General features: G+C 43.7%; 12 protein-coding genes, 1 long non-coding RNA gene and 1 pseudogene across 19 annotated transcripts; 8 read left to right on the top strand and 6 right to left on the bottom strand.

The window, feature by feature from the left end:
• The first annotated feature begins 3,085 nt into the window (after positions 1-3,085).
• LOC146391913 (uncharacterized) lies at positions 3,086-32,688 on the top strand. The gene is made up of 12 exons (XM_084915559.1): positions 3,086-3,420; positions 6,004-6,133; positions 6,389-6,490; positions 7,488-7,566; positions 12,120-12,324; positions 12,476-14,276; positions 15,839-16,012; positions 16,216-16,389; positions 16,837-17,010; positions 30,533-30,706; positions 31,642-31,688; positions 31,835-32,688. The coding sequence occupies exons 2-12, from the start codon at positions 6,015-6,017 to the stop codon at positions 32,383-32,385; spliced, it is 3,600 nt and encodes a 1,199-aa protein (XP_084771685.1). The 5' UTR covers positions 3,086-3,420; positions 6,004-6,014; the 3' UTR covers positions 32,386-32,688.
• Positions 32,689-43,234: 10,546 nt separating this feature from the next.
• Positions 43,235-45,767, top strand: LOC146391912 (syncytin-A-like). The gene has a single exon (XM_084917000.1). It carries the CDS (start codon positions 43,342-43,344, stop codon positions 44,323-44,325), a length of 984 nt encoding a protein of 327 aa, XP_084773126.1. The 5' UTR covers positions 43,235-43,341; the 3' UTR covers positions 44,326-45,767.
• Positions 45,768-66,988: 21,221 nt separating this feature from the next.
• Positions 66,989-117,743, bottom strand: LOC146391910 (NACHT, LRR and PYD domains-containing protein 3-like). 3 transcript variants are annotated; one of them, XM_084915535.1, is made up of 14 exons: positions 117,645-117,743; positions 104,744-104,806; positions 104,040-104,092; positions 99,334-99,618; positions 96,731-98,528; positions 93,676-93,849; positions 90,184-90,360; positions 87,852-88,028; positions 86,516-86,692; positions 83,463-83,642; positions 81,222-81,395; positions 75,646-75,819; positions 68,001-68,047; positions 66,989-67,852 (listed from the first exon to the last, which is right to left on the bottom strand). In XM_084915535.1, the coding sequence occupies exons 3-14, from the start codon at positions 104,086-104,088 to the stop codon at positions 67,299-67,301; spliced, it is 3,966 nt and encodes a 1,321-aa protein (XP_084771661.1). In that variant the 5' UTR covers positions 104,089-104,092; positions 104,744-104,806; positions 117,645-117,743; the 3' UTR covers positions 66,989-67,298. The 3 variants fall into 3 exon arrangements, with proteins under 3 accessions (XP_084771661.1, XP_084771670.1, XP_084771677.1); XM_084915544.1 differs by lacking the exon at positions 83,463-83,642; XM_084915551.1 differs by lacking the exons at positions 83,463-83,642; positions 86,516-86,692; positions 87,852-88,028; positions 90,184-90,360; positions 93,676-93,849.
• LOC146391911 (uncharacterized) lies at positions 101,884-104,032 on the bottom strand. Its single transcript, XR_014798962.1, has 2 exons — positions 103,332-104,032; positions 101,884-102,368 (listed from the first exon to the last, which is right to left on the bottom strand). It is a non-coding gene; the product is annotated as an uncharacterized LOC146391911 (long non-coding RNA).
• A 3,064-nt stretch (positions 117,744-120,807) lies between the features above and the next one.
• LOC146391909 (uncharacterized) lies at positions 120,808-122,885 on the top strand (annotated as a pseudogene).
• Positions 122,886-136,913: 14,028 nt separating this feature from the next.
• LOC146391908 (stonustoxin subunit beta-like) lies at positions 136,914-140,515 on the top strand. The gene is made up of 3 exons (XM_084917509.1): positions 136,914-137,088; positions 139,472-139,518; positions 139,667-140,515. Exons 1-3 carry the CDS (start codon positions 137,033-137,035, stop codon positions 140,203-140,205), a joined length of 642 nt encoding a protein of 213 aa, XP_084773635.1. The 5' UTR covers positions 136,914-137,032; the 3' UTR covers positions 140,206-140,515.
• An 11,127-nt stretch (positions 140,516-151,642) lies between these two features.
• Positions 151,643-163,105, top strand: aco1 (aconitase 1, soluble). The gene is made up of 21 exons (XM_084915949.1): positions 151,643-151,754; positions 152,803-152,917; positions 153,007-153,175; positions 153,591-153,728; positions 153,815-153,884; positions 153,955-154,138; positions 155,508-155,647; positions 155,737-155,908; positions 155,998-156,098; positions 156,291-156,407; positions 156,680-156,839; positions 156,920-157,055; positions 157,529-157,613; positions 157,770-157,926; positions 158,653-158,777; positions 158,867-158,971; positions 159,781-159,923; positions 160,058-160,205; positions 161,913-162,035; positions 162,109-162,294; positions 162,370-163,105. The coding sequence occupies exons 2-21, from the start codon at positions 152,809-152,811 to the stop codon at positions 162,484-162,486; spliced, it is 2,685 nt and encodes an 894-aa protein (XP_084772075.1). The 5' UTR covers positions 151,643-151,754; positions 152,803-152,808; the 3' UTR covers positions 162,487-163,105.
• Positions 163,106-171,099: 7,994 nt separating this feature from the next.
• On the bottom strand, positions 171,100-175,468 carry paqr9 (progestin and adipoQ receptor family member 9). Its single transcript, XM_084916965.1, has one exon. The coding sequence runs from the start codon at positions 174,557-174,559 to the stop codon at positions 173,408-173,410; it is 1,152 nt and encodes a 383-aa protein (XP_084773091.1). The 5' UTR covers positions 174,560-175,468; the 3' UTR covers positions 171,100-173,407.
• A 3,831-nt stretch (positions 175,469-179,299) lies between these two features.
• On the bottom strand, positions 179,300-183,233 carry LOC146391905 (leucine-rich melanocyte differentiation-associated protein). Its single transcript, XM_084917545.1, has 5 exons — positions 183,153-183,233; positions 182,231-182,427; positions 181,563-181,754; positions 181,400-181,477; positions 179,300-179,737 (listed from the first exon to the last, which is right to left on the bottom strand). The coding sequence occupies exons 2-5, from the start codon at positions 182,392-182,394 to the stop codon at positions 179,548-179,550; spliced, it is 624 nt and encodes a 207-aa protein (XP_084773671.1). The 5' UTR covers positions 182,395-182,427; positions 183,153-183,233; the 3' UTR covers positions 179,300-179,547.
• Positions 183,234-183,342: 109 nt separating this feature from the next.
• Positions 183,343-209,666, bottom strand: frem1a (Fras1 related extracellular matrix 1a). 2 transcript variants are annotated; one of them, XM_084915433.1, is made up of 37 exons: positions 209,587-209,666; positions 204,738-205,173; positions 202,646-202,740; positions 202,178-202,488; positions 201,548-201,744; positions 201,138-201,461; positions 200,947-201,055; positions 200,601-200,732; positions 199,298-199,642; positions 199,061-199,203; positions 198,457-198,653; positions 198,279-198,369; positions 198,027-198,194; positions 197,731-197,939; positions 196,972-197,065; positions 196,643-196,895; positions 194,979-195,182; positions 194,712-194,897; positions 194,441-194,637; positions 194,156-194,360; positions 193,603-193,747; positions 193,374-193,515; positions 192,848-193,043; positions 190,318-190,582; positions 189,303-189,720; positions 188,845-189,046; positions 188,632-188,776; positions 188,439-188,568; positions 188,127-188,199; positions 187,022-187,171; positions 186,739-186,947; positions 186,569-186,616; positions 186,335-186,496; positions 185,172-185,303; positions 184,951-185,066; positions 184,774-184,859; positions 183,343-184,126 (listed from the first exon to the last, which is right to left on the bottom strand). In XM_084915433.1, the coding sequence occupies exons 2-37, from the start codon at positions 204,978-204,980 to the stop codon at positions 183,924-183,926; spliced, it is 6,525 nt and encodes a 2,174-aa protein (XP_084771559.1). In that variant the 5' UTR covers positions 204,981-205,173; positions 209,587-209,666; the 3' UTR covers positions 183,343-183,923. The 2 variants fall into 2 exon arrangements, with proteins under 2 accessions (XP_084771559.1, XP_084771566.1); XM_084915440.1 differs by having other exon boundaries at positions 194,712-194,894.
• Positions 209,667-210,512: 846 nt separating this feature from the next.
• On the top strand, positions 210,513-213,744 carry LOC146391903 (uncharacterized). Its single transcript, XM_084917259.1, has 2 exons — positions 210,513-211,007; positions 212,786-213,744. Exons 1-2 carry the CDS (start codon positions 210,710-210,712, stop codon positions 213,196-213,198), a joined length of 711 nt encoding a protein of 236 aa, XP_084773385.1. The 5' UTR covers positions 210,513-210,709; the 3' UTR covers positions 213,199-213,744.
• A 2,387-nt stretch (positions 213,745-216,131) lies between these two features.
• On the top strand, positions 216,132-225,888 carry tspan5a (tetraspanin 5a). 2 transcript variants are annotated; one of them, XM_084917179.1, is made up of 11 exons: positions 216,132-216,484; positions 216,789-216,839; positions 217,691-217,837; positions 217,914-218,084; positions 218,410-218,535; positions 218,654-218,701; positions 219,243-219,359; positions 219,449-219,510; positions 221,002-221,109; positions 223,169-223,194; positions 223,283-225,888. In XM_084917179.1, the coding sequence occupies exons 1-9, from the start codon at positions 216,404-216,406 to the stop codon at positions 221,072-221,074; spliced, it is 876 nt and encodes a 291-aa protein (XP_084773305.1). In that variant the 5' UTR covers positions 216,132-216,403; the 3' UTR covers positions 221,075-221,109; positions 223,169-223,194; positions 223,283-225,888. The 2 variants fall into 2 exon arrangements, with proteins under 2 accessions (XP_084773305.1, XP_084773297.1); XM_084917171.1 differs by lacking the exon at positions 221,002-221,109 and having other exon boundaries at positions 216,134-216,484.
• Positions 225,889-227,192: 1,304 nt separating this feature from the next.
• Positions 227,193-259,378, bottom strand: rap1gds1 (RAP1, GTP-GDP dissociation stimulator 1). Of its 3 annotated transcripts, XM_084916410.1 has the most exons (15): positions 259,092-259,378; positions 253,985-254,092; positions 250,178-250,300; positions 247,656-247,781; positions 244,502-244,648; positions 240,934-241,062; positions 240,180-240,305; positions 238,765-238,908; positions 238,086-238,217; positions 235,797-235,931; positions 231,918-232,043; positions 231,530-231,669; positions 229,699-229,825; positions 229,292-229,420; positions 227,193-228,886 (listed from the first exon to the last, which is right to left on the bottom strand). In XM_084916410.1, exons 1-15 carry the CDS (start codon positions 259,093-259,095, stop codon positions 228,759-228,761), a joined length of 1,824 nt encoding a protein of 607 aa, XP_084772536.1. In that variant the 5' UTR covers positions 259,096-259,378; the 3' UTR covers positions 227,193-228,758. The 3 variants fall into 3 exon arrangements, with proteins under 3 accessions (XP_084772536.1, XP_084772541.1, XP_084772549.1); XM_084916415.1 differs by lacking the exon at positions 244,502-244,648 and having other exon boundaries at positions 259,092-259,373; XM_084916423.1 differs by lacking the exons at positions 244,502-244,648; positions 247,656-247,781 and having other exon boundaries at positions 259,092-259,374.
• A 9,075-nt stretch (positions 259,379-268,453) lies between these two features.
• Positions 268,454-282,908, top strand: slc1a1 (solute carrier family 1 member 1). Its single transcript, XM_084916401.1, has 12 exons — positions 268,454-269,049; positions 270,450-270,590; positions 275,496-275,588; positions 275,695-275,809; positions 276,299-276,341; positions 276,416-276,511; positions 276,743-276,927; positions 278,223-278,330; positions 280,054-280,176; positions 280,324-280,518; positions 281,720-281,854; positions 281,943-282,908. The coding sequence occupies exons 1-12, from the start codon at positions 268,680-268,682 to the stop codon at positions 282,181-282,183; spliced, it is 1,845 nt and encodes a 614-aa protein (XP_084772527.1). The 5' UTR covers positions 268,454-268,679; the 3' UTR covers positions 282,184-282,908.
• Positions 282,909-288,358: the final 5,450 nt, after the last annotated feature.

The following is a 288,358-nucleotide window of genomic DNA, read 5'->3' as shown; positions in this document are numbered from 1 at the left end:
ACCGCTGCAGCACACCTGCACCAGGGTAAACCTCCGCCTACCCCACTCCTGCTTTACAGGTGAAAATAGAGCAACAGGACCGCGAGTCTTTGATTTTATTTATTTTCTGCTGTCTTTTACTTGCATCTATTTGAAAGACTGAGTGTAAACACACACAAAAAAAAAATATTTTATGTGCTGGAATGTGAAGAAAAAAGGTTTAAATATTAAACTAATTTCTTCCAGTCAGAGAATGTTGCCTATAATTAAATTTTTGCTTGATGCATAAAGTTAAAATATTAAAACTGATAAAACAAGTTTTAAAAAAGGAGACTTTTCCATTTGATTACATTTTGTATGATGGATTATGTAGAAAAAGTAGAATTGGGCTGAAAGATCTATCGCTTTATCACCTATTCAGGTTGTAAATCGTGTTTTTAAAAAGTAACTAAGTAACTAAGTAATTAATTACTTTTGAAAATATAGTAATCAGTAAAGTAACTGGATTACTTTTTTGGGGGAAGTAATCAGTAATTAGTTACTGATTACTTTTTTCAAGTAACTTGACCAACACTGGTCAAATGTATCCATCATGAAAGATATCAGGTCATCTTGAGCCACAAAAACATTCCTATCATGAGGTAGAAGCTGGAATCAGTTTGTTGCAGACGTTTATATATCCGATATTTATCCAGTTAAAAGTTGAAATTCAAAAACGTCTTTTCAAGAGTCGTCTGTCCAAGAGGAGCAGAAACTGCAACAAATATAACAACAGTTATTTAAGGCTGTTTTAAATGGCCACAAAGGAGCAGATTGGTTATAATGCAGCTGCTTCAGAGGAATAAAGATGAAAAACACACCCAGTGAGCTTGATCTGAAAACCTTTCCTGTCTTACTGACATCACTGAGTTAATCCCTGAAGTTGGTCCAAAGATTCAGACGCAGTCTTGGGCAGTTAAAGGTAAGTCTGTCACGGGTCTTTGTGACCCAGCATTTTAACTTGTTGTATTTGATGTTGTGCTTCTGAGTCCTTGGTTGTGCTGTTTTGTGGGAAAACTGCCCTTCACTACTACCTCTCCCACCTGGAAAACAAGGACTCCTACATCAGGGTACTTTTGGTTGATTACAGCTCGGCTTTCAATCCTGTGATCCCACACAAACTCACTCACAAGCTGGCAACACTCGGCCTGCACCCTCCACCCTCTGTGACTGGCTACACTCGGCCTGCACCCTCCACCCTCTGTGACTGGCTACACTCGGCCTGCACCCTCCACCCTCTGTGACTGGCTACACTCGGCCTGCACCCTCCACCCTCTGTGACTGGCTACAGGACTTTTTGACTGGCAGACAAACACTGGCGTCCCACAGGGTTGCGTCCTCAGTCCCATCCTCTACACCCTGGTCACCCATGACTGTGTCACCTCCAACAAAGACAACATCATTTTGAAGTGCAGCTGCTGTATTTCCTGAGGAGGCTGAGGAAATCTGGTATGTTGGCCAAGATCCTCAGCAGGTTCTACAGCTGCACTGTGGAGAGCACCCTGACCAGCTGCATCACTGCATGGTACGGCAGCACTACTGCAAACCGCAAACGCCTGCAGAGAGTGATAACAACTGTGGAGAAGATCATCAGGACCCCGCTGCCCTCTCTGCAGAGCAGCTACCATCACAGAGTCCAGAGGAGAGACACACCTCTGCCCTCGAGACGAAGGTTCAGAAGTGTGAAATCTAGAACATCCAGACTCAACAACTCCATCTTCCCCACTGCTATCAGACTCCTGAACAGCTGACCGACCTCAAGCTGCAGTTTGCACATCAGGTCACTTTGCACACTAAGTTCATTTTGCACATTAAACTCCTTTGTACATCCATGTACATCGACATCTGCAGACCACACGTGTCTTCAGTTATTTATCTTTTTATTTTGTTTTTTTAAGTTATTTTTTAATCTTATTTTATCTTTTTATTTATTCTTATCTTGTTCTTTTAACCCTTATCTAATAATAATAATAATAATGGATTGGATTTATATAGCGCTTTTCAAGGCACCCAAAGCGCTTTACAATGCCACTACAATGCTAACTTGGCATTGTGCACGGTGTGTTTAAATTCAGTTTAAATTCAGGGACATGGAGCCCCTGTTGATCCTCTACCTAATCACACGAGCCAAGGTGTGAAAACGGGTGTGGGTCGCAGTCAGCCAAGGTTTTGGGTGAACCCATTGTGAGATCTAGCCCCACGCTATCATGTGATTTCCTGTGATCAAATGGCCCAGGATGTGAGTGGGCGTTAAGACGTCCATGTCCCTCTTCAAGCAACTTAAAGAAGTCCAGACGCTTTTCTTTCCAAGCTCCTTCAACAACATCATTCATAGAACAACTTCCAGCTTCTTTTGCTCGGCTACAGTTTGGATGGATTTGCATTTAAAGATGCAACAAGACTAAAATGGTTAGGGTCAGGAGGTCAAAGGTCAGAGCTCCTGTGGGTCTGAGGGCGGCCTCACGCTGGAGAAGGATGAAGGAGTCTGACCTGAGCCAGTGTTTGACATGAACACATCAGCACTGCTGTCAGTGAGCCTAACGACAGCCGTTAGCATCATTTCAGTGTTTCAGGAATAAAAACACTTCCTGTCACTGTGGTGGTTACAGTGACATCATGCAGTTTGTGCTTTGACCTCCAGAGGGCGACAAATCAGCACAGACAGAGAGCTCCATTCAAACTTTGCTGCCATCAGTAATAATTCTTCAAATATCATCATCAGTGTTTGAGCAGTTATGATATCAGGGACAATCTAGACACGTGTGACAATACTGAACATGTCACATGACACACCTTAAACATCATGTGATCCACTCTCAGTCGGCACTTTCATTCATGACTTCAACAGGTTGAAATGAGCTTTGAAGAAACATTCAGTGAAATAAATCTTTCATGGATTCATGTGAGCAGCAGATGAACTTTGTACCAACAACATCTTCAATAACAGAGTCTGAATGAAGCTCAGGTGTTGATGCTGCTCACTGATTGGACGGTTGGTTTCAGCTCTGCTCTCAGTCTTTACTGCACAGGTGAAGGTAGAAAGTGTGACTGGATCTACAGACTGGAAACAGAGAAACATGCTGAACATTTGAAGCTTTGCAGCAGAAATGTTCATGTTACAAATACAGCAGAGCTGATCTGGGATCAGTGTGTTCACACCTGCAGCTACAACAAGGTTTCATGTCTCCACACGTCAGCATGTGAACTTTACTCTGACTCAGTCTGAGCAGTCAGACGGCATATTTTTAAAGTTAACACATCAGCACACACAGAGCTGAGCCCCTCCCACCTGTGCTGAGTTTCAGGTGGAGCCCCGCCTCCTTCCAGGAAGCAGCTCACCTGTGTGTCCGTGTTTAGTGTCCAGGTGTGGAGTGGAGCTTGTTGTTGGTGTGTGAAGAAACTGTAAGTTTGCTTTGTTTCCTCCTTTAACAGTTTGTCTTTAGGAACTTTACTGTTTGTTCAGCTCATGTTTGATTTCTTCACACAACAAACTGTGTGTGTTTGTATTTCCGGTCTCTCCATTAAAGTCAGTGTGTAATGTCTTCCTGGCTAACATCAGCTGTGTGCAGCTTAGTTCCAGCACAAATCTGCCGCACCATAGTTCACGGTAACGGACTCACAGCTGGACCAACAAGGCCGAGTGTGTCCGCCACTCTGAGCTACGTTCGTGTTTGTGTACTTGTAGTTTGTACTTTGTGAGTTCACTCAGAGCCCACAGAGGACGCAGCGTACGTGATGACGTCACAGCCCTTTACCTCCTTACTGTCACTGTGATTAATATTTACACATGAGACACCTGCAGAGCTCTGACGCTAAGCTAGCCACACAGCATGCTAACACTAAGCTAACGCTAAGCTAGCCAAGAACCCAGAGTGACGTTAAAGCTGAGTAAACACTGACCCCAGACCAGCACCGTGATAAAGTGAGCTGCTGCTGCTGAACTTGAACAGGTAACAAAGTGATGAGCAGTCAGGCTGCAGGTTTCTACCTGTTCATGTTTCTGCAGTAGAATCACTTTGAAGTGTCTTTGTGCTGTTTCATCTTTGATTTGTGTTCATAAACACTCAGAGAAACATCACGTGACCTCATCAGGATCTGTGTTGGTGTGTGGGGCTGTACCTCAGCTTTATGTTGTTACATGCTCATTTGTTCATTTTACACAGTAACATCAAAGTAATGTTATGAGGAGTAATGAAGTAACGTACTCCATTACTTTTAATTAAAGTGTTCTGTGTAATATGTGTAATAATAACTTTTTTGAGTAATGACCAACACTGATCACAACAAAGAGGAAATGCCTCCAACACGCACAAACATTTGACCCACAACATGCAGTTAATGTGCACAAATGTCTTTGATATGCTGCTCAGTGATGGTGGTGACTGTCAGAGCAGAGCTACTGAGAATCAATAAGTAATATCAATGATGGAATCAGAATCACTAAATTCTTCTCATCCCTGTCAGTATCATACATGTGCTGTATAATGTGATAAATGTAGAGGTGCTGGCTGTTCTCTCACTCTGCTGTTTAGCTGTAAAGGACGCCTCCCTGCCTTTGTCTCATTCATGACCTTTAATAGTCTCTTCTAACATGCAGAGATCTGTATGATCTGTTTCATTGTGGTCGTGTCCAAATTCATGGGCTGCATCCTCCTGAGGCCGCATTTGTAGACCGATTACGTCACAGCGACGTGCCGAAGGCTGTCCAAATTCGTAGACTCCTCCGAATGCAGCCGACAAATGCGTCCTCCTTTTCCCCGAATTTTAAGGATGGGTCGGGTGTGTCCTTCGTGGCCTACCATATCCCAGAATTCATAGCGCGGCCCAGCCAAACTCCAGTTTCCAACAATGGCGGCAGCTACTAAGTTTTAATATTACTCTTATTATTCTTTCTGGGTCACAAAATAAACGTTTTACATATTTTCAGGCGATAATGTAGCTGTGTAAACCTCAAATATCTGCTCAGTTTATCAAGACACCACATATTTTCAAAAGCGCTCCGACGTTTTCGGAGAGTCTGTTACCCACTAGCTCGATAGCGAGCCGGGGGCAAGGCTCACTAGAGCCGTGAGAACACCGGACTCCCGGCAAATCGTTTTCAAACCCACCGCCGTCTTTCGCTACTCAGGTTAAACATGATATATAAGTCACTTAGATAACTTAAAAATGTTATTGTTTGGCTTTTTTAGTATTTTATTTGTTCCTGAGTAAATCGGTTTGGCTGAGATTAAAGTTATAGTTTTTACACAGCTGAATAAACGTCAAGCAGACAGCTGATTATCAGAAGTGTGAGATGCTCGAGAATTTACTCCGGTGTCCTGTTATATTTTAGATAGCAAGGAGTTTATTAAACTTGACCGAAACAATCTGCAAATTTCATTAAAATTTAATAAACTATCATCTTGTCTTTATTTTTAGTTAGCACAGACCTTACACACTTAAAGCTGTAAGCTAATGCTAGTTAAATAAGAGCAGATGCTGCTGGTGCAATAAGCTGTACATTTTAAGTCCAATGGATGATGATCTGATTAGTCGACTAATCGCAAAAATAATCGGTGACTAGTCGACTATCAAAATAATCGTTTGTGGCAGCCCTATCCAGATGTTTGTGCTCCTGGTGGAAAGGCTCTCAGTTTCCTCCTTGACATAAGTGTTTATATTGTTGTTATATTGTTGACCCACTATTGATCATGTGACTCATCACATGATCAATGTTGAGCGTCTCTTTCCGTCTCAGGTTTAAGTATCTGGGACTCTCCACCGTTTGGTTTTAGAGCTGAAGAAGCTTCTCAGATGAAACGTCTACAAGAAACTTGAAGACGTCTCTTTTCCCTCCAAGCTTCTTAGATCACATGACCTGGATGACTGAACCTACAGACATATTGACCTGGTTTCTAGGTTACATGACAGGTCAGAGGTCAGCGACTGTAACTCAGTTACTCCTGTTAATGTGAACTCACTGAGTGTTTGTGGTTTACCTCTCAGACTGACTGAAGATGATGATGGAGGAAGAGGAGGACAGAGCAGAGTCTGCAGGGTCCAGCTGTCCGTCTGTGAGGAGTGACCGGTCCAAAGGTGAACCTCCATACTTCAGTGGTGAACCTGGACCAACGAGGTCAGAGAGCTGAACTCACTGAGTAACAGTAATAATTCTGCACTGACATCATAATCAGTGTTGATTCTGGTTAATTGTCTGACTGTGTTTGTGAGCTGAGAGGAAATGAAAATGAGTTTGTAACAAAAATCAGTTTTGTCCAGTTTTCCTGTAAAAAGCTGAACTCTAATCTAAGAGGATGTTACTGACAGGAAACAGCTGCATTATCTGCAGTCTGTGTGATCACAGCTGCTTCAATCATGTTTGTGTCTGCAGAGGTCAGAGGTCACAGTCTGCAGGGTCCAGCTGTCCGTCTGTGAGGAGTGACCGGTCCAAAACTCCACCCCCAGACTTCAGTGGTGAACCTGGACCAACGAGGTCAGAGAGCTGTGATGACTCCTTTACATGTTTGTGTTTCCTGGATAAATATGACCTGAAACATCCTCAGATTGTTACAAAGATTCATTAAAAAGAAAACAATGAAAGAGAAAAGATCCAAATGTTAGACTTGGTCATTTGCTGTTTGAGGACAGTGATGCTCATATCTGTGGGGAAAGTGTGACCTGAGTGGGTTCATGTTTGTCTTTAAAGAACAGAGCTGCTCTGATTCTCTTTGTGTCTGATCTGTTAAACAGTCTGAGAGGTCACAAAGAGACCCAGCAGCTAAAGCCTGGATCATACTGGCTGCTGTTAATGAGACTCCATCAGGACAACACTGAACCACAGTGGTGTGGATGTAGTGGATAAATCCCACCATACTGATGCTCAGAGTTAATCACAGGGAACAAAACCAGATGTTACCTTCAGATTGTGACCTTTGGAGTGGACGATGCAGATTTCAATAGAGAATAAATGTTGTTGTTTTTCAGCCGTGAAAAAAGAATCTAATTTTCTGAACTTAAGAATTTATGATGGTGGAAAAAACATGGAGACTATAACACAACATTTCCACTGTGTTCATAGAATGGATGTAAAACTGTCAGACATTCATTAAATATGCAAAATGTCTACAGAAGCATCAGAGGGTCAGACGTGAAGCACTCGGTGATTTTGATCAAATGACTCATCAGTTATTGATCTGTACTACACTGATCTACCACGTTAGTAAAGCTGGTGTTCTGGTGGTGGAGGGAGACCTCGGATCATGTTCTGGTTTTGGAGCAGTGATCTGCTGATGGTTCAGTTTAATGAGCTTCTTCAAAATCATCCCTGACATCACCACTGAAAGGACGTCCATAAACTTACTAAAAATGACCCATATTTTCACAATCTGAGAGTTTAAAACTTGACAGACTTGATTCAGATGAAGTTATTTGAGCAGAAACTCCTGGATCTTTATCCTGTGTTGATCTAATCCTTCATGGTTCCTCCACAGAGTGGACCAGCAGAGCTCAGAGGTTCCCAGTGGTCAGTCTGCCCAGCAGCATCAAACACAGCTGGACTCCATATTTATGGTCTGTACATGTACAACAACTACTTTATTATTAATATTAATAATAATACATTTATTTATAGGTCCCTTTCAGAACACCAAGGACTCTGTGGACTAAATGACCAAAAGAAAACAAACTTTGAAATCAGACGGTGCAAATGTGATCACAGGAAATCTTTTAAACATCGAGGCTTTAAACAAAAACCAAAGTGAAACAGTTTGTAGTCGAGATCAGTGGGAATAAAGCTGAATAACTGTTTCTTCAATATCTTTGAGCTCTTAAAAAAGGAAAACTAGCTGAAAGTCTGGCTGCTCCAATGAAAAGTACAGAGAAATGATGGGTCGCTCAACGCTTGTGCACAATATAGGAGTTTAAATAAATCTAAAGAATAACTCAAAATCCTACAATCATACTGAGAAAATCATCTACAGCTAACTATCCAAGTGGATTTGTTTAAGACAGCTCCATCTGCTGGTGGCCCTCTGCAGGTGCATGAAAGGGGCGTGTTTATAGTGAAAGTAGTAGAGAAAGTAAACCCCAGGGGAAGGAGGGAGGACTCTCAGCAGCTTCCAGCTCATATTCAGACATTTGACTTCTCACTGAAAGCAGCAAGTTTGAGTGTCTGTATCTTAATTAGAAGAGATAACATGGCAATAGTAATTACAGTTGATTGAGCAATGCTGTCCTTATAATGTAGTTTATTATTTTTATGGACAAGTCCAGTTTTTCTGTAGAGCCTCTCAAGTTGGTGACAGCAGTCAAAGTTCACGTGTAAACCAGAGCAGCAAATCAGATCCAAATGTGTTGTTCACAGTGAGTGGGATCATCATTGGCTGCTATGTTAACCTCCTGCAGCAGGATGTGTTTGGTCAGAGAATGGATAGATCACTAAGTCATTGTTGAGTTTAGGGAGACAGTAGACAGTTGCAGTAGGTTCAGCCAGCTGAGACACAGTAGATAAAATAACTGAAGGCAGGAGCAGACACCTGTATGACTTTCCACCTCTCACAGAGATTGTCCCTGGGCAGCGCCACAGGGCTGGTAGATGTAAACAAAGCTGGAGGAGAGGATTTATTCATCTGAGAAAAGTCACAGAGTTGTCTTGATGCTCAATCATCCAGGTACGTAAATCCCAAAAAAGTTGATTCTGTTCATCTGGATGTTTTCAGTGAGAGAAACATTTCATCATCATCAGGTGACGTCTTCAGTCTCAGCTGACTGCAGGTTTCAATCTTATAAACAGGACATTTGTATGACTGAAACCAGCCCACTGAAGGAACAATGGGCTGGGAGGTCAGTTCCTTGATCATTGGTACGCATATTGTCAGGACCATTTATCAACAACCACTGATCAATGCCCATGAGTCCAGTTCACAGAGAGTTGGGGAATGGCTGCAATCACAGCATTGTAAGATGGTGACATTTGTACCCTTAGGCCCCTCCTCCATTCAGAGATGGTCTTTCCCTTTTCACATAAATGGCCTCCTTGACTCCGCCCTCAAACCAGTGTTCACATTTACTCAGGCCTTCTTGATGTGAAGTTCTTCTGCTTCCCTGGCTGCTGTGTCTGTGGGGATGGGGTTTGTTCTGTGTTGTAGCGTCCTGATGACACCCAGTTTGTGCTCCAGCCCACATAGCAAGCAGGTCTGGCCCAGATCTGCTATCAAGCCGGCACTGCTGGCTGACTTCTGGCATGATAAGACATATGTCACCCAGATGTCCCCCAGGTCTGGCAATAACGCCACTGTTTATGCGATAGCATGCCATTTCTGGCCCGATTGTGGTTTTGTGTATGTGGCCCAGGCACATAGAAAACAGGTCTGGCTGGGATCCGGCATCAAGCTGGCACTTCTGACTGACTGGTGCCATGGCAGAGTGTATGTCAACCAGATGCGGGCCAGGTCTGGCAATGATGCCACTATTTTCCTATTTTAGTTGGAAGAACCAAATGCCATGTTGCAATACTATACTGCTATGGTAGCTAATGTTTCAAATGCAGGTTTGTCAGGTTTGTGAATGTACACTTTATCCAAAACCTAGTGAGGGTTTACTCATCTTTGCCAGTGGGTGGCTGTAGCTCAGGCGGTAGAGCAGGTCTCCTATTGATTGGAAGGTTAGTGGTTCGATCCCTGGCTCCTCCAGTCTGCACGTCGTGAGTGTGAATGTGTATGAATGTAGTTAGGAAGCACTCAGTTAAGTTAAGAGAAAGTGTGTGGTTGGGTGAATGTGGCATGTTGTGTAGAGCACTTTGAGTAATATAAGAATCAGTCCATTCACTGTCCGAACAGAGTTTCGTCCTGTTACTTTCGCACTATTATGCACATGTTGTTATTACATGGCTTAATTAAGGTACACATTAGGCTGACATCTGGGGCCAGAGCTGAAACTGTTCTGGGCCAGCACAGGACCAGCAGTGTGTCTGCAACTGGCCCGTGGCTGCACACAACTTACCCATGGCCCACATACCACAAAGAATGACGACCCTTTGGTGGCCCAGACCAGGTTTGCCAGAGGTAATCCACACATGGGCCAGCAAAGGACCACCAGTGTGTCTGCAACTGGCCTTGTGCTGGCCCATGTGTGGGCCACAATTGGCAAACCAGATATGGGCCAACAAAGGGCCGTCATTCTTTGCAGTATGTGGGCCACGTGTAAGCACATTGTGTGGGCCAAATCCGGACCATACCAATTTTGCTATGTGGGAGTGGATGATGAGAGTCAAACCTTAAATACTGATCTGTATGTGTAAACAGAGTGTACCTTTACGTAGAGATGGCACGATACCACTTTTTTATGTCCGATACCGATATCGTAAATTTGGATATCTGCCGATACCGATATGAATCCGATATAGTGTGTTTTTTAATCAATAAAACTGTTTTTTTAATATCTTGCTGCATTTTGTATAAGTTCATACTCAAGTTTAAATAAACAACAACACTAAAGCTATTCTGTTATACCTGTATGTAAAAAAATACACTGCACCCAAAATATTTCATAGTTCAGCAACACTGATCAATCTAATAAACTTAAACCTACTCCATCCTCCCTATTCTGGTATTTGAAAGAGTACTTAACAGAAATATTAAGCAACCTAACTAATAGGGTTGCAAACTCCCAGCAAAAAAAAAAATAGGGAACCACCCCCCACCCTCCACCTCATGATGCTTAATCGACGTAATCAACTTTAATTTGATGCAGGGGGAAAAAAAAATGCACAGAATTAAATTATTTTTCAAGAATAATTAAATAGATTCAACATCTTTCTTCAACAGAACTGCAGACTGCACAGATGGTACCTTCCCAAAGGAAAAAGTACTATAGCTTACTAGGGTATATTAGACTTAATAGTTACTATATACAGTAATGGACTTCTATACATTTTACATCAGATTAAAACTTTGGGTGTAAGATTCAGATAATTATTTATTAAAAGCTAGACATTTTAAATGAGAATAAGAAAGAAAAGTATGTCTTTGTGCCCCCTTTTCCCTGTTCATGCCCTATCGGCCCCCCTGGCTAAACTGTGCTAGATCCGCCCCTGCACAGTTACCAGCCGTCAGCTACGTAGAAAAAAGATCCTGGTGTAGAAAGTAATCTTAAATAAATTCTAATAACAGCTTATCAAGCTTAAACGTGCTGCTGTTGTTCAGCCGCTGGTTTCCTCTTTCTGGTGCAAAGTGGGCCAAAAACAAACAAGAGAGACGGACTCGCGACAGAAAAGCCGATCAGCTGATCATTGATCAGTTTCATGATTGAAGTAGCAGCAGGAGAGAGAGAGAAGAGGCAGTCACTTCATATATCGGTTGTTAAGCTTAACGCTGGAATGCTTTACAAACATTCAGAGATGGACTTACACACTTGCTTTACTTCTCTCTGGGATAACTTCCTCAGAGATGAAATGCTGGTTTGGTGGCGAGGCTACAAATACACACAGCCGCTCTATCACGTGAGCACACTGCTCCGACGTGCTACGGTTATGAGCCGAGTTACGCCATGTCGCAAGTTTTGTGAGGTGCTTTTTTGATATTTAATGGATCGGATTACATTTTTTATTTCTCTCCGATATCCGATCCAGTAATTTAGGTCAGTATCGACCGATACCGATACGTAATATCTTAATATCTACCTTTAAGACCAGTTGTCTGAGTCACCTGTAACATCTCCAAGTTTCTGGCTTCAATTCTCAACCTGTTGGTAGTTCAGCTCTGAACATCAGTGAAATGTTTCTCCCACTTAAATCACTGCATTCATATGAACAGAATCCATGCTTTGGGATTATGGAGTTGTGGAGAATGTCTCAGTTAATAAGATGAAGTCAAACTTATAATTGGTAAAGAGTTCGTGGATGATATGCCCCTTGATCGTTCGGAAGTGGATGTTGTTAACTCAAAAGACACGACGTCGTACTCTCATTCACAGCGCTTTATTCGTTCCGCCATTTTTCATACTAACAACAACAATACTTTGCGGGCAACAGTACTCTCGCGATAAAACAGAAAATAACAAGTTAACAGATGTTGTGGAGACTGAAGTTCAGAGTGGTGGGTCATTCATAAAGTATTCTGTTTCAGCTGCTGGAGGACAACATCATCACTTTTGTGAAGAACGAGCTGAAGAAGATCCAGAAGGCTCTGAATCCAAATAAGCCCCAGTGCTTGGAGTTTCAGAGGGAGGATGATGAGCAGAGGAGAAACGGCAGAGAGGCATTTGTGAAGATCACAGTGGACTTCCTGAGGAGAATGAAGCAGGAGGAGCTGGCTGACCGTCTGCAGAGACGTAAGAGGATTTATCTAAAGATTTAAGCTGCTGGATAAATGAGAGACTTGTGACACCAGTGTGTTCGGTCATTTCTCAGTGGGTCAGAAATTGTCATCAGCATGTTGTAAAATATGATTGTTAAAGTTGTATTTTTATTATTATTATTCAGAACTTCCAGCTGCTGTTTGTCACCGTAAACTTAAATCTGCTCTGAAGAAGAAGTTCCAGTGTGTGTTTGAGGGGATCGCTAAAGCAGGAAACCCAACCCTCCTGAATCAGATCTACACAGAGCTCTACATCACAGAGGGAGGGACTGCAGAGGTCAATGATGAACATGAGGTCAGACAGATTGAAACAGCATCCAGGAAACCAGACAGACCAGAAACAAGAATCAGACAAGAAGACATCTTTAAAGCCTCACCTGGAAGAGATGAACCAATCAGAACAGTGCTGACAAAGGGAGTGGCTGGCATTGGGAAAACAGTCTTAACACAGAAATACAGCCTGGACTGGACTGAAGACAAAGCCAACCAGGACATCCAGTTCATATTTCCATTCACTTTCAGAGAGCTGAATGTGCTGAAAGAGGAAAAGTTCAGCTTGGTGGAACTTGTTCATCACTTCTTTACAGAAACCAAAGAAGCAGGAATCTGCAGCTTTGAAGACTTCCAGGTTGTGTTCATCTTTGATGGTCTGGATGAGCGTCGACTTCCTCTGGACTTCCACAAGACTACAATCCTAACTGACCCTAGAAAGTCCACCTCAGTGGATGTGCTGCTGATAAACCTCATCAGGGGGAAACTGCTTCCCTCTGCTCGCCTCTGGATAACCACACGACCTGCAGCAGCCAATCAGATCCCTCCTGACTGTGTTGACATGGTGACAGAGGTCAGAGGGTTCACTGACCCACAGAAGGAGGAGTACTACATGAAGAGATTCAGAGATGAGGAGCAGGCCAGCAGCATCATCTCCCACATCAAGAAAGCTCGAAGCCTCCACATCATGTGTCACATCCCAGTCTTCTGCTGGATCACTGCTACAGTTCTGGAGGATGTGCTGGAAACCAGAGAGGGAGGACAGCTGCCCAAGACCCTGACTGAGATGTACATCCACTTCCTGGTGGTTCAGGCCAAAGTCAAGAGGATCAAATATGATGGAGGAGCTGAGACAGATCCACACTGGAGTCCAGAGAGCAGGAAGATGATTGAGTCTCTGGGAAAACTGGCTTTTGATCAGCTGCAGAAAGGAAACCTGATCTTCTATGAATCAGACCTGACAGAGTGTGGCATCAATATCAGAGCAGCCTCAGTGTACTCAGGAGTGTTCACACAGATCTTTAAAGAGGAGAGTGGACTGTACCAGGACAAGGTGTTCTGCTTCATCCATCTGAGTGTTCAGGAGTTTCTGGCTGCTCTTCATGTCCATCTGACCTTCATCAACACTGGAAAAAATCTGCTGGAACAACAACAAACAACCTCCAAGAAATCTAAATTATTTAACAAACCAAACCTACAATCTCTCCACCAGAGGGCTGTGGACAAGGCCTTACAGAGTCCAAATGGACACCTGGACTTGTTCCTCCGCTTCCTCCTGGGTCTTTCACTGCAGACCAATCAGACTCTCCTACGAGGTCTGCTGACACAGACAGGAAGTAGCTCACAGACCAATCAGGAAACAGTCCAGTACATCAAGGAGAAGCTCAGTAAGAATCTGTCTGCAGAGAAAAGCATCAATCTGTTTCACTGTCTGAATGAACTGAATGATCGTTCTCTAGTGGAGGAGATCCAACAGTCCCTGAGATCAGGACGTCTCTCCACAGATGAACTGTCTCCTGCTCAGTGGTCAGCTCTGGTCTTCATCTTACTGTCATCAGAAAAAGATCTGGATGTGTTTGACCTGAAGAAATACTCTGCTTCAGAGGAGGCTCTTCTGAGGCTGCTGCCAGTGGTCAAATCCTCCAACAAAGCTCTGTAAGTAAATCTGTGATCCGTCTTTTATTTATAACATAAACAGTGTCAAGTGTGATGGCTGTTTAAAATTTTAAACATATTTAATTAAATGATCATCAGCACTAAATAAAGTCGATTTTATTTAATGTTTGATAGCAGCAGTAAATGTCAGAGTGTCTTAAACATATCTGGGTGTCAGCTTTTATCAAAGTCATATCCAGAATCATCCTGTAAGTAAACTTTATACAGCAGCTTTCACAGGTGAAAAACCACAAAGTGCTTTACAATAGAAACAGGCAATAAAAACACATTAAACAGCAAACACTGAACATCATACGGCCTAAAACTAGTTTAAGGCCAATTTGAATACTAGAGTCTGAACAAATGAGTTAGTGGGACCAGTAACAGCCTTTGAATGGAAGATCTCAGACTGGAAGAGCTGTAGGGTTCTAGAAGGTCAGAAATATAGGCTGGGACTTGACCACACCAGGCTCTAAAAGTAAGGACTGAAATTTTAAATTAATTCTAACATGAACTGGTTACCAGTGTAAAGAGATTAAGCTGGAGTAATGTCCAGTCTATTTTGTGTGCTGGTTAAAAGCGTGGCAGCATCATTCTGTGCTGAGTGAAGACGTTCAAAGACTGTGATGGACCCATAGGTGATAATCATCAACTCACTCATTCCTCCTCTTGTCTTATTGCTCAGCTGGAGATGAGTTCACTTCTATATGTTACAATCAGCCTCACCAGTACAGTTCCCAGGATCTGCAGCTGCTGGCAGATTCAATCAGATTCATTGTGTTTCTTCACGTTTCTTGTTGACAGATTTATTTGCTTGATTTTTTTTTTCAATCTCTCCTATGTCATCACTTTGATTTCCGACTTCATGCAGTCTGTGAACCATGACAGTTTGTGGCAGAATACAATGATCAGTGAGGACCCAGAGGACACTGAAATTTACACTGGGCAGAATGAGACTTTATCTCACTGATTTGTGGACAACTCTGATGGAAGGACTAATCACTATATCTGCTTTACTAGAAATAATTTCCGTGAAAAGTTCACTGGTTCAGTCTCCCAGAATCTCTCAATCATATCTTGACCTTTTCCTGGAGTAACAAGCCCTCACTCACCAGGATGTGAGCCAGCCTTCCCTCTCATTGCTGAATGCTTACACACTCATCACCTGTTCACAGAATGAGGAGTCATCACTTGTTTTTGTTTAGCGTTGCCTTCAATGAACAAGTTCCAGATCTTTATATTTAAACAGGGAACATTTTCAAAACTAAAACGTTTTTAGTTAACCATAAATATTAATGAATGTGTGTGAATATTAGCTATGAAGCACTTAGAAAAATGTGCTTGTGCGAATGGGTGTGAATGGGTGATTGCACAAGTTGTGTAAAGCGCTTTGAGTGCTCAGATGACTAGAAAAGCGCTATATAAGAACCAGTCCATTTACCATTCACTGACATTTGTCTTTGATGTAAAGGTTCAACATAAGAAGTAATTTAAATTAATCACAAACATTATTATCAAATGACAATTTTTCAAATTGTTTTTATTTTGTGTTTGTTTTTCAGGCTGAGTGTCCCTGACCTCTCAGAGAGAGGCTGTGATGCTCTGTCCTCAGTTCTCAGCTCCCAGTCCTCTAGTCTGAGAGATCTGGACCTGAGTATCAACACTCTACAGGATTCAGCAGTGAAGCTTCTGTCTGCTACAGTGGACAGTCCACAGTGTACCCTGGAAAAACTCAGGTCAGATCAAGTAATATTCTAAAATATTTATGAGTTAACACAAGAAGTCAAACAAATTCTAAACAAATAAAGGTTAGCTTTTATTCTTGTTTTTTCATGAAACACATGAGAAAGAGGGATCTGTTTATTCTGAAGTTATAATCATCTGCCATATTTCTAATGTCTTTACCACGTGGAATTTTAAAAATGTTCCGTTCCCCCAGACTGAGTCTCTGTAACTTGTCAGAGAGAAGCTGTGAAGCTATGTCCTTAGTTCTCGGCTCCCAATCCTCCAGTCTGAGAGAGCTGGACCTGGGTAACAACAACCTGCAGGATTCAGCATTGAAGTTTCTTTCTGCAGGACTGAGAAGTCCACACTGTAAACTGAATACTCTGAGGTGAGATCAAGTTATGTTGTGCTTTTCATCAGTTGACAGTATTAACCAATAAGAATCCACTACTTGGAAAAAAAAGTCAGCTAAACTTCTGCAATAGTTTTATGATAATTTAATGAGCAGAGAGAGCTATTGATCAATGTTGATCAATGTGTCAGCTACTTTGGTGTTAATGCACTACCCTCACTGCCCGGCACATGGAGTCCAATTGGTATTTGCAATAGAATACCAGAAATAATTAACCATTGTGTGAGTACCATGTTGCCCTTTTGTTGTTGTTGTTTCTTTGAGCAGTATATTTTAGTTAGTAAATGTCAGTGTCATCCATTTGTTGTATCTTAATAAGGAATGAAGGATTTCTAAAAATAAAAAATAAAAACAGGATTAATTGCTAAATCTAATAACTCTTCAGTGCACCCTCACTGCAAATGTTTATCTTCCATTTTTCAGACTGAGTCACTGTCAGTTCTCAGAGAGAGGCCATGCAGCTCTGTCCTCAGCTCTCAGCTCCCAGTCCTCTAGTCTGAGAGAGCTGGACCTGAGTAACTCTGACCTGCAGGATTCAGGAGTGAAGCTTCTGTCTGCTGGAGTGAAGAGTCCACACTGTAAAATGGAAACTCTCAGGTCAGCATTTACATTTTTCTATTGTTGATCATTTCAAACCTGATTTATACTGCTGCACAAACACTAACTTGATAAAAATGTCTTAATGTAAATAATCAGTTTCTGGAGTAATTAGGGATTTTTGTTTACTTCTGGTTTTGCATTTGAAATTAAATGACAAATCTTTATTTCAGCAGCACTTCATTGACCAAACCTTCCAGTTCGATTCCTGCCTGTATTCTGAAGGCTTTTACAGAGCAGATTGGAGCCATTGGAGCTCTAACAGTGTATAAATGTAACAGGGCTTGGTGCTGATGCTAATAGTGCTAGCTCCTTCAGGCTCTATTTGCACATTATCAGCACATTTAGCTTATTATAAACAGCATATAAAACAGCTAGTACTGCTGGGACATTATATTTTACAAGCTAACATGAGCCAATCAGTGGAAAGTCGAGCCATGACAGCTGTATGTTGCTGTGAGAAGAGTGGGGCTACATGCAGTAATGCTAGTGTTAGTCATGTTAGCTTCACCAGGTGGTCAGTGTGAGACCAGAAGAGCGTCTGCATCAGCAGGGCTCTATTTCACTGCAGTGTTACATTCTTCATATATCCATGCTAGACATTTGAATAGACTGAATATATCACAGTCCCAGGTTTGGTGTTTTTGTAGTTTAGACTTCTTGTTTTTTTGTTTTCCTTAAAATATTAAATAATTTATCACTTTATCAGTTAATTTATTATTAATGTCTAAATAAGGGCGATAGTGTGACCTATGTGGGTTGTCTTCAGGTACTCTGCTTCCTCCCACAGTCCAAAAACATGCATGCTGGGTTAACTGGAGATGTGTGATTGTGAGCATAAATGTTTGTCTGTCTCTGTCCTAGCTCTGTGTTTACCTGGCTACATCACCATGGTTACTGATGCTGAACCTATAACCTGGTCTGGAGCAGGTTATGTTCAGAGTTTGTTTAAAATCGACTGAAGTGCCTCGTTTTCACTGATTCTTTTATTTACAGAATGCTTTAAGTGTGATATAGATTCAGTCATTTCTGACTAATGTCAGTGAATGAGGCCCAGCTGTAAAGTCACAGCAGTCACACTGTATGTGTCTCATTGTCACTGGAGTTTAGGCTCCATGAATTCAGCTGGTGCTGCAGAAAAAGTAGAAATGTTTCTGTTTGGTTCTAATCTGCTGCTGAGTCTCTTTTACAAAGATAGAACTGCAGCTAATCGTGCTCATGTAGCCAGTTAGTATAAACCCAAGTCACCATCAGACACAGCAGTGATGATCTCACTGTATGTGGTCTTTTAGCGCCTCCTAGTGGTGAACTAGTGGAGTGGTGTTCATCTGGGTGACGAGTGTAATTGTTGGGTGAGAGAGACTGAGCCAGCATGCTGGTAGCACCTTAGCCACAGCTCGGGTGTGGAGAAGCTGAAAAAGAAGGTTTTCTAGTTTGTAAGGAGGAAAAACTGAGTTAAAGAGAGGCTGAGAGTAACACAGAGCAGCCATGAAAGCTGCTCACACAGTTTAGACAATTTAGCATCAAATGTTCTAGTGAGTTAGCTCCCAGCTAACTAGCACACCAGCTAACTAACAAACCAGCTAACTAGAAGACCAGCTAACTAGAAGACCAGCTAACTGCAGCCAAAAGCTGCGACTGCGTCTTTCTAACAAGAGCACAAGATGTGCAGCTTTGTTCAGAGCATTAAGGCCCAGCAAAGATTACTGAGGTCATAGAGTCACTGATGAAACCTGTGTGCTTATAGAAACTGAAACCAGATGAACCAGAATAGAAGGACATTAAAATGAAGTGTCAGCTACACAAAGGCAAAGCTATTCAGTTGTTAGTGTGAGTTATTTAAATGGAGGATGGAGTCAGACTTTAAGCTGCTGGACTCAGTCACTATATCCTGTTCTCCTCATAGAAGCTGGATACACAGACTCACCTGTGACACAGTGACACACAGTGTGGGCTACACACACATTAGAAAGTGGATCAGTAACACTTGTGTAATCATTTGTTGTGCTGGGAAACCATGAACACTTTGAATCACATTAATGGCTTTGTTACAGCAACATTCAATCATGAGTTCAAAAGTAGTGTATTGTGTACTTATTTTAATAGTACTGCAGTATGAGAAGTGCAACATTCAGTGTGCAGAAACAGATCAGGTGCTTTCTAACAGCAGTGTTCCCTTTAACACAGTAGCAGTTCAAATATTTCTGTCAGTCTGAGCTGAAACATGAATCTAATCAAATATCAAATCAAAGTTCTTTGCCTCTGCCAGGACGTCAACATTTGATCTAGTTTTTTACAAAGTTCCCCTCAGAGTCCAGAGCCACCAACATACCTTTGATATGGAATCAGAACGATGCCACCTTGAAACGAAACCGAAAAAAATATTGAAACCGAAAAAAAATATTGTAACTGAAATAAATGTACTGAAAAATCTTGTATTGAAACCGAAAAAAAAAAAATTGATAGTGAAAAACAATTAATTGAAACTGTAATTTTTTTGTTTTCACGTACAATTTTTTTTTTTCGGTTTCAATCCATTTTTTTTCAGTTTCAATCCATTTTTGTCAGTTTCAATCCATTTTTTTCGGTTTCAAACCATTTTTCAGTTTCAATCTGCTGGCAGTGTTTTGGCGTCCGGGGGCGCGCTGGGGGGGCGGGGATTCCAGCCCGCATGTATTTGCATACATTATAGAGGCCACTAGTGCTGCTGACCAAGCTGCCATCTTTCTCTCTTCCCGTCTTTCAATGGGTGCTTCAATTTCAGCTTGACCCTCCAAACCGCAAGTAAGTAATCATTTTTTGTCATCTTTCCTTGCTGCCCCACTGGACTGGACATTAGTTTAGTTTTTTTTAGCTACATCTGGTGAAGTTGTGGTAAAATGCTGGTATTAGCCTATTCGTCGTAGCAAGCTAGCCTGAAGCTAATATTTGCTAAATTTAGGGACACCCGGGTCTCTTTAGGAGTTGGAGGCCGGTATTTTAGGAGCGGCACAAGATCTCATCAACAGTCAGTGTTGGGCAGTAATGTAATACATGCACCGGCGTTACGTATTTAAAATACAAAATATGAGTAAATGTATCTGCTACAGTTACTGTTCAATAGGTGATATTGAGAATACAGTTACTTTGTTGAAATAAATGGATTACATGGCGGTATTTTCCTGTTTCATATGTTAGGCTATGGTCTCTCTATTTTTGGTAATTCCATGCCGGTGGAAACCCAAACAAAACACGCAATAAGAGCCTCTAAAAATTATTATACAAAAATCATTTAATATGAAGGCAATAGCAGAGTGTTACAGGCATCGCCCTAAACAATGTAGCATCATGGGCAGTGTAGTCCGTGCTGCAGGGAGAATGGACTGCCATACCCGTTATGTGTCTGTGAGCGAGGGAGGGAGAAAAAGGAAAAGTACAGCTGTCACGGGGCAGAAACGGGAGCTGGAAGCATGTAAATATAATAATAACCACTGCAGCCAAAAAGAGAGCCTGACAAGCCCAGCTATAAGTAAGCTATTAAGACTCGACTGTACACCGTGTTCGTGTTTTCCTCCGAAACAATAAGCTCCGTTGGAGCAGCCTTTCAACGCCTCTCTCTGTCTCTCGCTAGCAAAGTTGACCCAGACAACAAAGTAAAGCTAGTTTTCAGCTACGAGCCCGACACGAACCCGACGTATTAGCCAGAGGTCCCTTTACTACGGTTCGGAGCCGCGGACCTGTTTTATATACGCGCGGAATAGTTTTATATATGAGATCACTGCAAAAAGTGCAGCCTTACCTAATGTCCACCTACTGTTACTCATTTATATTAAGATTTAAACATCTAGTTGGTATTGGTATGGCGAGTAGCCTTCAGTAATAGTAATAAATCACACGGCAATAGTACATTCATGTAGTTGTAAAGTATTCAGAATACATTACTTCTATAATCTTTGGTGGAATACATTTTAAAATTAACCTTCCCAACACTGTCAACAGGTTAGCACCTCATACCACAGTGCAGCAAAGCAGTCTCATGAGCGCTGGGAAGGACAAGCCCAGAGCCCAAAACAGACAGTGCAGGAGATGACAAGGTTAGTAACTGTATGGTGAAAATTATACTCCTAGTTATCTTGATTGGCAAAAGAAAAGTAAATACAAAATCTGCTTCTCACATATAGGGCATTTCCAAGATTTTTTTTTTCAAAACTTCAATTTCTTTCATTACAGCTGTGCTGTACCAGATGTTCTGTTGGCCCACAGTGAGAGGCATCATTTCAGAAACACCAGGAGGACTGAAACTCATCGCCGGGATCAAGCAGGGCTCGTGATCTTCACCAGCAGCTCCCTCACAAGAAGGATAAACCCAGCATTTCATGAACACTGATGGAGACCTTTGCTTTGTGTAATGTTAGAAGTACTCAGATAATCCTCAGAGGGTCTGGACTTTTACATAATGTCATAGCTTTAAGTCCTGTAGAAAGTTAAATATATGTTGTGCTCTCTGGTTACTCTGGTATGAATGACTCTGAATTACTTTATGATAAATAACACACTATTGTCAAAAAACAGTGAAAGAATTCCAGATCACAAGTTTTTAGTTCAAATACAAGTAACAACCTTGGTTTTACCATCAGGTTTTATTTAATTGCGTCAGAGAAAACATCGTGTGCTCTTCATGTAGCCGAGTACATTCAGTGTTTAAAACAGAAGCCGTGCAGGTCTGAGATCAGCAGTTTTCTGAAACACCAAACTGAGGTCCTGTTAATGCTGATGTATAGTGACACAGTTACATGGGTGATTAATCCTTTTGACTTTGTCTTTAAATTTATCAATAAAACAGCTGCAGCTTTCACTGACAGCACTTGTGGTACTTTAACCTTTGTACTGTTTTCTTCAGTTAATTTTGGAGTTACTACAAAGATTGAAGATATAAGATGATCTGTCTGCTGTCACTGGGTGGTGCTGAGGTCTGAATCTGAGGACGGCTCCTGTAATCACAAACTGAAATATAAAGTTTATCTCTCAAATCTGAAATAGAGCTGATCCTTCTCTGTCCTCACACACTCGGGATCTGAAGTTGTTCAGTCCTACAGTTCTGCCGACAGCTGTTTATTTGTTTTAAAGGCCTTATATACTAACACATTTTCTAATATCATGTTTACCTTTGAGTTGCTGATGCTTTATAAATGGACATCTGCAAAGATGAGATGATGGAGCAGGTTTCAGTCGAGGTTCAGTCTGCTGCTGCATCCTGGTCACAACATACGGAGGTGTTATCAGCTCAGTATTGAACAAGAAATATTAATGCTTCTAATTATTTGTCCTAAAGGATGCAAGCTGTACAGAGTACTGCACATGTGACTTTGTGAACATAACTCATTAAAAATAATTCGGACAGTTTTTTAACCTGAATATTTGTAACAAACTCAGTAAAAAAAAATGATAAAAAAAAAATAATCAGAGGAAAAATGTGACATTTTAACTTAAGCTGACAAGCGGAAGTAGTTGGTTTCAGTACATAAGTATCAGGCTTTGCTATTTAATCTGTAGCTATTGACTAATGAGGGGTTACTGAAGTGCCAGGTTTTTAAAAGTTGGCGTTAATGTCCTTCCACATGTGGAAAGCGACAGAAAACATGCTGCTGTTTGCACATATTTAATAATCAGCTCTGCACAGGAGCAGAAGCAGAGTCCAGCCTGTTGCTCTTACAGTATAATACTCATAATAAAAGTACCATGGTTAGTCACTGAGCAGCCTGGTGCGTTTCTCTTGATTTCTTTAGTCAGGGTAAATTCATTCACCTGCACGGGTTAGCTAAACGACCTTTACAAAACAAGTTTCCCCGACAGCCGAGTGCTCACCTAAGGACCTAAGTTATGGATTAGCTTACACACACCGAAAATATTATGGTGGGGCCTCAGGTCCTCCTGTCCGGTAGTCCAATTTACTGAAGAACACCTCAGGCTGTCACTTTGAAATAGTCGGTAATGTAAACGCTGGACCTCTCAGCATCTGCCATTCCCGAACAGACACGTGCAAGTTTGTCCGTGACTGCAGCCGCGTCGTCAGTGTTTTCTCCAGTCATTGGTCAGCATTATAATATATGCAAATACATGCGGGTCGGAATCCCCGCCAAAACAGTGCCAGCAGAGTGAAACTGAAAAATGGTTTGAAACCGAAAAATGGATTGAAACTGAAAAAAAAAAAAAAAGAGAAAACAAAAAAATTACAGTTTCAATTAATTGTTTTTCACTATCAATTTTTTTTTCGGTTTCAATACAAGATTTTTCAGTATATTTATTGCAGTTACAATATTTTTTTTCGGTTTCGTTTCAAGGTAGCATCGTTCTGATTCCATACTTTGATCAACAGCAAATGAACATTTATAAATGTGTGTTTTCAGAACAGGAAGCAGCAGAACTATTGTTCTGTTATCAGGGAGCAGCACAAACGCTCATCAGCTCATTTACTGTGCAGGACTTTGAGTGTGTGAAGTGTGTGTTTGTGCTGGATTTCCTTTGGAGAATCTCAGTCAGAAACAAGACAAAGAAAAACTCTTTCAATAGTCCAGGTTGAGTTGACAACATGAACTGCATTTATCTTCCTCTGACTTGACATGTTCTTCCTCCTCTGCACCGAGCCAGCTGCTAAGACTCACAAGCTCATTGACATTTTCTGATGATAAAGAAACTCTCTTCTTCTGGACAATATGAGCAGCAACAGAGAACAAGCTTTCACAGGTACAGATGTTGCAGCTGTGGCCAAGTACATGTGCTGCATGTTTGGAGCAGCACTCTAATGGACAGGCCTCTGTACTGATGGTGGGCTCTGCTCTGTATCCACCACACTGTTCTCAGCTGAGTCTTCCTCCTGTTCACAATCACACTCTGATGAAGCACCAATAGGGCCAACTTTTTCTCTGGTGGCTCGGATGTTGTTGCTTCCACAGGTTTCCCTCCAACAACCCTCTGTTCCTTCAGTAAGTTCAGTAAGATCTGGGTAAACACTTGAGCTCCTTGAATCTGGCTCCAGTGCAGCAGCAGTTTTCACATATACAATGTTGGCATTTTTCTTGCGTGTCTCCAGGTCTGTTCTGAATGTAGACTTGAATTTGACCACGTAGGCGGGGTCATCATCTGAGCTCTCCATCACCTGAGAGAGATGACAAAACACAGAATCACAGAGCATGAAACCAACGTTTCTCCTCCCAGAAGTTCAGTCACAGACCTGCAACAGAAACAAGAATCAAAGATTCAAATGACGCAGAGCATTCATTTACTTATATCCACAAACATGTCCTCTACATATTCATGCTGTATTTACACACACATACAGAGGCTGTTTGTCTCTCACACACAGACAGGACACTGAGAAATACATCATGTTAAATATACCTGCAGGCTTCCAGCTGTGCACTTTGTCCCTGTTAGCTGTGATTGCCATGGCAACCTTGGTGTTGTGCGCGATGCAGGGACGTGTTCAAAGGCAGACGTCTGGCAGCAGCATCATATTTGATGCACTATCTGTACTGAGTGTGCTGACTTTATTTCAAATGTCCCACTGCTGTGCAACATGAATCACATGTTCTGCACGTTTCTGTAACTCCCAGGTAACCATGGTTACCCAGCTACGTCCAGTAGTCTCCAGAGAGACCAACAGCTGGTTCATGTTGTAACGCCGTGGCTCTCGTAGTCTCTCCTTTTTCTACAGCTCATGTGTTCTTCTTGTGATGCTGCGTCTTGAGGGAGGCTCATACATGCCGTCATTTGTTGATCCTAAGAACGTTCCTCAGACCGACTTCTTCAACAACACTAATCGGCCTGCAGTTTGTAGCTACTCACTTCACTGTGGCGTTTGTTAGCTTGTCTTTCTTTGGTTTATCTAGACTCCTCCCACCAGCTGAATCTACGTAGTCTGCCCAAGCCTCCCACCTCTGTTTGTTTGGGTGGTTTGTTTGCTGCCATCAACAGCGTGTAATGCATTTAAGTGATACTTCAGACCATACTTTGGACCATCTCTCCCTGTTCCTCACACCTAGGTATTCACCACTCATCCAATGTGTGAAACCTGCTGTGAGGACAATTAAAGTGTGGCCAGAGGGGACAGACGCAGTGCTCCAGGACAGATTTAAAAACACAGAGTGGAATATGTTCACCCACTCAGACCTGGACCAGTACGCCTCATCTGTACTGGATTACATCTCCGAAACCACAGACAGTGTCACCACCCAGAAACGGATCACCATGTATCCCAACCAGAAGACTTGGATGAACCGGGATGTTCGTCTCCTCCTGAAGGCCCGCAATACCGCCTTTAGGTCAGGAGATGCACACGCCTACAGTACAGCCAGGGCTAATCTAAAGAAGGGCATCAAAAAAGCCAAACACCATTACAAAAAGAAGGTAGAAGAACACTTCTCCAACTCCAACCCCCGACGCATGTGGCAAGGACTCCAGACCATTACAGACTACAGGACCACCAAACCCTCCCCCGCATCCTCCGATGTCTCCTTCCTCAACGAGCTCAACAACTTTTATGCTCGTTTTGAGCGAGGGAACCCCACAACCACAACCAAAGCAGACGTGACGCCAGACCACCAACCTCTGACTCTCTCCCCCACCGATGTAGGAGCGGTGCTGAGCAGGATCAATGTCCACAAGGCTGCAGGTCCTGATGGCATCCCCGGGCGTGTTCTCAGAGCGTGTTCTGGGGAGCTTGCAGGAGTGCTCACAGACATATTCAACCTGTCCTTGGCCCACACTGTGGTACCGGCCTGCTTCAAATCCACCTCCATCATCCCGATACCCAAAAACTCCAACCCATCTAGCCTCAATGACTACCGCCCAGTAGCCCTCACCCCCATCATCACAAAGTGCTTAGAGCAGCTGGTCCTAGCACACTTCAAATCCTGTCTCCCCCCCACCCTGGACCCCCACCAATTCGCATACCGCCAGAACAGGAGCACAGAGGATGCAGTCTCCATCGCACTGCACTCTGTCCTCTCACACCTGGACAACAACAACACATACGCCAGAATGCTGTTTATAGACTTCAGTTCGGCGTTCAATACAACCCTCCCCTCACAACTCATCAGGAAACTGACAGACCTGGGCATCAGTTCCCTCATCTGCGAATGGTTACTGGACTTCCTGACCAACCGCCCCCAACATGTCCGGCTGGATAACCGCTGCTCATCTACCATCACAATGAACACCGGTGTACCACAAGGCTGTGTGATGAGCCCTTTCCTCTACTCCCCCTTCACCCACGACTGCAGACCTGCTGATGGTTCCAACACCATCATTAAGTTTGCAGATGACACCACGGTGATTGGCCTCATCAGTGACAACGATGAGGCCGCCTACAGGGAGGAGGTGGATCGTCTGGCTGAGTGGTGCGACACAAACAACCTGCTGCTTAACACCGAGAAGACCAAGGAGCTCATCGTGGACTACAGGAGGAATGCTGACCCACATCCACCCATCCACATTAAGGGGACGGCTGTGGAGCGTGTGAGCAGCTTCAAGTTCCTGGGAGTCCACATCTCCGAGGATCTCATCTGGACGACCAACTGCTCCAAGCTGGTCAAGAAGGCTCACCAGCGCCTCTTCTTCTTGAGGACTCTGAGGAAGAACCACCTGTCCTCAGACATCCTGGTGAACTTCTATCGCTGCACCATCGAGAGCATCCTGACCAACTGTATAACAGTCTGGTACGGAAACTGCTCTGCCTCGGACTGGAAGGCGTTGCAGAGGGTCGTGAAAACTGCCCAGCGCATCGCCGGAGCACCACTTCCTGCCATAAAGGACATCTACAGGAAGCGGTGTCTGAAAAGGGCTGGGAAAATCATCAAAGACCCCAGTCACCCATCACATGGACTCTTCACCCTCCTGCCCTCTGGGAGGCGCTACAGGAGCCTCCGGACTAAGACCACCAGGTACCGGAACAGCTTCTTCCCCACAGCTGTCAGACTCCTGAACTCTGCCTCCTGACATCTGACCCACACTAAACTCATGGACTGGACATACACACACCCACAACCACCTACACACACACACAATGGACAACTGTACCCTCATACACACAATAATAACATGGACTGAACCACCACTCACAACCACTAACACTTTATATAGCCTCTGTAGAAATTATCCACATATCTCACTTATCTTAACTGCACTACTGTATAGTTCTGTGTAAATAATCATTCTGTACATACGATAATTTTTAATCCTACAACTGTTTATAACTTGCATAGTTCACATTTCTGTATAACTGTATATCTCATATTTCTGTATAGTTTTTTAATTTCATATTTATATCCTGTTCATAGCCTGTACATAGCTTGTACTCACTACAGCCTGTACATACTTATAGTTATAGAATATTCACAACATACCTCATACCGTGTACATTATAACATACCATAATAGACCCATTTCTGTAATATACTTACATATCTATATTATTGCTAATATATATTGTAATATATCTATATCACTAAAGCTCTTCTGGATGGATGCAAACTGCATTTCATTGCCCTGTACCTGTGCATGTGCAATGACAATAAAGTTGAATTCTATTCTATTCTACATGAAGTACTCCGGCGATTAAAAACTCAACTTTGCTTCCAGATAACTTTAGTTGTATCAACTAGAGATGGACCGATCCGATATTACGTATCGGTATCGGTCCGATACTGACCTAAATTACTGGATCGGATATCGGAGAAAAATAAAAAATGTAATCCGATCCATTAAATATCACGAAAGCACCTCACAAAACTTGCAACAAGCCGTAACTCGCCTCAGAACGTTAGCACGTCGGAGCAGTATGCATCACGTGATAGAGCGGCTGTGGCATGCGGGACCTGTCGATGGTCTGGATAGCATTTGGAGCTTCGCTAGCAACCCGGCATTTCATCTCCGACAAAGTTATCCCTGAGAGAAGTAAGGCAAGTGTGTAAGTCCATCTCTGAATGTTTGTAAAGCATTCCTGCGTTAAGCTTAACAAACGATATATGGAGCGACTGCCTCTTCTTGCTGCTACTTCAATCATGAAACTGCTTAATGATCAGCTGATCGGCTTTTCTGTCGCGAGTCCGTCTCTCTTGTTTGTTTTTGGCCCACTTTGCACCAGAAAGAGGAAACCAGTGGATAAACAACAGCAGCACGTTTAAGCTTGATAAGCTGTTGTTAGAATTTATTTAATATTACTTTCTACACCAGGATCTTTTTCTACATAGCTGACGCTGGTAACTGTGCAGGGGCGGATCTAGCAAAGTTTAGCCAGGGGGGCCGATAGGGCATTAACAGGGAAAAGGGGGCACAAAGACATACTTTTCTTTCTTATTCTCATTTAAAATGTCTAGCTTTTAATAAATAATTATCTGACACCCAAAGTTTTAATTTGATGTAAAATGAATAGAAGTCCATTACTGTATATAGTAACTATTAAGTCTAATATATATACCCTAGTAAGCTATAGTACTTTTTCCTTTGGGAAGGTACCATCTGTGCAGTCTGCAATTTTGTTGAAGAAAGATGTTGAATCTATTTAATATTTCTTGAAAAATAATTTATTTCTGTGCATTTTTTTTCACACTGCATCAAATTAAGGTTGATTACGTCGATTAAGCATCATGAGGTGGAGCGTGAGGGGTGGTTCCCTATTTTTTATTTATTTATTTTTGTTGTTGCTGGGAGTTGGAACCCTATTAGTTAGCTTGCTTAATATTTACGCTAAGTACTCTTTAAAATACCAGAATAGGGAGGATGGAGCAGGTTTAAGTTTATTAGATTGATCAGTATTGCTGAACTATGAAATATTTTTTTTTGCATACAGGTATAACAGAATAGCTTTAGTGTAGTTGTTGTTTTAAACTTGAGTATGAACTTATACAAAATGCAGCAAGATATTTAAAAAAATAGTTTTGTTGATTAAAAAACACTATATCGGATTCATATCGGTATCGGCAGATATCCAAATTTATGATATTGGTATCGGTATCGGACATAAAAAAGTGGTATCGTGCCATCTCTAGTATCAACACTGCCTCCTGGAACAGTTTAAAATGAACATGTGAAAGATCTGTATCTGTCTCCATGTTTCTGTCCCCACCCCTTTCTTTCTGTCCTGGGTCATGTGAGCGCTGCAGTAGTATTAGGCCCACCCTCAATGCTCCTATTGGCTGAGACGCATAATGACGCCCATTTCAAGCCAGCACTAATCAACATCCCTCCTGTGACCCATGGCTTTTATATTCAGAGCCAGTGAGCACTTTCACAATAATCATGATTTTAAAAACTGTGATTAAAATAATTGCTGACGTTAATCAATTAAGAGTTAACGAGATAATAACAGGTTAAGTTGCCCTAGTAATTAGACTTTGATGACAAACTGATGTGATCTCCATGTTTCCTTTGTTGGACTGTGGGCGAGTGTCAGAACTGAATGTACTGAGTAACATGTAGAGTTTAAATATGTGTCAGTTCCAGTTTCAGAGCTCTAAAGTGCAGCTATCATGTTAGGAATATGTTAGGAATAGACAGGAACACTGAGCACACTGAGGTCAAATCTTTATTTTACCACTCGCTGCATTCTTGATGTTCATGAATTCAGCAGGTTCATGATTGTCTGCAGCATTAATCTCATATTTCCATTAAAAGTGTTGAATTGGACTGTTTGATGTTCTTTATGATCTCTGGCACCAGTTCATCTGTAGGCTGAGCTCAGTCCATCCATTTAGTGAAATGATGTTTAAAGGTCTCCTTGTTCTGTGAGCGTGCACAGATCCTGAAGCAGAAAGCCTGGGTTAACAGAGAATGATCATCACTGTGATGATGCTCATCATCTCTGACTGGGATTTGAGGTTTTGTCAAAGCAGCAAAGAAAGCCTGGCTATGTTGGACTGGGTGTGGCAGCAGCTCCCAGTTTGAGTTCAGGAGACAGACACCCTCTCTACTTTGAAGATCAGCTTCAAACTTTCCTTTTTGATAAAGCTTATAGTTCGAGCTGGATCAGGTGACCCTGAACCATCCCTTAGTTATGCTGCTATAGGCTCAGGCTGTTGGTGGACTTCCCATGATGCACTGCTTTCTTCTCCCCTCTTTTCACTCCTGATGCTTTTATATGTCACTACTGCATGTCCTTAACTTTTGTCTTCTGTCTCCTTAGTTTGTGTTTTGTTCTTGTCTCTCTGAGCTCATCTCTTCTCTTTCCCCTCACCCTGAAACCAGTCATGGTAGATGCTCCTCCTGGAGCCTGTTTTCACTGGGAGGATCTTTGTGTCAAAGGGAGTTCTTCTTCCCACCATCACCAAGTGCTGCTCACAGTGGATTGTCTGATGTTTGGGGCTTTCTCTCTAATATTGGAGGCTGTTACCTTACTCTGTTAAAGAGCTTCAGATGACTGTTGTTGTCTGTTGGGTATTGTCACTTATAAATAAAGTTACATTGAATGGATGTAAATGGATAGATGTTATTGTGACAAAGAGAAAACGGTTGTTGACAGATAGATTGTTGTTTTGTGTGTCTGCAGTCTGTCAGGCTGTCTGATCACAGAGGAAGGCTGTACTTCTCTGGCCTCAGCTCTGAGCTCCAACCCCTCCCATCTGAGAGAGCTGGACCTGAGCTACAATTATCCAGGACACTCAGGAATGAAGCTGCTGTCGGCTGGACTGAAGGAACTAGTCTGGAGACTGGACACTCTCAGGTATGAAGAATGTCTGATAGAGGAGGAAGAGCTGGAAACATTTCCTGTGTCTTTCACTCACTTCCTGTTTGTTTCCTGCAGATGACACACGAACAATCACACATGCAGGAATATTTTCAGGGACAGACACACTAGTCTAGCTGGATAGTACATGGATATTTATGTAGGGGTCTCCAAGGAGTCTGTTTGCAGGAACATCTAGGTCACAGGTGTATCTGAGATAGATGCCAGTGTACCTAATAAAGTGTCAGCTAACATTTGGAAATGGAAGCTTAAATAATGACAAACTCTACATTCACAGCTGAATTCACAATAAATTTGTTCTCCAGTGCACATTTTTCTGTTATTGTTCTCAAACAACAGAATGAGAATGAAATGTTGATTCTAACAGGGCCCATAAACAGCATTAGCTTAGCAGCATTAGCTTATCAGAGTTTCCATCATGGTCACACAAATCCTTAGCAGAGCAAAGTGGCCTACTTAGCAATAGCTGCTCAAATTGTATAAAGCAAGGGAAAACAGTATTAGCATTAGCTGCTAATGGCAGATTACTTACCTATAAACTCTTCACATCTTTATAATGCAAGTGAAAGGAGTCACTCATGGAAGCCTATTTAGCAGTAACGTCTCACATCATTATAACACAAGAGAAAAGGGTATTAGCGTTAGCTACTAATGCTAATTCACATCAAATTAGCATTAGCTGCTCATATTGTTATAAGAAAAGAGAAAACGGTATTAGCATTAGCTGCTAATAATTATTCACCCCTAATTAGAATAAGCCGCTAAAAGCAGCCTACTTAGCATTAACTCCTCACATCGTTGTTACACAACGGAAAAGAGTATTAGTATTAGCTACTAATACTGTGTGAGAGCCATGTAATGTCCATGTGTGCATGCTGACTGTGCTGCTCTGACCCCCCTCCTCCTTTCAGGGTGGAGCCTGCTGGAGTCCGATGGTTGAGACCAGGTCTGAGGAAGTGTAAGTGTGTTTTTAATGGGATTCATGAAAACAAAGCAGCACATTCAACCATCTTCATCATGTCAGGAGTCATCATCAAAGTGTCAATCAATGAACAGATGATGGATCAATAACTGCAGCTGGATTGTGTTTGTTCTCTCCATCAGATTCCTGTCAACTCACAATCGACACAAACACAGTGAACACAAACCTCAAACTGTCTGACAACAACAGGAAGGTGACACGTGTGAAGGAGGTTCAGTCATATCCTGATCATCCAGACAGATTTGATGTTTGTGAACAGCTGCTGTGTAGAGATGGTCTGACTGGTCGCTGTTACTGGGAGGTCGAGTGGAGAGGAGACGTTTGTATATCAGTGAGTTACAGAAGCATCAGAAGGAAAGGAGACAGTGATGACTGTTTGTTTGGATGGAATGATCAGTCCTGGAGTCTGTACTGTGATTATGATGGTCCTCGTCATGTCAGGCACAATAACAGAGTAACATCCATCTCCTCCTCCTCCTCCTCCTCCTCCTCCTCTGTCTCTAACAGAGCAGCAGTGTATGTGGACTGTCCTGCTGGCACTCTGTCCTTCTACAGAGTCTCCTCTGACACTCTGATCCACCTCCACACCTTCAACACCACATTCACTCAAACTCTTTATCCTGGGTTTTGGTTCAGTTCCTTGTCTCCTGGTGCCTCAGTGTCCCTGTGCTGAGTGGAGTGTAAAGAGTGTCTCCTGTTAGAGAAACACTCACTGTTGAACAGATAGTTCAGTCTGTACATGTCTGTCTCTTTCACTCACAAACACGTTTTCAGATTCATGGATTCAATCAGTTGATGTTTGAAACTCTTCTAAATGATTCCTTGTAAACTTCTTCCTCTTCAGTCACAAACAAACAGGAAGTGATGTCACATGTGTTCCTGTCCACACAGCAGAATGAGTCTATTGCTGACAGTGATGTACAAACAGAGTGAGCATTTCTGAGGCCAAAATAAACTGAGTAGTTCACTGAATGAACGATGGACTGTGAGCTCAGTTCCTTCATCATTAGTATGGATTATATATGTATATGTATTATATTAGTATCATATATATCAGGTGCTGCTGCTGCTGCTTTCAGTCATTGTGCAAATGTGCTGTTTGTAAGGTTGTAAAGCTGCAGTCAGCTGAGACTGAAGAAGTCACCTGATCAGTGAGCAAACGTTTCTGAAAACGTCCAGATGAACAGAATCAACCTTTTGGGATCAGCCAGCAATGCAGCATCATTGTTGTTCAGCTTCAGAGGTTTGCAGGAATGAACTGATGACCAGAAACAGCTGCAAAGTCCAAGAAAATACCAGCTGGAGTTCAGCTGCATTTGAAGAAGTCAAAGAAAAGTAAGGATGGCAAAGGGCGACGTTTTCTTCCAAAGAACTGAAAACATGGTCGACGCCTCATTAGAAGAATAATCTGGACATTTGTGAGGAACTCTAACCAAGAAAGCAACACAAGAAAGCAACGTCACACAGATCCAACAGACAGTTTCCATGACTGCAAGTGTTCAGTGTAAAAATGCTACATTGCATTATTGCATCCTCTCACCACAGGAGGCGCTGTTGGCACCACTGATTGCTGATCAGCTGTTCTCTGATGATCTGATTGATACTGTGAATAACGGGACTCACTGAACTCTGTGACACAGTGAAGATTACAGAGTTTAACTTCAACATCTGACTGACGTCACACAGACAGAAGGATGAACCAGTGAGGCACAGAACACAGTTACTGGAGATACTGGATCAGCTCCATGTGAACCTCTGATGGAGAAGCTGCTGACCCAGAGAAACATCAGGACATGACAGCAGCTGCACTTATCTAACAACATGTAGCAGAGCTGATCTATGTTAGAGGATCTATCACAGCAGCTGAAGCCAAAGTCCAACACTGGATACCAGCTGAGCCTGTGCTGAGTGTAGTGTTACAGGAAAAGGGCAGAAACACTGACACTGGTAGCTCCCAGTGATGCTGACTGGGGCACAGAGCTGAATGATGCAGCATCAGGACACTGTTTCAGTCTGACTGACAGAGAAACCTGTAGCTGTATCTACATGTGAGGCAGAGGCCACACAAGCAGGTTTCTATGTTTCACAGTGACTGAGATCTTCAGTGAGGGTGGACATGCTCCTGTACAGACCTCTGAGGAGAACCAAGGTGCAGTCACAGAGTCCAGTCTGTCCTCACAGATGTGAACATGTGGTTTCATCAGGTCTGCTGTCAGCTAGCAGGCTCACATCAGAATCACTGTTCCTGAAAAACACAGTCTGTGTGACATCATCAGTCAGCTGATCGTCCCAGATCTGAATGGTTTCTGTCTCTACTGAGGAAGTCAGAGAATATCACTGAGGTGTGGATCAGGTCTGAGTGACCTGTGGAGGGACAGCTTTAAACAGTCCACAGGTCTCACGTCCTGCTCAGTCTGGTAGCAGATACCTCGTATTGTTCCAGATGTGCTGACATCACCAGCAGCAGCAGCACAGCTGTGTGATACGATGGATCTCAGTTATTGATCCAACACACAGTAAATACAAAGATCAGGATTTCTGAGAGTGATCATTATGAGTCTGAACACATGATCACTGAATGTTAGTCTCCACAATAATAAGCTACACAACCAAACACAGCTTTCAGCTCTTATTTTGAAACTGGCTTATTTAGAGAGCTGTGATGTGAGCGTGCCTGGCTCTGAGGCACTTGGGTCAGCCTCTGTTGTTTAGAAGTGTTACAGACTGTGAATGACACAGACCTGTCAGTTTCCATGTTTGTCTGTAACACAGCTCAGGGGCTCCATGCTGAACGCATCCATCCAGTGTTATTGATCCAGGACTAATACCAGCATTGGGATCAATACTACAATACACAATCACGTGTCCACGTGATGCAGTTTGAAGAGCAATAAGATGTCTCTGTATGAGGAGGCGGGGTCACAGGAGGTTCACAGAAACTCTGCAGCAGCATCATCAGCTCACATGGAAACTTTGATGATTCACTTCTGTGGTGTTTTTACAGAAACACGTCACAAAATTAGCTCCACCTGTTTTGTGAGCTTTGAGTTTCTTGTCTTCATCCTGGATTCTTGTGTTGGTGTTTTTACATACAGCAGATATTTCCTGGTTGCTTCCTTGATGACCACATGAAGCTTTCTGAAGCTTGGATTGAAAACGCTTCATTACTCAAAGCTTTCCAACACAGGCCTCTGTGCTGCCATCTGGTGGACAAACATATGAAGTGCAGCGTGAAGCTACAAATGAAACTGCTTCAGCTACGTTTATATATAACATACTATAACCTATATAACTATATGTATAGTGTATTATGTAGGTTTTAGAGCTGGGGTAGAATTGCTGATGGCCTGGTTGTTATTTATGTTCCCCATGGTTCACCAGCTCTCACACAACATCAGCACCAATGATCCACGTCCTTATAAAGCTCTGAATCAGGTCCTGAAGCAGTGACGTCCTGAGTGAAGACCTCACTGATCACATGACTCTGGTCACCTGGACTCAGTGTTTCTGAAGCAGTGTGCTGGGTTTTTAAAAATACGTGGCTGCTGCCTGATGTTGGGCCCACAGAGGAAGACGACTCACTCGCTCTTCTTCACTTCCTCCTTAAACATGTGGAAGGAGAGCAAAGTGCTGCCAGACTCTTATTTCTGACAGGAACAGAAGAAACCACAGCAAACTGTTCCAGTTCTTCATCTTCATCACAATCTATTTATTTCTGATGGTGTCTTCAGTCTGAGGGTTTGAAGTTTCCATGTCTGTGTGATGTGTGGTGTGAAGGCTGCTGGTTAAACTGGGACTCACTGTTTAAAGCACTGAGTGCTCATAGAGAGATGCTCCATGAGTCCCAGTACAGACTACAAACATGGTGGAAACTTAGCTTTGATATCCACACACTCTGCACGTCTGTGAGTAACTGTGATGAAGATGTGCAGAGATCTGTGTCCAAACAGGAGAAAGACTGTAAAGACTCTGTGCTTCTAACAGCCTCTGTTAACATATGTGAGGCTGTTTGTTGTTGTTGCCATGGAGCTTTTCACTGTTTGGGTCAGCAGGTCATGTGATCAGGTTTGTTCTGTGAAAGCTCGACGATGGTTCAGTGTCAGGGTTTGTTTGCATTCATCAATAAATATCTAAATCAATCAAAGACTCCATGTTTGTTCTTCCATCATGTGACCTGTGCTCATCCATCTCTGTGTGTATCAGGATACATTTAGTTCATAATACACAGAAAAATCAGAGTTATTACCTGTAATAAATGTGAAAGTAAAGATTCCTGCAGTGATAACCAGGCAGGACTGAAACACATCCAAGCTGTCACCACGGTAACAGCACCGTCCATCCACAGGTGAGGGGAGGAGCCAAAAGAGGGACTTTCACCATTTTATACTAAAAACACTCAACTAATGTTTCTAATATGGAAACAAATAAGCCCACATTAATGTGAGCATTTATTAAATAATAATAATAATGATTTCCTCCTGATCTCATTTCCACAGCAGAGAAAACTGTGGTGTATATTGAGGTGGAGGGTGTGGTCTACGGCTCAGGTGTAGAGTGAGGGTGGGGTGCACCACAGCAGCATGCTGGGACTGCTGAGGGTGGAGGAGGGAGTGATGATGACATCAGAGCTGCAGCAAAGCAGTCAGCAGCACAGAGACCAGTGAACACACAGTCTGTTCATCTTTGCATAGATACAATATACAGCACAATATTGAATGACAGAGACACGCTGTGGGAGCTTCCACAGATACACTGACGTCAGTATCCAGAGTCCTCCTGCTGCTCCCCCCTCAGAGCCCCGTGATCAGCACCAACACATTCAGTTAGATGACAGAGTCCAGCTGCAGCTAGAATCAGCTCCCCTCTGTGAACAACAGCACAGCGTCAGTGTTTCACACTCAGTGAAAGGAGGAAACAGCAGAAGAACACCATGTGTGCTACGTTTCCCAGGACACACTACAAACTGCACAAATACAGAGCAGCACGTGGAAGGACCTGGAGCTGCATTTAAAGAGAAAAGACAGCGTGATGTCCTGTATGGACAGGTGGAAGGAACCAAGTCCTCAGCTGAAACACTCGTGTTTGTCCACAGACAGGAAACACAGCAGGAAACTTTCTCACAGAAGTGCAGCTCATGGATAACACACTTCCTGTCAGTCAGAATGAGGCTGGAGCCAAACACAGAAAGGTGTTTTTGTCCAGATGAGCCCAGAGAAGAAACACGAGTGTTCACAGACATCAGAAGCTCAGAGAGGTGAAACATGAGGTTGGAGTCCTCGTCAGCATTCAGAAGAGCTGCTGTGAAACCCTGAATACTCATGACAGACTCTGATGGCACAAACACATCATGATTCAAACAGAAAGACAAACATGGAGCTCCTGATCCTCCTGCATGAGAACAAGCTGACATGAGCGCTGTGTCTGAGAGTGTCTCCCTGTCACAGTGACAATAACACAGCTGCTGCTCACAGTCATTAAACTGACCTGAGGTCAGCTGCTAGCAGTGTTGGTCAAGTTACTTGAAAAAAGTAATCAGTAACTAATTACCGATTACTTCCCCAAAAAAGTAATCCCATTACTTTACTGATTACTTATTTTCAAAAGTAATTAATTACTTAGTTACTTAGTTACTTTTTAAAAACACGATTTACAACCTGAATAGGTGATAAAGCGATAGATCTTTCAGCCCAATTCTACTTTTTCTGCATAATCCATCATACAAAATGTAATCAAATGGAAAAGTCTCTTTTTAAAACTTGTTTTATTAGTTTTAACCTTTTAACTTTATGCATCAAGTAAAAATGTAATTATCTGCAACATTCTCCGACTGGAAGAAATTTGTTTAATATTTAAACCTATTTTCTGCACATTCCAGCACATAAAATATATTTTTTGTGTGTTTACACTCAGTCTTTCAAATAGATGCAAGTAAAACACAGCAGTAAATAAATAGCATCAAAGACTAGCGGTCCTGTTGCTCTATTTTCACCTGTAAAGCAGGAGTGGGGCAGGCGGAGGTTTACCCTGGTGCAGGTGTGCCGCAGCGGTCAGTGGAAGAATCCGCGAGTTTCTCTGTGAGTTTCCCATTACGTCGTAGCTACTCGGTGCTTGCTTGGAAGTTTTGGGGGTTTTTTTCGCTGTAAAAAGTTTTCTTCCCACGCACAACGGACACTAATGTTTTTGTCACTTTTTATGGAATCAAACTCAAAGTAAGGTCAGTACTTCCACGCTTTAAACGCTGCACGCTCACACTCTCTCCCACACTTGATATATTATTGTCAAAGGATTTTTGCCTTTAAAGGTTTTATTATTCATATAATAATCAGCTAAGAGTGTTTATATTTCTGTTTGTACTCAACCAGCTGCATAGTTAACCGCTGGCTCTCTGCTCTATAACGGAAACTGTGTGCCGTCACATTATCTGTCAGCAACAGGAAACCGCCACCCAAGAGTAAGAAACGACCTTGTAGAGAACACAACGTTTTGAGAAGTCACACCTGCCTGCTTGACTAGATAAGCATAGTATTTCCTTTTTTGTATGCTTCATGCTGTGTATAAATAAAGGCAGAGAGCTGCTGCAGGGTGTGAGTCTCCGTTGAGCTCTCACCCGTGCACGTTAAACTGCTGAAGTGTCTGAGTGTTATTTCATTATATCTGAGTGTTTGATAAAAGATTATCTCTAACATTTAATTGGTCCTTCGAGCCGGATTGGACATTGATATTTTTCATGCTCCAATAGGAAACCTTCATCAAGTCCTGACGTCGTGAGAAGCCCGCGCTGAAAAGTCTGTCGACAGTTCCTCTCCAGGCAGAGGATAAAAGTCCAGAGACGTGAAATTCGGGTTCTGGCCAGCGTTCTTATAAGAGGTCCACGACTTTGGGGGTTGATGGAGGAGACCTAAGCAACCACACAATAACTCAGGTGAATATTTAACACTCACCCACATTTTGCGAAAAAACGAATTAAGAACTGACACTGTTCCCACATGTGAACGCTCGCCTGAAAGAGGGCTGGTAGCTATTCCCACAAGTAAATGCTCGCCTGAAAAAGGGCTGGTAGCTAATATAGGGGAAAAATCCTAAAAGTAAATGCTCGCCTGAAAAAGGGCTGGTAGCTATTATAGGAAAAGCTCTAAAAGTAAATGCTCGCCTGAAAAAGGGCTGGTAGCTATTATAAGAAAAGCTCTAAAAGTAAATGCTCGCCTGAAAGAGGGCTGGTAGCTATTTTAGAGGGAAAGTGTCATAATAATAACCATTAGAGCGCGCAATATTTGTCTTTTTACTGTTTTGTTGGTGGAGTAAGTTGATTTCACAGCACATTAAGAAGGCTGAACTACTCTACTGAATTGTTTACCGTTGGTTGCTCAAGTACTGGTGGAACGAGAAAAAGGTTGTGCTTCATCACATAAAATTAACACCGCTTTCAAGAATAGCTTGAAAGTAGAAGGCTGTGTTAATAACCTCTCTCATTCCTCGTGCCAGAGAAAGCACCACGGGTGTGTGTGTGTAAACGTAAATATATCTATAAGTTGAGAGAAAATGGGTAACAAATCAACAAAACTCACTGCTGACGAGCAGTGGTTAGAGAAAAAATGTCCAGGCGCCGGACAAATCAGTATGAATAGATGGAGAAACCCAAAGAAATTAAATTGCCCTGCGTGGGAGGGAAAATGTAATCCCTCTGCAGTGACCACTTTAAAAGAGACCCTCCAAACAGAACTAAACAATGAGAAAAAGCCAAATGAAAATGACAAAAGTGACGCAGAAGTATCAAACCCCCCACCATATGCACCACTCCCTGGAGCAGCATCAATACTGAAGCCAACCCCCACTCCTGCTGCTGCGACCCCCCTTAAACAATCCTGTGATCCGTTTAGACCTCAACCTGGTCCTTATGCAGAGGCACAAAACATGTTAGATAAAATGGTACTAGGTGAAAATCCACAGAAAACCACAGGAAGTACAATTCTCAGAAGATACTTTAATAGTAAAATCAGCATCAGGTCACACTACAGTGCAGTGACTGATAAAACCCTTATTAAGTGAAAACTAGAGATCAAAATAGTTTAAAGTAGTTTAAAAAGGTTGGAAACAGACCCCACCGAATAGATATAAATATAAGAAGTACAAAAATAAAATAAACAAAGACAAAATTACATTAGAACTTATTTTTAATGTATTGAAACTAATAATAGGAAGGATAACAACCTGTAAACTGATATTAACAATGAAACATAGTTGGCATGACGACCATGCCCAGAATGTATAAAATGAATAAAAGGAAATAATTCACACGAAAACCTTTTAAATAAAATAGAGAGATGCATAAGGTACATTAGGGCTGTGTCATTGTTCAGCCAAGGAAAGTGTGTGAAAAGGTAAATGTCTCCAGCTTGGGAAAGGGTGAAACTGCAGATCACCCGAAGCCCTTGATGGATACAAAATAAAATATAAAATATATAATAATAAACTACTTGGTTCGCCACGCAACAGAGAGAATGAATGTGACTGAAGGTTGGATCTGAGATGAGATAAACAGAAGACCAGTCTAAGAAGTAGGCACAAACCTGTTCAGAGAAAAGCAAATTTGTACAGATTGGATGAATTCTAAATTATCTGTTTGCGGAGTAAGATGATCCTAACTATTAAATGGGCTCAGTAGTAGTATAGTGGCATACACTAATAAAATATTGTAATATACTATTGTTATTATATAGAAAGAAAAAGATGATAATATTAATAATGATATAATATTAATAATAAGAAGCAACCTAGTCAGTTATGATGTGAGGTGGACGATTGTTAGAAGTAATCTGCATCAAGCTTAAGGTTTGCTCAAACTCAGTATAATGACATATGAGATGAAGAAAATAAAGAAACTATCTAAACTAATTAAGTGCATAGAGGCACTTGACCTGCTTGAAAACCTGTCATTTATCCTAGATAAAATATAGAGCACACCTATAATAACAACTAATAAGCCAAACCCTGTAGACAACAGTTAAACCTGCAGGATTGAGAAGCTGAATTAAATATGTGGACACCGCTAAGTTGATGAGCATGTTACACATTTTCTTTTATTTTTATTTATTTGTTTTTTAGAGCAGAAGCTGCATAAAAGCCAACACATGCAGCTGTCTGTGAGCTCAGTTTTTCCCTCACACTTCTGCTCTGTTTCAGTAGCAGCATTTTTCTTTTGTGTCCTGACTCATGTATGTTTCCTGTTTTGTTTGATTATTTTATTTTGTTGGTTTGGAAACAAATTCGTGACCATACTTGTGGATCACAGTGACACATAGTGATTAGGCATATGATTTACAAATGCCTAGTTTTAGAACTGTGAGCAATTCAAAGTTTAAAATATATATATATATATACAAAAAACCCTAACTTCAAAGTTTGAAATGTGTAAGATGTGTGAGATGGGTGAATTCTTTGAAAAACTAGAAATGATCTAAAAATGCATTAAGTGAAAATGTAATGTTGCATCTGTAGAGAAGACAGAAGAAGCATTCAGTTATTTAAAAATAGGCATTACAGACAGATACAGTTTTAGCACTGCCTGACTATGATAAGCCTTTCTACTTACGTGTAGATGGAGGAGCAGGTTATATGAAAGCTGTGATAACACAGGTATTTGGAGAAAAATAACACCTGTTAACATTCCTGGTGAAATTTAGACTCGTGTAAATTAGACTCTGTTGCGTCAGGCCTGCCTGCATATGCAAGCCTGTGCAGCCGCAGCAGAGGCAGTAAAAAGTCAGCTGCACGTATGCAGCCATATGTGCATATGAATTGCACACAGGCCAAAATATAAATATATACACTGACAGCCAGTTTGTTTTTTCAGCAGTGCACCACTTTGGAAAAATTTGGCATAACAGAGGTATGGTCACCTCTACGGATAACCCCGTGCAACACGGCAGAGCTACTAGTATCCGACTACTGCCCACAAATACCACTTGACGTACTAAAAAAAAAACAAAAAGCTGCAACAATCACTGAACAGAACAAGTGGCTGAAATGTGGAGCACAACTGAAAGATGACTTAATGGTCTGTGATGGAAAACTAATATTACCAGAGTCGTTACACAGGACAGCGGCTGTAGTGACACATGAAGTAATACATGTGTCAACAGGAGGGAAATATAGTATAGATAAACAATACACACTTTTACACTATAAATTTTGAAACTTCAGCGAAAAATTTGTAAGAACATGCCTATTCTGTCAAAAACACAACTCACAAGGAAACTTAAGACCTAAGAGAGGCCAGTTCTCCACACCATCCACATGGATTTTATTGAATGAATGTCAAGGATTAAAATATGCCTTAGTAATTATAGATGTATTTTCAAAATGGCCAGAGATATATCCAGTAAAAAGAGCAGATGCAATTTCAGTAGCAAAGTGCTTATGCAATCATTTCATCCCCACATACGGCATTCCCAGTCTGATAAGGTCAGACAACGGAACACATTTTGTTAATGACATAATCAGCAAAGTCTCTGAAGCTCTAGGATTTAGCATCAAACATCACTGTGCATACCACCCACAAAGTGCCGGACTAGTGGAGAGAACTAACGGCACGATAAAACAGAGATTAAGAAAATGCATGGAAGAAACAGGAAGGCCATGGCCCGAGTGTATAGGCCTAGTAAAAATGTGGATGAGACTAACACAAAGTTCTCAGAAACTCACACCTTTTGAAATCATCCACGGTAGACCATTCCCATTACCAATCACAAGTGAGCCCATTAACAAATCAATAAGGGAAACTACCCTAGCAGAATGGATGACTAAACTGTTTGAAAATAAAGAGATTGTGCTAAACAACCAACTGCCGAGTGATATCTCTCCAGTGTCTTGCAGGTTGAAACCAGGTGATTGGATCCTAATCAAAGTACTCCAGAGAAAGAATTGGAGTTCACCAAGGTGGGAGGGCCCATACCAAGTCTTACTCACCACACCAACTGCCTGCAAAATAGCAGAAAGACCATCTTGGATCCACCAAAGCCACTGTAAAAAAGTGAGTGACAATCCAAACGTTTAGACGCCGGCTCCCCTAGCTTCCAGGTGATCTATTGGTGAAGGAAGGGCTGATTGGGTATATCCCGCCCTTTTTCTTCTCGCCAATAGTCTACTCACCAGAGGCCTAGGTGTGCCTGGTCATCATGAAGACACTTGTCCTCCTAGTGGCCTGCATTGCGCTCCTGGTGAGCCTACTAACACTCACCCAGATGAGAGGAAATAAACAACACCACCTGCAAAAAAGATGGACACATGACAACTCACACCTGCGCGACCTGAACCAAGACCATAACCACCCATGGATGAACAACGCGTGGTATAGGTATGTGTATGATAGAACACGCACCGACAACAGCACGGAGTGCTATGTGTGTTCACATATGCCAACAACGGCCATACACGCAACAATATATGGAATGGCACCTGAATTCAACGAAGCGGTGTGTGTGTTCAACAAGGCAATAACTGGCAATTGCTCACGCAGAGTTTTGATGGCAACAGGACTGGCCCTAAAAGGTCAAAGCATAAAGAAGGAAGACCGAATTCCATGGTGTAATGACGCAGACGTTAAACGTGTCACGAAACCAATTTCGCAGCGATGGGTCCAAACCGAACAGACAACTTCTGTGCCTACAATCTCACGAACTGGAACTACACCTGCAACGAAGAACATTGGGTAAACGTCAAGGCCAACAACACAAAAAGCAAATCATTCGCCATAATTCTGCCGCCTGACATACAACACCCAATATGTTTTAACTTCTCGGACGGAAGCAGACAAGTTGGACGTAACCGCAACTGCACACACACACTTGACCTGACCCGATCCACAGGAATACACACCTTCAAAAATGGAACTTTCTGGATCCAGGGAGCCGCTTGGGCCTGCGGGCCTAAAACCTACTTCATGCTCCCACCAAACTCCACCGGTCTGTGTGCACCAGTACTAATTTCAGACCACACCTTCAAGATCACAGCAGAGACACATACACGCACATCAAGAGCAAAGCGTGAAGTCACTAAAGTATTGCCACATGACCCAATCTACGGATCAGATGTGCCTAAGAACTTCAAACTATGGACTGATGGTCAGAAAGTCCTCCACTCCTTGTTCCCCTGGGTGGGAGCTGGAAAAAACATGCTCAGGATCGAGACACTTGACTACCGTTTTGGATTGTTCCTAAATGCCTCAATGAAAATCAACAAGGCGCAAAATGAAGAAATCGACGCAATACGCATTGTAGTGATGCAACACAGAGTCACACTGGACATGATTCTAGCTGAAAAAAGAGGTTTGTGCGTATTGTTTAACGCCACATGCTGTACATACATCCCAGACAATGTGCATTCGCAAAACATGACCGACGCTCTGAACACCTTGAGAAAGATTAGGGACGCTCAACAACAAGACTATGTCACAAGCACTGAAGATTGGTTGACATGGTTGCTAGGTGGTTCATGGAAGTCCCTACTGATTAAAGGACTTGTTTGTATTGGATTTTTGCTTTTACTATTATGTGTTTTCACAACATGTGTAATACCCTGTCTGAAGATATCCGATATTTATCCAGTTAAAAGTTGAAATTCAAAAACGTCTTTTCAAGAGTCGTCTGTCCAAGAGGAGCAGAAACTGCAACAAATATAACAACAGTTATTTAAGGCTGTTTGAAATGGCCACAAAGGAGCAGATTGGTTATAATGCAGCTGCTTCAGAGGAATAAAGATGAAACACTGTTTTTATTTCACGTAGAACACCTTTCAATAATGTGTTGACTAAAGTCTATTGACCAGTATAAGTAAAGACATCACACACACACACACATGGAAACACTGAAACCTGTTTTTGGTGCAGCAGCGGTCCCAGCTGCTCGCCTTTATCTAGACTGGGTCGGCTGCTGATCTCAATATAATCAATGTTTAAAGTTCTCAGTGTTTCTGTGTTGCTTCGTATAGGATCTCCCAGCATCATCACTGTGCTGTCCAATCATTGTGTGCTAGGTTACCCTTATAGTGCAATGTGTGTTTGCACAAAGAGAAGCATGTGTGTCAAATATAAATAAGCTCAGAACAGAAAAAGCTGCTCGTTTCTTCTATTTAGAGTCAAGTTAGTGTTTTGTGTCTTTGTTTGAGGCCTAATGTCAAGCAGAGGTGTGTGTAACTGGACTGGTCTGTTATATGTGTGAAATGTGTGCTTCTCTTCAGCATCATCTTTGTCACTGCTGATTCCTTTGTGTCATCATTTGTTGAGAAGAGAGAACAGTTATAACGGAGGAGCAAAAGGAAGCCCTGAAATCTGCATCCAACAAGGAAGTGTTGGCTCACCAGTGATCCCAGCAGAGGCCACTGGTTTGGCTCCAGTTGTTATAGATTCAATGATGTTGTTCCTACAGATACATGTTAGCATCTTTATTGTAGTAAAGTCTTGTAATGTGAAGATAGAAACAAGGCAGGAAACAGCTCCATGATCTGATCTTAATGATGTTGTTTTTATTTCTGTCTCTCAGAACTGGATTGGAAACTATCAAAGGTCTAAAAACAGCCTCAACCCTCCCAAAGAGCAAACTTTACACACGTCATCTTTCAGCTACAATCTTTGTTGCAGGGATCTTCTGCCAAACAAGTCTGAGAGAAGATTTCTTACAGCTGTCATGTTGATGCTGTTTCAATCTTTGGGCAAACACACTCATATATTAGGGCTGATATCAGGGCTGCACAAGTTCTTTGTGTTTGTGATCATGAATAATAGAAGTGTGCCTGTTGAGGATCATGTTTGCTACATTATTATATGTCCTGTTATTGTTCTGTATTATATTCAGCTTTCAGCATCCTTTCCCAGCCCCCTGTTACACCATCCATACAAAGCCAATCTGACTGTGAGCCAATGTGTTTGATAGTTTGTGTTGGATCAAGAGATTTGACAGACTTGGTTCTCATCCAGAGGGAAACAGTCCAAATTCAGATCTAATGAAAAGATGGAGGCTGTTTCCTACCACGGTGCTAATGTGTGACTAACAAGGCTCATGGTCTCCAGCAGACAAGCGCCCTGGAATGAGGTGAGCTGAGTGTTGCTTTGGTGGGTCTATGCCCACCAGGGGCGGATCTAGAAGGGTGGCATGGGGTGGCAAGTGCCACTCTAAAATGATCCCTTGCCACCCCAAGTGCCACCCCAGTTTTGCATATGACAGTGTTGTTTATTAAAATAAGATAGTATTAACAGTTTGAGCGTAGTTACAGTCAACAGTGAATATAAATGCTAAAACTGAATATATTCCATAGTGTCCCCCCCCCCCCTCCACCAGTAACAAATGGTTCAGCCCATAGCAGGACGGCTTTTTTCTTGTTTTCAGTAGCAAGCGATGCTTATGATTGTGCCAGAGCACATTTTGAACAACACCATGGGAATTTCGGATTTCACACAGGTGGGTGGATGTTACACTCTGGAAATGGAAGGAAGGTGAGTGTTACTAACCCTCTGTGGTCCACGGACACGCTGCACCTCCAAATCACATGACTGATGTAAGCTGACACAGCAACAAGCTGCAGCCACGCTGAGTCTCTATTTCAGCCACATTGAAAGTTCGGACTTCAATGTTTTTACATTTTAATTACAGGCCAGTAAATCCAGAGTTATGATAATATATATCAGCCACGCTTTTTTCTAAACACTGTAGTCACGTTTTTGTGTGTGTTTTAAGCGTTTTCTAAGGACAGCGCGAAAACAGTAAAGAAAGGGAAAAAATCCACATTTCCTATCGGTGGAAAAATGCACCATGTCGACCAATTAAAAAAAAGTCAACCTGTGGGATTTGGTTGTTTAGGAAGAGGGAAAAGTTTTGGGAGTGACGGTAACGACAGCGAGACAGAGCGAGTGAGAGAGAGAGAGAGAGAGAGAGAGCTTTTAGATGTGGGAGATTTGTGACGTTTAGTGTGGAGTGTATACTTAGTGTGTTGTGTTGTGTTGTGTAGTCGTTTTGTTTTGTGTGTCAGTGAGGGCACTAATGAATGTCACAAAGGCACATTTGTAAACACTGTCACTAAGTAGAAAACCAGCGGAGTGATACACCTGCTGTTGTCAGGCCTGCAGGTTTATCCCTGTGCTCTTCTGTCTTTTGGTGGACAAACTTTGTTTTTACTGGCACACATCATTTGTGGTGCATCTTATTGCAACACCTGATTGTTCTCTCATTTTAGTTTTAGTAATATTTTTAAATGGTTGTAGAAAATGAAAAAAACAGCAGGTGTATTGGCTGCATTTTTAGATAAATAGTTGTTTATGTTTACAAAATGTACATTTTATATTTGCATTTCAAGTTATAAACATTTACCCAACATGTCTGTGTTTTTTTACAGTAAAAAATACTAATAGTAATAGTAATACTAATGCAGTATGTCAGTGAACAAACAACTAAATTCAGTTGAGCTGAAAAGATACCAAACAAGGCAACGGGGAAAAAATAAAATGAAACAATTTGAGGGTGAAATACAAACGTAAACTCAAAAGGAGTCAAAAATGTCCGGTTGTATTTCAGACCTCAGAGGGTTAATCCAACAAATCATGAAAAATTAGGTTTAAAGTTTTGTTCATGACAGTGCAGATTTCTGACATTTTGTGTAATTTAAGCTGTAACAATGTGATTGTTTTCTAACAAAAAACAGTGAAACTTAAGTTAGACTTGTGTTTGTAAATGAAGCGCCCCATGTTGTGTAGCTTTCTGGAGTTTATACTTATTGGGCTACATATTTATTTATTATACAGGCTATACAGTACATAACATCAAAACTCACATGTTTTATATAACTAAAGTGTGTAATTATGTGGGCAACAGACAATAATTAAGTTATAGACTATGTTTATATGAAAAACGTGTATACTTACTGCATTTGAATCATTTTAACCATATGTAACCACCTGCATATGTGTTTGGGGGGAAAAAAGGCTTTGATTTTGCCACCCCATTTGATTTCTTTGCCACCCTAAGAAAATTTAGATCTGCCCCTGACCCGAAGCGGCCGCCGGTCCGAGTGTCAGGTGAACTGAACTTCAGGTAAGAAGTTATGACCTGCAGTCTATCTGGGTCAGATATAAACCAAGTTTAGGTGGAGTTTATTTTCGTTGTGCTGACTTTTTACAGTCAGTTACAATAACTCGTACTGCACACTAGCTAGCATGACGGAGGTTCTATACAGCTGGGTGGGTGCTATGATATTAATGATGTTGAACTTTATTTTATTCATAAGGTTAGTTAGTAGAGTTTCCAACCGTCCCGTAAAAACAGGAATCGTCTCGTACTCAGAGAAAATATTACGCGTTTCGTATTGAGCTGAAAAGGAACACAGTTTGTCCCGGACTTCAGCTACAATGGAAAAGACACAAAGCTGGATTTATTCTGTGTCTTTGCTGTCAGCTGCCTCTTCTTCTCTCATTCTCTCCCCTCTCTCTCCTTTTTCTACTTCAATCATGAAACTGATCAATGATCAGCTGATTGGCTTTTCTCTCGTGTTTGTTTATCGCCCACTTTGCGCCAGAAAGAGGAAACCAGCGGATGTCGCGCTAAACAACAGCAGCACGTTTCTAGTATCAGCTGATGTTTGCTGGAGCCACAGCTGTAAAGCTGCTGGTCATGATGTCGGTTTGGATATGTGGTGAGAGACATTAACAGGGAGAGGGGGGCACAAAGAAACACTTTTCTTTCTCATTCTCATTTAAAATGTCTCGCTTTTAAAAAATAATTATCTGAATCTTACAACAAACGATTGATACATATATACCATCAAGACAGTGAACATCACTGTCACTACAGCATTTGTTTTCATTCAAAGGCTTTATGATGGTTCCTATAATGGTGGGCCAGTCCAGCCCTGTATGCAGCTCATCTGCAGTCTGGTGTTACCTACATCTTCCTATTCAGAAGGCAGAATTTCTGAGTTCTGAGTACAATCAAAATCACCACGACTGCAGTTTTTGTGTTGGATGTAAAAAGCGCACATGACGCTGTGACGTAGGCTAGAATCATGGCTGCGATCGACGACGGTCCAGGCGTGGGATTTCTCTCGTGGAAATATGCACATTATCTTTTCCTTTCTATTGGTGGGTGGCACAGTGCACTTTCAATTCAATTCAATTCAATTTTATTTATATAGCGCCAAATCACAACAAAAGTCGCCTCAAGGCGCTTCATAGATACAGAGAAAAACCCAACAATCATATGACCCCCTATGAGCAAGCACTTTGGCGACAGTGGGAAGGAAAAACTCCCTTTTAACAGGAAGAAACCTCCGGCAGAACCAGGCTCAGGGAGGGGCGGCCATCTGCTGCGACCGGTTGGGGTGAGAGAAGGAAGACAGGATAAAAGACATGCTGTGGAAGAGAGACAGAGGTTAATAACAGATATGATTCAATGCAGAGAGGTCTGTTAATACATAGTGAGTGAGAAAGGTGACTGGAAAGGAAAAACTCAATGCATCATGGGAATCCCCGGCAGCCTACGTCTATTGCAGCATAACTAAGGGAGGATTCAGGGTCACCTGGTCCAGCCCTAACTATATGCTTTAGCAAAAAGGAAAGTTTTAAGCCTAATCTTAAAAGTAGAGATAGTGTCTGTCTCCCGAATCCAAACTGGAAGCTGGTTCCACAGAAGAGGGGCCTGAAAACTGAAGGCTCTGCCTCCCATTCTACTTTTAAATACTCTAGGAACAACAAGTAGGCCTGCAGAGCGAGAGCGAAGTGCTCTGATAGGGTGATATGGTACTACAAGGTCATTAAGATAAGATGGGGCCTGATTATTTAAGACCTTGTATGTGAGGAGCAGGATTTTGAATTCAATTCTAGATTTAACAGGAAGCCAATGAAGGGAAGCCAAAACAGGAGAAATATGCTCTCTCCTTCTAGTCCCTGTCAGTACTCTTGCTGCAGCATTTTGGATTAGCTGAAGGCTTTTCAGTGAGTTTTTTGGACATCCTGATAATAATGAATTACAGTCGTCCAGCCTGGAAGTAATAAATGCATGAACTAGTTTTTCAGCGTCACTCTGAGAAGAAAGCAGTCTTACATATTTGTTTAATATGTGCGTTGAAGGACATGTCCTGGTCAAAAATGACTCCAAGGTTCCTCACAGCGTTACTGGAGGCCAAGGTAATGCCATCCAGAGTAAGAATCTGGTTAGATACCATATTTCTAAGATTTTCAGGGCCGAGTACAATAACCTCAGTTTTATCTGAATTAAGAAGCAGAAAGTTAGCGGCCATCCAGGTCTTTATGTCTTTAAGACATTCCTGCAGTTTAACTAATTGGTGTGTGTTATCTGGCTTCATGGACAGATAGAGCTGGGTGTCATCTGCATAGCAGTGAAAATGTATGCTATGTCTTCTAATGATGCTGCCTAAGGGAAGCATGTATAATGTAAACAGAATTGGTCCTAGCACTGAACCCTGTGGAACTCCATAATTAACCTCAGTGTGTGAAGAGGACTCTCCATTTACATGCACAAACTGGAGTCTATTAGATAGATATGATACAAACCACTGCAGTGCAGTACCTGTAATACCTACAGCATGTTCTAATCGCTCTAATAGGATATTATGGTCGACAGTATCGAACGCTGCACTGAGGTCTAGCAGGACAAGCACAGAGATGAGTCCACTGTCAGAGGCCATAAGAAGATCATTTGTAACCTTCACTAAAGCCGTTTCTGTGCTGTGATGAGCTCTGAAACCTGACTGAAACTCTTCAAATAAACCATTCCTCTGCAGATGATCTGTTAGCTGTTTGACAACTACTCTTTCAAGGATTTTTGATATGAAAGGAAGGTTGGAGATTGGCCTATAATTAGCTAAGACTGCTGGGTCTAGAGATGCTTTTTGAGTAAAGGTTTAACTACAGCCAGCTTGAAGGCCTGTGGTACATAGCTGATTATTAGAGATAGGTTGATCATATTTAAGATCGAAGAATTAATCAATGGCAGGACTTCTTTGAGCAGTTTTGTAGGAATGGGGTCTAAAAGACACGTTGATGGTTTGGAGGAAGTAATTATTGAAGTTAACTCAGAAAGATCAATTGGAGAAAAAGAGTCTAACTTAACATCAATGGTACTAAGAGTAGCTGTAGATAATATTACATCTGTGGGATGATTACTGGTAATTTTTTCTCTAATGATAAAAATTTTATTTGTGAAGAAGTTCATGAAGTCATTACTAGTTAACGTTAAAGGGATGGTTGGCTCAACAGAGCTCTGACTGTTTGTCAGCCTGGCTACAGAGCTGAAGAGAAACCTGGGGTTGTTCTTATTTTCTTCAATCAGTGATGAATAGTAAGATGTTCTGGCTTTGCGGAGGGCTTTCTTATAAAGCAGCAAACTATTTCTCCAGGCTAAATGATGATCCTCTAAATTTGTGACACGCCATTTCCTCTCCAGCTTACGAGTCGTCTGCTTTAGGCTACGTGTTTGAGAATTATACCACGGAGTCAGGTACTTCTGATTAGAGACCTTAGTTTTCACTGGAGCTACAGTATCCAGAGTCGTACATAGTGAGTAAAATTATTAACAAGATAATCGACCTCTGTTGGGGTAGCGTTCAGATAGCTGCTCTGCTCTGTGTTGGTACAGGGCATTGAAGATGATAACAGTGGGTGGATTATATTCTTAAACTTAGTTACAGTGCTTTCAGAAAGACATCTACTTTGATAAAATCTACTCTCCACCGCTGTGTAATCAATTATTGTAAATGTAAATGTTATCAGGAAATGATCAGACAGCAGAGGGTTTTCAGGAAACACTGTTAAATGTTCAGTTTCTATGCCATATGTTAAAACAAGATCTAGAGTGTGATTAAAGTGGTGGGTGGGTTCTTTTACATTTTGAGTGAAGCCGATTGAGTCTAATAACAGACTAAATGCCATGTTGAGGCTGTCATTTTTAGCATCTACATGGATGTTAAAATCACCCCCAATAATTATTTTATTTGAGCTCAGAACTAAATTAGATATAAAGTCTGAGAAATCAGAGAGAAACTCTGTGTAAGGCCCAGGTGGACGATAGATGATAACAAGTAAGACTGGTTTCTGAGTTTCACAGCTGGGGTGGACAATGTTAAGCATCAGGCTTTCAAATGAATTAAAAGTCTGTCTTGGTCTTTCATTAATTAATAGGCTGGTGTGAAAAATTGCTGCCACACCGCCCCCTCGGCCTGTGCTTCGAGGTTTCTGGTAGTTAGAATGACTCGGGGGTGTTGATTCATTTAAACTAACATAATCATCCTGCTGCAACCAGGTTTCTGTAAGGCAGAGTAAATCAATTTGTTGATCAATTATTAAGTCATGTACTAACAGAGACTTGGAGGAGAGAGACCTAATATTTAATAATCCACATTTCACTGTTTTACTCTTTGGTTCAGATGTGGATACTGTACTGTTCTTTCTTTGTGATTGTTTATGTTTAAGTTGTTTGTTGCTGGTTTTTAGTTTGTTTTTTGTCTTTTTGGAAGCTAACACAGTTTCTATGGAGATGGGTTTTTGGGGGGTAGCAGGAGGAGAGAAGCTGCAGAGAGGCGTGTAAGACTGCAACTCTGCTTCCTGGTCCCAACTCTGGATAGTCATATTTTGGGGGGTTTAATAAATTTGTCCATATTTCTAGAAATGAGAGCTGCTCCATCCAAAGTGGGATGGATGCCGTCTGCCATGGAGTTGAAGGCTCGTGATGAGACGTTGCAGAAAGCTTCCCGACACTGCTGCGCTAGCTCTGGCGATAGTTTAGAGATGAACTCTTCTTGAACCTCTGTGTACCTCCTCCCCTCAGCTGTCGCCAGACCAGACTTGGGCCTTTGTGATAAGGGTCGTGGCAAGGGACAAAGAAGGTAATGATGCTGGTCTTTGCACTCTGGATTTCCACACAGGTAAGTCGTCTTTCTGCAGGGTTCATCGTGGATCTCGAGGCACCTCTTGCAGGCTCCAAGTTGCTTCACTGCATCTTTTTTCTCCTGTAACTTTGTGTTGGTTCACCTTTCTTTTGCAGAGCCTCCCATTCCTTCCGCCATCTGTAGAACTCACGCTGGCTGCTGGTGAACTTTGGTAAAGCTGTGGCTTTCAATTTTATGGCTGCGACCGGGGCCGCGTTGCGGACTGTGACAACTGCTTGGTCAGTATCTCTTTTAATTCTCTCTGCTTTGATCAGGGCTGCCTTCCCTGACACCAGCTTTGGAAGGCAGGTTTCGAGCTCCATTAGTCGGCGATCACAATCTCGCCTCTCAGCAGGTGGAGCCCAGCGGTTCCATGTCTGGTGTGCCTGCTTAGCTTTCTTCACCAGTTCTTCCAGATGGTGGAGCATAAAATCATATGCCTCCAGGGGTGTATCAGGCTGAGTGGATGTGACGTTCTCACACACCATTTCTGCTGATTTTAGAGCGAGGGTCAGTTCCCTTTCACCATATGATGTCCACAGTGTCTCTCTGATCAGGTGCTTCGCCTCCTTCAACTTCTGCTCACATTCTTTCTCCGTTTTCTCGACGTCTGCTCTCTGTTGGCCCATCAGCTCCGGTGTGCCCTCTGCTTCACACTGCGTGATGTAGGCGGCCTCAAGCTCCTCATTCACGTCAATCACTTTGGAGCCCTCTGCTGTGAGTCTCTTGAAGGAATCCTGCAGCTCCTCTACAGACATATCCATGTGGGTCCTTATTATATGGTTGGTGAGTCTGGAAAACAGTCTCTTTGCAGTGGTTCGCTCCATTTTCAGCTCTTCGAGTGACTTGGACTCAGCCATGCTGCTTTCTTGGTTATTGATTGGACAGGCAAACGGCAAGTTGCGATTTCCTCCAGGCCCCCAGGTGGAGTCTTCTCCGTCTTTGTGGTGAGCTTTTGTGGAGTCTTCACTGGTCAAGGCCGGTTTCACTACTGGCCAGGGCGGTTTTTCCACTGTCAAGTGTTCTCTGTCTGTGAAGTGCCCACACTTGAAAAAGACCAGACTTTGAATTTCACTCACTTTATTTTGACCAGCTAGTTAGATAGCTGATAGGTGGATAGATAGATATAGGTGAAAAACCTTTCAACACAAAAATAAAGAACATTTCATTAATCATTCAGATAAATTACATGCATTATACAGAAGACAAATGAAATAACAAAAATATATACACTTCAGTAAAGCCATTTAACATAGCTAAAGCTAAATACTTTTGTCTAAACTATCATTTAACCCAGTTTAAGTTAGTTTTACATTCATTGGATTTTAATCACAGAGCTGAGTAATTTCAAAAAATGAAGATGAAATAAACTGTGGTTCTTAAATACACAAAATGTGTCTACCTTGCATTTTTACACTTTTTATAACAATTTTTAAAGTATACATTTTAGAGTTTGCAAATACTTTAATAAAGACTTTAACCAAGGATTTTCTTTTACAAAGAATTATTTTCCTTTAAATTAAACCAAACATATTTACACTAGTTTTAAGATTCACCCAAGGATTTGGGGTAACTATTTTTTAGTATTAATTAACATAAATGTGTGGGAAACACTATCTACATAAACAATTTATTCAAACCTAAACATTCATTTTAATATCAATATAATTTTTTAAACTTAAATGCAGTAACTATTTCCCAAAGCATAAATACATTTCCACAATTGAGCTTCCATAGTTCCCAAACATATAAACAGCAAATATGAGTCCAAGAGCTTACCGATAGCCCGTCTAGCTCAAAGTCTTCCTCACAGTGGAAAGTGGATTGTGCTTTGTTTGCTGTCCTCTCAGTATGTCACACCCGGGTCAAATGACTGCTGCATGCATTTTAAGGTCTACTAGGCACGCCAGCCCTTGATTGCTCTAATTCAGCTCACCTGGCGGAGCGGCGCACACCAGGCCACACTTAGTTATAGATTGCACACAAGGTCCAATCAGCAGCCATGCGCAAGCAGCAGCACAGAGCAGGTAGTGGGCAGGAGGAGGAAGAGAGGAGTAACAGCCACACCTACTAGGTCAGCGCGACACATGTGCTGAAGATTACTGGAGGTCAAGTTCTTGGGCAGATAAATGACAAACAGTTTTTCAAGTGTGTGGAGAATTTAAAAAAGAAAAAACTGAACTTGCAGGTTCTCCGTACTGTGTGGACTTATATCAGAGTTATAAGTCCAAAGGTTATGACCTGGAGGTCATTCATGGTGTATAGAGAAGATCATGACTTAGAAAAGGACATTTAAGGTCACATTTTGTCTAAGATGGGGAGAATTGTCCCATATGTGTTTATTTCTCTTCTCTTTTAAGAGGACAGACGCAGTTTCTGAGTGTTGTCTACTTCCTCTTTCTGATTCTTGAAAGCATGTTTGATAAAATACTCTTAGGAAAGTGTATTTTGAGTACTCGATTTGAATGATTCTGTGTGATTTGTACAAAATAATAAATAAGTAATAATAACACGTAGGAGAGTGTGTGAACAGAGGAAGTCTGAGAGAAAAGTGTGTGCGGGGAATAAGGGTGTATTGTTTTTACATCAAGATTTAGTAGAACTAAAGAGGGTTTGTAGATTGTAAATACAAAAAACAAGAGGTTGATTAGCCTGTAAAAAACAGGAGAGGAACAGAAAATATGGCTCTGAGTAGCTGCGTGTGTGTGTGTGTGACAGGAACTTTACATAAAAGGAAATGACTGTGTCAAGGGAGCACAGAGAGAGAAACAGACGAGTTAAACTCTAGGCAGGTGAAGCAAATGGAGGTTTTAAGAAAAGAAATGAAAATGATATTAATTGTATGCTTTAGTGTGTCAATACAGGTGGACTCTCCTCAACCTGAAAACATGAGAACAGCGGCAAAAGGATAGATTAACAGAATTGGGAAAAACAGGCCAGGTTTTGGCTAAAATTTTACAGCTTGACCTCTCACTTTGTCCCGACCCTGAGAAGAAGCTCAAAGGACAGTTAATCTCCTGATGAAGACCGACAGAACATCGTGGACTTGAAGATTTAACAGCAGGCAAAAGACAGTGCAACTGATCATAACACTGACAACTCCAGAAGCAGCATGAAAGAAACTACGTGATGAAAACACTAAGCACGGGGAGACTGCAGGCTGGTAAGAACAGTGTGACATGACTGTTTGAAGGCACTGAATATGATATTTTGCCTGGCTGGGACTTAACCTAAAAGGAAAATACTGAAAAGATCAACGGAGAAGAAACAGAGGAGCAGAAAATCTGAGTGGGACTGTGTTGTTGGAAATTTAAAGGCCACACAGGACACTGTGAAGAGAGGCACAGGGGCCAGTGAGAGGTGAAACCGGACGAGTTCGACTGCGAGAATACAGGGTATAATTGGATTGAAATTGAAGCCTGAACTCATGATGGTTTAGGGATGTCCACCACGTCACAAACAAACAGAAACAGAAAGAAAGTACAATAAAGAGAGAAAATGACTGACAAGTACATTAATGAATAGAAAACACACATACACAAAGTGCCATATGTGAAATTATTTTTGGAAAGAATCAGAAGTGAGATAGTTTGAATCCACAGCTCAGTGAAAAGATGCATGAATCAAACCTGATTATAACATACACATGCAATGAAGAAACAGCTTACACTCACTGAACATTAACATGAATACATAAAAATGCAATGAAGAACACGTTTATATTCATATTAATGACATAAGTGGTATTTTTGACAGGAAAGAGAGAGAAGTGGGTCATTTAAGAACTCGTGATAATAATGAAAATTTCTTAGTTTTGTTATTTTCAGGGGCAAAGCAGACCTGGACCAATTTTCCACATGCAGCGGTCGGAAGAAAGTCATAGGTTAATATCACTGGAAATCTTCAGGCAAGTTTCTGGTTGAATTGTTCACAGTGCCTTGTGTCCCTGAACCTGAAAAGCAAGCCCTGATTTCTGGCTGAGGACAAGGGATGCTGTTATTTAAGGTGGGAAATCAAAATTTGGGTTAGCAAATTTGGGAAGGAGAAAACTGACTGCTTAAGTGGAAAATTGTGAAGGAGTCTGAAACACTGCAAAGCAACACATGCAAAATCACACACACACAAACAGAAAATGCATTAACCTTACAAAGACAGGACAAGCTCATAATGATTAATGCATAGACATTGATTAAACCTGGCTTAGAACACAAACATACGCAATGAAGATCAGCTTGCTACTAGTATGAGTGATAGAATGGTGTGAATGTTTAATAAAATACACTTGAGTTTAAAGTTGAGGAATAACTCAAAAGAAGCTATATGACAAGGGAGTGAGTTATGGAAAAAAAAAGAAAAGAGTGATTAAAGTCGTTTTAAAAGAGTGACTTAGGAGTGCTCTCGTACTGAGTGATCAAAACCAGTGATCACTGTAGAAAGAAATAAAATAATTTAATAAGGTGGTAATGTTTGAACGTGTATTTCTCTTGTCACGGCAACTTCTTGAGAGATGACTCAGTATGCAAAGTAGTTGAATGACTCGGGACAGGAAAAGAAAAAGAGGAACTTGGGTTTCCTGTCTGACTGTGTGAGTGAAGCTTGTACTGGAAGAGACACTGTGACTGTGTGGCGTTTAACAAGATTTTCGGTGTATTGAGGAGGTGAAATTATGTCAGTTGACCGGGGAGTGTCAGGACTCTGGTGGCAAAACTTTTGTGTGTTTAAGATTTTTGAGGTTGTTGTTTTAGTGATGGGTTGATTCGGTCGGTTAGATTTAGGTTGTCTTGTTGTTGTTTTTTTAATAGAGGGAGTTTGATTAAGCATGGACATGTCTAAGGGGGCCCATTATTTTTGTAACAGTGCACTTAGAGAAAACCAGGCAGGTGATTTTGTTTTGTGCTTTGATGAGCTAATAATCAGCTCTCTTTTTTCTCATTTTTGTTCTAAGCAGGCCTGCAACAGTGAATAACAGCGATGAAAATTCTCGGGAAGAACAAACATAAGGTGGGATTTCCAGATTTCAACTGGCTGAGGAGAGGGCTACCTGTGATCAGGTCTAAGTCCCTGTCTAAAAGGATTGTAGCGATTCAATCCAGTCAAAAGCATAAAGAACTATTTTCCTATGGAAAATAAAACAAATGAATGAGCTCATTTTGCTGAGAGTGGAGAATCTGATTATTTGCGCGGGAGTCTCCACTATTAGCAATACCTGGTGTGAATGGATGTGTGTAAATGGACGGTGACTGGACGGACGAGGTGAACTAGGGTTGGACCGACTGGACACTGAGGTAAAGACTGGACTAAGGTTAAACACATGACTGATGACTGTTCTGTTTTAAGTTTTCTTTCTTATAACACAGATTGGATCATAAGTGAGGAAAACTCAGTATGAAATGTGAAGTTCAGGTTAACACAGAGGTTCTGTTTACCTGAGAGGAGGATTGCTGAGGTGTGAAATGATATGACTAACCTTTTTCTTTTAATTTTCTAAGCTCGGGTGAAGCATTTTGTGACACATAAGATGTGTCACAAAAGATGTGTCACAAAAGGGGGGATTTAAGGTTTAATTTGAAATGGGTTTTAGGATCATTTTATGAGTTTTGGGGTGTTTGATAATTTAGATATGGTAAAACTGAGGCAGAAATTGTTATTTTCATGTTTAAGTTGAAGGATTAAAATGAACTGAATCCTGTTTAGAAGATAAAATGCCGGTGTTCATAAGAAGCTGTATACCAAACTTAAAGGGAAACTGCGGGACACCTTGAATAAAAGATATGCCTTGAGGAAAACTAGTGAAGATTTTAGTAGAAAATGTTTGATTTCTTTTTGATTTCTAGAATAAGTGGTTATAATGCAGGCTTACACATACAGATATTACATAGATTTATTTCTAGGGTAGAGGTGAAACACAGTTTGCTTTGTCCTCGTGTAGGAACTGGTGACGCAGAAGCTGTAAAGATAGACATGCCATGAATAAGTTGATAGGAAACATGTCAAGAGTGAGACAGCCATATAGAGCAAATGTGGTAGAGCTGGTAATTAAATGTGGGCTTGAAAAGAGGAAGTAAGTTTTGTACGGGACGTGCTTGAGATGATCAGATGAGAGAAGGGGAGAGCTTCTTAAGAGGGTGTTAAAAGTGTTGCTTACACACATAAAGAGCATTGAGATTAAGTAAAGTTAATATAAAGGACAGAGCCCAGAACATGATATTTTGAACCAACTTTGAATAATTAAGGGAACATTAGATGAACACAGTAGATTAGTGAGGTGTAGCAGAGAGAGGCTTTCTGTTTTCTATCCTTTACAGGAGAAGATTTCAGGATCGCAGCGACCACAGGGGTGGCGAGAATCCTGGAAGCCCGAGACCGAATGGAACCAACCAGAGAAAGGAGAAGAACAGAGCACAAAGACACCTAGTTGTTTACATTGCAAAGAAGACCAAAAGTTTGTTAGACACAGGTTATAATGGGAGCATAAAAGTAATGAGAGGGACTTTGGGAATAGTTGCAGGATTTTTATGTTATGTAAATTGCCCAAACACAGTGCGCTACCCGTTAAAGGGGGCGAAGAAACCAGGCCTAAGTTTTAAAGATGAAACGGGTTAACTCTATAGAGGATGTTCCCTAAGGCTGAGAAATAATGTAGGACCTTTTACCAGGAAAAGTTAATTGTGTCTTTTGGAGTTTGCAGTGTGCACTGAGGGAAGTCAGGAATAGTTTTAAACTGGGATTCTAGTTGAAAAGGATGTAGGAAGTAGATTTAGGGCAGCTCACAGGCCGGCGTAAACGCAAGGTGCTGTCTCACAGCTTGATTTATTTGTTTGATTTATTTTGATGACAAAATAATAAGGAAACATTGAAAACATACAACCCGTTGAGGGGACAGATAGGGTCGGGCAATTGAAAGATATCGTTTTGTTTAGCAAAATCTCTTTTGTAATATTTTAGCTTTTAACATGGAACACGCCTCTCTGGAGCTTCTCTCCTTAGGGTACCCGTGGCAAAAACCCTTATCCATAGGGACTGTATCAGCTCCCAAACAGACAAAAACAAACTAAAAGCCAGCAATAAACAACTTAAACATAAACAATCACAAAGAACAAACAATACAGAATCCACATCTGAACCAAAGATTAAAACAGTGAAATGTGGATTATTAAATATTAGGTCTCTCTATGTTGCAGGGCACATTTTGTGAATCGGTCGGACGGGGATGCCAGTCTAGCCCAGCACTTCCTGAGACAGTAGTTGCTAAAACGGGATCGGTGAAAAGACTAAAGCGCGAGGTGTCAGGTAAAGGTGATGAGTGTCTCAGCACATACAATGGCATAGAATTAAATTATGTTAAAGGGTCCACCAGCTCATTCACGTTTGATTTGTGTGACGTCATTAAGTGTGCAGGAGCTAGTAGCAGCTGGAGAGCATATGATGTGTGGGTCTGTAATCACCCTATGATATGCTCCAGTAATGCTTATTGGAGCCCCTCCTGGGGCAAACACATCCATACATACACAGCATTGCAGTGGTGCTCCTGGGAAAATGTGGTAGGTTGGACAGGAGTAGGATGGCAGCCACATGTGCCAGAAGCCTTGAAAGGAATAGCAATTCAGAGAGATTATTTGGTTTCTCATAACCCTGTCACCATCTCCCTAGGTCCATGGAACACCCTGCCTAAAGCCGAGAGCCCGGGAGGTGTGTTCTATCTGGTAATCGGGGTGGACGTGTCAGGAACAGATCCGTTTGGGGTAATTAGGGTAAACTTAATTGACCCAAAGCCTAAGCCACATTTGAAAAATTCAATCACTACGCTAACTGACAAAATAGTAGTCTCGGTACCTAACCCGATAGGGCAAGCGGAGTCGTCAAATGTAGCTCCGGAGGACCAGGAACCAAAAGAGAAACCAGTTTTGACAGTAGATTATACTAGGCTGAAGCCTAGAGATCTAATTGAGCGTGCCACTGGTTTCAAGGATAGTAATCTATGGCTTGATTGGGTGGCTCAAAATGCTAAAGAACAACATGTATCTGTCTGTGTTGCCTGTGCTTCAGCTAGGCCACGTTTGTTCACGGAGCCCGCACCACTGTATCAAGGGGGATAAGGGGGCTACGATTGTATGCTGCAGCTAACTAAAGGTGCAGTGGGTACTGGCAACTGTACTATGTTGTCCAGATTTTTCCCTTTAACTGTGTCCATTACAATCTGCTGAGACTCTCTAACCTTACCAGGGACGCCATGGAAGGGTTTGCAGAATAATCCGACTTCGCTGATGGGAGTGCAGAATCGAATGGCCCTTGACATGTTGTTGGCAGAGAAAGGGGGCGTTTGTGCCATGTTCGGAGACATATGCTGTACCTTTATCCCCAACAATACTGCTCCAGATGGCTCAGTAACCCGAGCTCTGGAGGGCCTGAAAAATTTGTCTAAAACGATGCATGAGCACTCAGGTATCGGAAACCCAGTGGAGTCCTGGGTGGCATCCGTGTTTGGACGGTGGGAAGGTTTGGCCATACTTTTAGGAATACTGGTCACCTGTGGTTGTTGTGTCATTCCTTGTGTCAGAGGATTGTTGGTAAAGGTAGTGGCAAGGGCAGTGGACCCCGGAGCAGTCGTTCCGGTGTTCCAGTGTCCATTGAGGAACTTAGATGCCATGGAGTGGGCCGAGGAGTGATACAACACGAGGTGTGGTGACATTCCTTTTTTGGAATGTCAAAAGAGGGAATGTGGAGATCCAGAAATTCTTTTATTGCCATATAACTTGCATCAATATAATTGCATTAATAACATTCTTTACAGCATTATTTCATCTAATAATATTTCTCACAGTATTGATATTGCATTACAGTTGTTTATTGAAGATGTTCATTTGAGGAACCTTCCATTATGTTAACTTTTATTACAAGTACGGTCAGAAGTATTTCATATACATTGCATATCTGTGCTTATTTCGAGTTGATGTTCGGTTCATTAAGGGTCTTAAGCTTCACTGGCGTGACTGTCCAGGTGATACATGCTGAGGGAAACTAGAACATAGAAGGATGATTGCATGCATGCTTACAATACATATAACACATATAATCTAGGAATGTGTCAGGCCTGAGGCCTTAACTCATTTGGTGCCTCACTATATTTTACTCTACTTGGCAACAGATGACCAGAGTCAATAATTAGCCCCAGAGACCCTGAGGGCTTGAAGTTTATTACCTTGTATGGAAGGTGTTATAGAAAAGAGAAGTCCTATGTCTGTTTATAGCCATTAAAGATGTACAAGATGTACCATTAACTGTGACTAATGTCTGAAACCTTTTTTAATCTGTAATTGACGCCATGGGGGGGCGTGTACCCCACTGCTACTTGATAGGGACCCTCCCAGCGAGGCAAGCTCCAATTTCTCCTCTGGAGCACCCGTATTAGGACCCAATCGCCTGGTTTCAACCTGAAAGAGACTGGAGAAGAGTCGTACGGCAGTTTATTGTTCAAAACAATATCCTTATTTTCTAGTAGTTTTGCCATCCATTCTGCCAGAGTTGTTTCTCTGACAGATTTGTCTAGAGGTTCACTTGTCACTGGTAGTGGAAAGGGCCTACCATGTACAACCTCGAATGGTGTAAGTTTTTGAGAGCCTTGTGTTAATCTCATCCACATTTTTACTAGGCCTATGCATTCAGGCCATGGTCTTCCTGTTTCTTCCATGCATTTTCTGAGTCTCTGTTTTATGGTGCCGTTAGTTCTCTCCACTAACCCTGCACTTTGTGGGTGATAAGCACAATGGTTTCTTATGCTGAATCCTAGTGCTTCAGAGACTTTACTGATCACATCATTGACAAAATGTGTCCCATTGTCTGATCTTATCAGAGAAGGGATGCCATATGTTGGGATGAAATGATTACATAGACATTTTGCAACTGAGATTGCATCTGCTTTTTTCACTGGATAAATCTCTGGCCATTTTGAGAATACGTCTATAATCACTAGAGCGTATTTTGAGCCTTGACTTTCACTTAATTCAATGAAGTCCATATGAATGGTGTGAAATGGATGAGGTGGTGTGGGGAAATGTCCTCTTTTTGTCCTCAGATTGCCTTGTGAATTGTGTTTTTGACAGATCATACATGTTCTCACAAATTCCTTTGCTGAAGTTTCGAAATTTAAAGTGTAAAAGTGTGTATTAATGACCTCGATCATCCCTCCTGATGACACATGGGGTAACCCATGTGTCACTAATGCTGCTGTTCTGTTTAGGGATTTAGGAAGTATTGGTCTTCCTTCACAAGTCATTAAATCATCTTTTAATTGTGCTCCACACTTTAACCATTTCTTTTGTTCTGTAGTTGGTGCTGCTTTTTGTTCATCTTTAAGTACATCAAGTGATATTTGCATGGTGGATGCAGACATTAATGTGTCGACAGTTTGTTGTGCAGCTAACTTAGCTGCTTGATCTGCAAAGTTATTGCCTTTAGTTATTTCTAATTTATCTTTCTGATGTGCAGCACATTTGCATAATGCTAACTGCTTTGGCAATGTTATTACATCTAATAGTGTTTTCAGAAGACTTCCATGTTGTACTGGGTGTCCAGGAGATGTAATCATTCCTCTGTTCTGCCAAATTTTTGCAAAGTGGTGCACTGCTGAAACAACATACTGGCTGTCAGTGTATATATATATATATATATATATATATATATCTTGGCCTACGTGCAATTCACATGCACGTATTACTGCTGTGAGTTCTGCACTCTGAGCAGAGTGTGAGGATGTTAGCGGTTTTGCTTCTATTACTCTGTCTGCTGTAGTCACTGCATAGCCTACATAGTTTTGTCCTAGGCTATTCTTAGACGCTGAGCCGTCTACAAAAATGTCACTAAAACCGGGTTGTGGTGTGCTGTGAATGTCAGCAAGCGGCTTTGTCTCTTCATCTAATTTTTTCATACAGCAGTGTGGATGACCTTCTTCGGGTGAGGCCAAAAGTGTGCTCGGGTTCAACTGACAACATTTCTTGATTCTAATGTGTGATTGCGACACTAAGATTCCAACATATGAGAGTTGCCTTGCATGTGTCAGGTAAGACAAATTGGCTTAGATTAAAATTGAAGTCACTGCATGGGGTACTCTGATGATCAGAGTGTTCCCTAAAACAATGTCAGCTGACTTTTTTACTGCCTCTGCTGCGGCTGCACAGGCTTGCACATGCAGGCAGCCCTGACGCAACAGAGTCTAATTTGCACGAGTAAAATGCAAGCGGGCGTTGTTTTTCTCCAAATGCCTGTGTTAAAGCTGCTTTCATGTAACCTGCTCCTCCATCTACATGTAGGTAGAAGGGCTTATCATAGTCAGGCAATGCTAAAACTGTATTTGTCTGTAATGTCTATTTTTAAGTTACTGAATGCTTCTTCTTCTTCTTTTTTCTCTATAGATGCAACACTACATTTTCACTTAAGGCATTTTAGATAATTTCTATTTTTTCAAAGAATTCACACATCTCACACATCTTACATATTTCAAGCTTTTAAGTTAGGAAAAAAACTTTGCATTGCTCACAGCTCATAGCTCACAGCTTTAAAACTAGGCATTTGTAAATCATATGCCTAATCACTATGTGTCACTGTGATCCACAAGTATGGTCACAAATTTGTTTCCAAACCAACAAAATAATCAAACAAAAACAAAAAACAAATTGCTGATGGCATGAACGCTTTACACACATGAGTCTAGACACAAAAAGAAAAAGAAAAAATGCTAACAGACAGCTGCATGTGTGAGCTTTTAACAGCATGCAGCTTCTGCTCTAAAAAACAAATAAATAAAAAATAAAAGAAAATGTGTAACATGCTCATCAGCTTAGTAGTGTCCACATATTTAATTCAGCTTCTCAATCCTGTAGCTTTAACTGTTGTCCACAGGGTTTAGCTTATTAGTTGTTATTATACGTTTGCTCTATATCTCAGCAATGTCTCATCTAGGATGACAGGTTTTCAAGCAGGTCAAGTGCCTCTATGCACTTCATTAGTTTAGTTATTTTCTTTGTTATCTTCATCTCATATGTCATTGTACTGAGTTTGAGCAAACCTTAAACTTGATGCAGACTACTTCTTAACAATTATCCACCTCACATCATAACTGACTAAGGTGCCTCTTATTATTAATATTATGTCATTACTAATGTTATTATCTTTTTTTTTTATATAACAGCAATAGTATATTACAATATTTTATTAGTGTATTACAATACACTACTACTGAGCCAATTTGATAGTTAGGATCATCTTACTCAGCAAACAGATAATTTAGAAGTCATCCAATCTGTACAAATTTGCTTTTTCTCTGAACAGGTTTGTGCCTACCTTTTTAGACCGGTCTTCTGTTTGCCTCATATCAGATCCAACCTTCGGTCACATTCGTTCTCTCTGTTGCGTGGCGAACCAGGCAGTTTATTATAATATTTTATTTATATTTTACTTTGTATCCATCAAGGGCTTCGGGTGATCTGCAGTTTTCACCCTTTCCCAGGCTGGAGACATTTTCCTTTCCCTTGGCTTACCAATGACACAGCCTTAATGTACCTTATGCATCTCTCTATTTTATTTAATATGTTTTTGTTGAATTATCTGCTTTCATTCATTCCATACATTCTGGGCACGGTCATCATGCCAACTATGTTTCATTGTTAATATCAGTTTACAGGTTGTTATCCTTGCTATTATTAGTTTGAATATGTTGAAGATAAGCTCTAATGTAATTTAGCCTTTTGTTTATTTTATTTTGTACTTCTTGTATTTATATGTATTCAGTTGGGTCTGTATCCAGCCCTTTTTAAACTTTGATCTCTAATCTTTTACTTGATGAGGGATTATTATTATGTTCTTCCTAGTCTGAACTGCTTATTTGTTTCTTACAGTCACGTACAAAATGTCCCTCTTTTCCACACCTCCAGCATGCAGTGCTAAAGCCACTTTTTGGTGTGTGTGTGTGTGTAGGCCTGCCTCTACCTCTTGCTGTTCTACTATGCATTCCTCTGTCTTTCTTTTGGATTAGTCCTGCTCTGGTTTGTTGTTTTTCTAAACATTTCTCATCAGGTGTTAGTTTTTCTTGTTTATTCTCCATTCTCAAAGATTTTGCTGGGCCGTCACTGGCACGCTTGACTTCAGGGTGGTGGCTGACACGCCCTTCTACTCCGCGCACGGAGCGGTGTCAGTTTTATGAGGCGGAACTCAACCTTTCCCTTTTGTCACCAGTACGTGAGCCTCAGCAAAGAAAACAATAAAAACAATGGAAGTAGTTCAGCAGCGTATTGTGCTGTAAAATCAACTTACTTCCAAAGACACATATACATACACACAGATAGACATTTGCGCGCCAATTTGTCACGAAGTGCTTTCGGCCACTTCTGAAACCAGTCTAAACATAATTTATCACGAAGTAATTGCGGCTACCTCTAAACCCAGCCTAAACTTAGTTCCTTTCGGCGAACTCAACCTATTTCACGTGTTTCACGAAGTAATTGCGGCTACTTCCAACCTATTTTGCGCATTTCCCGAAGTAATTGCGGCTACTTCCAACCTATTTTGCGCATTTCACTAAACCCTTCTGGCGGTTTAAGACCAAACAGTGTTTTCTCACCCTCAGTCGTCTTTTGCTGGTTGTTCATGTGGTCTGGCTGGATCCCAATGTCGTGGACCAGAAATGTTCACCGGCCTGGACCCGAATTAACATCCCAGGTCTTTCACCTCTACCTAGAGAGGGCTGTCGACAGACTTCGGTGCTGGCTTCCCACGACGTCAGGATACAGCAGTCAGACCTTGGATTGGAGTCACAGAAACGTGTCTGTTGTTTCCATCGCTAAGCTTGAAGGACCAATTTAAATGACAGGGGATTTCTTTAACTCACCCCGTAGTTCTTCAGCTAAGACACCTGAGTTAGAAAACACAAACACTGCAGTTGTCTTTTACTCACGAGGGCAGTCATAGACACACGAACTGCGTCTCATCACTGTCTGCATTCTTTATTTATACTTTTCTGTGTGTCTGTGTGTGTATGTGTGTGCATGTGTGTGTGTGTGTGTGTTTGTGTGTGTGTGTACAAAAATAACAACGTCACTCAGAGCAATGGGTTTTTCCCTTTTCTACATCTGCATGTTCTCGGAAAAGAGCTGAGGTTTCCCTTCTCTACCTCTGACTGTTCTCTGAAAACAGGAAGCGGTTAGTAGCTGAATAAGTTCATCACAAAAGTTATTAGGTGAAAAGTTACGTAGACATGTAGATTGCTTAGTGATCAATAAGAAGCACATTTCATGAAGCTGATCACATTATATAAAAACAATTTTCCTTTGACACTAATGATGAAGGAACTGAGCTCACCGTCCATTGTTCATTCAGTGAACTACTCAGTTTATTTTGGGCCTCAGAAATGCTCACTCTGTTTGTACATCACTGTCAGCAATAGACTCATTCTGCTGTGTGGACAGGAACACATGTGACATCACTTCCTGTTTGTTTGTGACTGAAGAGGAAGAAGTTTACAAGGAATCATTTAGAAGAGTTTCAAACATCAACTGATTGAATCCATGAATCTGAAAACGTGTTTGTGAGTGAAAGAGACAGACATGTACAGACTGAACTATCTGTTCAACAGTCAGAGTGTTTCTCTAACAGGAGACACTCTTTACACTCCACTCAGCACAGGGACACTGAGGAACCAGGAGACAAGAGACTAAACCCAGGATAAAGAGTTTGAGTGAATGTGGTGTTGAAGGTGTGGAGGTGGATCAGAGTGTCAGAGGAGACTCTGTAGAAGGACAGAGTGCCAGCAGGACAGTCCACATACACTGCTGCTCTGTTAGAGACAGAGGAGGAGGAGGAGGAGGAGGAGGAGGAGGAGGAGGAGATGGATGTTGATCTGTTATTGTGCCAGACATAACGAGGACCATTATAATCACAGTACAGACTCCAGGACTGATCATTGTATCCAAAGACACAGTCTCTGCCTCCTTTCCTTCTGATGCTTCTGTAACTCACTGATATCTCAACGACTCCTCTCCACTCGACCTCCCAGTAACAGCGACCAGTCAGACCATCTCTACACAGCAGCTGATAATTAAAACCATCAAATCTGTCTGGATGATCAGGATATGACTGAACCTCCTCCACACGTGTCACCTTCCTGTTGTTGTCAGACAGTTGGAGCTTTGTGTTCACTGTGTTTGTGTCGATTGTGAGTTGACAGGAATCTGATGGAGAGAACAAACACAATCCAGCTGCAGTTATTGATCCATCATCTGTTCATTGATTGACACTTTGATGATGACTCCTGACATGATGAAGATGGTTGAATGTGTGCTGCTTTGTTTTCATGAATCCCATTAAAAACACACTTACACTTCCTCAGACCTGGTCTCAACCATCGGACTCCAGCAGGCTCCACCCTGAAAGGAGGAGGGGGGTCAGAGCAGCACAGTCAGCATGCACACATGGACATTACATGGCTCTCACACACACACTGTTACACACTGAGCTCAAAGCTCGGCTCCACTGTTTGATTCAAAGAAATCTACATTTATTTATCAGCACATTTAAAAACAGGTTGAGCCAAAGTGCTGCTCAGAGTAGAGAGAAAATAGGAAACATACACAGTAATTACTATAAAGACTCGTCAGAACTGAAAGCTACAGAGTACAAATGTGTTTCCAACCGGGTTTTAAAAATGTCGAGTGTTGGTGACGACCTGATGTGAAGGGCGACTGTTCCAGAGTTTGGCTGCAGCCATCGATAAAGCTCACCTCTGTTTTTACGTCTAGTTCTGGTCAGAAGCTACTTATCTGCAGACCTGAGGGCTCGACTTGGATTATTTTGTTAAAGAGAGATAAGATGGAGCCAATCCATTCAGAGATTTAAAGACAACAAGATCTGGAAGTGGATTCTACGACGTACTGGTAACCACTGGAAAAAGCTGGTGATGGGTCGTCTAGCACAGACCCACCGCTGGAACCAGACAATTCATGAGGGAGAGAACTGTGACAGCGCCGTTCCTTCACTTGACCTCAGTCGCTCTCGTCTGCTCCCTCGTAACACTGCTCTTTATTGAGGTTACATGAATATGCATAAGTTCATTAACATATGACGTCTTACACAGGTATGAACAAAGAGTACCAGTCTGTGCATAGTGTAGGTGTGTGTGTGTGTGTTCCAGATGTGACCCTGTGAAGACTCCCAAAGCTGGTGCTAAGAGTCCAGTGGTCCCCCTAACAAAGGGCTCTGATACTTAACCAGACACAGAGTAGGTGTCCTCCTACACCATAAATCAGTAAGAGAAGGTACGACCTCTCTCATGGCCCCAAGTGGCGTGTGCATGCCAGAGCACTCTGGAAGGCACACAGAGTCTTCACAGACTACTAAGGATCGAACCTCTATCATTATGCAATCGATTATAAAACTCATATATGAGTAAATATTTCTAAGCAAACCTTACAGCTGGTTTTAAAACCAGAATTTATTTGTTTCTCAAATGAGAAAGAGCTATCGAGAAACACTCCTAAATCTTTAGTTCTTAACTTTTCCAGTGGGCCAAGGTCAACATTATTAGATAATGCTAATTCTTTTCCCTTGCATTATAACAATGTGAGGAGTTAATGCTAAGTATACTGCCATTAGCGGCTAATTCTAATTAGGGGTGAATAATTATTACCAGCTAATGCTAATATCGTTTTCTCTTCCCTTTTAACAACATGAACAGCTAGTGCTAGGTAGGCTGATGCTAGCAGCTAATGCTAATTTGACGTGAATTAGCATTATATTAGTGAGGAGTTAATGCTAAGTAGACTGCCATTAGTGGCTAATGCTAATTTTAGGTGAATAGGAATTGGCATCTAATGCTAATACCATATTTTCTTGCTTTATAACAATGTGACCAGCTAATGCTAAGTAGGTTACCGTTATTGGCTAATACTAATTTGAGGTGAATTAGCATTATCCGTTTATGGCAACAATATTTTTTCTTACTTTTTAACAATATGAGTAGCTAATGTGAACACTTTTTTTCATTCAATTTTAACTTTTCCCCTGCGATGTGAAGAGTTAATGCTAAATAGGACGCCATTAGTGGCTAATTCTAATTTTAGATGAAAAAGCATTAGCAGCTAATGCTCATATTGTTTTCCGTTGCTTTGTAAGAATGACAGAAGCTAATGATACGAAGTCTACCATTTGATTTGATTGAATCTTTATTTTGAACATGTTGAAAAAGTACAACAAAATAGAATTAAAAGAGACAAATGAACAAAGCAAAACAAAAGGAAAATGAGCAACCACAACTCCAAATAACGTTCATGTTCAAAAAGGAGCAGGAAGAAGCATAAGCTTATTTAATCCCACCCCTTTTCCACTATATAGTATCAATAGACTACAGAAATACCTCCTTGCAATTACATTATATGTCATGTGTAAAATTTTTATTTTTTATTTATTTATTTATTTTTTAATATATATATACATATATGTTTCTATCTATCCATACATATGAATATACACATACGCACATATACACATTTTCAATAACCCCATTAACACCTCAAGGATACACAACCTACAAATATATATATATACCCATACCAACATACCCGTGCACCCGCACACACATGAAAATATTAGACAAGAACACCCTGTCAAATCTCTACCTTTTCCCTGTACCCTGTAAAAACCATATCCTTAAACCGCTTTTTAAACTGTGCCATGCTTGGACATTGCTTCATATCTTTACTTAGTCTGTTCCACAGCTTCACTCCACACACAGAAATGCAAAAACTATTTAATGTTGTACGGATACGAGGATGTTTTAAATTTAATTCCCCCCTCAAATTGTATCCCCGTTCCCTTTTAGAAAACATTTTTAGAATATTGTCAGGAAGCAGGTTATTTATTGCTTTATATATAATTTGTGCAGTGAGAAAATGAACCAGATCTGTGAATTTTAGAATTTTTGATTTTAAGAATAGTGGATTTGTATGATCTCTGTAACCAGTTTTATGGATTATCCTTATGGCCCTTTTTTGTAATATAAAGATTGATGATAGCGAACATTTGTAAGTATTGCCCCACACCTCTGCACAGTAATTCAAATACGGTACAATTAGGGAACAATAGAGAATGTGGAGTGATTTGTGGTCCAGAATGTGTTTTACTTTACTCAAGATTGAGACACTTCTTGAAATTTTGTTATGTATATGATTTATATGAGACTTCCAGTTTAATTTATCATCTATAATCACACCAAGAAACTTATGTTCAAGTACTCTTTCAATTTCCACACCATCTAAATGAATCTGCACTTGTGCATTTCTAAGGGAATTCCCAAATAAGATAATTTTAGTTTTACTTAGATTTAGCGATAGTTTGTTCCTGTTAAACCATTTTTTAATTTTGCACATTTCTGAAGTAATTGTATCCAGCAGCTCCTTTAGATTCCCCCCAGAACAAAAAATATTTGTGTCATCTGCAAATAATACTAATTTTAATATATCAGATGCCTTACAAATATCATTTATATAAATAATAAATAATTTTGGACCCAGTACAGAGCCTTGTGGAACACCACAAGCAATGTCCAAGCATGATGAGGAATGGACACCCAGCTTCACAAATTGTTTCCTGTCACTTAAATAATTTTTCACCCATTGCAGTACAACCCCCCTGATCCCGTACCGTTCCAGTTTATTAATTAATATGTCATGATTGATTGTGTCGAATGCTTTCTTGAGATCCAGAAATACTCCAGCTGCATACTGTTTCTGATCTATAGCATTTGTAATCTCCTCAATTGATTCGATTAATGCCAGAGATGTTGATCTTTTTGATCTGAATCCATATTGACTGTCAGAGAGTAATTTATATTTATCTAAGAATTTGTCTAATCGTTTATTAAACAGGTTTTCTAGGATTTTGGAGAATTGTGGTAGTAAAGAAACAGGCCTGTAATTTGTGAAGTGGCGTCTATCCCCGGTTTTATACAGCGGCACAACTTTAGCTATTTTCATTTTGTTTGGCACTTTTCCCGTCTGAAATGATAAGTTGCAAATATATGTTAGAGGTCCTACAATTCCTTCAATGACCTTCTTGACGATTTTCATGTCAATATCATTACAATCAGTAGATGTTTTATATTTACACATGTGTACAATGTCAATTATTTCTGTTTCCTCCACTGATGTGAGGAACATTGAGTTAGGGTTCCTATCAATCAGGTTTTCACTACAGTCTACTGATGGCAGTGACTCAGGAATTTGTTCTGCCAGTTTTGGTCCAATATTTACAAAATAATGATTAAAGCTGTTGACCTTATCAGCAGTGTTTTCCATAATATTGCCATTGTCGATAAAGTATTGAGGATAACTTTGTTGTCCAGAATTATTTTTAATGATACCGTTTAAAACATCCCATATTCCCTTCATATTATGTTTATTGTTGTTCAATATTTTACTATAATACTCCTTTCTACATACACGTATAATATTGGTCAACTTATTTTTGTATTTTTTATATTTATTTTCAGCATCTTTTGTTCTTTGTTTTAGGAATTCCCTATAGAGTGTATTTTTCTTTTTACATGCATTTTGTAAACCCTTAGTAATCCATGGTCTATCTGAATATTTGTGCTTTCTGTTGTATTTTATTGTTGGACAGTTTTTATCGTACAACTCCATGAATATTCTTAAAAATATGCCATATGCAATATCAATATCAGTTTCTTTGTACACATTGTCCCAGTCCTGATTTAATAGATCGTTCTTAAGTGCATTCATAGTTTCTTCTGTCCTTACACGTCTGTATCTCAGTTGTTCTTCATGCTGATTTCTCTTATAATTAGTGTCATAAACTGCAAAAATTGGTAGGTGATCACTGATGTCATTAATTAATATTCCGCTCACAATGTTGTTTTCCATATTGTTAGTGAAAATATTGTCAAGTAAGGTGGCACAATGTGGTGTAATTCTGCTAGGCCTGGTTATTTTAGGATGTAAACTCAAACTGTACATAGTGTTTAGGAATTCGTCGGTCATTTTATGCTTTTTCGGATTCAACAGGTCAATATTAAAATCACCACAGATAAACATAACTTTTTGATTTCTTTTAGAGAATATTTCCTCTATGAAGTCATTAAATACTTGAATACTAGAGCCAGGTGTTCTATATATACAGCTAATTATTACATTTTTCTCTTTTTCCTTATAAATTTCAATTGTTATACATTCTAATAAATTATCAATTACAGTTGTCATACTTTCTACCACCTTGTAGTTTAGGTTTTTATCCACATACACAGCTACTCCCCCTCCACTCTTGTTCCTTCTATTTACAAAATTCACTTCGTATCCCTCCAGTCCAAAGTCCATTCCTTTCTCCGCATTGATCCATGTTTCAGAAATGGCAATAATTCCAAATGGATTTGTCAACTCATTTAGATATTCCTTTATATTGTTGAAGTTGGCATACAGACTTCTGCTATTAAAATGGATTATTGATAATTTATTTTCCGTGTTGATGGTGTGCTTAAACTGTTCATCAGTGAAGTAGCAGCAGTTACTGCTAATGTTGTAGAAGAAATTATTTTCCGGGTCTATATCCTTTTCTAAGTCTAGAACATTATGGTCTGTGTATCGAAATGTTCTCAGTTCCAGATTATCATAAAGAGAATTCCAATGAGTTAAATTGATATTGTTGCCGGATGCAGATGAAGTTCTTTTGGACTGTGCCATGTGTTGTGTTGTGTGTCACGTCACATGTGTATTCATACCTCCAGAGTAAGTTGACCTCAGTATTTGTCCAGCTCCTCCATATTTCTGATGACCAACACTTTGGCTTGTTCCGGTGTTCCATTGAGTTTAATGAATACTTTGCAGTTGGTGGTCCATGTATTTTGAATTTTTCCCTGTTTCTTCAAGTAACGTGCTTTCCTGGCAATGTCCGCATTTCTTTTTATCAGATGTTCATTCATGAAGACATCGGATCCTTTCAGTTTCTTTCCTTGTTTTAACAGTGCTGTTTTGTGTTTTCTGTTTGCAAATCTCACAATGATGGCTGGTTTGTCACTGTCATTTTTTCGGGGTAGAGGGTGGCAAGCCTCAATGTTGTTATAATCCACTTCCACACCTTTGGACCATAGAAAGGTAACCACTTGATGCTCCGTGGAGTTGACATCTTCCTCTCCTGGCCCTCCTACATTGTCAGCGGCGACCGCCCGGGCGTATGACCGGGGTTTGATGCGAAGCCCCGTGATGATAACATCGTTCATCCGGGTGTACTGCTCCAAATCCGCCACTCTGTTCTCCAGGTACGCCAGCCGCCGATCCTTCTCGGCGTTCTGGATGCGGAGAGCCTTAACTTCCTCGACCAGGTCCAGGATGGCTTTCTGCTGCAGTTTGACAGTAGAAATCTCCTCTGTCATAAACTCCAGCGACTTCTTAATATCGTCACCTTCCTCGGCTGACAGAACTTTTTTCGGGCCCATGCTGAGAGACGCTCTTGTAGCGTTGCCGTGACGACCGGCTAGCTAGTTGATGCTAGCGTCCTTCCTCTCTCTCACCGCTACGGTTCAAAAACATCCACTTCTGAGTTTTCGAGAGGTCGCAAATGACGAGCCACCACTTCTGGACGGTTTCCCACACACGCTCTCAAAGTTTAGTATCCACGGAGAGCTGCCGTTTTCAGGAGATATGTTAAGTTTGCCAACGTTTCTGCTCAGAGAACCTGTTGCTGACAGCTCGGTCATTAACTATTATTAACTATTGCTAATTTGATGTGAATTAGCATTATCCGATAATGGTAACACTGTTTTCTCTTACTTATTAAAAATGATAGTAGCTAATACTAATACTCTTTTCCGTTGAGTAACAACGATGTCAGGAGTTAATGCTAAGTAGGCTGCCATTATTAACTAATGCTTCTTTGACGTGAATTAGCATTATGTGCTAATGCTAATACTGTTTTCCCTTACTTTTTAACAATGTGAGCAGCTAATTCTAAGTACGCTGTTGTAAATAGCTAATGCTAATTTAGTGTGAATTAGCATTATTCAATAATGCTAACACTGTTTTCTCTTACTTATTAAAAATGATAGTAGCTAATACTAATACTCTTTTCCGTTGGGTAACAACGATGTGAGGAGTTAATGCTAAGTAGGCTGCTTTTAGCAGCGTATTCTAATTAGGGGTTAAAAATTATTAGCAGCTAATGCTAATATTGTTTTCCCTTCCCTTTTAACAATGTGAGCAGCTAATGCTAATTTGACGTGAATTAGCATTATATTAGTGAGGAGTTAATGCTAAGTAGGCTACTATTAGCAGCTAAAGCTAATTTGATGTGAATAAGCATTAGTAGCTAACGCTAATACCCTTTTCTCTTGTGTTATAATGATGTGAGACGTTAATGCTAAATAGGCTTCCATGAGTGACTCCTTTCCCTTGCATTATAAAGATGTGAAGAGTTTATAGCTAAGTAAGCTGCCATTAGCAGCTAATGCTAATACTGTTTTCCCTTGCTTTATACAACTTGAGCAGCTATTGCTAAGTAGGCCACTTTGCTCTGCTAAGGATTTGTGTGACCATGATGGAAACTCTGATAAGCTAATGCTGTTTATGGGCCCTGTTAGAATCAATGTTTCATTCTCATTCTGTTGTTTGAGAACAATAACAGAAAAATGTGCACTTGAGAACAGATTTATTGTGAATTCAGCTGTGAATGTAGAGTTTGTCATTATTTAAGCTTCCATTTCCAAATGTTAGCTGACACTTTATTAGGTACACTGGAATCTATCTCAGGTACACCTGTGACCTAGATGTTCCTGCAAACAGACTCCTTGGAGACCCCTACATAAATATCCATGTACTATCCAACTAGACTAGTGTGTCTGTCCCTGAAAATATTCCTGCATGTGTGATTGTTCATGTGTCATCTGCAGGAAACAAACAGGAAGTGTGTGAAAGACACAGGACATGTTTCCAGCTCTTCCTCCTCTATCAGACATTCTTCATACCTGAGAGTGTCCAGCCTCCAGCCTGGATCCTTAAGTCCAGCCGACAGCAGCTTCATTCCTGAGTCACCTGGATGATTGTAGCTCAGGTCCAGCTCTCTCAGATGGGAGGGGTTGGAGCTCAGAGCTGAGGCCAGATAAGTACAGCCTTCCTCTGTGATCAGACAGCCTGACAGACTGCAGACACACAAAACATCTGAAGCTGTTTAACAGAGTAAGGTAACAGCCTCCAATATTAGAGAGAAAGCCCCAAACATCAGACAATCCACTGTGAGCAGCACTTGGTGATGGTGGGAAGAAGAACTCCCTTTGACACAAAGATCCTCCCAGTGAAAACAGGCTCCAGGAGGAGCATCTACCATGACTGGTTGCAGGGTGAGGGGAAAGAGAAGATGAGCTCAGAGAGACAAGAGCAAAACACAAACGAAAAGCATCAGGACTGAAAAGAGGGGAGAAGAAAGCAGAGCATCATGGGAAGTCCACCAACAGCCTGAGCCTATAGCAGCATAACTAAGGGATGGTTCAGGGTCACCTGATCCAGCTCGAACTATAAGCTTTATCAAAAAGGAAAGTTTGAAGCTGATCTTCAAAGTAGAGAGGGTGTCTGTCTCCTGAACTCAAACTGGGAGCTGCTTCCACACCCAGTCCAACATAGCCAGGCTTTCTTTGCTGCTTTGACAAAACCTCAAATCCCAGTCAGAGATGATGAGCATCATCACAGTGATGATCATTTCTCTGTAACCCAGGCTTTCTGCTTCAGAATCTGTGCACGCTCACAGAACAAGGAGACCTTTAAACATCATTTCACTAAATGGATGGACTGAGCTCAGCCTACAGATGAACTAGTGCCAGAGATCATAAAGAACATCAAACAGTCAAATTCAACACTTTTAATGGAAATATGAGATTAATGCTGCAGATAATCATGAACCTGCTGAATTCATGAACATCAGGAATGCAGCGAGTGGTAAAATAAAGATTTGACCTCAGTGTGCTCAGTGTTACTGTCTATTCCTAACATATTCCTAACATGATAGCTGCACTTTAGAGCTCTGAAACTGGAACTGACACATATTTAAACTCTACATGTTACTCAATACATTCAGTTCTGACACTCGCCCACAGTCCAACAAAGGAAACATGGAGATCACATCAGTTTGTCATCAAAGTCTAATTATTAGGGCAACTTAACCTGTTATTATCTCGTTAACTCGTTAATTGATTAACGTCAGCAATTATTTTAATCACAGTTTTTAAAATCATGATTATTGTGAAAGTGCTCACTGGCTCTGAATATAAAAGCCATGGGTCACAGGAGGGATGTTGATCAGTGCTGGCTTGAAATGGGCGTCATTATGCATCTCAGCCAATGGGAGCATTGAGGGTGGGCCTAATACTACTGCAGCGCTCACATGACCCAGGACAGAAAGAAAGGGGCGGGGACAGAAACATGGAGACAGGTACAGATCTTTGACATGTTCATTTTAAACTGTTCCAGGAGGCAGTGTTGATACAACTAAAGTTATCTGGAAGCAAAGTTGAGTTTTTTTTATCGCCGGAGTACTTCATGTCTGAAGTATCACTTAAATGCATTACACGCTGTTGATGGCAGCAAACAAACCACCCAAACAAACAGAGGTGGGAGGCTTGGGCAGACTACGTAGATTCAGCTGGTGGGAGGAGTCTAGATAAACCAAAGAAAGACAAGCTAACAAACGCCACAGTGAAGTGAGTAGCTACAAACTGCAGGCTGATTAGTGTTGTTGAAGAAGTCGGTCTGAGGAACGTTCTTAGGATCAACAAATGACGGCATGTATGAGCCTCAAGACGCACCATCACAAGAAGAACACATGAGCTGTAGAAAAAGGAGAGACTACGAAAGCCACGGTGTAACAACATGAACCTGCTGTTGGTCTCTCTGGAGACTACTGGGCGTAGCTGGGTAACCATGGTTACCTGGGAGTTACAGAAACGTGCAGAACATGTGATTCATGTTGCACAGCAGTGGGACATTTGAAATAAAGTCAGCACACTCAGTACAGATAGTGCATCAAATATGATGCTGCTGCCAGACGTCTGCCTTTGAACACGTCCCTGCATCGCGCACAACACCAAGATTGCCATGGCAATCACAGCTAACAGGGACAACGTGCACAGCTGGAAGCCTGCAGGTATATTTAACATGATGTATTTCTCAGTGTCCTGTCTGTGTGTGAGAGACAAACAGCCTCTGTATGTGTGTGTAAATACAGCATGAATATGTAGAGGACATGTTTGTGGATATAAGTAAATGAATGCTCTGCGTCATTTGAATCTTTGATTCTTGTTTCTGTTGCAGGTCTGTGACTGAACTTCTGGGAGGAGAAAAGTTGGTTTCATGCTCTGTGATTCTGTGTTTTGTCATCTCTCTCAGGTGATGGAGAGCTCAGATGATGACCCCGCCTACGTAGTCAAATTCAAGTCTACATTCATATACATTGTATATGTGAAAACTGCTGCTGCACTGGAGCCAGATTCAAGGAGCTCAAGTGTTTACCCAGATCTTACTGAACTTACTGAAGGAACAGAGGGTTGTTGGAGGGAAACCTGTGGAAGCAACAACATCCGAGCCACCAGAGAAAAAGTTGGCCCTATTGGTGCTTCATCAGAGTGTGATTGTGAACAGGAGGAAGACTCAGCTGAGAACAGTGTGGTGGATACAGAGCAGAGCCCACCATCAGTACAGAGGCCTGTCCATTAGAGTGCTGCTCCAAACGTGCAGCACATGTACTTGGCCACAGCTGCAACATCTGTACCTGTGAAAGCTTGTTCTCTGTTGCTGCTCATATTGTACAGAAGAACAGAGTTTCTTTATCATCAGAAAATGTCAATGAGCTTGTGTGTCTTAGCAGCTGGCTCGGTGCAGAGGAGGAAGGAAATGTCAAGTCAGAGGAAGATAAATGCAGTTCATGTTGTCAACTCAACCTGGACTATTGAAAGAGTTTTTCTTTGTCTTGTTTCTGACTGAGATTCTCCAAAGGAAATCCAGCACAAACACACACTTCACACAATCAAAGTCCTGCACAGTAAATGAGCTGATGAGCGTTTGTGCTGCTCCCTGATAACAGAACAATAGTTCTGCTGCTTCCTGTTCTGAAAACAAACATTTATAAATGTTCACTTGCTGTTGATCAAAGGTATGTTGGTGGCTCTGGACTCTGAGGGGAACTTTGTAAAAAACTAGATCAAATGTTGAATTCCTGGCAGAGGCAAAGAACTTTGATTTGATATTTGATTAGATTCATGTTTCAGCTCAGACTGACAGAAATATTTGAACTGCTGCTGTGTTAAAGGGAACACTGCTGTTAGAAAGCACCTGATCTGTTTCTGCACACTGAATGTTGCACTTCTCATACTGCAGTACTATTACAATAAGTACACAATACACTACTTTTGAACTCATGATTGAATGTTACTGTAACAAAGCCATTAATGTGATTCAAAGTGTTCATGGTTTCCCAGCGCAACAAATGATTACACAAGTGTGACTGATCCACTTTCTAATGTGTGTGTAGCCCACACTGTGTGTCACTGTCACAGGTGAGTCTGTGTATCCAGGTTCTATGAGAAGAACAGGATATAGTGACTGAGTCCAGCAGCTTAAAGTCTGACTCCATCCTCCATTTAAATAACTCACACCAACAACTGAATAGCTTTGCCTTTGTGTAGCTGACACTTCATTTTAATGTCCTTCTATTCTGGTTCATCTGGTTTCAGTTTCTATAAGCACACAGGTTTCATCAGGGACTCTATGACCTCAGTAATCTTTGCTGGGCCTTAATGCTCTGAACAAAGCTGCACATCACAAGACTAAATAGAAATCAGTCTTTCATTTCTCACTGCTGTTTGACTTCAGCTCTCAATGTCCCACCATAACCCATGGAAAGAATTACTGTCCATCCAGGCTCCTGAACATGAAGCTGATGAAGGTGGAGTATTGTGAGGGCTGATGGAGATGATGAATCCAGGAGCAGTGGGTGGATGGCAGCATCAGCATGAAGGATCAGTGTGAGAATACATCATCATCCACAAAGAAAACCAGTCTGAGTGTCTGACGCTCTTGTTAGAAAGACGCAGTCCCAGCAGTTAGCTTGTCTGCTAGTTAGCTGAGAGCTAACTCACTTGTACATTGAATACCAAACCGTGTAAACCAGGGGTGTCAAACATATGGCCCGTGGGCCAAATCCAGCCCTTGAGATAATTTCATATGTCAAATATTGATGAATTTTCAGGCTTTCTGATAATCAATGTGAGCACGGCTGAGGTTTTATTCTGATGAGCAAACCATGTGGCCAAACACTTTAAGAGACAGACTGGGATCATACCATTATGTGAAAGAGGATGGAAATGTCCCATAGACAGCAAGGGTAGTGGTAGAGACCAGGTACACAGAGAAATGGGAGCTGTATTGAAATGCAAGCGTGTCAGGAAAGAGTGAAAAGGCAAAATGAGCAGCATCTGGCTGCATTTCAGTGATATTGGAGACCACAAAGCTGAGTGCAAAATTTATATAGGAGATATACAGGAAACGCTGAGAGTAGAAGTGATAAAATTAGGAGCTGGCTAAAGTGAGACCCATTTTTATTTCTACCCATTTTCATTGTGGAGGACAAAAGGTTTCAAACTCGTCCAGGTCTTAAACCTCACGTGTTCTTCCTAATAGCAGTAAATGGATAAAAATAAGGCTTTTATGAAAACACTGAATAAAAATTGCTGCCTTTAAAAAGACTAAATGTACAGTTCAGTATTGAATACTACATAAAATAAACTATATATAAAGTGTGTCTGAATGGCAGAGATGCAGAAATATGTGCATATAGCACAGAGCCACGGCTCAGTGTCTGAATGAGTCTCACAGACCTGAATGTGCTGTTGAAGCCATTTATAATTATAACGTAATTCTTTACTCGTTTGATCTGCTCCTTACCACAAGCAACCAGACGTAGAAGGTTTTGGACTTTTAACTATATTTTCTTAAGTTTTACAACTTTTCTTACAGTTAACAAAACTCGTTATGTCCATTCATGCTATACAAAGTAATTAGACATGTGTGGTATCTACAGAAATGTCAGAATCTCAGCTAAAAGTTCACAAAACCATCTCAACAACCACCAAACAGCTAAAACAGCAGGTGAACAGATTACACAAAAAAGATGTAAAGACAAATCCCCCTGATCATCTGTTTTTTTTAAACATGAAGCGTAGTTTTGGACGTTCATTTACTGCTGGTTCAGTGAATTTTGGTTGGACAGTGATGAAACCTGCAGTCTCAGAATCTGTGAGAAGTCTGCTTTCAGCACGCAACAGCATTGTTGTGTTGTGTGCTGTGGATTCACCTCTGCAAACTCACCACTGTTTTACCATCATGTTTCTACTTAGACAATAACAAAGGAAGCAGTTCCCAGGAACTACTTCCTGTCTTGTTAACATAAAAGTATGTTGCCCTTCAAAACACCTCCACTTCTCCTCTTATTAGAGGACTGCCTTATTATTAATCTGCTAATTCTGTCAGTTGATGAAAGAAAAATGCTTGATCTCACCTGAGAGTTTCCAGTGTACAGTGTGAACTCTTCAGTCCTTCAGACAGAAGCTTCACGCCTGAATCCTTCAGGTTAATGTTACTCAGGTCCAGCTGTCTCAGATTAGAAGTCTGAGAGCTGAGACCTGAGGACAGAGCTTCACAGCTTCTCTCTGACAGGTCACAGTGACTCAGTCTGAAAAATAACAGATAAACAATTACAAAAGTAAAACACTTATGTTGAAGTGTAATGAGATACTATTATATTTAGCAATATTTAATCTTGTTTGTCAGGAAACTGAGCACTTATGCAGAGCAACATGTGGAGAGAATCAGAGGAGAAGAAGTGAAGAGAGAACAGCAGTAAAACAACACTGAATTGTTCAGTGTGCTTTTGATATCAACAAAATGTGTCAAATTTCTTTATTTTGCATTTCTTTTAGTAGAATTGATGATTATCACTTAGATAACAACCACAGGCCAGGTCTAAATTGCACTTTGGTAACAGTTACACCCAGAAATATTTCAGAAATGTGGACAATTTGTGCTCCAGGGTATTCAGTATTGAACAAACTGAGTACCGATGACCACTTAATAGCTTTGAGATTTTATTTGAGTTGTTCCACCTGATCTGTGTTAACTAGAATAAACATTTAAAAACTAAAGCTATGATCACATATTTACTTACAGAGCTTTGATGGAGGCTTTGACCACTGGCAGCAGCCTCAGAAGAGCCTTTTTAAAGGCTCATGTTAACAATAAGATCATTTATTTCTACTTACATTTCTTTCTGGGAAAAATGGGGATTACTTTGAAAACAGGAAGTATTTTCCCCAAAAATCAGCCCTAGATTAGTAAATCACTCCAACATCTTCTCAGTCAGAAAAAGCTGTCTTGTTATGAGGGAGAGAAGAAAAGCAGCTAAAATCAGGTCTAAAAGTAAAGCAGAGGATGAGCTGAATAAAGGACACTCAAGGCTGGCTTGGAAAGGAATGAAGTCCATGGTGGGGATGCAGAGCAAGGACCAAAGATGAATGTGATGCTGAATCAGCAGAAGACTTGGACTCATTTAATTCCAGCTTTGATATCATTAATTTCAATGAAGAGCTTTGTGATTGTAGCAAAGGGCTGGTAGCTCTGAGTGTGACACTGATGAGGTGTTTTGTGAAGGTTCACCGTCATCTAAAGAGCTTAGAAAAAAAGGCATCTGGACTTCTTTAAGTTTTTTGAAGACATTTCACCTTTCACCTCTCATCCAAGAAGCTTCTTTATTTCTAGGGTCAAATGGTGGAGAGTCCCAGATTAGCCTGTGTACAAACAGACTTCAGCCATATGAGAGTGAGTGTGAGTGAATGAGAGCACACACAGGACACTCTGATCTCTGAATGTGTGTGACTCAGTGAAAAAGAGGATTGTACTGGATATACTGTGACTGACAAACAGAGTTTAAAGAGAAAGGTGTTTGGATTAAAATGGATTATGCTAAAGTGAACGTGCTAATGAAATCTGAACTGACTGAAATGTGAAGTGAAAATAATTCAGATGTAAAAGAGAGAGAGGAGGTGATAATAAGGTGGGGCTGAAGATCAGTGAAGGGCATGTAAACACCTGATTGGCTGAGTAGATATCAGATCGACAGTTTCACAGTTTTCCCTGTGGATTATAACTTTAAGAAGATGTGACATTCATCAAGGAATCCTGCTGTCTGGATTATTTCCATGAACACTGAGCTGGAACACATCTACAGTGCTGGAAGTGCCCATCTCACCACCAACCTCTCTGTGCACATTCACTTTTCAACCCTTTGTGAGACAATAAAGATGTAAATCAGAGTATTTATCTATGTTAGTGAAAATACCTCTAATAGGTTTGTTTAGTCTTTCCAAGTCATAACTTCCCTTGGATCTGCGGTCCAGGCTCCTAAAATCATCCTAGTTTAACAAGCACTACAATCTAGAGGAGAGCTGCACTAACAGGTGTGACTGATAAGATCTGACCTGCAAGGATACTCATGTTTATGTATATCAGGACAAGCAGGGAAGACCTGGACATCAAGACTGTCAGGCTGCCTGAGTCCTCTCACCCACATCAGCTCAGAACTCTGCATTATCTACTGAGTCAGACTCAGTGGATCAGGGATCAGAAGTTCTACAAAGAGTAGAACCAGACTTCCTCTATAGAGGTGTGTGGGCCTACTGATCCACAGTGTCAGCACAACTTTCACATCATATTCATCTCAGCACAACTAAAACATGTGACTGACCTCAGAGTTTCAAATCGACATTGTGGATTCTCCAGAAGAACAGACAGATGCTTCACTCCTGAATCCTGCAGGTTGTTGTAGGTTCCACTCAGGTCCAGCACTCTGGGATACGAGGGGTTGGACGTCAGTGCTGCTGCCAGATAATCACAGCTGATCTCTGACAAATCACAGTCCTTCAATCTGAATAAAAAATGAAAGATGTAAGTTTATTAGACAAAGTGTGAGCTTGAAATCATTCAGTGTTTCATCATCTGTTCAGAGCTGAAGAAGGTTCAGAATGTAGAAGTTTAGAAAATGGAAACTCCAAACAGCTGAAGCCAACAGGAAGCAGCTTCAAACAAACAAGAGAAAAAAATGATATTTCACATTGAAGTTGTACATTTATCATAAAGTTGTCAAGTTTTGCCGTGTGAAATAAAAAAAACTGAACAGGAATCCTCAGAGTTGAACCCTCTGCACAGAGGTTCAGGTTCCTCTTCAGGTCCCAAAGTGCAGAACAACCAGGTTTCAAACAGCTTCGTTCCAGCAGCATGAGCCACAGAAATGTAGAGAAAATTCTTTGGATCTCTTGGTTGTGTTGTATGATGCTGTGTTTGCATATCTGGTGTCTGTGTTGCTTTGTGAGGATGGATCACTCATCTACTGCAGCTCCAGATAAACAGAGCTGGACCTGAACCTGGTAGCTTCACTTAGAAGACACTTGTGACGGGAACGTGTGAGAAGTTTTGTGCACACAAGTGTGGATTTAGAGTCTGAGACGAGCTCTCCACAGTCTTTGTGGAGATCCACATTCTGCATACTGCCTGTGAGAAGCTGGAGACATTTCTCCTCCAAATCCACTGAGCAGCTGCTCGTGGTGGTATTAGCTTCATGTGTGCGTGTTAGCATTAAGCCTCTGTGACACTCTGCTGTGGACACGGTCACAGCTGGACGCGTGATGGATGAGTCGTCCTTCCTGTTAAACTTCTTTGAGGTGAGCTTGAACTGCTGCTTGGGGCGCATGCACAGCTGGTTATTGTACTGGAAATGTTCTGCAGACGAGTCCACGCGCTCACAACAAAGCTCAGTGTGGACGACGCTGTGCACGCTCCAATGCTGATTGGTTAGAAAGTGGGCAGGAACAGGAAGAGAGCGACAGCATCGTCCAGCCCAAACATGGAGGATCAAAGAAGAAGAACATGAGAAGCTCTGATGGAGTCTGCAGTGGACACTTTTCATTGTTTTAACACTCGCTTTCACTTCAGCTTCACCAACAACAGCATAAGCAGAGCAGCCCACTGACTGTGTGGCCGTGACGGCGCCCCCTGGTAACTCTAAACCACTACAACATGTAGACGGCCGTCTGCTGCTCATTTCTTTGCCACCATCACAGGAGCTCTTTATCCTGTTCTACACTCTCATTGGTTCTTTGTGTAATTGTTTTTTACAACAGTAGTCATTGTGATTGTTCAAAGAAGAATATCAGCTGTGACTAAATGCAGCTCCTACAGCACTGATGGGAATAACTACTGAAGCTAATCCAGTATCAAAGCTCAGGAATCAGCAGCTCCCACCTCGTTTTCTTTGAACAACTATTTTTAGCTGCTGTGTTTTTGTGTTTCTGCAGACCTCAGACATCCTGCTGCTCTGGAGAACTGAAGCTCTAAAGGGCTCAGCCTTTATCTCCAAGAAACAAAGCTGATCATGGAGACCCAGCAGGTCAGCTGATCTGTGGACAGCACCAGCATCTTTAAGTCTGAGAGGTGAGCAGTCTTTGGAAGCCTTTACTGTCTGACAGTCTCAGAGCAGGATTTGGATCATTATTTGGCTTTTCTTCTATTATTATGTTTATTTTCTGCTTCACAGATATTCTCTGAGATGTTCTCTGAAATGTTTCCCACTGTTGGACAAACTTTCACAGTTTCTTCATAAAGGAGATCTCCTGTGGAGTCCACCTGTGATAATATGTTAAACACTGAATTATGATTCATATCTGAATGTACTGACTGTTAATTATTGATGAGAACATAATCAGTAAATATAAAGATGTTTGAGTTTGGCTTTGATGAATCAGAATAAAAGTAATAAAATAATGATTTTAGAGACAGGCCCAACTCAGGCCAGCTGACAGCCTGTGTACAAACAGACCAGCCATATGAGAGTGAGTGTGAGTGAATGAGAGCACACACAGGACACTCTGATCTCTGAATGTTTGTGACTCAGTGAAAAAGAGGATTGTACTGGATATACTGTGACTGACAAACAGAGTTTAAAGAGAAAGGTGTTTGGATTAAAATGGATTATGCTAAAGTGAACGTGCTAATGAAATCTGAACTGACTGAAATGTGAAGTGAAGATAATTCAGATGTGAAAAAGAGAGAGAAACTGATAATAAGGTGGGGCTGGAGATCAAACACCTGATTGGTTGAGTAGATATCAGATCGACAGTTTCACAGTTTTCCCTGTGGATTATAACTTTAAGAAGATGTGACATTCATCAAGGAATCCTGCTCTCCGGATTATTTCCATGAACACTGAGCTGGAACACATCTACAGTGCTGGAAGTGCCCGTCTCACCACCAACCTCTCTGTGCACATTCACTTTTCAACCCTTTGTGAGACAATAAAGGTGTAAATCTGAGTATTTATCTATGTTAGTGAAAATACCTCTAATAGGTTGCTTTGGCCTTTCCAAGTAATAACTTCCCTTGGAGTCTGCGGTCCAGGCTCCTAAAATTATCCTAGTTTAACAAGCACTACAATCTAGAGGAGAGCTGCACTAACAGGTGTGACTGATAAGATCTGACCTGCAAGGATACTCATGTTTATGTATATCAGGACAAGCAGGGAAGACCTGGACATCAAGACTGTCAGGCTGCCTGAGTCCTCTCACCCACATCAGCTCAGAACTCTGCATTATCTACTGAGTTAGACTCAGAGGATCATGGATCAGAAGTTCTACAAAGAGTAGAACCAGACTTCCTCTATAGAGGTGTGCGGGCCTACTGATCCACAGTGTCAGCACAACTTTCACATCATATTCATCTCAGCACAACTAAAACATGCTGACGGACCTCAGAGTTTCAAGTCCACATCCAGGACTCTCCAGGAAACCACACAGATGCTTCACTCCTGAATCCTGCAGCTTATTGTTGTTACTCAGGTCCAGCTCTCTCAGATGGGAGGGGTTGGACTTCAGCGCTGCTGCCAAATAATCACAGCTGATCTCTGACAAATCACAGTCCATCAATCTGTATAAAGAATGAAAGATGTAAGTTTATTAGACAAAGTGCTTGAAATTATTCAGTGTTTCATCATCTGTTCAGAGCTGAAGAAGGTTCAGAATGTAGAAGTTTAGAAAATGGAAACTCCAAACAGCTGAAGCCAACAGGAAGCAGCTTCAAACAAACACAACAAGAGAAAAAACTCTGAATGTTTCACATTAAAGTCGTACATTTATCATAAAAACAGGAAAAAGACTTGAAAAAGTCATGTTTTTCCTTCCAGGAACCACAAGGCTTCACTTTTAAAGGTGAAGTGTGAAAGAAATGGACATATTTCAAGTCCAGCACCTTTTTCCAGTCACATTATTAAAGCAGACAAACTACAAGCTCATTTTCATTCCAACAAGTCATCTTCTGACCCTTTATTATTATTGTTATTATTCAATATTTATGGAGGATGTTTTTAAATTCGGCTCAAATATGTGACAGACATTTCATCCCATGTCAGTTTGGCCTCATCCTGGGCCGGATTATCCAGCACACACTCTGACCACAGGCCCAGGGGCCACGCACAGCTGGGCTCCATCCAAGAGACAGGAAACAAACCAACACGATAATAAAAAGCACCATGTGATCTTCTTACATCTTCAAGACAAACATACATTCCAAACTTTCTTTCTTTTCTTTTTTTTGTAAATAAAGCTCTGACTTGTATTATGAGTCTGTGATCTGGGCGAGAGTCTTGTAACTCTGTCTGCAAAATACAGTAAATAATGACCAATGTTGGGCAATTAATTATATAGTTACTTCTTCAAAAAAGTTACTGAGTTTTGCAAACAACAAAGTTTTTTTTGCAGCTGTTTACTTAAAAATGCAGCCAAGGCGTTTTTTTAAAATAAACATTTTAAACTATTTACAGAACAATCAGCTGTTCTGCATCAAATCTGATGCCACACAAATTATTTGTGTCACTACAAAAAATAATTTCTGTCCACTATGAGATGAAGGAGAACTACAGCCTGATACCTGCAGGCCTGACAACAGGAGATGTATCACTCCTGTAACACCTGTAACATTCAGCAGTCGCTTGAATGTCAGTATAATATCAGCCTGATGTCTGCAGTTTAGTGTCAGCACAACTTTCACATCATATTCATCTCAGCACAACTAAAACATGCTGACTGACCTCAGAGTTTCAAGTCCACATCCTGGACTCTCCAGGAAACCACACAGATGCTTCACTCCTGGATCCTGCAAGTTGTAGTTGTGACTCAGGTCCAGCTGTCTCAGATGGGAGGGGTTGGACTTCAGTGCTGCTGCCAGATAATCACAGCTGATCTCTGACAAACCACAGCACAACAATCTGTATAAAGAATGAAAGATGTAAGTTTATTAGACAAAGTGTGAGCTTGAAATCATTCAGTGTTTCATCATCTGTTCAGAGCTGAAGAAGGTTCAGAATGTAGAAGTTTAGAAAATGGAAACTCCAAACAGCTGAAGCCAACAGGAAGCAGCTTCAAACAAACACAACAAGAGAAAAAACTCTGAATATTTCACATTAAAGTCGTACATTTATCGTAAAAACAGGACAGAGACTTGAAAAAGTCGTGTTTTTCCTTCCAGGAACCACAAGGCTTCACTTTTAAAGGTGAAGTGTGAAAGAAATGGACATATTTGAAGTCCAACACCTTTTTCCAGTCACATTATTAAAGCAGACAAACTACAAGCTCATTTTCATTCCAACAAGTCGTCTTCTGACCTGGACTAACAACACTGGTCTCTATGTGCAGCTGGCTGTGAGACCAGTGCTCAGGGAGCGTCTACAAAGTGCAACACTGAAGGAACATCACACACTAATTTGCTTCCAGCACTTTCACACAAACATCTACTGTCATTATTGTCACCAAACTCTGTGGATCCTTTATTGCAAATTCAAACGGGATCAAATGGTCAGACAAAAGAGGGTTATGAGGAAATATGATGAAATGTTGTGTATTAGCAGCAAGTTATTGAATCATTTTCCTCAGAAACCAAACAAAATGACTGACAAACATGTTTTTACAAACTCAGTGTTGGACTTGGATCAGCAGGATAAGCTGATGTTTAAAGGCATTTGAGTCTCGCTGTATGAGAGTCCAGTTATTACTCAATATTTATGGATGATGTTCTTTCAGTGTTGCACTTTGTAGACGCTCCCTGAGCCTCACAGCCAGCTGCACATGGACCAGCTGACATTACCCAGCATTAGAGGCGGCTGTAAAAAAATGGATTTTCCTATTTAAATGGTTTTAATTTGAATAAAGCGATGTTGATTCATTCAATCCTGAATCGATTTTTAATATAAATGTATTTTGCCAGAATCTCAGGTTAAAGCTCCCAAAAGTATTTCAACAACAAGCAAACAGATAAAACAGTAAATGAGAGCAGCTAAACACACAAAGATGGAAACACAGAGCATGGATCGTTCACTCGACGGCACGTACACGGACACGCCGTCGGGGCTGAAAGTGGACAGCTCACAGATCCTGAAGCTGCAGGTTTCATCTGTCTCCAACCAAAACTGACTGAACCAGCAGCAAAAGAAGATCCAAACTACGCTTCACGTTTGATGAACATCGTCATGAATTCTCTCTGACTTTGACGTTTACTTCCTGCACAGCTCTCTCTCTCTCAGTGTACTTCAAGAACAGTTTACCTTCAAAAATCTGTTTTCTGCATTATTCACTGCTTATTACGCACCAGTCTGCTGTTGTGTTCACTGCTGTCGGCCTCCGAAAACAAAGCCTCATTTCTGCTGTTCAATACTGAAGAAATTTAAACCTTTTAAAATGATGACAGATTACAAACTCTCAGCTGTGTCTGTAATCAAACCTCTGTAACTTTGCTTCACTTCAGCAGCATCAGGTCATGTTCACATGTTGATTCATGGTTTGCTTCAGTTTTTGATCGACTGCAGAATATTTTGAAGGTTATCTGCTATAAAAAGCCAGAACAGGAAAATCTGCTTCATGTGTTTCTGTTTGATCCTCAGTGACTTTGACACAAAGGCCTCTGCTGTGATGATCACACCTCTGATCAAGTCTCACAGTGTCAGCTTTGTTTTTATACATATGGATATGTGCTGATAAATGATCAGAATTATAATATTTCCCACTGCCTGCTGTGTGCCGTGACCTTTGACCTGCTAAAGACAGTCAGCTGTGGATTATTCATTGTTGTGTCTGATACTTCGAACTGTGAGGAAGAATACTACACACTTAATCAGGGTCCCCTCTCTCTGAATCAGGAAAGGTGGACAGGCAGCGTGTGGGCCGCGGGCCATACGTTGAGTATCACTGTTTGAAATGTGAACATTGTTCTGCTGCAGTCAATGGACTAAACCAGAGAAGAAGAAAAAAGACTTTACCATGAAGATCCTCAGTGTGGATCAGTATAATATCAGCCTGATGTCTGCAGTTTAGTGTCAGCACAACTTTCACATCATATTCATCTCAGCACAACTAAAACATGTGACTGACCCCAGAGTTTCAAGTCCACATCCTGGACTCTCCAGGAAACCACACAGATGCTTCACTCCTGAATCCTGCAGCTTATTGTTGTTACTCAGGTCCAGCTCTCTCAGATGGGAGGGGTTGGACTTCAGAGCTGCTGCCAGATAATCACAGCTGATCTCTGACAAACCACAGTTCATCAATCTGTATAAAGAATGAAAGATGTAAGTTTATTAGACAAAGTGCTTGAAATTATTCAGTGTTTCATCATCTGTTCAGAGCTGAAGAAGGTTCAGAATGTAGAAGTTTAGAAAATGGAAACTCCAAACAGCTGAAGCCAACAGGAAGCAGCTTCAAACAAACACAACAAGAGAAAAAACTCTGAATGTTTCACATTAAAGTCGTACATTTATCATAAAAACAGGAAAAAGACTTGAAAAAGTCGTGTTTTTCCTTCCAGGAACCACAAGGCTTCACTTTTAAAGGTGAAGTGTGAAAGAAATGGACATATTTCAAGTCCAACACCTTTTTCCAGTCACATTATTAAAGCAGACAAACTACAAGCTCATTTTCATTCCAACAAGTCATCTTCTGACCCTTTATTATTATTGTTATTATTCAATATTTATGGAGGATGTTTTTAAATTAGGCTCAAATATGTGACAGACATTTCATCCCATGTCAGTTTGGCCTCATCCTGGGCCGGATTATCCAGCACACACTCTGACCACAGGCCCAGGGGCCACGCACAGCTGGGCTCCATCCAAGAGACAGGAAACAAACCAACACGATAATAAAAAGCACCATGTGATCTTCTTACATCTTCAAGACAAACATAGTAAAAACATGAGCATATTTGTTTCCTGATAAAATGATGTGACAGGTAGAACAGAGTAAAGTGGTGGTGTTACAGCCTTTCTCCCCTCTGCTGCCGAGGCTGTTAGTCTCTCCCAAACTCAGCTACAGGACTTCCAAATGAATGAAAGCAGCAGAAGTGGCTTTACAAATGAAAGAGGAAGAGGAGAAGAAGAGGAGAGGGAGGCCACCCTGACCATCACTCCAGCTGAAAACATCACACTTCCATTAAAGTTGGTGAGGAAATGTTGAGCAGGATGAGCTGCTGGCTAATCTGGAGGCTGTAGCAGCAGCTCACAGTCACAGTGGATTTCCACTCATGAAAAAGCTCTGGCTGCTTCATTTCTCATCTCATATCAGAGACTTTAATGCTTCAGTGAAGCTGTACTGTGATGCTTCCTTTCCATATTCAGCCCAATGTGCTCTATATTGTTTTATGCAGGTCATCTAAACAGGAATGAGCAGCTCATTTCAATATAAAAGGTTGGAACTCTAAAGAAAACAAAGAGAGCTCATAAACTGAAACTGATTTCATTTTTTCAGCTGGAACATTTTAGTTGTTCCTTTTTCAATACATACATAATTATATTTACAGTAAGTCTTATCATTCCCCTTTTCCCTGCCAGTCACCGCCAATGTTCCCTCTAATGTTTCATGTGTCTGAGCGAACACACAAACTCCCTGAGCGTCCCTTGGACCACTGTGAGCAACAGCAGACGTGTGCACTGTGGTCACGCCAGCATCGAATCCATCCAAGTTACATGTTTATTAAAATAATTGAAATAATCAAATTACAGCATTTACATTTATGTTAGACTACTTTTAATTAACTGCTTTAGCCCACTTACAATGAAAATTAAAAACAACCTTGTTCATGACCTGTGTAGTATGTTAACACTATTGGAAGTAAAAATAACTTGAACTCCAATTTTGAAAACACAACTTTCTTTCTTCTTTTTTTAAAATAAAGCTCTGACTTGTATTATGAGTCTGTGGTCTGGGAGAGAGTCTGTAACTCTCTGTCTGCAAAATACAGTAAATAATGACCAATGTTGGGCAGTTAATTATATAGTTATTTCTTCAAAAAAGTTACTGAGTTTTCAAAACAACAAAGTTTGTTGCAATAAATACTGAATACTATCGTTGTTATAAACAACGATAGTATTCAGGAAGAAATCCAAACAATGCAGATATTTTTATCATAACTCTGGTTTTACGTGGCCGATCAACACAATTTAAAAACTGGTATAAAGTCCACACTTTGTCCATCAATTGTTCCGTCTGTCCTGCTCACATCTCCAATGGTTGGACACGTTGTCATTAACGTGGCTTCACTCCACATCAGCCGCTTTGCTCGCTAAAACACCGGTGTCGGCACATAAGGACGCTGTCATAGCCTGTCAATGACGTTGATTAGCTGCGTATATACGAATGTGAATCGCATCATTGGCTGGACTATGGGATAAGGTGGCATCGTTCTAATCCCGTACGGGAGCAGCCAGTCACTTACTGACTAACACTACAAAACAGAATTGTTAAAGTTTTAATTTTAATTTCAATTGAGATTTGATTTTTTTTTTGTGCGCAACGCAGATTTTCTGTGCGCAGAGACCGTGCCAGCAGCGCGCACACGCGCAGCTTAGAGGGAACATTGGGCACCACCACAGTTCACTTCAACAAAACTTTACTTCAGATTTGTTTTCATGTTTTGATCCAGTGATGAGAGCCGTTTCCCCCATGTCCAGTCCTTGTACTAAGCTAGGCTAAACATGTCCAGTGCCTGTCTCTGTGCAGCTTTTAATCTGATGTTAATAAGGTAGAAATGGAGGAAGAAGAAAATGACTTCATCAATCAACATGCAGCTACCAACCCAAATGGTGAGGTGGTGGTTAGTTATTACTGTTGTTTATGATCCCCTACATTATCCTACATTCAAATATATTCTCCAGCTACAATAGTGTTTGTGTTCCTAAAAGGATTTCATGAATGTGTTATTGTTCATGTCACATCTGTATGAAACAAAGAGGAAGTGAGGTTTATCCTTCATGATCACAAACTGTTCCAGCATGTAAACCTGAGATCTGTGTGGAGCAGCTGACCTGTACGATGTGCTCAACACAAACATTATTTACCATCAGTTACTGTGTGACTGAACCACGTGGGTGTATGAAACATCGCTTTTAGTTTTAATAGCACATGGCAACATTCAGACGTGAATCTATACAGTAACAATTTGATTTGTTACAGTGAGGAGACTGTTGAAGGGAACGATGAGGGGAAACTGTAACAGCAGCAACAGAAACCCAGGAGAGAAAGCTGAGGTCTGGGTTCCTCTATGCTACACACAGCCTCCTGCTCCTGTGCTTTAGTAAACACATAAATATCTCCAAGTACACTTACTTCAGAAACTCTATTAAACTCTAAATTAAACTAAACTAAACTAAATTACAAGTTTACTTCAGCTTTAAATTACTCACAACATCAGCACACATGAGTAAACAAAATAAATAATAACAAAATATGTGACTGTAAAAAAAATCTTCAGACAGTAATTAAGAATCTCCTAAGCAATCCAAAGATAAAGAAAAGTTCACCTGCCAATTCTTGGTTGTTTATACAATAATATCATTTAATGATCAGCAGTGGGGATGTTTGGATCCTGACCTGAGAGTTTCCAGTGTACAATGTGGACTCTGCAGTGCAGCAGACAGAAGCTTCAGTCCTGAATCCCGCAGGTCATTGTTACTCAAGTCCAGCTCTTTCAGACTAGAGGACTGGGAGTTGAGAACTGAGGACAGAGCATCACAGCTTCTCTCTGAGAGGTTACAGCCACTCAGTCTGGAAGAAAACACACAAACAAATTAATTAAATCAGTCAAATGAAACATTTTTTAAGGCCAGCATGCAATACAATTATTGGTTAACTAAATAGCTTCATTAAAACACAACTCTTCTTCTATATCAGCACTTACTCCTTGTAAGCTCCACCTGCTCCACCTTCTGAGTCAGACGACATGAAAACAAACTGTAAATCTAGTAGAAACATGATTGGAAATCTTCTCAGATCCATTTGTACATTTAGAGCCTGATCCTGAAATATAGCAGCACGGACATTCACAGCAGCAAAGGGTTCTTGCTGATCTGAGCTGGCTTGGCCCTGGCTTATTGAAGATTAAAGAAAGCGGAATCAGCTGTTCAAAACCCCACAAGGCTGCCCGCTGTGACTGAAATAATGGGACGGGTCGTGACTTCTCAAAATGGGCTCATTGAACGCAGCACGGATAAGATCTTGAAGAAGCTCATGGCGGTCGTGAGTTCTCAGACTTTGCTGTTAGAGCGCAAAACTGATAACCTCTCGGAGAAGCTCGTGGCTCTCCAACGGGAGATTGAGAGACGAGTGACGGACTGTTAGATCAGCTGTGAAATTGACATGCAGTTGTTCGCACCAAAGAAAACCACCATCATTTCATGTGGCTAACATACCGGCGCCAGCTGTGGTCTCAAGGCTGGAGCTGAACATAACACATCTCACCCTGATAACAGACGGTGTTTAGACTGTTCCTTCCCATCCTAAGCATGCTTATCCCCTCCCGGTGCAGACGGTGGGTCGAGGGGACCAGCGCAAATGCTGCAGGCCCGGATGCGCTGTCTACACCGGCTGTCTCTCACCTTTTACCCATCCCTGTTGCTTGTCATGTGTTTCTATGGCGTACTAAGAGTTTTCATGTGCTCTGCGCTGAGGTCATTTTTTTTCTGTTCTCAAACTGATCTCCCTGTTGGAGCTCAGTCTGGGGGGAGTTCTTTTTTATCCTCATCTTTCCTGATGTTGTGCATTTTCTGCTGTTCGGTTCCGGGTCGCTGCTCTGGCTGACCGGCCAGCTACCTAGCCTGACCTGTCTCCCCAATGTGATGTTTGTGTATTGTATGTACGGTTGGCAAGGTCAGTATCCTAATTGCCCCTTGAAAATAAATACAGTGTTCTGAATCTGAATCTGAAAAGATTACAGAAGACGACTCTGTTCAGTAAATATTACGCTCATGCTGTCAAGAAATACCAAAGGTAGGTAAAACTCTGGTTGTTGCAGCCATCCAGTATGACATGCTTTGTACTGTCCTGCTGCAGTTTGTGACACCTGGTTGATGAGTTGTGAAGGATGATGAAACAAACACTTCACTCAATGTTTTTCTTCTAAACTGGATGTAATTTTGGCAGCCGAGAGTTTTTCACAATCTATCCCAGCTGCAAATAGGAACACAACAAATAAATAACTTTACCCACTTGGATCCTTATCATTCAAGATTGTGAAAAGATTCTCTACTCAGAGAATACTGGTGATTTTAGATGAGAGAGATGATTAGGAAGATGATGAAGGGGAAGAGTTTTCAGAACTTGAGGCCTTTTGTCTTCACTGTATAGGACAGAGAAGACAGGAAGGGAGGGAGCAGTGAGGAGAATGACACACAGGAAATGGTCTTGGGCAGACTCAAACCAGGCCCTGGAGTCACGACTCTAACTTTCAGTACATGGGTCACCTGCTCAGCCAGGTAAGCTACAGCAGTCAGCAGTGTGTGACTTAATTTGAAGACAATGATGACTATAAGTCAGGTAAAAAAAAATACTATCATCAACCAACAAGGGGAAAACAGTGAGCTTGAATGACCAAGCTTTGACCAAGGGTGGCTCACTCCTCGGTCTTCTTGCCCAAGGAGTGAACCACCCTGCATGGCTATCAATGTGGTGCAACGAAGGCCATCATACAGTACAGGCCATCCAAGCTGATTTTGAACTTTTCCTCCCAGATACCACCTTAAAAATCATCTAGATTAGGATATGTTGGCTGATCTGAATTGTGTTCTAGATCCAATCACAACAAACAGAGAGCTGTTGTGTGTCCAAGGTGAACAGGAAGAATATATACATGCATAAAGTCAATAAAGTCAGAAGGTTTGCTTTAGACTGTGCTGCAGTTTATCATCAAACAGGCACCATGCTGCCAATAAATGGCATCAAGTCTGACTTTAGTTTACTTTTTTTGTTCTTTGTTTTTTTAATCAAGATTACATTTTATAGCAACCACAGCAGAGATGACCAGGGAAGCTGTGCTTGAGGGGATGTAGCTAAAACAGCTGGTTTCAGACTGAAGATGAACTGAGGTGCTGCACCCAAGTCTGCAGGTTCAGGGAGGGACAAACATCTGCTGCAGCCAGATTGGAGTGAGAGCAGAGAGCAGGCCAACAACAACAAAGAAACAACAAACACACTGTGGAAGACCGAAGCAGAGTTTAGTTTAAAGTGGAACTAAGGATGTTTCTCTGGCTGCCATGATTCACTGAGTAATTCAAATGCTTTCTTTAATGCAGGACCCACCATGCATGTAAAAGCAAGTGTTTCACCAATATTTGTGACTAAACATAGACCTGCAGTAGAAATGTATCTAGGAGCATGCATGTGAATATAAAGTATCACAACATTACGCACATGCAGCCTAAGTTTTTAAACAAAGACTGATAACATAACAGCAGCAGTGATGATCAGAGTTTATGGTGAATCCAGCGTCTCGAGTACACCGAGTTCTGGAGGCATCAAAGAGGTTACAGTTGTATTGGAGAAATCCCAAAACTTTAGGATACAAATTCATAAAAAGACAGAAAGCCTGGTAAAATAAATTACTGACACAGTTGGATGTTAAAAGTAAAGACATGAGTACAAATGTACTCACAGAGCTTTGTTGGAGGCTTTGACCACTGGCAGCAGCCTCAGAAGAGCCTCCTCTGAAGCAGAGTATTTCTTCAGGTCAAACACATCCAGATCTTTTTCTGATGACAGTAAGATGAAGACCAGAGCTGACCACTGAGCAGGAGACAGTTCATCTGTGGAGAGACTTCCTGATCTCAGGGACTGTTGGATCTCCTCCACTAGAGAACGATCATTCAGTTCATTCAGACAGTGGAACAGATTGATGCTTTTCTCTGCAGACAGATTCTCACTGAGCTTCTTCTTGATGTACTGGACTGTTTTCTTATTGGTCTGTGAGCTACTTCCTGTCTGTGTCAGCAGACCTCGTAGGAGAGTCTGATTGGTCTGCAGTGAAAGACCCAGGAGGAAGCGGAGGAACAAGTCCAGGTGTCCATTTGGACTCTGTAAGGCCTTGTTCACAGCACTCTGGTGGAGAGATTTTAAATTATTTTTCTTTTTAAATAATTTAGACCATAATTTTGCTCGTTGTTGTTCCATCAGATTGAGTCCAGAGTTGATGAAGGTCAGATGGACATGAAGAGCAGCCAGAAACTCCTGAACACTCAGATGGATGAAGCAGAACACCTTGTCCTGGTACAGTCCTCTCTCCTCTTTAAAGATCTGTGTGAACACTCCTGAGTACACTGAGGCTTCTCTGATATCGATGCCACACTCTCTCAGGTCTGGTTCATAGAAGATCAGGTTTCCTTTCTGCAGCTGATCAAAAGCCAGTTTTCCCAGAGACTCCATCATCTTCCTGCTCTCTGGACTCCAGTGTGGATCTGTCTCAGCTCCTCCATCAAACTTGACCTTCTTCACTTTGGCCTGAACCACCAGGAAGTGGATGTACATCTCAGTCAGGGTGTTGGGCAGCTGTCCTCCCTCTCTGGTTTCCAGCACATCCTCCAGAACTGTAGCAGTGATCCAGCAGAAGACTGGGATGTGGCACATGATGTGGAGGCTTCGTGATGTCTTGATGTGGGAGATGATCCTGCTGGCCTGCTCCTCATCTCTGAATCTCTTCCTGAAGTACTCCTCCTTCTGTGGGTCAGTGAACCCTCTGACCTCTGTCACCATGCCAACACATTTAGGAGGGATCTGATTGGCTGCTGCAGGTCGTGTGGTTATCCAGAGGCGAGCAGAGGGAAGCAGTTTCCCCCTGATGAGGTTAATCAGCAGCACATCCACTGAGGTGGACTCTCTAGGGTCAGTTAGGATTGTAGTTTTGTGGAAGTCCAGAGGAAGTCGACACTCATCCAGACCATCAAAGATGAACACAACCTGGAAGTCTTCAAAGCTGCAGATTCCTGCTTCTTTGGTTTCAGTAAAGAAGTGATGAACAAGTTCCACCAAGCTGAACTTTTCCTCTTTCAGCACATTCAGCTCTCTGAAAGTGAATGGAAATATGAACTGGATGTCCTGGTTGGCTTTGTCTTCAGCCCAGTCCAGGCTGTATTTCTGTGTTAAGACTGTTTTCCCAATGCCAGCCACTCCCTTTGTCAGCACTATTCTGATCAGGTATTGTCTTTTGGGTGTGTCTTTAAAGATGTCTTCTTGTCTGATTGTTGTTTCTGGTCTGTCTGGTTTCCTGGATGCTGTTTCAATCTGTCTGACCTCATGTTCATCATTGACCTCTGCAGTCCCTCCCTCTGTGATGTAGAGCTCTGTGTAGATCTGATTCAGAAGGGTTGGGCTTCCTGCTTTAGCGATCCCCTCAAACACACACTGGAACTTCTTCTTCAAGACAGACTTAAGTTTAGGCTGACACTTCTGAAGAGCATCTGAATCAAAAAAAGGAAAAAAGAAGGAAAAGTACAAATCTGGTCTGAAGGAGCTATCTGACGTACTTTGCCCTTTGTTGAGCCTATCATACGTTTTAGTTTTTAATATACTTATTCCACCAGAAATTCATCAAAAAGGCGCTACAGTAATTCCTAAATGTATTTCCTGAAAACAGCCACATTAAATGTTTTGAACCTACACATCTGCATTGCTTTGCAGCTTTTCATATGTACCTGATTCCAACATGTGCAGGCTAAACAGGTTTCTGCTTTCTGTGCCTCTTCTCCAAACTTTGTAACCAAAAAAAACAACATTGAAGTGTCATAATGTTCCCCACTGCTATGTTATTTAAAGAAGCATCTGAGAGAGATTCATTAATTCTTGTCGTATATTACAATGGCGAAAGACAATGTAAACCCTTTCTGGCCACACAAAACATGTGCTTTACTTTATTATATATAAATGTGGCATTTTTTTCATTAAACATTTAAGTCAAATGACTGATGCTTGTCTTTTTTAAGGCAATCAGTTTGCATGGTTTTTAAAAGTAAAGAACACTTGTGTTTAATTAAATACAGCTCACATTAGATCCAAGTAGTTTCACAGGTTTATGATGATCATCAAAATTCCTCCATATACTTTAGAAAATATATTTGCAAGCATGTAACAAATCCAAACATTCGGCGTAGAATGACGTACTTGCCCTCTCCTTTTTCTTACAATGAATTCCGAGGTTTCACTTTCACATCTCAACAAACTGCAAGGTGACCATTTTTATTCATGGTATATGATACATGACCTCACCTTGTTGAGCAGATGGATCAGAGTTTAAACGCAGCTGAGAAAAAAGAGAAGGATCTTTGATCTGAAGATGTTTGATTGTTATCTTGCATGCTTTGTCTCCTTTTTTCCTCACTGTGTCGATGAAGCTGCGTGCCTTATCTGCTCTGGCTAGGTTCTTCTCCAGTATCGATTCTTTCTCCAACTCATTTAAGACAGTGTCACATACGAGGGCCTCAAGGAGCTGTGTGAGGATTTCTGTTGTTACCCTCCAGACAAAGGCTGACCGCACCCTGGCAAGCGCCTCCTCTACAGGAAGAAGAAAGAGACATAAACATGCCTCTCAGTCGAAATCATGTGAAAAATACAGTGGAACCCCGACTTACGAATACCCCATGTCACGAAATATTCAAGTTACGAAGGCACTGAACGGCAATATTTCTGCCCGTGTTATGGTAAAATGCCCGTGTAACGAAATCCCCTGGCTCTGATTGGCTGAGCCTACAATGCCCACAATGCCTTCCGAATCATGTGACAACCCCTTGGCTTCCGGTCTCGTGCTTTGCTGTTCCACTTGAATGACGTATTGTTGTTCTAGTTAGCAATTAGCCTAAAGCCTATCGTTCAGCATCGCCTCACTTAAAAGGCGCGATGGGTGCTTTGACTTACGAAAATTTTCGACTTACGAAAGACCCTCGGGAACGGATTAATTTTGTAATTCGGGGTTCCACTGTATTCTAACTTTGTTGAATTAACACTTCATCATCTCATCAACAAATACTGCATTTTAGGGTGTGTGCGGTTAAAATGATGCCAGCTTAAAATGAAACTGAAGAAAAAATTGAAACTGAAAAATAATATTGTAACCGATACACAGATGATCTGTATTGCTATACAGCTGTTCTATATTGCTATACAGACGGGCAGGTATACAGGTATACTATGAACAAATATACATATATAAAGATGAAGCACTGTGAGGTAAACAGATCTACAGAGTGCTATGAAAATATCTACAGTAGTGGAAGCGTAGCTCTCTAACAGTGTACACACTATAACAGAGACTACACCATGCCAGTGTCCTAAAACTACAGCAGTAACCAATGTGGTGAATGTTGATAATGAAATGATCAAGGTCACTGGGAGGAGGAGTGTAGAAGGGTTAGGTGAGTGTGGATGGAAAGGCTCAGCGGGGGACTGAGTTCAGTAGGGTAACAGCTGTGGCGAAGAAGCTGTTCCTAAACCTGCTGGCTTTAGTCTGAAGGCTCCTGTAGCGCCTCCTGGAGGGGAGGAGGAGCTGGAAGAGTTTATTGGCAGTATGAGAGGAGTCCCTGAGAATGATGCGTGCTCGGCATAGAAATCTCTTCCTGTGGACATCCTCAATGGCAGGAAGTGGAGTCCCTGTGATGCGTTGGGCAGTTTTCACCACCCGCTGCAGTTCCTTGCGGTCAGCAACAGAGCAGTTCCCATACCAGACTGTGACACAGTTGGTCAGGATGCTCTCTATCACACAGCGGTAGAAGTTACCCAGTATGTCATTAGACAGGTGATTCTTCTTCAGGGTCCTCAACAAAAAGAGGCGCTGATGGGCCTTCTTGACCAGGCTGGAGGCGTTAGTTGACCAGGACAGATTCTCAGAGATGTGGATCGCCAAGAACTTGAAGCTAGAGACCTGTCCAACAGCTGTGCCATTTATGTAGATGGGGACATGGGGGTTTCTCTTCTCTCTACTGAAGTCCACAATGAGCTCTTTGGTTTTGCTGGTATTCAGGAGCAGGTTATTGTCAGCACCACACAGCTTGGTGCTTTACCTCTTCCCTGTAGCAGACTCATCATTGTCACTGATGAGACAGTCATTGTGGTGTCATCTACAGACTTGATGGAGTTGGATCCATACTAAGGTCTGCAGTCAAAGAGGAACGGGCTCAGCACACAGCCCTGTGGAGTGCCAGTGTGAGTGTGACAGTGGTAGAGCTGTTATGGCCTGACCTAACATGCTGAGGTCTGTTGGTCAGAAAGTCCATGAGCCATGATCCAGGTGCAGATGGAGTTGTTGAGTCTAAGATCCACAAGTTTGGTGATCAGCTTGGAGGGAAGAACTGTACTGAATGCTGAGCTGAAGTCAACTAACAGCATTTTTGCATAAGTATTCTTGTTGTCCAGGTGTGAGAGTACACAGTGACGAGCTGTGGATACAGCATCCTCTGTACTCCATTGTTTCGATTGACAAATTGGTGAGGATCCAGTGTGGGGGGCAAGCATGTCTTGAGGTGCATGTCCTGTAATGCGTCAGGGCCAGCAGCTTTTTGAGCGTTGTGTGATGGAGAACTTTGCTTTGTGTAATGTTATAAATACTTGGATAATCCTCAGAATCTCTGGACTTTTACATAAAGATATTATATTCAGTCCTGTGGATAGTTATATACTTAAAAATATATTATCCTCTCTGGTTACTCTGGTATAAATGACTCTGAATCACTTTATGGTAAATAACACACTATTGGCAAAAAAAAAAACAAACCTGTGAAAGAATTCCAGATCACAAGTCTGTAGTTCGACATACAAGTGACGACCTTTGACCTTCATCAGTTTTTATTTAATTGTGTCAGAGAAACTCAAACGTGCTCTTCATGCAGCTGAGTACATCAAGTGTTTAAAACAGAAGCTGTGCAGGTCTGAGATCAGCAGCTTTGTGAAACACCAAACTGAGGTCCTGTTAATGCTGATATATAGTGACACAGTTACATTTCAATTCAATTCAATTTTATATATATAGCACCAAATCACAACAACAGTCGCCTGAAGGTGCTTTATATTGTACAGTAGATCGTACAATAATAGATACAGAGAAAAACCCAACATTCATATGATACATGGGTGATTGATGCTTTTGTCTTTAACTTTATCAATAAAACAGCTGCAGCTTTCACTACAGCACGTGTGGTACTTTAACCTTTGTACTGTTTTCATCAGTTCATTCTGCAGTTAACATGTGAACATGTTGGATGATCTGTCTGCTGTCACTGGGTGGTGCTGAGGTCTGAATCTGAGGGCAGCTCCTGTAATCACAAAGACAACAGAATCATCACAAACTGAAATATAAAGTTTATCTCAAATCTGAAATAGAGCTGATCCTTCTCTGTCCTCGTACACCCAGGATCTGAAGTTCTTCTCTTACATTTCTTTAGTTCTTCAGCTCTGCTGACATACGAGCTGTTTATTGTTTAAAGCCGTATATACCAACAGATTTTCCAATATAATGTTAACCTTTGAGTTGTTGGTGCTTTGTGAATGTGAATCTCCATACATGAGCAGACGGAGCAGGTTTCAGTCCTGGTTCAGTCTGCTGCTGCACCGTGGTCACCAACATACAGAGGTATCATAACAAATATTAATGCTTTTAATTAATGCTTTTTTCCCTCTCAGAGGATGTAAGCTGTACTGCACATGTAACTTTGTGAACAATACCTCAATAAGAATGATTCAGACTGTTTTATTTAACCTGAATATTTGAAACAAACTTAATAAAAAGAATACACAGAGTCAGTGTTAAAAATGTAATCCGTGGAAAAATTAAACACACATTTTAACTTAAGCTGCCAAGCAGAAGTATTTGGTTTGAGTACATAAATATTAGGCTTTGCTATTTAATCCGTAATTAATGATTAATGAGGGGTTACTAAAGTGCAAGCCTTTTTTAAAATATGTGTTAATATCCTTACAGATGTGGCAAAAGAGTGAAAACATGCTGCTGTTTGCACATATTTCATAATCAGCTCTGCACAGGAGCTGAAGCAGAGTGCAGCCTGTTGCTCTTACAGTGTAATACTCATAATAAAAGTACAGTAACTGTGGTTAGTTACTGACTGAGCAGCCCGGTGCGTTTCTGTTAATTTCGTTCACCTGCACGGGTTAGCTAAAAAAACTTTACAAAACAAGTTTTGCCGACAGCCGAGTGCCCATCTTAGCTAGCTAGCTAAGAATGTTAGCTACAGATTAGCTTACAAACACCTTTCACATACCAAAAATATTGTGGCGGCTCTCAGGTCCTTCGGTCAGGCAGATACAGAAGAACACCTGAGTCTGTCAGTTTGAAACAGTCGGTAAACGCTGGACCTCCTCTCAGCGTCCCCGCTCTATGTGCCGTTCAGAGATACGCAAGTTTCTTCATGACTGCGGCTGCTGCAGATATTAGGTTGTCCGTGATTTCCACAGTCACTGGTCAGCAATATAATGTGTGCAAACATATGTGGCTCATATATGTGGCTCTGAAGCCCCGCCCCTCAAGCGCACCCTCAGATGCCAAAGCAGTGCCAGCTAATTGAAGCTGAAAAAATAACTGTACGTGGAAAAAAAACGATGTAAGTGTGAAAACATGGTAGTGAGTGAGTTTTTTCTTTAAATTTCTATATTTATGTTTTTTCACTATCATTTTTTTTTCACTTTCAATACATTTGTTTCAGTTTCAATATTTCTTCAGTTTCATTTTAAGGTGGCATCGTTTTAACCTCATATGTGGGTTCGAAGTACAAAAAAGTCCAGTTGTTTCTATGCCAAACTCCTTAGACTGGAAGTTCTCATGTTATAAAAATGTCCCAAAGAAAGATTAAGGCAAAGATTAGGACAGGTTACAACTCATGAATTTTATGTACTTATCACAGTTACAAAAAAGAATCTGCCTGAAGTCTATACATCCATACATCTCCTCATACAAAGCACTGATCTCCTACCTGCTGATGGAGCTGCTTTGACTGGCTGTTCTTTAGGTTCTTCCATCATCTTTCTATAAAAACACGAGAAGATGATTTTACCAAAAGAAACAGTGAACACAGTCTGGGTGTCACATCATATGAATTTGTGTCATGGTTTTAGTGTATGGGCCACATACACTAAAACTGATCTGTGTGAAAGAACACATTGATGACATGTGAATGTAGTGATAACCTCATGATATTTGGGGAATAGAGGTTTTTAGTTTTTCAGATATTTGTTCAGTATAATGATTAAATAATCTGACAATACAAACCTAAAATACTTTGTTCCCTGTCTGCGACTTTGTGCGTCTGTGCTGTTAGTGCTTAAAGGAAGTTTTAAACTTAAAATACTTCCCACATATGTGACTGTGGTCTCTGGGGCCATTATCCTGAAACACTGGGGCTCAGCCCTGAAATCTTTGCTATCTTCACTTGATAACAGCAGCTGTTTAAAGTTATTGTGTTTGACAGTAAAGTGAATGTAAATGTGAGACACTGTGTGCTCACAGCTAAAGGCTGCAGTCAGCTGTGTTAGAGCGTCCAATGATCCTTTAATAAACACTCAGAGCTCCATGTTGATGAAGCTGTCATGTGTGCTGACATGTTCACAGTGTGACTTCAGAGCTTCTATTGAGCCATAATGGCTCCTTTAATCTGGCTCTGCTCTGTCACATGCTCACCTCTTCTTCACTGTCTCATCAATCTGCTGCACTCTTCATCTCCTCCTCTCTCTCTCTGCTGTCCTGTTTGAAAAAACAAACAAATCAGCGTGAGCCAATCAAACTCTGTGCAGATGCTGCAGCTACAGCTGATATGTCATGCAGTTGTCCATCAATCAGCTTCTGCTGCTGTTTATTCGGCTCTTACTCTGAACACGTGCAGATCTAGGAAGATTTTCTTGGGGTGTCAAAATCAAAGCGTTTGTTTTTTCAAACACACGTTCAGGTGTTACATATGGTTTAAATGATTCAAATGCAGTAAGTATACATGTTTCATATATTGTCTATAACTGAATTATGTTCTGTAGCCTTAATTAAACACTTTAGTTGCATAAAACGTGAATTTTGATTTTATGTACTGTATATGTCACAGCATCGCAGTGTGGATGTGGAGAAGAGAGGACCCAAACCGAGGACTCACAGGTGGTGAAGGCTGGTGTTTATGGCAGAATGACAGAGCCTGAGATGGATGACTGACTGGAAGACCAGCTGAACAGAAACGACACATGTGCGACTGACAAAGACACTGAACTGGAGGACACTCAGGACTTACACAGGCTAATGATAATGATCAGGGTTCATACGCCTTTTTCAGGGTCAAATTCAAGCACTTCTTAAGCACTTTCAAGGTCCCTTTTCAAACTTTTACAGCACATCCCTCCCTCACCGCCAAAAAAAATGCATGTTTCAATTCACATCACCTCAGTAAGACCATGTGAAAATTAAGACAAATCATCCTAGGTGAACTTAAACACCTTTGTTCCCCTTTTGTTAAGACATAGAAAAACGCACCACACAAAAATACTGCAAAAGGAGGGCGCCTTATATACATAGTGTATAAACTCAAAATGCACATTTCACTTAAAAATTAAGATGTGAACAAATCAACTTGTTAGATATTCTTCTCCTGTTGAAACCCCCCCCCCCCCCCCAAAAAGAAATAAATAAGTCTTCTCATCAGATATTGATGCTTCTTTCCTGTGTGACAGAAAAGAGGAGACAGATGTTTGTTTGTTTTTTAAGTTAATTCCCAATAAAACTAACTGTTTTACTGCTAACTACATTGCTGTCTGTAATATTGCTGAAGTCCTAAACGATCACCTTTAAAGTGTTTGTGCTAATAACATCATGTCAGACAGGCATGGAGAACAGCACTGACTGGGAGGCTTTGAACACATCACATAGTTCAATTCAACATTTAAGACTTTAAGAATGTACAAGCATCTACTTAAAATCTATTTAATTTATCATCTGTGATATTATTTTGTACAATTCCAATGTATTTTGTTCATCTCACTTAAATAAACAGGCAGCCTGTAAGTATGAAATATTCATATACAAACACATATAAATGTGTGAACTGTCTCAGTGGCTGATAGTGCCCCACAGGCAGTGTGAGCTTGAAGACATTTATAATAATAACACGGGACTTCCAGTGTTAAAGGCTAAAAGCAAAGTTGTCACCAAGTACTGTTTATATTTGTGTGTATTGCTGCAGCTTTTTTGAGTATTAACTTGGTGCCTTTGGGTGAAATAATGGTAATATGACTGATCCATATGGTCACAAAGAATAGCCACTTGTTTCTGTGCTACCAAAGTTCCCCGGCTTTCATTCATAATGTGTTTATCGTCAGCACCTGCACATTAAACTACTTAACCCTCTGGGGTCCAGGGTATAACTGGCCGTTTATGACTACTTTTGATTTGTTCTCTATATTTCACCTTTAAAAACTGTTTCTCTTGCCAATCTGTTATTTACTCATTTTGACATAATGTGTCAGCACAATTTATCTAAATTCAGACGAAATTTAAAATACGAGTAGAAAGTGATATTTTTTACTGAAAAAACCACAAGCATGTTTAACGAATCATTTTCATAACTTGTAATGCAAATAGAAATTGTACATTTTTAAAAAATATGCACAAGTTTTGCAAACAACAAAGTTATATGATACTATTTACCTAAAAATGTGGCCAAGGCTCAGACGTTTTTTATATAACCATTTAAAACTATTTACAGAACAATCAGCTGTTCTGCATCAAAGAAGAAGACACACAAATGATTTATGCAACTCCAAAAAATAGTTTGTGTCACTCTGACACAGATGAGAACAGCACAGGGATAAACCTGCAGGTCTGACAGCAGGTGTGTCACTCAGCGTTTACACTGCAATCTGCCTTTGGTGGCTTTAAGGCAGCAAATGTGACGTTCACTAGTAGAACTGACACACAAAACAAAACAACGACTACACTACACTAGTCAACACACTAACTTGAGACTCCAAACACGGGAAACGTCACAAATTTCTCATGTCTCAAAACTGTCTCTCTCTCTTTCTCACTCCTAAAACTTCCCTCTCTTCCCAAACAACCAAATGCCACATGTTGCCATACCATTTTTTGATTGGTCGACATGGTACATTTTTCCACCAATAGGGAAGGAGTGTTTTTTCTTTTTCTTTTTTCACTCACAAGCAAAGCGTGTTTGCTAGCGCTCTCCTTAGAAAAGGCCGTTTTAACCGTTTCTTCCCGGAGTAAACGCCACTGTTGTATTCAGAAAAAAAACCATCGGTTTTACGTTGCCTATCAACACAGTTTAAAAAGTGGTACATAGTTTGAAGTCTGCACGTTCGACCCAAGTTGAAATGGAGACTCTGGGTCCGTGGACCCCAGAGGGTTAACCAGAAAGCCTTAAGTTAGCTAGTTATGTATCAGGCTAATGTTTAAAGCTTTCACTTGAGTAAATTAACTCATATTACTGCTAAGCAATGTTAGCTAAGTTCACAGCATATTCCATAATAGCGCTGCCATACTGCATCACACTCAGTGCATCTCAATCATTTCTCCAGCGAGTTTGATAGTTAGCAAAATAATAATCATAATTTAAAAATAGCATGTGTAACGTACACGTACTGGAAAATTATTTACTAGGACTCATCTATCATACGACTAGAGAGCGCAAACTCCGCTCTTGTCGTTTTCCATCAAACACTCATTAAAACAGCGACCTACAGGTATGTTAGCGCACTCATCCCCGACTGTCCGACGGAGGGGCGGGGTCACATGTTGAAACAGACACAAGGCAGCTTCATTTTATTTCTCTATCTGACAAGAAAACTATTCAATCCGATAGTTATTTGTGGTGAATGAAATACAGTTACACTTTCAAGCACTTTTAAGCACCACATCTGAAATTCAAGCACTTTTCAAACCTTGAAAAGGCAATGGTAAATTCAAGCATTTTCAAGGATTTCAAGCACCCGTATGAACCCTGTTAATAACGCTGATCCAGTGTTACAGCAGCTATGGTGGTAATGAGTCTCCTCTGTGAGCAGCTGCTGTCCTCATAAACCAAACAGGCCTCTTACTGTGACGTTACCAGAGATGGGCAGTAACGCGTTACTTGATTACTTTTTTCAAGTAACGAGTAAAGTAAGGGATTACTATTGCAAAAACGGTAATTAGATTACCGTTACTTTCCCGTAGGAACGCTGCGTTACTGCGTTACTAAAACCGTGATTTTTTTGCGAGAATGTCTCATGACAGTGACGTAAGCAAGTGCGACATTCGTGACAACAGCTGTGTGCAGATCAACAGTGGATAATATATCGAGTGCGGGAGAGAGTATGAGCGTGCAGCGTTTAAAGCGTGGAAGTACTGACCTTACTTTAAGTTTGATTCCATAAAAAGTGACAAAAACATTAGTGTCCGTTGTGCGTGGGAAGAAAACTTCTTTTTACAGCGAAAAAAAACCCCTAAACTTCCAAGCAAGCACGGAGTGCACTACGATGTAATGGGAAATTCACAGAGAAACTCGCGGATTCTTCCACTGACCGCCGCGGCACACCTGCACCAGAGTAAACCTCCGCCTACCCTACTCCTGCTTTACAGGTGAAAATAGAGCAAAAGGACCGCTAGTCTTTGACTTTATTTATTTTCTGTTGTGTTTTACTTGCATCTATTTGAAAGAGTGAGTGTAAACACACACAAAAAAGAAAAAGTATGTGCTGGAATGTGCAGAAAATAGGTTTAAATATTAAACAAATTTCTTCCAGTCAGAGAATGTTGCATATAATTAAATTTTTGCTTGATGCATAAAGTTAAAAGATTAAAACTAATAAAACAAGTTTTAAAAAGGGACCTTTCCATTTGATTACATTTTGTATGATGGATAATGTAGAAAAAGTAGAATTGGGCTGAAAGATCTATCGCTTTATCACCTATTCAGGTTGTAAGTCGTGTTTTTAAAAAGTAACTAAGTAACTATGTAACTAAGTAATTAATTACTTTTGAAAATAAGTAATCAGTAAAGTAACGGGATTACTTTTTTGGGGAAGTAATCAGTAATTAGTTACTGATTACTTTTTTCAAGTAACTTGACCAACACTGGACGTTACAGCTCTCTGTGTTTCTACCAATGACTGTATAAAACATAGACGACGCGACAGCTCCCCAAAAATGAAGCCAAAACGCAGTATAGGTCATAAACCTCCATGTTAGCGGATGGGACTGGGGTCAGACTAAAATTAATTAATTCTCCTTAGATAATTTTTTTCCAAAGATTCTTTCTTTTGTTTTCAATAGTTCTCATCTCGCTGATTGATGTTCAAGGGGTCTCCTTTCCCATAAGTTTGATTCTAATTCCTCCCGCGGTGATGTTAAATTGGGGTGAAACGTCATCATAGCAGCTTTGACTAACAGCTGCAGTCACGGAGAAACTTGCGTATCTCTGTCCGGGAATAGCAGATAGAGCGTAGGCTCTGAGAGGAGGGCCAGCATTTACGCTACGAAAACACGACCGAGTGTTTTAACCTGACAGCCTGAGGTGTTCTTCAGTAAACTGGACTACCCGACAGAAGGACCCGAGGCCCCGCTGCACTTTTTTGGTAAGTTAAACGTGTTTGTAAGCTAATCCGGAACTACCGTCCTTATCTAGCTCCAGAGACCTAGCTAGCTAAGATGAGCACTCGGCTGTCAGGGTTCGTTTAGCTGTGCAGGTGAATGAATTTACTAAAGAAATCAAGAGAAACGCCCCGGGCTGCTCAGTCACTAATTACTGTTACTGTACTTTTATTACAAGTGTTATACTGTAAAAGCAACAGGCTGCATCCTGTTTTCAGTCTCTTGCCACATCTGTAAAGACAGTAACATTTTTTTTAAAAGCGTGTACTTCAGTAACTCCTCATTAATCAGGAACTATGGATTAAAGTACTGTAGTGTACTGTAATACTGAAAAAAATTTAAGAGAAGAACTTCAGATCCTGAGTGTGTGAGGACAGAAGAATCAGCTTTATTTCAATATTGAGGGATAAAATTTATATTTGAGTTTGATGGTTCTGTTGTCTTTGTGATTACAGGAGCTGCCCTCAGATTCAGACCTCAGCACCACCCAGTGACAGCAGACAGATCATCCAACATGTTCACATGTTAACTGCAAAATGAACTGATGAAAACAGTGCAAAGGTTAAAGTACCACACGTGCTGTAGTGAAAGCTGCAGCTGTTTTATTGATAAAGTTAAAGACAAAAAAGGATTAATCACTCATGTAATTGTGTCAGTATATATCAGCATTAACAGGACCTCAGTTTGGTGTTTCACAAAGCTGCTGATCTCAGACCTGCACAGCTTCCGTTTTAAACACTTGATGTATTCAGCTGCATGAAGAGCACATTTGAGTTTCTCTGACACAATTAAATAAAACCTGATGAAGGTCAAAGGTCATCACTTGTATGTTGAACTACAGACTTGTGATCTGGAATTCGTTCACAGTTTTTTGCAGATAGTGTTATTTACCATAAAGTGAAGCAGAGTTATTCATACCAGAGTAACCAGAGAGGATCACATATTTTTAAATATATAACTTTCTACAGGACTGAATATAATATCTTTATGTAAAAGCCTGGAGCCTCTGGGGAGTATCCGAGTATTTATAACATTACACAAACCAAAGGTCTCATCACAGTGTTGATGAAATGCTGGGTTTATCCATCTCCTGGGGCGGGCCGACAGAGGAGTGCTGAAGATTTCACTGTGAGGGAGCTGCTGGTGAAGATCATGAGTCCTGCTTGATCAATGCGATGAGCTTCAGTCTTCCTGGTGTTTCTTAAATGATGCCTCTCTCAGTGGGTCAACAGAACTTATGGCACAGGACAGCTGTGATGAAAGAAAGGGAAGAAGTTTCTCCAAACCTCTGGACCCAGAAACCCAGCTTGGTCCTGATGGTCTCCCTCACTAGTTTCTCTCCAGGGTGAATGTAGCTGTGGATATAATATGGATTATTATTAAATGAAAAGAACAAATTAGACTACACTACTGAAACGTTCTGCTGATGTTTTTAAAGTCTCCATGTTACCAGGCTGTAGAGGGCTCTGAAGATTTAAACAGTTTTAGATCCATGACACTCACAGTCTTATGTTAAAATCTCAAAGGACAGCATTATATTTTTGATATTAACAGTAACTCTGGGCCTCTGTAGAGTGTGCAGCTGATCTCATCGCTGTCTAAAAATGGATTAAAAAAACCTAAGTGTTGAAGACTATTAAGAGTAGCAGGTGTGTAGCATCGCTAACTAGCTAGCAACAAGCCTCCAACACAGTGCGTATGCTAGCGGCTAATCTAGCGAACGAATTAACAACAGAGCGATTTTAGAACTATAAGATGATAAACTGTGTGTCTTTTTTATAACAGTGACATGGTTGTATTTACCTTAATTAGACGAGTTCTCAGTCGCGGTAAACCAGCAAAAAAACTCGAGCAGCCGGGCTACGTAAAAAGTGCAGGGGGGTGTGTTTGCGGTCACGTCCAGCGGGTGTGTGGGCGGGAGCGTTACACAGTCGCTCCACCTCAAGTCACTACTGCGCAGACTCTGGCTCCAAATTTGCAAGATGGCAGCCTCCACAAACGGGATATTTTGGCTTCATTTTTGCACAATGGGAGGAGGCGGGGTCGCGTCGTACATCTTTTATACAGTCATTGGTTTCTACACTGGTTAGCAGGCAACCGTCTGCTGGAGGAAACAGTCTGAGTCACATGACTCTCTGTGGTGGAAATGTCACTTCCTGTTGGAGCGGAGCCAACTCTTTGTGACGCAGTTTTTATAAAATCAGACATTTACGTGTTTAATCTACATCTAAACTCCACCTGTGATAAATAATCTATCAAACCAGCTGTGACCTCTCTGTGAGTCTGTAGGTATAAAGACTCAGAGCTCAGAGTCTCTCCATCGAGCTCAGGCCACAGTCAGAGAGTCAGTGAGGGGAGAGCAGCGGCTCCTCTCCACCTCCTCCACAGACTGATGGAGGCAGGAAAAACTGCCTTCAGTCATCAGGAAGTAACAATGACTCTGAGTTCAGCTGCTGACAATCAGCTAACTCTGCTGCTGCTGCTCTCATTCAGACTCTGATCACACACTAACAGATCATGGCGGACACACTCGGCCTCGTTGGTCCAGCTGTGAGTCTGTTACCGTGAACTATGGAGCGGCAAATTTGTGCTGGAACTAAGCTGCACACAGCTGATGTTAGCCAGGAAAACATTACACACTGTTAACATTACCTCAACACGGAGCTTCACACGGAGACGATCAGCATCAGTCAGAGACACAAAGTTCAGGAAGTGAAAGTAAACTTTGAACAGGAAGAAAACAGCCAGAGAGCCGTTTGACAAACACTCTGTGACAGCTGCTGTTAGAACAGATGTTACCATCATGTTAACAGTGGTCATTGAGAGCATCACAGTCGGTGCTGCTGTCTCCTGTGTCTGTACAGAGTTTGATCTTCATCACATGATGTTCGTCTGTCTCTGCATCTGTTTCTCTGACTGCAGCTGTGTTTGGAACAACCAATCCTCCAACACCTCAACTCTGCTGATCCTCTTTGAATCCTGGATCAGGAAGTTGAATATTTGGTCTTTAAGTTTCTGTCTTAAACTCAGTCTTACTTGGAGCTTCATGAGTGTAGCTCCTGTTCAGATAGGTGTTCACAGGGACAGGTATTAATGACCTTCCTGTTCCACATGTGTAAATGTGCACACTGCTGTTTGTCCCACGTGATGCTGCAGGATCTGCCCCACGCTCCCGTACCGGGGGCAAAAGACGTGTGTGGTATCCACAGAAATCTCAGCTAAAGTCTGATAGAAAACATTTCTACAACCACCAAACACACAAAACAAGCAATGATTAAAAGAGTAGTTACATAAATGCCCAAAAGTCCATAAACAAACAAAACCGATCAGACTTCATGTAACCGGCTAAAGTTAGGCTAGTTAGCTCCCAGAGCTATCACCGATTCCAAACACCAAGTTTCACCGCACTCCGACTAAAACTCACTGAAATAGTTGCAAAAGAAGACCACAAAAACACACAGCGGCGCAAATGTGCTAAGACAGATTTCGTCCTTTTTGCCAGTACCTGATAGCATCGTGATTATCAGCAGCTACCACGGCTGCATCAGAGCCACATCCATCAACAACCGCCATTATAGAGACTGAAAATGTGACGTCAGTCCAGGGTAAAAGCGCAAAGGATTCTGGGAACGAGTGGCAAGTGGTACTAGTTCAAGCAGGCTTTCACATGAAAACAGTCACACAGCGATAAAAAGACACACAAAGAATGGCAAGAAGCTGTTGTATTATTAACTGCAATAGTCGCATGACAGCCACGGGAAGCCGACGGGTAAAAAGATCGGTTTTTATCGGATTACGTCGTGGAAGAGAAATTGTTTAATCCATGTTTCCGAAGTAACAAAGAGCTGACAGATGGCCTGGTTTACATCTGTAATGCCAAAAAAATCCACCAGAAGGCACTGTGAATGTAAGCTCTTCTTATACCTCTCCCAAACAGGAAGTCAGAAACAAAAAAAACATCCAACATAGTTTCAGTGTTTTTGATTAAACTAAGATAGGAAGATATAATTTTTGATATATGATAGTGTTAGAGGACTTACTAAACAGATGTATGTCACTTGACAGCATTAAAAAAGTGAAATTAAATATTTAATTTTTTTTTTTTAAAAAGTGGTCAGCCGAACGGTTGATTTGTCCCTTCATGGTGCTAATGCTAACATAACCTAAATGTTATTAATGTTGATTATTTGCTATAAAATCATTGTTTATCCATTGCTGTTGATAAATCAAATTAAGTGTTAATTTGATTAACATGATCCAGCTCTCCAAGACCACAGAATAAATGCTACACCCTAAGACCCCAATGACCAAAACCACAAGCAGATGTGCTTGATTTGCACTGTTTTTTTTCTCTTTTTTAAAAAAAAATAAAAATGATTTTGCACAGTAGCATTCAATCAGAAGTGGCCTGAATGTGAGTATTTTGTGCTGTAGCACATTTTTCACATTTGCAGATGAAAAAACTATGTATTTTGTTGTTTGATATTATACTGTCCTTTGATGGAATGAAAACAGCAATGTTCACTGGCATGCTGCTAGAAATAAACTGTATCCAATGCCCTGGATAGGTTTTGTTATTCATTTAATTTTAATTCGGCTCTTTATTTAATTTTTTTCAACTGTATTATCTAATGTACTTGTATTTGCATGACACTCAACCGTTTGGTACAGATCAATATTTTAAAAACTACAGGGTCTATTGAAAAAAATGATTGTGGTTATTACTCACCCAAATCAACAAGAAATGCAAAAAAGAAAATTACATTGCTTTTTTTCTTGGTGAGGACCTCAAAGGGCTAAGAAACCTGGCCTTGATCACAACGTTTTAGCTAATTATAAGCCTATTTCCAAGCTGCCTTTAGTTTCCAAGGTTTTAGAGAAAATTGTTTTTAGTCAACTGAAAGATGACTAGATGATAACGGCATCCTTGAGGTTTTTCAGTCAGGTTTTAAAACCCTTCCTAGCAATGAATCTGCATTATTAAGGGTTTTTAATGACATCCTTCTGGCATGTGATTCTGGTAACCATGTTGTTCTTGTCTTGCTTGACCTAACTGCTGCTTTTGACACCGAAGACCACAATACTCTAATTTCTCAATTAAGTGATGTGGTGGGTATTGGTGGCCAGTGTTGGGGAGTAACGGAATACATGTACCGCCGTTACGTATTTAAAATACAAAATATGAGTAACTGTATTCCGTTACAGTTACCGTTTAAAAAGGTGGTATTCAGAATACAGTTACTTTGTTGAAATAAATGGATTACACGGCGGTACTTCCCTGTTTCATATTGTCGCGGGTCAGGACTGTTTGGGTTTTGTTTGACAGCTACGTTCTGTTGTTCCAGGCGGCAGCGTTACGGTTGCCATGGTTACAGGGTGACGCTCTCTCTCTGCGCGTTTCCTGGGTGAGAGAGCGCCTTTTTGTTGTTGCTGTTGTTGTTGTTGTGCTAAGGTAACAGGCAGAATGCTACAGGTATAGCTCTAAAGAATGTAGCCTGATGGGCAGTGTAGTCCGTGCTGCAGGGAGAATGAACTGCCATACCCGTTATGTGTCTGTGAGCGAGGGAGGGAGAAAAAGGAAAAGTACAGCTGTCATCAAGCAGAAACGGGAGCTGGAAGCATGTAAATATAATAATAACCACTGCAGCCAAACAGAGTGCCTGACGAGCCCAGTTGTAAGTAAGCTATTAAGACTCGACTGTACACTGTGTTCGTGTTTTCCTCCGAAACAATAAGTTCCGTTGGAGCAGCCTTTCAACGCCTCTCTCTGTCTCTCGCTAGCAAAGTTGACCCAGACAACAGAGTAAAGCTAGTTTTCAGCTACGAGCCCGACACGAACCCGACGTATTAGCCAGAGGTCCCTTTACTACGGTTCGGAGCCGCGGACCTTCAGTAATAGTAATAAATCACAGCAATAGTACATTCATGTAGTTGTAAACAGCATGATAATATGTTAAGTAATCCAAAGTATTCAGAATACGTTACTCTCATTGAGTAACGTAACGGAGTACGTTACAGAATACATTTTGGGGCATGTATTCTGTATTCTGTAATGGAATACATTTTAAAACTAACCTTCCCAACACTGTTGGTGGCACTGCACTCAATTGGTTAGGTTTATTTGTCAGAACTTTCTCTGTCAGCCTTCTCGGTTCCAAATCATCTTCTGCTCCTCTGTCATGCGGCGTCCCACAGGGTTCAATTTTAGGGCCACTGCTCGTTTTACTGTATTTATTGCCTCTGGGTTCCATCTTTAGAAGGCATGGGATCGCATTTCATTGTTATGCCGATGACTGCCAAATTCATTTGCCACTGAAGCAGAAGGGTGGCATCTCCATAAAACCTCTCATGACATGCCTAGATGACATTAAAGCTTGGTTGGCTCTAAACTTTTTAAATTTTAATGAAAAGAAAACAGAGTTGTTTGGACCCACTGGTCCCTGCGAGTCCTCCTCTGTAGATTTGGGAATCCTGGAAGTTTATTTTAAACCTGTTGTTACTGATCTTGGTTTTAAGTTGGACATGATTTGAAATTGGACAACCAAATCAGAGCAGTGGTGAAGTCCAGTTTTTATCATTTAAGGCGACTGGCAAATCTTTTCTTTCAAAGCAGCACGTTGAAACAGTGATCCGTGCTTTTATTTCTTCCCACCTGGACTACTGTAACGTACTTTATGTGGGGGTCAGTCAGTCATTGTTCTCACGTCTGCAGCTGGTTCAAAATGCTGCTGCACGGCTCCTAACAGGAACTTGTAAAAGAGAGCATATAACCCCTGTGCTGGCCTCCCTGCACTGGCTACCTGTGTCTTTTAGAGTTCATTTTAAAATTCGTGCCGTTTGTCTTTAAATGCTTTCACAGTCTTGCCCCGCTTTAGCTCTCTGAGCTTCTTCATCTCCACACACCGTGTCAGTCTCAGGTCAGCTGACCAGCTGCTCCTGGAGGTACCGAGATCCAGGAGGATTTTATTTTTTCTTTCTTTTATTTGGCTTTTATTTATACCTTATGTAATTTTATTGGGGGGTTTTTGGATTTCACAAGGAAGTCAAACAAAATGCAGTAATTTGCAAAACATGCTGCTAAACACAGCAGTACTACAAATTATTCCACCTGCTGAAAAGTGGATCTAATGTGGGCAGACTCACACTTAGCAAATAAACCTGTGATGTGAGAATGTAATCAAACTGTTGATCAGAGGCAAAGTAATTTAAAGTTTTATGATGCTATCGTCTAATGTTAGCTGACATGATGTTAGCTTGTAAACTTATGTTGTTGTCTGGGTCTCATGTCTGATCTGATGATAATAACTGTGACAACACAGAGATTAAATAAAGGATGTTTGTGGGATTTCTTATGTTAGAACTATAACTTCAGTTAAGGAGTGAGACGTAAGGTGACAAGGAGAATGAAGAGAATGAGAAAGAAGTAACTGGGAAGAGAAAATGAAAACAACAATTTGAAATGATCAAATATTGTGTCAACAGATGCTGGTGATTTTAAAAATTCAAGTGATTTTAAGGTTTTATCGTATTTGTTGTTGTTTTTTTCATATTCTTCTATTTGCAAGAGGTTATTAATAAAACAGGTTCTCTTTATGGTTTCTCTTTTTGGACGCACTCTCTACAGCTTATCACATCCAAAATGGCGGATGTCAAGTACAAAACCTCGACAGAAACAATCAGCAAGAATTTTTGCATCAGTCCCAAAATAAAACTGTCCAACTACAGAGTTTTAAAATCCAACTAAACTATGAACAGAGATCTTTTACAAATAGGCTATTGATGAGATGACAGTGGTAACAAAAACGTACACATCCGCGCACACAGACAAAATGGCGGGAGAGCGTTTAATGGTCGACCTCATGAGTCCGTCACTGTGAACTATGGAGCGGCAGATTTGTGCTGGAACTAAGCTGCACACAGCTGATGCTATCCAGGAAACATTACACACTGCTAACGTTACCTTCACACGGAGCTTTACACGGAGACAATCAGCATCAGTCACAAACACCAAGTTCAGAAAAGAGGAACTTTGAGCAGGAAGGAAAGAGTCAGAGAGGCATTTGAGGACACGTTTACAACCACGAACATCAGAATCTGTCTGTGCTGCATTCAAGTGCAAGTTGGAAACTCACTAATCTCTGTCATGTTGTCCAAAGATGATTTATTTCTGCTGGTTTTCCTGTTTGAAACACAAACATGTGTCAGCACTTTGTTGTTCTTCACCCTGCAGCATTTGAATATTTCAGGACTAAACTGATCATAAATTCATGAAGTCATGACTGAAAGTGCAGACTGAGAGTGGATCACATGATGTTTAAGGTGTGTCATGTGACATGCTCAGTAATGTCACACATGTCTAGATTGTCCCTGATATCATAACTGCTCAAACACTGATGATATTTGAAGAATTATTACTGATGGCAGCAAAGTTTGAATGGAGCTCTCTGTCTGTGCTGATTTGTCGCCCTCTGGAGGTCAAAGCACAAACTGCATGATGTCACTGTAACCACCACAGTGACAGGAAGTGTTTTTAAATGATGAAATGTGTCAGTGATGCTGATAGTGTGTTCATCGCAGACGTTCAGGCTTCATGTTGACATGAATCAAAGTGAAAGCAGAGAAACTGGAATGAATCAGGTGTTGTAGAAGATGGAGAAACAGGTTGGAGAGAGGATGCTGCTCCTTCTTTGAGATCAAACATGTTGTGTTGTTCACGTGCTGTCAGCACAAAGAAACCATGGAAACAAAGTGTGAGTGAAATCAGTCCAAAGTAACAGAGTGAAGAGCAGCAGATAAAGCACAGAGGACACAAAAAGGAAGGAAAGAAGGAAACAAGGTCCATCTGTGTCCTTTCAAACAAACAAGCATCAACGTCCAGGACTGAAACATGAATCCACTGAGAAACTGAGCGCTCCACCATCCACTCCAAATACACTCACTCCAAACAGGCCATCTTTGATATCCAGTCTATGCTCTGGGCTCCTGCAGCCTCTCCTTCAAAGCTCTGAGGCTTTCTGTCTGCACTGACTCCCTGCTTCTTCAAACCTGTCCTCAGGTGTTCCAGCTTTGCTCCCACATGCTGCTCACAGCCAATCGGATCCTGACTTTCGTTCTCCGAGCAAATGCTGGAGTAGATCCAGGCTGCTCAGACCCTTCAGATCAAAAAGCTCAAAGTGACAAATGTGTCCAGAAAGCATCGGCCAACATCGAGTCCCAGGAGAGAGGAAGAAGGTGCTGTTTGTTCATACACCTGTACTCATACTGCAGCTTTAAAGACGGCATTAGCCCCTCCCCCAACTGTGTGCTCCAGCCAATCACAGGACAGACAGTTTGTACGTTTGTACACAGTATGAATCCAGAATCCATCACACAAACAATCTTCAAACAGAACAAAGACATCAGCACTTAGAAAAAGCCAAACAAATGGAAGTTGAGAGCTTTCAAATCTTCTGGGATCCTCGGGCTGGGAATTCCAGTCATGTGTGGAGAAGCTCTGAGGCAGCGAGCGGGCTTTGAAGCAGCTAGCTTGGAGCCACAGGCTGGATGCACTTTCAGCCAAACAACAGAGACGACCAAACGATACAGAAGCTTTGAAAGTGGCGTCGCTCGTCCTGAAGTGCGGCCGTTCAAAATGCCGCCGCGTGCGCACGTTGGAACCTTTGAGCACTATTGCTGCTTCACGCTGGTGCGTTTCATTGGTTTGACAGCTTTGACTCATTGCTGCTGAACTATCCACATCTAGCCCTCGCTAAAGTCACTCATTTGTTTTGATGACTGAATAATTTATCAGAGTTCATGATGTGTTTAAATGTTCAAAAACGCACATTAATGCGGGCGGGCAGATATATAGATAGAGAGATAGATAGATAGATAGATAGATAGACATGCACACACACAACTTTGAAAAGATTAGACTGTGGGTGTATATTTCTGCATCAAAAAGCAACTGACTGTTAATATGAAATGGAAAGTATGGGTGACTTTGCCAGTGTTTTTATTTCAGTGTGGGTTAGATATGATTCAGGTGTGTTGATCCAGGGTCGTATCTGTAACATGCAGGACACCGGCCCACTGATATAAACACACACTGTAGTGCTTTTGTTAGTGTAAGTTTCCTCATGATGCTAAATCTTGAGTATTGACAGTGAGAAAAACTATTAATGTTTGTTAAATGTAACCAATTTTGAGGTATAAAGGTGAATTACAGCACAATAATTACTTGGGCTCGTAATAAGACCCTGGCCAGAATCAGAAGACACCAAATTTGTAGCCAAAGTATTGAGCAGCAATAATGACCTGGACACAATGTTAACTTTTGAGTAACCACTCTTGTATTGTTACAAGGTATAACAGATATTTGTCCAATTTGTACAGATAAAGTACAAAATAAAATAAATAGTGTGCACACTCAAACAAAATAAAAGTACTCGTTGGGGCCCTTTAAGAATTTAGAGTTAAGCTGGCGATAGCCAACTTCAAAGGTCCTTGTGAGTAAAATAGAGATTGACAGACCACGTGACTTTCGCGCATCGGTACACGTGGCAAAAGAATCAAAGCAATGCATCAAACACAAGCATTTGCAGCACTGCAAAACATTCATTCTCCGGTTCCAATACCTTCTTGCTTTTTCTTTGCCCCCCAAAAAAGGAATGTACCAAACAAAGGAGAACAATGCCGTACAAAGACAGACTTGATGAAAAGTCAAAGAAAAGATACGAGGAAAAAATCAAAGGAGTGAAAGGGTTAGACCCTTACGAGAACCGGAGAATGAATGTTTTGCGGTGCTGCAAATGCTTGTGTTTGATGCATTGCTTTGGCTGTGTCCCTATTAAGAGACCGCACGCTTTAAGTACGCATTTTGAGTGCGATTACGTCACCGCCACGCGACGACAGCTGTCCCAATCCGAAGTGTATTTCAAATGCGTACTCCAAATGCACCGTCGATGTCCCCAAATATCAAGCGTGGTCCGGTGCACGCTTCGTGGTCCCATTAATCCCACAATTCATCACGCGGCGGTGGGTGTGGATAATTTTGCCGCAAAATACGGCAGATGGGAACGTTACCAGGCTAACAGCTGAGTGAGGAATCAGCTGACTGAACCTGCTACCAGGGTAACCAGATAAAATAGGGCCGAAGAGGACACCGACAGCTGAGGAAGTCGAGGACATTAAAAAGTCCCTTGACTTCATAATGGAGGAAATTTCTACTATCAGGTTGCAGCAGAAAAATATCATTGAAATTGTGGAGGAGGTAAAGCTCCTCCGCATCCAAAATGCCGAAAAAGATAAAAAGATTGCATACCTGGAAAGTAAGGTCGCTGACCTGGAATAATACTCCAGGATAAACGACGTCATCATCACTGGGCTCCATATTAAACCCCGGTCATACGCTCAGGCGGTGACCGCTGACAGCAATGAGGAACCTGGAGAGCTTGACATTAGCTCCACGGAACAACAGGTGGCTGCTTTCCTGCGGTCCAAAGGGATTGCCCTGGACTGTAACTCTGTCGAAGCATGCCACCCTCTTCCCAGGAGGAACGGCAACATACCGGCTATTATATTAAGGTTTGTAAATCGAAAGTACAAGATTACGCTGCTGAAACAAGGAAGAAAATTAAAAGGATCTAATGTCTTTATCAATGAACATCTAACCAAACACAACGCTGAAATAGCCAAAAAAGCGCGACACCTTAAGAAGCTGGGAAAAATCCAAAGCACTTGGACGACGAACTGCAAAATATTCATTAAACTAAACGGATCACCAGAGGAAGCCAAAGTTCTGACCATTAAAAATATGGAGGATCTCGAAAAATATCAGTGAGCAACACGATCTGGACGGCAAACAAGGTAACAGACAACCACACACTCACTTATGACACACACTGGAAGGAAGAACTCAGATACATCTGGAAGAAACAGCTGCATCAGTCAGACAGTTGCAGAATATGATCAATTGGAACTGAAAACATTTAACTATATGGATCACAATACACATGACTTGGAATATGAAATAGATCCAGACAACAACTTCTTCTCATCTAACAATAACCATTGCTGCTACTATACAAATAAAGACTACAATCAGAGGATTAAAACTGAGAATAAATTATCAATTATCCACTTTAACTGTAGAAGTCTCTATGCTAATTTTAGTCATATCAAAGAATATCTTAACCAGTTTTCACATCCATTCAGTGTCATTGCCTTATCAGAAACTTGGATCAATATGGAAAAAGGAACAGACTTTGAACTGGAGGGTTATGAATTCACATTTATAACTAGGCGAAACAAAGGAGGAGGAGGAGTGGCCTTGTATGTGGACAAATCCTTGAAATTTAATGTGGTGGAAAAGATGACAATGGTGATTGATAATGTACTAGAATGTATTACAGTTGAAATTTGTAAAGAAAAAAGTAAAAATGTAATCATTAGCTGTATATACAGAGCTCCAGGTAGTAGTATTGAGACATTTAAAGACTGGATAGAAGAAACATTTATTGAAATAGCTTGCAAAAAAGTTTTCATTTGTGGAGACTTCAATATTGATTTGCTAAACCCAAATAAACATAAAACCACTGAGGAATTTATAAACACAATGCACTGTATGAACCTATTCCCTAAAATTACTAGACCTACCAGGATTACATCACATTGTGCAACTCTCATAGACAACATTTTTACAAATGACATTGAAAATAAGACTGTAAGTGGACTCCTGATTAACGACATAAGTGACCATCTTCCAATTTTTACAATCTATGATAGGAATTACAAGATCAATAAAATGGACAGTAAAAAAGAGTACAGACGAGTAAGAACAGAAGAAAGAATGAATGCATTTAAAAAAGATTTATTGAAAGAAAACTGGGGTGAAGTATATCAGGAACAGGACGTTAATAGTGCTTATAATGAATTCCTTAGAATATTTACATTACTGTACAATACCAACTGTCCAATAAAGCAATATAGTAGGAAACAGAAATATATGGACTGTCCATGGATAACAAAAGGTCTGCAAAATGCATGTATAAAGAAAAATGCTCTATACAGAGAGTTCTTAAGAACGAGAACTAAAGATGCTGAAATCAGATACAAAAGATATAAAAATAGGTTAACTAATATACTTAGATATAGTAAAAAGGAATACTATAAGAAGCAATTAGATATAAATAGAAATAATAATAAAAGATTATGGGAAATCCTGAACTGTCACGGTTTGGCATGGCAAACCGTGGGGGGTGTGGGGAAGGAGGACCCAGGCGCGGTGCTCTATGTACAAACAGTGCGTTTATTTACAGTGTGTGGTACAAAACAACAATAAATCCCCGTGTTTTTCCCCAGACTCCCGTGTCGTGTCCTCCTAGTGCTCTCTGCTCCCGTGTCTGCACTCCCGGTGCTCGCTGCTCTTCAGGCCTTCCACGCTCCTCCTGCGGGAAACAATAGCGGCAGCTGTCAGGACACTAAACAATGGCAGGCATGCACTTAACAACAAAACCTAAACTGGATGACTAACGTGGAGTCTCAAGCAATGATCCCACGCCAGTGGGAGCTCCAAGACTCTCTTAAGTAGCTCCCCCAACGAGGCCTGATCAGCAGCAGGTGTGTGGCTTCGGGTGTGGCCCGTCCCCTAGCAGGGCCACACCCACCAGGCCTGACGGCGCCTATAAACGAGTGCTCAGACACACAGCCACCCACACACACACATATGTACAAGCATAGAGAAGAAGGGGAAGCAACACCAAAAATACATAATAATATAACAGGTCCATGACTGCCCAGGGGTCCTGGGTCGCCCAGTCCCAGGACCCTGACATGAATAGTGTTATAAAATGTGGGACTGGACAAAAGAACTATCCCAAGTATTTCATTTGTAATGACCATGAAGAATACAATATGGATGTTGTGGCAAATAGTCTCAATGAATTCTTTGTAACTGCTGGACCAGATTTAGCAAGAACAATCACTCATCCTGGGAAAGCACAGGAAAAACCGGATACACTGATAGACAGAAATCCATATTCTATGTTTCTCACAGCCGTTGATGAAAATGAAGTTCTTGAAATTGTCAAAAAATGTAAAAATCACAAGTCTTTGGATTGTAATGATATTGATATGATAGTGGTTAAAAGAGTCATTGAGGCTATTATAAAACCATTTACGTACATCTGTAATTTATCATTTCAAACTGGTCGATTTCCAGACAGAATGAAAATAGCAAAAGTTATACCTCTATACAAATCTGGAAACAAACACCATTTCACAAACTACAGGCCTGGCTCTTTACTACCTCAATTCTCAAAAGTTCTTGAAAAACTGTTTAAAAACAGACTGGAAAAATTTATAGATAAACATAAACTACTCACTGAGAGTCAGTACAGATTCAGATCAAGCAGATCAACATCATCGGCACTATTAGATTCAATAGAATACATCACAAATTCCATAGACAAAAAGCAATATGTGGCTGGGTTATTCATAGACTTGACAAAGGCATTTGACACTATAGATCATGATATATTAATAAGAAAACTGGAACATTATGGTGTCAGAGGGGTAGTTTTAGATTGGGTCCGGAGTTATTTAAGTGACAGAAAGCAGTTTGTGAAAATAAATGGTGGTTGCTCCTTATGTATGGACATTGCTTGTGGTGTACCCCAAGGGTCAGTTTTGGGTCCAAAATTCTTCAACTTGTACATTAACGACATCTGTAAAGTGTCCAAAGTATTAAAAATGGTTCTCTTTGCTGACGATACAAACATTTTTTGCTCTGGTGATGATCTGCAGAATTTATTGGAGGATATGACTAATGAAATAAGTAAAGTGAAGTTCTGGCTTGATAAAAATAAATTATCATTAAATTTGAATAAATCTAAACTGATGTTATTTGGAAATAGTAGTTTAAATACAAATGCAAAGATTCAAATAAATGGTGTTGATATTGAAAGAGTCAGTGAAAATAAATTTCTGGGGGTAATAATAGATGAAAAACTTAACTGGAGAGCTCACGTAAGATATATTCATTCCAAAGTATCACGAAGCATTGCAGGCAAAACAGGTATTCGACAGAACATCACTTCATATTCTCTACTGTTCACTGGTTTCACCATACTTAAGCTATTGTGCAGAGGTCTGGGGCAATAACTATAAAACCACATTACATTCACTTTTTACTCTTCAAAAAAAAGCAATTCGAATCATCCACAATGCAGGTTATAGGGAACATACAAACTCACTATTTTTGCAGTCTGAAATATTGAAAATTGACGATATAGTGAAATTCCAAACAGCACAAATTCTATTCAAAGCAAAAAATAAAGAACTGCCAGGTAATATTCAGAGTATGTTTTTTTTGAAAGAAGGAAGTTATAATTTAAGGGGTTTTTGTAACTTCAAAACAATGAAGGTACGTACTACAAGAAAAGGCTTTTGTGTTTCTGTTCATGGAGTGAAACTATGGAACAGTCTGAATATGGAATTAAAGCAATGTCCAAACATAAAACTGTTCAAAAAGAGTTATAAAAATATGATCTTCTCGAACTATAAAGAAAAGAAAAATATTTAAATTAAGTGAATGTCTCTATTTAAAAACAAACAAACAAACAAAAAACTCATGATGTGATATTATAGTATATAGTATATCAGAAATCTGTTCACTATTTTTATTACAAATTATATCAGTAAGGAAGCTGACTAAATATTAACTGATAATTTATGGCAAAGGGGTGGGATTAAATAAGTGTATACTTCTTCCCACTCCCTTTCAACATGTAAAATAATCAGAATGTTTTTTTGTATGTAATTTGTATAGTATTTTTTTTCTCTCTTATTTTCTTTTCTAAATGTACTTGTTTATTGTTCACATGTTGAAATAAATTACCAATCAATCAATCAATTATTGTTGGCCACATGTCAGCAAAGTTATGTGACATTAGTGATGTTTGTACTTTCAGCGTTAACTTGGTTTTAAAGGCTTTACTTTAAAATATACGCCGTTCAATAGTCGACCTTAAACTTACAGAGAATGTGATGATTTTATGGATAATTAAAGTCAGTCATATATCCACAAACACAACAAGCTGAAAGTCAGTGATGCTGCTCGGTTTGCAGTCCTGAACATCACGGCACAAGCAGGATTCACTGCACTGTTAATGTTAGCTATGTTATATTGCTGCCTCTGTTCGGTGGTGTCGAGCCAAACGGACTTTAACGTGTGTTTGAACGAGCTGACGGTTCACTCGTTAAGCTGAAAGAAAGATGCTTTAATCACAGCAGTCACACATGTGTCCACTGGACCATCTGGGAACTCTTCTTGTTTAGCACTCGTAATAACACAAACACTAAATCCTGCTTCTCTTGTGCTGTTGTGTAGCAGTGTGTACACCTGAGACTGTCACCTGTCTGTCTGTCCTGCACTCTCTCTCTGTTTCTTTCTCTCTGATTGTGGAATAAAAGTATGAACATGTGTTTATAAGTTACACTTGTGTTTGAATCCTGCAGCTTATCACACATTTGATTTCCATGTGTGACAACTGCAAGTGTCCAGAGTGAGGACAGACTGAGGGACCCACTGCTGCACATCATCTGTGAGGCTTTGCACCCCTGATGATCCACCAGGACAAACTCAGCAGTGTGTGAGGAAGAGGAGGAGGAAGAGCCAGCAGCAGCTGACAGATGGAGAGAATAGACAGACTGTTCCCTGTTTGTGAAGGACTGCTAGGAAAGTTTAACATAACTGTCTGTCCTGAATCAGTCTTATTAGGTAATGTTCAAATAATTGTATCATCCCAGTGTTTTCAGTGTGGGAGAAAGTACTCAGGGCCTTCAAGTTACACACTATGAAAGGCAGCAACAAGTTTAATGTTCAGAAACCTAAAGTCTGTATCAGCAGCAGAATGGAGCTAAAAATAAATGTTTGTTTCAGTTTGTTACGGGTTCAAAAATGTTGAGCAATGGAACAAACCAACAGAGGCCCAGGAGAGTGCAATCAAACAATGAGTTTACTGAAACACACACAGGAGAAGAAGTATGCAGCATCACATCAACGTCTTCTGCTAAGAATACGCTTGAAAATACCTTTATAACATCAGGGTTAACGCCCCTTCTTGCGTCAAGATCAACAACATCGATTACAGTAAATGGTACATCTTACGTTTCTAAATACAGACACAAGAGTTCCTCTTTCTATAACACCTTCCATGTATGGCAATAAGTTTGAAGCCCAGAAGGTTCTTGGGGCTGGTACTTCTCTTGACTGGTCTTCTGTCATCTGTTACCAAGCACGGATGCCATCCAGCTCTCCAGCGGGTTGTCAATTCCTGAGTGCTCATGCATGGTTTTAGACAGAGTTTTAAGGCCCTCCAGGGCTCGAGTTACTGAGCCATCTGGAGCAGTGTTATTGGGGATAAAGGTGCAGCACATGTCTCCAAACATTGCACATACGCCCCCCTTCTCCGCCAACAACATGTCAAGGGCCATTCGATTTTGCACTCCCATCAACGAGGTCGGACACAATTGTTCTGCGAATCCCTCCATGGCGTCCCTGGTTAGGTTAGAGAGTCTCAGCACATAATGAACATAGTTAATGCGATCAACATTCTTATTAGGCGTTATCCAGATGAATATACTTTCAAATCCTGAAGCTACTTGGTCTGCTAGTTTATACTCATTTGGAACTCCCCTGGGCACTCCTATGGAGTCAATCCAGGTAGGTGAGTTCAGGCGGGGGTCATAAGCAGTCCCCTGTGTCCCTCTCTTTGCCAAAATGTGTCTCTTACGTCTGGCTGCTAAAGTGCGTGTGTTGCGTTGTGGAATGGCTTTTACCTTGTTCCCAATTATTATGAGTGGAGCTCCCAGTTGCACCATGGCACACGTTCCTTCGCTTCCCAGAGGAACACGGACCAAAAGGGTGTTCTGCCCACAATAATAATACAGCCCACTTCTTGCCCATGTTCCAATCACCATGTTTGGGTCACTTACATTGTTTGTGGTTCTCCCCGTCAGAGTAACGGAGCACCAGCTTGGGTCAATGTCTCCCACCTTGTACTTTACCGTATCTGTGGAGAACTTGAAACATGTATAGTTATCTTGTTTTGGCACAAATGGTCCTGCTTTTGTCTGCTTCGGGATTGGGGAAAATAGACTAGACAACAGAGTGCAATTGCCAGTACTCACCACCTCTCTAGTCAACCGCAACATACAGTCATAGCCCCACTTGTCCTCTGGGTACAGTGGTGCGGGCTCCGTAAACAAACGTGGTCTGGCTGAAGCACAGGCAACACAATCAGCTACATTTTGTTCTTTAGCATTTTGAGCCACCCAATCCAGCAAGAGATTGAAGCTTTGAGTATTTTGGATTAGTAGCACTGCTGTGTTTGTTGCGTCATATTGCTGTAATTGTTTATATGCTTTATATATTCTGAGGTAAGTTGATCTACATCACAGGTGTCGAATTTCAGGCCTCGAGGGCCGGTGTCCTGCAGGTTTTGAATGTGTCCTTGATCCAACACAGCTGATTCAAATGGCTAAATGACCTCCTCAACATGTCTTGTAGTTCTCCAGAGGCCTGGTAATGAACTACTCATTTGATTTAGGTGTGTTGACCCTCGAGGCCTGGACTTTGACACCCCTGATCTACATGATGAAGAAAAAGCTGCTGTGATTACAGAAATCTGTCAGCGCGACTCTTTGAACTGTCAGAAATAAAATGACAGAAAAAGTTCTGATATTTCATCGCCCACTCTGTCCAGCTTCAACTGTAGTCGTAAAAAACCTGAAGATTTCTATAATAGGAAGTGAAAAACAGAAACTTTTCGTCTTTAATAGTTTATTGCTGAAACTATTACTGAACTTTGTGTAGTTTGAATGTTCATAAGGGAGGAAACTATAAAAATCGAAAATGTCTGCTTGTGCTAGTTTGTGGTGAGCAGCAGATAAACAGTTCAATTTCAGTTCAATTTTATTTATATAGCAACAACAGTCGCCTCAAGGCACTTTATATTGTAAGGTAGACCCACAATAATGCATTAAGAATGATAAATTATAAATGCAATTTATAATGATTATAAGGAGCAAAACACACATTCAGCCTGTGAGACTCATTTAGACTCTGAGCCGTGGCTCTGTGCCACATGCTCACATTTCTGCATCTCTGCTATTCAAACACACTTTGTATGAACTTTATTTTATCTAATATTCAATTATTATTCACAAGCTGCTCATTTTACATTTTCCTGACACTCTTGTATTTAAACCTGCTGCCGTCTCTCTGTGGACCCGGCCTGTACCATTACACTTGCTGTCCTTCTTTGACATAATGGTATGACCCAGTCTGTCTTTGCATGTGATTGGCTGCATGGTCCCACCTCTGTCTGCATGAAGATTCAGCTCCACAGTAATCATTAATAATAACTGACATATGAAAGTGTATCAGGGCCTGATGTGGCCCGCTGGCCGTATGTTGGACACCCCTGCTTTAGCTGCTAAAACTGCTGAACGAGCACAAACAGCTCAGACTTGTTTCTCACTGCTTTCTGTGGAAAAAGAAAGAAAACAAACCCACTCATGATTTTCAGAGTGTACATTTGATTCTGTGTCACAGTGTGACTGTGGGGATGAAGGAGCTCTCAGGGCCTCCACAGCCTCCTGCAGGGGGTGGAGGTGCTGTCCATCATGGGGACAACTAAAGCTTTAGAAGTGACTACATGGCTTGTTTTTACAATATGTGACACCTGCTTCCTTTAAAAAGTCAGTGAGTGTTTGTTCTACCTGGCAGCAGGTGAAAGTCGTATCATACAGCTGCAGCTACTGTGTGTGTGTGTGTGTGTGTGTGTGTGTGTGCGTGTGCGTGTGTGTGTGGTCAGGTTTAGGCTACAGTTTGGAGAATAAGTGGCGAGAAAAAGCATCATCTTAATTAGATGTCCTCCCTAAAATATAAAAAAAGGGGGTTTGTGTGAAAAGCCAGTGGGCTAAGTGGGTAAATGTAGCGGTGCATCCATTAAAACAGTGATCTGTCACAGGGTCATGTTCTCTATCTCATGTGGAAAACATGTTTATATTTGTTACATGGAGCTGCTTCTGTTCCTGATGTCCTCTGTTTGATCATGGACCAGAGGAGACACACACACACACACACACACAGATAGAGAACATGACTCTGTGACTCTGGCAGATCACTGATCTAATGGACGCTACATTTACCCACTTAGCCGCTGCTCTAAGTTTGTTCCAGACTCAACCAAAAATAATCCATTTAAAGAATAAATGACCCTGTTGCCATGGTGAATTCCTGTTTTAATGGCTGCACCGATGTGCTGGGGGAAGTTGTTTCTAACTTTCCCATAATTCCTCCAACTCTGATTTGCTTTGTTTCTAAAAGCAGCAGCAGCAGCTTAAATGACAGGAGGGGGAATAATTATGTGTTTAGTTACAAACAACTAAGTCTCTGATTTTATGCTGTTTCATTTTAATGCAGACAGAATATCAACAGCATCACAAAGGCTGTAGATAAAGTGTTTTCATGTCCCTGAGTGAAGAAAGTATTAGATGCTACAACACACACACACACTCCTGATCTCAGCTCATGTGTGGATGAAGCACACCTTTCTTCTGCTCCACCCTCTCCACCACCACAGGACCAAAGAGCTAAACCACGCCCCCTCACCCCCATCACTGCTCTGCTAACCTCTTACAATAACACACTTATTGACTCAGGCTGTGGAAACTCTTTGCACGTCACTCCTGCCTGGATTTTGCACTCAGCTCATAATCATCCATAGTTCATATTTTCTAATCTATATCTATGGGCAGGTGTTAGGTTTTGTATTGTTGATTATCATTTATGCTTAGAAATATCTACTTATATATGCTTAGAGTTTTATAATTAGTTTTAGATTGGTAGAGGTTTGATTCTTAATAGTCTGCAAACTTTGTGTGCATTCCAGAGCACTCTGGGAGCATGGGAAGAGGTCGTACCTTGTTTTATTGTTTTATGGTAGGATAAACGTATCTATATCTGTTTTAGTCTAAGTGCCTTTTGTTTAGATGAACTGTTGGACTTCCAGACCAGCAGGTTTAGGGAAGTCATTTATGGGGTCACACTCTGACCACACACACACACACACACACACACACACACACACACACACACACACACACACACACACACACACACACACAGGCAAGGTACTCTTTGTTTTTATGTAGACGTCATATGTTAATGAACCTATGTATATTCATGTAACCTCAATAAAAGAGCAGTGTTACGGGGGAGCGGACGAGAGCAACTGGGGTCAAGCGAAGGAACGGCGTTTGTCCAGTTCTCTCCCGTGCACGAGAAACATGAAGAACTTTGCCTACTTCGTGTCTTGCTTGCTGTGTAATTATATTGTCTTCAACGTTCCAGCGAATAGGTTCAAGCTACAAACCTATCATTAACTGGTCCTTCGAGAGCCGGAGCCCTGGAGTCGACATTCACCGAGGGGAGAGGATACACGCTGAAAGACTGACGTCAGCCAGGAAGTTCCTGTAGTAAAGTCCCGAGACGTGAGAATTTGTCATCGGGCCGGTGGATTAGCTGTCTGTCTTTTCTCTTTGATGAATGACGATCGGCGGGATTCAAGGCTATATTACACGCTAAGCAACGCCGAGTAAGTTGAGAGAGCGACTCTATAACCGCAGAACTGGGTTAGGGTCCCGAAAAAGAAGTTTTGGTAAAATCGCCCAAGGACCCAAGCGTCCGGTGAGTGTCCGGTTTTAAAATCGCCCTGGGTTTGTGTCCCGAGCGTCCCTTCATTGGGTTTTGTCACGCGACTGGGTTAGTGTCCCACAACTGGGTTAGTGTCCCGAAAGACTGGGTTAGTGTCCCGAGCGGTCCGGTGTGAGTCTGGAGTAGGCCTATTTTGTGTTGTTGTTGTTGTTGTGTTTGAGTGTGTTTGTGTGAGTGGGTGCGGAGCAGAACACGTGGTCTGTGACACCGGCTGTTGTTGTTATCATGGGTTCCTAAGCAACCAAGAGTGCGTCAGAGGGTGACAGACGTTTATGCTGGACTTCGCTCCTGGCAGGGCAAAGTATTTAAATAAAAGAGAGCGACGGCTCCTTAGCTGCGCGGGTTCACGCAAGCACGGTCGCGCGGGTTTCACGCAGACCTGAGCCGTGCGGTTAATCGCAGGCTTATAAACAAAAGAGAGCGACGCCTATGCCGTGCGGTTTCACGCAGGCAGGTGTAGCTCAGTGATTGCGCAGGTACACGCGAGTCCAGGAGCTCAACGGCCGTGCGGGTTCACGCAGGCTGGGGAAAGTTATAGGCCTATTTTCTGTTGTTTGTGTACGTCTGTGTCAGTTGTTAAAAGTAATCTGCATTAAGCTTAGGGTTGCTCAAATTCGGTACAATGACATATGAGATGAAGTAAAAATAGGTAAATATTGTAACTAATGATGTGCATAGAGGCACTTGACCTGTTTGAAAGACTGTCGTCTTATTATGAGCCATTGCTGAGATATAGAGCACACCTATGAAAACAACTAATATGCTGAACCCTGTATGAAACAGCTGAAAACTACATGATGGAGAAGCTGAATTGAATATGAAAGTGCAAGTCTTTGCCACTGTGGGGCAAAGCACGCAACCACTGTGTGAGGTTGCGTTGCGGTCTCTTCTGGGCTGATGAGCAAGCTACACATTATCAGATCGAGAGCTGTCTGAGAACTCATCAAAGAGAGGGAAACAGAACTATGATAACTGTGATAACTGGAGTGTGCAGCGTTTCCGTGAGTTCAGCTTCTTCTTTCAGATGTGCAGCAGTTTTCCTGCATCTTGACTCGTGTGTAGAGTGTTCATAGCATCAGCATCATGTTTTTGTTATTTGTTTTGTTGGGTTGAAAAATAATTAAATAAACTTGTGCTCATACTTATGAATCACCATGGCACATGCCATTGGCGCAGATGAAAAAAGTGAGTGTGAATGTGCCTGACGTCGCAGTGTGTGTGTGCGCTGCGTAAAAGTAATTGCCTCTGATTGTGAGAGCGGTGATTCTGCAGGTCATCAGCTATTGTAAAGGGGAAAAAAGGAGTAAAAAAGAGACAAAATTTACATTGTAGATGAAAAATAATCATAGGAAAAAGGTTTTGTGTTGATCAGCCAAGAACAACTACAATCTCATTTTCTGCTTTAAAGAAAGGACTGTTCACAAAAACAGAGAGAGATGTGTGTTGATTAAGCAGTGATAATAATAATGAAAATGTCTTAGTTTGTCACTTTCAGGTGAAAAGCAGACCTGAATCAATTTTACACATGCAGCGGTCGGAAGAAAGTTATAGTTTAACATCATTGGAAACGTTCAGGCCAAGTTTCTGGCTGACTTATTTACAGCTCCATGTGTCCCTCAACCTCACAAGCGAGCTCTCACTCCTCCCTGAAGACAAGGAATGCAGCTCCAAAGAGCAATAACATGGCAGATAAAGAGACAGCAGCAAAGTCCTGAGCAAAGAGTCCCAGCAAGCAGCAGCAGTGTGGACAAACCGCATCAGAGAAGAAGAGCAAACCCATCATCCTGATTGGTTGGATGAATGGCACTGTGTTTCCAACAAGCTGCAACTTCACTGTGCATGTGAAGAAAACTTTTGAGGAGAACTGAGGAGACTGTTGGAGTTTGACATTTGCCACCTCTGGAGAAAATGGCAAGAAGAGACAGTGGAACACAGGACAAAGCTGAAGGAGAACTGCCGGCTATTGGACTGTTGAAGTGGGAGAGGACAACACAGAGTGAGAGTAAGTAGAACACAGAGCTGCTGTTGCTGGTGTTAAATGTGGGAAATCAAAATTTGGGTTAGCAAACCAGGGAAAAACAAAACTGATTGCTTAAGTGGGAAAATTGTGAAGGAGTCTGAAACACTGCAAAAAGAAAGATATACAAAATCACACACACAAGCAGAACATGCATTAACCCTACTAACACAAACACAAGAGAGCTCATGAACATTAGACAACATCTTAAGCATGTGAGTCTGTTTACCATCTTGTCCAAGTCACTTAGTGTGATGAGAAGTGATGCAAAGATCAGTGGACTCATAGCACATTAGTTAAGAAATGATTAAATAATAGCAGAGAAGTGTGTAGGAAAGGCAGCTTTAAGAACATGCTCTGCTGGATATGCAGCTCCACAGACATGCATTAAACCTGCCTAATAACACAAACACCCATGCAATGAAAATTATCTCATCTTGTTATCTCTCATCAGTGTTAAAATAGGGTAAATTTAGCAGACACTTGTTATCAAATACTGAATTTATCCAATGCTGACAATTAACTCTCTAGGTTGCAGGACAACAGTTTAATTTTTGTGGAAAAAAAAGATTCTGCTTTGACCAACCAGTGATCAGACAATAAATTTAGTCGTTGATATAGTAAATTGGGAGATGCTTCCTGCTTGATTGATGCAGCACAAGTAATTTACTGTATGAGGGAAATTCTATTTTTGTGATAAGATTTTGAACATGCATTTCTGTTGTCCTGTCATCTTAGTGGGTTAATAGCTGATATGCAAATTAGTTGATCAGTCTTAGATTAATGAAAGGTGACTGAATTCTAGCACAAGTGAATGAGATGTGTTGGAGTTTGTTAGAGTGGAGACTCTAAAACACTGAGTTTCCTGTTTTGATGTGTGAGTGAATCCTGTACCTAGATACACAACTCTGAATACGTCAGAACAAACTTCTTTTGTGAAGTGCATGACAACATGTCACATGTTTTATGATGAAGGGAAAAAGGAAAACTGAATAAAATGGGTGTGTGGCCTAAATGAGTGAAGAGCACAGACCTGGGGATTAAACTCATAGCTAATAAGACATTAGGGTTATGTTGTGTGTTGTGCAGCTGATGGTTGGTTTGGAGTGAATCTAGCTGATGATTTTTCTTTTGTTGTGAAGTTGAGCCTGCCAATTAGTATGATGGTATGATAAATCATGCTAATGGTATGATTTACCCTCCTGAGATGAGGAGCTTGTGTCATGACTTAACAAGGCCTTTTTATTTTGATACTTTCACAGTGCACTGAAAGTTTTGTTCGATAATCTCTGTTTGAACAGATCTGCACGATTAGAACAAGAAGCGCTGTACGACACATCGTTGAGAAAATTGTTACAAGTGAGTTTCTCCACATTAAAATGGGCTCAGGAGAAAGCCACTTATCTGGGACAATTAAAAAGAAGCTCTGTACTGAGTGTGCTGACTTTATTTCAAATGTCCCACTGCTGTGCAACATGAATCACATGTTCTGCACGTTTCTGTAACTCCCAGGTAACCATGGTTACCCAGCTACGTCCAGTAGTCTCCAGAGAGACCAACAGCTGGTTCATGTTGTAACGCCGTGGCTTTCGTAGTCTCTCCTTTTTCTACAGCTCATGTGTTCTTCTTGTGATGCTGCGTCTTGAGGCTCATACATGCCGTCATTTGTTGATCCTAAGAACGTTCCTCAGACCGACTTCTTCAACAACACTAATCGGCCTGCAGTTTGTAGAGACTCACTTCACTGTGGCGTTTGTTAGCTCTTCTTTCTTTGGTTTATCTAGACTCCTCCCACCAGCTGAATCTACGTAGTCTGCCCAAGCCTCCCACCTCTGTTTGTTTGGGTGGTTTGTTTGCTGCCATCAACAGCGTGTAATGCATTTAAGTGATACTTCAGACATGAAGTACTCCGGTGATAAAAAACCCAACTTTGCTTCCAGATAACTTTAGTTGTATCAACACTGCCTCCTGGAACAGTTTAAAATGAACATGTCAAAGATCTGTACCTGTCTCCATGTTTCTGTCCCCGCCCCTTTCTTTCTGTCCTGGGTCATGTGAGCGCTGCAGTAGTATTAGGCCCACCCTCAATGCTCCCATTGGCTGAGACGCATAATGACGCCCATTTCAAGCCAGCACTGATCAACATCCCTCCTGTAACCCATGGCTTTTATATTCAGAGCCAGTGAGCACTTTCACAATAATCATGATTTTAAAAACTGTGATTAAAATAATTGCTGACGTTAATCAATTAACTAGTTAACAAGATAATAACAGGTTAAGTTGCCCTAATAATTAAACTTTGATGACAAACTGATGTGATCTCCATGTTTCCTTTGTTGGACTGTGGGCGAGTGTCAGAACTGAATGTACTGAGTAACATGTAGAGTTTAAATATGTGTCAGTTCCAGTTTCAGAGCTCTAAAGTGCAGCTATCATGTTAGGAATATGTGAGGAATAGACAGGAACACTGAGCACACTGAGGTCAAATCTTTATTTTACCACTCGCTGCATTCTTGATGTTCATGAATTCAGCAGGTTCATGATTGTCTGCAGCATTAATCTCATATTTCCATTAAAAGTGTTGAATTGGACTGTTTGATGTTCTTTATGATCTCTGGCACCAGTTCATCTGTAGGCTGAGCTCAGTCCATCCATTTAGTGAAATGATGTTTAAAGGTCTCCTTGTTCTGTGAGCGTGCACAGATCCTGAAGCAGAAAGCCTGGGTTACAGAGAAATGATCATCACTGTGATGATGCTCATCATCTCTGACTGGGATCTGAGGTTTTGTCAAAGCAGCAAAGAAAGCCTGGCTATGTTGGAGTGGGTGTGGAAGCAGCTCCCAGTTTGAGTTCAGGAGACAGACACCCTCTCTACTTTGAAGATCAGCTTCAAACTTTCCTTTTTGATAAAGCTTATAGTTAGAGCTGGATCAGGTGACCCTGACCCATCCCTTAGTTATGCTGCTATAGGCTCAGGCTGTTGGTGGACTTCCCATGATGCTCTGCTTTCTTCTCCCCTCTTTTCACTCCTGATGCTTTTATATGTCACTACTGCATGTCCTTAACTTTTGTCTTCTGTCTCCTTAGTTTGTGTTTTGTTCTTGTCTCTCTGAGCTCATCTCTTCTCTTTCCCCTCATCCTGCAACCAGTCATGGTAGATGCTCCTCCTGGAGCCTGTTTTCACTGGGATGATCTTTGTGTCAAAGGGAGTTCTTCTTCCCACCATCACCAAGTGCTGCTCACAGTGGATTGTCTGATGTTTGGGGCTTTCTCTCTAATATTGGAGGCTGTTACCTTACACTGTTAAACAGCTTCAGATGACTGTTGTTGTCTGTTGGGTATTGTCACTTATAAATAAAGTTACATTGAATGGATGTAAATGGATAGATGTTATTGTGACAAAGAGAAAACGATTGTTGACAGATAGATTGTTGTTTTGTGTGTCTGCAGCCTGTCAGGCTGTCTGATCACAGAGGAAGGCTGTACTTCTCTGGCCTCAGCTCTGAGCTCCAACCCCTCCCATCTGAGAGAGCTGGACCTGAGCTACAATCATCCAGGTGACTCAGGAATGAAGCTGCTGTCGGCTGGACTGAAGGAACCAGGCTGGAGGCTGGACACTCTCAGGTATGAAGAATGTCTGATAGAGGAGGAAGAGCTGGAAACATTTCCTGTGTCTTTCACTCACTTCCTGTTTGTTTCCTGCAGATGACACATGAACAATCACACATGCAGGAATATTTTCAGGGACAGACACACTAGTCTAGCTGGATAGTACGTGGATATTTATGTAGGGGGTCTCCAAGGAGTCTGTTTGCAGGAACATCTAGGTCACAGGTGTACCTGAGATAGATGTCAGTGTACCTAATAAAGTGTCAGCTAACATTTGGAAATGGAAGCTTAAATAATGACAAACTCTACATTCACAGCTGAATTCACAATAAATTTGTTCTCAAGTGCACATTTTTCTGTTATTGTTCTCAAACAACAGAATGAGAATGAAATATTGATTCTAACAGGGCCCATAAACAGCATTAGCTTAGCAGCATTAGCTTATCAGAGTTTCCATCATGGTCACACAAATCCTTAGCAGAGCAAAGTGGCCTACTTAGCAATAGCTGCTCAAGTTGTATAAAGCAAGGGAAAACAGTATTAGCATTGGCTGCTAATGGCAGCTTACTTAGCATAAACTCTTCACATCTTTATAATGCTAGGGAAAGGAATCACTCATGGAAGCCTATTTAGCATTAACGTCTCACATCATTATAACACAAGAGAAAAGGGTATTAGCGTTAGCTACTAATGCTTAGTCACCTCAAATTAGCATTAGCTGCTAATGGTAGCCTACTTAGCATTAACTCCTCACTAATATAATGCTAATTCACATCAAATTAGCCTTAGCTGCTCACATTGTTAAAAGGGAAGAGAAAACGATATTAGCATTAGCTGGTAATAATTATTCACCCCTGATTAGAATTAGCCGCTAATGGCAGTATACTTAGCATTAACTCCTCACATCGTTATAATGCAAGGGAAAAGAATTAGCATTATCTAATAATTTTGACCTTGGCCCACTGGAAAAGTTCAGAACTCTGTTTGCTAAAGATTTAGGAGTGTTTCTCGATAGCTCTTTCTCATTTGAGAAACAAATAAATTCTGGTTTTAAAACCAGCTGTAAGGTTTGCATCGAAATATTTACTCATATATGAGTTTTATAATCGATTGCATAATGATAGAGGTTCGATCCTTAGTAGTCTGTGAAGACTCTGTGTGCCTTCCAGAGTGCTCTGGCATGCACACACACCTTAAGGTCATGAGAGAGGTCGTACCTTCTCTTACTGATTTATGGTGTAGGAGGACACCTACTCTGTGTCTGGTTAAGTATAAGAGCCCTTTGTTAGGGGGACCACTGGACTCTTAGCACCAGCTTTGGGAGTCTTCACAGGGTCACATCTGGAACACACACACACACACACCTACACTATGCACAGACTGGTACTCTTTGTTCATACCTGTGTAAGACGTCATATGTTAATGAATTTATGCATATTCATGTAACCTCAATAAAGAGCAGTGTTACGAGGGAGCAGACGAGAGCGACTGAGGTCAAGTGAAGGAACGGCGCTGTCACAGTTCTCTCCCTCATGAATTGTCTGGTTCCAGCGGTGGGTCTGTGCTAGACAACCCATCACCAGCTTTTTCCAGCTTTTTCAGGGGCGATCGTGGCTCAAGAGTTGGGAGTTCGCCTTGTAAACGGAAGGTTGCGGAAGGTTCGAGCCCCGGCTCGGACAGTCTCGGTTGTTGTGTCGACCTACCGCCTACTGGTGTTGGTGTCTGCCTCAGGGCAGCTGTGGCTACAACTGTAGCTTGCCTCCACCAGTGTGTGAATGTGTGTTTGAATGGGTGGATGACTGGGTGTGTAAAGCGCTTTGGGGTCCCTAGGGGGGACTAGTAAAAGCGCTATACAAAATGCAGGCCAATTACCATTTTTCCACTGGTTACCAGTACGTGGTAGAATCCACTTCCAGATCTTGTTGTTTGTCTTTAAATCTCTGAATGGATTGGCTCCATCTTATCTCTCTTTAACAAAATAATCCAAGTGGAGCCCTCAGGTCTGCAGATAAGTAGCTTCTGACCAGAACTAGATGTAAAAACAGAGGTGAGCTTTATCGATGGCTGCAGCCAAACTCTGGAACAGTCGCCCTTCACATCAGGTCGTCACCAACACTCGACATTTTTAAAAGCCGGTTGGAAACACATTTGTACTCTGTAGCTTTCAATTCTGACGAGTCTTTATAGTAATTACTGTGTATGTTTCCTATTTTCTCTCTACTCTGTGCAGCACTTTGGCTCAACCTGTTTTTAAATGTGCTGATAAATAAATGTAGATTTCTTTGAATAAAACAGTGGAGCCGAGCTTTGAGCTCAGTGTGTAACAGTGTGTGTGAGAGCCATGTAATGTCCATGTGTGCATGCTGACTGTGCTGCTCTGACCCCCTCCTCCTTTCAGGGTGGAGCCTGCTGGAGTCCGATGGTTGAGACCAGGTCTGAGGAAGTGTAAGTGTGTTTTTAATGGGATTCATGAAAACAAAGCAGCACACATTCAACCATCTTCATCATGTCAGGAGTCATCATCAAAGTGTCAATCAATGAACAGATGATGGATCAATAACTGCAGCTGGATTGTGTTTGTTCTCTCCATCAGATTCCTGTCAACTCACAATCGACACAAACACAGTGAACACAAAGCTCCAACTGTCTGACAACAACAGGAAGGTGACACGTGTGGAGGAGGTTCAGTCATATCCTGATCATCCAGACAGATTTGATGGTTTTAATTATCAGCTGCTGTGTAGAAATGGTCTGACTGGTCACTGTTACTGGGAGGTCGAGTGGAGAGGAGACGTTTATATATCAGTGAGTTACAGAAGGAAAGGAGGCAGAGATGACTGTGGGTTTGGAAACAATGATCAGTCCTGGAGTCTGCACTGTGATTATAATGGTCCTCGTCATGTCTGGCACAATAGCAGATCAACACCCATCTCCTCCTCCTCCTCCTCCTCCTCCTCCTCTGTCTCTAACAGAGCAGCAGTGTATGTGGACTGTCCTGCTGGCACTCTGTCCTTCTACAGAGTCTCCTCTGACACTCTGATCCACCTCCACACCTTCAACACCACATTCACTCAAACTCTTTATCCTGGGTTTATGTTCTGGTCTCGTGGTTCCTCAGTGTCCCTGTGCTGAGTGGAGTGTAAAGAGTGTCTCCTGTTAGAGAAACACTCTGACTGTTGAACAGATAGTTCAGTCTGTACATGTCTGTCTCTTTCACTCACAAACACGTTTTCAGATTCATGGATTCAATCAGTTGATGTTTGAAACTCTTCTAAATGATTCCTTGTAAACTTCTTCCTCTTCAGTCACAAACAAACAGGAAGTGATGTCACATGTGTTCCTGTCCACACAGCAGAATGAGTCTATTGCTGACAGTGATGTACAAACAGAGTGAGCATTTCTGAGGCCCAAAATAAACTGAGTAGTTCACTGAATGAACAATGGACTGTGAGCTCAGTTCCTTCATCATTAGTATGGATTATATATGTATATGTATTATATTAGTATCATATATATCAGGTGCTGCTGCTTTCAGTCATTGTGCAAATGTGCTGTTTGTAAGGTTGTAAAGCTGCAGTCAGCTGAGACTGAAGAAGTCACCTGATCAGCGAGCAAATGTTTCTGAAAACGTCCAGATGAACAGAATCAACCTTTTGGGATCAGCCAGCAATGCAGCATCATTGTTGTTCAGCTTCAGAGGTTTGCAGGAATGAACTGATGACCAGAAACAGCTGCAAAGTCCAAGAAAATACCAGCTGGAGTTCAGCTGCATTTGAAGAAGTCAAAGAAAGTAAGGATGGCAAAGGGCGACGTTTTCTTCCAAAGAACTGAAAACATGGTCGACGCCTCATTAGAAGAATAATCTGGACATTTGTGAGGAACTCGAACCAAGAAAGCAACACAAGAAAGCAACGTCACACAGATCCAACAGACAGTTTCCATGACTGCAAGTGTTCAGTGTAAAAATGCTACATTGCATTATTGCATCCTCTCACCACAGGAGAGCAAAGTGCTGCCAGACTCTTATTTCTGACAGGAACAGAAGAAACCACAGCAAACTGTTCCAGTTCTTCATCTTCATCACAATCTATTTATTTCTGATGGTGTCTTCAGTCTGAGGGTTTGAAGTTTCCATGTCTGTGTGATGTGTGGTGTGAAGGCTGCTGGTTAAACTGGGGCTCACTGTTTAAAGCACTGAGTGCTCATAGAGAGATGCTCCATGAGTCCCAGTACAGACTACAAACATGGTGGAAACTTAGCTTTGATATCCACACACTCTGCACGTCTGTGAGTAACTGTGATGAAGATGTGCAGAGATCTGTGTACAAACAGGAGAAAGACTGTAATAGCTTATTGGGAGTATTGTTGAGGTTCAGACGTGAAACTGTTGCAGTAACCGCTGACATTGAACAGATGTTTCACAGTTTCATTGTAAGAGAGGACCATCGAAATTATTTGCGCTTCCTCTGGCATGAAGACAACAATCCTGCCAATGACATCTGTGAGTATCAAATGAAGGTTCACGTGTTTGGCAACAGTCCCTCACCATCCGTAGCTATATACGGCCTTCGATGTGCAGCAGCTCATGGTGAAGAGGAATTCGGATCAGATGCACGACGCTTCATTGAGAGGGAGTTCTACGTTGATGATGCGCTTATGTCAAGGCCCACAGCCAGTGAAGCTATTGATCTAATGAAGAGAGCACAGGAAATGCTTGCCACATCTAACCTTCGCCTGCATAAAATAGCATCAAACAGCTCTGAGGTTCTTGATGCGTTTTCTCCAGATGACCGTGCAAAGGGGCTTAAAGAGCTAAATCTGGAGACTGATGTGACACCTACACAGCGAAGTCTTGGTCTGATATGGGACCTAAAGAAAGACGCCTTTACCTTTCGAGTAGCAGAGACAGTGAAGCCCTTTACAAAGAGAGGTGTCTTAGCTACAATCAATGGTCTTTTTGATCCCTTAGGATTTGCTTCACCGGTTACAATCCAGGGAAAGATGCTGCTGAGAGAACTTTCAAGTGAGGCCCTAGACTGGGACACTCCACTGCCTAGAGAAAGGGAGGCCGAGTGGGATACATGGAAAGAATCTCTTGTCAATCTCAAGAATGTACATATTCCAAGGACCTACGCTTCTGCTACGATGTCAACAGCAATCAGAAAAGAGTTACACATCTTTTCAGATGCCTCCACTAAAGCCATTGCAGCAGTTGCTTTCCTAAAGACCACTGGCGAAAATCAGAACCATCAGGTGGGCTTCGTTCTAGGGAAAGCAAAATTGGCCCCACAATCTGCTCATACAATTCCAAGACTGGAATTGGGAGCTGCTGTGTTAGCTGCAGAGCTTGCTGAAGTCATCACAAGTGAACTGGACCTAAATCTTGAGGCAGTTGAATTCTACACAGACAGTCGTGTGGTTTTAGGCTATATAAGCAACCAGACGAAGAGGTTCTATGTATATGTTGGCAACAGGGTGCAGCGAATCAGGAGGATTTCAGAACCAAAACAATGGCACTATGTCCCTACGAGCTCTAACCCTGCTGACATAGGCACACGCTCGGTGCCTGCTGCCATGCTTGGTGACAGTGCCTGGCTTAAAGGACCTGCCTTCTTGTTACAAGCTAGTGTTACAAGAGAAGCTGAAACCTATGACCTTGTGGACCCCGAGTTGGATGATGAAATACGCAGCTTTGTCACTCACACGAGTAATGATGGGTCTCTGCTTGGATTGCAAAGGTTCAGACGTTTTTCCTCTTTGAAGAAACTCCTCAAGGCCCTTAGCTTGCTCATTCATATTGCAAAGGTCTTCAAGAGCAAAGGTGAAGGTCCCTCTTGCAGTTCATGGCATCATTGCAAACAGTCTCGCACAGCAGAGGAACTGACAAAGGCTGAGATTGTCATCATCAAAAGTGTGCAGAAGGAAATGTTTGAGGAGGAACTTGCCTGTATTGCTAATGGTAAAGACATACCAAAACACAGCTCTTTACAAAAACTCAGTCCCTACTGTGATGATGAAGGACTCTTGAGGATAGGTGGAAGGCTCAAACACGCCAACATCGACTACAAGGAGAAACATCCTCTCATTATTCCAGGTGGTAGCCATGTTGCCAAGTTGATAGTAGAACACCATCACCAGCGAGTAATGCATCAGGGACGGGTTTTCACAGAAGGTGCAGTCCGTACTGCTGGATATTGGATTACAGGAGCAAGGAGGCTAATCAAACAGATTATCCACAACTGTATCACCTGCAACAGACTTAGGAAGAAAGCAACTGAGCAAAGAATGGCAGATCTGCCTTCTGATTGTATCAGCACCGAACCTCCTTTCACCTTCGTGGGCTTGGATGTATTTGGCCCTTGGTCTGTGGTCACAAGGCGCACAAGAGGAGGCCAGGCAAATAGCAGAAGGTGGGCTGTTCTTTTTACGTGTCTTAGCACACGTGCTGTGCACATTGAACTGATTGAGTCGATGGACGCATCAAGTTTCATCAATTCCCTGCGTCGATTCTTCAGTTTGAGAGGGCCTGTTAAGCAGATTCGATCCGATTGTGGGACTAATTTCGTTGGTGCTTGCCGGGAGCTAGGTTTTACACTCACAGACCCCGACGTGTCAAGCATTAAAACATACCTGGGAGAAGAGGGATGCACCTGGATCTTTAATCCACCTCACTCTTCTCATATGGGAGGAAGCTGGGAACGTATGATAGGGTTGTCCCGACGTATCCTGGATGCAATGCTTCTCCAAACCCCGCACTCTCACTTGACACATGAGGTGCTTTCTACTCTAATGGCAGAGGTAACAGCCATCATTAATGCTAGACCCTTGTCTCCTATCACAACAGATCCTGACACACCCTTCCTGTTGACGCCTTCCATGCTTCTCACTCAGAAGGTGTGCACTCCTCTTCTCCCTCCGGGAAGTTTTATTGAGAAAGATCTCCATCAACAGCAGTGGAGGCAAGTTCAACACCTTGCAAACACATTTTGGACCAGATGGAGACGGGAGTACTTAGGGACACTGCAAAGCCGGAACAAGTGGCAACGTAACCATGCAAACCTCAAGGTGGGAGATTTGGTGCTCATCAAAGACGCACAAGCGAGGCGCAGTGAATGGCCAATGGGACTTGTCAGCCAGATCTTCCCAGATAAGGATGGCAGGGTCAGGAAGATTGAAGTGAGGGTCTCAAGAAATGGAACTATTAATACTTACCTGAGACCTGTGTCGGAGACAGTGTTATTGATGTCCCCAAAGGACTGAGAAGTATGTGTGTCATGATGGTAAACATTGTATTCAGATATAATCTGTAAAATCTTGCAGTTTATGATGTTTCAGTTGGTTCATAGTGGTATTTTACAATACCAGACGGGGAGTGTTATGACATGCATAGTATTCGTTCTCTTCAGCACCCTCTGCTGGTCATAATGGGAATACTCACCAGCTTTTATTTTGGTGGGGTTTTTCTGTGTTCCTGTGGGTAAAGGAAACAGGAAGCTGGTCGCTTGTTAGCCTGCAGAATATGTTGTTGCTCTTTAAAACGTTTCTGCCTTGGAGAGTTATTGCTTGTGAGTATTAATGTACAACATGTTTACAAGTTTATTTGGTGCATTTCTATTACAGAGATTTGTTTAGAAACCAGTTATTTAATCTGTTATGTTTATCTTTGAGGAAGCTAAACTCGCTAAGTTGTTTTGTGATCAATATTGAGTCGCTGTTGATTACAGATACTATATAACAGTATAGTTCATATCCTAGAAGTGTGTGTAAAAAGGAAAAGACATCTTGTGACATTTACTTTGTGTTTGTTTTTAGTTTTACGGGAAGAAAAGGATATCAATCATTGAACTACTGACGAAGTAAAAAGCCTCAAACTTACTTCCGCCTCCAATGTTCATTGAAACCGTTAGCTGTCTGTCAAGTTGGGCAAAGGGACGCACAATAAGGACAGAACAGTCACTGTTACATTCAGTGTGTGTGACATAATGTTAGTGCAGGGCTGATAACAGCCTGGTTCTGTTAGAAACACATGAACGTGTCCATAGATCAGTGTGTGTTTAACATGAGAGCTTCAGCCCTGCTGATGTGTTAGATAAAGACATGCAGGAAAACTGATGAGACTCTGAAATAACTCTTTATATTTATAATGTAACTCTGCATCAAAAGAACAACAAAGGATCCCAGACAGGTTTATGTGAACAAAGACGATTCTGATGTTTCTGTGTTTCTAACAGTTTGACATTATTAGTAAACAGACTGCAGTGAACAGGATTTATAAAGAGCTTATATATAAAGATGTCTGTGAAGGTTCTCAGTCATCCAGGTCATCGTAGTCAAAGGAGCTTGCAAAGAAAAGCGTCTGGACTTCTTTAAGTTACTTGAAGACGTTTCACCTCTCATCCGAGAAGCTTCTTCAGTTCTAAGGTCAAATGGTGGAGAGTCCCAGATATAAACCTAGTGGGAGTATCCCCCCACAGAGGGACAAAAGGACCCCCTGATGATCCTCTAATCGCCTGAGCCAAGGTGTGAAACTGGGTGTGGGTCCCAATCAGCCAGAGTTTCGGGTGTGTTCATTGTGAAACCTGGCCCCACCTTATCATGCGAATTCCTGAGGTCAGATGGCCCAGGATGTGAGTGGGCGTTAAGGCGTCTGGGAAGGGATCTCAAAACTGGATTATAGATGGCAGAGAGTTGGTGTCGTAAGCCTTCAAGACTTTGAAAAGGACAAAATTATTGACCGCCTTACATATCACCGCCTTTACCCAGGGGATGCCATACCCTGCATCTACGGACTTCCTAAAATCCACAAGGAAGCTGTCCCACTCAGACCCATAGTCAGTAGCATAAACTCAGCCACTTATAACATTGCTAAACACCTTGCTACCATCCTTGCTCCCCTTGTGGGGAACACCCCACACCACATCAAGAACTCCACCGACTTCACTGACAAGGTCCAGAAACTTACCCTGGACCCAGATGAAACCATGGTGTCCTTTGATGTAGTCTCTCTCTTCACTTGCATACCCACCACGGAGGCCGTGGAGACTGTCAGAAAACGACTACAAGAAGACAGCTCCTTGGAGGACAGGACCAACTTCACACCCGATCAGATTTGCACACTGTTAGACCTCTGCCTCACCACTACATATTTCAAATACAACGAAGGCTTTTACAGACAAAAACATGGCTGTGCCATGGGCTCCCCCGTGTCACCTATTGTAGCCAACCTTTACATGGAGGAAGTGGAAAGGAAGGCTCTTGGCTCTTTCAAAGGAAGAGTACCCAGCCACTGGTACAGATATGTGGACGACACCTGGGTCAAAATCAAGACACAAGAAGTGGAATCCTTCACTGCGCACATTAACTCTGTGGATAAAAACATCAAGTTCACCAGGGAAGACACAAAGGACAACTGTTTGCCTTTCCTGGACTGCGCTGTGCACATTGAAGAGAACGGCAAACTCAACATCGAAGTTTACCGGAAGCCCACACACACGGACCAGTACCTCCTCTTTGACTCCCATCACCCTTTGGAACACAAACTTGGAGTAATTAGGACCCTACACCACCGGGCAGAACATGTTCCCTCTAAGCCTGAAGGAAAAAAGAAGGAACACACACATGTAAAGGAAGCACTCAAAACGTGCGGCTATCCTAAATGGGCGTTCTTAAAGTCAGCAAAGAGGCACAGAAAAGAAGACCAGACACCAGCGAGGGAGGATAAGAAGGACAGACGCAACAACATTGTCATCCCCTATGTAGCCGGTGTATCAGAAAAACTTAGGAGAGTTTTCTCCAAGCATGACATCCCGGTGCATTTCAGACCCAGCAACACGCTCAGACAAAAACTGGTTCACCCGAAAGACAAAACGCCAAAACACAGACTTAACAATGTGGTGTATGCTGTACAGTGCAGCGAGAAATGCCCAGACCTCTACATTGGAGAGACCAAACAGCCACTTCACAAGCGCATGGCACAACACAGAAGAGCCACCTCCACAGGACAAGACTCAGCAGTCCATCTGCATCTTAAGGATAAAGGACACTCTTTCGAGGATGCCAATGTTCACATTTTGGACAGAGAGGACAGATGGTTTGAAAGAGGAGTGAAAGAAGCCATCTATGTCCACTGTGAGCGACCATCTTTGAACAGAGGCGGGGGTTTACGACACCAACTCTCTGCCATCTATAATCCAGTTTTGAGATCCCTTCCCAGACGCCTTAACGCCCACTCACATCCTGGGCCATCTGACCTCAGGAATTCGCATGATAAGGTGGGGCCAGGTTTCACAATGAACACACCCGAAACTCTGGCTGATTGGGACCCACACCCAGTTTCACACCTTGGCTCAGGCGATTAGAGGATCATCAGGGGGTCCTTTTGTCCCTCTGTGGGGGGATACTCCCACTAGGTTTATATCTGGGACTCTCCACCATTTGACCTTAGAACTGAAGAAGCTTCTCGGATGAGAGGTGAAACGTCTTCAAGTAACTTAAAGAAGTCCAGACGCTTTTCTTTGCAAGCTCCTTTGACTATATATAAAGATATGACAGCTGTTTGACAAGTTTATCACTCTGTGTTTGGACCTGATCAGTCCAGCTGTTTACTTGAAATATGTTCATTTACCTGTTCTGTTATATTTATGTTCTTGTCTCTGTTGAAAAACACATTTTAATGTCCCTCAGATTTTTCTCCCAGATGAATAAATATAAAAATGACACAAACTGACTGCAGCTACTTTTTGTCCTTTCTGTCAAAAACCTTCATGTGACTCATGAGAGACACGTTTCAGCTGTTTGTGACAGATCAGAGGCCAACAAGTCATTTATAACACTTTCCATCATTGTTGAGCACAAACACATGTTGACACAGCAGCGGGGCCGCAGTGAGAGTCAGAGCGAGGAGATAAAAACTCCTGTTTGACCACAGCCTCAGTTTGTTCCTGCAGTTCAAACACTTCCTGTTGTTGACTGGGTGGAGTCAGGAAGCCAGCGAGGCCCTGCAGGACTGAGACTGCAAACTGGGACGTGCTCTGTGATGGAGATCAACAGCATCACTGACTGTTTCTGTGAGGACACCATGATCCCAGCAGGGCTGTTTCCCAACAACAAGCCCTGGACCATCAGAGACCTGAAGCTGCTGCTGAATGAAAGAAGAGGATCTTCAGGTCTGGAACAAGGACGAGCTGAGAGTGTTAATAACGTTACTAATGTTCTGCTACACTTTACTAGGTCACATCTGTGACACACGTCACTTAAATAAAGAAGCAAATATTGGCTCTGTTTTATCTGCTGGGCCCAAAAGTGACTCCCCGTATTTAAACTGCTATGAATAACTTGTTGGTCTATAATATGTGAAACATGTGTCAAATGTATCCATCATGAAAGATATCAGGTCATCTTGAGCCACAAAAACATTCCTATCATGAGGTAGAAGCTGGAATCAGTTTGTTGCAGATGTTTATATATCCGATATTTATCCAGTTAAAAGTTGAAATTCAAAAATGTCTTTTCAAGAGTCGTCTGTCCAAGAGGAGCAGAAACTGCAACAAATATAACAACAGTTATTTAAGGCTGTTTTAAATGGCCACAAAGGAGCAGATTGGTTATAATGCAGCTGCTTCAGAGGAATAAAGATGAAACACTGTTTTTATTTCATGTGTAACACCTTTCAATAATGTGTTGACTAAAGTCTATTGACCAGTATAAGTAAAGACATCACACACACACAAACACATGGAAACACTGAAACCTGTTTTTGGTGCAGCAGCGGTCCCAGCTGCTCGCCTTTATCTAGACTGGGTCGGCTGCTGATCTCAATATAATCAATGTTTAAAGTTCTCAGTGTTTCTGTGTTGCTGCGTATAGGATCTCCCAGCATCATCACTGTGCTGTCCAATCATTGTGTGCTAGGTTACCCTTATAGTGCGATGTGTGTTTGCACAAAGAGAAGCATGTGTGTCAAATATAAATAAGCACAGAACAGAAAAAGCTGCTCGTTTCTTCTATTTAGAGTCAAGTTAGTGTTTTGTGTCTTTGTTTGAGGCCTAATGTCAAGCAGAGGTGTGTGTAACTGGACTGGTGTGTTATATGTGTGAAATGTGAGCTTCTCTTCAGCATCATCTTTGTCACTGCTGATTCCTTTGTGTCATCATGTGTTGAGAAGAGAGAACAGTTATAATGGAGGAGCAAAAGGAAGCCCTGAAATCTGCATCCAACAAGGAAGTGTTGGCTCACCAGTGATCCCAGCAGAGCCACTGGTTTGGCTCCAGTTGTTATAGATTCAATGATGTTGTTCCTACAGATACATGTTAGCATCTTTATTGTAGTAAAGTCTTGTAATGTGAAGATAGAAACGAGGCAGAAAACAGCTCCATGATCTGATCTTAATGATGTTGTTTTGGTTTATTTCTGTCTTTCAGAACTGGATTGGAAACTATCAAAGGTCTAAAAACAGCCTCAACCCTCCCAAAGAGCAAACTTTACACACGTCATCTTTCAGCTACAATCTTTGTTGCAGGGATCTTCTGCCAAACAAGGCTGAGAGAAGATTTCTTACAGCTGTCATGTTGATTAATGCTTAACACGAGCCACACACCGACTGTTATCTGACCTTTGTGAAATACGTGCCTCAGTTACTATGTCGATCAAGATGTAAAGCAATGACACATGTAAGAACATAGTTACCGCTGCAGCACCATCTACTGGTCATTTTGATAAAAGCAGCTAATCTTTTAGTATACAGTCTGCACAACGCTACATTGTATTCGTATTGTATTTTACCTGTGCTGGATTATGGAGATATTCTATATATAAATGCTTCTGCTCAGTGTCTTCAAACGCTTGATACTGTGTATCGTTCTCTGAGGTTCATCACTAACTGTAAATCTCACACTCACCACTGTGAGTTAAACTCTGAGGTAGGACGGCCTGCTTTGGCCAGTCGGACGAACTCTCAGGAGAATTTTAGCTAAACTGTCATCCCTGTTGGACAACATCTCCCACCCCATGCAGGAGACTCTGACAGCACTGAGCAGCTCCTTCAGTGGCTGCGGCACCCACGGTGTGGGACGGAGAGATTTCACAGGCCTTTCCTCCCCACTGCTGTCAGACTCTACAACAAAGACTTTTGCAGCTGATCAAACACACACAAACCCACACATGTGCAATAAGACTGCTATATGTGCAATTCTCTTTCTGACAAAGTTGTACTTTTGTATTTTCTTACTCAGTTGTATATAGCATTTGTATTCTATTTTATTCTATTGTATATATTATTTTATTTTATTTTATTGCATTCCAGTGTTTTCTAATTTCTGCTACATAACTTTGCACTTTTGCTGTAACGAAACAAATTTCCCACCTGTGGGACTAATAAAGGTCATCTTATCTTATCTTATCTTATCTTATCTTATCTTGTGTTCCCTGGTTGCAGTGAAACATGCTGGTCATTATTCAAGTTCAAAGTTTATTCGCCACATGCAGTGGCAGGTTGCCCTGCAGTGGAATGAACCCGCCCCCCGACCTTACACATACAACACAGACATCACATGGGGATACAAGTCAGAGAACGGTTGCATTACAGAAAAAACACTGAAATGTACACTACAGCGGGAAAGGTACAAGAGGAAAAAAAGAGACCTCTACTCATGCTGGGCTACAGGAGGACAGCATGAGAACAGGAAACAAAAAAACTCCTCTGCACAGAAAAGCACATAAATGTCCACAGTACAACATTATAGAGCACGTGACCAGCAACAGGGTTGGGTAGGGGATAAGGAGTAATCCCAGGCAACACAGCAGCCATCCTGCCACTGCGCCGACTCTCCAGCGCGGGCCCAGACCCGCCTCGTGTTCCCAGGAGGCAACAAGCATCGAAGGCATATTCTCTTTATGAATGTGTACAATATAACAAATACATTATTGCGTTAGGTTTGCTGTTTCCCATTTTTGGTTCATGTTGGTTTGCTCATGATAGTTTTTAAGTTAGTTAACTTCTTGCCTAATACTAACTAAATGCCCAGACTACGTGATATTCTCTTAATCACCTAGTTAGTTTTTTTAAGCTTCCACTGATTTTCTATGGGACTGAAGTTTAGAGACTGGCTAGCCCACTCCATGCCCTTAATGGTCTCCTTCTTTAGTCACGGCTTTCTTGCCTTGGCAGCGTGTTTTCACTCAGTGGTATGCTGGAAGCCCACGACCCATCTTTAGTGTTCTGGCTGAAGGAAGGTTCACATCCAAGATTTTATGGTGCAAGACCCGTCTGGCCCTCAATGTGGTGAAGTCATCCTGTACCCTCAGTAGCTCCAAAGCATAACAGTCCATGCTTGACTGTGGTTCTAGTGGTCTTTCTGTCATACTCAGAATTTCTCTCCCTCTTAATATAGATAAAATATAAATAAAAGCCAAACAATTGTTTTGTATTATGCCACCAAAAATAAAGAAATTTATAAATAAATAATCCATTTCCCGTTCCAGTTCCTTTCCATAGTTGTCAGATATACGTGGATATGAAGCTGCAAAGCCCGGCGTGGGTTCAGCTTTTATTCTGAAAAAACCTAACCGGAAGTGTCCCCAGTGGAGGCGGAACCTGGGCGGAACAAGCAGCAGGTTTTGTGGCGACTAGCTGGTTGTGACCTAACTCTGCTGTGATCTGGTGATACTTCAGCATTGCATCTAAAGTAAGCAATAACTATCCGACCACATTCAGTTTCTTGGCTTATTAACGATTTTTCCAGAAGAAAATCTGAACTGAAATTCTCGTTGTGTCGCTATGAAAGCTAATTTATCCAACTGTCACATTATGCTTTATACCAACTCACGCTAATAAGATATTATGTCTGAATTATTAGCTAATAATATGCTTATTTCCTTCGTTTTAGTGTTCAATTTAAATTTTCATCTTTGAATAAAAGTCTGATACCTGTCTTCATAAATGCTGAACTTTGACCCATGAGCTATGCTAACTGAACACGTAGCATCAACATTAGCAAGTTTTGGTGGTATTCCTAAATGGGTGCAGTTAACCGTGATCGTTAGCAGGTCAGGTTTTCTTCACACGTGTTTACTGATAATATATAAACGTGACTGATGTGGAGACAAAGCTGTAATCAGGCTTCAAGTGTAAAACATTCTGATTGAAACTGGGACCATTCTGGTGAAAATGACAGTTGGCATAAACCGAGGCTACAAATGTGACCTAAAAGTTAGCGTCACGTTTTATATCGGCAGGAGTGACAGTAGTTGTTACACAGGTTGTTACACTGGACTAAACCATTAGAAGAAAAGCTGTCTTTGTCACTGTCGTGGCAGTTTGACTTTGCACTTGACAGCAGAGGTTTAGCCTGAACTTCAGCTAACCAGCCAAGTCTGTGGTCATGCAAGGTGTGCGGGCATTCACCTTTCACACAGATAACGCCTCTTTCTAAGAGGCCCCAGAACCTGAATTTCACATAATGTGTGTTTGAGCTGCAAGTGACTGACACACAGTCAGTGTCACATTTTTGTTAAAGAAATTGAGTTACGCAATGTTCATAGAACGAGGTCAACGACCCTCCACCACTAACCCTGTGCTGAAATCCAAGCAAATCCACCTCCCGTTAGGGAACGAGTAACAGGCCCGAGGCTCTGCCTTCCTGTCAGTCTTCATTTGGTTTGTATGTTGTTGACATATTTGAAAGGTGCTTCTTTATTCTGCATCAGTCAGTCAGGCTTTTGATCTTCTTTTAGGAAAAGATGTCGGCAGCTGTGAAAAATCCTTTTGAGCACATAGTTGAGCCTCTGGACCCCAAACACCCAAAGCAGCAGTTTTTCAATCTATCCAAGCTTGGAGATCCCCGATATGGTAGGAGCACATCTACACTGAATGCTAATGTGAAGCATCTCGTTGGTGCACACAACCGAGAAGTATTCACTTGCACATGCGCTCCTTAGACCGTCTGCCGTTCTCCATCCGGGTCCTCCTGGAATCTGCTGTCAGGAACTGTGATGAGTTTCTAGTGAAGCGTTCGGATGTGGAAAGCATCCTGAACTGGAAGCAGACGCAGTTCCAGACTGTGGAGGTGCCGTTCAGGCCGGCGCGGGTCATCCTCCAGGACTTCACGTATGTCTTTTCCTCACAATTTGAGTGTCAGTGTCTTGTTTTAACTTTCACGCATTTAATTAAGTTTAATGCACCTGGTGTGTCAGTGATGTCATCAGAGTAACGTTGCCTTGGTCTATAACAGGAACGTTGTATCACGAGGTGTTTGCAGGTGTTGTGAAACCCCTGTTTCAGCAGACATCATCTCAGGTGCAAAAAGAACCTTTGAGTGAAATAACCAGATCAGGATTTAAGTGCAGTTTGCAGCAGCATCTGCTGAAAGCAGTCTGTACTTTAAAAACAACAAAGTTATTCCCTGTGTAAGCAACAGCTTTCTACTGTAACGTAGACTCCAAACACATGCTTTTAGTGCACATTTAAAAAGGTAATATCACATTCTGAGCGGTCCCTGATCAGCCTGTGCTGTGTCACGCAGCGGTGTTCCTGCTGTGGTCGACTTCGCTGCCATGCGTGATGCAGTGATGAAACTCGGTGGCGACCCAGAAAAGATTAATCCAGTTTGTCCCGCTGACCTCGTCATTGATCATTCCATCCAAGTGGACTTCAACAGGAAGTAAGATCTCTCGCCTTTCTGCCACCGTGTGTCAGCTCATAGATGTTTCATTCACTGCTTCATTTCACTTGTTGTTCTTCACGCAGGTCTGACAGCCTTCAGAAAAATCAGGATCTGGAGTTTGACCGCAACAAAGAAAGATTTCAGTTTCTAAAGGTATGAAACTGTCGTGTGTCCATTTAAGTCTGATGTTTCAGTCCGTAAATATGATCTCTGGTCTTTGCAGTGGGGCTCCAAAGCCTTCAGAAACATGCGAATTATTCCTCCTGGTTCAGGAATCGTTCACCAGGTCAACCTGGAGTACTTGGCCCGCGTGGTGTTTAACCAGGATGGGCTCTTGTATCCGGACAGTCTGGTGGGCACCGACTCTCACACCACCATGATCGATGGTCTGGGCGTCCTCGGCTGGGGTAAGACGTTTAATGTTTAGGAGCAGCTGTTTGTGATGAACGTTTGTCTCACTCTCTTTTATAGCAGTTATGCTGCTGCTGGGGCGTCCCAGTATGAATGCAGCTTCTCTGTTCCATATCATTAACTAGATTCTCTCATAGTTTGTTTTTGCCATGTTTATTGTTTCTTTTGCTCTGTGCAGGATCCTCACCTCATAAAATCCACACATTTTTCCAGTTTTTCATTGAAAATGATGCCGTTTAATGTCTCGTTGCACACATCAAAGCATAGCACAAAGTAATTGGAGTTAGTCAGTTTTAGACCCAAACATATTCTAACCTTTGACTCATCAGTAGCCTCCTTTGGCAGATGTAACAGCTGAACACAGTCGTGGCTTCTTTCTACAACAGAAATCAAATCTTCTCCCACATCTGGAGCAGAAGTTCCATAAATGTGGACCTTTGTAGGCTGCTTTGCTTTCAGTTCAAACCAGCTCGATGGGGTTTCAGTCTGGAGGCTGTGCTGGACACTCGTTCTGGCGCAGCTTGGACTGATGTTTGGGTCGTTATCCTGCTGTAGGATGGATCCCTGACCGAGCAGAGGGTGCTGCAGAACGCTGTGGTAGCTGTTTTGGTTCAGTCAGCAACCCTGGATCCAGCAAACAGCCCCAGACCATCACACTTCCTCCTCCATGTTGATGCCACACACTGTGGAACTTTGTCCTATTCTGACGTCTGGCTTTCTGTCTGCAGCTCGTCCTGTCAAACAGTAGAAACTGAGACTTGCTCACTACGACCACTATGAAGCTGCTTGAAGCTGTTGTCCTGTGAGCCGCCATCGCACAGCTGTTACCTCTCAGCAACGTGTCCTCTGACTCAGTCGTGTCTTTGGCTCTGCAGACCTCTGCTGTCACAGGTTGTTTCTCAGAGCATTTGATGCTGAAGGAAACTGGACTCACTGACACCTCGACTTTGTCTGCATCTCTCTGCAGCACAGACCTGCATTTAGAAGTGTTGTGATGGTCTGTCTCTCTTCACTCTTTCTGCAGCACTGTTCAGCTGATGCTGACGAGGGTTTGTACCACAGTGTGTCCAGCACTGCTTCATGCAGACAGAGGGGCTGGAAGTCACACCTGTAGGAGTAGCAGCAGCTTCTGCAGAGCAGCTTCTGCACTGTTAGCCCGTGTTGTTCCTGAGAAAGGCCTTTTTGTATCATTGTGAATGTGCATTATGTTGTTTAACCGCTGACAGTTCAACACTTACTTTGTTAACTTATCATTAGTAGTAAGATCACTCAAAAACATTTGCATTAATTGCTTGTAATGGTGTGAACGTGAAAAATCAGGTGTGAACTTGGTGTCCTAAATAAAAGTTGACCTTGCCCCTTCAGGTGTGGGTGGAATTGAAGCAGAAGCTGTTATGTTGGGTCAGCCAATCAGCATGGTGCTCCCCGAGGTGGTGGGCTACAAGGTGCACGGCGCTGCGGATAAGTTCATCACGTCCACCGACATCGTCCTGACTGTTACCAAGGTAGGAGGGCGTTTGATGCAGCTGTTCCAACAGCAGTCAGCGCTCAGCATTACCCACGTCACAGCTGTGCTTTCTGCATGTGCCCGCAGCACCTCCGTCAGGTGGGCGTGGTAGGAAAATTCGTGGAGTTCTTCGGCCCAGGTGTGGCTCAGCTGTCGATCGCTGACAGAGCCACCATCGCCAACATGTGTCCAGAGTACGGCGCCACGGCAGCCTTCTTCCCTGTGGACGATGTCAGCCTTCAGTACCTCGAACAAACCGGTGAGCTGGTGGCGTTTGACGTCAGCACAAAGGTCTTCTTCATCGCAGGCGATTCTTTTTGTTTATGCGACTCGTTTGTCTAAAATCAGGACGGGAACCAGAAAAGCTAGCATACATTACAAAGTACCTGAAGGCGGTGGCCATCTTCAGAGACTACAATGATGTTTCCCAGGATCCAGAGTTCACTCAGGTCAGTCCCTGACTTCCTTTATGTTTGCTGAACCCAGAAAACACTCGATGTGTTCATGAGAAAGTCTATTTTCAGGGATCACAGGTTATTGTCTGTTTTGTTTTTTATGGATTTTAATGGCAACAGAAAATTGTGACATGATGCAAATGTAATGAGAATAAAGCTGGAGTACCACGTGTCTGTCTTCCTCAGGTTGTAGAACTGGATCTGAGCACGGTGGTTCCCTGCTGCAGTGGTCCCAAAAGACCTCAGGACAGAATTCCCGTGTCCGACATGAAAAAAGATTTTGAAGTTTGTCTGGAAGCAAAGGTGCGTTCCTACACATTTACATTTTCACAGGTGGAGGCTGCTGACACTTAGCATTAGCTCTGGTCAGTATCACTGCTTGTAGCATGAGGTGATGCCTGGCCTCTAGCACAGGTCCACAGGTGTCTAGCTCCTGTAGGGGGGCTCATTAGTGCAGGCCATTCACTGCAGTCTTACCAGGAGTCACTCGTGTGCTCGTACAGGGTTGCTGCTAACCGACACGTCTGTCACATAAGATGCTCTGAAAACGTTCTTTTCTATAATTCTCGCCTCAGCAAGGGTTCAAGGGCTTCCAGGTGGCTCCGCAGCGCCACAACGCTGCAGCCCCCTTCCAGTTCAACGGAAAGGAGTACGTGCTGAGTCACGGCTCGGTGGTTATCGCTGCCATCACGAGCTGCACCAACACTAGCAACCCATCTGTCATGCTTGGAGCAGGTGGGTGTTCTGCAATGTTCTGAGCGTCACGGTCACACAGTTTTCTGACAGTGACTGGATGAGAGTTTCTCTTATCTCAGGACTCCTGGCAAAAAAAGCAGTGGAGTGTGGTTTGAGTGTGAAGCCGTACATAAAAACCAGCCTGTCCCCTGGCAGCGGAGTGGTGACCTACTACCTGAGAGAGAGCGGCGTCATGGACTACCTGTCTCAGCTCGGGTAAGCTGCTTGTTGTTGAAACGAGCCCACGTTGTGTGCAGAAGGGAAACGTGTTTGTGTTGATTGACAGTTATTTCACTCACACCTCTCACCTGGTAGGATCCAGTGTAACCAGTGTCCTTGTTTTAAAGCAGAATGGGGACATCAGCGCAGTGATCAGTGAACGTTTCAATAATTGTTTTTAATGTTGTTTACGTTCAAAAGACTTCAGGTGTTTTAACAGAGTTACGCCTCTTTTTCTTTATTTCTGAGCGCTCAGCATCAGTGCGTTAATGTCTCTCCATAACTGCTGTTTGATTCTGAAGCGCCCCCGTGTGGCGCCCCCGTGTGGCGCCCCCGTGTGGCGCCCCCGTGTGGCGCCCCCGTGTGTTGCACCTAGAACTGGTACTCCTGTGTTTACATCTGAGGAAGTGACAGAGTGACAGAGTGTGTGATGTGCAGCTGTCTAATAATCCCTTTGTGTCTTCTGCCAGCTTTGAGGTTGTTGGCTATGGTTGCATGACGTGTATAGGCAACAGTGGGCCGCTCCCAGAGCCGGTGGTGGAGGCCATAACCCAGGTACTAACGGCTTACATCGGAGGCTCCTCCTCCTTCCTCCCGTGACGTTTATTTATTCCTAACACACTTTTTGTTGACTTGAAGCAGCTCCGTGTTCAGTCACCATGAGCGAGAGCCTTCTGTGTGTCATGTGATTGAGGTGTTTTTGTGCCTCAGGGGGATCTGATCGCTGCAGGCGTCCTTTCAGGGAACAGAAACTTTGAAGGACGAGTGCATCCCAACACCAGAGCCAACTACCTGGCTTCCCCACCGCTCGTCATCGCCTATGCACTAGCTGGCACAGTGAGAATAGACTTTGAGAACGAGCCCATTGGTAAGTCACTGATTGAGTTTACCTGCTGGTCACCATCTCTGCCTGCTTTTTGTTTCTGTGGCATTTTATTTAGACAAAACGTAAAATATCTAAAGAATATCTGAATCCCTCAAACTGAAATATTTGCTAAGAATATTAAAATCTGTCTGGTATTTTGATGCATCCAATGATGATTGGAAGGTTTGCGTAACCTTGACACTTCCAGTTGGTTCCTCCTTTTTCACCCACAGGTTTGAGTTGGATCTCCAAGCTTTCACTTACTAACCCAAAACATTTGAGATACTAAGCTGAAGCCTTTTAGTTATAGAAGGCAAAGAGCGTTTGTTACTGGTGGAAACAGGTCCAGGTCTAAATACATAGGAGTGATATTTGAAAGAAAGAGACGAGACAACCTGCAGGTCACTTCCAGCAGAAGGAGCCAATCACAGCTGCAGTGCAGTCGTGCAGGCAGTGCTCAGCTGTAGAGACGTCTCAGAGGCTCACAGCTGCTCTTTGGTGTCATTTGGGAAGGAGCCAGCCTGTGACAGCCTTACTTTAGAATAAATAAAAGTCCTTCCCTTTAGATTCATCTTAAGCCACCAGATGTTGTCCAGGCTCTACGTGTGTTGATGAGCTTTAAACTGAAGCGTCTGTATATAGTTTAGGTTATTATATTTTCACAATCAGCTGAAAAGACGTCAAAAAGACGTTTGACTGCTGTCCTCTTTCTTTCTCTATTCCCTGTAGCGATGAGCTCTGAAGGCAAAGACGTTTTCCTCAGGGACATCTGGCCCACTCGAGAGGAAATCCAGGCTGTGGAGAGAATGTTTGTCATCCCATCCATGTTCAAAGAGGTTTATGAGAAGATCGAGGTAGTGTGATCTTACGTTTGTTGGGGAGATCGTGCACTGCTTGTCTTATTGACAGAAAGCCTGGTGCTGTCTTTGTGGTTTCGCTGCAGAACGTGAATGAACGCTGGAACTCGCTGGCTGCTCCCTCTGATGAACTCTACACCTGGGACCCCAAATCAACCTACATCAAGTCTCCGCCCTTCTTTGATGGTTTGGTAAGTACATGCCGTACACGAACGTTCGTCTGCAGACTTATTCAAAGGTTATGTTTTGCCTTCATTGAGTAGAAGAGTGGACTTGGCTCCATAAAGCAATTGGCCCCACTAGTGTGGGGTGTAGCTTACAGTGTGAAGTGCCTGGAGGTGACTGTGGTGGTGAACTGTGCTCCACCACAGCTCCACAGTCTGTCACGAGGAGGCCGTCCTGTCATTGGTTGGGCCTGTCTGCGTAAGGTCATGCTGCCTAACAGTGTGACCCCTCACGTCGTGCATCATAGTCATCATCATAATCAGCGTTGGGTCGCGGGGGCAGCCACCCCCTCAGCTTATCCCGGGACACGTTGGGCCTTTCCCAGCGTGTCCCGGGTCTACGCCGGGGCCTCCCTGCGGTAGGACACGCCCGGTTCTAACACCTTACCCAGGTGACCTTAGCCAGAGAGGTGGGCCTATGCTAAAGCCCTTCCGAATGACCTCCGCCCCCCGTCTGGAGAGCCCATCCACCTTTCAGAGAAAGCTCATTTCCACCGTTAACAAAAAGATGGATTAACAATTGATTTGTGCCGTTTCTCACTAACGACGCCATCTGGTGGAAGACGGGTGCATAACATGTATGACACAGTAATGTCCCGGCTTCAGTTAAAACAAAGTGAGAGCAGTGACAGAGCTCGTTGACTAGTCTTGCACATCCTTGTTAAGACAGTGAGACATTTTGAGCCGTGTGGTTTGGCGAGCGTGTCCCCGCTGCACACAGGAAACCCTGTTGTCTGACCTGAGCAGACGTTCTTGACTGTGTTGTATTAACTCAGACCAGGAAGCTGCAGCCTCCTGCCTCCATCACAGATGCCTGTGTGCTTCTGAACTTGGGAGACTCGGTCACAACCGACCACATTTCACCTGCGGGGAACATTGCCAGGAACAGCCCCGCAGCACGCTACCTGACCAGCAGGGGGTGAGTCAGCTCACACGTGTTGCTGAATAATGATGATACTTAGCCCACGTCACAGACAGTTTTCATATGGCTTCATCTCTTGATGAAAATCACACTTGTCGGTGTGAAACCATCAACATTTTCTCTTTTGGCAGTTTGAACTCCCGAGACTACAACTCGTACGGCTCTCGGCGAGGTAACGACGCCGTTATGGCCAGAGGGACGTTTGCCAACATCCGTCTCTTCAATAAGTTTCTCAACAAGCAGGCGCCACAAACCATCCACCTGCCGACAGGAGAAACGGTAGGACCTCGTTACCACTGAGCTACAGGAAGCCTCACGCTGAATCGTTGTGCAACACTTATTTATAGGAAGAAGGGACACAGCTGTGTCAGGTCAGACTGAATCCACGTGCTGAAATATTAGAGCCAGCACAGTCAGGGTTGCATGCTGCCCTCTGATGGACAAACTATGCAACTTCAACTTCTCAACAGAAGTCAGACACATGCTGTTTAAACTGTGATGTTAAATTATATTTAATTTATGCCTCGATCACATTTTCTTTATTTAAATTACAAACCAGCTAATATTATTATAGCTATATATACATGACCTTCAGTGCATCTAAAGAAGTGTGGAGAGCAGCTCATAAATGATCATAAAGTTTTCTGATGATCTTGAGTCAATGTTGTGATATTAATAAACTGAAGGAGAGCCTGTGGACAGTCTTGTTTACGAGTTTTGAAGTTGCATAGTTTGTCCATCAGAGGGCAGCAACCCTAACAGTAACCTGCAGGTGTTTCAGGAACACCAACACCCAGCTGATGTGAGCCGTCAGGTGGGACTGACTAAAATAACTGCACATAGCAAATGTTAGACACATCTATATGTTTCCCATATTTATATCAACGGTTATGCCTGAAAGAGAAAATATATTTCAGAACATCAGAGCTTTGTGCCGTGACTCTTTATCTCGATAATATGTGAGCTATGAAGAAGTGTGCCGTTCTGGTTCTTGGTTGTTTTTGACATCAGGAACTACAAACTGCATGTAGATTCATTTACATGAAACACTATTACAGTAACTCTAACGGTGCTCTTAGGTTTGTTCTTGAAAATCAAGTTGTGAAATAAAATGCAGCAGTAATAAAGAGTAAATGGTCTGTAATGAGTAATGGGCAGGGATAGCTCAGTAGGTAGAGTGGCGGCCCCATGATCAGAAGGTCGGGGGTTCGACTCCACTGAACGGCTACCCTGAGGTACCCCTGAGCAAGGTACCGTCCCTACACACTGCTCCCCGGGCGCTGCATTGGTGGCTGCCCACTGCTTCACTGGGTGAATGGGTTAAATGCAGAGGAACTATTTCCCTATGGGGACTAACACGCACACTTTACACTTTTTTTTACACTTATGATGCAGCCAGGAGGCCATTCTGCGTTTAACAGGAGAAACCTCCGGCACAGGCTCAGGGAGGGGCGGGGCCATCTGCTGGTAGACGGGACGGGGACGTGCTGTGGAAGAGACACCGATTAATGACAGTATTTGGTTGATAACACAGAGACAACAGTTCACATTTACAGCTGCGGGACTGTGGGAGGAAGCCTGAGACAGCCAATGCAAACACGGGGACAAAGGCCCGGGCAGACGGTGGACTCAGACCCAGGACCTCCTTTTGTTCAATTACTGCACTAAACTACAACAACAGTCACCTTTATATTGGACCGACCCTGAAACAACAGGCACACTGTGACTACACCTGAATCACTGAATTTCTGTGCGTTTCTCTCCTTCATGCTGTAACCTCCTCAGCGACGACCCCGAACCAAAGGTCAGGGCAGGGTTCAGACCTCACAGGGTTAATTATCATTGTTGTGTAGAAGCATCAGTGTAAACCACGTTAGATGCCCGAGTGTAGAGACGGGGTCTGTGTGGCATTGCTGACCATGATAACAGATGTAGTGCTGTTGCCGGGCGTATCTTATGATTGGAGCATCTGTGTTCTTGTTTCAGCTGGATGTGTTCGATGCTGCAGACAGGTACCAGCAGTCCAGAATCCCTTTGCTCGTTCTCGCAGGGAAGGAGTACGGCTCTGGGAGCTCCAGGGACTGGGCCGCAAAGGGCCCCTTTCTGCTGGTAAACTCAAACTACTTTGTTTGTATGCTCACATAGTTGTTTGCAGGTCTCAGGTGTTTGGTTGTGTTTGCAGGGGATCAAGGCTGTCCTGGCAGAGAGCTATGAGCGGATCCACCGGAGTAACCTGGTTGGGATGGGAGTGATTCCTCTGGAGTATCTACCAGGAGACACGGCCGACAGCCTGGGTCTGACCGGCAGAGAGCGCTACACCGTGGTCATCCCTGAGCCGCTCACGCCCAGGATGGTCGTAGACATCAAGGTACAGACGGAGAGGGTAAACTGCTGCGGGCGTGTTGGGATGTGACGCTGACCTGCTCTCTCCCTGCTCCCACAGCTCGACACGGGGAAAACATTCCAAGTGCGCATGAGATTTGACACGGATGTGGAGCTGGCATATTTCCGGCATGGAGGCATCCTCAACTACATGATCCGCAAGATGTCTGAGTCCTAACTGATGTGTCTCATTGTGGGCCACACAGCATAACTGTAGTGTGTGTGATTCTGGTTTTACAGCCACACTGTCCTTACTACTGGTGCCAGCAGCTGTGTTTGAATGGCAAAGCAGACTGGTGATGATGATGATGAGTATTTATTAACCGTACTAAAGATAAGATGAAGCTTGATTCAAACACAGAAAACAGCATTCGCCTCAGTTCAGGGCTCAGCCACAGCAGCTTTACTGTAACGGCTCTTTGGGCTTTTATTCTGCACATGAAGGTGACCCATTCAGTCAGGCTTCCCCGGCCCACCGTCCTGTAACCATCCTGCTTCACGAACCATCAGCTGTGTACATGTCACAGACTTGGCTGCTGAAATCTCTCTGCTGTTGGTCCTTAAAGCAAAGACGTCCCCCTGTGCCATAAGACCAAGTGCTTCTTCATTTTAAGACTTCATTCTTGTTGTTGACCTCGTGGACCACAGTTAGTATCACACACATGTCAGCAGCAGCCAGACGTGCACCTAGGGCTGTTCGATGTAACCATGTATATGACGATATAAAAACGTCTGTCGATTCCTATCACGCTATCGTTTGTTTCGTGGTGTCGCAAAATAAACTGTTTACAGCAATATTTTTTCATGGTTTTGATGTCTCTGTAGTATTAATTTGTTAAGATCTCTCTTTCTCTTATATGTAATATAACCACACTACAGACGGACAAGCGCCTGTTTTTACGTGTTGTCGTTAGCAACAACGACGGTAAAACTATCGCGTGGCTCCGCTGTCTGCTTGTTTGTTTTCCACGTAAACCTTTCACAATAAAGCTCAAGATCCTGTTGAGACTTTTCAAAATAAACTGAATGACGTGAAAGATGCAGAGAGTTTACGGATGAGAAGCAAAAAAGAGCCGCCAGGTGCTAAAAAATAAACCTTAGACTGAAACTTTGAGAGAAAACGGCGCCGTTACAACTTATGTCTAAAAATGTATCATTTCATGCATCGGTTAAAACACTCGACTCCAGGTGAAGGACGTGATTTGTATCGCTGCCAGGACGATAAATGTCTTATATCGGGATATGAGATTGTGGTCATATGGCGCAGCCCTACGCACCGATGACAGCATAAATATGGTGACAATGAAAACAACCTCGTTAGGTGATGTAGTCGTTCAGCAGGCAGTTTTAAATGGACAAAGCTGCTCTCAGCTCGTCAGGGCTCAGACTCACAGCCAGTGTCTCAACTGGAAACTGAACGTTTCTCCCAGTTATTCCTGCTGGGATTAAGACCTTCAGTCCATCCTCGCTGTCTGTGTGAAGGCTTTGTCTGCATGAACACATTCCTTTATTCACACATGTTGCTGTTGTCCTGCTTTTCATGGTTCTGAGAATCTCAGAGCAGTTTTTGTAGCTCTTACATGTCAGATGAAGTCTCAGAAATAAAAGCTGGTTTCTGGCTCCGCTGTCATCTTTATACCTTTCATCATGTTCACTTGTGTAGCTTACGTTAGTGTGCACTCTTTGTTGGTTGTTAGACGGAGCCTTAAAATAGTCACTGGACAGCCTTCAGCTGCATAAACAGGCTGCCAGCTGACTGAAGGTAAAAGTAGGTCTGAAACGGCTTCATCTACAATATCTTTCTGACAGGAAGTGAGAGCTTTGTGGTTCGCTGGGTTCCTCTGACGTGCCTCACTAGCTGCTCCTTTCTGACACTAGAGGGTGACAGAGCTGCAGGAAGTTTACTGGCAGATGAAGCTTCCTGCTTCTCAGAAAGGCACAGGCGGCAACATGAAAGCAGCTCTCCGTTGTTTAAAGTTCTGCTCTCACACAGCACTGATTTTATTTTCTGAACCTCTCCACTGATTTCTGGAACACCAACAAACGAGGCAAAGATGCACACGCTTCCTTTCTGCCAGCAGTTTTCTCCAGCACCTCCTCTGAAGCCATTGTCCCATCCCTGAGGTCTACCTGATGCAAAAGCCAGGTGGCCAGAGGGCCTGAAGCACCTCAACCAAAGCAGCTCGCTCCTCCCAGTGTGCAGCAGCAGCAGGTCTACTCCCAGTTACTCCCAGTTACTCCCAGTGTGCAGAGAGAAGAAGCCCAGACACGTGGAAACAGATTTCAGCTTGTACTGGTTCATGACCACAGGTGAGGACGGCACAAAGAGCAGCTAACAAATCCAGACTCAGCTCCCTCCTCTCCATGCCGTGCTTGTGTTGCTTCCACAGCCACCAGCAGACAGCTGCTGTGGGTTATGAGCTCACCTGGAGAAAGAAGTGGAGCTTCCCCTCTGTGGAATACCACCTACTGGATCTAGAGATCCACCAGTACGACTAAGGGGACCAGACGCCTGGCAGACTGACACCAGAGTCCAGTGCCTGGGTTCAGGTCTCAGCAGTCCTCAGCAGTGAGCCAGCCAGGCTGACCCGGAGGCATCTGTGAGATTGTTTAGAGCACAGAAACATTCAGGGAGCTGCTGGGACTTGCATGCATGAGACTGGGGCTGTGTGGGTGGGGACGAGCTGATCAGCCCCAGCCAGGTGGGAGAAAAGAGAAGTGTGGAGAGTTTAGTGACATTTCTCAAATAAAAGCTGTGCTACATTTAAAAAGCATTAGCGGTCACACAGAGCCCGAGTCCTGCAGACTGAGCACAGACAGCAGAGGAAGCCTTTCTGTCTCCCACACAAACAGCAAAACCACAGTTCACAGACAACAGCTGCTTCCTTCTGGGTCCACTCAGCACCCTCCACTGGTCCCCACTCTCCTACATGTTTCAGCGTTCCTGCACAGCGACTGGCTCCTCCCACCCACCTGTCATCATCCTGGGATACTCTCTCTTCTGTTTCTGTTTGGTACTCAGACAACAGCAAAGCGTTTCCCTGCTGGGTGCTTCCCTCACTGCACGATCGAGAACAAGAAGCTTAAAACGTTTGCATTTCATGTAACTGACCAAACAGTGGCGATGGATGAAGCTGCGGCGCTGGGCTGTTGTACCGCAGCTGTGTTCAGACTCGTGATTATCTTACCAGACAAAATAAATCCAGCACAGTCTGATTATTTCACACTGTTTCACCGACCTGCAGCTTTTCAGGGATCACTGTGTCAGTTTCATGTGAAAATAACAGTGGGCGCATCGTCCTGTATGAAAGCTGAGTAATCAGACGTGATAGGGTCGTGTTTTTCCCTTCAGCCTATCAGCGGTGAATACCACACTGCCCCTCCCCAGTTCACACCACCTACACAAAGCTTATCTCAGCTCACAGCTGTCAGAACTGAATGAGTAGATGAAACAAACAAACCCTCTTCGTTGTGAAAGTACGGACATTTGCAAACGATGTTCCACCTGATATTTGAATAGTCTGACTTCAGGTTCTCATGTTGTTAAAGTTCCTCACTTAAAACTGGACTTTACACAGGTTTGAAGCCCACACACTGAGCCCATATTAAATGTTTTGCATATTTGTAGTAATTTGCATCACCAATTGAAGAAGCTCATCAATCTATATGTAAGATATCAAGCCTTAAGAGGTTGTATACATGGAAAAACTGCATGTACCTATACAGCCTTTGCCATGACACTCAAAATGCAGCCTGTTTCTACAAGCTGACTGGGGTCCACCAGCTGATAGCACATGTGTTGACAGTGCATGTTGGAGCACTAAGCCATGAAGTCCAAGGACTTCTGAGACAGGACTGTATTTAGGCACAGATCTGGGAAATGGTATCAAAGCCATCCTCCAGAAATTGAAGCAGTTTGGAACAACCAGAACTCTTAGAGGGAACTCAATGTTCACCCTGACAAAGCTCCAGCGCCGCTCCTTGGAGAAAGACAGGAGCCACGCCTCAGTTAAAAGCACAGGAGTCTGATCAGAACCTGGTCTGATGCCAAACGTCATGTCAGGAAGAAATCAGGCAGTGGTCATCACCTGGCATGAAGCATGGTGGCAGCAGCGTTTCCATGCTGTGGAAACGTTTTTCAGCAACACGAACCGAACCATTAAAGAAGTCAGATTATAAAACAAATCTCTTTGCCTACATCTGATGCTGTGACAGTTTTTTCCCACTCTTCATTTCGGTCGCAGCAGATGGCCCCGCCCCTCCCTGACCCCGCCGGAGGTTTCTTCCTGTTAAAAGGGAGTTTTTCCTTCCCACTGTCACCAAAGTGCTGCTCACAGGGGGTCATATGATTGTTGGGTTTTCTCTGTATGTATTATTGTAGTCTACCTTACAATATAAAGCACCTTGAGGCGACTGTTGTTGTGATTTGGCGCTGTGTAAATAAAGCTGCATTGAATTCATTTACATTAGCCTTTGCCTCCATGACTCCCCCCTTTGCTTTCACCACCTTCTTGTCTGTTTAAAGGCTCCCCTGATTTAGCGGTAGCTCTGCTTGAGGATGATCTCCACTCTGATGTTCATGTCCTGTGACTTTCTTGCAGCTGTGGATGTTAAATTAAAATGAGACAAAGTGATGCAGTGGGGTAGAAGTGGAAAAGCCAGCTGTGCGTGCAGGTCCGTGCACGTGGCGGAGCGTAGGGTCCCGCAGACCTACAGCACAGACTCACACAGAAAGCATGCATGCAGCAGGCTGAGAGGAGGAAGTGCTAGACTTGCAAATCAGGGCAGGACTGGGAACTTCTTTGAAAACATTTGAATTATTCAAACCTCTGAGATCCCCTGACTTAGCGAGTCTAAACACCTATAGACATGTTCGCAGCTGTGTGGGGCCAGGAACCACACCAGGAACCAGGACTGTGCGATGGCTGAAACTGAACACGTCACACTTTCATTTACTTTCGTCTGTCAATGAGAAGATTAATAACAAATCCATTCGTTCAAAGGTTAACAAATGCACCTGCTAGCATCTGTATGGACAGAGATAAGGATGCACTTAATATGTTTGATCTCACTTCTTTAATCCAAACGATGCAAAAGAAAAGCTGGGAAACAACGGAGGAGCTCAGCTGCACACGTTAACGCCACGACACAGGAAGGAGCGGCAGGACACGTTAACGCCACGACACAGGGAGGAGCGGCAGGACACGTTAACGCCACGACACAGCGAGGAGCGGCAGGACACGTTAACGCCACGACACAGGGAGGAGCGGCAGGACACGTTAACGCCACGACACAGCGAGGAGCGGCAGGACACGTTAACGCCACGACACAGGGAGGAGCGGCAGGACACGTTAACGCCACGACACAGGAAGCAGCGGCAGGACACGTTAACGCCACGACACAGGAAGCAGCGGCAGGACACGTTAACGCCACGACACAGGAAGCAGCGGCAGGACACGTTAACGCCACGACACAGGAAGCAGCGGCAGGACACGTTAACGCCACGACACAGGGAGGAGCGGCTGCACACGTTAACGCCACGACAAAGGAAGGAGCGGCAGGACACGTTAACGCCACGACACAGGAAGGAGCGGCAGGACACGTTAACGCCACGACAGAGGAAGGAGCGGCAGGACACGTTAACGCCACGACACAGGGAGGAGCGGCAGGACACGTTAACGCCACGACACAGGGAGGAGCGGCAGGACACGTTAACGCCACGACACAGGAAGGAGCGGCAGGACACCTTAACGCCACGACAGAGGAAGGAGCGGCAGGACACGTTAACGCCACGACACAGGGAGGAGCGGCAGGACACGTTAACGCCACGACACAGGAAGGAGCAGCAGGACACGTTAACGCCACGACAGAGGAAGGAGCGGCAGGACACGTTAACGCCACGACACAGGGAGGAGCGGCAGGACACGTTAACGCCACGACACAGGGAGGAGCGGCAGGACACGTTAACGCCACGACACAGGAAGGAGCGGCAGGACACGTTAACGCCACGACACAGGAAGCAGCGGCAGGACACGTTAACGCCACGACACAGGAAGGAGCGGCAGGACACGTTAACGCCACGACACAGGAAGCAGCGGCAGGACACGTTAACGCCACGACACAGGAAGCAGCGGCAGGACACGTTAACGCCACGACAGAGGAAGGAGCGGCAGGACACGTTAACGCCACGACACAGGGAGGAGCGGCAGGACACGTTAACGCCACGACACAGGAAGGAGCGGCAGGACACGTTAACGCCACGACAGAGGAAGGAGCGGCAGGACACGTTAACGCCACGACACAGGAAGGAGCGGCAGGACACGTTAACGCCACGACAGAGGAAGGAGCGGCAGGACACGTTAACGCCACGACACAGGGAGGAGCGGCAGGACACGTTAACGCCACGACACAGGAAGGAGCGGCAGGACACGTTAACGCCACGACACAGGAAGCAGCGGCAGGACACGTTAACGCCACGACAGAGGAAGGAGCGGCAGGACACGTTAACGCCACGACACAGGGAGGAGCGGCAGGACACCTTAACGCCACGACACAGGAAGGAGCGGCAGGACACGTTAACGCCACGACAGAGGAAGGAGCGGCAGGACACGTTAACGCCACGACACAGGGAGGAGCGGCAGGACACCTTAACGCCACGACACAGGGAGGAGCGGCTGCACACGTTAACGCCACGACACAGGGAGGAGCGGCTGCACACGTTAACGCCACGACACAGGGAGGAGCGGCAGGACACGTTAACGCCACGACACAGGGAGGAGCGGCTGCACACGTTAACGCCACGACACAGGAAGCAGCGGCAGGACACGTTAACGCCACGACATAGGGAGGAGCGGCAGGACACGTTAACGCCACGACACAGGGAGCAGCGGCAGGACACGTTAACGCCACGACATAGGGAGGAGCGGCAGGACACGTTAACGCCACGACACAGGGAGCAGCGGCAGGACACGTTAACGCCACGACACAGGAAGCAGCGGCAGGACACGTTAACGCCACGACATAGGGAGGAGCGGCAGCACACGTTAACGCCACGACACAGGGAGGAGCGGCTGCACACGTTAACGCCACGACACAGGGAGGAGCGGCAGGACACGTTAACGCCACGACACAGGAAGGAGCGGCAGGACACGTTAACGCCACGACACAGGAAGGAGCGGCAGGACACGTTAACGCCACGACACAGGAAGGAGCGGCAGGACACGTTAACGCCACGACACAGGGAGGAGCGGCAGGACACGTTAACGCCACGACACAGGGAGGAGCGGCAGGACACGTTAACGCCACGACACAGGGAGGAGCGGCAGGACACGTTAACGCCACGACACAGGGAGGAGCGGCAGGACACGTTAACGCCACGACACAGGGAGGAGCGGCAGGACACGTTGACGCCACGACACAGGGAGGAGCGGCAGGACACGTTGACGCCACGACACAGGGAGGAGCGGCAGGACACGTTGACGCCACGACACAGGGAGGAGCGGCAGGACACGTTAACGCCACGACACAGGGAGGAGCGGCAGGACACGTTAACGCCACGACACAGGAAGCAGCGGCAGCACACGTTAACGCCACGACACAGGGAGGAGCGGCAGGACACGTTAACGCCACGACACAGGGAGGAGCGGCAGGACACGTTAACGCCACGACACAGGAAGCAGCGGCAGCACACGTTAACGCCACGACACAGGGAGGAGCGGCAGCACACGTTAACGCCACGACACAGGGAGGAGCGGCAGGACACGTTAACGCCACGACACAGGAAGCAGCGGCAGGACACGTTAACGCCACGACACAGGAAGCAGCGGCAGGACACGTTAACGCCACGACACAGGAAGCAGCGGCAGGACACGTTAACGCCACGACACAGGAAGGAGCGGCAGGACACGTTAACGCCACGACACAGGAAGCAGCAGCAGCACACGTTAACGCCACGACACAGGGAGGAGCGGCAGGACACGTTAACGCCACGACACAGGAAGGAGCGGCAGGACACGTTAACGCCACGACACAGGGAGGAGCGGCAGGACACGTTAACGCCACGACACAGGGAGGAGCGGCAGGACACGTTAACGCCACGACACAGCGAGGAGCGGCAGGACACGTTAACGCCACGACACAGGAAGCAGCGGCAGCACACGTTAACGCCACGACACAGGAAGCAGCGGCAGGACACGTTAACGCCACGACACAGGAAGGAGCGGCAGGACACGTTAACGCCACGACACAGGAAGGAGCGGCAGGACACGTTAACGGCACGACACAGGAAGGAGCGGCAGGACACGTTAACGCCACGACACAGGAAGCAGCAGCAGCACACGTTAACGCCACGACACAGGAAGCAGCGGCAGGACACGTTAACGCCACGACACAGGAAGCAGCGGCAGGACACGTTAACGCCACGACACAGGGAGGAGCAGCAGTGTTTGTTATGTCAGCTTCACTGTGTGCAGTTTCAAAGCGACGCTTGAAGTGAAAACAAACTTTCTGTTCTGCATATGAACCAAACATCATTTGGTGATGTCTGCTTTGTGTTCAGTTGCTGCTTAAAGCCCACATGACTGTTCACTTCTTCTGCCTGCTGTGTTCAGCGTGTCATCGCACGCTGTTGTTACTTTTTAGAGGCTGGTCTCTGACCCACACCAGCTTACAGGAAGTGTTTGTGTTGCACTCATTACAACGAAACCAGCAGTGCTGTTTGTGCAGCTGACGCTAAGGACAGCATTCAAGTTGCATTGATTATGAAAGCAGTAAAGAAAAGAAAGACCCACAATGACAGAAGTTCTCTGTGTAATTTATTGAAAACTCAAAGATACACTATTTGATTAAGGATTTGTACACTGAGTGCTAGAATTGCCCTCCTGAAGTCATTCATAATTAAATGCATGTGTAAATAATCTATTAGAGTTTTCTTCACCCTGAGTACTTCACTAGGTAAGATGAGTAGTCAGTGAGTCTAACATCCACATACTGAACACAGCTTAACAGATTCCAGACTCAACCATCGCTGGGACACGATCGGTTCCAGCGATGGTTTTTCTCAGCAACACAACGATTCGAATGCTGAATTGAGGTAAAAACATTGCTTCAACACAGACGAGTCTCTCAGGCCGTTCATCAGACAGCAATACTTTAACCTGAAATGAAATATCACAGTACCACAGACCCTCAAAGGAACCACATGAGGAGCCTGAAGAAAGTGCAGCATGATTCCAACCTATGTTCCCTCCGTACATATTCCAGTGTCACATGTAATAAACAACTCTGATCCATGAGAATTAGTTTCTGGTGTGCAAGTATAAGCAGGTATATGTGCAGATTTTAGTACATGATCACAACGTCACCACGTGAGATTAACAAACAGAGGTCAAAGAGAAAAAAACATTGTCCATTTGAAGAGCGCAAACCCGGCGGTGGAGGACCGGACCACACCGATGTCTCGCTTCTTTTTGTGGAAGACATGAAACTAAATGATCAGAAGAATATTTCTGTTTAACTAAAATCATCATCATTATTACACACTTACGTTTGTGTTCAGCAGTACAGATTTGGGGACATTAGTCACTGTATGGTAAAATCTGGTTCTTATGCAGCTTTTCTAATATACTCAAGCACTTTATACAGCAGGTCTCTTTCACCCGTAGATTCATACGAGCATCTTTTCTACATCTTTCACACTCAAACACATCTGCAGCAACTGGTGGTTCGAGTGTCTCGCCCAGTAAACTTTGACATCCAGGAATGAAACCACCAACCTGACCTGCTCCACCTCCATGTTCGAGTTCTCAGCATATGAGAGGTTACATGTCCACTTCCTCCACTACTAATGCTTCTCTGCACAACCCACATCTAAATAACACGATGTACATGGATGGTGTCTAAACCAAACCCTACAGGGTCCAAGTCTCATGGCTGAGGAGGTGTGATCAAGCAACGCCACGAAGCTAAACTTTGCTCGATCAAGAGGCTTCTCTGGTAAAGTTAACATTTAACTCAATCGTATAGCCTCAGGCTGTTCATTGGCATGTTGGACTCACTGAACGTCGCTGGTTTCAGCCTGTATTCAAAAAATGGACACACTGAGCGTATGGCTGACGATAACACACGTGGTCATATCAGCTCGTAGGGAACTGAAATTGTGATGTTACCTCAACACTTTTGCAAACTATGGCTTTGACTCTGAGGCTGCTCAGCACATGAAGGGTCTCAGACACAGAGCCCACTGCTGCTGCAGTCACTGTGCTCACGCTAACAAAGCAAACCTTTAAAGTGGAACAGTGCTCTGCAGACTTTCTGAAGCACAGACTTTGCTCTCACCATAAAGATATAAATGCACCAGTATGCAGTAAGCAGCAGAGCGTATGGGGAAAACCACACAAACAGCAGAAACAGTCACACAAACACATTTCACATGTCAATAACTGCGGTGACAGAAGGACACGGTTATTTGCTTTGAAGTGTTGTGTCCTCACAGAAAGTTAAGCATGGCTTCTTAATGACGGGGCGAGTATGAGCAGCCCCTGAAAGCGCTTCACTGTAAGACTGAGAAGAGCGCTCAGCTATTTCTGTCGTCGTGTGCAACGCACACTTCCTGCTGCAAGGGTCACTTGCAAAACAGACAGGAAATGAGATTCGTGTGCGAATGTTTGTGCAAGTAAGAGGAAGAAAAGGTATGTTATCAAAGGAATCATTCGACATGAAACAATGGGCTGGGCACAGGCCGCAGCAACACACCGATTAAGCTCGAAATAAAAAAGGGAGGAGGAACAACAAAAAGGACCTAACAGCAGACAGCTCATCAGCAAATGTTCTTAATGGTCCCACTAACGTCTAAGCCATGTTAACCAGTCGTAAAGTGGAACATTAGTTCTCCTGGGCAGCAACCATAATTGCAGAGCCCCGAGAGGTAGTTGTTGTCCCAGCGCTCAGACGTCCTGTTAGGAGGTGCTGGAGCAGCTCTGGGGAAAGACCTGGCAAAGATATGCACTCAACCACACATGTGAGCTCAACATATAATCCTTATAATCCAAAGGGGGCGGGAACATACGGCGGGTCTAATGATGGCAGTGACTTCTCCGTGATCAGTGACATTTCAGGTGCTTCTTGGGGTGCTCCTTTTCCAGCTGCTCTCTCTGGGATCCATAGATACAGTTGGCCCGCCAGGAGAACCATACGATGATGGAGACAATGGTGGTCTGGAGGAGGAGCATCACTCCGTAGGTGGATGCGACGGTGGGTCCAGGGAGGTGGGAGAGGGAGGTGGGGGGCAGCAGCAACGCTGGGCTCAGCAAGATGGCCTTAATCTCAGCCTTGATCATGTGAAGTTCATCCAGGATGGACAAAAACGTGCAACAGTGGAACCACTGGTGGCTGTGCCCCCAGATGTCAAAGCGTCCTGGCGCAAGGCGTTCGGGGAACTTGCTAATGTTGAAGATGGCTGACACCAGCAACCAGAGGCAGTGGCGATAGAAGAAGCGGGCCATGGGGGTGGAAGCGGTGAAGGAGGAAGAGGAGGCGGAGTAAGGCGATCGGGTGAGGAGGCGGTAGAAGATTGGTGTGGAGGAGATGAGAAACGGAAGGAGAAAAACCAGCGTCCGGATGATATATCGATGCTGCCTCCACCTCTGCCGAGTATTGCAGCAGGATAAAACACAGATGATTGCTACAACACATGCACACGGGATGTAGTAGGTCTCAAAGAACACGCTGTACTCTGGGATTGCATAGGATGAGGGGAACGCTGCAGCCTCACGGTGCAACTCCACCCGGGAGCTGCTCCCTGTCTCTGCTATTCCTGCCCGAGGGTGGATGTAGTAGTAGTATGCCAACGATGAGCCGACCGTGTACGCACTGATGGTGCCGTAATCCACGAAGAAGCAAACCTCTCTTACCACAAGAGACATTGAGTTTAGCAGGTGAGCCATGCTGCTGGCCATCAGTAAACAGAACACCCCAATAAAGTAATTCCACAGCGGATAGAAAAAAGGCTCACCGCTATCAGGCGCACCTTCCCAACCAAAAACCTCCACAAAATAGTAGAAAAAGATGAAAACAGGAAGAAAGTGTGTCCAGAAATTGCCCGTTTCATTGGTAGGCCTGAACGCTGACAGTAAGCAGTCCCACAGGCTGTAGTTTGGGAAGCGGTAGCCCGTCAGGATAAAGTTTTCTATGACTCGAGGCGGCACGTCCGTATGCCTCAGGAGAGGCAATGGCTGACCGCAGTTCAGAAGCATAGTTAGAGTTTATTTATGCTGCCGATGGCCAAAAACCTCCGCTGGGATCTTTGTTTGCATAAGTTCTTCACTTTTTATTGCTTGGCTGTGGACTTTATTGCTGATCACATCGTGGTTTGCGATTCAATCCGTTGCTTCTGGGTGGATAAGGCATCTACAGACGGGCCCAGCTCTAAAAGACCATTCAGCACCCTCTGTGTGCACCTCCAGGCCTCGTGAGCTGCACACTAATCCAGTGAGCAGCTACTACAAAGCCCAGGAGTGAACCAAGAGCAAAGAAGAGTTATGCAATATCCAAAAAGCTTAGGCCACTGGTTAATTTTTCATTTTGGTTTCCTCTTTGAAGGTCAGCAGAAACATCCAGCATGCAAAGTCCATCTGCCTGTTGGTCGTTCCCTCTTTTGCATAGGGTTGGTGGATCACACACACACCTGTCTTGTGATGCTTAGTTCTGCAGCAGCGAATGAAATGGAGCTCAGTTATTACTGTGTTACAAGGTTGAACAGCACGTCAGTGAAGGAGTCCGTACAGCTGGTGTCCTGGAGATGCGACTCCGTGGTATGTAGGCCGTGTTGTTCATCAGCACTGTAACGTCCTGTTTGCTGCAGCGAGTCTCCGCGTCCCGGTTTCTATTCATTCAGCTGCCGATGTGTTGCAGTGCGCTGCGGGCACGAAGAAATCCTTCAGGACTGACACGAGCCGGCGTTCAGTCCTTCGACGCAAGGTCACGTTTAAAAATAGCATTTTAGACCCGAGAGCGCGCCTTCATGTGTTCCACGCGTAAAGGGTCGATGAGGCGGGAGAGCGCGATGCCCGAGGAGGGCGACGGCAGCCGGCGTTTCTGCGAAATACCGAGCGGAACGGCGCTTTGACAGGTACCTGCGTCAAGTTACGCGCAGTCACAGCGAGTTTCCGGTCAGCGCTTTCAAACGGAAACACCGAGGCTGTGACGTAACACTTCTAAGAGGTCATTGTGTCCACTTACCTACCATTTGAATCGCCCCTGATTATAATATATATTATCTATATATTATATATAATATATTATCTCTAACTACAACCCAAGGTCAGCACCAAATAAAGGACGTGTGAGGTGAAACTGTTATTTCAGCCCAGGTTCATTATTATTCATTATAAGGAAAAACTGAGCACCTGCACTGGGTCCAGAGGGCATCCCAGAGCAGAGCTGGCAGCATTATCAGAGCAGAGCTGGCAGCATTATCAGTGCAGTGTGGCAGGACGTGAGTCTTTGAATTCATCATTTACTTTTAACTACGACTACAAACTGCTCTGGAAAGACCAGAGATGTGCCCGCGTCCTTGTCTTCTGCTGAATCTGATCCTGTGGCAGGCTTCGTGTTTGACTCCTGATCTGGAGTGTTGTGATGTAACAGTGCGGTGTGTTGAACGAGGGTCAGAGCAGGCAGACAAAGACGGAGGGCAGGCAGTGAGATCACATACACACTAATGCAGCCTGTTATTGGTCTTTATAATATGAAGCAACATGACGTCACTGCTGTTGTGATTTGGCGTTATAAACAAAATTAAATAAAACTGAATCGAAGTGAAATCTTCCAATAAAACGGCAGCTGAGCTGATATCGTACCTTCAAAACTAAAAATCAAAGTAAGTGTCCTGAGTTTAAGTCTGTTTCTCTGTTACTGTGTTCGTACAGTAACAGAGGTGCATTTGTGTTAATCCACCATAAACGGTTTTTAATCTCATGTACTACATTTCCATGCTAACATACTTAGCATAAGCTTAGCATTACAAAGCCGAGAGAGAGCCTTATTTTGAAGGCGGGTTCACTCGGTTTCCGGTACAGTTACGACTCGTGCAGCTCGCCGGAGCGCTGAACTGATGCAGAAATCTTGAGCGTGCGTGTGTCCGTGTCGTGTTGTTGAGGTTTGCTGTAGTCACACTGGGGACAGATGAGGACCCGGTCAGCAGTGAAGCCGTGCCGTGCCGTGCCGTGCTCACAGCCTGTCCTGTTTAACATGCACGGTCCGTCCTTGTTTAGTAGTGCTGTGGCATCTCCTCCCCCGGCCGCGCTTTGTTGAAGGCTGTGCTGGGCACACCGTGCAGAAACACAGTGTGTTTCTATAAACTACAGCCCAGAATCACTGCAGCGCTCTTACCGCGCACATGTGCAGTATTCTGCACTGTTAGGGACACTATGTTCCACCACTGCATGTCTGACAAGACAGGAAAAAACAAAGGGAATAATCTGTGCAGTGCAGAGGACGAAGTCCGCTTCCTGTCCACAAACAACATAACAACTCAGTTTTTCAATAACCTAACCAGCTGTCTAATTCTCTGTGCAGCTAGTTAGTTCTCTGACCAGCTGAGTTAGACATCACGGGCACAAAGGCAGCCAGCAACATCCTGTGTGAGAAAAGCTTCATTCCTGCAACCAGTTTGATGAATTTGTGCTAATATTCCAAAACACTGAATTATTTATTTAAATAATCTTTATTCATCTCGTGTCCTCCTCATGTAGACAAGTGCAAAGATAAATGCAGAGGTAGAGACTAACAAAAGTTACACAAAATACAAACAAAAACATGTACTTGAGAACAGAAAGCTAGTGTAGAGAAGTCGTTCTCAGAGTAAAGTAAAAGTATTGTGTTCCACAAAAACAGGAAACTTTTACCATTTAAAGATATTTGGTTTATATTTCACATTTGGTGACTATCTGACCTCAAACCTCAACACAGTCATCTGAATACAGGACAAGTGGTCTTAATGTCAAAAATCCTCCTGTTGTAATGAGTGAAGGGTTCAAATATGACTTTTACAGTTTGTTCAGGGAATAAACAATCATGTCGTGTAGACGAAGCCCAACACGTGACACTGATAGCAAGAAGAACATCATGGAAATAAAGGATATAAAGATGATGCAGTCAGTAATCAGCCCAGTTCCCCTTTTTAAGATTATTTATGTCTATATTTTTAAATCTAGAAATCTAGAACATGTTGTACAAGATGGAAAGTTTATATGAAAATATAGAGTCAGCAAAGGTGAATGTTAGGTTTAATGCATGTGTTGTAGGTCGGCATGTAGAAAGCTAGAATGCTTCTGTTTGCTATCTGGTAACCCACACATATGACTGCGTGCACGACCTCGATAAGGGGAACAAGCAGCCTTGAGAAGAACAGATTCTACCGACAACAATCTGGGAGAGCTGCACTCCCATCATATAACCACACACAGCACAGCACAATCACACTTTGTAACCAGTTATAGTAATTTCTCATAGGTAATACAGCAACAAGCTTTATGAATGTTCATGTGTGTAACCAATAAAAACAGCCTGCAGGGGGAAAGCAAGTTGAAGTGGGTTGGAGACAACTGCTTCCCCCTCACGAGTGAAAACCTGAGCTCTGTGTGACCTCGTTCCTGAGTGAGCTTCTGTTTATCAGTATCAGGGGGAAAACTCTGACAGTGAATTTCTTCAGTATCAGCAACACAAATCGATCATACAGGAATAATTGAATTCTGAATGCCTTCAAAATGACTAAAAGCCACAACTTACACTTATACAACATTGTGCACAGAGCACAGATATCTGCACCTATTCCAAACGCTGCCAAGAACTATAGCATGCTAAATGAGGCTGCACATCTGTCCAGAGGTTCTGTCAGCGTATATGTGAAGACGTATCCACAGGGCTTAGTTGCAGCATCCCAACCTTAGCCGAGCCGGTGCAGCTTAGGTGACGTAAGTGAACCAGATATGGAAGCTAACACATCACATATACTCCTGACTTGCTATCATATGTGGTCTGTGGGTATCATTAATGCTAGCGTGCACTGTTAGGTTACCTGCACTGTCTGTTTCTATCACACAGACGTGAGACCTTCTAATAACACTTTGATGTTTGAAATGTGGTAACAAATAACATGTCTGTAACTGCTAGCATGTTGTAGCGCTGTAACACAAATGTGAGAGCTCATGGCTCCTTCAGTACAACCATCCAGGACCACATACTGGGAGACTGAGAGAACATCTCATGCTGAGAGCTGCAGAAACACACTGAGGGTGTCAGCTAGAAGCACAGGAAGGAACTGAGAGAGCAAAACAAAGAACAGAGAAACGAGAAGTCATATGAAACAAAGGTCTTACTGCAAAGCATCGACCATGAAGAGTCGGGTTTCTGACCAAACAGGGCTCGCAGTAGGAGGCCGGCGTGTGTGAGTGCAGGGTGAGCCAATCAGATGGTTCGATTTTCTAAAGAAACACAGGCTGTACTTCACACAGCGAAGAGAAGTTCAAGGTTTGTTGACTTGATTAACGTTTGATGTCATTCTTTTCTCTGGGAAACTACCAGATGTTTGAGTTTGACAGTGGTGCCTCCTACTGAAAATACCAACTGTAACACATGTAGACACAACTTTACTCCCTCTTCCTGTAGCTGATGCAAAGAGACTGAGATCGATATGCAGAACAAACATTAATCTCAGAGTGTTCTGATATCTCCACAATCACAAACATCAGACTGTTGGAGTCATTCGGAGTCCTGCCTGTTGCAGCTCTGACGCTGGTGACCGAGCAGACAAATAGTCCATTTAGTGTTGTTAAAAAATGCACATCATTAAAATTATGATGCGTTTTATAGCACACGATGATTTTGATGCACTGCTCAAAAACAAAAGGAACAAGTTTCTGTCAGCAGATGGAGGAACATGTGAAAGCACCTGTGTGAAAGCTGATGATGGAAACATTACAGGTGATAAGAAGAAGAATCCTCTGGCTGCTTTATTATTCATTCAGTAAAACAGGTGCTCTGCATTAAGAGCTACTCGCTGCACATTTATCGACGTCTTCCTGTTAATTATTGATTGTTTTTCATCAGATGAAGCCCAGCAGACATACATGCCCTGTAGCTTCAGGATCTGGGCATGACCACAATCCACAGCTTTAGATGAATGTTAATACACGCAGACAAAGAACGCACAATTATAACATTAACACGGGCGACACAGTCTTTATTTCATAATGCTGCTGGGCTTTTTCTGAATGCGAGTGTGCTTCTTGGATGAGTCCTCTCTCCGTTTTCTGCTGCTGTGACCGCTCTGCTGTAGCCGGTAGGTTTTCCGAGCCTGGCCTCTCTCCTTCTCCAGGACCTCCGTGTCATCCAGAATCTCCAGACCTGGAAGCTGACTGATCACATAGAGTCTGAAGAGGCAAAGCAAAACAAGCAGTCAGCAACAACAGGGCCAGCATGGGTGAATGCACTGCAGATAGACTCTTAGAGAAAAAGCACACAGACTGTGGTTATTCATAACCTTTTAAATCATCACAGCTGTGCTGTCATGAAATCAGCTCTGATTAAACTTGTAGTAAACCCGTGACAGTTTAAAACAAAGTAGCTCATTCTGGTTCGTCTTACAAGTTTAAAGTTTCTTAAATGGGAGATGTTCCACTGGATGGAGGTCAGGTGGCCGGTCAGAGCTATCAGTTCCTTCATTCTCCAGGAACTACCTGCATACTTTTGCCACATGATGACAGGTGCTGCTGTGCACCAGGAAGTATCCAGTGCCCACTGCACCGGCATAGGGTCTGACAATGACTCCAAGAAATTTATGCCAATACCTGGCAGTGCTCTTCTTGTTCCTCTTTACACAAAGGAGCAGATACCTGTAATCCACACCTGTAATCTATTCCACAGAACACTCGTGTTTAAACCAACCAAAGTCAGTGTGCAGTGTGGCAGGCTGCCATGTTTCTTCCACTGAGGATGTTGGAAAGTGGGTGGTGTTCCCATAAAAACCATTTGAACAGCACTGGTATTATAATACACATGCTGAGCACTGTTAAAGGCACAATGCCTTTGTAATGTCCACAAAACATTTACATGTTCGGACTGTTTTGGTTTGAGTCATTCCAGCTCCAGCTTACGTATAAAACACAAAGACAGTGATTTGCAAATATCATAAACCCATCATAAAACATAGAAAACAGTTAAGCAGCCAATACTGGTGCATGACTGTGAGACACAGGAACAGCTGACACACCACAGATGCAGACTGACGGTCGTGATGCAAAGAAGGATCTGCTGTTTATGTGAACATGCAGAGTTATTGCTGTGTTCTTTAGGCATCATTTAACACGGAGCAGGAAGCTGTTCTGTGGTCGGCCATCCATCAGACAGCGTTCGTCTGGTTTCCTTGGATACCACGTGTTTACTGTTTATCTTAAAACTGTATGTTTTTCTGTTTTACTGTGAAAACATGGGTTTCTATTTTTATTGACAGAGTGACAGTTTTTAAAGGCTGACGTGTTTCATGCACTTCTGTCTGTCTGCACATGTTGGCCCCGTAGAGGAATATTTCAAACCATAGCTGTGTTTCTAAAAGCTGCAGTTAGCGAGGTGCCCACAGCAGCTGATCCTCTGCGGGTGTCACAGTTCACAGCACAAACTCAGGCACACACAGCATGCTAATGATTTCACAGGTTTGTGTTACGTCCGGGCTAAACTGACCTCCTGTAGTTCTGTGCTCGTCAGTTCAAAGTGTCCGTACAGCTGACCACGGCCATGAAAACAAAATGTTTATTCTAACACAGGACGTCTTGGCCTTGTGTTCTTGCACTGACGAATCAGATGGGGGCGCTGTACACAACAGACAGCATGACTAGATTTTGCATGTAGTGTTTATATAAACATCATGTGGTAATGGTGGTAACAGAAGGACACAGGTCATTATGCTGTATGGAGCATATATTTGTATGTAGCTCATACTGATAATATGACGTTTACACACTGTGTGTAAATTCTTATATTTTAAGAAACTGTGCAGGTGTTCGGCTGCACCTGTCAGGAGAAACCTGCACGCTCACCTGTAGTCTGTGTACTGAGTCAGACTGCCTCCATTGAAGTAGCTGGGTGCTGCCTCGTTGTTCATCATGCTAAGGATCCTGTGGTTAGAAGGAACAGAAACACATGAGGCAGAAGTAACAGCAAGCACAGACGGCTGGCTTCAGTCAGAGAGAAAAAGCTCACTTGATGTTGGGGAACTTTCTCCAGATCTCCTCCACAAAAACAGGCAGGTTGTTGATCTTGTTCTTGTTGATGCACACTGTGGTGACACTTGGCATGTAGGGGAACTTGACATGAGACGTGTAGTTGTTGCAGTCCAGGATCAGAGTGCTGAGCTTCTCCAGGCGGCCCAGCAGAGCCGGGTTCCAATAAGGACTGAGTGAAGGACACTAGGCTTGTACGTCAGTGAAGAAAGCTCTGACACCCCCACAGCATCCTACCGATCCACAGGAGCCTCATGTCCAGGAGTGGGTAAATAATAACTGATATCCTTCTGTTTGCTGCCCACAGTCAAACTGTGATTACATGAAAAACTTCATTAATACGAATGAACTGTTGTCGGGCGGATTGCTACACAGACTGTTTATCAGCGTCCAATGTTTCTTCTTACACTGAAACACGGATCAACACTCGTTGGCTTTTTATTGACGATGTGCATCACTTACAAACCAAAGCAGGATTATCATCTATTTGAAGATGTTTGCTAAAGAACAGAAGCAGCCAGGTTAAAGTTAGAGTTGGTAACAGTTAGCGTTATTGTCAATACACAGATATTATTCAGCACATTTTCTTTTTAGTTATTTATAAGCAAACACAGCTTAGCAAAGGGTCAGCACGCTGCAAAAGGATACTCATCCAGCAGGTTGTAGCTCAGGTCCAGCACCTGCAGGCTGTCTGTCTGTGTCAGGATGGTTTCATAAGGGATCTCTGTGAGGCTCTGGTACGCAAAGGAAAGCCACTGGAAATGTGCTGCATGGCTGTGATGACTTTGTTGGCCTGATGCATGATGATCCATGACCCAGCAGTGAAGTGCCTTCTGTTCCTCCAGCTGGTAGTGATCAAGATTAGAAGTCAGATGATCAAACAGCAAAGCAACAGCTGGTTAACAGTGACGCAGAGCAGTCTGGATGCTTCTGGAAGAAATGTTGTTTTTCCCTCAAACATTATCGACTCTCAGGACAGTCGGGAAATTACACACTCACACAAAGCTAACGTACAGACAGCGTGTCAGTGTATGAAGAGCATATTCATACATGCTGTATGTGCTGTTACAGAAGGCAGGATTCAAGGAAAACATGCTTGTGCTTCAATCAGTAACGCAGCATTAAAACATGTGAAGAGTCGAAACATTTTACAGCTGGAGACACAAATCAGTCAAACTAAAGTCCGGGTTCAGTGGGTTAGCAGATTAAACAGATGGTAGGCTACCAACAACACGTTTTACTGTTTGAAAGGAAACAAGGAAACAACAGGAGCAGGAACAAAACCTTTCAAAGTAACAATATGGTAACAAAATGTACATCAATGATGTCAGCAACAGGACCCGAAACATCAAACTGCTGCAGACTTTATTTCAACGCTATCGTGGATTTAATGTCAAGCACATGAAACATTGATTTCAGTGGGTCTGTTGCAAGACTGTTCAGCATGTGATGAACCAGCAATCATTAAAAAAAAAGCCTAAATGTGTCTAAATCTCTTGATTCGTGTAGATCGAGCAGCCTGTCAGTGTGAAAGCAGCACGCACAGATATTCAGTTTGATCGGGACTCACCGAGCTGAAGAGGATCAGATGTAGCCTGCATACCAGCCTCTGAGAACTGCTTACAGCTCGTATAAAAGGCCTCCTTTCATACCCGGCCTGCTGATCACATGATGCGGATAAGCACAATAACAGCAGCGCTGGCTGGGTCGGAGCAGCAGAGATAATGTTGAAAAGAGAAAAACGACAACAACAGCAGCAGCTCGTGACAAACAAAGCCTGTTTTTATTGGTGCAATAACATTAACTCTGTTAATATGTGTTTAATAAAGTCGATAATGCAGCAGCAGAGCAGCTGGCTGTCTGTTATAATTGCACACAAATACAGTATCAGCACATTTACATGATTCAATCTTTTAACAAGGAAAATAAATGAACGGATTCAGCTTTATTCACACAGTTCATCTTCCCACATGTTTACATATTTATGAACAAAACGCATGAATGTTTGTTCTGCACCTAATAAATGTGGTTCAAACAGAGGCTGTGGAGCTGATTAAGGCCCCAAGGACGTCTTCACTGTAACACTTTCAACACTTGCACTGTAAATATGAGTCCAACATGAACTGTGTTTGGACACCAAGCTCTCTTTTCACTTGTTAATTGTAAACAGGTTGTGAATTTTATTATAAACAACAGTTTTAGTAACTTTACTCTGATTATTGTTGATAATTTGCCATTAATTGCAGTCTAATGTCCTGATGTCCATCTCGCCCTGCGACAGCTGTCACGCACAGTGGCAGCTCACTGCTGCCGGACCGCGCTGGACTGGACGGTGCTGAACTCAGATTTTAACCGAGCAGACAAAGCGATGACCTCTGCTCGTCTTACACTCCCTGATTTGCCACTTTGCCCTCCTCCAAGCCAGAACACACTTTCTGCTTTCTTTGTTTTTTGTCTGAAGAGGCATTTTTCTCCAGTTGGTGTAGCCGACCGGCTCGCCTCCGGCCCACTCCCAGCGTCCTCGGCCCTCCCTGTCGTTCAGACCTGGCGCAACAGAGAAAATGAGCTCGTTACATTCTGCATAAAAAATGCACGGACAGAAACGTGTGGGGCTTGGGTCCTGGACTAGACGGCAGGTGCGCCACTCCCTGCAAACACAACATACAGATGTGCAGCGTCGGGTTTAGCTCACTGAACTAAACCAGCACCCCGTCTCTGGGCGACTTAAGCAGGAGAACCAGGATTGAATCCATGTAAGGATGGAGAGAACAGGCAGGGAGCAAAATCAAAGCCAGAACCTTCTGCCTCAATAAAATGAATCAATACTTTCACTTTAGAGACCAGATGTTAGAAAATAATGTTCTAGAAATGCTGTTGTTACTGAATTCACTTTACTATAACTTATTTACATATTAGGATTATATTTTTTAAACACATTAGAATTCTTTGCACAGGATACAAAAATGTTTCTTTTAAGGTTCGTTAAACTTAACGAATGTTCCAGTCAGATGAGATGGAGGTTGTAGTTACTTTGTGTCCAGTGCACTTTAAACTTTACATATTAAACTAAACTGCAAGTCCATTTTTACACAGTGAGTGATTTTTTATTTAGAATCCATTACAAGCGAAGGAGGAGCCGACACCAATGACACCGTTACATTTACTCACACCTGTAAAAACACGACACGTACCGATCCAGAAAGGCTTCCTTCCACCAAAGTCCCACAGCCAGTCCATGTCAGCCTGAGACACAACACTGGCCAGTGTTCCTTTAAACCTGCCGTTAGGAAGAAAAAGAAGCACCTCATGCTCATCGTGTTTGTAATGCATAAAGTGTTTGTGGGAACACGCAGCATGTTGAACTGTACCTTTCCCTGCAGGCCCTGTTTGCTTCACTCCATGTCAACTTGCGTTCAGTACTGAGGGTGTAGCAATAACCACCATGAAAGGTGGAGCCCTGAGGACACATCTGAGCACTCACCATCTGTTTCAACAGGAAAGATGACTTTAGATCTGCAGCTTTTCAGTTTCCACGTGTTATCACAGGTTACTTTGCATGGTATGTGTTGGTGTTGTGAAGCTGTAGTACCTGATCAGTTGGTGCCCAGGCTTTCCAGGAGACACCGTTGCAGTGAAAGAGCTCGTTGGTAGCTTGGTTAAAATGAAGGAGGCCTCTAAGTCCTGGCACACAGGGTTTGGGGACGGGGTTGCCAGCTGTAGTCTGTGACCCACAAACATTCACACAGATTATAGTGCTGCTCCACAATAATATGCAACATACTTCACAGTGTGTGGAGCAACAGAAGGTCCAGTATGTGCACTAGCAACAGAGCTACCACCGCGTTGCTAGCACATCATGCTACCCCAAAGGTGCACACACCTGAACGACAAGAACGTAAACTCTACTGTGCTCTATATGACTCAGTGCTGCAACTTGCCTGGACTTTATAGAGCATATATGTCTGCGTCTGTGACCCAGCATTTTGAGTTTATTTTGGATTTATGATTTCTTATCATTGGAATAATGTTACCTTGTTGTGTTATTTTTAGTTTGGGGTTCGTTGAGTTTTAATCTATTTTGTTTCTTCTATGTTTCCTTGTTTTCTTTTCCTGTTTGTGCTTGTGTCTCACTTGTGTCTTCTCATGTGTCTCTCCAGTCTTTCATGTGTTTCATGTCTGCGTGTTTCATGTTTGTCAAGCTCGTGGTGTCGTCTCTCCAGGTTTCCTTTTTTATTTTGAAAGTCTTGTGTTTCCCTGTTCAGTGTGTTTAGTTTTGCTTCCCGTGTGGCGTCAGGTTTGTGTCAGCTGTGTTTCCCCAGCGTTTCCACTTCCCTCATTACCCTCCTGTGTATTTCACATCGTCTGTCCATCTCGCTTCATGTTACGTCTCAGGATGTTTCAGGCTACCGCTCATGTTCATGTTCAGATTACCACACTAAAGCTTTGCATGTGTTTCATGTTCTCGGTTTGCTTTGCCTTGTTATGCGTTCGTGTATTCAGCCTAATAAATGACTCGCTCTGTGTTACACTTTTGCGTCTGCTTTTAGGTCCAGCTGCCGTAACAACATGTGAGTGTGAGCAGCTGTTCTCCAGCTGAAGTGCTTGGTGGAGATTGAAGCGTGAATTTGCAGCAGCATGAGCAGATTCTTTCCTTTTCTTTTAAATGGATATAAAAGCAAAACAAAACGATTCAGCGTTCCTAAAAGCCGAGCTGATGGAGTTCGAGGGGGAAGAAAACCCGCTGGTACTCACATGTCCCTTTGCCACGCCAGCTTTCTGAGGTTTTAAGATGTTTCTGTGAGGGTGGGACCGATGCTGTGGTGCCCCCCTGCTAACCACCTGGATGTTTGCCTTTCTGCCCTTCCTGGATGGTGAGGTGTCGTCTTCTACTTGCATTTGGAGGATGCCATGATACTGAAATTGAAGAAGCAATAGAAGTGAAAACTTTCAGAAGTCTCATTGGTAGGAGTGGGGAGTGCTACCTACTGTGTAAACGGTGTCTGTTCCATTGTGAAAAACTGATGACGGTGCAATCTGAAAGAAAAACACAGAGCAGCAGTTTACGGAGCATCCCTACCCATGCGCCACTGCAGAAAGATCAAACTGCAGCGATTTCATAATACATTCAAACAGCAGAGCTTACAGGATGTACTTACTGACTTTGCATTGCCTCTGACTCTGAGTTTCTTTTTGGGGACTCCTGCTCCTGGCCTGGAGATGCTGTCTCCACGGGTCCAGATGATCGAGTCTGTCCCAAGAGGAAGTTTCTCGAGGTGTATGGATCCATGCTGAGGGTACGTGTTGGACTGAATCTCCTGTCCTCCAAGAACAGGAGCCTCCTGATTCTGGTCTAGCCTGCACTGCCCTGTGGTTTTAGTTCGGGGGTAAGATAAGTCTATCCTCAAATGCCATCATTTGTGGCAAAATAATCATTTTTACCTCCTGCTGAGTCTCTGATGGTGAGCGTAGCTTTGTTGATGCTGCCAATGACGGTGCTTTCAGGAGAGACCAGCAGCACTTCAAAAGTCTCGTCAGCCTCCTCGAGGTGATCTTGGATAATCTCAGTTTGCCACCTTCGCTTTGACACTCCTACACACAGTGTTTATATGTGTGTGTGTGTGTGTGTGTGTGTGTGTGTGTGTGTGTGCGCGCACAGGTCAGCATCACAGTGTTTACACAGAGACATTTAATCATTCATTCACAGTAGAAAACTTAACCAGGGACTGAGTGTAAAAGCTGCACTTCCTAAGCTTCCTAAACTGTTTTGGGTGAAGGATTTAGAAACATTGTTACAGACATTTTATTTTTGTTTTATTGCTCAAAGGGATGAACGCACGATGTTAAAGTGCATCCAGGAAAGATGAAACATCTGCATTATGCTGCTAACACAATCCACAAACTGCGTCACTGTTTTCTTCCTCCAAGCACATAAACTGAAATCAGCTGATTGTAGCACAAGTGGAACTAAAAAGGGGAACAAACAGGCAGACAGAGGAACAATGAAACTACTGGGAACTGCTTCTCTACCAGGCTTTCATTCCCATCTCTGAGGAGGACCCATTAACGCGTCGCACTAAACTGTTGCTGCAATTATAAGAAATTCAGTCACAACACAATTAGAAGAACGTCATCATCAGGGTGTGTCTGATAGGGACCTGAGGTTTGTCCTTTTCTTTGGACGATTAGCGTGACTGATCTTCCACTTCTGTATTTTCAGTTTTCAGTATTTATATTTCTAGTTTGATGTTTCTTGTTTTTCATGTTTGTTTAACTGGTTCTTTTCACGTGACTGGATCCAAGCTCGTCTTTAGACTGTGGGTGAAAGACGGTATATCCGGAGGAAGCCCACACGTGCACAGAGAGAGCCTGCTGCCTCCAGCCACTTTTCATCAAACTTCCAGTGTGAAAGACACTGACACAGATCCTCACCAAACTTTAATGACTTTCTTTCATTGCCTGGACTCAAACTCTGCTCCATAAACTGGGACTTTTAGCCTGACCCTGCAGACAGACAGACCTTCTGTCTCTACTATCAAACACATACCTGGATCAAACTGGACGAGTGCAGATGGGTTTGTGAGGAAATCCTTTCCAGCTGTTGCAGTGACCTCATTTACCTAAATAAAGACACAAGTTGCAGAACCACATGTTCATCAATCTGCATACAAGCTAAATGTCCTGTAGCTGAGTTATCACAAATCTCTTTTCACCTCAGTCATATTTATATAGAGCCAATTCACAACAACAGTCACCTCATAGTGGAAACTATACGTATAACATATGTCTTAGTTAACCATTGTTAGAATAAGAAAAATCATAGCTACGCCTCAGTTTCAGTAACAAATGACGTGCAAACCTTGACAGAAATATATGACGATACGGCCAAATTCCCCCGACGAACGATGTCCAGTGAGATCGTTCCCTGCTCCTCACAGGCTGACGTCTCGGTCTGCAGCAGCTCCACCCTGGACCACCTGAACTCGAGTCTGTAAAGAACAAAGTTAACACAGGACAAACTCTACACTGTTTATTTAAAGTATTGTTCTTACAGGTGACGAGGCCCTGTGTTCCCCAGCAGGTCGGACACTGTGAACTCCAGGCTGTCTGAGACAGACTCCGTGTCCAGACTGATGATGTACACAATAGATCTCTTGTTTAGCTCCATCTGCAAGAAGCGCTGTGGCACAAAACCACCTGCACAAAGTAAGAAGGATAAGGCTAAGGTTTCTGGTTCAAAGTTAAAGTGTAAAACTCGTCCTTACCTGTGGTAATGTTTTCTAGGAAACCAAAGTGTGGTGGACGAACTATGCAGAATATGAGCTCCTCTTCTCTGCTGTTGCTGTCTCGAGCCTTCAGTTCTTGGGATGACAGAAAGATGCCGTATCGGCCATCAGCTAAAGGCTCTGCTTTCCACAGGGGAAGCACTTTCACAACCTCAGGAGGCGACTTATCCAAAGGCCTGATCTGAAATTACACACAGCTTGATGTTGTACTAGAAATGGCACAGCGTTAGTACATTTCTACTGTGCAGTTGTCTGTGCAGTTTCCACGTCCCTCTCCTTCTGTGCACAGCTTTCAATAATGACCAGAAAAGTGGTTTAGGCTGTGTGGATAAAACAGATAACCAGTGTTTGTTTGTCTTAACTAGTGCACATGTTTCCAACACAATTATGGCACAACCACAGTATCTCTCACACAAAGCCCAGCCCTTATAACCTACCTGAAATATGAAGAAAACAGGGTCTCTGTGTAACTGCCCGTCCAGCAGGAACCCTCGATTAGTGCTGTCTGAGCCAGTGAAGGAGAATCGGTCTATCTGTGACGGCCCCCCGTCGTGTTTATATGCCACCTCCAGCTCCTCTATGTCTCTCTGGGTGAAATTAGAGCCTGTGCTCAGTGGTTCACCAGCTAAAACTAGTCTGCCATACTGTGGGGGCTGTGAAAGGACAAATGTCAGGGTGCTGGGAGGAGTGTCGGGGTCTGACAGAGACAGGTAGTCTGGACCCAGGATAATGGACGATCCCTGGGGCACCGTGAGGACTTTGTTGGTGGACAGAGATGGTAAGATACGATCCACCGTTTCCACCCCGATCTCAAAGCTGCCATTTAGGCTAGTTTTACCATTGCTCACAATAAACCTGTCAAAAGAAATGCAAAGGATGGGTGTTAGGTGTAATGGGATCAAAGTGATGACTACAGTACATCAGTCACTAATTTACTTTTGCACCGACTGAAGCGTGTGCATAGGTCCACATTTAAAGGCCCTCATTCTTATTGGCTGGGAGGTTAGCTTTCACCTGACAGTTTAATTCGATTCAGCTCAAATCAATGTAAGATTATTTGTATGGTGCCTAATCACAATAACAGTTACCTCAGGGAGCTTTATATTGTAACGTCTAGACCCTACAATAATATAGTGAAAGCAGTGGAAACACCAACAATCATATGAGCCCCTATGAGCAAGTGCTTTGGCAACAGTGAGAAGGAAAAACTCCCTTTTAACAGGAAGAAACCTCCAACAGAACCAGGTTTAAGGGTGGGGGTGGTGGTGACCCATGTGCTGTTTGTTTGTCATTCTACACCAGTTTGGGTTATTAGTCTAACAACCAATAACTGAGTGAATCCCACTGAAATGGGATCTTGAAAGGTCGATCTCAAAAGCTGCAGGTCAAAGTTAAATACGAAGCATCGTTTGAAAAAGTTTTCCTTAATCTCAGACAGCGTTTCAGACTCACTGGAAAGTTTCTTTGGGCGTGCTGGCTCTGTTATCGTGAACATAAGCCACCAGGTTGGCTGCTATGTCCATCTGGCTGAAGGTAGAAATGGTGATGCCAGGATGTTTCATGTACTCTATGTGTCCATGAGCAGGTGGGCTGGTGATGATGTACAGAAGCTCCTCTGGCTGGTCTGTGCCATCTGTGGCTAGCAGCACATGGGTGGTGAGAACGATACGATCTCCACGGCTGACGTTCACTGGTTTCACAAAGATGACGATGTTTCCTAAAAAGACAAAAGTACTCGGTGTGACCACGCCTTCACTGCAGATGCTTTCTCTCTTCAGATTTGCATTTATTACATGAATGACTAAAATATTGTTTTGTTGGACTGAGATTAGGTAGATGTATGCTATGGGTGTATTAGGTATAGTTGCCGGTTACCAAGACTACATCAAGTTCTCTCAGCAGGTTTACTAGACGATATGAATGCAGCATCACTTACAATCCCTGCTGTGACCATCACTGAAACCAACCAGCTGATCTACACCAGCAGCAGAGATCACGCTGATGCCTGGCTGCAAGATGAACAGCAACAAGGAGCAGTGTCCTCCATGGAGACTACAGGCCATCAGCTAAGGTGAAGGTAGCACGGAGGGACGTTAGCTAACTACCGGCTAAAAGGTGTGAGGAAGAAAGGGGTGCCTAAGAAGCACAGCAAGCTGCCAGCATCGAGACATTGAAAACTGCCATTTGAAGAGGTATACCAGAGAGATAGAAGGCAGGAGAATAAGCCAGCTACACTCCAAGGAAACATCCATGGATCCACGGTATAACCTCAGTGGCAGGGGAGGAAGATGAGAACACCAAGCCTGGAGACAGAGCAATCCCGGAAGAGCAAACAGGAGAAGACACAACAGCAATGCTCAGTGGCTAATGGATCTAATAGCAGACCACAGCAACCTTCCTATGCAGGGTCCCATAACCTTCACCGTGGCAGACATCCTATTGGCCGATAACCTGCCTCAGCACCACGTGGAAGCTCCTGTCAGGCATCATAGCGGCTAAGATGAACAGGCACATGGGTCAATACATGAGTGGGGAACAGAAAGGGGTGGGCAAGAATACCTGAGGAGTGAAACCCCAGCTACTGGTAGACAGAGCAGCCTGACCAGCCTGACCAACCTGTGCACTGCTGATTTGACTGTAAGAAAGTCTGTGACTCACACCTGGATCCTGGGATCCCCAAAGCTCTACAAGATCAACAGGACCCTAAGAGGCTTCATCAGGAACTCAGTGGGAATGTGAAACCATCAAGTGTTGTACCAGGGAGAAGCTGTGTCCCCACTGCTATACTGCACAGGCTATCAACACCTACGCCCTGCCCGTGACCACATACCCTGCTGGGATAATAAGGTGGCCAAAGGAGGAGATGCTGACATATAGACTGTCACAGGTCTGGGTCATTTCGACCCAGCGCTTTCAGTTCTTTGTGATTTTTTTGTAGTACGTCGAGTTCATTTGTGATTTATTTCTATGGTTCCTGGGTTTTGCTCCCTTGGCCCTCATGTTTCTCTGCGCCCCCTCTGTCCTGTGTTTAGTCTTCTCTGCCCGGGTGTTCCCTCTCTGTAAAGTCCGTGTTTCTGTAAAGTCTCTGTCTCCGCATGTGTGAGTTTCCTGTTTTATTCTGAAGGTCTCTGTCTCATGTGAGTGTTCTCAGCTTTACGTCTGTCTCGTCAGCCCTGATTTCTCCCAGGTGTGTTCCCCTCCTGTCTCCCATCCCATGATTACTCCTGTGAGTATTTAAGCCCTGTGTTCTCCCTGCTGTCTACCTTCATGTGCCTTTGTCCACCTTCCTTGTGTTCAGGTTTGCTGTTTAGTCCCCCCCCCCCCCCCCCCCCCCGTATAGATTATCTTTAGTTATGTTTCACCTTGTGTTTTATTTTACAATAAACCTCCTTCGCATCTCAGCTGGTGCCTGCTCTTGGGTCCTCATTTATTTCCTCCACACGGCTCACCGTGTTAGCCGTGACAAAGACCAGGAAGCTCCTGACCCTGCATGGAGGGTTTCACCCCAAGTCAGCACCCTGAGAGTTTACGCTAAGCACAAGGAAGGAGGCCGGGGACTGGTGAGTGTAAGCATCAGAGTCCAGGATGAGATAACAAACATCCACGAGTACATCAGGAAGATGGCCCCAACTGACAGCGTGCTCAGTGAATACCTCCGGCAGCAGAAACCCAAGAAAGAGGAGGAACCATCATGGAAGGACAGGCCCCTGCACGGTATGTACCACCGGCAGATAGAGGAGGTGGCTGACATCCAGGAATCCTACCACTGGTAGGATTCCTGCTATTTTAAAACATTTGCTATTTGTTCAAAATGATTCAGTCTCTCAGATCTTTCCAGTAGTCAGTAGATTTGCTGACTCCTATATCCCACATCAGTGTTTTAAAATATTATAGTTGGTATGAATTCTGCTTACTGACACTGAGCAGGATGAACGTTCGTCATTGATCAGGAACCTACACAAGTTAAACGAAGCTCCGATACCTTTGTCTAGGTCTTTGATGGAGATCTGGAAGTGCTGTGAGGGTGACTGATTCTTTCCATCCAGCAAATGGAAGACAAAGAAATCCTGACTTTGAGCAGCCCGACGGCCTGTGTTTACATAACGTAGAAGGTTCATGTCGACCATTTCTTGGGTGCAGTTCTTCCCAGCAGCCAGTGTGACCCAGCCCTGATTTTCCTGAGATCAGATGAGACATAGTTAGGAACACAGCAGCTCCCTACAAATTCCTTGGTAAGGGAGTAATGGTCGATCACCCTTAAGTCTTAAGATACAGATGTAAAGAAACAACATGGACTTAAAGGAAAAGAATAGAAGTGCAAAAACAGAGTTGGCAAAAGCAGCTCTGTTAAATTAAAACGTGCTGCACGTGGATGGTGCTGTACATCAGAGGCTCTGACTGATGTTCAGGTTGCTTCAGACTTACTATGTAAAAATGTAACATTTAAAATCTTCTTCCACCAAACAAACTGATATATTTTATATATAATAAAATGATACTGCACTAACTTTAAGCTGAAGCAGTCCTTGGGTTGGAACACTTTCAAAAATGTACATGAGCTCTGAAGGAGGAGTATCACGGTCCTGTGCGAACAGTGACGCGCTGGATATCAGTCTGCTTTCAGCTGGCTCCACGTCTAGTCCGGTGTTCCTGAAGGACACAAGCTCGGTACAACGTTCGCTTTGTTTTTCACAATCAATCCTGCACCGACTTTAAACGGGGAAATGTTGGTCCAACCTGATAAGCTCGGGCTTCTCGTCGTTCACCTGCAGCACTTTAACCGTCACCTGTTTCAGGACTTGGTGCCGTCCGTCAGTCAGCTGGATGGTGAAACTATCCTCCACACTCTCAGAGTCGTCGTGCACGTACACCACACCCACAGCTGTTGGACAGTGACGAGCACATTGTTTTGACTCAGTGAAAGATGTTCATTTATTTAAATTATTCATTTTTAATTAAATGTGCACATTAGTGGGTTTTGTATTCGGTAATATGAGAGTTTATTTAAATATCTTTCATGTAGTTTTAACTTTTGTTCAGATTTAAAGGTTCCAGATTTTCAAGTCTTGGATCTTTTTGTAACTTGGCCAATATTAATATTCCTATTTACTCTCCACTCATCGCTGCATCAAGGCAAACTAATAAAACTATTATTGTTTGTTTGAATGCACAACAGAAAGACAACATGTTGACGTGCAGCTGGTTAGATATGGCTTGTTTGGATCATCTGTAGTAATTTTAAACATAAACTATTTCAGTCATAATTGAAGCTTTAACATGTAAACAATACCATTTATAAGATCCTCCATAGTAAAGGCAACCACAGGAAGCTGATGCTGGGCCTCTCGTTTCTCTCGGTCTCCACTGCTGTGGGTGATGATGCTGCCGTGTTGAGGGGGTGTGGCCACGCTAAAGAGCAACACGTTCTTGGGGATGTCCAGATCCGTCGCATGCAAGACAGACGAGTCTAGCTGCTTCATTTTTCCTTCTTGTACCTTTACATAAACGGACGTAATGACCATGTTTAACGAACAGTCATGAGTATTATGATCAATAAGAGTTGATAAAAACTTACCGTGATGTTGTGAGCCACCAGCTCTGGCACTTCATCATTTGTGGGGTTTATAATGATGTAGAAAGAAACAGGGGCGGAGCTGTGTTTGCCGTCTGATACACAGAGCATCAGGTGGTCAGCTGTTGGCTCCACCCTCTGATGTCTGGACTGCACATAGTTGACATGACCCTCAGTGATGTCTTTGTATGAAAAAGAAGCTGAGAGAAAGAGGCTGAAATAAACATCAAATAGTCCTTATTGACTCTGTGGTCACATACAGCGAGACGCTCACCTGTGCTCACTCCTGTGTTGCTTTTCTCAAATCCCGGACTGGGGAGGACATTTTCAATGTAGCCAAACTGAGGTGGGGAGGTCAGGCTGACGACCAGCTCGTCCAGGACTGTGTCCACGTCGGAGGCTTTCAGGTGAGCCGCAGTAATGGGGGCCGTCCCACCTTCATTCACTTTAAAGATGTCTGCTACAAACAAGCAAACAGGGCGTCGATATCAACAAAGTACATTTTGCTTTTTCCCTGAGTGACTAAAGTTGAGACGCTCACGTGTTTCTAGCGTAGGTGGTTGGCTGTCAACAGGAAACACGGTGATCTGGAGGTCGTACACGGGTAGAGTCTGCCTCAGGTGAGCGGTGCTGCTGGTCCTGACAGGACTCCCTCCACTGCAGCATAAAGCCAGCGTCTCCGTCTCTCCGTCAGAAATGACAAAGGTGATGGTGTCATGGCGAGGAGCGAGTCCAATCTCTACTTCTAAAACCACAAACGTAATAAGAACCTTTAGAGAAGCAGCTGCGTCTCTGTCACACCTCAGACGGGAATCAGTCGAGGGTGACGCAGTATTTTCTGTTTCCACTGAGACTCTTTGGATTATTCTTTGTTAGTGATAGTTTCTGGTTTCCTGTTCTGTGTCCACGTCTCCGTCTGCTTCCTGTTTATTGTAATAGCCCCTGATGTGAGCAGACCTGGGGATGCGGCCCAGAGTTTTTACATTATTCATGTTGATTTTGATATTATTGATCTTTTCTAGTCTTTTGGTTTCTGCTTTCTGCTGTATCCCCGTGTCAAGTCTGCGTCTCCGTTATGTTTCCTGTTTTACTTTCTGTGTCTCAGGTTATTGTATCAGGTTTTGCTTCCCCTGTCTCGTTTGCCCTGATTTGCTGTGTATTTAAGCCCTGTGTTTTCCTCTGTGTTGTGATGTCCACACTGTGTGTTCTGTCTGCCTGCTTAGTTTGTTTGTATTCTCAGTCTTGCCGCTGAGCCGTGTCTTTCTTTGCCGTAAAGAATACAAAGAACTGGATTTAATACTAGCAATAAATCTAAGTTTACTTTCCGCCTCCGAGTGTCTGCACGTCGGGTCCTCCTCACCACCATCATCTACATAATATCCTTCTGAGAAAGGAAAAAGTCTCTTTCAGTTTAACTTTTTTGTGATTTCTGCCTCTTTGGAGGCCACATGAAACATCATTGTTTTAGCAGGTAGCTCACATAGGTCAAAAGACACCAAATGACAGGGAACATAAACTAACAGTCTGGGTCTCAGGAGGATGTCGTCAAAAGATTTTGAAAATCTGAAGAAATTTGTGATCCAAAGACGAGACCCAAAATCAGCTCTGATCAATGCTGAAACAAACATGACAAACCTTTGGACTGTCCTCGATATGAGAACAACAAGAGTTCAGCACCGAGTCTCCAGACGTGCATCAGCTGCTGCTACAAGGAAAGATTCATTTCTTTCATTGAATTAAATACGTTTCTCATATTTTCAATGTGTTTAATATATTTGAAATAAATGTGCGTTTGTCTGATTTACAAATCATTGCAATATTTTATTATACAGCGTCCCAGCTTTTGTTGGGGCTTTACATCATTATGACAGTGAGGCAGGTGACTCAGATGACACGAGATGACGTGTGCTCTACTGAAATCGATTTCCAGACTGAGTACCGATGGCTGACAGGTTACATGTTTGTTACCCATGACTGTGGTTTCTAAAAGGAGCAGAATGAGACGAGGTCATATCCAATCACAGAAAACGTTGATGTTACCAAGCGTTCAATGAGAGAAACTGGTCTTAAAATATGTTTCTAAGACCATCAGTCACATAAAATTCCTGATGATGTTACTGTTACCATCCACCCAACAGCATCAGCCATCACACTGATGACTTGGACATATCTATAATAGGTATACGACTCTTTCTCTGTTTGCACCTGTGTGTTTATATGTGACGATCCCTGCAGTGATGTCTGCCTGGATGAAGCGATCCACCGCTGCACCTTCTCTCAGCACCACACCGTGATGCGGCTGCTGCACAATTAGGAAGGACAGGCTGCTGTTGTCGCTGTCTCTATCAGTGGCATAGATGTACTCTGTGGTGAGGACTACTTCCTGCCCCTCTGCACAGCTGAGACCTGCTTTCAAACCTGCGCCGACTACTGGGACCTCATCATTGATGGGCTTCACCTGGAAATGGACAAAGAGGGTGAAGCAAGTGCAAATTCTCTGTTTTGTGTTGGATGTTGGGCATTTCTTTAATTACCATCACTTGCAAGACAAAAATGACTGAGCTGGTCCCGTCTGTTGCAGTGAATTCAATGTTGTCCTGTGTAGTTTCTGAGCTGTCATGACTGTACCTATATGACCGATAAACACAGATATGACTTGGAATGTGTCATCTTAACATGGAATCAGATGTTTAAGTAATCACCTACAGAGAGAGTGAAGAGGACGGTGACTGAGGAAGAACAACAGTAAAAACAGAAGCGAGCGAGAGTGAAGACAATTTAAGATCCTAAAAATGAACCAATGAGTCAACAGCAAGTACAAATACTGCTATTATACAATAAGCCTGGTTTGTATTGATTGTGTTTGTTGAGGAAATGATGGAACATTTCATTAATCATGCAGAGTCCTGAGCACCAGCACCTTAAAATGACACCTTGTGCTCACAGAGGCTCCTGTTGTCACTATCCAGCAGCAGACTGGGTTACTTTAGATGCTTCTGTGGTAGCAAGATAAAATTGGAAACTCCAGATACTGGGATGCTGCATGGATGCTCCATTAAGACAAGCACATGACTGCATGATCTTGAGAAAGGAATAAACTGTTTCTGCAAAAGCTGGCAGTGCAAATGAAAAACTGCAGACAGAGGTGATCGGCAGTATAAGAAGATTATATGTGCAAGATCCAGAAAGCAGTGTAGGAAGACGTAATCTCAATCGTTCCTATACATGCAAGAGACATGCAAAGCATTTTAAATCGTCAGCGGCAAACAGAACTAAGATCCAGGACGTCTGACCGAACGTTGTGCCTTTGCAGATCTTGCAGAGTGAAGCTTTGTCCTGGTTTCATCAGGAGGCCACCGAGATGCAGAGCCCCATGCTGGGGTTCCCTCTGCAGCTCCACCCGCAGAGCTTCTTCTGAAGAGTCTTCATCCGACAGCAGCAAGTGTTCAGGGCCAAGCCTGCACTCCCCTCCCTCATCTACGGTCAGAGGCTTGGAAACAACCTGAAGGAGAATGTAATCACGTTTATTTTATGCATTCACATTGCTGCATGTGATAAAAGATACGAATGTGATCATTTTCTTTTCCACCTGTGGCGGCTGGTTGTCCACCGGCTCTACAGTGATGTTAAAGCAGATCCCAGTGGCTGTTTTACCTCGATGGTTGGTTACAGAGAGAACAAACTGGATTTGCTGGGGGTACGGGCCGATGTCCATGACTGGAGGCATGTAGGCTACTTTCATGAAGTTTACTGCATGCTGCAAACAGGAAGGAATCAGAGGTTTTGAGCCAGACCACATATGTGCTTACAACATCTTCCTGACTAAGAAATAAAGATTTACCTGAGTGAAGACCCTCAGCATTGGCGCGTTGGCGTCTTTGGTAAATTTGGGTATGCTGTCGACCAGAAACAGCCTCCCCGCGTCCGGATTGCTGCTCAGTAAGACGACAACACAAAGACAGCAAAAATTCAGACCGAACATTTCCCCACAGCAGGTTTGTGAAGCTGAGGCGACCCACCTGTGGGGACGAGAGTAAAAAGGTGGAGTAGTCACAGTAAACGTGAGCTCTCTGTCAGCTGACTGCTGGTCTACAAAGTGGAGCTGCTGCCGTGTGATGTGGACTACGTCCGTTTCTTTGAGCACAAGACTCCGACTGGAACCTGGAACCTCTTTAGGAGGTTTGTTGGGAACCGGCTCCACGTGCACCATCACCACCTCCAAACAAACAAGCAAATAAACAACAAAGAATCTGACGATATAGCTTATATATGCGCCCTATGTGCTGCCAGTTCAGGTTGTGTGTGGCACTCTGGGCTGTATTCCTGGACATGTGAAATCAAAGACAAAGGGAAGAGTTTCAGCTTCTTTTTTCATGAACTTTACAAGGAAAGGAGATTTCACTGTGTTCACCTGTTTAGCCAAGAGCCATTTAAAAATGTATCCATAGATGTGAAGCTCTCTGCTGCTACATTTAGAGGTTAGCTTAATGAGGAGTATTTAGTATTTGGGGAATATAGATAAATGGGACTGAGCTGTGTCAGAGCAGCCTGGTGCTTCGCTCAATAGTACATCCTCATCTAAACTAAATTACAGTATCTTTACGGTGAGACAGTGCTACACACCTGAGCCTCTGATAGGTTGGGTGGGTCATGGAAATCAGACAGTACCACCTCAAACCAATCATCAGACACCTCATGTCCAAGATGACGATAGTAAACCTTTGACTGAGACAGGTCCTTCTGCAAAAAGTGGCTGACAGGGTAACCTGGATTAAAACCAGTACGTATGATACGACGTGGTTAGAACACAAAGAGGCGCTCGGTACGATACAAGTATAAAAACATGATTAATTTTCCGACCTGTTTTCCCTGATCCAGGAATTTTCATAACCTCTCCTGACTGAGGGGGGCGGGTAATGTTAAAGAGGATGTAGTCATCACTGGAGTCCATGTCAGAGGCCTGAAGGATGGAGCCTCGTAGCAGAGCTGTGTGGCCCTCAGGGACCTCCAGCAGCATGTTGGTGATAAGAAAAGGAGGCGTGTCATCCTTGGGGAGGATCTTGATGGGGAACTTGTGCCGGGTCTGATGAGGACCGTCAGTGATGCGAAAGATTATGAAGTCTTTGGTGGAGTCACTGTCGTCATGGTGATAGCAGACCACTCCCCCTTTTATGTCATTGACAGTAAACATGAAGCCCTTTCCACCTGGAATCATATCAAACAATTACAGTTAAACAGGTGTAGATACAGGCAGCATCCGAACCAAGACGCCAGTGCAAATATGACCAAATGGTGACGTGTGAAACTGTGCACGGGACTGAGATCCCACTGTGGGGGTCAAAACACTGGCTGGGTGATAACACCGTTCCCACAGACAGCTCCAGACAGTCTAAGCAAGAAATGCAACAATGTTTCCATAATTTCATTTTTTCAACAAAATGGACAAAAAGATGACATCAAACAATTTTTGAACACCAACTTTCTCCAGCTTAAGTGATGGAGGAGCTCAAAGGCTCATAGGAAATGTGAACAGGTCTCTCATTTAGTTTCAGCTGAGACTACACAATGACACCATTCGTTTATTAGCATTGCAACACTTTCTGTCATGGAAATAAGTCTGCTGTTTCTGCTCATCTGCAGAGGAATGGCTTATTGAAGAGTTTCAGTCAGGTTTCAGAGCTCATCACAGCACAGAAACAGCTTTAGTGAAGGTTACAAATGACTCATCTCTGTGCTCGTCCTGCTAGACCTCAGTGCAGCGTTCGATACTGTCGACCATAATATCCTATTAGAGCGATTAGAGCAGCTGTAGGTGTTACAGGTACTGTGCTGCAGCTGTTTTTCACAATCTGTGTGTTTATACAAATCTCTGTATTTAATTGTTAGTTATTATTAATCTCTGGCTCTCTTCCACAGCGTGTCTTTGTCCCGTCATCCTCACCTCAGCCCCAACCCGTCGCAGCAGATGGCCCCGCCCCTCTCTGAGCCTGGTTCTTCCTGTTTCTCCCTCCCACTGGTACCAAAACGTTTGTTCATGGGGATCATCTGATTGAGTTTTCTCTGTTTTCTCTCTATTATTGTAGGGTCTTTACCTTACACTATAAAGCTCCTTGAGGTGACTGTTGTTGTGATTTGGCGCCATATAAATAAATTGTGTTAGCACCTCTGACTGTTAGCCGTCCATGCTGCAGGCCGTCCACAGTTATGATTCGAACGGCATCCAGGTTGTCGTTGTCCACAATCTGAAGCTGTTCCCACGTTATTGGACGAGACTGACCCTCCAACAGGCTGAGACCTACAAACCAAAGTGTTAATGGTTAAAATGCATGTAACTGGTCATTCTGGAGGACACCAGCAGCACCAAAGATGGAAAGATGAAATGTTTAGAGTCAAATTGCCAGCAGGAAACTGACAAACACACAGCTGAGCACCAAAACAATAACTTGACAGTCTATATTTTTAGTTATAACCAACCAGAATGCTCAGGTCATGTGACAGCGATGACGTACCCATGTTCCAGGACACCCTGGGAGCGTTTGTATCTGCAGTCCTTACAGACATGTGAACAGTAAGTGGTGGGCTCTTCTCAAAATAAAAGTCATGAACTTCAAACTCCACCTGTAATTAAACAGGAGTTTTACACACCAGGACACAAAGACATAATGCATGAAAAAAGAACAGTAAAGCTGGATGTGCTGACCTCGTAATTCCTGCGTTGGTTATGAGAGAAGTTAGCAGGCTGATATCCAATGAGCATGTCATTGAGATCAAGCCACGTGAAGGAGGAGACTGGGCGAGTGTGGTCAGACAGATGTGTGATGAAGCCGTCCTGAGGAGGTGTCGTGACGTTAAACACTAAGAGCTGTTTGGGAGTTTCTTCGTCGTCAGCATCCAGCGTAGCAGTGGAGAGCGGAGTAAGGATGAACTGATCGACTTCCAGAACAAACGTGGACATGTAGGCTGGTGTGGGAGGCTGGTTGGGCGTTGCACCAGTGATCTGCACTGGGATCCAGGCCTGTTCAGACTTAAAACACACCAGGAGAAGAATTTTCTATCAAATGTGTAATTCATGGAAACTTAAAGTGAAGCACATATAAAGTGTATAATTACCTGATATATGCTGCCACTCCTGGTGTCCTTCAGATCCAGTCTGACTGCAATGTAATCCACATGTGGAGATGGAGGGTCTGTATGCTGATACCGCAGCCCCATCACCAGGAAGTCCTCACAGGAAACTTTGGTGAGCTTCACCAGCTTCAGACCCTTCAGGCAGTCTTCAGATCGACACGTTGCTCTGGCTTTGTTGTCTACATGATGACACGACACGTAACCATGACCAAACCATAACATCACCATCTGGATTTTGGTTACATTGAGTGTGACACCTCAAGTAACTGCCATGCCAAAGGTAAATATAATGAAAATATTGTTATTGCGTGACGGTGCTCCAAATTGGTATATCTAAAACTGATTTGACATCACAGTGAAGATGACTTTGCATTTACATAATTCAGTGTGTTCGACATTCTGTGAGCTTCAGTCACACCAACATCTGATCAGGTCATCCTGGAGTCCAGGTCAATGTTCATTTCATGTTTTAGACTTCAAGAACATGAAGGCTGGGCGTCCATGAAATGCCTCATGCACTGCCAGCTGCTCTCAGTGAAGCATAAAAATGACTTTTCCTCGTTATTTTATTTTGATTTTAGGATCTAATATTCAACCAGTGTCATGGATTACCCAGCTGCTGACGTAAATGGATGAAAGTCTCCGGCTCATCCCCTCTCCTGGTGGCTTTCTCTGGTTCCCCTGTGACCAGCTGCCCGTGGGTTGGCAGATGGGTGTCGTGACTATTCAGGTGGATGCTACAATCCAAGCTTGACCTGCTTTCATAGTGGAAGGACACCACATTTCCATCCACAGCATTCGAGAGGCTGTAGAACTCGGGAACCTCCAGGGATTTTGGCCCCAACCTAATGATGGTGCACTCAGGTTCCATAATTTCTACATGGATGGCAAAGACCTCCATGTATGTCTCTGTCTCTGTGAATCTGATGTCAAAGAAAAACAGACCTTCACAGATAAATAACAAACTGTGTCCCAGTAAACAGTCTTGTAAAAAGGAAATGATTCAAAAATGTGTTTCTTCATGTGTGAAATATACAGTCGCTTTAAAAACCTGCATGAAGGACTTCAGCAGATGTTTACCTGTACAGGCGAAGCTTGACAGTGTCTTCTGTCAACAATGGGCAGCCGTTGTGGACGTACTTTACTTCATCAGCCAGATAATCACAATCAAACACCTGTGAGGTGAAAATCACCAAGTACAACGAGTCAAAGCCATCGTCACTGAACAAACATGTTTCATCATACAGCTCAAGTTTTTCACAGTAAGTTTATTTGCAGCATTTTTGGCTGTTTCCAGAAATGTTTCCTGGGTGCTGCTTTAGCTCAGCGTCATGGCGACTACATGTCACATGTCTGACCTGCAGATCACTGCTGTGGGTCTTCTCCACAGTGTCCTGTCTAACTTTACACTATTCAATAAAGGTGAAAGAGTATATATCTCTAATTAAACAGAAAATAAATAGAAACGTGGGTTTTCTAAGACCTGACCTATAACTGGACATTTGCAGTGTAAGAAAACCTTTTGAAAATGGCCACACTGAGCGGTTGGAGGTGAATCTTTGTCTGTCAACAACAGAGATCATCTGCCTCTGGTAGTCTGAACAACACCTGAATAATATCAAAACACTGTCCATTCAGTGTTTTCTGTTCTATACTTTGGCAATCAGGAAAGATTTCTTTTTTCAATAGGAACAATATGGCAATGCTATATTATTATTGTTCATTTATTTACTTTATTTTAAATTATTACAAATTGGACAGACAATCACAGAGAAAGGGAGGAAGAGAAACAGAGGGGACAGGGGGACAGTAAGAGAAAATCCGTTGGATCACCTGTTAAAAGAAGAACAAAGAAAACAAACAAGAGAACAACACAGAGATGAGAGCAACAACCTGCACAGGTGTAAGTAACAGTAAATACTAAATATTGAATGTTATTGAGCAGCACGCAACACGGACAGCGCACGATGTGCTTTAAGGCAGCAGCCAAGGAAGATATAGTCTGTGTGCGTGAGCTTGAGTTCAAAACGTTTCTCCATGTAACATCTGCTAGAGGGTGTGGGAAGCCGTAGCCCCGCCCCCCAGAGCATGACGCAGATATGGAGGAGACCCGGGTCCAGACATCCAAAGGCCCTCCAGAGTGTGAAAGCCCAAGGAGGACCACTGGAGAGGCTACTGCGCCACCTTCCTGGAAGGAGCTGAGGACAGACGTGGGGTCACCCAGCAGCCACGGAGCAGAAGCCACAGCGAGTGCGGTGACGAGCCCGCGGGCTCTGCAGCCCGCTGCAGTCTGCTGTGGCGTCTGGGGCTCTGGGGAGTTGTGCCAGAGCGGACCGAGCCCATCCATCCATTTTCTGCTACGTATCAGGGGCCAGGCTATGGTGGAAGAAGCCTCCCAAGGACGCTGAGTATTGTGATCTCCCTTATAGTTGAAGCACACTGTCACTCAGCCTTCTTAAAGATGGGAACCACCACCCCTCACTCCTCCTTTTGACAGCTCCTTTCACCTCTGGTGTCTTCCATTTGGTTCAACAGACACCAGCAGGCAGTTGCATCACAGCGTTGTGGGAATGGGATCACGCTCCATTTGGAGTCAGCGTTCCCAGCCTCCTTTGGAATGCTGTAGCAACTCTGCCTAAGCTGGAACTTGATGCCTCTGAACAAAGGCTCCCAGAGACCCTGACTGTGTTAGGGCCTGTCCCACCCCCACCACCCCATCACCAGTGATCAGTTTGATCAGCTGACAGCTCACCTCCTCCTCTGCCTCAGTTTCCAAAACATGCCAGACAAACCAGATTCAGTCCTTCAAGCTCCCACCTGGATCCAGCCTGGGGCCTAGATAACTCTGTCCCAGACTGGGTAAACTGGTCCCATGGTTGTTTTGTCACTGGGCTTTTATAAGACTATGTTAAATTAGTTTATAATTAATGATTAAATGATTATCAATTTATAATCATTATTATTGGGAATGCCAGAATAGTGAGTGAGAAGCTGATATAAACAGTTTCATTGTGATGTTTACGTAGCTGCTCCGTCACTTTTTTATACAATTAAAAGAAATACTAATGGATCAAATTCACTTTTGATGTGAAATACTACAACTGGGTGTTCAGTGGTCAATAAGAAGTTTAGTGTGAAACATGACGTCCAATAACAGCTTTGCTTTTATTACCTGAGGCACCAGTTTTCCTACTCGCTGAGTTATGGGCTCATTCACCACCACCTCCAACTTGCACGAATCCTTCTGATGGGGAATGTGGAACTGCAAGTCCTCCACATGAAGGTAGGCCGATTGGCCTCGTTTCACTTTTAACCCCTTGTTGACTTTTACAAGGGAACCATGCAATGCACAGGTTATTTCAACCAAAAGCAGAGGAAGGCACATCCAGGCCAGGAGTCGAACAGCTGAACCCATTGCTGTCAGTCACAAGCCAACGTCTCGAGGATCCTTCAGGCCTGCAGCAAACAAGAGCACGACCACCTTCAGGAAAACGCTTCAGTTCAACTCTTCAGCCAATGAAAGGATCCCTGCTGGACTTTACTCTGGCTGCATGCTGATTCAGCTTCCTGGCTTTGAGCTTGTGCCAGGCGGGAGGAAGAGTCAGGAACTGCAAAGGAAGTGAAAAGATTTCAGTTCAAAGCATTTCATACATGAAGAGTGTCAGTATGACCCCTGACCTCTGTGGCACCATACAGACTGTAGGTGGGATGGTAATGGGAAATAAAGTGAACAGGATATGATGACATTCATGATGCTGTGAACATATCATTTCTAGCTAGTCACCAAAAATATTTGCAGAGTCTCCAATGAGTTGCTTGCTTCAAGACAGTTTGATTCCCATCAGCCACTGATGATGGAAACGTTTGCCTTTATGCGTTATCAGTGCTGTTCAATTCAATTCAATTCAATTTTATTTATATAGCGCCAAATCACAACAAAAGTCGCCTCAAGGCGCTTCATAGATACAGAGAAAAACCCAACAATCATATGACCCCCTATGAGCAAGCACTTTGGCGACAGTGGGAAGGAAAAACTCCCTTTTAACAGGAAGAAACCTCCGGCAGAACCAGGCTCAGGGAGAGGCGGGGCCATCTGCTGTGATTGGTTGGGGTGAGAGAAGGAAGACAGGATAAAAGACATGCTGTGGAAGAGAGACAGAGGTTAATAACAGATATGATTCAATGCAGAGAGGTCTGTTAACACATAGTGAGTGAGAAAGGTGACTGGAAAGGAAAAACTCAATGCATCATGGGAATCCCCGTCAGCCTACGTCTATTGCAGCATAACTAAGGGAGGATTCAGGGTCACCTGGTCCAGCCCTAACTATATGCTTTAGCAAAAAGGAAAGTTTGAAGCCTAATCTTGAAAGTAGAGATAGTGTCTGTCTCCCGAATCCAAACTGGAAGCTGGTTCCACAGAAGAGGGGCCTGAAAACTGAAGGCTCTGCCTCCCATTCTACTTTTAAATCCTCTAGGAACAACAAGTAGGCCTGCAGAGCGAGAGCGAAGTGCTCTAATAGGGTGATATGGTACTACAAGGTCATTAAGATAAGATGGGGCCTGATTATTTAGTTCTGTTATATGTTCCTGGGGACTCTGGTCCGAGACGCCTCCAGAGCATCAAGCTCTTTCAGTGAGGATCTTTCTGATGATCGTCCACACCCCATGAGGCCAGATGTTCCCAGGAGCTCCAGACCAAGAGTGATTAATGGTTCTTTTATATTTCTTCTGTTTCTGAATGACTGCACCAACAGTTGTCACCTTTCCAACAAAATCTACAACCCTGACATCCTTTGACCAGTCTTTGGTCGGGTCCATGGTGGTGGAGAGGCTGGGGGGAAAAACGCCATCAGGTGTGCTTTCTCCAGCTGCTGGGTGGAGATCAGGAGTATCTGTAATGGAGCCAATCACAGCCTGCAAATCATTGGAACTTTTATATGATGTGTTTTTGGATTTGTGGGTGATGTTCTTGCTCTCTCCATTAAAATTAAAGATGCAAATGAGTGATTGTTCATTTCTTTCTATTTTATAAAGGGTTCAAATAATCATTTCCCCCAAGCTGCTGGTCACACATCCTGAATAATCCTGCGAGAAAGACCCCCCACCCACCGAGTGTGTTGCACTGAGTAATTATGTGCTCTACAAATGAAAACAATTGAAAACATGATGCTGATATAAACTTACACTATTGGGTCTAAATGAACATGTCAAACCAAACAAGCAGCTCCAAATGAAACAGGTGTCCACACAGTGTAGCTGATGTTGTTGTTGTAATAGAAGCTTTCATCTTGGACATGTTTCAGTATGAATGTTATCTCTGTCACACCTTTGTAGCTCCATCAGTGGCACCAGAAACAAAGAGCATGAAGCTGGAATAAACACACTGGTGCTTTCTGAAACCAGCGACACAAAGCTGTTTGTGGTTTTGGTAATTATAAGTGAGGGAACAGCAACGAGACAGCTCCAGACATGTTTGGGACACATACGCCTGCTCCTGCCAAACTTATTTAGGACAGCTCCAGTGGAAAAGGCTTCATTAACCCAACTGCTAAATAAATTCCTACAGGATGCTTTAAACGTTTTCACATGCTGCCCAGTTCAGCTTACACAGGCTGTCTCGTTTCTGGAGCTGTTACGTCTTTTCCACAGTAATCAATACAGCTTAGTCCTGTCTGACTGTAGATCAGGCTGAGGATGCAGATCAGAGCTGTTCAGCATCTGAAAGCTGATCTCAACCCTCCACATTCTTTCAGCGTGTTCCTCAGGTAGGACAGCTGTCCCAGACCTCACACACTAAGCACCTTATAATCACCCTCTGTAGCAGGGAACATGCTGCAGCTTGTCCTTCATGTGTGGGAGCTGTGTGGAAAAACTGAATTTCCACTGGTCAGAGCTTTAGTGTGTCTCAAGAAAGCTTTTTCTGATTGTTCATCCTCAACCTCTCGATGTAGTGCTACGCATTTAAGAGAAAAAGCTCCCCAAAGTGCACTGGTCCGGATAAAAGTTAAACATTTGTTTTGCAAAAGCGTGTGAAGTTACAGTGTGTGCTTTAACCGGGTAGAAAGATGAGGTGACAGCACAAAGCTGTACTTTCTGTCCTCCTGTGTAAATATGCTCCATGTACAGTCAGGATAGACTTCCAATAAATGCCCATCAGATGTATAACAACACAGAGCAGTTGAGTAAATGATGGTCCTTTATTCTGAAACTTCAGTGAAACCCAAGAATCCTCCTGAGCCTGTCGGAGGTTTCTTCCTGTTAAAAGGGAGTTTTTCCTTCCCACTGTCGCCAAAGGTCTTGCTCACAGGGGGTCATATGATTGTTGGGTTTTCTCTGCATGTATTGTTGGAGGGTCTACCCTACAATATAAAGCACCTTGAGGCGACTGTTGTTGTGATTTGGCGCTGTGTAAATAAAGTTGAATTGATTGTTATTAGAGATCCAGTGCGTCCCTCTGTCATTCCTGGTTGTCGGTCAGAGATCTCTCTGTGTGGTTTTATTCACCTCACTGATGTAATGAATTCCTCTTATAACAATTTATAATGTGGTGCACACAATAACTATTGATGAGCTTCACAAACTGACTGACATGCTTTGAGTTTCCAGTTTTCATTTTGTTTGAACAATGCTTTGCAGAATATATAACAGCTGTTTTTCAGGACTTTTGTTTATTTTTAAAAGATGTATTTGTTGGCTGCAGTCGTGCGATCAGACTTCCTCAGACACCGCTCAGTTCAAAGGTGCTGGAGTGGAAAAATGCTGCTGGGCTCAAAATGTTTTTCAAAACTACGACAGCCGCTACAAGATGTGTTTGCATGTCAAGTACACACCTGTAAATATGCAGCACACATCTGTACCTGCAGACAGATACTGTGTGTTAGCCTGGGGTACAGTAGCTAATGGAGCGTGATGACAGCAGTTTGCGCTGTGTGGATGCACAGAGTCTCTATAGAGGAACTACAGAACCAGCCTGGACAGAGTCTGGACACGGACCTTATCCAACACCTTGGGGACAGCCAGAGTTCATCACCCAGTATCAGTGTTGTGGATGAGATGGAGCGGACAAACAAAGCATGGCAGGTCAGATAACTGTCCAGGACTACATGGCACTGCATGATGCTGATGTTTACTGTGTCGAGTCCTCTCACAGAGCTGGATGTCTCTGTGCCTGATGTGTATCAGTGTGGAGGCAGGAGTCCTGGGAAAGGTCCAAGTGTTATGCTGCCTGCAGCACTTTGGGTTGATCCTCTTCCTGTTTTGGCTCTTATGTTACAGTCCTTACACAATATATCAGCAAGACATGTTCTGTCTGCTGTCCACTCCTGAACCACAGGCTGTGGTGATCCTGTGGGATGCTGGTGGGGGACACACAACAAGCTGACATGTGGTGCGTCTCCAATAAGGTCATAAAATATTCTTAAGGTCGAACAGCATTTCATAATCCCTCCCTTAAATACGATGAAGCCCTCCCTCGTTTCTTTTCCAAGCCCAGCACACAACGCTGATGTGTAACTGCTTCATTCATTTGTCTCAACGACCTTCAGCAGCCAGCGCTTTTTAAAGCCACGAGGGGAAAAAGGTAACGCTGTTGAAATCACAGGCTGCTAACATTTCACTGCCATTGAGTAGAGTACAGCAAAATGTCCAAGAGCTCAAAAGACTGCATATAAGTGAAGGAAGAAAGAGGAGCTCAGAGTGATAAATCTGTGCACAGCTGAACATCATGCAGGACAGAACACGAGCATGTTTTGTTGTCTGAAGCTCATCATCCTCTTTAAATGCACAGTTAGTAATAATTACAAGTTTTAACAGGTTTTATGTGGAGCACATATCCTGCTATATTCAAGCTCAGTGCAGTCCACAGATTTAAGATGAATGTCAGTACAATAACATGCACACATGAAGACAGATGTATGAAAATCAAGCTAAAAAACACACAAGAACAAAAAGAGATGAAGAAGACGTGCAAGGAAACAACACAAGGTCCTCCAACAAAGATCACCACTTAAACATGTTCTTACCTGAACAGCTGGCACTTCCTTCCTTCCTTCCTTCCTTCTGCTCCCTTCTCCTTTCAACTGCCTCATTGAAAGAATCTGGCTCCTTTCTGGGTAACAAACTCCGCCCCCGAGAGACAAGTAGAGACGCCTTCCTCCTCTTACAGCCACTGTGGGTTCAGTAATCAGAGTGGAAACACTCTGACAGCCATGTGCAGTGTGTAGTAGTTTGTAATTACTGAACAAACGCACAGATTAAAGGCTTCACAGGACACTAATGTAAAGAAGTGCCTCTGGGGTAATACATGACCTGGATAGTAGCTGCTGCTTACCTGCAGGGGGCAGCACCATGTTCCAGTTGTATAATATCATACATGCAAAGCCACACAACTCCAAGTGGAACAGCAGCTGGTGTTTTGTTTCCAAGGATCACATAGCTGATGGATCCTCCTCTCCAGCACTTCCCAGGGAAGCTGAGGATCTGCTTGAAGTTTGAGCCCAGCTTTCAGCCCCTTTCTGGAACAGGAGCTGTGCTAATCTAGAGGCACTGTCCCAAACTTGTACCTGATGCTGTAAAGGGATATCAAACAAGACACCACAACAGCCAATAACCACCACATACGCCACTTAAGCAGTGAGGTGTAAACACTGGAGGGGAACGTGGGTCCATGTAGCAGTCCAGGTGTGCTCCCACAAGCTGGAGGCCTCTTCTGTTAGAATACAGTCCTGCCTTCTTGCCATCATCAGGTGAGTAGAGAATGATGTTTGACCTGTAAGGTTATAGAGCTGTGTGAGCTTTGCTAATAAACTCTCTTCTAAAGCAGCCACATATTCATAAAGATGCTTTCATTGCATTTATTTCTGCATAAATGTATCAAGACTGATTAATGACAAGTATGTGGGCTGAGTCACATGGCCATGGTTTCCAGTGCATCAGCCCAGTGGTTGGTTGTTCAGAGCGGAGCAGCACTGTGCTTCGTTAAACTCCATGTGAAGGTATTTTCGAGGGGAAGTAACATTCCTCAGGTTCACTAAGCTCTGACAGCTCCTGGGGTTCCTGCACACACTGTTACGCTGCCGGGTGGACTGTCTGCAGCAGCGCAGCAGAAGTGCTGATATCTGCCCCTCTCGGATAAAGGTGGAAACAATGAAAGTGAGAATGGCTGGACGAATACGTTTGGAGGTTTTGGATGTGGCGCTGGGTTTCCTCCTGCTGTGCTCTGTAACGGGCTTGTTGTTGATGGATCAGCAGAGAAACGCAGAGGATGAGCAGGAGCTCGACAAAGCTATTCTGGAAATGCTGCATATCAACAAAGTGTCAGCAAGCCACCATGCTAAACCACATCCTTACATGAGGAAGATTTACCAGAACCTGGACTCGCTGGAGGTGCAGGATTTGGGGAAATCAGACGGGACGCTGGTGCAGGGGTTTCGGAGTGTCAGCGGTAAGGATATCAAATGATTAAGTCGTCCTTTAACATAGTAATCCTTTACATGTTGCTTTGACAATAACGATGTAATCAAAGACCGTGATCTGCAGTAAAGCAAGAAAACAGCAAGTTCCCCGTGTGTGGATGAGGAACTGGAACATGGTGTCATGTAAGGGCTCATATGTTTCATGAGCATTTGGAAAACTGGAGCACTTGCAGAGCTTGTGATTCACCCACAAACATGGCCGTGCAGGGCTTCAAGGTCCTGCCTGCACGTCCATCTGACAACAAATGAACCGTAAGGGTTCTGCTGCCAATCACAGTGTCATGCTTGCAGTGCCTTGTAATTAATATTAATGAAATGCAGTCAGTCCCTTTCACACGTGCAAACCTCAAGTCAACATTAAAATGTTACCTTCAAAAGCAGCTTAATTAGTTGGATATTGTAGCGTTTAAGAATAATCAGAGATCCAATCCTGCAGTTTTAAAGTGGAATCTTTAGTTATCAACAGGTTAAAGCACCATTTGTGCCAAAGCAGCTAAAATGAGAAACATGCACATTATTTCAGTCTGTTAATCTCACAGAGCCAGTTCACCGAATCAGTTGAAGTAGCATTATTCAGCACAGACACTGGAAAATCCCACTGCCGCTCCACAGACCTGTAGCACAACAAACTGGTACTACAGCTGTTTTTTGAATCCCCACTTTGTCGTGCAGACTCACCACAGAGCATCACGTATCCCTGTTTCATGAGTGGAGAGGAGCGTAGTGGCAGCCATGCTGTCCATATCCATGTGTGCTGCTGGAGGCCACACTAAGCCTCCATAAAATAACTTTGGTTTTTCCAGCAAACTGTTCTGTACCATCCTCTCCCTCCTCTTCATCCTCCTCACTCCACTAGAAACAACAGTACAGCCCACTGCTCAGTATAGTTATGTGAACTCATCATCATCAGCGTGGCTACAGGACAGCTTTGTAGCTTTGGTCACTTTAAATGTAGGCGTGAACATTAGCTTATAGCTGTGCTCCAGCTGAACACAGCTGGACATAGACAGGTAACATCTGGATCTGGAGCTGAAGTCCAACTGGACCAGAACAGGAACAGAAATGTTTTAACAAACTAAAATGATAAAGCACATCAGCTCCTTGGCTGGTAACGAGCAGACGAGTGGATCAGAAGCTTTTATCATCTGCAGTGATTTTCGATATATTAGCCGATGTTTTTGATGCTATTTAGAGGACAAATAAAACTAAGCAGACACTTTGTAAGTCACAGGTGTTAAGGTGTGTTTTAAATTTGCATGACTGACGTGTGTCATGAAGTAACCTCTGCATCTTCTTTCTGCTGCAGCAACAAAAGTCTTATTATTCACGAGAAACCCTGACGTTGCATGTTTGGCCTTGAGTTTGGACTTCCTGTATGGTCCCTCTCGTCACTGTCATGTGCTCCCTCTGATAGGGTGTTTCCTGCCTTTAGTTTCTCTGCTCTTTCAAATGTCGTCACATGCAGACAGAACGATCTTCAGATGTTTTAATCCGTCCACTGAAATCTGCTCATCGCTGCTGCTGTAAAGTTTCTCACCACCAAGAGAAAAAAGACGACATGCAGTGCTGACTCGCCTGATCCACTGCTGATTTTTCTATTTTGTTTTAAATTCTTCAAATGAATGAACCTTTGGTGCATATTTATAATCATCTTTGAAGAATACATTGGACTTCATTGATTCTGAGCCTTTACACGGGTGGAGCTGTGTGAGTCCTTCTAACACACTCTGTATTTGATGCTTTGCAGGCCCGCAGGGATGGATCTGGTTCAACATCACCAGCTTGAGCCCCTTCATGATGGGTGCAGAGCTGGTCCTGTTCAGGAAAGCCCTCCATCCTCAGCCGCTCAGCGTGTCTGTCGCTCTGCACAGTGTCATTGCTTCACGAGGACGTCTGGACGAACGTCCCGTCCTGGAGGAGAGACAGCTGGCCCTGGACCAGCGGCCGCCGTCTGGCTACGACGTCTTCGATGTGTCCGCTGTGCTGACTGTGAAGCCCGTGGAGGCTCTGGGCTTCCAGCTGCGCTACACGGACGAGAGCGGGAGTCTGGTGCTCCATGAAGCCCTGACACAGAGTCTGTACTGTCTCCACAGAGGCTCTCTGAGCGAACCCTTACTGGTGCTCTACCAGGCACACCCTCGCTCTCTAACATCAGTCTAATGTAGGTGGTGCCGCCCACTTATGGCTTTAAAGCTACTTTACACGTCACAGACAGTCACATAGGAGCACGCCAACACTGAGGCGGGAGCTTTGGAACATTTCTGAGGTTAAATTGTGCTCAGAGATTTTTAGGTAACAGGTATATTTGCATTTTGTTTTTGTAAGACTGTTTAATATTAATAATGCACATGTAATTATTCCCTGGGGAACAGCTCGTGTGCTGAATCAGTATTAGGGAGCTGACACTGTCGCCTACATCAGAGGATGATGTAAACATCAGCAGCCGTCTGCAGGCAGCTCTGTTCTGTGTCAGCGGAGCTGCTACGTCAGCAGGTGGAGCTCTGTGGTGTAAAGCTGTTACTGTCTTCTTCATGTCAGCTGTCTTTACACTCGCACAGATCCTCTGCCGCTCACGCCTCACATGAAACGACTGTTCGTCCGTGTTCCTAAATGTTCTTCTGCCTATTACATCACTTCTATCCATTGTTGCTTTGACCTTTAACCTCTCTTGAAAACTGAACTGAAATAAACCCTCAGCATAAAGAATGAACTGTGGCTGTGCTTGGTTTCTGCTGACTGTGGTTACCATGATGGAAAACTAGTCAACATGTTAAAGGAACTAGTCAAAGGGAAAAATGAGTTGGTGAGGAAACAATATGTGTACACATTCTTCCTTGATATACACAAAAGGAAATGAAACGTTTTAAGGCTGACGACAGATCCTTGGAGAGATTTGAAACTCACTTTAACAGAACAGAAACAACACGTAGGGAACAGAGAGAGATGTACCAGCATTGTCCCGGCTCGTAGGAGGAGCTGTGTGGCTCTTCTGATGTGAGGAAGCTTTATTAATGGAGGTGGCAAATACACAACGAAAAACTGAACTGAGTAAACGTAAACTGGGAAAACTAAAGAGCTGAATGATAACCGAACGGGGAGAAGGACAGAGAGACGCAGACAGACGCAGGGAAACCACTCAGGATGACGGAGGAGATTAATGCAGTGGTTTGTATCATATCTATCTAATAGACTCCAATTTGTGCATGTAAATGGAGAGTCCTCTTCACACACTGAGGTTAATTATGGAGTTCCACAGGGTTCAGTGCTAGGACCAATTCTGTTTACATTATACATGCTTCCCTTAGGCAGCATCATTAGAAGACATAGCATACATTTACACTGCTATGCAGATGACACCCAGCTCTATCTGTCCATGAAGCCAGATAACACACACCAATGAGTTAAACTGCAGGAATGTCTTAAAGACATAAAGACCTGGATGGCCGCTAACTTTCTGCTTCTTAATTCAGATCAAACTGAGGTTATTGTACTCGGCCCTGAAAATCTTAGAAATATGGTATCTAAGCAGATTCTTGCTCTGGATGGCATTACCTTGGCCTCCAGTAACGCTGTGAGGAACCTTGGAGTCATTTTTGACCAGGACATGTCCTTCAACGCACATATTAAACAAATATGTAAGACTGCTTTCTTCCATTTGTGCAACATCTCTAAAGTTAGAAATATCCTGTCTCAGAGTGACGCTGAAAAACTAGTTCATGCATTTATTACTTCCAGGCTGGACGACTGTAATTCACACTGTTTTGGCTTCCCTTCATTGGCTTCCTGTTAAATCCAGAATTCAAAATCCTGCTCCTCACATACAAGGTCTTAAATAATCAGGCCCCATCTTATCTTAATGACCTTGTAGTACCATATCACCCTATTAGAGCACTTCGCTCTCGCTCTGCAGGCCTACTTGTTGTTCCTAGAGTATTTAAAAGTAGAATGGGAGGCAGAGCCTTCAGTTTTCAGGCCCCTCTTCTGTGGAACCAGCTTCCAGTTTGGATTCAGGAGACAGACACTATCTCTACTTTCAAGATTAGGCTTCAAACTTTCCTTTTTGCTAAAGCATATAGTTAGGGCTGGACCAGGTGACCCTGAATCCTCCCTTAGTTATGCTGCAATAGACGTAGGCTGCCGGGGATTCCCATGATGCATTGAGTTTTTCCTTTCCAGTCACCTTTCTCACTCACTATGTATTAACAGACCTCTCTGCACTGAATCATATCTGTTATTAACCTCTGTCTCTCTTCCACAGCATGTCTTTATCCTGTCTTCCTTCTCTCAGCCCAACCAATCACAGCAGATGGCCCCGCCCCTCCCTGAGCCTGGTTCTGCCTGAGGTTTCTTCCTGTTAAAAGGGAGTTTTTCCTTCCCACTGTCACCAAAGTGCTTGCTCATAGGGGGTCATATGATTGTTGGGTTTTTCTCTGTATCTATGAAGCACCTTGAGATGACTGATGTTGTGATTTGGTGCTGTATAAATAAAGTTGAATTGAACTGAATGTATCAATATGTGCTGGCATAAAGAACACGTGTATCAATGCCAGCATCAGCCGATGATCCAATAACTTCACATGAATCTGAAAATCAACCAGAAACATGTTTTTATTTATTCACGAGCTGTTTTAACTGGACGTGTCCACGCGGAACAGAGCGAGGCCCCGTGTTTCCCTCCACAGACTCAGTGACTGCAGCAAAACATTCATTTGACTATAATTATAGTTTTACTGCAGCGTATGAGCTGCTGTGGGGCTCCTCGAGAGAAAGGAAAGAAGCTGCAGCATTTGAACAATGAGATTTCTACTGTGTCGTTTCTCTCCAAACATGAATGTGATAAACTTTGGTCTTGATCTGGTTCCGTGGGTCTGACACTGGGTGAAATGCTTCCTGTGCGCGCTCTTTAAGGCTTCTCCGTGTAACCTCGGGACAGTTTTGCGCGTCTTCATTAAACACATTAAAGAGAATTTTCCAAACTAGTGTTTGATCTGGAACGATCGCTGGAATAACGACACGGAAGTACATCAGTGTTCCTTGGATCCTATTGGTAGACTGTCCTGCCTTTTGTGTTGTTCTAACCAATCACCTCCGACTCTCCGTCGCACTGGCCCCGCCTCCTGCCGCCTTCACTTGTCGGGAGCGGCGGAGATGCGCTGCACTTGTCCGGCGTAGATCAGGGCCGCTGTTTGTTTCCTATCCGTGTTTCCTTCGTGTTAGCGGGTCACATCCGTCCGTGTGCCATGGCCTCTGTGCGGACCGGAAGCCCACGGTGACATGCGTCCACGGAGCGCTGAACCTGTTCCCTCCCGCACGGCACGAACCCCGTGAAGCAGCAGCAGGCCGTGTCTCCTCCGCACCCACGATCATGTCGGGGAATCATTACAAAGGCCACGAAGTCAGCTGCTGCATCAAGTACTTCATCTTTGGATTCAACATCCTGTTCTGGGTGAGCAGCTGTGCGTGGGTGACGTATGTTATTATCAGTAACGGGGGAAGCATCGATCCGTTACTCAGAGTAACGTGAGCGTTCCTGCTGCAGCTTAGTCCACAGCACAGCTAATCGGCTTTAATGACAGCTGAGGGCCTCCGTGTGATGGACACGCACACACACACGCACACTGCTTATTGTTGCTGAGTGACACACGAAAAACGTCACAGGGGAAACCTTTAAATAACACTGAGTCAGTGACGTCATGTGATTGTGTTCGCGTGCATCTTCACCTTAATGAGATGTGGTCCGTGTCTTGCAGCTGCTGGGCATGGCCTTAGTGGGAATCGGACTGTGGGCGTGGAGCGAGAAGGTAAGTGCACACGTGACAACAACGTCATTACACTGACTGAGACGTCAGCGTGTTCCAGTGTGATGGACGCGTGTGCGTGACTCCTGTGAGCTGCTCACGTGCGTGGAAGCAGCACAGAAACCCACGCTCCTGTCCTGCAGCGTGGACAGCCAAACGCATTTCAAAGCAAAGTCAGGTGACCTCCAATCATGATTCATTTAATGAACGTCAGTCATTTTCCACACACACGTCTTCTTTTTGTTCAGTATACTTGATTTTCATGGGAACTTTACTAAAGTCAGAAATGTGTGACACAGCTGAGGCGCTCAGTGTTTCCCAGGGTCATGTGACAGCATTCACACTTCTGTGGGAAGTATTCACAGAACTGATAAACAAAACACTGAAATAAGCAACTTTGGAAAGATGATGTCACCTAGGTGTCAAATGTTGGTGTTTGCTTCAAATACTTGTAACTGAAGCCAGATAACACACACCAACGTCTTAAAGACATAAAGACCTGGATGGCCGCTAACTTTCTGCTTCTTAATTCAGATCAAACTGAGGTTATTGTACTCGGCCCTGAAAGTCTTAGAAATATGGTATCTAAGCAGATTCATACTCTGGATGGCATTACCTTGGCCTCCAGTAACACTGTGAGGAACCTTGGAGTCATTGTTGACCTGGACATGTCCTTCAACGCACATATTAAACAAATATGTCAGACTGCTTTCTTCCATTTGTGCAACATCTCTAAAGTTAGAAATATCCTGTCTCAGAGTGACGCTGAAAAACTAGTTCATGCATTTATTACTTAGTTTGTGGCCCTGTTGACCAAACCGACTCCGACTGAGTGCTGCGTCTGTCCTCTGCAGGGGGTCCTGTCCAACATCTCATCTATCACAGACCTGGGGGGTCTGGACCCAGTCTGGCTCTTCATGGTGGTTGGGGGGGTTATGTTCATCCTGGGCTTTGCCGGATGCATCGGAGCGCTGCGGGAAAACACGTTTCTACTGAAGTTTGTATGTTCCAAGTCATTCTCACCCATCAACAAGCAGCAGGCTTCAGTGTGGTGAGCGTCTGCTTCTTCTGTCGTAGTTCTCGGTGTTCCTTGGAATCATCTTCTTCCTGGAGTTAACAACGGGAGTTCTGGCGTTTGTCTTTAAGGACTGGATTAAAGACCAGCTCAACCTGTTCATCAACAACAACATCCGGGCGTATCGGGACGACATCGATCTGCAGAACCTCATCGATTTCACTCAGGAATATGTAAGTGCTGACGCGTGACAATGTTATTACACCATCATCATCATACATGATCATACTGGTATTGGTATCGTTGTAACAGCGTCACGCCTGCATGCTAATACACGTGACGTGTCCATGAAGCTGTAAAGCTGCGGTGCAGTCTATGTGCTGGACGGTGTCATTGTAGTGAAAGTTTGCATTTCACATGAAGTCACACACTGCATCATTTAAGGAACAGTGTCCATTTTTAACGCGCTTCTTTCTACGTATCCGTCCTCGGACCACCTTGAAGCGTGTGCTGATCGTGTGGAGTCCTATTAACAGGAGTGTTTGTGCCTGGCTGCAGTGGGAGTGCTGTGGTGCTTTCGGAGCAGACGACTGGAACCTGAACATCTATTTTAACTGCACTGATGGAAACCCCAGTCGGGAAAAGTGCGGCGTCCCCTTCTCCTGCTGCACCAAGGACCCAGCGGTACGACTTCCTCACACATCGTTGTTGATGTTGGCGTGCTGTAAACGTGTTTGTCACCGGTGTGGTCAGCTGACTCCACCTGCACACGGCTAAACCGAGGATTGTTTCTTGCTTTCAGGAGGACGTGATCAACACTCAGTGTGGCTACGACATTCGAGCCAAACCAGTAAGTAACTGGTAAACCAGTAAGTAACTGGTAAACCAGTGAGGGGGCGCAGAGTTGGGTCATCGTAATGATTTATTGGCCTCACAACAACATATAGAAGGTATCATACTAAGATTTAAAATATGTCCTATATGACCTCTGACCTCTTGTTCGAGGTCAGCAGATTGGATCATAATAAAACTAACTGTGTTTCAGACTCTTCCTGCCAGTGTGTGTGTACACGTGAAGGCTGTGATACATGTATGTGATTAACCAGCTCACGTTAATGCTGCCCACACGTCTCCATCAGCTCCATAATGCAGTTAAAGGCCCGTCTGTCACAGGTCAGGTCACGGCAGTCGTGACAAAAACGTCACGTTTGTTAAACGTGGAAACAACTTTTAGTAAACGTGGATACAAATAATGATCTCCGAGTCTCAGAAGTCTGAACGTTGCAAAGAAAGAAGGAAACAGACTCATTGTTACAGGTCATTTCTGTTCCTGTCATGATCAAAACCCGGGACATGAATATTTGAAACGACACGTGTTTGTGTGTACGCAGGACTCCGAGCAGAAGGACTACATCAACGTCAAAGGCTGCGTGCCCCAGTTTGAGAAGTGGCTGCAGGACAACCTCACGCTGGTGGCGGGGATCTTCATCGGCGTAGCGCTGCTGCAGGTCGGTGCCGCGCACCTTCGGGTGTCGAGCGAACGCATCGTGCTCTCGGGTCCTTCGGGTTTCCAACTCTTCTTGTTTTTCATCCACAGATTTTTGGAATTTGTTTGGCTCAAAACTTAGTGAGCGACATCGAGGCCGTGCGGGCGAGCTGGTGAGAAAACGCTGCACACAGACACGTTTCACTGACTGGCAGCTCGAGCCACACTGACACAGGCTTTGTTATTAACTGATAGCAATACTTGATGTGAGAACAGACAGCTCTGCTCCCAGCAGCTGGTCCTTACAGCAGTCAGAGCGCCCTCTGCTGGATCCACTGTGCAACATCTTCTGTACCAGTAAATGAAACGATTTGCAGACAGCTGCTGTGGCCAGTACGTGTCCACACATCCGTCAGTACTGGGAGACAGTTTTCCCCTGTTAAAATGTGAATAATGACAGAACGCAATAATCTGACAGCAGAACAGTTTTATAAAGAACAAAGGTTCGTTTCATTTGATGGCAGCAGCACGTCTGAAAGAAAACCCGTCCTCCATCCTTTAACTACAGTGTGAGACGGCAGGCGAGCAGCTGCCACTCCCACTGTGGTAGGAACAGGACTGCAGCTGCTCGCTGTGGCATCATGTGCTGATGGGCCAGATGTTTAGTGTCCGAACCTCCACAGTCTGAAGTTTTCCCACTTTGCTGCTTTGTCCTGGAGACACAGCGAGCTGCCCACGAGGCTCCCTGCTGTGATGTAATGTTTCCTGACGGCGAGGACGACCGCACGTTCCAGTCTCCATCTTTACTCCTGACAGACGTCTGTCTCAGCTCCTTATATCCAATCACTGTTATTGGGATTGTACTGGTTACCATAACTGGTTTGTTAAACGCACTGATGGAGAGCGTCTCTTTTTGCTGTGTAAAATACTCTCAGGTCTTAATATTTAGCAATAACCAACCATAATGACATTTGGCTGTAAACATCGTGTGACCGTACAGATGTTTGATGGCTCTGTGTTTTTCCAGCCTCAGTTTGTAGAAATGCAAACGTACCTCTGGGAGGTGTTAAACACTCGCACAGAGCTTGGCGACCTCATGGAGGGTTCACGCTGCACTTTGATTGGTGTTGCTGTTTGAAAGAGTGGAGGTCAGAGGTCAGACTCACTGAGCAGGGTACTGAAGTGGGCTGCTGTTCTCAGGAGTTTGTGCTTCGGTTTTGTGAATCTTCAGTGAATCAGATAAATGTGGCTTCACTTCCACACAGGACTTCGACACACTGGGTACAAAACGCCCTTTTTCACAGTCGGGTTTACTTTGCAGCAAATGATCATCAAAAACATTCGTAAATCGTTTAAATGTTCTGCAGTAAAAGCTGTCGTATTACTAAGTGTAACAGTCAGCAAACATCAGCACAGCTTACGGCTGCAGTGTGAACTAAAGAGCAACATTTATTCATTAGGATCCTACATAATAAACCTGCATCCACACAAACACTCCTGTCTGCTGGAACACGTGTTTGTTTTATTAGCTTTGAGAGTTTTAACGTCACAGTTTTATCCTGCAGCTCTGACACATGAATCAAGTTCATTCAGTTTGCTGTTTAGGGACAAGGCTTATTGAGCTTCATCATCACACTCATTCTTCCTCCTCCATGCTTCATCAGGGTGCCCCCCCCTCTCTACATGCGCCGACCCCCACCATACTCCAGCAAGAAAGCGTCGGCTTACTACTCGTGAGACACTCGCACACACCGCATGTGTGTTTGTCACCGGTGGGTGTGATGGATCCATGTGGAGACTTCTTCTCTTGAGCTTTGCTGTGTGATCTGTGTGCTGTTTAAGGTGCAGCTGTGGGGTAGTCATGTGACCCTAACAGTGTTGTGTGGAAGCAAGAATGTGCCACAAACTCATGATTATTATTTAAAAAGAAATGTGTATTTATAACAAATATTTTTATTAAAAAATTCTAAAAAAATAAAAATAAATTATTAAATTAATAATTCTTTAATTAAAATGAATGAATTCACTTTCGTATTAACACCGAACTACTACTAATTACTACAAACTGGCAGTAGAACAACCCCCACCAGCAGCTAGCATATTAAAGCTTTGTTAGCACTTCACCTGAACACGTACGTCTGTCCCACGATCCACACGCTGTATTTCAAACCAAAGCCTGGCTCTCTTTGCTCTCCATGCAGCATGTCCTGTTGTTTTAGTGTAGCGGTGTTAGCTAGCTACTTAGAGCTGTAGTTAGCAACACGTTAGCGACTGTCGCAGCAGACCATCTGTCCTGGTTTTAAAGTGCCACAGTTAGAAATGAAATACTGATATGATTTTGATCACACACATAACGACACCATGATGAACAGAAACGCTGGAATCCACGTGCCAAACAACCTGAAAAAACAGAATGCAGGAACTAGCTAACAGCTAGCATGTTTGGCTACAGTTATTGAACGTGAAGCATGAATAATCTGACATGATGACAGCACATGTGCTGTTAGTGGCACAGTCACAGCTCACTTTCTCCAAACGTGGGTCCTGTTGTGCTAAACTGCACTGAAACCCTGTTGCTGCATCTGAATGCTACGCTCCTGTCTGCACATTCATTAACCAAAGCGTGCTAATATTAGGTTTGCCTTCACTGTGCTCAGTGTTGTACCCACAACATTCAGCAAACCTGAGGTCAAAGGTCAAACTACACTAATGTATTTACTATTTACTGTGCTGGTAGCATAGCAGCTGACGTTTAATCAGAGTATAGCATCACGTCAGTACTGTTTGCTGTCTCCTAGCATAGTCTGCAGCAGTAGACAGAGGACTGTACGTCCGTGACCCATCAGCAGGACCAGTATTTGCTTCTTTATGCAACGAGGAACAGGATGACCTCTAACTGGCCACTGTGTAATGTCTCTGACCAAACAACAGACTTCATGAGGGCAGCCTCCAGTGGACTCTGATTGGCCTTTGCCATAGAATACCAGAACTGGCAGGTCCACCAGTGGGGCCCTGTACTTTTCATAGATTCACCCTGAGCATATGTGAAAGACACGAAAAGGGTCTGGAGAGGCCGTGGAAATGTTATGCTGCCTGTGACATCCTTAATATGATGGTGGTGGGTAGACTGGGCAACACCGTGTCATTGGGGAAAAGAGTTCAAACCAACAGAAACAGTAGAAAAAAGATGAAATAAGGATCAACAATAGTCCAGGAAAATTAATAAAAACGTGTGTTTGCAGCAGAAACAGCTGTTTGAGCTGCAGGAACAAAGCAGGCTGGCAGGGTTAGGGTCCAGCACAATGCAGGGCCTGCAACATAAGCATCAAGATGTTCAGACCAATGCTAAAATGAACCGGAAGCCCATGTACTGGCCTAAGTGCAGGTGTTTTATTGTTGCGCTGTGAGCAGTCGATATAAACGCATCATTTCAGGTAAAACAGCCTCAGAGGTTACATCAGGTACAGGTGTAACTCTAACATGTCGAGCAAACATGCTGTTCATGTTTGACTGGACCCTGTTTGTCAGCGTCCAGTTAAACTCATAAGGATCAGTTGTCTGTTACTGAATGTGCAACATCGTCAGTCTTTAGCAGTACTGAGTGAAATGATACTACTGTACATCAGAGATGCAGCCATGCCTGTCACCTACATGTTCCTACTGAGACAGAGTTGGGGCACTTTGCTTTCGAAGCCGTAACCTGTGATTGTTGCAAAGTCTTCCCTGACCCTGCAGACGATCCTTGGTGGTGTCACCACAGCAGGCTTGTTAGTGACGATGGCACTGAGTCGTACAGTTACTAAATGCCTCTTTCTGTCTTTTCCTTTCCAGCTTCTTTACCTAATGCAGCATTTAAGGTAAACACTTAAACTCAACCAAACTTACACAGTGATATAAAAGCAGATGCGACCTGTAATATGTTTTGTCCTTCTTCCCCATGATCAGCTCCAGCACCGTCGGGGAGATCAGACCTGATCACGGCACCATCCCTTCACTGAACCAGCACCTTTGTTCCAAGGCACTAATATGTGAAATGACTTGTATATAAACACTGTGAGTAACTACTGTACAAAGAAGGAGAGCACTGTTAGCATTCGCAGCGCTCCAGGTTTGATAGCTACATCTAGAGAGTAGAAGTTTTGATAATGTTTTTGATATTAGATATTTTTCACTGTAGTCATTACGGGCCATCGTTAGGACTGCGGCTCGTGCTCCTCACACTCAACCACTCGCTTCCTGTACCTTTGCATTAGTTGTGCTTGACCGCAGCACCGTAGGGAGGAATCTGTTTGTAAGTGGATATCTTTGCATACTGCACTGACAGCAGCTAAACATTTTCACTTTCATCACCACTTTGTAGCTCTGCAAGCACTGGAGTGGATAGCTAAACTCCTCCCACTGCCCCACCCCTCGCTCCGGTGTGACACCGCGGTATTCTTTAATCGACTCGTTTCAGATTGAAATCAGTTTTAGTGAAGAAGTCCACCTTAGAGCTCGTTGAGATCAGACTGACCTGGAACTTCAAAAACAGAAACCGTTCTTCTGTTTAAAGAGGATTTATTATTTGTTCTTATCTTCTTGGATCATTTTAAAGGCAACAGCTGTAGCTTCTCTCAGTGCTGCTTGGCTCAAAGGGAACCAGTTCCCATGGACTCGTGAGAAAATACCCAACTTCACAGTATTTCTAAAACAGCGGTCTCCAGCCTTTTTTGCACCACGGACCGGTTTATGCCCGACAATATTTTCACGAACCGGCCTTTAAGGTCTCGCGGATAAATACAACAAAATAAAACTAGTACCGGTACCGAAAAAGAGAAGATTTATTCAAAATTAGATATTTTAATAAATCAATATTAAACCATGAATTTCACACCCGAGTCTCAACTTTCGCAGCCCTCAACGCCTCACGGGCCGATGGTCGGTTGGGGTACGGGCCGATGGTCGGTTGGGGTACGGGCCGATGGTCGGTTGGGGTACCGGCCGATGGTCGGTTGGGGTACCCGCTGTTTTAAAGCATATTTACGTTGTGGGACAACGAACAGACACATGTAAAGTGGGCTGCTTTTAAAGAACTCATGCACCTGCACAACTGAAACGTGGGTGTGGCATCTTTAACAGGTACATCAGCACAGGTAGCATGCAGGCCTCACCTTTGCTAATGTGAGTCAGTGAACCCGACCCCGCACTTTTAGAATGGTTGTTGTTGGTTACTGTGTGCTGCAGACAGCTCTGGTGTTTTATTAGTCTGTTTATTTTATGGATCCTACTAACGAAGCTAATAGCACTGGCTGACAGTCGGGTTGGCCTCCACCCTCTCGTCTATATAAGCTGTGGCTCCTAACATGGCTGCAGCCCAAACCTCCACTTTTCAGCTTTAGATTTCAAAACTGTGACACCACTTTGTTCTTGTCTGTTTGATATCATCTGTGGAAACTACAGACAAGGAAAATTATTTAGAAAATGTTAGTACATTTCAGTTTGCATCACAAACTAGAACACAGAGTTCAGCTGATGTGAGGCTCCAGCTGGGCTCAAAAACAAAGCTACACGTGACTCCGCCCAAAACAAACCCTGATACTGTTGCTCAGTAAAGTCACAGCTTTGGATACAAAGACAAGAAAATGGTTCTAAAAACCAATAAAAACGACCTGTTCAGTTACAGTAACTAATGATGAAGGACAAAGACGTTTAAAGAAAGTAGTTTGTGTTGTTGGACAGTTACTCGCTCCGTCACATGTGAATAAACGAGTCATTATTACACTTGTGCTGTTTTCAGGTGTCACTCTGATTATACTCGTTGGTTTGTTGTCTGTCTCGTTCCCGACGTGACGTCGCGCCGTCTCGTTCCCGACGTGACGTCGCGCGCCGTCTCGTTCCCGACGTGACGTCGCGCGCCGTCTCGTTCCCGACGTGACGTCGCGCGCCGTCTCGTTCCCGACGTGACGTCGCGCGCCGTCTCGTTCCCGACGTGACGTCGCGCGCCGTCTCGTTCGTCTCGTTCCCGACGTGACGTCGCGCGCCGTCTCGTTCCCGACGTGACGTCGCGCGCCGTCTCGTTCCACATCTTTACTTAAACACTGAGTGAAGTTCGGTGAAAATAATCATCCTCCTGTTTCATACCCAGCGTTTTTCACTTGAATGAAAACAGACGTCGTTCACCAAACGAGCTCATGTGCTCCGTGTTTCCTTTGGTGATTTAAAGTGATTTGATTGGCTCACAGCATGTACTTGTATTAATGTGCTAACTACATTGTTTTCCGTGTCACGGTGGTTATCAAGTGTTCCCCGGAGCTCCACAGAGTTCTTTTCTACTCACAAAGGGATCAGTAATGTTTTTGATAATATTTTACAGTGAACTTGGTTTTCTAACTCTAAACCTGTCAGTACTACTGAATCTGCAGTGATACGTTTGGAGGTCGTGACGATGCCTCCTGGGTCGGCGATCTCAGAACACGCCATAGACACTGGACTGTAACTGCCTCCTTTCATGTCTTTGTCTCAAACTGTTGGACTGCTTTTAATATTAATAAAGGTGATGACATTACTGATCATTGTGCGTCTCTGAGTTGTTCATATTTATGGTTAGTAAATGTGTTTATGAACTGCACTTCCCATGAGTCAGTGTGCCGACTGTCACTGCTGATATTCCAGAGACGTGTTCATGAAGCAGAGCCAGGCTCCAGCCTAATGAGTCAAACCCTTGATTCTCTGGGCAGAGCACTATGGTGAACATGGTGAGCATGAAGAACACTTACTTGAAGGTCCTGAGACTGTCAGCAGAAGAACCAAAGGTTGTGGCCGAGACGAGGCTGGAGGAGCTTTAGAACAAGTCAGAGATGTTCCTGAACTTGGAAGATGTTTCTTCTACAAAGAAGACTGTAGTTCATCTGTAGGTCTGTAACAGTGTTTAGGTTACGGGGAACTACAGCTGGGCCACGTGTCCACAGCAGAAAAGTGTCATGTGGCCTTATCATTGCTATAGCAACGCCATGTGTTTGTGTTCCTTAGAGACAAAGTGTCATGTCAGCCTCCAGTGATGATTCTGGGATCGACAGAGTGCTTTGGAAATATGCAAGGAGGAGGTTTTGTGTTAAATGTGGATACAAACCTGTTTGAAACACCCAAGTACAGGCAGACACGGAGGAGATACTGAAGTTATTCTGGACTGACACTGCTGCTGCGCTCCAGAAGATCGATGCTTCTAATCAGTTTTATTTAACACAGGGCCGAGTCACAACTGTGTGCAGAGGATCTCTGCATGTGCCTGAGCGTCATAATGACAAGCAAAGTGATTCTCAGTTTGTATCAGTAGCTCCTGTTCTCCATCCTTTCATGTAAGTGTAACTGTGAATTAACGCCATGATGTGTATTATTACACATGTATGTGTGAGGAGGCGAGCACCGCGGGGACAGGAGGCGAGCACCGCGGGGACAGGAGGCGAGCACCGCGGGGACAGGAGGCGAGCACCGCTGGGACAGGAGGCGAGCACCGCGGGGACAGGAGGCGAGCACCGCGGGGACAGGAGGCGAGCACCGCGGGGACAGGCCACGCGAGCACAGGGTGGTTCAGTCCCCCAGCAGCTCCTGCATGCCCAAGTGTCCTCGGGCAAAATACTGAACCCTCAACACTGAGTTGCAGTAAAAGCTGCTGCACTGACTGTTTGTGGGGAATAAAAAGTGACTCGTCCTGAAGTCAGATGAACTCAGTGGGAATCTGGTCCACACCACATGACCCTTCATCAAGTAACCAGTCTGTGTGTGTTTACTTAAATAATATTTTCAGTTCAAATCTAAAGATTCTTTGATTTCACTCGAGGACTCGAGCTTCATTCCAGACAAAACAAGAACACATCAGTCGTCACCAGCTATCGTCTTTAATTATCTGCATTACAATTATCTGAGTTACAATCCTCCAAAATATACAACTCATGACATGTACAACAAACATATATGTTTATAGTAATTTATGCAGTGACTAAGGATAGATCTCTACTGGCACGTGTCTGTAGAAGAGCACGACTCTGATAAATAACCATTCATACCTTTAAAAAAGAAAAGGACCGAGGTGTGGGCCCAGACAGGGACAGGGTGAGGAGGGCACGAACGGACGACAACCTGCTGCACGTAAACCAAGTCTGTCCTCCAGAGGGCGCCGTGCGGGAGCTGCTTTGTGTCTGGTCTATTAACTGTTAATCCCGGTTCCAGCTGTGCGGTCACAGACCGTACACGGCAGTGACCCCACGGACACTCGGGGCTGCGTTTGTGGGGCCTGATCTGAGGTTTCCTGACAGTCTGAAACAATAACAGCTCGCTGATGTTGGTTTGTGTTCAGGCAGAGCTACGACGTACTAACAGGAATGATTTCATATATCCGACATGCAGTACGCCCTGTGCTCTTACTGATCCTGTGTGATTTGACCTCCTGCTGTTACTGAGGCTACGCTGTGCAAATTCCTGTGAAACTTCCAGGAGTCTGCAATTAAAGACCATTATTCACAGTATGATGGTCTTGGATAGAGTCCAGGAGCTCCTGCAGAAGGTCGTCATTTGTTAGGAAGGGCACACGTCCAATTTGCTCCTCTGCTCGTATTTTGTTTGTGGAACTGTTTGGACAGCACAATTTAAAAACGGAATAAAATCGAGTCCAGGACTCGAGGTGTCAGCAGGAAGAGGGCTGGCTGTGCTCTGGAGTATGCAAGCAGCGGACAGGGAAACGTGGCACACCTTGAACGGGACTAAAACATGCACAGCTCCTAGTCAGCGTATACTCTATCTACATGGGACACAGCTGGGCGCGTCATGGCTGTCTGCTTCGGAAAACCAAAGAAAATCCACAACAGGAAAGATGCTTTTGTGCACACTTTCTTGGACGGCTTACCGGCAGATGGCGTCACAGCTATGGTCATAAAAGAGTGTCTTCTTCGATCTATTGCATCAGGCAGTCTGTGGTGCTCTCGTGGAGCTACTGAGACGCATGCACGTGTAGAGGAGGGATAGGGTTAGACTAATGCGTTCGTTAGTGGCTGCACTCACACATCAGGTCGTGTGTGAAGCCTTCCTCAGCCGGCCTCCTGCTAACCCGTCTGAATAAAACTACAAATATGGCTTCCAGAGGACTGCGTATCCGTCGCGCGTCTAAAAACAGAGGTTTTCACTTTGACTAGTTTAGAATTATGGTGAGGTCTTCAAAATAAAAGCTCAATACTCAGATTGTATATAAGCACAAAGTATTACACATCAGTCTAACCCTAGTGGAGGTGGCAGAGACATAAGTGGATATCTGGCTCGCAGTTCACATGACATGGTACCTTGGCACATGACGATGGGGCACGGGGGAGCGCAGTGGTGAGGTGTCACTGGAGAGTTAGGTATCAGGCAGGCATTCGGGTGGGTAGGTGTGGGTGGGGTCGGACTCAGTCATTTAGCTCTGGGCCGTTAGCCGCTGCTCTGTGAGCGACGCCTGGTGTGATACCGTCTTGTTTTCGTGAGCCCTCAGCTTGGAGACGATGTTGATAAACGCCAAGCTCTGGACCTCTTTATGAAGCGGCTCTGAAGAGGAGAAACACAGGAGGGAGGCCCGTTATCAAATAATGTCCCAGCATGCCTACAGTGTTTAATCACGTTCAGTCCAGTTACAGCACACAGCAGTTTGTGCAGAGACCCTCCTCCACTCCTGCTGCTGTCTCAGTCCCATCGCTTGCACACTGACAGTCAGACTCAGACGCAGTGACCTCAGTGCTCTGACACCAGGGCGCCGAAACGCCGACCGGTTGAACCGTTTCAGCTTTTATTTGTCCGTCTGCTACCTTCTTGTCAGGGATCCTGCTGTTATTTCACATTTTTAAAGCTGCATTATACGAAGACATCCAGAGTTCCATCAGCACAACACATTTGATCTCTGCAGCCAATCAGCCGTCACATAGAGCTCAAACGTGTGAGTGGGTACAGTCTCACCTGAGCCCATGACTGCACAGATGAGGATCATGGAGTTGTACTTGATCTCCGGTGCACTCCTCTCATCTGACAGCAGCTTGTGAAGCACAGACACCAGGCCGGCTCCAACCAAGTCCTTCTCAGCTGCAACTGAAATGCAAACCTTTCATCCACGCTGCAGTGCACGCTGCACAAACGTTACAGGCTTCAGCGTCACATTTCTACACATGCTGAAACACCTTCAAACTACAAAGTCCATTATCTGAAATTCAAAAGTAGTGCGTAACCACACCTGCTCACACCCAAAACATTTTCTGTGTCACAGATGGTGACGACATGGATCATCAATGTCTGATTAGGTAAAGATTAGTCGCCAGGTGCAGATTAACACACACAAGTCAAGTATGCATTTACTGCCTGGAGCTTACCTAAATCCAGGGCTGCTATGAGACCCAGAGCCACCAGGGCTTCATTCTGCATAATCATGTGCTCACTGGTTGCCATGGTAACTAAGTGTTTGACTCCTCCTCCCTGGATGACAGTCCTCACTACTTCCTAAAGAGAGAAAAACAAAATTACAGAATTAAAAACACTCAGAGAGGTTCAGCGCACTGACGGTGAGCCGTTTTAAAGAGGACTACATGTGATAATAGTTACTTACATGTAACAGTTTCTATCATTTCAAATAAATCAAACACAGACACATCTTCCATAAAAGACCTCTCATCCACACATGCAAAACAAATCCAACCACAGAAGTCCAGAAATCAGGTGTAATAATAAGAAATGACTGAACACTGACTGTTCAGATCAATGTTATGTATGTAGCATACTGTAAAGAAAGAGCTGACAATAACAAAGAAAAACATCAATAATCAGGCCCATCTTATCTTAATGACCTTGTAGCACCATATCACCCTATTAGAGCACTTCGCTCTCGCTCTGCAGGCCTACTTGTTGTTCCTAGAGTATTTAAAAGTAGAATGGGAGGCAGAGCCTTCAGTTTTCAGGCCCCTCTTCTGTGGAACCAGCTTCCAGTTTGGATTCGGGAGACAGACACTATCTCTACTTTTAAGATTAGGCTTCAAACTTTCCTTTTTGCTAAAGCATATAGTTAGGGCTGGACCAGGTGACCCTGAATCCTCCCTTAGTTATGCTGCAATAGACGTAGGCTGCCGGGATTCCCATGATGCACTGGGTGTTTCTTCTTCATGCACCAGTATTACTTCAGGGTCTTTACCTTACACAAGGCTCTGATTTCTATTCAGAGAAATATCCGAGGGACCACGAGTAGCAGCTGCTGTGTTTGGGGTCATATGGTACTCTGAGAGCTTAAGATGAGCTTGAGGAGGAAAAGATGACAAGGATTTAAATCCGAATCTGGATTTAACAGGGAGCCAATGAAGGGAAGCCGATAGAGGAGAAATGTGCTCTGTTTCTAGGCCCTGTGACTACCTTCAATGCTAATCGCTCTAATAGGACATTATGGTGGACAGTGTCGAACGCTGCACGGAGGTCTACAAGCACAGAGTCCACTGTCAGAGGCCATGAGAAGATCAGTTGTATGAAAGGAAGGGTGGAGATTTATTCACAAATATGGGTGGGGGTGACAGAGTCCAAATAAAAAGCAGTGTTAGTGAAATGATCCTGAATCTTTTCCTGTCTAAAGGTCAAAGGTGAGCTTGGCCCAACAGAGCTGAGTCTTTACCAGCCTGGTGTCTGAACAGTGACAGTAGCGTTCCAGCTCCAGGCTACATGAAGATGTAGGTTAGTGAAGCCATTTCCCCTGCAGCTGATTGGCTGTGTGCTCCAGGTGTGCATCTACACCATGGAGTCAGGCACGTCTGGCGTGAGTCTTCTTTCAGGCGAGTCATACCCAGTAAGGACATAACTACCAATGAGCTCTGCACCAACTGTACAGTAACACAGCCACTAGGACAAACGGAGCTTGTGAATGTGCATGTCAGCAAATTTTTAATAACACTAAAAAGAAGCTGCTCAAACATCCAGAACTTTCTGGGATATTCTGATCAATGCCAGCTAACTGATCTTCACTACACAACATAATTAGCACGTGTGGGTGCAGTTAGCTCTCAGAGCTCTCTCGTTATCGATGCCTTTTACTTCCAAACGTCTGCCAGGCTACGATCCCCGGATTACCTCCCACTCTGGAAACCTGAATGTGGACCGGCTGCAGACTTGAACAGTTAACAAGCACAGCTACAGTGTTGGAGGATGAGTGATGTCGTGGTGTCTGACCTTGGACTTGCTGTGTCGAATGAGGGCAGACAGAAGCCTGTTGGACTCGCCCATCACGCCTGCGTGGTCCTTGGCTTCGCACCACTCCACCAGCCTTTCCACCAGCTTCCCATTGGTTCCCAGGTGGTCTGCTGCTTCAGCTGAGCCAACACACAGTGGGCAAGCAAGGCTGCTGTCATTGATGCTGCATACGTGAGTGGCTGCTTTCATACTTGTGCGTCTTAATGACTCAAAATGAAGGCTGTTAAGAATCTCTCCTAATGGTCCCGACAGCACAAGCAGAACTCCAGCAATCACCATAATGATGGGCTGATACCAACTGTTACAACATCAATAAAAGCTGCGATCTGACGATCATGACTGTGAAAAGACAGAATCCAGCGTTTACCTTGGGTATCGATGAGCATGCGTAGCGTTCCCAGCAGTTTGAACTGCACTGGAGGCATCTCCGACTGCAAGAACTTCAACACCACATCTGCCACTCCAGCTGACAGCATCTTGGATTTGTTCACCACTGCAGAGGAAATAACAGAACAAACACTGTTAACCACAAAAAACAAAGGTATCTGATGCTTATATCGCGCTGACAGCATCGGGCACACAGCTCCTCCTTCACTATGAAGGAGCTGGCGTTCCCAACCCTGAACAACAGCAGCTTTCAGCATAAAGATCCATCAGGCTGACTTTAACTACCAGCAAACACCCTAAAGCCACGTTAGCAATATGCTGATATTAAAGCAGTGGCTAGCAGACAGCATTTGGTAAGAGCTGAGTAATTATCGCAGGCTGGATGAGTCACAGGTGGATCGTGACAGAGCAGATCACAGGGAGAACTAAGTGTGCCATAAATCCACAGCTGAACGCAGCAGAGTCTCCACAGTGTGCAGCGATACACACAAATAAAGAGCAGAGCCACAGGATCAGACTAGTTCCTGGCCTGAACAGCAGAGCTGAGGATATAAAGAGCCGCAGACGGAGCGGAGCAGTGACATCAGTGGATGACACGCTGACTTTTGCAATGTTAAATGTTTTCCTTATTTTGCCGTGTGCAGCTCCGTGGTCAGTCTGAAGATGCAGGCAGGGTTCAATCCTCCACAGCGAGTGCTCAGTGTCTTTATCTCAGTAGAACTAATGAGAGATTCTATCCAAAGAATAAAACTCTTTTTACAGTCATTTATTTATTTAGATGTTAGTATGAACATGTATCATGCTGTTGGGTTTACAATTTGTTTACTAGTAGATTATATGTTACACCCTCACAATCTGTCGATTGTTTTGTTGAAAATAAAATGAACCTTTTCATGAATGACTTCTTGACGAGCACGTGGGCGAGTCCTCCGACTGGGACCACCGTCACCTTCACCCTCCACATCCTCTCCAGCTCTTCTCTGAGCCCTTGGTACCCCTACAGCTTCTCCTGTTCCTTCTTCCTGATGTTGCTGTCATTGGGAACCGCTACATCGATCACCACGGCCGTCTCCTTCTGTTTGTTCACCACCACTGTGTCCGCTTGGTCAGCCACCACCATTTTGCCGTCTGTATCTGGAAGTCCCACAGGATCTGAGCTCGGCTATTCTCCACCACCCCAGGGGCCGTCTCCCATTTTGACCTCGGGACTTCCAGCTCATACTCGGCACAGATGTTCCTGTACACTATGCCGGCCACTTGGTCAAACATCCTTGGGGAAGATACTAACTGCTCTCCAATGCATCCATCAGGGTATGGACTTAGCGATAAAACATGGAAGGTGCTTGTGGGGAATGAGTTGTGCAGTCCTGACCACCTCCCCTCTCTTTGCATCCATCTGATTAACTCTTCTCCAGTCCGAACAGCAATCCGATTGCTGTAGATCCTAGTGGTACGGATCAGTGACTGGATGTCTCACTCTGGGCATACAGCTTGATGTCATCCAGGTGGTTGCTCTGTGCTGTAGCCTGTCTCCATAGGCAGTGTTGTCACTGAGGGGGTTCAGGCCTATGCAGACCAGCAGTGTGGACAGCGTCTCCCTGGTAGATCCCACACTTAATGGTGACAGCAGTCCTCAGCCTCCTTCCCTTTGCTTAGCGTGCAGTCTCAGGGTGAAACCCTCCATGCATGGTGAGGAGCTTCCTCGTTTGAGCAGTTCTCGTTCCTCCTGGAATTTGTGTTAACATTAACAGCTTTTCTGCTATGTTGTGTCGTGGATGTACCATTTGGAGATGGTGCCAGTGTGTGTGGCAGGCCGTCCTCGCCTGTGCTTCTGCTTTCTACCTTTCCTTCCCCTTTTACTGCACCTTGGCATAGTACTCCTTATTTTCTGGTTTTATGCTCAGCAGGTGGTTGTGCACCAATAACCTACGACAGACAAACGCTCTTAAATCTCTGATTGTCTTACTGGCATCGCTCGGATCCATGCTGGAACCTGGGTGACGCCACCCTGTTACGGCTAGACTCCTCCACCTGTATTTCCTGCTACCCCTTCCCAACCTGCGCAAGAAACATTACAGGAAACGGGTAAAAGGAGGGGTCTCCGCGTCCGTCTCAAGGCTTACCTTAAAGCAGAGGCTACGGATTACGCATGTGCTGGCCGGGATAGTCTACGCTTCCTCCCTCCTCCGGAGACCGCTTTGATGCTAAATTGCTGAGCCATCGGTGGATCTGCCCCGCTGGGTTTCAAGCCTACCCAGTCCTTCCAGTGGCATGCCTCCCTGTTCAGTCCTGGATTATGTTCTTCAGACGTAGCGTCGCTCATAGCAACCCAAGCGCTCTGCGACGGGCTGCCAGTGGTGACCTAGCTCCCTGGACATGGCTCTAAAACAACACCTTTTCTTCTTCCTCGCTTCTGGACTGGACGTGTTACTCCTAACGGAGACCTGGATTCGCCCCGGTGAGTCCATCCCCTTCTCCGAGCTTCTCCCCAGACTGTGCCTTTCTTAGCTCACCGAGGCTCACTGGCCGAGGTGGTGGCTTAGCTTTGGTTTTTAAGAATAAACAAAACGTTCGACCCTCCCCTACCTACCGCAGCTTTGAAGCTCAGCTACTGGAGATGACGGACTCTTTGGCGCCCGCCTAAATACAAGAAGACTTATCTCTGAATTTGCCGACCCTGTAGGATCTGTTCTTTTTAAACATGGCTGTGTTCTTATTACTGGCGATTTTAATATACACGTCTGCTGTAGGGACGACCCGTCAGCTAAAGACTTTCTTGCATTAACTGACTCTTTTAACCTCGTTCAGTGGGCACATGAACCTACCCACGCTAAGGGCCACACCCTTGACTCGGTCTTTTCCTGAGGCTCGGGCATTCGCATAAAGGATATAAACAACCTTGGGATGTCCGACCACTCCTCATGTTGACTTAGATAATACTGAACTGCACTTTACGAATAGTTAACGCTGAAACTGTGGCAAATTTCTCTGTCTTTTCTGAATTCTGCATCCAGTACTTTTGGTTGTTCTGCCTCATGGTTGATGACTTTGCAAACACCTTGTTATCCATATGCTCCTCTATCCTTGACACTGTTGCACCTATTAAAATGAAGCGCCCTACAGCCTTTTCCCAACGCTGGTTAAACGCCTTACGACGTGTCTGCCGCCGTGATGAGAGGAGGTGGAGAAAAGATCAACTCCAGGTATCCTGTGAAATCCTACGTGCTGCTCAAAATTTCAAACTGCTTTTCAAACCTACTTGCTGATTATAACTGAAGTCAAATAGATTAGCAGCACTTGGCTGCCACAGTGAGGGTGTACTTAGTTTTTCTCAGGACTGGCACGCGGGTAAACATTTTCTAAAGAATGGGTCGATCTCTGGAGCTCAGTGGGTGCAACTGTCAAACTGTGAAACGTCTGAATATTCCAGCCAACTGTTAGTGGAAGTAATTGGGAATGACAGCAGCTTAGCCACACAGTCCCCAGACGGTACATGTCTGCCTGCGCTCTGCGTGATTGTTTACGAGTTTGAATAAACACTTGGAAAACGTAACCCTTCCCAGAAGAGCTGAAGCTGTTACAGCTGCAAAGGGAGGGCCAACATCATATTAAACTCTGTGGATGAGATCGTGTGCGTGTGAAGGCAGACAATACGTTTGGTGATATGTGTACACGTGTGCATGTGCAGTGTGCATGTGCAGTGTGCATGTGCAGTGTGCATGGACTTGTAACCCCATTTTCATCCATGAAGACTTCCACAAAGCTTATTATTACAGCAACGATGTAACTGCAGAGTCCACATCTCATTGTCACCAGTCAGGAGGTGTCACCTGTAACCTGGTCTGATGTATTGACCCACCAGGTATAGCCAGGTTGCGCAGGGCGCTCAGGGCTGCGTGCTGAACAGTGACGTTTCCTTCCTCAACATGCCGATCCAGCAGCTCCAGAAGCTTCTGCACGATGCCAGTGTCCACCATGTGGATGCAGTTGCCATCTGCAAACAGCAGGAACAGTATAGTTGGGTGCATAAACACATTGTGTGGTTATGTGGGTACAAATGATCCTTATCTAGACTGTTTAAAGCTGCAGACTACCCCCAGACTCTAACCCAGTGAACGTGGCCTAAATGAAAACAGCCCCAGACCCTCAGGAGCCTGTGATACTGGTGTAATGGATCCCCACAGGTGCAACCCTCCCAGCAACTGGGAGACTGGACTGGATCATAGATTTTAGTTGTTGCTACTGAAGAAACTGCTTTTCTCCAACTCTGTATTGAAGGATATGAATCGATTATTGTGAAACAGTGGTGAGAATTTGGGGTCTTATTGGGGTCCTATTGGGGTCCTATTGGGGTCCTATTGGGGTCTTATTGGGGTCTTATTGGGGTCCTATTGGGGTCTTATTGGGGTCCTATTGGGGTCCTATTGGGGTCTTATTGGGGTCCTATTGGGGTCTTATTGGGGTCCTATTGGGGTCCTATTGGGGTCTTATTGGGGTCCTATTGGGGTCTTATTGGGGTCCTATTGGGGTCCTATTGGGGTCTTATTGGGGTCTTATTGGGGTCCTATTGGGGTCTTATTGGGGTCCTATTGGGGTCTTATTGGGGTCTTATTGGGGTCCTATTGGGGTCTTATTGGGGTCTTATTGGGGTCCTATTGGGGTCTTATTGGGGTCCTATTGGGGTCTTATTGGGGTCTTATTGGGGTCTTATTGGGGTCCTATTGGGGTCTTATTGGGGTCCTATTGGGGTCTTATTGGGGTCTTATTGGGGTCCTATTGGGGTCTTATTGGGGTCTTATTGGGGTCCTATTGGGGTCTTATTGGGGTCCTATTGGGGTCTTATTGGGGTCTTATTGGGGTCCTATTGGGGTCTTATTGGGGTCTTATTGGGGTCCTATTGGGGTCTTATTGGGGTCCTATTGGGGTCCTATTGGGGTCCTATTGGGGTCTTATTGGGGTCTTATTGGGGTACTGAGAATAAATCATTAGTCTGGATTCTAACTGGCGTTAATGGAGGGTCGATGCAGGGTTGTAATCATCTTTTTAACTAAAGAGTGTAACAGAGGTTAAATCTAGTTCAGGGTGCTGACTGTGATCCTCACAAAGTGGCAGAACGGTGACTTGCTCTCATTGAGGTCTATTGATGGGTTAACACACACACAGAGTGGGCAGGGCCTCTGGCAGGTCTTCGTGTGAGAGTCATGGCCTTGGTATACTGTTGTTCTGATTTGTGTGTTACTTTTTGGAATAATGGTGGTGAAACTGGTGTTTCTAAAGTTCTGTCGGTAGTTCATCTGGATGATGTGTCTTACTGCAGGTCTTTGTCTAGTTAATCAGTAGTAAAGGGTCTGTTTAACATCTTTGTTGGAGGCTGTCTTTAAAAGAACAGAGCAGGATATAAAGACAGATGATGATGAGGGTGATGAAGAGAAGTTGCAGGGAGATTTTCACAGGATCTGATAGTTGATTTTTTTCATTGACCTGCCAGATATTTACTCACTTCATCGTTGTCCTCAAGAAGTCTATATGCCAGTTATTGAAGTGCACTCAGTGGCTTTTCATGTAAAATGAGATCCAGTTTGCTTTGTGCGTCTGAACTGGGGACACTGGTGTAGCAGTGGGCTAACTGATATTTAGGTGCTGCTGTCTGTGAGTTTCAGGACGTGACTATGACATCACTTCCTGTTAGAGTGACGCCAGGAGTTCATCTCCAGAAGGAACGGCCGCTCTCTCCTAATCGATCAACACATGGGAGCGATGCCAATGATGTCTCCATGGTAATGCTAATAACAATCTGTGCTGCTTGATTCCTCAGTAGTGACGTTTATTTTCAGTGAGGGAGTAAAACATGGAGGTCAGCGCGTTTCTTTCTTCACTCCATCGTTCAACTGGGATACCAGTGAGTATCATTAAACTGGTGTGAGTTCCAGAGTCACTGGGACTGAGATGCAGATCAAGGCTGCTGCCCTGTGTATGTAAACTACTTTCAAACTAATTCCAGTCTGGCTGACATTTCCAGATTCCCCTCAGTGATGAAACGTCTAACGCTGGTGCTGGAGGGCAAAACGTTTCACAACGTGGGATCATTTCACTCCATATTTCACATTTTGACTGGTCTTCCTCAAACACAGAGCGACTCAAAGCTTACCATTGCGAGCAAAGTTAGCGATGGCCAGCGCCCCGGCCAGCTGCAGCTGATGGTTGTGAGATGGTACCCAGGACAGGACCCTCTGGAAGACACTGCCCTTTCCTCCCTCAAACAGCTTCTGCATGGACTCGTCTGCACAAAGACGGGAAACAAGAAGAAAGGAGGCAGGAACAGAGCAGCTGTCAGCCCTGAGTTACTGTTTGGTTGCTAATGCAGAGAGCCAGGACCACGCACGGAGCAGCAGAGATGTCAGGACTAAACTAAACGAATCAGGCCACTCATCAGGAGCTAGTTCCATTCCCAGCATTTGAACTGGGATCAGTGGTTTCCTCCCAGCGTTTGCTCTTCCTGTCACCCACGTGAGCCGCCTGCAGCACTAGCTGCTTGCTTCTTCTCTGGCGTGCTGGCCTCAGTGTGTTTGGGCCTCAAGTTTGCTGTGTCTGCTTTTACCAAGAACAATCTGGTTGCAGATTTTGCAAAGCATTGTGTTTTTATAAGAACTTTACTAGAGGAGCACATGCAGCTGCAGCTGCTCCGACATGTCTCCTTGTTTTAAGCTTTAGGGACTGTAAACGCAATGAGACCACAATATGAGACCTTATCACATACAGACGTGGATGCTATCGTGGAGCAGCTCCTGAAGGCTGCTGTGGAACAACTGTAGTAAGGAGAGCCATACCCCCGAGCAGCAGGAGAACCATCAGGTCAGAGGCGGTCTTCAGTTGGGCGATGTCCTCCTCCCGCTCTCCATCCACTGTCTGAGCCACGACTTCCAGCAGACACTCCACCAGGCCCGCCTCCACCAGCTGCAGCTTTATGACATCTGGCACAGGGAGGCAGAGAAGACCTTCAGAGAGCACCAAAGCCTGAAACAATCTGCTGCAGCATGCTCCATGACTGGCCCGAGCTCTTCAGGAGCCTACATGAAAAGTACCGGTGGCCACCAGCGCTACGTTTCAGCCTCCTAGAAGCTAGAAAAGCTGAGCTCTGGAGGTCGAGGTCACTGAGATTCAAACAGGTTTTAAGACACGCCTGTTGCATCAGTCTAAACTGCTACGTTCCCTCAGCCCGTCCACCCAGCGGGGTTTGTACCCCAGAAGGAGCCAAACTGGCTAAAACAATGAGGGGTGGTAGGTCTGTGGTCATGAACTGAGGACACAGTTAGCGTTGGTTTAATCAGATCGTTGGTACTGAGACTAATGAGTCACAGCCGGATCAATGCAGGTAATTAAATCATGCATCATTTTAAAGCTCCAGGAACAGGAGACAGAAAGCTGCAGCAGGTTTCCTCTGCAAAGACTCGTTTCACCTGTAACACTAATACAAACAAGATAAACATGACACAATGCACCCTAACAACAAACAATTATCCCCAAATGACATCAAAAGTAATGAGAATCACCGATCACCACACAGCTGATGCTGTAACCAGTGAGCCGGCTGCCGTGGCAACCAGAGACAACTAAACAGAAAGGCTGTTTCCTGTAGGGAGGCCAGCCATAGAGGCAGAAACAGGCTCGGGTCAGTGCAGGCGAGACGAACTCGCCAGTATGTGACCACTCCCTTATCCGCCTGTCTCACACAGCACTGAGCCATCCTTCAAGCTAAAGGCTCATGCTGTCCCAGCACAGCCTGCATGCAGTAACCGGCGTTTTCCCAGTAAGCCGATGCTACGCTGAAAGCGTGGCTCAAAGCGTGCGCCATCAGAACGCTGACGTTCGGGTTATTACAGAACAGCGCTGTCTCTCAATCCAATGAAAAGCCGCATGACAAATAAAAGAGGTAGAGAGCCGTCTCTGGAGTTAAGTAGGACGTTGTCCTGGAGACTGACAGTGTGGGAGGACTCGTGTGCCTGCAATGGTGATAACAGTCAGCTCTGTGCTGCTCACACACACTGCTGTGTGAGAGCAGGCAGCTGAGAGCCACAGGAGCTGTCTGCCATGACTGTGCAGTTAGCGGTTAGCCTGATGAGTCACAGCATCGTTTACTATACAGTAGGTGGTGAGCATGATATCCATGTGAAGCCCGGCAGCCTCCACGGCCTCCGTCCTGACTGAAGAATAACAAAGCTGTTAAAGGAAAATAATCCGTTACCATTTTCTGCAAGTGGAGCCAGAACTTCAAAAATCATTTCCTTCTTCTCGTGCTCCATCTGTTTCTGGAAGAGATGCACCAGCTCCTCAGCAATATTGGTGGATGCAAACTGCTCTTTGCTGGACTCTGAAAAACACAACACCACGAGCATCAGAAAGCTCACATTAGTGCACCGAGTGTGTTCACTGCAGCTAACTGAGCTAACTGTGTTTCATGAGAGCGTGTCTAACACCCGTCACGCTCCGTCACACGTCCAACGACATTACAGACATCTGTACCAAATGCTCTGCATCACAAAGCTCTTCTCCATCCTCTATGGGAATGTCTTAAAATTCAGGTTAAACTGGGAATATGAAGCCAGACGAGCCACCGCACCATGTGGGACATGGTGCACGGGACTCTGGAAGAAGGAAACTGCAGATCCTCCAGGCCTGGAAGGACTAGTACACATGGGACTATCTGGAAGCTATGCATGAATATCATAGGGAGGCGGAGACTGGAGGGAGACTGGAGGCGGAGACTGGAGGGAGACTGGAGGCGGAGCATGTGTATGAAAACAGGGGGAATCTTTTCCCTGTATACTTTTGTGTTACTTTGTGTGTGTGTGTGAAAGTGAGGGGGCTGAAATGTCAGTTTGTGTTGTATTAAACACAAACTACATTTTAATTTCCATATTTAGTCTTTTATTTTTATTTGCTTAAAATTGTATTGTGCAGTTTATTTAATGTGTGTAATAATGCGTAAATGAACTCACCGAGCTCGGCCAAGTTCCCAAAGGCAATTAGACACATTTCTGTCAGGGCTGTGTTGTGGGAGTGGATGCCAAGCAGCTTCACCAGAGTGGGAATTACACCCATACTGATCAGCTGGGCTTGTAGGGAATCTGTAAAAGCAGAGAAAGGCACAAAGTTGTCAGTGTTACATAATTCAGCTCAATGTTATTTTTACACAGCGAGCGCCAAATCACAACAACGGTCGCCGCACCTATTGTAAGGTAGAGCCATTAATAACAAAGAAACACCAACACTCATATGACCCCCTCTGAACAAGCACTGTGGCGACAGTGGGAAGGACAAACGTATGGCCCACTCTTCTTCCAACGTACTTTTAATGCAGCTACACCGAGGGTTTCTGAGCATGCGTGGCCTGTCTAAGGTCATGTCCAAGTATCTGAATTGGAGTTCAGACTTCGTCATTTTGTTTTCTTGCTGTCTGTCCATGCAGAGATGGATCATTGTGCCCTTGGGCTTCACAAACTGTTGGCCACACATTCTCCTTCAGGACTTCCTGTTGCAGACTTCATGGCTCCTTCACGGTCCTGAACCAGCAAAGCCCACATCACCACATCACCAGTACCACGTTGGCTTGTTGGTAATAATGCTCTCAGACTTCTTCATCTGCTCTTCAGTCGCTTCACTTTGTCAGATTGATTTAAGTGAAACAGTAATCAGACCAGGCTGTGGTTGGAGGAACTCACAAGAAAGTGCTGAATTCACTGAATTTATACTTTTACATGAAGAGGCCAATGCCTCAGTCAATGAGACAGCAAAGTGAAAACAACATGTTGTGTTTATTCTGATCTGAGTCCAAACTGTTTGGTCCAGAGACTCAAACCAAACCTCTTCAATAGGACTCAAGTCCAGACTCTGACTCGGCCGGTCCATCAGTTCCAGGACGTCCCTTTGTGTTGGTAAACGTATTTCTGCTCAGCTTTGACGCTCAGAGCCGTTGTCTTGTTGCGCCCCATGACCAGTCGGGGATTCGGTGAGGATCTTGTGGCAGACTGTCGTGTTCATGACACTGCCGACCTTCCAGAGTATTCTTCTTCAAAATGCTCCTCAGTAATGTGAATGGCCGCCCATGTGTTTAGTCACATGCCTTCAAAGGTCGGTGTGTTCCTCCATGGATCAGCCAGACCATCACTGACCCACCAGCAAACCAGTCACATCTGTGAAAGGCACAGGATGGAAGCACTGGACCTCCCAGCTCTGCTACTCCATGGCTATGGGTAGAGTGCTCGCCCCATGATCGGAAGGTCGGGGGTTCAAATCCACTGAAGGGCTACCCTGATGTACCCTTGAGCAAGAGCTGCCCACTGTTTCACTGAGTGAACGGATTAAGTGCAGAGGACTGAGCAAATTAATTAATAAAATACATTATTATTATTATTATTATAGATCTTTCTATGCATCCAAACATACACAACCTTATTAAAACACCACAAAAATATTTCAAAACTTTCCCCACCTTTAAATGTGACCTATGACCCGCACAGTTCAACTCCCCCTCCCCCACTATACTGACACTGTAAAATTATGAGTGTAGGTCACATACATGTCTTAAAACTCACACACACACACACACACACACACACAGCTCAGTGCAATAAGCATGAGTGTGAGCTGCTGCCAGAGCTGCAGAGGTTACAGCACAGTGGAAACAGCAGTGAGTTTATGGACACGATGGTAGGAGGAGGACGAGTAATGAAACTAGATGATGCACAGTTACTTGCAGTGACAGAGCAGTGGATGAAGACTGTGGTCCGACGTAACACAGCCACCCAACGACATCCCTGAACTACCCCCAAACCCAATGAGCTGATATATCCCACAGCCCTGAACAAACCAGTGAGTCAGTGAGCATCTTAAACTGTGTGGACGCTGGAAACCAGTGTGCCATCATGGTTCCCTTTGAAGGGGGCAGCTTGCAGCCATTCGAGGCTCTGTTTCCCCTCTAATGCAGTTACTATTGGGTCTCATTGGTTCATCGCTGTCAGAAACCAGCCATTAAAACGAGCTCTACCAATTCTAGGAAAACCACTGGTCCACATTCCAGCTGCCAGAACTGCAGCCGTGATAGAAAAACACTCAATGCAAAGTCACGGTAATAAGATGCTTTAACATGATCACGCTAAAGGTGAGCTAGACGCCACCGATCCTGTTTAAACCCGTCTCTGCACATTAAACTAGGCTATAATCAAACCCTGTGTCATTACTTCAGCTACACGTGAAGAGTCAACCGCACCAGTGCCACCTCTCAGCCATCTAGGTCACCTACAAATCCCATGTGATCTTTAGAAACTATGACCTCTGACCTTGAGGTCACCAGGACTCAAACTTGTCAAAGATTTTCAGTAGAAGCACCCATGATGTTAACCTTATTCACAGTCACAAGATTTTTAGAAAACGTGACCTTTGACCTCACTTCTGGTTTGAATTATGAAGACCTACGTCACCTCACTGTCATGTAATCGCATTCACAAACTCGAGTGACCACGCCGCCCAGAGGGGCGACGCCCACGCCGCCCAGAGGGGCGACGCCCACTCCGCCCAGCGGGGCGACGCCCACTCCGCCCAGCGGGGCGACGCCCACTCCGCCCAGCGGGGCGACGCCCACTCCGCCCAGCGGGGGCACTCATTTTATTAATGAGCGACAATAAAAACAACAACACTGGTCTTTCAAAGTGAAATGTTCATGTTAGAAATCGTCCCGTTTTAAAGTGTAACTGCATTTAACATCTATCAAAAAAGACTTGATTGCATTCATGTGCCAACATTTACACGTGTGCACGTTTAAGTGTGAATGATTGTTCGTGTCTGTAAGACCTTAGAGCAGGAGGCCGATGAAGAGCTGCGAGCCTGTCAGCCTCCTGACGTTTGTGACGCAAAGTTTTAGTGCAGCTGAAAACCAGACGTCATGAAGGTGTAGCTGTTCATACTAACAATAATCCAGTGTGTGTTAAACTGTGCTCGTGTCATCATCGCTGCTGTGTTATCAGTGTTGTTGTTGACAAACTGCTGCAGGTGTGTTGCAGCGCGTTACAGAGCATCAAACTGAGCATCCGGGTTTGTGTCGAGAATGTTTTCTAATCCGATGCACGGCTGCCGCCTACAAACACACGTTTGAGTCAGTGTGACCGGACGTGCGTGACTGAGAAAAGCGTCACTTTTCAGAAAGCTACGTCCATGTTTACAGCGTGTGTGGTCAGCATATAGAAGCTATCACGCCTGTATCCAAACAAAGCAGCTGCTGCTGACCGTCCGATACACAAACGTCACCAACGAAAGATTACAGCCGAATGACAGTGACAGACACGCCCCCTGGAGTCAGGCAACATGAGGTATGGAGGAGCGCTAGCCTCACAGCAGCAATAATGGCACATTAGATGTGAAGCTGAAACAAAGAACAGTAGAGAGCACAGGAGAGTAGAAACCAGGCAAGAAAAGAATCTGTCGGATTCTACTGTCTCTGCACTGAAACAGAACATCCGCTCATTAGTTAGGATGAGTTAAGAGTGCTTCTTTGGGGAAGATGGTCATTACCATTATCATTGCTATAGTTCATCAGCATGCCACAAAAGACAGTCAAGAGCTTCTCATTTCCCGGCTCAGTATTTTGGGAGAGGGACTTTATGTGTTCAGCTACTATCTGAGCCCCTCCTGCCAGGTCAACTGCACTCCTGCCCTCATCTGCAAAACAAAGAGGCCGGGACACAAATCAACCACAAAGCAAAGACATATGGTCAAAAACAACCTGGAACATGGAAAAGCAAGGTTAAGTGAGCAGAGCATTTATAGAGCCATTTAAACCACGGCTGTCAAAGGTCAAAGGTGAACGACAAAGGACGCTTCAAGTCCAGTCCGAAGCAGACGGGTCGCTGTCACGGTTCAGCGAGGCTTCACAGATGTTGTTGTCTGTTCTGCTTATCAGCCACCGTTCATGTAAGTAACCAAGCTAGCTTTTTACTGCACGGTCAGTGTGGCAGCAATAAAGACGCAGCGAACCAGAAGCTTTGCAGATGTAATCAAAGCTCCAGCGAGCACGCCAAGGTGTCCTCAGACGGGATATTGATCCCCGAGCTTTCAGTGCGATACAGGAACCCTGTACCACTCACCAGAGACCTGTCTGCACTGGTGCTGGTCTTCAACACCACTGACTGGGATGAAGCCCATCCACTGTGTGACGGCTGTAGACGCTCGGACACTCGCCTCCACACATCCACCGACTGTCAGTCGACTTTCTTAAAGCGTTCCTTACCAGGAATCAAGAGGCCAAATATCCAGCTGGGATTATGTTTGTTGATGGCAAAGCCTGGTCCAGGTCAACTTTGTGGGCTGGATTTATTTTGGTTTATAGATCAGAGAAAGAGACTTGTAACCAAATGTGTGTTCTCTTAAAGTCGTATCCTGTACAATGATTTCACTGGAAAAACAACTCAAGATTACGAGTGTAGGTGACACATCCAAGGCCTCTGCTGGTCTCTAAGCAACCCCAGTTACCTGGACTGGTGTCCTGTTGTACTCAGCTGTGTTTTTGCCTCGAATAGTCAAACTAGTCTGTGGTTTCCACGTCGCAGAACTGGTTTCTGTGTTGTATTGTTGGACGTTGCTGAGGCAGATCCTTTTTAGGTACTAGGGTCCAGATTTAGTCCAGTGTGACACCAGTTTAAACTGGGTTTGGGCTTAAAACGGGTACTGTTGGCCTTTATAAAGACAGCACAGGCTTCCATGGACGAGACGTTTTTGTGACCCAGTCCCTTTCTTGATGTGCAGACGACAGGGAGGGAAACGTTTAACCTGAACACACCAACAGTTTTGGGCTGGACATGGTGTCACAGCTGCACAGAGGCTTTGCTGAGAGTCGCCCTTTGTTTATAGATCAACCAACCACCTCAATCTGCTCAATGAGGTGACCGAAAGCTCCAACTTGAAGGAGTCACGTAACATCACCGGCAATGATCTTCTTCCATCTGCAGTCGGAGGTGTTGGTTCTTCTGACCATCCTGAGGCACAACCTTCACCTGCTGCCCACTGAGGTTTAAAACAAAATGTCTGAAGAACGCAGCGAGCGAGGGATGACGATGCTGACCCATCATCGTAGTAACGACCATCCAATCAGACAGTTATCTTCATACATTACTGACCCAACAAACATTTGTTTTTATTACACTGACAAACAAAAGTTTCCATGCTGATTGCTCTCACACAGCTGCTTTCAAATGCAGCTGCACTTTGACACCATGTGACATTAAACACACACACACACACACACACACACACACACACACACACACACACACACACACACACTCACTGTGTGGCATATTTAGCATCAGCAGTCTCAGAGCATTGAAGTAAATTTGGGTCAGTCCGGCGCCTCAGGTTCGTCTGTACTCCAGACTGCGTTGACACTACAGACCCGACATGAAAACACTGTGCGACCCACAGCCCTCCATCACCTCCGTCACCTCCATCACCTCCATCACCTGAAGCCTTTGTCCTTTAAGGACTTAAACTGCCACCGTAAGCCTACATTTAACAAATGCATATAATCTGGTGTGAGACGGTCACCAGAGGCTGGCGCTGATGGCGGCCCGTGTCTCGTTATACGTGCTCGGAAATGTGACCGCGTGTGGCGTTGCTATAGCAACCGTACTGCAGTATGACACTTTTATGTCACATGAAATCTGGATTTTTATGGTGAACAACATAATATGGCACAAAAGTCAAGTGTGCATGAAGCGGGCGCTGAGGTGACAGCGTCAGCAGCTCTCTGCACACGCTCCAAACCACTGACGTCGTTGGGAACGTGCCGTCCTGACAGGAATGCTCACTCCCAGAGATTTCGTGATGATTCCCACATTCAGGAATCCCGTCTGAACTTCACCCCGACTACTCTGTCTCCATGGTGATTCATGCTGTCGCCCACCTTGTTGACACAGACAGTTTACAGCAGTCTGTGCTTTAAACTGCCACACAGCTGCACACAGCTGCACACAGCTGCACACAGCAGCACACAGCAACGACACTACGAGGCACCTTAAGAAGAAAGCAGCAGTGTGTGTGTTCACAACATGGAGGCTCCGCCCCACAGCGCCTCTCACAGCGCCTACAGAGTGACATCAGCTCCATCGTCCAAACACAGCATTGGCTGACTGCTGCCTCGTGTCTGAAGGCAGAGCGCGACACAAACTGACACCTGCGAGGCCTTTAAAGTCGGCTCACACCCACACGTGCGCACACAGCAAAGCACAACTAGCACGAGAGCACATGATCCTCCCTGCTGCAGAAAGGAAGATGAGATTGCTTTTAATGGTCATTTCCTCTGTGGTTTGTGCTGGACAGAGGTCCTGTTGGGTACGAAGGTTGGGGTATTCACTCCTCCACACACCCAGCTTGTTAGCAAGCTGCTGCCCGACCCTCACACACAGGCTACATGTACCAGTTTCAAACACTATCATTAAGATGAATAAGCTGCCTTAATCACACAAGTACAGCACTCACACACTTCCCCTCCAGTGTTACTAGACACCGTACAGCTGCAACACTCAAGGTTCAGGAGGCAGGACAGTCAATAAGTGTATCGTCAGAACATGCGAACATCACATTATCCATCTGTAAATAAATGACATACCTAAACTCCAAATCCTTTTGCACCACGTGCTGTGAAGACTGAGTGTGTGAGACTCCTACTTACGGCTGTCATAACAGATGTTGCCCAGAGCTCGGCCAGTCTGCAGCAGCACCTCCTGATCGGTGGAGTTGAGCAGCTGGACTAAAGGAGGGATGAGGCCGGCTTCCACACAGGGACTCCGCATGAACTCTGGAAGCAGAACACAGGTCAGCATCCAGCTGTGTCAGATTATCAAGCTCAGAGCATCAACTAGGTACAAAGGCTCATTCATTTCATCTTCACATGCTTAAACCAGCTGAGCCCAACCAAGAGACTGAAAACATCTTCCTTTCATCGGACTCTCACAATCAGACTTTCTGTTAACCAGCTGTTCTCCCAGACGTGTGGTCAGGGATGGCTCCGTACCAGCACTTACTAATGTTACGTTACAGACCGGGAAATGAAACAGGAAGAAGATGACTGACTGCTGAATGAACAACTGACAGTCAGAGTATCCTGTCTGTGGGAAGGCGGCCTCATCAGTCAGTGTGGGTCATTTGGGCTGTCGTGTGGATAAGACGCTGCAGCAGCAGCTTGATATAATCAGGTGAAACTGCTGGACTGTCTGTAGCCCAGCAGACGTTTCCAGAAGCAGTGGCATAAATGCCAGCAGGTCACTGCCACGCTTGGCAAACTGGTGGGCAGTGATCATCAGCTGCTGGAAAGCCAGCCATCATCCTGACCTTCTCTTGTTCTGATCATCGTCTGTCTTTACACCACACTGTGGAAACAGAAGCCATGCAAGGATCCTGTGCTCACAATAACCTGCACGGACAGTTTGGCTCTGAAATGCACATAAACATGACCCCTGTGACCCCTGTGACCCCTGTGCGCCGACAACGCTCACGCGAGTGTCAGAACTGATCCGCAGAGAAGCCAGGTAGGAATCCAGACACCCAGGAGGAACGACAGGCTGGCCCCAGGAGGAAGAAGCCACTGATGCCAAGACTAGAGGCTGTGAGTGTCAGATCCACAGTCCAGGATGATCATCATCATCCCTGCACAAAGGTGCCCCAGAGACCATCCAACACACAGTAGCAGAGCAGAAGATCCAAACTGGGAGCCCAGCAGAGTGGCTGGGACAGGCCTCAGGAGCCGGAGTCCTGCAGCTTTGAGATCACCCTGCTGAACACGCCTGAATCACATGAAGAGTTCATTACCAGGCCTGCTCAACACACGTTCAGGGGCTCATTCAGCACTAGGGCTGCCACAAACGATTATTTTGACAGTCGACTAGTCACCGATTATTTTTGCGATTAGTCGACTAATCAGATCATCATCCATTGGATGTACACCTACAGCTTATTGCACCAGCAGCATCTGCTCTTATATAACTAGCATTAGCTTACAGCTTTAAGTGTTTAAGGTCTGTGCTAACTAAAAATAAAGACAAGATGATAGTTTATTCAATTTGAATGAAATTTGCAGATTGTTTCGGTGAAGTTTAATAAACTCCTTGCTATCTAAAATATAACAGGACACCGGAGTAAATTCTCGAGCATCTCACACTTCTGATAATCAGCTGTCTGCTTGACGTTTATTCAGCTGTGTAAAAACTATAACTTTGATCTCAGCCAAACCGATTTACTCAGGAACAAATAAAATACTAAAAAAAGCCAAACAATAACATTTTAAGTTATCTAAGTGACTTATATATATATTTAACCTGAGTAGCGAAAGACGGCGGTGGGTTTGAAAACGATTTGCCGGGAGTCCGGTGTTCTCACGGCTCTAGTGAGCCTTGCCCCCGGCTCGCTATCGAGCTAGTGGGTAACAGACGTCTCCGAAAACGTCGGAGCGCTTTTGAAAATATGTGGTGTCTTGATAAACTGAGCAGATATTTGAGGTTTACACAGCTACATTCTCGCCTGAAAATATGTTAAACGTTTATTTTGTGACCCAGAAAGAATAATAAGAGTAATATTAAAACTAACTAGCTGCCGCCATTGTTGGAAACTGAGCAGGGCTGCGCTATGAATTCTGGGACACAGCTTCTTCTTCTTCGGGGTTTAACGGCAGCTGGCATCCTTGTACATGCAGTGCTGCCATCTTCTGTTTCAGTCCGTTATTACACTCTTAAATCCTACTACTTATTCCTGCGTCTTTCAGGATCTTACAAAGCTTCAAACGACGCGTCGACTATTAAATCAGTCGTCGACGATTTTGATAGTCGACGTAATCGTGACTAGTCGACTAATCGTGGCAGCCCTATTCAGCATTTAACTCAGCTGACATGTGTAAAACCTGCAGGACACTCGAGGCCTGGAGTTCCCGCCCTGGTAAAGAAACATCTGTGCCGCATACGACGAGAGGTCCCCAAGACGCCACCACAGGTGCTTTAGAACAACTGGGCTCCTCCTCCTACGTGCTCCTGCGTGACGTCAGGTTCCACCCAGTCAAGCAGCTGCTGGCTAACCAACCAGATATACGGCATTAAGAACCCCGATAACAGCGGAGCAGCAGGGTCCAGGCTCACTCACTCGCTCTTTTGAGATGTAGGAAAGAATCATGTTAGTGGGGGAATAAACCTAGAAAGCAAACCTCACCATTTTTTGCCACCTCGGCTATAATGTTGGCGACTTTGGGTGTGCAGGAGGACTGGGGGTTTAACAGGGTGGGGAACAGGGGCAGGACGCCCATCTCATGGATCTTCATGCTGGCTTCGGTGCCTGAGGAAGGGAAAACACAATTTAGTCGAATTACGTGAACGCATCTGAAAACCTGCCAACTTTATTCATGTCAATCATTCATGTAAAAGTAACAGTCGTTAACGTAGCTAAATATTTACTGTGGCAGTTCTCCTCTGCCTGCACTGACATTAAATCAGGCGCAGCTTTACAGTGTTTTCTTACAGAGGCAAACATTAAGAGTGTTTATTGAAACACTGCTGAATTATACTGTTATACAACCAGATACTGTCAGGATGATTATTTTGCTTCAAATATCCTGCATTGACTCGTGCACGTGGAACTAATGTGTGAGGGAAGAAATCTCTGTGTCCAGTGAACAATTATTTACCATCTTAACACAAAACTGTTTGCTGTGCAGCATCAAAAGAGGGATTGTTGTGAGTTATTGTGCACCAAGTGCAAAAACGGTGACTAGGAAATGTTCCTCTGTTGTGTCGTACGGTGATGTTTGCAGCAGCTGAACAGAAACTTCCAGAAACAAAGATCAGGGACACGTTTCATTTGCCAAATCTGAGGACATGTTTGAGTCCTTTGTAGCTCCACCAACTCTCCACGGTTGTTCTGGGCTGCATTTCAGAATAATGACAAAGCCTGACGAAAGTTTTTGAAATAAAGCTTTGGACAGATTCTCTGCACTGGCAGACCAGTGAGCCCAGTACAGAAGAGGGCAGGTCCACTGGGAAAGAAATGAACTGGATACGTCTTTATTTATTTTGCAGACCTCTGCTATCACAGGTTGTTTCTCAGAGCATTTGATGGTGAAGGAAACTGGACTCACTGACACCTCGTCGTTGTCTGCATCTCTCTGCATCTATAAGTGTTGTGATGGTCTGTCTCTCTTCACTCTTTCTGCAGCACTGTTCAGCTGATGCTGACGAGGGTTTGTACCACAGTGTGTCCAGCGCTGCTTCATGCAGACAGAGGGGCTGAAGGTCACACCTGTAGGAGTAGCAGCAGCCTCTGCAGAGCAGCTTCTGCACTGACGGTAGGCTGAGCCCATCAACGACCATCTTTACACGGCTGATTTATTTATTTGTCCATGAGTACGTTTGCTAATAATGATGGAGCTAATAGAAGCAGTCAACAGAAAAATGCCCTCCTTCATCTGCGAGCACATGCCCCTCCTCAGAGTGCGCCCAAACGCTCGTCGATGGAGCTGCAGAAGCTGCTGGTAGCCTAGCATAGCTGGATGGTGGACACGTGCATGCTCATGCAAGTTAGTGGGGTTTGAGCCCTTTGCTCGCACAATACGTCTGCACAAGAGACACGCTTTACATCCTGAGGTTTACCTCTTTCATCTCAAATGGGCATCTTTATATTTTTAGTGCCGTCATCACGACTGACGCGATTAACAATGAACCCCTCTGAGTGCAGACCGAGTCTAAGGCTGCGTTCACACTGCAGGCGAAAGCGCATCAAATCCGACTTTTCTGACCCTCTGCGACCATCTATCCATCATGGTGACAGTGTGAACGGCACAAATCCCATATCTTCAAATCTGATCTGGGTCACTTTCGTATGTGGTCCTGAATCCGATACACAGCCGATGTTTTAGAAAGCTGCTGTTTGATGGTCAAGTCGCATTAAATCCGTCTTTTACGTCACTGACACAAGACAGACGCCGATTATCAGCGCCGGAGAAGACATCGCGAACGCTTCCTGACCATCCGGTGAAACTGCTGGGAAGACAGCGTTGGAGAAACGTGAACATTTTATTTGTACTGTGTAATCTGCAGCTATCCTTTGAAGCAGCGCTCCTCTAAAACAGCAGTAAGGATCATTATCAGGCCAAATGTAGATAACACAATAACTTTATAACTTAAACTGGGAAACGTAAAGTCTGAAACAGTCAAACAACACTGTTGGTCTGGGTCTAAACAGAGCGCGTTGTGTGTGACGTCTTCTTTTGCGCGTTTGCTGTCGCATTTTATTTGTAGTGTGAACAAACAGACAAATTTGATCAAAAAGTCGGAACTGAGCATTAAGATGGCATTAACGCTGACAGCCCTGATTTTGGGGGAATTAGTTCGTCCATGTTTGGACTTGTGTGTCGTAAACACACAAATCAGCCCGTGCACCATCACATTGCTCCGCCCATCAAAAAGTCTGCGCATGCATGAATGTACCGCCCATCGTCGATTATTGGACTGACGACTGTCTGTTGGAAATGTTTACATATCGCTCAACCCTGTTACGTACAAGGGTTTAGTTTTTCTTTGTCACAGACGCTGTACGCTTTTAAACTCTGCAGTTTCTAAAACGTAAATCAATGAGCGGTTCATTCTGAAAGACCTGCTGCTTTCCTCTTTTGAATATTTGTTGTGGCTCATTAATAAGACAAAAGTACTTCTGTGAACAGCTGTAAGCATCGTCTCCTAAACTCGCTTTATTAACCCCCTGAAACATACTCCTGTCAGAAACACACACGTTGTTGGATTTTGCATTTTCTAAGAACATAATCGGAGCAATGACGTAATCGCTCTGTGCTTCCATGTTCAGAAGCACGAGTCAGCATAACCCCGAGTGCGAGCATCACTTTGTCTCGCTTGCTCGGCGTGCACAGCTGCTCCAAGCATCTACATCAGTACTTTAATGAAAGGCTCGCATTATGATTCTGCCCTAATGATCGCATCCCTGAACAAATTTAAAAGGTACACACACAAATAAGTAGAACATAAAGTATTTGCTTGTCTGCCTTCACATATGAGCCTTTCTTAATCCACAGGTTTAATACGCAGCTATAACACGTCCATCAGGACGCAGTGGCACCGGGTTAGGGACTGTATTTGTTGACTCTGTTGTTCCACACCAAATGCACTCCTCCGTGTGTTTTACGGACCCTGCTTTGTGCAGCGGTGAGCAGTCGTGTGGGAACAGGAAGAGGCCGTCCCCCAACTGTTCCCACAAAGCTGGGACCTTGAAGTTGTCCAAAATGTCTCAGTATGCTGAAATGAGTTACTTTCAGTGGAACTAAGGGGTCCAACTCCTATAAATCAAGCCACACCCCCCACCAAACATGGCACTGTGCAATAAGTCACGCTGATCAGTGGTTGTTGATCAGTGGTCATGAATAATGAAGATGAAGGAGCTGACCTCCCAGCCGTCGTCCCTTCACTGGGCTGGTTTCAGTCACTGTGCAAATGTCCTGTTTATAAGATGGAAACCTGCAGTCAGCTGAGACTGAAGGAGTCACCTGATGATGACCAAACGTTTCTCCCATAAAACGCTACGTCCAGACGAACAGAATCAAAGACACGTGCCGCCCTCCTGGCAACTGCCACACCAGCGGGTGCACCACGGTGTGGACACAGCACCGCTGTTTAGGAACCTATGACTCTTTAGATTTCTCATATTTACGGTGAGGCTATTTGAAGCTGCACAGTCTTTATAGTGGTCCATATATGAAACTGTGTGTACCCTAACTCAACCAATCAATTCATTTATTCAGAGCACATTTGAAAAGTGATCATTCTGCGAGGACATGCAGCAGACTAAAAACCGAGGACGGGGTAGTACAGTTCATTTGTAAACACACTGATTTACGAGCTAAAGTCTAAACATGAAGACTGATATTTATCACATATTTCTGAGTTGTAGTTCGGAAACGTGGTCCAAAGGAGGCGTGCTGACAGATGCACACGGAGGTTACACGCCTGTACTCACTGTTGTTGGCGAGGGCTTTCAGCAGGCAGTCCAAACAGCTCTCCACACTGTCAGTCGCGCTGTCTGTTGACGCGATCTTCAGTTTCTCTAGGGCGTCACTCAAGTTGTCTGGAAGCAGAAACATTTCATCACCAAAAGGCAGACTTAGACTGTGGAATTGTGGGAAAAAGCTTTGAATGATGTTTATTAGCTTCAAAGGCTGAATGTTAAAGTACTGTACCTGCTGACTGCACGTCTCCACACCACACACATGATATTGCTTTTTTAATTTTACACTGGTTTCAAATTATGTCTGCAGCTTCTCTGTCTCTGGATCTACAGTAACGCCACCTCACCGGTGCTCTGGACAGTTGGCTTAAGTGTGGTACAAACAACCCATAAATACAACAGAATACTAATACTTTCCAGTGCTGCCATTATCGAGTACTAATCTAATACCACTGTTAAATTATGCAACTGTAATTCTCAGTGGGAGAAGAGACTGGGAGTTACTCGTGTATAACCACACAGCTCAACTATATTTCCAATAACATCAACATCATCTGTGTGTTGTGCTGATGATTATGTCACATGATGCAACCACAAAGGTCACAGTAAGAATGTGGTGAGAGTTCAAAACGTGCTGATAAAGAACTAAAACAAAGTCATGTCTACTCTGAAGAAGCAGCCTCACATCTGCCATTTGGCCTGACACGTTAAAGCAACACTCATGGATGTTATATCAGTCTTTCAACTGTGGTACGTGTACTACTGGTGGTACTGGGAAGTCTCCAGATTAAATAATATAACATGTTCAGACTGAGGGATTTCTGAAACATTCAAACGTACAGCTCTGCTGTCACGTCCAACATAGATGAAGACAGGAAACTAAACAGCAGTGACGTTTGTAGGGTTACTGAAGTTGGGCTAGCTGCTATATAATGATGTGCTACGTGATCGCTAGCGACACAGCTATGCTAGCATAGCATAAACACAGTGAAGCTGGAGGATGAACGCCAACTTTTTTCCACTCGATAAAAGCTTTAAAATGAACAGTGGGAATAAAAACCGAGACAGGCTGACAGTGATCGCCGACTGTTTTCAGGGGCTTGTTCAGATTAAACAGAACAAGATACAAAGTAGGGCTGGGCCATATCATACCGTTCACGGCAACACCGGTATAATGTTGGGCAACGATAAGAAAATGAAATATCGTGATAGAATATGGGTAAAACACGCAGTGCCTTTGTTTTCATACGCACATGGTGGAAAAAGCATGACGGAGAACGAGAAGGGCGAAAGCAAGGGCGTAGATTTGGTTTTGGCATTGGTGGGGACGGATGATTCAACCACCGAACCTGCCCTGTTTCTTTTTTTTCCCCTTTTTGTCTTTGCTTCTTGATAAAAAAGGAGAAATATACTTGCCTACATATGCTATTCTACATGCTTTTAAACCATCTAAAATTACAATTCAGTTTTATATATTTGAATTGTATAATGTTAAATTACTATTAAACAAATGTATTTTAGGCTTTAGTTTACTTCAGCCATAATCCATATAAATCATACAAAAAAAAAAAAAAAATAGCTTCAAATACAGTCGTGAGAATAAAAGAATATGACTTTAAGGACTTAACATCATTACTTCAGTTATAGGACACCAACATCTCTGATACATCAGCACTAAGGGAACACTGAATGACCTGGTGGGTTTTGTCCATAAAACTACTCATCTAAGATTACCACAAAGAAAAAGATCTCTCAGCAACATTATGCAACATTTTAAGCACACTATACAAACATTACTAATGAGGCACTCATATGGATATTGGTGGGGACATGTCCCTTGCGTCCATGCGAAATCTACGCCCTTGGGCGAAAGCGAATCGTTGAATGAAACGGATGAACCTGAACTGGTTTGTAAAAATGCTGCAGCTTCACTGGTGTGGAACTGGTTTAGCTTTCGTCCGTCAGATACACAACAAAGCACTATTTTTGGTAGCGCATGCTAGCGGGCCGTCGTTATTACCGTGTTGTTTGGAAAATACGGCACACTTAAAATCAGTCCTTTGATTTTTCTGAAAGTCGACAGAGCCCCTTATAATCCCGTGGGCCTTATGTATGAACTCTGGTTGTGTTTACTGACCTCGAAACGATTTTATGTGCACGGTGCTCGAAAATCTGTCAAATGTTTCAGTACGACTTTGCTAAGCTACGAAGCCGCACCGCTTGATGGATTGTCGGAGCATTACGGCTGTCGTAGGCGGAGCCTCGCGGAGTGATACGTACTGTGCTTCAACATAATATTACTGTATTGTGTGTATAACCTCTTTTTAAGTTTTGTGGATGTTATACATGGTTATGCTGAGGATATGTCGGCCAGTTTCCACTGGAAATGCCTTTTGGTTAAACTGTCAGCGAGGAATTTGCACTGTTACGTTTTTATATAACTTTAATGCACATAAAAAACAGCTGCTTGTGTAAGTGAAAATACATTGATGGTTGTGGAGTTGTAAAGTATTTTGTCTCGTGTCAATTATATCGTCAGTTATATCGTTATCGCAAATTTTCAAATGTATATCGTGATAAATATTTTTGGTCATATCGCCCTGCTCTAATGCAAAGTATTAAAACATGTTAAAACACAACAGCCTTTTTAAACGTAGTGTAGTTTACTCATACGTCATCACTTACTGACCGCATAGCCCACCTGTTTTAATGCAGTACAGTTATTATTATTATCACTCATCCTGTTCATGACAGTTAAAATGAATAACAGTCATATAAGAAATAAAATTGTCTCGTGTAAACTGTGTGTGGTGTTAAATAGGCTTTAATGTGGGTCATAAGGCTGGTACTTCAAGAGCCATAGATGTTATGAGGTGGTACTCACAGAGAAGCGCTGTGTTACATGAATCAACTAAACATAGCACTGCATAAGAACAATGCATAAGGGGCCCCATTCATGAGTGAATGAAACCAATAGTAAACAGAGTAACTGTAATGTTGCCCATGTCTTTTCCAGACTGATTTAAGTGTACATGTTGTCTCCGTGTTCATTTTACATATGAGGTATAATGAAAGTGGGTGAACAGCACGAGGCTGTGTGGTTAGGTGTTGGTCATGTTGGTGCTCAGTTAGAACCATCGTTGATTGGCTGACCAGACTCCCCAACACATGTTGTTTCCAGTGGACGTCTACCTGTAGACGTCTACCATCTATTTACAGTTTGTAAGTCAGATTTCTACCATATTATTCCATTTTTGCTCCTCACCTGTCGAGTGCGCCAATAAAAGCAGAAATACAAAACTAATTCAACTGCCAGTGTTTGTCATCTAGGGTTTAATTCTAATAACTTCTTCTTGCTCCCTCGTCGGCCTCTGCCTGAGGTGGTATCATTTTCAAAATGTCCCATTCTGACATATGATTATCAGATAGCTTGAACGACTAAATATTAACATCAGTATCAGGTCTATGATCCAGTACTGGTGGGCAGAGAGAGCAATATGTCAGGAGAATAAAGGCGGAGTAAGAGCTTAGAGTGGGATGGAGGTGTTGATACAGGAAGGAAAACTGTCAACATGAAACATCCCTGAAGACCTGGTCACGTACTGACCTCTGCAGCCTCCTTCTGTCCAAAATGTTTAATGATCTGATTTCTCTTGGTTTTCTTCTCTTTATTTTATTCAGTTCAATTTTATTTATCAAGCACCAAATCACAACAACAGTCTCCTCAAGGTGCTTTTATTGTAAGGTAAGGACCCGACAATAATACAGAGAAACCCCAACAATCACACACCCACTATGAGCAAGTAGTTGGTGACAGTGGGAAGGAAAAACTCCCTTTTAACAGGAAGAAACCTCCGGCAGGAGTGGCTTATTGTTGTGCCCAGTTAGGGGTGAAAGAAGAGGAACAGGACAAAAGACACACTGTGGAAGAGAACCAGAGATGAGTAATAACTAATTATTACACCTGTCAGCATTTAATGAACAAGAGTAAAGAAAAAAGGTGAGGAAAGAGGAAACTCAGCACAGCGTGGAAAAGCCCCCACAGCCTACACCTAGCTAACAGAGGACTCAGGGTCACCTGACCCAGCCACGAGCACTACAAGTCATCAATCTGCTGATCACGCAAACTGAATCCCACGCAGCAACAAACCACTTGTTGTTTGGATTAATATCTAAAACAGATTATAGGATGTTCGTCATTAGTTCGTGTAGTAGTGACTATGGGCAGCTTTAAGTGTTGTGCACACAAACCCAGTTCCTTAAAAAGTATCACAGGTGCTGATGCAGTGATCTGGCTGTCAGCTGCTAATGCACAACCCACACAAATGGTATGAACAGACATGATGGACATGATGCCAAATATACAGTTGGTGGAGTATTTTGCTGGCTTGAGCTGTCAATCATTGACGCCTCTTCTTCACAGGAGTGCTGCATTTGAAGCCTGACAGGTAAGCAGTAACACACAGTGAATGTACAGCATGCTTCAAGGCCAGCTCACACACACACACCTACAAAGATGCGGTGGTACATGAGCTCTGTGCTCAGTCTGTGCACAAACAAGATGCAGAAACAATAACGTCACATAGAGCAGTGCAATGCATCCAGCAGCACAAAGTGGGCTGCTGGATGCATTGCATAACAGCTGTGGACATGGAGGAGTGCCATGAGCTCCATCAGCAGCAGCGCACTGCCATTTCAGAGGATGCACATTCATCCAACCGAGCGCTGCTTCGACCGCTTTCCAGTCCCAGCTACGCTGCGGGAAAGCGGTGATCAAACGTAATACTTGTCCGGCTAAAGCGTTGTTACAAAGGGAGGCGCGGACAGTGGGTAACGCAACGCTACCCCACCCACCCAGCCGAGCACTGGACAGACACGAGCACACGATCCAGCTACACTCAGCTTTTCAATAAAAACAGCGTTAAACGGGACCCGGTGGAAGCAGAACAGCATACGCAGTGGCTGTGACGCCGACACACAACGCCCGCCGTCATACACACATCGCATGTTGCGGCCGCTTTCATAATAAGCATCTGATGATGCCCCGACTGAATGGCGAGAGCCGAGCTGGTTAGCAAACCCGGCACAGAGGGAGTTGGCTAGCTAGCAGTCTACTCACCCATCGTGGCAGGACGTGTCTGTGGAAGAGAAATTGGCGTGTTCAGCTCCGTAAACAGAGTAGTACTAGCGCCGCCGTTCGCCACACCGTTCGTCTTTTAAACTGCCTCAAAATCGTGAAGTTAGCGGGTGTAGGTTAGCTAGCTTGTTAGCCACTTTAAATAGCAACCACAGCCACAGGGCTGGTAGGTCAGGCTAATAGATCTGACTTCCTCTCACATCCACTTTCACAGTTACGACGTGTAGGCTGGGTCTCGTATCAACGACTGGCTTGACGTGCCACTGTCAAGGTAGCCGGGCGGGCTTCACACTGCGGCTTCCGGTCTTTCAGCTTAAAACATTTGGCAGCGCTTTGAGACCTGTCGATGGTGCTCATCGCTGCCCGAAAACGGAAAATGTGGCAGAAAAGAGCGCACGTTCTTTACTTCCGTTACTAAAAGAATCCTTATTTTCTCTCTCGCTCTCTTTTAGGACGGTCCTACACGGACTACAACTGTTTTCTGCAGCCTAATGTAAAAGATTTCATGACTGCAACAGCGGAAAACAGTACTCAAAGATCAAAGGCGGAGCCGCAGCACTGGCAAAAGTACAGACCTCGTGTTTTTTAACTTAACAACAGATACATGTTTAAAGATGAAAAGTTTAAGTACTGAGTACTTTACACGAGTGAAATTTAAAAAGTACAGGCTCTAAAATGTACTCAAAGTCAGAAAGGTCAGTATTTTGATCCAACCTTTGAATTACACAGTTAACATACCTCTGTTTGTTTTGCACAGCATTTTACAATATAAAAAAAACATAACTTCCCATCATATATGGATCCAGTATCTGATTTTTAAAAAGCTTTAAATTTCCAGTTTCTCAAATACAGCAGTCCTTACCTCTCTTCTTCCTCCCCATCTCGTCCATCTGACTGACCCTCTTATTTCACTGGGAAATATGAAAGACACACTGTATGTCAAACTGCAATTCAATTCAATTTTATTTATATAGCGCCAAATCACAACAAAAGGCGCTTTATATTGTACAGAAGATACAGAGAAAAACCCAACAATCATATGACCCCCTATGAGCAAGCACTTTGGTGACAGTGGGAAGGAAAAACTCCCTTTTAACAGGAAGAAACCTCCGGCAGAACCAGGCTCAGGGAGGGGCGGGGCCATCTGCTGTGATTGGTTGGTCGCAAAGACATGCTGTGGAAGAGAGACAGAGGTTAATAACAGATATGATTCAATGCAGAGAGGTCTATTAACACATAGTGAGTGAGAAAGGTGACTGGAAAGGAAAAACTCAATGCATCATGGGAATCCGCCAGCAGCCTACGTCTATTGCAGCATAACTAAGGGAGGATTCAGGATCACCTGGTCCAGCCCTAACTATATGCTTTAGCAAAAAGGAGAGTTTGAAGCCTAATCTTGAAAGTAGAGATAGTGTCTGTCTCCTGAATCCAAACTGGAAGCTGGTTCCACAGAAGAGGGGCCTGAAAACTGAAGGCTCTGCCTCCCATTCTACTTTTAAATACTCTAGGAACAACAAGTAGGCCTGCAGAGCGAGAGCGAAGTGCTCTAATAGGGTGATATGGTACTACAAGGTCATTAAGATAAGATGGGGCCTGATTATTTAAGACCTTGTATGTGAGGAGCAGGATTTTGAATTCTGGACTTAACAGGAAGCCAATGAAGGGAAGCCAAAACAGGAGAAATCTGCTCTCTTTCTAGTCCCTGTCAGGACTCTTGCTGCAGCATTTTGGATTAGCTGAAGGCTTTTCAGGCAGTTTTTAGGACTTCCTGATAATAATGAATTACAGTAGTCCAGCCTGGAAGTAATAAATGCATGAACTAGTTTTTCAGCGTCACTCTGAGACAGGATATTTCTAACTTTAGAGATGTTGCACAAATGGAAGAAAGCAGTCTTACATATTTGTTTAATATGTGCGTTGAAGGACATGTCCTGGTCAAAAATGACTCCAAGGTTCCTCACAGCGTTACTGGAGGCCAAGGTAATGCCATCCAGAGTATGAATCTGGTTAGATACCATATTTCTAAGATTTTCAGGGCCGAGTACAATAACCTCAGTTTTATCTGAATTAAGAAGCAGAAAGTTAGCGGCCATCCAGGTCTTTATGTCTTTAAGACATTCCTGCAGTTTAACTAATTGGTGTGTGTTATCTGGCTTCATGGACAGATAGAGCTGGGTGTCATCTGCATAGCAGTGAAAATGTATGCTATGTCTTCTAATGATGCTGCCTAAGGGAAGCATGTATAATGTAAACAGAATTGGTCCTAGCACTGAACCCTGTGGAACTCCATAATTAACCTCAGTGTGTGAAGAGGACTCTCCATTTACATGCACAAATTGGAGTCTATTAGATAGATATGATACAAACCACTGCAGTGCAGTACCTGTAATACCTACAGCATGTTCTAATCGCTCTAATAGGATATTATGGTCAACAGTATCGAACGCTGCACTGAGGTCTAGCAGGACAAGCACAGAGATGAGTCCACTGTCAGAGGCCATAAGAAGATCATTTGTAACCTTCACTAAAGCTGTTTCTGTGCTGTGATGAGCTCTGAAACCTGACTGAAACTCTTCAAATAAACCATTCCTCTGCAGATGATCTGTTAGCTGTTTGACAACTACTCTTTCAAGGATGTTTGATATAAAGGAAGGTTGGAGATTGGCCTATAATTAGCTAAGACTGCTGGGTCTAGAGATGCTTTTTGAGTAAAGGTTTAACTACAGCCAGCGTGAAGGCCTGTGGTACATAGCCGACCATTAGAGATAGGTTGATCATATTTAAGATCGAAGAATTAATTAATGGCAGGACTTCTTTGAGCAGTTTTGTAGGAATGGGGTCTAAAAGACACGTTGATGGTTTGGAGGAAGTAATTATTGAAGTTAACTCAGAAAGATCAATTGGAGAAAAAGAGTCTAACTTAACATCAATGGTACTAAGAGTAGCTGTAGATAATATTACATCTGTGGGATGATTATTGGTCATTTTTTCTCTAATGATAAAAATTTTATTTGTGAAGAAGTTCATGAAGTCATTACTAGTTAACGTTAAAGGGATGGTTGGCTCCACAGAGCTCTGACTGTTTGTCAGCCTGGCTACAGTGCTGAAGAGAAACCTGGGGTTGTTCTTATTTTCTTCAATCAGTGATGAATAGTAAGATGTTCTGGCTTTGCGGAGGGCTTTCTTATAAAGCAGCAAACTATTTCTCCAGGCTAAATGATGATCCTCTAAATTTGTGACACGCCATTTCCTCTCCAGCTTACGAGTCGTCTGCTTTAGGCTACGTGTTTGAGAATTATACCACGGAGTCAGGTACTTCTGATTAGAGACCTTAGTTTTCACTGGAGCTACAGTATCCAGAGTCGTACGCAGTGAGGAGGTGAAATTATTAACAAGATGATCGACCTCTGTTGGGGTAGCGTTCAGGTAGCTGCTCTGCTCTGTGTTGGTACAGGGCATTGAAGATGATAACAGTGGGTGGATTATATTCTTAAACTTAGTTACAGCGCTTTCAGAAAGACATCTACTGTGATAAAATCTACTCTCCACCGCTGTGTAATCAATTATTGTAAATGTAAATGTTATCAGGAAATGATCAGACAGGAGAGGGTTTTCAGGAAACACTGTTAAATGTTCAGTTTCTATGCCATATGTTAAAACAAGATCTAGAGTGTGATTAAAGTGGTGGGTGGGTTCTTTTACATTTTGAGAGAAGCCGATTGAGTCTAATAACAGACTAAATGCCATGTTGAGGCTGTCATTTTTAGCATGTACATGGATGTTAAAATCACCCACAATAATTATTTTATCTGAGCTCAGAACTAAATCAGATAAAAACTCTGTACAGAAACACTTTGTCAAAACACAAATACTTGCCAGTATTTGTTGCTCTGAGAGAAACTTCATCCATTCGCTTCCACTTATCCTTTTCAAGGCGCTGGAGCCTTTCCCAGCTGTCATAGGGCGAGAGGCGTGCTACACCCTGGAAAGGTCGCTAGTGTATCGCTAACACACAGAGACAGACAACCATTCACACTCACACCTATGGACAATTTAGATTAATCAATTAACCCATCCCCACAAACTGCATGTCTTTGGACGGTGGGGGGAAGCTGGAGTACCCAGAGGGAACCCACGCAAACACAGGGAGAACATGCAAACTCCACACAGATGGTAGAATTGAACTCAGGACCTTCTTGCTGTGCAGCAACAGTGCTAACCACTGTACCACTGTGCTGACGAACTTTGCACTTGAAATTATCACCATTTAAAAAATGTTACTCCCAGCACAGTTTATGGGCATCTGCACCAAAAGATGCTCTTCTAGTTAAATGGTAAATGGACTGATTCTTATACAGCGCTTTTCTACTCAAAGCGCTCTATGCAACATGCCTCATTCACCCACTCATACAAGCACTTCTAAACTCAAGTGCAAACTAATCTACATTCACACACATTCACACATGAACGCATTAGAGTATGAATGTGAGTATGAATCAGCTGTGACTCTTCTGCTCCATTCCCACAGCTTCCCCACAGGAGACATCACAGGAGACATCACAGGAGACATCTCCTGCATCCTTCTGAGCGACCCTGAACATTCCCTGACCCCTTCAGGGAGAGTGAGAAAGAGCCAAGGCTTTTCTGACGCAGTGTATGCTGCTGTTTAAACGGTCACTTAGAACCTGTGCTTCTAATTTCATGAAGATCACTTTCATGACTAATATAAATTTAAGGCGGAGCTTCAGAACACCTGTGTCCACAGGTCGTCACAGCAACCAAGAGACATTCAAAGACGCAGATTTGACACTGTGACATGAGAAGCAGAGGGAGCATGAGATGAATAAACATGAAGACAGAACGAAACCTACGCTGGAGACATGACACACTAAACATGGTTCGTAGGAACAAAACCTACGAACCAGAAATCACCCAAATGTAAGCAGAAACGAATTGAAACGAAGCAGATCAATGATCCAAAAAGACGCAGTCACCAGATCTGGACCGTGACAGACTCTTTGAGACGCACAGATTTTCCTCCACAGTTTACTGTTGTCATACTGGAAGTGAGCAGCATGACTGTAACAATCCCACAGTAGTAATTACTAACAGGGCTGGGAGATGAATTTTATTCTTTTAAACAGTTACTCAAACAAGATCATTGGGATAACATTTCATTCTAATTTTATTTGCATTTCTTTGACTTTGAAGATCTCATCTATTCTTATATCTCTGCTGTCAACCTCTTCTCTTTACACTGGTCTCTTTTACCCCTCCCTAAAAGCCCAAATTCACTCTCAGTCTAGTTCAGGGTGAATGTGCTTACAGAGGTTCATCCCTCAAACCTGAGACATGGATCAGTGTCCTGTGGGCCAGTGAGGGGCAGCAGCCTTATTAAGGTGGCTGTGAAGTTCCAAAGGAGCTGCATCCTGTATCCTTCTCTTCCATGTCGATGTTTAGCATTGATTTATCTTTATCACATCTTAATTTGAGGAAATTGTCTTGTTTAAAGCTGAGTAAACCCAAAACATTTAACTTAATCACCTTGTCAAATGACAACATTTCTTATATTAAACATTTAAAAATTGGTTATATTCTTGTCTGATAACAGTAATAAACTCAGCTGGCTTCTCACAGTTCTGGGTCTTTCTGACCCAGCTTTTTGAGTTCTTGTGTTTTTATATCATGGTTTATGTTTTGAGTCCTTTGTACTGTGTTTGTTATTTCCCTGTGGTTTCAGTTCTGGTTATCACAGGTTTAGTTCTTAGGTTTTATAATATGGCTTCCCTGTGTGTTGTGTCTACTGCGCCTTTCTGTCCCATGTTTCAGGTCCCTATGTTCTGTCTCCCCAGTTGCTGTTAAGTTTACATGTCTAGAGTTCAGTCAGTGTGTTTCCTGTTTTACTTTGAAGGTCCGTGTCTCATGTCAGTGTTTCTAGTTTTGCTTCCCTCGTCTCGTCCAGCCTGATTACTCCCAGCTGTGCTCTCCTTCTGTGTCTCATCCCTCAGTGTATTTAAGCCCTGTGTGTCTCTTTGTCAGTGTCGTAGTCTCCCTCATGGCTGTGTTTCTCTGTGTGTCAGTTTGTCCATGTCCCAGTTTAGTTTGGTGTTTTCGTGCCGTTCTGCAATAAAGCAGCTTTTTGAGTTTAATTCCTGTGTGGTGAGTATTGGGTTTGGGTCCTTCTCCTGCCTGCACACAGCCCAAACATGTCATGGCTCTCTTCTTTTCCCTCTTTTTTAAAAAACATTAACACATAAATAAGAGTGTGTTTTGAAATAAGAAACAAACTGTCACATTCTCCTTTATTAAATGTATCTGTGTACTGTATGTATTCTGCCATGTTTAGTGTGTTTAAAGATTTCAAAAAAGGTTACACGTTTGCAGGAAACAGGAAGTAGGTTAAATAGCACATATTCAAATAACACACATTCAACACACAAGCAATAAAAACGAACAGAAATCAGGCGAAAACTTTTACATTTTCTATTGATTTTAACTCGAAGTGCTGAATTAGTTATGTTGGTAGTTCAATTCACTTCAATCTGTATCGCGCCAAAGGAAATGAAATGATGGTCTTTTTAAGGCTCTTCATACTGTAAGGTAACAACTTTATGTATTACTGTATTACAGTGTATTACTGTGAGTTTGTTGCCTCACAGTATTAAAAGAAAACCCAACAGACGAACCCCTCTGAGCGAGCACTTGGTGACAGTGGGAAGGAAAAACTCCCTTTTAACAGGAAGAAACCTCCAGCAGAACCAGGGAGGGGCGGGGCCATCTGCTGCGACCTGTCATGGTTTTCAGAAATGACTCGATTAAAGAGCTATTATGATTTATAACCAGCCAATTTAAAGTGTCTAATTAGTTTTATAAACATGTTTTGAGTCTATATCAAGATCTCCCTACATTACAGAAACCTTATTTCGTTTCCTGGTGAACATTCGGCCTGTAAATGCGAAAAAACAACGTATGCGACTTTTTAGATAGTTTGGCTGCCTCGTCTATGAAAATGTTACGATTGTGATGTTGTGGTCTGGACAATCCAATTCCATGAATTCCAGAATATTTTTTGCATGTTTCCACCTTTTACAGAGGGCTTTGAAAATCACCTTGTGGAAGGAAGTATTTGAACTTCTCTAAGGGGATTTTATAAGATTCATCCGTGATTTCAGCACAGATTTGGGTTGAAGCCGGTTGGTGATGGCAAAAACTGTCCTGACTAATAACCTGGCCTGACTCTTTTACAACCCGCATAACAAGTTCTTCCAGACAGTTTCCCACCAAAAATCTGTATTTTTGCAGTTCTAGTTGATAGATATTAAATTGGTTAACCCTTTCTTTATTCACAATGACTGATCCCCCATTTTGATGTTTTGTGCTGTGACTTCTGTAGAGGTTGCTGTGTCATCATCACTGCTGACAGGGTCAGGTTACTCGAGGCAGTCTTGTTGTCTTCTTTTGCTTTTGGGTGGATATTTATGGGAATCAGGCTCCAATCGTTAAAGCGAGGCAATTTCTTCATGTTGTTATATTTCCGGGGCATATGTCCCTTGCAGTGACAGGTTTTAGCAGGGAGGGCCACTGGTTTATGGGGGGTTGTTTCCTGGGCAGGCCTCAGTGCTACACCTGAGCACAGGTCCAACATGTTGCATATAGAATCTACAGTGGGTATAGATCTGGGTGACCTGCCTGAAATTTCTGCCTCTGTTCTTTTGTAATGTTGTTTTTGTAACGTTCAGGAACGTTCAGCCTCACAGTGTTTGCTGTGGCATTTATCAGATTACTCGTGGCTGTGTTTTCATTATGTTTCAATTTGTATTTCTTAGTTGAGAATTTACAGTCACTTTGTTGAAGGGTTTGAACTTCTGTTCATAGCTATATATGCTCTTCCAAAGGCGTTTTGCCTTGCCTATATGAGATTATAGGCTCCGCCCTCTCTTTTCAGTTTACCACATCTATTCTGTGACGTCACCCTGTATTTTCAATGATTAGTTCATTACCATTACCTCTGGAAAACTTCAAGACATGTTGAGGAGGTCATTTAGGCATTTAAATCAGCTGTGATGGATCAAGGACACATCTAAACCTGAAGGACAGCGGCCCTGAGGCCTGGAGTTCGACACCCCTGGACTAAACCATTATATTTCTGTCAGGGGAGTTTTCCTAATTCTGCAATAAACCATTTTCCTAAATAAATATATACAAACATTTTAAACCACAACAATTAGTCATCTTGTGTGCAAATGTTATTGATGTGCAACTCTATGCTTAAAGTGCGACGCTAAACAAAGTGCTAGTTAAAGTGCTTTTAATAAAGTGCAAGGATGCTCCTAAAGTGCTGTTATAATACAAACAATAAGGGAGTCCACTTCCTTACAATATAGATATAGATATATGTACACACCTGTTCAAAAACACTGGAACCTGTTAAAGTGGCTGAGAGTGTAAATATAAATTGAGTGAGTTGGTGGTACAGTAGATGGCAGCATGCTCACATAATGGACTTGGAAGGTCAGTATTTTGTAGTGACGGGAAAAAGGGACCAAGGGAGCTGGTTCTCAATACTTTGTTTGATTTGCTGTCTGTAAATGTGCTGCTGTCAGGACTTTGAGTTATTACATAAAAGAGTGAGAAGCAAAAGCAGAGCAGCTGTCTCTAAGTATGATCACCAAAGAGTTATGAAACCATTTCCTGTTTGTTTTTAAAACAAAGGTTTAAGATGTCTTTCCAAGGCCTGTTGGTATGTGAAGGCGACCGAGCCGTTAGTAGGTAACTTACGGCGGAGTCACGACAGGCCGCAGACACGTGACACATCAGCTCACATTCAGGTGTTTTCTTTACCAAAATGAAAGTTTACATCACGGAGCCCTGCTCTCAGGGACACGGATGTAGCTGTCTGTGAACATGGCCATCTCCCCCTAACCCTAACCATCCATGTTAACCCGGGTTAAACACATACGGGCTTAAAGTTTGAACAACATCTGGCGTCTGCGCGGACCTGACGTCACGTGGTTGGTTGCGGCTAACAGCCGGGAATCGATAACTCAGAAAAATAAAGACGCTAAACTCTGTTTACGGGGATCACGTTTGTGTTTTGATCACGTGTGTGTTGCCCCTGACAACACAAAACAAGGCCCCGCCCCTGCTGAGGCCTGATTTACGTTAAGACAGCGAGGATGCAGAGAAACGAGAGTTTCTGACAGGACAGGCTCCTCCACAGTCCTCGTGGGCTTATGTCCCCCTGAGTTATGACCCCGTCACTAGTTAACAAACATAAACTAACCACTCAATCACGTGACGCCAGGTTCCGCGCCGACAGAAGATGGCGCTAAACATGAAGCTTAACCCGAGCGTCACGGTCACATCTGTGTCCGTGTTTGTGATCAGCCGTGTATATGTAATTTATATGTTTAAGCTGGGGAGGCCCGTCTGTGCCGTGTAACTAATAATTACTCGCCACAGTCACAGGAAGGATTTTCTTCCACAGCCTCCTGCAGAGTGTTTTTAAATATCTCTGCAACTGCAAATGTGCAGTAAAATCCCTGAACTGTGGGTGCACCGTGTGTACAAATGCGGACACATTGGGGGCTTTTTAATCTACCTCGTGAAAAGAAGAAAAAATGGGGGAAGGGAGATGGAGGGGAAAGCGCGTACCCCCTCTCCGCCTGTATCACACCACCCTCTCTCACAGCATCAGCAGCGTCTGACGGCTGCATCCTTCAGCTGCTCGTCCGTCCTGCTATTCCTCGGCTCCAGCTGACATTTAGATATCAGGAGTGGTTTGTGTCTGCAGCCGAGCATCGTTGTTTCTTCCAGAACAATCACATAAAAAGCAGCAGCATGGATATGATGGGCAACAAGCAGCGGCGGGTGCTGAATATCAAAGCCTTGCTGAAGAGGAACTGGCTTCTGATGTCTACGATTGTGTCGGTGGTGCTCGGTACGTGCAAGCCTCTGACTCTCTGTCGTCTGGTTGTTGTTTTCTAATTGCTCGTTACTCCAACGCTGTTGTGCTTTAGCTGGTTTGGCTAAGCAGGGGGTGCATGCGTTTTCAGACTGGAGGATGGTGCTTCACTGTGGTGACACAGGAGACATCCATCTGTCTGTGTCTCTGTCAAACGTGACCAGACTGAGGTGACACAGCGGCTGTGTGAGGCTGTCCACGCTGAGGCAGCACAGCACTGTGCAAAAGCCCGTGGAATGAAAAGACTTCTTTTCATCCTGAGCGCTTTGCTTCATATCAGCCTGCTGACCCACTTCAGACTAAATGTGCATGTGTTAGCTAACATTAAACACATTTCCTGTGTCATTAATTACACCTAAGAAGTTTAGGTGTGCACTGTGCAGTCTGAGGGTTGTGTTCAGTGCAGATGTAGGAGGCAGAGGGAGCCGGACAGCTGAGCCTTTGTTAACACAGCCACACAGTGTTATCAGCCTGACAGCCACTAGCAGATATATGAGGCAACATGAACATCCAAATAAAATAAACAGTATAATCATCCGTCTGCAGCAGCTGGATTCCCAACCAGGAAACGCAGATACTAAGATGTTATTGGGTATCCTTTTGGACTCCTAACAGCTCCTACATGGGAGCTAAGATGTCACTCTGCTTCAAGGCTTATCTCAAGATGGACTCGAACACAGGACGGGATTTAAAGGCAGATGTATTACAGAGAGGTTTGATCACAGGTTGTGCAGTTTAGGAATATAACACACGAGGTGAGACCAGGTAAGTCCAGAAGGACTGGACAGGTTTGCGACTGCAGCTTGTGATAGAAATGTTCATGAGAAATATGTTTGGCAGATTTCAGGCCAACAAGTCTTTTACAACAGTTTAAATGCCAGAAATCACTTTTAGGCACAACACCAGAATAGGACGTGTAGGCAGGGCCACGTTACCGGACGATGACAAGGTCAAGGGCGATACTTTTGACTAAGGCCGTCTGGAAGAAGGGAGAGGTCTTTGTAAAGCCATAGGTGGAGCATCTGGGGCGCAGACAGAGCTGGCAGGCACATATTCACACACATCTTTGAGCCCTGACAGAGGACGAAGAATTAAACGTTAAAGCAAATTAAATGTAAAAACTGGGAAGCCCATCGTCAGGGTCGGGCACTCTGTTTCTCGTGTGAAGGATTTGAGGCACACGATGATGAAAGTCGTTGCAATTCTGTATTTAGATGACAAAGTATCAGCTGAAATGTCCTGAATGGATGTGCTTGTCTGGCCTGTTTCATATCACACATGTAAACCAGCACGAGTGTTTGTTCAATGATTTGTGCTCTTTGGAAAGCTTTCTTTCAGGTGAAGCCAGGAGTTTACCGTGTCTTTGGCTCTTGCAGGGATCAGTCTGGGTGTTGTGGTCAGAGAGTACGCATCCCTGTCGCATCTCTACAAGCAGTACTTTGGCTTCCCAGGAGAGATCCTGATGCGAATGCTGAAGCTGGTCATTCTTCCTCTGATCATTTCAAGCATGATAACAGGTAACAGAGGCCTGCCTGTGCAGTTCGTCCCATCCAGGTAACTCTGAGGTTAACCCTGAGCTCTCTGTACTACAAAGCTGGTTCCCTTCTTACTAACACGAACCTGTTAAGGAGCAGGTCATGTTCACAGATTAGAGTTCATCAGGAAGGAAATCCGGTTTAACCAGAACCCTCAAACCGTCTGCAGATGAAGGAATAAAAGAAAACATGTCTGAAGTGTAGCATAGAGTCTCTGCTGGGCTGTATGTTTTATATGCAGCTTGCTGAGCCATATCTAAGAAGCTCGGAAGGAGCAGCTGTAGATCATTTCCTCAGGGATTATTCAAGTATTCGGATACTTTCAGTCCTCTTTCAAAGGCTGGCATCCTCCAGATCTGATCGGGGTAAAGCTGCTTCTGTTTCCTCGGTAACCGTCCTGCTGTAGTTGTTTTCTGACTGTCTCGGTTGTCGGTGTGCAAGTGTAGAGAGAGACCACATCAAACGACACGATGGGTTCATCTGGATCCGGTGTTTCTGGACCTTGTTGGTGAAGTCGGTGGAGTTTTTGATGTGAGTGTGTTCCCCACACTGGGTCTGAGTGGGCTGCTTCTTTGTGGAAGCAGCGCCCCCGGGGTACAGACGGTGGCACGTAGGGCGGTAACTGATGACTTTGTTGTTGTGTAGTTGTCTGTGGGGTGCTGTTGTCGAGAGGAGTGCAGTAACACGGTGATGTAGGGCTCTGTGCTCAGGGATGTGACAGCCTGCGTTTCTTGTATTATGAGGTCAGACTGGAGAGGGTGGCTGAAACCTTCAGGCTGTGATAAGATCCACTGTGGGTCCATCTTTTCATGCTGCTCATGACTGTGGTGTCTTCCTGTTCTTGTCTGTGTGCTCTGGAAATCAACTTGAAATGATAAGTTTTCGTTTGCAATGTATAGAATTTGTAAGGTTGTCTTTCCTGTCCTGTAACGGGCTGAGCCTCAAACGTAGAAGCTTCTTCTAAACTAGGGGAGGGTGGGAGTGTTCCTGAGTCTGAGCTGATTCTGCATCTATAGTGAAACACACCTGTCTTATCCTTTCACTTAGAAGTTGGCTCTGTGCTCTCCACAACATAAACTCTGTCCTCTGACTGAATCCACGGCACGGACTCTTGGGAACAAGTCTGCTGTGTCTGCGTCTTAGGTTGAAGCGCAGGTGGTGTCTATAATCTGCTGGTTGATTCATTGTGTCACAGTCCAGTGTTTTGGTTTTCATGTCATTGATCTTTGTTTTTATCTTTGGTTTCACTGCTAGTGTCGTGTTTCTGTTTTGTATTCCTAGTTCTTAGGTTTTGGTCCTTGTACTCGGTGTTCTGTGTTTCCTGTTTTACTTTGAAGGTCTTGTCTTGTATTCGTTTGCTTCCTCCCTGTCTTGTCATATTTAATTGGGTTCAGCTGTGTCTCTGTGCCATTTCCTTGTTACCTTGTGTGTAACAAGTAAAGGCTGATTATCATGAATCGTGTTGCATCTTCACGCATTGCTCAAAGAAGTCCTGCCATTAATTAATGCTTCAGTCTTAATTATGATCGATCTAACTCTGTTACTCCTCACAGGCCTTTGAGGAGACATGACTTAAACAGCCATGACTTGGCTCTCCTAGCTATAGGCCCACCTTCCTGTTATCACAGTCTTAAAGAGTAGTTGCCCTCAGCTAACTGAGGAGGAATGGCTTATTTGAAGAGTTTCATAACCGCATCGGTAGCCTCTGACAGGACGTTTGTCACTGCAGTGCTACTGCTGACTGTAATGTGGGGGTTTGACTCCTGTTGCCAAGGTAACCTCAGTAATCACTTCCTCCAAATTGCTGCTGCTCCAAGAAGTCTTACCATTAATAACAGTTTTACATCTGTCTGTATTAATGGGGACGTACCTCAGACCTGTACGGTGGCAATATTTAAACAAGTACTTAAAAAGCTCTGCTGGGAGACACGCCCTCTGCTTTGATAAAGGTTATAGTTGGGGCGGGATCAGGTGACGCTGGTGTAGGCTGCTGGGGACATGATGCCTTCACTGTGTTTATACACCACTCTGCATTTAATCATTGGTTATTATTCATTTTGGCTCTCTTTCACAGCACGTCTTTGTCCTGTCTCCCTCCCCTAACCCCCAACCAATCACAGCAGAGGCCCCGCCCCTCCCTGAGCCTGGTTCTACTGGAGGTTTCTTCCTGTTAAAGGGGAGTTTTTCCTTCCCACTGTCACCAAAGTGCTGCTCATGCCTCTGCATTATTGCAGTGCCTTTACCTTACAGTACAAAGCACCTTGAGGTGACTGTGATTTGACATGTAAATAAAACTGAATTGGATTTTCCACTTGTAGTAAAAAGGTTAAGACACTACAGTCTCCTCAGTCAGAAACCCTGCTGACTGTGGCAGAACGAGTCCTCTGACTGATCTGTGTTCGCAGCGTCATGTCACGGCTCCCCGGTGCAGTGGATAAACAAATAGCTCAGTCTTGTCGCTCATACGTGAAATGAATGAAGACAAAATATTTCTCAGCTCTGTTAGATTGATTTGGCCTCTGAATCAGTGATTTCAGCTGAGCACAGCTTCTTTATGACGATCACACTTTGCATCTTCAAATATCCACTGTTCATTAGTTACTGAGCTGCCTGTTGTTGTTTCGAGATTTTCCTCTTGCATTTCTCCTGAGGTTTGTCGCCTGTGTGCTTTCCCTTGGCCTTTGTAAGTTAATAGATGTCACTGACAGGGTTGGTGTTCGGGTACCTGCTGGTCTGGTTTTTGGACCTTGTTTATTGTTGTTATGTTGTCATTGTTTAGTGTTCTTGTGCCTCTTAGTGTCATCGTTTGTTGTTCTAGTTCTGAGTTTCATTTGGTCTGGTCCCTTTCATGTCCTGGTTGTGTGTCCTCCCCAGTATGTCCTGGTTGTGTGTCCTCCCCAGTATGTCCTGGTTGTGTGTCCTCCCCAGTATGTCCTGGTTGTGTGTCCTCCTGTGAAGTCTTTTGTCCCCAGTTGCCTGTTTCCCAGTATGTCTGTCTGGTTTCTCTCTCCCCCTCCTTCTGTGATGGAGAGTTGGTCAGAGTTGGTTGTAATTTAGTTCTAGTTGTAGAGTTTCATTTGTTTCCTCGATGTTTCTTGTCTCATGACCAGGGCGGGGGGAGGAGCCTGGGTGAGGAAAACTAGGGAACAAAACATTTCCAAATATCAGGGACAGCTCCGGGGTTCTGCCCAGGAACCTGCAGAAAGGCAACAGTTCGGGGGGTGGTCGGGTGGCTGTGTGGGCTCAGCAGAGATGGAGAATCTAAGGGGCCATGAAGGTGTCCAGGTGCCACGTTTGGATGCTGCTAAGAGCAGCAGATGGAGGATGCAGAACCTGAAGGCTCAGCAGGTGAGCAGCTGTGAAGATGGAGATCAGACCCTCTGACTCTCGCTCATGTGCAAGCAGTGAGAAATGCATGACTCAGGTTCAGGCGACAAGGCAGGTTTGGACCCTCTGACTGCCTTTCTACCAACCAGAGCTGCTGTAGTGAGGCCTGACCGCTGGGCAGCTGCTGTGGTGGAGAAGTGTTTGGTCTGCTGACCTGAAAAACATATCAAACCAAATAACTGAAAGGAAACAGATTCCAAAACGGGATATATGTGGAAAATGCTCACGCAGGCAAACAGTATGAGATGACCGAGAAGTGTGGGGAGGCCAAGACTATGAACAAGATGATGGGAACATGGGAAACACCAGGGGAGCACATCTGAAAGCAGGCACAGAAGACAAGCAAGGGAATCAAATAAATTAGATTCTAGATTTTTGGATGTTTTGGGCGAATGTTTGGAAGGATAAAAAATGTAAAATAAAAAATTGTACGGAATCGAATGTTTACAATTACAGAAGGTGTTGAGACGAAATGATTTCCCAACAGATCCAAAATGGATCAAATCTAAAAACAGTTTGCTGACAGAATAAAATCTATAAAACTCTTTTGCTCTGTGGATATTAATGCACCTGTCAGACCAGTCAGGTCCTCTGAAACATTTTTTCTATGTTATCTTAACAATCACCATTTAAATAACTCAAATGTGTAAAGAAAAGAAGTGTTGGAGGTAGTTGGTAAGAGATGACAGGATGACCCCAACCTCAGCAGCAGGACCGCTCTCAGCACCGACCAAGTGTGTTTGAACTGTGTCTTCACATACAGGGTCAGTCCTACAGGCAGAACGTGGGTTCCCAGTTTCATCAGCTGTGGCCAGTTTTTACATGGAGTAACTGAAAAAGACGGATCTGTCGTCCAATCGTGGAACAGCAGAAAGCCGATGTAGAGAACACCTGGGTGAAAATCAGATGTCAGCATGTTTATGGCTGTGTAGGTTCAGGGTGCACTGCAATTAACAAAGACGTGAAGTTCACGAGGGAGGATATAAAAATAACTGCTTTCTTAGACTAAAAGTTTCATCAGGGATGGGCGACATTTGAAAGTCAATATTTATCAAGAGCCAACAAATTTGGATCAGTATCTAAGGTTTGACTCCCATCATCCACTGGAGCACAAACTGGGCGTCATCAGGACGCTACCACACAGAGCGAACACCATCCCCACTGACACAGGGAGGCAGAAGAACATCAAGAAGGCCCTGAGTCAATGTGGTTATCACAGCTGGACGTTTGTCACAGCTGGACGTTTGTCACAGCTGGACGTTTGTCACAGCTGGGACGGCGCCTAAAGAAAGCTCCAGCCGATCCAGGAGAGAAGGACAACCGCTGCCTAAGCAAAGGCCTTTGTCTTAGTCCCCCCGCCACTGTGATTCACCCTGGTAAGAACCGAACCAGTTTTGTAGTACCCCCGAGTTCACCCTGCAGTTACCTGGATCAGCCTGGACCCTGATGTGCAGGCTGAGCCTGTCTTTTAAATACACTGAATGTGTTTCTTACCAACAGGTGTTGCAGCCTTAGACTCCGAGGTGTCAGGAAAGATCGGTCTGCGAGCTGTCGTTTATTACTTCTCAACAACTATCATTGCAGTTGTTCTTGGTGAGTCACATTTGAATTAATAATTCATTTTATATGCAGCGTATAAAACGAATGGTTGATGTTTATATATATAAATATAGCTACTAAGTGGCATCTTTCTTGACAGGAATTATTCTAGTGATGACTATCAAACCGGGCGTGTCTCAGACAGCGGAGCACATCGACAGAGCTGGGACTCCTCCTAATGTCACTACAGTCGACACACTGTTGGACCTGCTCAGGTGAGTTTCTAATGGAAATGTTTCGGCAATATTAGGATGGAAGAAAAGAGTTGCATCTTTCTTTGATGGCCTAAAACGGAAACTTTCATCATACAATATCCCAACAAACACTGTTTAGTTGGTCCGGGTAGCGTCGTACTAGCATCCTTTATTGGTGTCAGGTTACATCTCAGGTAAACATGTAGGACGTGTCACTGCAGCGCTACGCTGCCCTGTCTTTGACATGGTTGGTACGTTATGACTAATTCTAACATTACTGTTACTGATGTGTTTGTAGGGCTCAACTATGACAGAGTCGTGCAAGAAGAAAAGCATGGACTTAAAAAAAGATCTTTAATGCACACTATAAGAGTTTATAATTGAGGCATGGTCTTTTTTAATAGCTGCATTCATGAAAAGTATGTTTTGCTAGATATTTAATTTCAGAGTTGCCACAGAGATGCATCCATTCTGCTGCTCACCTGCAGCTTTTTGCTTTCCCACTGACAGAAACATGTTTCCTGAAAATCTGGTGCAGGCTTGTTTTCAGCAGGTAAGACGACGACCAGCCTACTTTTTGGTGCTTGTCATCGTGTGATTCTGACACTGTGTCCAATTCCACTCTAGTACAAAACAAAACGCAAAGAACTGGAGCCTGAAAAGCTTTCAGTGAACAGCAGCACAGTGCCCCCTCTCACGACCACGATCATGACTGTGATGGAGGTAGGTGTACTCGCTACGCTGTGGTGACATTAGTCTCATGTGTCGGCACCTGGCAGCCAGTGTCTCGTTTAATGGATTGGCTCAATAATGAGTTATAAGCAGGCTGAGCTCAGGCAGCTGTGGTGCTGCACATGACATTTGCAGAGCTCATGAGTGGATCTAGTGTGTCTGTGGAAGCAGCTTTCTGGCCCCCTCTCTGATACACGAATGGTCTTTCCCTTCTCTCGGCAGAACATCACAAAGGACTACAAAATCGTCGGCACGTATTCCGATGGAGTCAATGTGTTGGGGCTTATCGTCTTCTGTGTTGCGTTCGGCCTCGTCATTGGGAAGATGGGAGAAAAGGGTCGAATCCTGCTGGATTTTTTTGATGCCTTAAATGAAGCAACAATGAAACTGGTCCAGATAATTATGTGGTATGTAAACTACACCAGTTTGTAAACTGGTATGTAAACTACACCAGTTTGTAAACTGGTATGTAAACTACACCCTAAAACTACAACAAAAAATCAAAGAAAAGAAAAACTACACAGTGAAACCAACGTTCCTGATCACTTTTCCGGTTCAGGTTCACAGAGGAACCTTTCTTTGGATCAGCAGTTAAGAAAACTGATGATCGGGGAGTGAAAATGTTCCTGTATAATTTTATTACTTCATCCGACCCACTTAGTTGAGGCTGTCCAAGGATTTCATTCCCGTACCTGATGGCAGTCAGGGGGCCGTCGCTCAGCCATCATTAACCCACCAAACCAGCCATGCTGAACGATTACAGGCAGCATGCCAATGTCCACGGCCTCTCCACACCCACACACATCTGTCACATCTGTCCCACCTGTCACATCTGTCCCACGTGCTCGAGGTAAACTTGCTCTCATCTGTGGAAGCCAAAACTTGATGGACCTGCCAGTTCTGGTGCTCTATGGCAAATTACAGTCACAGGGCCCACTATAGGACACTCTCAGGCCACTCTCATGAAGTTTGTTTCTGATTGGTCAGAGACATTCACATCAGCGGCCAACTAGAGTTCATTCTTTAGGGCTCTGTCAGTGCTCCTCCTGGTCCTCCTTGCACAAAGGAGCAGATGCCAGTCCTGCTGATGTCTGAAGGACCTTCTGCAGCACTTTCCAGCTCTGGTAGAGTGACTGTGTCCTGAATCTCCTGCATGCTCACTGTGCTGGGAGACGCAGTAAACCTTCTGGTAATGGCAGTGATAGTTGGACCAGGTATCACCTTATCCTCATAGTGACACCAAACCAGCGGAAAAGGTGCAAGAACAGAGGAGACAAGGAGAGGGACAATGTTACAAACACCTCTGTAGTGTTGGGTTGTTTGGGCCCCTCCTGTGTTGTTCATTTCATCAGGTTCGAGGCTGATCCACGGCCTGCTCTCCCCCCTCCCTCTCTCCCTCTCTCTGCTGTCGTTTCTTCACTGTATCTGTCAATAAAGCTGAAAAAGGCTGAACATTATGAAGCCGACCCCCTCTGCTGCTAACTGACCAGCTCAGTACTGCAGGGGTTTGACGTGATGCAGTACTCTGACTGAAAAGTGTAGCATTCATTTGTTTGTGTAAACCTGCTAGATTAACGACATTTCTGTAGTAACTCCATCATTTTGAAATCCAGTAACTTCTACCTCCAGGCCACATTTGTTATTGTCGAGTGTCTGAGGAGGATGTGTTCATCGTGGAACTGAAGCAGCTTTGTCTTTTCAGCTACATGCCAGTAGGGATCCTGTTTCTTATTGCTGCAAAGATCATCGAGGTAGAAGACTGGGAGATCTTCAGGAAGATGGGTCTTTATATGGTGACGGTGCTGAGCGGGTAAGCTTTCCCATTACTCTCCATCCGGCCGTTCCACACTCCGGGCTTTATGGCTGACATTTGGACCGATTCCCCCTCCTGTGTACGATAAAAGCTCTGTGTGAGAACTGATAAGGGCGAAGGACATTTAAAACTGCTCAACCTGCAAGAATGCAGTAATGAAAGCTTCACTCACGCCTCTAAATGTACGAGGCACAATTAACGACTGTACCATAAAAAATCCCCTCAGTTAACCCAGAAGGTGAGTCCAAGGTTCTGAAATCATCCTGTGGCTCCAAATGCAGCAGAAGAAAACTCGTCACCGTGTGGAACCGTGAAGCTGGGACAGTGTCACGGCCAGCGGGGGCAGACCGTGACACTGTCCCAGCTTCACTGTGTGGAACAGTGCAGTGTGCACATTGGGCAAAAATGAAATATCACAAGATCATGTTCCAGTATGAAAGAAATGCATCACTTATAAAGAGGAGTAGCACTCGGGGCTTGTAGCTGATAGAAGCATGTCTGCAGAGAATAAATACGCGTTTGAATAGATCACATTACGTCAGTTATGTCGGAGCAGTTTAGCACAGTTTTATGTAAAGACAGTTGATAACAGAGTTAATTTCAAAGCACTTTGTGATAGCTGTGTGATACTAAAGACAGAACCTCGGCTCTTTTAACCGGAAACCCTTTGAGCAAAAATCATGAAAGCAGAGCGAGTGTCTGTCTCCAGAAGTCAGACGAGCAGCTGGTTCCCCACAGTTCAACGCTCCGGCTCCCATTCAGGAATTCTAGGAGCCACAGGTCAGCCTGAGCTCCCAGAGTGTAGCGGGCTCTGGGGATAACAAGATGAGATCTCAAAGATGTGATGTTGGGAGACTCTGGGAGAACGGACACATCCTGGTCAAAGACAAATGGGAGAGTCGTAGCTATACGCCTGCTTCATGCTCATGCATATTCAGTTCAGCTCTCCTGTATGCTCATTGGCTCATCTGTAGCCTAAACCAAGACCGAGACAACACCAAGACCAGAGGGTATCGAGACCGAGACCAAAAAGTCTTTAAACTGCAGCCAGATGCTGCTTCGTTTACGGGTCTCAGGCATATTTATGTGTTTTTGCACTCGCACAGCCCTCCTCACCGCTGTCCACTGTCTCACTCACTGAGAGGACAGACGCACACTCCACTTGACTGTCGCGTCCATCACCCTCTCTGTTTTTCACACAATGATATTATCCTATATCCTCGCATGTGATTGGAGCATAGCTGAGCCACTGTGTGAGAGCGGAGCAGCCAGAGGAAATTGGAAGTGGCCCTGAGACGTCCAACCTACTCACCGGGGCTCTCTCACTACATTATTACATATTAGAAAGCGTCTTGAAATGACAAGATGACAAAATTGAATTAAATTGAATTATGACTGTGGAGACTTCAAAGTGCCACCTGCAGCTATTTCCCTCATCATTCAGGCCACTGAAGCATTTTGAATTCACAAAAACATTGACTGAAGTGTATTTCTTCCCAGCGGTAAAAGCTCGTGGATGTTAAAATATTTAGAATAAGCTACCATGTTAAAATGTACAAATGATAGAAAGAACACGACTCCCTTAGAACAGTGTCAATAATTAAACACAGGTGAAACTGGCCTAAACAACGCATGTTTATTTGTCTTCTTCACATTTCTTCTTCTAATATTTTTGTAATTCCCTTCACGGTTCGATAACGCTGTGTATTTTGTCCCTCAGTCTAGCTATCCACGCCACCGTCTGTCTGCCCCTCATCTTCTTCGTCATTGTGAGGAAGAATCCGTATACGTTCACTCTAGGAATGGCTCAGGCCCTGGTGACAGCGCTTATGATCTCCTCCAGGTCAGAGTCGGATTTTTCATATTTCTGTAATTAGACTAAACAGCTTCCCAAACGTTTTCAGGGCACAAGGATGTTTTACTTGAATGAATCTAAAGCTCTATAATGTCTGACCACAGAATACTTACTGCCTCTGCTTGTGTCTCCCAGCTCGGCAACCCTGCCTGTCACCTTTCGATGTGCTGAGGAAAACAACTGCATCGACAAGAGGATCACCCGCTTTGTGCTCCCAGTTGGCGCCACCATTAACATGGACGGCACAGCGCTGTACGAGGCAGTGGCTGCTATCTTCATCGCCCAGCTGAATGATTATGCTCTGGATGTAGGCCAGATTGTTACCATCAGGTACGTCACTGTTACTGCTGCTAGCGTAGCTTTAAAGACAACTTTATAGAGATAGTTTTAACATTAGCATTCCGAAGGAAAACTGCTGGTTAACCTGCATTTCAAAAAGGACTCGATAATATGCTGCTTTTCATGTAAATGGAGTCCTCTTCACACGCTGAGGTTAATTATGGAGTTCCACAGGGCTCAGTGCTAGGACCGATTCTGTTTACACTATACATGCTTACAGGAGGGCTGGACCAGGTGACCCTGAATCCTCCCTTCGTTATGCTGCAGTAGGTGTAGGCCCAACCAGTCGCAGCAGATGGCCCCGCCCCTCCCTGAGCCTGCCGGAGGTTTCTTCCTGTTAAAAGGGAGTTTTTCCTTCCCACTGTCACTAAAGGGCTCAAAGGAGATCATCTGATTGCTGGGCTTTTATCTGCTGTCTTTGAATTATTGTAGGGTTTGAGGCAACAGTTTTCTGGCGTGACATCAGTTGAATTGAACTGACAGTGGACACGAGTGTCATGGATTGGTTTCACTCCAACTCCTCATAGGAGAAAAATGTACCAGATTCAAAGCTTTGTGAGACAAAAAGGAAATCCAGAAAATCCAGGCTACTGATTGTTGACCTCAACATTTCCTACAAAGGTGAATTATGCAGCGTTTTCTTCCCACTTTTTCAACTGCAGCTGTGCAGAGGTTGTTTTGAAGGAGGCATCCAGTCTGCCTCTTAGGTGACTGCCTTGCTCAATGTCCAAATCATGTGAAGGAGCAGTGGCTCCACTTTGAGCCTCTCCTGAAGGACCAATCAGCCGGTGTCTAAGGCTGAGCCTAGAGGCCACACAGAGGAAGCTCATTTCTGCCACTTGTCTCCATAATCTTGTGCTTCTGGTCATTGCTCACAGCTAATGGCCACAGGTGAAGGTATGATTATGGCCTGGCCAGTAAATCAGCAGCTTTGCTTTCATATTCTGCTCACCACAGCATCTATCAGTCTGGCTGTTCATCACCTGCTTCGCTCACAAACACGGTCCCAGAATGCTTAGATTTCATGTTCATGTCGCTGCCAGTGTCCAAACCCAGCACACGAGCAAAGAAAGTCATCATTTCTTTTTATCCCTGTAACCCTGAATGGGCGTGGCTTTATATCACCTTTTGATTGGAAGATGTTTTTGTGTTTTATGAAGAATAATTGCTACATTGTGTCTTTGTGTTTCAGTATAACAGCCACAGTTGCCAGCATTGGAGCAGCAGGAGTGCCTAACGCTGGGCTTGTCACCATGGTGATAGTTTTAACAGCTGTTGGCTTACCTGCAAGTGATGTCACTCTGATAGTTGCAGTCGATTGGCTACTGTGAGCTTTTGTCTATTGTGTTTTTGTGCTGACTTTCTCCTATCTTTGTGAAAACTGCTGTAGACTCACTGTGACTGTCGTGTTTCAGGGATCGGTTCCGCACTATGATCAACGTCCTTGGCGATGCGTACGGAGCTGGCATTGTTCAGAAACTCTCCAAGAGGGAACTAGAACGGATGGACCTGACATCAGACATAGATGTCGCCAACCCTTTTGCCCTGGAAGCCGCTTTGGATGACGAAGAGTGTGAGAAGAAGTCCTACGTGAACGGAGGCTTCACGGTTGACAAGACGGATGCGATCTCCTTTACGGAGACGTCCCAGTTTTAGCCTCTGGCTGGTTCAGCCGTGAGAAGAACGTGCACGGAGAGAAGCTATCCATCCGGACCCATCCAAGGACCGACGTTAGCAATAGCAGCCTTCATTAAGCTAACCGAAGATTGCCACCCTTCACGCTGGGCATTTACAACTATGACTAGATTAAAGTGCTTCCTTCATTATCTCAGACCACGCCATGATTCAAAAAGTCTTTTTTCTCAATAAGAGTGTTTCTTTTCTCGCAAAGATGAACTCAAACGAAGAGCTTTTTGCTAGTGTGTGTGTGTGTGTGTGTGCGTGTGTGTGTGTGTGCGTGCATCTTTTAAGGTGAGCCTGATGACTTTTGCAAAAAACACAGTATCACGTAGACACTGCTTCATGAATAAAAACTAACTGTACTCCCTGTATGGACACTAATCCTCAGAAAACTCTTTTTCTTTGCATGGCTCTGTTGAGTGTGTATGTCCCATGATGCAGTGCTTGTATATCTATCTGTATCTTTAAAGTGTGCCAAACTTGTTTTTCACCAAGCTGCATGAAGCAAAATGTTTAAGCTGGTTACAGACTGGTTTCCTGTGTGGGCCTTGCAGAGACTGGACAAAGTCAGTGGACACTGTGGAATTTGAGACATTTTTTCTAACATTTCCTGTCACGTTGCAAAATAAGAATGAATAATCATGTATGTATTCAGTCAGTGTGGGGAAACATATGGACCCCAAAATAAATAGCTACTACAACACGGGCATACAGATCTATGTGTGAGAAAAATCACAGTGTGTAGCTGTGTGTTTCACTGTGGTCACAAGTTCAAACGCTTTTACACCCGTCACCCTCACATACAGATGTAACAGGTTATAACAGTGGCACATTTGGTCAGCGGTTGGAAACAACAGCCTCACAGGCTGTGATGTACTTTGTTATATTTTGGCAGGTGAGATTAGATGATTACTGATCTCTGTGCAAAACCACGAGTCACGGAGCTGTGAGCTTTATTTGCACGAATCCTGGAAACGTTTTTAAAAGTAACACAGCACTAAAACTGAAGTGTCATTTTAACACAAAGTTCATGTAACGCACTCGTTAATTATTTAAGGGAATTTATAACTTATAACTAACCAGTTTTTCACAGCCCACTCTGACCTGTGGAAATACACGATAAATGTGTGAAGGTACAGAAAAGTTAATTGGACGGACTGCCCTTTAATTCTAGATATATAATTATACACAATTTAGTTCATTCCCCGTGGACCCAGTTATAGAGGAAAAACAGGAACTTTCTTGTCTTTAATTCTTTATCTGTTAGGTAATTATTATCTTTATCAAAAGGAAAAGCCTTCACCAGGCCAATTCTGGCCCCCGGGCCTTATGTTTGACACCCCTGGTCGGGCTAATGGTTTTCTGAAACCAGCTCAGCGCTGTACACAACCGTCCCCCTAATTCTTGGTTTAAAAACCCCTTTTTCTCTTACGTTTTCGCCTCCCAGAGGAAGCTCGATAATAAGTGAATCAGGCGTCTCAGAGCTGCCTTTATGTTATCATGACCACAATAACCTGATGCACTGTTCACCATTTAGCAGGACAGGAAATGGGAAAAATAAAGTAGGATTTTATATATAAAGCTACAAACGTTCAGCGTTTGAGAACTTCCTCTGAAACTGCTGAGATTGATGCCAACGTATTGTTTCTTTATTATTTCTGTCCTTCTGTTTATATTCAGGCTCAGGTTTTACAGTGATGAGCTCCAGTGCTGGAGTGTCAGTGTTGGTGAAAGACGAGAGAAGAGGAACGGAGGAAGGCGAGCGGAGAGGCAGGAGTGTTGGAATATGGTAGAAAGAAGGACAACAGCCATATTTTGTGTGTGTGGGAGACCAAAGCAAGGTCAGGAGCAACGGATGTGGATTGAAGTTGGTATCGATGGGAGTGAAATGAAGCTGTGGTGATGTTGAAGAAAGAGTATGTGAGTAGTGTTGAAAACCAGCTGGTAAGACTGAATTCATGCTACTGTTTTTCAAACGTGAAGCACGACTTTTGCTTCTTCTCCTGCTGATTCAGTGAGTTTTGGTTGGAGCATGACAGAACCTCACCTTTCAGTGAGATCTTTTCTGCAGAGACATCGTTTGTCTGTGTTACACACTGTCAGGTGAGCTGGGGAAGCTACGCTTTATGTGAGCTTTTAGCTGAGATGCTGATGTTTCTGTGGATACCACACATGTCTACATTTAAATAACACACCTGGCAGCACAGAAACCAGATGTTCCCGTCTATCACCTCGTAGCTTTGGCGTTCAGGTGAAAGCACCTCCTCAGGAATCTCAAGCTCTGTTTCAGGTCATCTCCTGCGTCGGTGTCCTGAAACAGATACATCATTCATGTCTTACACAATAAAGGAACTGTGCAAATTACTGGGTGTTAAAATCTGCTGGGACCAGCGTCTACCACCCTCAGACCGATGGAGCAGCTGAATGAGACAGAGTCCACCATTCATACGCTCCTTCACGGGGACAACACAGGCGGCACTGCAGGCTAGAAGCTCTGATGTTTGCGGTGCAGAGGCCTGGGGGAACTGCAGGCCTGCACAGGATTTTCTCCCTTTCTTATCTTGTGTTGTCTGAGTCTCTCCTTGCACGTTGACATGTGTGCTCCCCATTTTCCTCCATCATGTCATTTCTAGTATTTCGTTTTCCTTGCCCCATTCCCATGTGCGTGTTTGGATTTTGTCACTTATCCAGCCTCCCACACAGACGACACAACCATGTAGTTCCAGCAGACACAGGACAGCGAGCTAGTTTCTTCGCTGGTTTATTGGGATCCTTGGAAATGTAACTAAATAGTTTGTGTAAACGGGCTCCTTTTATCAGAGGAGTTTGTCCCCTTTCCTAAATTTCAAATGCACTCACCGTTTAGTTTAGCTGCCAAAACAACCAGAGGGCAAGATATATAACGATGCTCCGTTAAACGGGCTCCAAAGCCGAGCACTGTGGCCTGGACGAGGTGTAAGAGTGTAGGCAGCATTATCTCTGTGTGAGGTGATGTGGAAGATGGTGACTCACAGTCTTTGCAGGGGGACAAGGACTCAGGTGCTTTACAGTGAGCAGAGGTTCTAAACCTGCTGTAGCTTCTGCAAGCGCAGCTTCATTTTCTATCGACTGATGCATTAGATTCTGGCTACAATGTAACAGTTCTATCATTAGTCTGCCAATACAGCCCAGCTCTCCATGTGACATTACATAGCAGTGTGAACCACGACAACCTCAGGAAGCTCAGTTAATTCCATTCAGCACATCGTGCTCTGTTTCATCACCTGTGCTGATGTGTGGGCTCTCCCACTGTCCACAGACAGGGCGTGGCTTTTACACCAGCGCTCCAACCTTTTTGCACCACAGACCAGTTGTCCGACAATATTTTCACGGACCGGCCTTTAAGGTGTCGGGGATAAATACAACAAAATAAAACCAGTACCAAGAAAAGATTTAATCATAACACACGAGAAAAGACCCAGGGAAACCAGATTAACGAGAAAAATGACAAAAAATAACGATAAAACCCTGAAAACCATAAATTTTACACCCGAGCCTCAACCCTCGCAGCCCGGTACCAAGCGACTCACGGACCTATCCCGCTCCGTGACCCAGGGGTTGGGGACCGCTGATGTAGAAGTATTCCCTCCATCACCCGACTGTGTCCTCAGTAGAAGTCCGCAGCACCCATCCACACCATGTGAGCAAATACCGCTTTCCCTCTCTGAGTCACCTGACATAATCGCTGACTCAGCAAACCCTCCCACAGCCCACAGGTTGGTACCTGTCAGCCGCCTTAACCCAACCCGACTGATCTCCTCTTTCACCTCCAGTGTCCACCATGTGCTCCAGGGATTATCATCTCCACCTTATGACCACATGCAGCTGCTTCAACAATGGAGGCACAGAACAGGGTCCACTCTGACCCACGGGCACCAGAAATGGTGTCGATGTTCTGCTGCATGTGGGAACTGAAGATCTTATGGACCAGGGCCTCTCCCAAACCTTTTCAGCAAACCCTCACTATATATCTGACTCAGAGTAAGAATCTAACCATTCTTCCTCTGGATGGCATTACCTTGGCCTCCAGTAACGCTGTGAGGAACCTTGGAGTCATTTTTGACCAGGACATGTCCTTCAACGCACATATTAAACAAATATGTAAGACTGCTTTCTTCCATTTGTGCAACATCTCTAAAGTTAGAAATATCCTGTCTCAGAGTGACGCTGAAAAACTAGTTCATGCATTTATTACTTCCAGGCTGGACGACTGTAATTCATTATTATCAGGAAGTCCTAAAAACTCCCTGAAAAGCCTTCAGCTAATCCAAAATGCTGCAGCAAGAGTCCTGACAGGGACTAGAAGGAGAGAGCATATTTCTCCTGTTTTGGCTTCCCTTCATTGGCTTCCTGTTAAATCCAGAATTCAAAATCCTGCTCCTCACATACAAGGTCTTAAATAATCAGGCCCCATCTTATCTTAATGACCTTGTAGTACCATATCACCCTATTAGAGCACTTCGCTCTCGCTCTGCAGGCCTACTTGTTGTTCCTAGAGTATTTAAAAGTAGAATGGGAGGCAGAGCCTTCAGTTTTCAGGCCCCTCTTCTGTGGAACCAGCTTCCAGTTTGGATTCAGGAGACAGACACTATCTCTACTTTTAAGATTAGGCTTCAAACTTTCCTTTTTGCTAAAGCATATAGTTAGGGCTGGACCAGGTGACCCTGAATCCTCCCTTAGTTATGCTGCAATAGACGTAGGCTGCTGGGGGATTCCCATGATGCACTGAGTTTTTCCTTTCCAGTCACCTTTCTCACTCACTGTGTGTTAACCCTTTAAGACCTACCATAGAACCAAGTCCACCAGAGCTTATATTATATGTTTACATGCTGTGGAGCCATTTTTTGGAGCATTCCAAGTTGATATACATCAATACAACCATTATAGCCCAGATTTTAATAATATGTCTGCATTAAGTGCATAGTAATTACATAAATTGCACAAAAGTGCAATAAACTACAAAAAAATAGAAAATCGTTTTTGTTTTTTTAACATATATTTCTAGTTGGAGAAATTTAACAGGCTTATCCCTCAAAACTGTAAATACAAAAAAGTTGCACAAAATAGTTTCCCACCACAGGAAATTTATTTTAAGTGTCTTCATAGTTTTATTTTTGAAATACATCAATTTTCATATACTGCAGGAAAAATGAAAATAAATATTATAGTGCAAATTTGCAAAAAAAAAAGCAGCATATGCATCAAAATAAACTATTTCCAGCAGTGCAATATGAGTCCTCAGCATCCCAGAAACGACACAGAAAGTCATAAAGTCAAACATAACTTTTAAAAACACCAGTATAGGCTCATGAGGCCTTGATGGTAAAAAACTACCTTTCCGCAAAATGACGTCACTTCCGGTTCCGGGCAGGTAATGGCGGACATGCGATAGTTCACGCTGATGGACGTAGGAAGCGTTACAAACAGCTGATCGGATCGGCAAAGTGTGTTTTTGGAATATTATGTTTTTGTTGCTGCAAGTGGTTTTTATGCAGTTTTTCCAAAGCTATATGTGGAAGGAAACTGTGACCTAGGACAAGCTGATGGCATCAGATGTAAGTACAACTCCTCCGGTTTCATATGCAAAAAAAATTATTGCGCTAGCTTACGTGGTTGCAGAGCTACCGGGATTTAAAAATAGTTACGCAAAATGGAGCGTGTCTGCTCTGACCGGCTTTAAAGGGTTAACAGACCTCTCTGCATTGAATCATATCTGTTATTAACCTCTGTCTCTCTTCCACAGCATGTCTTTATCCTGTCTTCCTTCTCTCACCCCAACCAATCACAGCAGATGGCCCCGCCCCTCCCTGAGCCTGGTTCTGCTGGAGGTTTCTTCCTGTTAAAAGGGAGTTTTTCCTTCCCACTGTCGCCAAAGTGCTGCTCATAGGGGGTCATATGATTGTTGGGTTTTCTCTGTATGTATTATTGTAGGATCTACCGTACAATATAAAGCACCTTGAGGTGACTGTTGTTGTGATTTGGAGCTGTGTAAATAAAGTAGAATTGAAATGAATTGAACTCGATTTGATTCAGTTTTATTCCTGCAGTACATAGAAAACCCCAACAATCAATCGATCTACTTTCAGCAAGCATTTGCTGTCTAAATGTTTTG

The sequence above is a fragment of the Perissodus microlepis genome, chromosome 3, assembly GCF_051167445.1.
Source record: "Perissodus microlepis isolate ML-2025 ecotype Zambia chromosome 3, ASM5116744v1, whole genome shotgun sequence".
Taxonomy (NCBI): domain Eukaryota; kingdom Metazoa; phylum Chordata; class Actinopteri; order Cichliformes; family Cichlidae; genus Perissodus; species Perissodus microlepis.
This window is presented reverse-complemented; position numbering and strand designations above follow the sequence as displayed.

Excerpts from the sequence above, each read along its gene's own strand:
- slc1a1 (XM_084916401.1), top strand. The coding sequence starts at position 268,680 with ATGCGGACACATTGGGGGCTTTTTAATCTACCTCGTGAAAAGAAGAAA. Across the intron at positions 270,591-275,495 it reads CATTTCAAGCATGATAACAG|GTGTTGCAGCCTTAGACTCC; the intron begins GTAACAGAGGCC and ends TCTTACCAACAG. Across the intron at positions 275,589-275,694 it reads TATCATTGCAGTTGTTCTTG|GAATTATTCTAGTGATGACT; the intron begins GTGAGTCACATT and ends CTTTCTTGACAG.
- LOC146391908 (XM_084917509.1), top strand. The coding sequence starts at position 137,033 with ATGAAGCTGCTGTCGGCTGGACTGAAGGAACCAGGCTGGAGGCTGGAC. Across the intron at positions 137,089-139,471 it reads TGGAGGCTGGACACTCTCAG|GGTGGAGCCTGCTGGAGTCC; the intron begins GTATGAAGAATG and ends TCCTCCTTTCAG. Across the intron at positions 139,519-139,666 it reads GAGACCAGGTCTGAGGAAGT|ATTCCTGTCAACTCACAATC; the intron begins GTAAGTGTGTTT and ends TCTCTCCATCAG.
- tspan5a (XM_084917179.1), top strand. The coding sequence starts at position 216,404 with ATGTCGGGGAATCATTACAAAGGCCACGAAGTCAGCTGCTGCATCAAG. Across the intron at positions 217,838-217,913 it reads ACACGTTTCTACTGAAGTTT|TTCTCGGTGTTCCTTGGAAT; the intron begins GTATGTTCCAAG and ends CTTCTGTCGTAG. Across the intron at positions 218,536-218,653 it reads GCTGCACCAAGGACCCAGCG|GAGGACGTGATCAACACTCA; the intron begins GTACGACTTCCT and ends TCTTGCTTTCAG.
- paqr9 (XM_084916965.1), bottom strand. The coding sequence starts at position 174,559 with ATGCTTCTGAACTGCGGTCAGCCATTGCCTCTCCTGAGGCATACGGAC.
- rap1gds1 (XM_084916410.1), bottom strand. Across the intron at positions 247,782-250,177 it reads AGCCGAGGTGGCAAAAAATG|AGTTCATGCGGAGTCCCTGT; the intron begins GTGAGGTTTGCT and ends TTCTGCTTCCAG. Across the intron at positions 238,218-238,764 it reads GGTTCTCCTGCTGCTCGGGG|ACGAGTCCATGCAGAAGCTG; the intron begins GTATGGCTCTCC and ends GTCTTTGTGCAG.
- frem1a (XM_084915433.1), bottom strand. The coding sequence starts at position 204,980 with ATGGGTTCAGCTGTTCGACTCCTGGCCTGGATGTGCCTTCCTCTGCTT. Across the intron at positions 201,056-201,137 it reads ACCAACGCAGGAATTACGAG|GTGGAGTTTGAAGTTCATGA; the intron begins GTCAGCACATCC and ends GTTTAATTACAG. Across the intron at positions 185,067-185,171 it reads CCTGGGCACCAACTGATCAG|ATGGTGAGTGCTCAGATGTG; the intron begins GTACTACAGCTT and ends CTGTTGAAACAG.
- aco1 (XM_084915949.1), top strand. The coding sequence starts at position 152,809 with ATGTCGGCAGCTGTGAAAAATCCTTTTGAGCACATAGTTGAGCCTCTG. Across the intron at positions 154,139-155,507 it reads TCTGGGCGTCCTCGGCTGGG|GTGTGGGTGGAATTGAAGCA; the intron begins GTAAGACGTTTA and ends TTGCCCCTTCAG. Across the intron at positions 156,099-156,290 it reads AGGATCCAGAGTTCACTCAG|GTTGTAGAACTGGATCTGAG; the intron begins GTCAGTCCCTGA and ends TGTCTTCCTCAG.
- LOC146391910 (XM_084915535.1), bottom strand. The coding sequence starts at position 104,088 with ATGATGGAAGAACCTAAAGAACAGCCAGTCAAAGCAGCTCCATCAGCA. Across the intron at positions 86,693-87,851 it reads TGTGGACTTGAAACTCTGAG|ATTGATGGACTGTGATTTGT; the intron begins GTCAGTCAGCAT and ends TTCTTTATACAG. Across the intron at positions 67,853-68,000 it reads GAGACCAGGTCTGAGGAAGT|ATTCCTGTCAACTCACAATC; the intron begins GTAAGTGTGTTT and ends TCTCTCCATCAG.
- LOC146391912 (XM_084917000.1), top strand. The coding sequence starts at position 43,342 with ATGGGTCCAAACCGAACAGACAACTTCTGTGCCTACAATCTCACGAAC.
- LOC146391905 (XM_084917545.1), bottom strand. The coding sequence starts at position 182,394 with ATGGATCATCATGCATCAGGCCAACAAAGTCATCACAGCCATGCAGCA. Across the intron at positions 181,478-181,562 it reads AGAAAGTTCCCCAACATCAA|GATCCTTAGCATGATGAACA; the intron begins GTGAGCTTTTTC and ends TTCTAACCACAG. Across the intron at positions 179,738-181,399 it reads ACTCAGTACACAGACTACAG|ACTCTATGTGATCAGTCAGC; the intron begins GTGAGCGTGCAG and ends TTGCCTCTTCAG.
- LOC146391903 (XM_084917259.1), top strand. The coding sequence starts at position 210,710 with ATGAAAGTGAGAATGGCTGGACGAATACGTTTGGAGGTTTTGGATGTG. Across the intron at positions 211,008-212,785 it reads GGGGTTTCGGAGTGTCAGCG|GCCCGCAGGGATGGATCTGG; the intron begins GTAAGGATATCA and ends GATGCTTTGCAG.
- LOC146391913 (XM_084915559.1), top strand. The coding sequence starts at position 6,015 with ATGATGATGGAGGAAGAGGAGGACAGAGCAGAGTCTGCAGGGTCCAGC. Across the intron at positions 6,134-6,388 it reads GGTGAACCTGGACCAACGAG|AGGTCAGAGGTCACAGTCTG; the intron begins GTCAGAGAGCTG and ends TTGTGTCTGCAG. Across the intron at positions 16,390-16,836 it reads TGTAAACTGAATACTCTGAG|ACTGAGTCACTGTCAGTTCT; the intron begins GTGAGATCAAGT and ends TCCATTTTTCAG.